Source organism: Triplophysa rosa, linkage group LG1, assembly GCF_024868665.1.
Source record: "Triplophysa rosa linkage group LG1, Trosa_1v2, whole genome shotgun sequence".
In the NCBI taxonomy this organism is placed as follows: Eukaryota; Metazoa; Chordata; class Actinopteri; order Cypriniformes; family Nemacheilidae; genus Triplophysa; species Triplophysa rosa.
In genome coordinates this window covers 28,276,350-28,524,653 of record NC_079890.1, presented here as the reverse complement: position 1 = coordinate 28,524,653, position 248,304 = coordinate 28,276,350, and the positions used below count along the sequence as shown (strand labels likewise).

Sequence of the window (248,304 nt, the reverse complement as noted above, 5' to 3'; positions counted from 1 at the left end):
ACCGGCCAACTGTTTCAACCCTAATCAGCTTTTATTGCACATGGGAGAAAGAAACAGCCCACCACCACTGGAACCTGTGCTGTTCTCGGTTTGAGTTTGGATTGGGGGGACAAGAGATGTGTAGAGGCTAGATGTGATGTAAAATCTAATTCACTCATTGCTGCTAGGCATTGATGTGTCAGCAGGTGGAGATGTTAAAGCTAATGGGCCTGTCATAGTTGCTAACCTCAATCACTCACCTTCAGAGTAACCTCATAACAGCCAGGCTCCTTAAACCCCACACTCTCTGACTTACCTCACATTCCAATGTAGATTTATTTTTAAAATCTTGGTTGAAGTTGCGTTCGTCATATTTTCTCGATTGCTTGCAGTGGCACTGTAGGCTACTGATTGATTACCTTCTCGCGTCCTTTTCTGAATTTAACGGATTACAACCACTTCCAGTGTTTTTTATCTCAGGGGTGGTAAACAGTCATGTTTGATTTACTGTGGCGTGTATTTGAAGTACTATCTCAGATCGGGCCTGTAAACACTCGACAAAAATCTCATAAAGAAACACACAGAGCCCACAAATATCTTTATGGGGCTTAATGTGTCACCTTGGCTTCGTCGATTTTTACAGGCTCCTGTGTGTGAGGCAGAGGAGCCTGGTGCAGGTGTTTATTGGCTGTCAGGTCACCGCCATTGCTCTCAGCTGGAGTGATGGTTGTGTCCTGCGGTGACAAGGCAAACCTGAAACATTGATGGTCTGTCTTCTGAAAGCCCATCATATGAGAATGTTGTAGGTTTTCTTCCTTCTGACAGCCTGTTGACCTCAGTTTAAGTAAGCTCTCTGGGCAAAACCCAGAGCAATGTTTTTTCAGTCAAGGGTTTGACTGAACTGACCAATGTGGATCCCCAGAAGGTCCTCATATCAGTGCGGTAGATCTAGGATATCTTTAAACACAGAGTATTGTTACACAGAGAGGGCCTCAAATCTACCATCCAAACACATAAGGCTTTTGGAATGACAGCGGAGTGAAATTTGTTCAAGCTGGTGGCTGCATTTGAGCATGTAATGCACTTGATGTACAAAAAAAAACATATTTAAACATTTAATTTATATGTTCCGTTTGGAAAGAAAGATCTTGAGAAATTCTTTCTTTATATATTATCAGATTAGATTACAATTAACATCAACTCACACTCTTCAGGACAAACATCATTGGAATACACAAATAGTTGCTGTTAAAGGTAATAAGAGAGTTATGTAACCCTGGAGTTGTGTTCTGCATTTAGTCAAGGGTCAACTAATGCTAATGTAATTGCATTGATCGGAAGGGTCTACTACAATAACAACGCAGCATTCTGTGTTAGCCACTGTGCAATTATTTAGGCAGTGCAGACTTAATTATCTCTGCTTGCACCAGAGTCGCCCTCTAATTACTAACAATGTGTGCCTTATGTAGTAATTATTTACCCCATAAACATCTCTCTCTAATTATAATTAAGGATGAGCAGTATATATATTTATTCTCTCCTAAGCCTACTTTATGCAGTGGTAGCTGCTCAAAAGATTCTCTCTCATGTTCTCTGAATCGGAACAAAGTCTTAGCGCAGAATCACGCGCTGCCTGCCTGGCAACCATCTGATACCTGTAAGTATGGCAACTTTTAATGAATGCAAGTGTATCACGTTTCCACCCACAAACTAAAGGGAGCAGCTAAATGCAAGATCATGAATATTTAGATGATGTGTAAGTAGGTCTGTAAGCCTGAATGCTGATGATGTTAGTTTCGATAAACAAAAGATATGGTGGCACTAATAACTTTATGTACAAAGCACAAATAATAACATACACTAAAACTGTTTACTAAAAAATGTGTTTACTTGATCAGGGATGTTGAGGTGTCCAACAACTATTGCCATGTTTTGTAGTGTTTTTTGTTTTTTTTTAGCAAATTGTGCTTTGGCAAAACCATTTTCGTAATGGTACTGTTACAGTAAAATTATAGTAAAACCATTGTTACCATATAGTTCTTACTTTTTTTTTAGAACAAATCAAAACCAAAAATTATGATTACTATAAACCATGATACATTTTGAGGCGGTTTCCCAGAAAGGGATTATTTTAACATTTAAATAGTTTTTACAAACATGCCGCAAACATTACTTGAATTTTGAGACAAAACAATAGCACTAATGTATTTTAAGATATGTCAATGTCAAGTTGTTTTCAGTTTGGACAGCTCTAACATTTATTTTAGTCTAGGACTAGCATTAATCCCTGTCTGGGAAACCGCCCTTTTAAATCATTAACAACAATGCATATTTACATATGAAAAAAGATGTTTGAAAATGTTCTTTTTTTATACAACATGCGTTTCTGTAGCACTTTCTGGCTAAATAAGCAAGAATCTAAAATCAGTCTATTGGTTGGTCTTGGTCTTTCCTCTGACTTCCTTAACACAAAAAAGAACAAATGTGCGATTGCACTTCCGAGTGCGCTGTTTCAAAGATGTCCTGAAGAGGGCGTTGCAGCAGTGTCACACAGAACCACGGACTGACTTTACTTCGTCATTCACACTGTAAGTGGCGTGTCGTAGTTGTGTTGTTTGCTTTCAGTAATGGCAAGATATCGACTATGATGATTGTGATGATAATGATTCCATCTGAAACATTCGGATAAGAAACCCGTGAATATGAAAAACATATGCAACAGCATTTTAAGTTTATTTCGTGGAAATAGAATATAGACATTATAATGGATTTAATTTTGTTAATAAGAATAGTATTTGTTTTAATCGAAGCTTAAATAATCTCGGAGGGTCTGTTAGGTCTGGCGGATGGAATACCTACATTTTACTGGACCTAGGCCCAAGCGATCTAATAACCCTTACGAAAATTAACCATGGTTTTTTTGTGGTACAAGTGTAGTAACCATGTTTTTTTGGTGCATTGATTACTTAGGGCAAAATCATGGTTTTACTACAGTAACCATGTTTTTTTGGTTTTAACTAGTAAAACCATGGTTTTCAATTTTAACTGTAGTAAAACCATAAATTTTCGTAAGGGAAAAATCGCATTGTTTTTTAATCAGGGCTAGCTCTATTACACTGTACGTTTGTACACTGGATTACTGTTCTGTTTTGCTTTGCTTTTATTGTTAAGTTAATGACTTTATTATTAAGTTAATGGCTTCTCCATGTGTGTAAATGTCAAACTCTATTTTTTTACAAACAAACCAACCAACCAGCCAAGTGTGAAGCGTTGGGGTTTAGGACGGATGCTGCAATACGGTCACAGGACCGAGGTGAGATGGCTCATATAGACCTCTTTATGCTGATCGGTTGGATAACATGGCCATGCTCTCCCAAACTCCCACAGTTTAACAAAATTAATTTACAATTCCAGTATTGCATCATTTTACAAAAGTACCTTTGTCACAAAAACCCTGTAACCCAGGGTTCAGTACAGTGGCGCCCCCAAGGGGTAACTGGCACCCCATTTCCCCCCAACCAGAATGAGATTTTTTAAATATATATATATATATATATATATTAGAATAATAGTATTAATATTTATTAATTAAAATGTACATTATCGAAGCACTATGTAAAAAAATAACTTGTATAATGTGTTATGTAGAATACGATCTCAACCCCTCCTTATATCGTTTAACCTGCGAAACCGCGACTTATATGTGACCCTGGACGACAAAACCAGTCTTAAGGGTCAATTTTTCGAAATTGAGATTTTTACATCATCTGAAAGCTGAAGAAATAAGCTTTGTATTGATATATGGTTTGTTAGGATAGGACAATATCTGGCGGAACAACAACTATTTACAAAGCTGGAATCTGAGGGTGCAAAACAATCTAAACATTAAGAAAATCGCCTTTGAAGTTGTTAATCTGAGGCACTGTGGCAGGCCATCCACTCACAAAAATAAAGTTTTTATACATATACAGTAGGAAATTTACAAAATATCTTCATGGAACATGATCTTTACTTAATATCCTAATGATTTTTGGCAAAAAGAAAAATCGTTAATTTTTACCCATACCATGTATTTTTGCCGATTACTAAGAATGTTCTCTTGCTACTTAAGACTTAAGTTTTGTTGTCCAGGGTCACATATGCGCAAGGCAGCCGCAGTACCACGCACGTGACGTCATGTTTGCTCCTGTTCAGTCAGCATGCATGAAAGGGGTAGAGGGTTGGAGACGAAACTCACAACCAAGTAAGTAAAACGTGGTTTATTGTATAATAAAATTTATTGTATTAAACTCTAATACGGATTGGCTAACTGAGATTAAGTTAGTCGCTAAGGCATTGGATTTGAATTTTTCTGCAATGTTTGGTTAATACATTACTCCATCAGCTGATCTTTAAATTGTTGGATTTGCAGTTTTTGGCATCTATTACTATCATATTTTTTTATAGTAAAATATATGTAGAACAGTTAGCGAATTAGCATGTATCGATCAAACACTGAAAATATTAGTAAATTAAATTAGAAATGAAATCGTAAGACTAGCAATAACTTTATATGATCCCAGTAGTATTAATGGCAATGCCAAAACTCTTAACCATTAGATTCAGGCATAATATATATTTTTAAATGTGCCACCCTAAGATTTGTACTGGCCCCTTTGTGCCACCCCATAAAAAAAATTCTGGGGGCGCCACTGGTTCAGTATAGTAACACAAGGCATACAAATCCATTTGCATTTCTCAATGTTCTTAAGTCTGATTTTGTATACATTTATGACATTTTCCTATATCAAAATGTGTCTTGGTGGGAATTTAAACCCTGCAGATTTTTTATTTTGAAAGTCACCTTAACTGAGCTAAAGGTTAATCATCAACCATGGTTTTACCCATGATTTTAAAGCTCGCCAACGAGAGGTTGAATAAATAAATAGAGAGGGATTGAAAGAGAGAAAGAATAGCGTTACATGGTTTATATTGTTAAAATTCATCAATAATATAATCATATTATATGATCTACAAAATATTCATAGCAAGGAACATGCATAACAGCAAATTATATTCATATTTTTAGGGGTAGAGCTACTTTATCAATAATGGTCCTTAGCTTGCTCAGAATAAAACTTCATTATACACAAACATATACGAAGGCTACTTTAAACTACACTTAAATCGCAACAATTCATAGCAAGAACATTAGGCTGATATCCTTGATAATATTCCTTATTTGGTTGAATGCGTTAATATAAAATAGTGCAGAGGTCAGTAACTCCATACAAATATAATGACAGAAGGAAGACAGTCATGCACCACTAAGTGGACTTTTATTAACATGAGGTCGGATCCTGATGATGGTGATTTCTAAAAAGCACGAATTAGGCTGTTTCTAAGCCAGGTTCTACGGTCATTGCAATGCACCAATTTGCTTAAATTCAGTGTAGAAGGTAACATGTTTTGCAGTTAAAATCCCCTTATTTATAAGTTAGGCTTACTGTAATATTGCAGTAATCCATAAGCACCACTTGTTAATGGAGAAGGAAATGTAGTGTACACATTTTCTCCTCTTCTTTTTGTGGGTTTTAAGGGGTTATACATTTTTTTCAGAAGCCACCATCAACAAATGGACCTGAATATGATTTGAGTCAACTTGAGTAGTTTATGTAATGTTTTACCCAGAACAGATTTTCTTTTTTCATTCAACAATGAGCTACTCAATAGGAAATGGTGATTGATTTAACTGTCATGTTAAGGCTTCAACAGCTAGACAATGGCTTAAATGAAATGGGGTTTGGGATGTAATTAATTAATGGACATTTCTGCCTGTAAACCCCTGTTGTTGTGGGCTCTATAGGTCAACCTGCACAGACAAAATGACATGTCATTCTCGCTTGTCGTTGTAGTAAGTGTCTGCCTATCTTTAAGAGAGGTATTCAAAGATCAGTCTCATCTGCCTTTTCACTATAGCTTCAGCTTCTGTGATAAAAAAACATAAAGACAGATGGTCACGACTGCATTTGACCTCTGGTTTAATCATATCAGAGTGTTTTCGTACTGGCAACGACTCCGATGAGCCTCTGAATGCTGAGATTTATTGCAGTAACTGGGCAATCACTAAAGCAATAATAGAATCAGCTTCAAGTGAAATGTTTTGTAATAGCTAAAATGAATCCAGAGTTCTACTGATCTCTTTTCATCTTTGTATATTTTGCATATGTTTACACAGCTTGCAGACCCAGTCTCAGATAGAAAGTTGAAAGGGGGATAGGTTGAGAGGATGAGATGATAAGATACAATCTGGCCAGATGTTCAGATTGACTTCAAAGTGTTTATGAAGCTCTGAAGTAAATTACCTGGGAATTTATTGAAACATGGCCAAAGTTGTAGTGACTCTAGATTCCCAAAGAGCAGGTGCCACCATGTGAGGAGTTCAAAGAAAAACGTCTCTAAGGTTGTTGAGAAAAACAATATGAGCCATTTTATTTAGTTTTCAATATTTTGTTTGTGATTTCCAAACGATCTATGGCAATATGGCAGTTTATATAGATATTTAAAAGACATTATTTCGAATTGTATTGCTCGCAAAACAAATGTAACGATCGTATAATTACAAATCTAATGACAAATTTCACGATTCTGGATTAGGAAGCTGTTTATCCAAAAACAACCTTAAAACATTCAGCGTTCGTTTGCATCTATAATGAGAAAATGTGTGTTATGCGCGCAGGCGCAGGCAAGGCATCGCACACATGCGCACGCAGGCGCACGCACACATACACACTGCTGTGAGATTTTCCAGGCTCTCGGCAGCAGAGAGAGAAAGAGGGAGACGCGGAGGAGAGAGCAGCAGCCCCACCGATCCTCAATCGAGAGAGAGGCAGCGTCTGGAGCAAGAGCTGGGCGGGGAGATAACTGCGGTACTGAAGAAATACTTCATTGCCGAACTGCAGCAATTTATCGGCAGCACAACTTCGTCCCCATAACGCAAAATGTCATCGTCGGGAAAAGACAACAGCTCCCAACATGCGAATTACGTGGGACCGTATCGCCTGGAAAAGACGCTTGGCAAAGGACAGACAGGTTTGTCCTTTTGTGTGCTTGAAATCGGGGATGGTGACATGTGCTTTCACCGCTGCTCAATATTTTCGCATGATATGTGCGTTTGCTTTTGCTAACATGTCATTGTGTGGAGAGGTGGGACGATTGTGCGTGTTTTTCGCAGCAAGCCTACTTTTCAACCTTTTGAAAGTCAAGAATATCTTGATGAGTTTAAAGAAGCACTTAAAGGAGGCAAACGTTTGTATTTTATTCTAGAAAACGAACTTGGTCTTCGCAAATGACAGTTTAGCTTTGCGGCTATGCTTTTGCTTCGTACTAATTCCGTTAATCCCGATTTGTCAGACAACGGGATGTGGTTGCAGGTCCCATTGCTGAATGTGTTTGCCTCTTACAAGAGCAAGAATTGAATCTTTGACATCGGTTCACGGCTCTTAGATGTTGGTGATGATGATGGGACAGTTCTGCTGCATCCGTTCATGTGTTCTGTAACTGGATTCCCTCTGCAGTCGTGGTGCTGAAATATAGTGCTGAAGTTTCTACGTTTCTTACATAAATGACCTGTTTACACTGTATCTCACATCTCATCTGTTATTATTAGTTTAAAAGCATGTGGATTGTAACGTGCTTTCAGGATTTTTGTGTCTTTTTGGCCCTGAGGAAACAAATGCAGTACACTCAATGAAAACGGTCACGTATGGAGAGGAGCAAATATTGGCAAGAAGACTTCATGTTGTGCCCAAGACTAACTGTTTTAACGGAGTATAGCCTTTTATTAAGACAGTAGTGAAATTGTCATGATTTTCCCATTAATACTCATCTAGATTTATAATGAATTAGAGTTTTGTTAACTTTCTGTTAATGTTGGCATATTGCTTAGAATGATTTGGAGTGTGGAGAAATTCTTTAGGGCTCTACGTTCCATGGCCAGTGGCTTTTTCTAGTATGGCATTGAAAGAGTAGTGTCTCTGGCCAGATATAATATCCAAGTCAAGTGCCTGCAGCTGTTATGCAACACATGAACTCCAACAGTTAGAATATAGATTGACCTGCTGTTTTTTGAGAAACATGAAGACCCGAGCCTAGTCAGCTTGCGGCTGTCGGGAATTGGGCTGCACTCTATAGTCATAACATTGATGAATGTTGAACTGAAATGTGGAATTGTATCATCAGAATCAGAATCAGAAGAGCTTTATTGCCAAGTGTGCTTGCACACACAAGGAATTTTCTTTGGTGTTGGAAGCTTCTAGTACAGACATTCAACACAATGACAATACAATATAATACAATACGATCATGGAAGACCTCATGACCTCTAGCTACGATAACATTCGTATTCAGTCTTAAAAGTCGCAGGTATAACATTTTAAATTTGCCAGTCTCTCCCCTGATGACTCATATTGCACTCATATTTTTGCCTAATAAAAAGCTGCCAAGGTCCCTCCCTCTACTTCCACCTGCCTCTGACTAGCAGTAGCAAAAGGCATGTCAGGGTTCATGGCTGTGATGTAAACCAAAGGCTAGTTAAAAAAAAAAGAACCATTCAGTGTGTCTTTTGATAAACTACATTTTCAATACGTTAAATCAGCAAGCGACACGCATCAAGCCATTTCATGCGGTCTTCTATTGAAGAAATCTATAGAATTGTGTGCAGATCTCTCCGTTAACCAAATAATAAGATTATCGAACACTTTATCTGATTGCCATTCATATTCAGTCCTCATAGATGTTTATAATCTCTAATATAGCTTTATCATATAATCCAATTATGTAATTTAACACAAATGCACCCATTGCTTGTTGTTTAACAGAAGCCTCACACTGTTTGTGAATAGTCTGTCAGCAATTAAACTACTGGCACCACCTTTTAAAAAAATCCTGTTGTAGCCCGTTGTTAGAAGAGAGGTTCGTTTTTGACCGGTTAGCGGAGGGTATTCCTGCTCATTCTGCCGCCGTTGGCATGGGTGCTGAGAAAACGCTGCACAATAAACCCTGCTTCCCAGTGCTGCCGCTGCAGAGGAGAGCCCATATGTCATGAGAGAGGCTCACGCAGAGAAAGAGGAGCTTGGGGGAGGGGTGGGGATGGTTGGGAAGGGGGGTGGGTTTGGGGATGAGAGAGAAAGTTCTCAGTGCTAAAGCGGGACCCCCATGGGAAACAGTAAAAAGGACGCTCTAGTTTAATTTACCCCCCTCCTTCACCTACCCAAATCAAAACGAAAGTATGTGCCTGTATCTTTGCCTTCTTTGTGATGGTTCAGCTATCACACGTTGTGTCCTTGATGCTAAAGTCAGCCGAAAGTAGGTAGAGGAAGATTAGAGGAGATCACAGGGTAAGACAGATTGGACTGTCTACAATAAGTGGTCTTTTCAGGCAAGGGCCACTCTGAAACACAATAACAATACCTGCTTTATGAGGATCGTGCAGTTGCTTCTGCACTCTGTTATATTGTTTCTGTTTATTTTTTCCTCGTAGGTTCCATATACTCACGTCTGCTCATATTCCCTCTACTCCACTTGTTCAGCCCTCTTTCCCTTCTCTCATGAAGTCAGAGCATCCCATAGGAGGCCCCTTAATGAAGCCGCGAAGTACCTGAATCACGCGCGCTGTCACAGCCAGAAACAGAGCCTGCACCGGGTCAGGGCTAGACGGCGTGTTGGGCAGGCTCCATGCAGAGCGGTGTTAGAGCCCCAGGCCTTCTCTGCACTTCCAGCATGGTTATGGAGATAATCAAGCTATATATACACGCTACCTCAGGGCCAGTGAGTGTCCGCTACTGCAGAGGCACTGGTGCAAGGCGGATGTGAAAAGCTACCGGCAGAACCGCACAAAGTACCTTCATTTTGCTGCAGTGCACGTACGGCTCATCTCGATCCGAGTTAGCAAATAAGGGTTGCTTCCACGTGTGGGCCGGCTCTGCTGCACTCATCTCTCTAGATGTAGTTCAGAAAATATGAGCGCTCAAAATTCGAGACCTTATAATGCATGTGATTTCTGAGCGTCTTGGATATTTTCAAACACTTCCCTTCCTATAGTATGGCATCGGTCACACAAATGCATAGTCCTGGAAAACAATGGTAGAATCGTATAAGATGGAAAAAATTAAGGTCGGTTTCACATTTAGTTCGATTGCCTGGTCTGAACCCTAGTTCAATTGCTCCCCTGCCCCCGCGTTCATATTATTAGTTTTTGGGTCCGAACCGCGGGTCGTTTGCGTCATCAGCTTGCAGCTGTTTACCCTGTCGCTTGTAACGACGACGCAGGAGAAGGCGGCAAAATGCATAACTTGCTCGCGTCACTTTTATATGTTTTTGAACCGTTAGTTTTGCTTCCAAAGGCACTTTCGTCTGTAAATGAACTGCAAATTCTCTTTAGAACGCTGAAGGCGAACAGAAATGAGATCTCAGCTTGGTGCGCGCCAGTAACGCTCGTCAAAAAAGTGAGTGAAACACACAAGCACACATTTTTACCAAAGAATACGTCATTAATAGCGGTTCATTTCCGCGATTTGGTACGATTGCGTTCATATCAACAGCGAAGCGTACTGGAGTTCACATGAACCGCACCCCAGACCTCCCTTTTTAAGTGGACTCGGGTACAGTTCTAATGTGCTAATGTGAAACCGCCCTATAAGAGACCACTTCAAAATTATTTTCAGTATTTTTGAATTTACTATTTTTAGGTATGTGTTTAAAGGAACAGTTCACCCAAAAATCTGTATAAATGTATTTGTTCTGATGGACACAGAGAAAGATATTTGGATTTTGGAAGAATGCTTGGCCACCATTGACTATCATAGAAGAAAAAATTGCATAATACATTTCTTTGTTCTGTTGAACACAAAAGAAAGTACATTAAAGAATGTAGGAAAACAGTTCTGGGGCACTTTTGACTACCGTTGTCATTTTTCCTACTATGGTGGTCAATGGTGGCCAAGAACTGTTTGGTTACAAACATTCGTCCAAATATCCTCTATTATCTTTCAAATATCAAATATATTTTTTGTTTATATGCTATATCATTTGTTCTATGTAGTTGTTGTGAAATATAAAATACGGCCAATTCCAAAAAATTACATAATTATATTGACCATAAATGTCTAAATGGCCCTTATCTGTATTATGCAATTGATTTTCTTTGACCAACAAGAGCACTCATTATTTAACTTAAACATATTTCATACCGTAACATTTAAATGACGCTTTAGGATACATCATCTTCATCGCCACAAAGAATGTTTTTGTGTTTTTGCAAAAAGCCTGTTAGAAATGTCAGCTGTTGACTGTCTTGCTGAGCTGACTTTGTGAACAATTTGTCAGTGTGTTTCTGTCTGAGGGGGTTGCAGTCTCCCAGACATATTCCAGCCTTCAGTTGGCTCTCATTTAGTGAGTGCCGGATAGCAGTGGTTGGTTGTCATGGCTGCGCCCCCTTCCCACAAGCCTTTTCTTACAATGGCCATGCTTTCCATCTTAGAGATCAGAAGCAGACAGCAACAGTCCTCGAACCCCCTCTTTCCCACCCATGATTTATGTAAATGACATTCAGTTCCCCTTATTAACACTGTAAAATGCATACAGATTAATCTGTGGAGGAATATGCGGTCTTTACGTCATATGCAAAATAATAATCCTGCAGAAGGAATGTTAAAGGAATGTGTGTTTGAATGGTTAGTAACAGAATCTATTCCACTGATGGGCTATTATGTGAGATTAGAGAGATTTTTCATTTAAGGCTGTAATTAACTGGCAATGTTTCGGTCCTTGTTGACTAGCAATTATGTAAATATATATTTGTTAGTCTTTTATCATTCTTTATTATTATCCTTTTATTGAGTTCATTATGGTTGCTGAATCTGCTGTCGTCAGCCAGAATTACATGTAAACGTATAGTTCACCCCAAAATGAAACTTCTGTCATTTACTCACCCTCAGGTTGTTCCAAACCTGTATAAATGTTTTTGTTCTGTTGAACACAAAGCAAGATATTTAGAAGACTGTCAGTAACCAAACACAACAATCTCATCCCCCATTTACTGCCATAGTAGGGAAAATAACTACTATGGGAGTCAATTGGGGATGAGATCTGTTTGGTTACTGACATTCTTCCAAATATCTTGTTTTGTGTTCAGCAAAATAAAGACGTTTATACAGGTTTGGAACAACCTGAGGGTGAGTAAATGATGACAGAATTTTCATTTTTGGGTGAACTTTACCTTTAAGTGAGAGGTTTTGGACGCATCAAGTTGCATTGAGTTTTCACAGTCAAATACAAAGTAAATATCCTAATGTCTGCAATATTGTTTGTTTGTGGTTGTTTAAACATGTTCATCATAGATTTGTAGATTAAAACATTTGGTTTAATTGGATTAAGGATTTGCATTAAGAAACAAAAACCTTATATTAAGTTTTAATTGAAACCTACATAGCATTATCCCAGTATCCTAAGGCTCTTGGCTTCAAGGCAGAACTAACTCCAGTGTGCTAAATAATCTTATACATCACACAATCTGAATTTGATAGGGATTAACAGCTGGTTTTGTAGTTTTAAGAGTGATAATCTTTGACTAAAAGGTTTGACCCGATAAAGTAGCACCCATCCTCATTTCTGTTGTGGTAGTCATGTGTAGATGAGATTAAGCCGTTTCATTTGTGATGCTCGTATTGTCTGTGCTACGGTGCTGTACGTGCCATTGTCTATGTAGTTTCGGTGATCTCCACCCCCCTCCGCTGCAGAATTGCTCTCCAGTGCCTGATGGAGCTGAGAAACCTTTTATCAGAGAAACGCAGCAGAGACCCTGAGCTCCTGCTGTAGTCTCCCACAATGTTCCTCTCTCTATCTCCATCACACCATCCCTGTCTGCGCTGTCTTGCACCTCTTTGCTGTCTTGCTATGGATGCTATGTGTGGGATCGGCTCTTCAACTCGGCCTGTGGAGAGTTTAGCTGGAGGGTGTTGGCAATCTTAAGGTTTGCGTTACAGAACCCACTAGGATAGTTCTGCTGTGTCTTAATTTTAGACCTGCCACGTGAAGGGCAGAAGAGAGATGGGGCAGCCAGAATTTATAATTACGCACATAGCAAGAGATGGACGCTAATTATGAAGCTTACTGTAGATTGTTGTGTGTTTGTGTTTAACATCCTCAAATGTTGCTAGTACATCTGCGGTGACACTGGAGTCCAACAGTGGGCCGCTGCTCAACAGATGGACTAATTCTGGGTTTAATTAGAATAGACATTTAGCCCGCAGCCCGTGAAAAGTGCTCTCGTGTCTGTGTGCAAGTTCAAGCCAAAACGGATACTGTGAGTGCAAAGTAAAAGAAAAGCATTCGGTATTCAGAAAGCAGGAGGGAAGGGTGAAACAAGTGAAAGGTGGAGAAATAGATGTGGATCGAGAGAACAGGCAGTAAGAATTAGAGGGAAATTGATTTTTTTAAATGAAAATGGTGGATGAGGAGAAAGCAGGGGAAAACATACAACGGATGAGAAAGAGGATGAGTTGGTCTATTTTGTTAATGCAGCAAAAAGAAAGTGTGTGCTCAACAAGTACACTGACTGCATGTGTCAGATTCACCCAGTTACACACTTGAAAGGCTAAACAAACAATTTAAGGAATCAAAAGAAAAACGATACTTTGGATTAGACTACAAGTGTATTCATTCATTATATTCTTTGGGTGTTTCTGCCATTGTGCATGTGCTGTATGAATGAAATGAGGCGTCATGTCATTTTGTATGCATGATTGATTGGTAAAGAACCCAGAGGGGCTGAATATCCTGTCCAGATGGTGGGGTTTGGTCAGGCCATGTCATTAGTCAGGTGCTTGCTGATGCCTGGTGTCCCCTTTATTCAGAACCAAAAGGCTTCAGCTTTCTTGTACTTAGAAGGGAGAATTTACAGGTGAAAATGTACACAACATTATTTGCAAATCATACTTCCGGAAAGCATTAATATTGAGGCACCAGCGCTGTGGTAGCTCCACGCATTTTCAACCAATCAGTGCTTGTGCGGCATAACTAAGCAATACAATAATAGCTACACACATCTTTTTTCCTCTGTCTAAGGCAAGTTGAGGGTTTCTATGGAAACCAGGGGAGGCTCAATGCAATTTTATACATATGTTTTCTGTGTGGCTGTGCCGCATGGTTCCTCAGCCTTGCCTGGAGGGTCCAGCTATTGATTGTAGCTTCTCTGCCTGAGTTATTAGAATGTGAATGAGGATCTCCCCCATCTCTTAATGCGTGCTGAATAATGCCTTTCAAGGCCAAATTTGAGCTAAGTCCTTGTCTGATATTTTCTGTGAGCTCTTGATTTTACGCCTAATGACTGGATCTGCTGTACCAGTGGGACTTTGTGAATGGCCAAAGGTTTCTGTAGAACGGAACACTTTGAGTTTAATGGGTCTATTCATACTTTCATGTCTGCAGTGGCTGGGAGACTTGAAGGTCTTGTTTTGAAAGCGTGAAGACGCTTTCATATCTGTGTGGTATTGTAAGAATTTTGGATGCCTGTCAATATGTCAGATGTCATAATCTTTACATAATTGATTCGTCAGGCACTGGGATTTTGAAGCAAATGTTTAACACACGACACATCAACACGTTATTGATGAGTGATTGGAAATCGGTGGTAAATCGGAACACAGTTGCTTATTTTGACAGGGTTAGGGATTGTAAAGTTATTTTTTTGTACATCCGGTGTACAAATGCAGGACCTTTATTTTTTTTCTAGTTTCAGCTCATAAATTCTGCTTTTCAATGTGCTTTATCGACATAATTGTAACTTATCAACTTATCCTTCATGATGATGTATAATACTGTGTTTACACCAAACCTGAAATAAGTGAAGACATGAACAAGCGATGCGAATGGCGCGAATCGGGCGGCGTGAGAAATTCATTCTGACCAGACTAATGGTAAAATCAGTTTAAGACAACTGTTGTTGAGTCATTTTAAACTGTTATTTATTTTTACCATTTAAATGATGTTTGCATACGTCACATAAAGACTGTAATGTTTCTTTATTTTACTGTAAATATTCTTTAATTTAAGCACTACTGTTTTTTTTGTTCAGTTGTTAAGAAAATATCCAGAAGAAGCCTTGCTCCAGTAGTGACTTTTTCTCATGCTTGAATAAGATTTGTGTTGTTAATGACAGCAGGTGACCAGCCCCTCATCTCCATATGACCTGGACACAGCCAATGAGAGGTCTCTCTAACTAGATAACTGTGTCAACATGAATCATTGTTATTGATATTGCCTGGCACATCGGAGCAGGGAGGACATACGGTTCAGACACTCTTTTTTTGTCTCATTTACCCCCATTAGAAACTGAAATAATCCTGCCCTGGTTTAATATGCAATCCACCCACGTATTGCTTTAGCCGGTGCACTAAGGAACTTGGTCATTCTGCGGCTGTTAAAAATATGTTTAAAAACAAAACTACAAGAGATAGCTGCTTGTGCATCGCCTCAGGCTACATTTGGGGTTATGGTCTCTACGCCGTGTCAAGACCCTAACGCCTTACAGAATACACACAGATGGCCTTACGACTGCTAGTGCGTGTGTATGCGCCTGTGTCCGCCTAGCTTCTAGTCCCAGTGCAGGCTTCTGATCGAGTGACATAATCAGATTTGTGAGGTGTGGAGAGGGCGAACCGACATTATTTTCACTTTGACTGCAATGATGACAGGCAGTGCCACGGGCACATTGAAAGAGAGGGAAAATTAGCATGTGTGCACAGACACGTGTGCGCAAGGGTCTTTCTCATTTAGTTGCGCTCCGGACCGAGGCGACTCAAGGAGTGAGGCTGCGTTTCTGCATTACAGCACAGCAACTGCTGCCAGCCGTGTCTCCGTGGAGATGGTGCGGCACACATGCTGAGCACATCTGGCTTGGGCGAGTGCTGCCTGGTTTAGCATGGCAACAGCATCACACAGCCCTGCAGACTGTCACGAGGAGGGGTCAGGGCCTCGTCTGCGCTCAACCTGAATGCAGATCTGGTATACTTTCCATATTAACACTAGAGTTCAGTAGAACTGAAAGTCAAGCAATGTTTAACAACGGTCTCCTTCAGGCCATTCCTTTGGTTGTTGTATTATTTAAACCTTAGACAGAATTGTTTATTTATTTAACCTTCAATTGTTTATTGTTAACCTGTAAAACTCCAATAGCAGTTGTGGTTGTTAACTGGTTTGCAGTATTTTCCTGTACCTTGACTGTAAGTGTTGCTGATATATAGGAGTGCATATTTCTGGCATGTGCTTGCTGCTGGAATGCAAATGCATATTTGCTCTTTTTTTGCTATATAACCCATCTGCAGTGTCCAGTACTATCTGGTTTTTACATAGCTACAGAGTGCTTTATGGAAGCTATTATGTCCTGCTGTTAGATTTATGCTGCAGAAAAACCCTTTATTTCAGCACATTACATGTGGGCATCTCCCTTTGCCTTCAGCTGCATCACTATGGTTACGGGAGTGTTTGACTATGTGTGTTCGTTTAGATTTTTATAATTTTAATGGATTAGGATTGTCAGTGAATAGCAGGAGATAAAACAGCATGTTTACCAGAGCAAATAAAATAGTCAGTAACAATGACTGGCCGACTGGTGTAGCCTGTCACACTTATATCCAAGACGCTTCATGGATTTTTGTGCTTCTCTCGTTGACCATGTTTATATAAAAACACTAACATTTCAATTAAAATCTGAATCTGGTCATATTTTTATTTTATGTGCCATGCAAACGTGTTTCTGCTGCCATGTGTCTGCATTAATGTGAACGTTATACAGAATATCCGTTATTCGCTATTTAAATCGTTTTATTGGTTAGATATTTGCAAACCCCAGTGACAAACATAAAGGGGTGACCAATAATAATGATTTATGGCAAACAATAAAATCACCAAATATGGAGATACGAGGTTTCAGAAGGACAGCAGTGATATCTATTTTTTTAAAAGGGATTGCAGGAATAGATATCAATGTCTTTAATTGTGTTTAGTACTTCAGCTGACACAGTTTTCCAATGTGACTAAGATATACATTTTATGATTTAATATTACAAGAAGCAGGTTGAAAATATGGCAAGAGAACATTTCTGCAAGTGTTCCATTGAAGTACTAGCGATGAAGATGCTAAAATAAAACAGTTTTTTATTTGTAACATGATTTCCATAATTATGTTTGTGTTATTTGATTTTATTAATACTCTAAATTGTGAAAGAAAATAAAAAATTAAATTAAAGATTTGACTTACAGTACGCAGATCAGATTTATACTGGGTGAGGTATTAGACCTGTTTGGTTGGCTTGCCAGCTGAAAGCAGGTCATGTTGCCCCTCTGTTTCACTGGTTGACCAGATGAGGGGGATTGGGGTTTATTCAGGCCCCCCACAGCTGCAGCCAGAGCCCTGAGTTGAACAGATGGCCGCCTACATGTTAGGTAGTAACCCCCTCACCACTGTCACAACACACGTACACCAATACACAAAGTTATGAAAGAAGCATCATGACATTGTGTGTACAACCCATTAGTTCAATTATTCATGATTATGCAATGATTTGATTGTACATATAGGACGTGTTCACACTGTTGTGAACTGTATTGACTGACCTGCGGCTGGTGCTTAGACTCTCAGCAGACGCTTTGAGCTGGGCAGTGTCACTTTGCCTGTGGCTCAACGCCAAACAGATTCAAGGGCGTTGCATTCAATGCTAGATACAGATGGAGTAGTGGAAAAGGTGAGGGTGCAGATTCACCCAGACACCCTTTTTTCGTTTTGTGATGAAGCAGCCTGACCTCGGAGTACAAAAAGGCTTTTATGTGAGATTTCATTGCAGGCAGAGTAGTTGCATTTTTTTATTAATAGATCATTAAACCCGACAAGGTTTTGTTTATAGAATTAGGATGAATAACACTATTCCATAATTTAGCAGATCAGACGTATTTGATGTTCTGTAATAATGAGATATTATTCATTATTTCTCTTTTCCAGCATGCTTGAATATTCAAAGCGTATTACAAAAATGGCCTGTGGTGCTGAAATTGAACTTAGTGGCATGACTGTTACTATCTGACCCCTCTCGGTGAGCAAGTATGACATCACTAGCACTTGATCGATGATTGGCCATATTTCCGCAGTAATCAAAGACTAATGAGGTAACAATAACAGATGATGTCATTTTTTTGGACGACATCCAAGAGTTCGCAAGACCCCTATAAAAGCCCCCCACCCCAGGCCTCTATCTCCCCTCTTTGTCTCTTTCTGCGTCTCTCGTTCTCCCTCCATCTTCTCCCAGCGCTTCTTTTGTGTTGGCTGGAGAACATGCGTGCTGGAGGGGGCCTATGACTCATAGAAGCGCGAGACTATATTTTTAGCACTGATTCACCCCTTGCCGTGGTACTTCCTGTGAGAAATATGAAAACCCATGAAGCACATTTCTTGTAGCTCCATTATCAAGCATCATTTAACAGGTGCTAGACGCACATCAGCAGAACACAAGGGGCTTATGGGAAATATCAATCAAGATACTTGAACCTGGATGTTTTACATCATAGATGCAACTTTGTAGCCCGTCCCATCTGTTTTTGCTACTGCAGTGATGAGTAGCTGAAAAATGAAATAGATGTTGTGACATGAACGATTTTTGCTAGGTGGCACCATCAGCAATGCAAATATGAATCACTTTCTCTTTCAACCTGTCTCTCGACTTCCTTTCTTCATTGTTCTGTTAAACTCAGTCTCGGATTAAACCCGATTAGCATAGGCTGCGATTGTGGCATGCTGCGCTGCCCTCCCCCATCTTCCCTTTGTACTGCCGTCTTGCACCTCCCAAAATAGTGTGTAAAATGCAGCGTAAGTAGATTTAGCTAAAAATGGGGCAAATTTTATGCATGGATATGCAACAATCAACACAATCTGGACAATGATGAAGCTGCTGTTTTTAGCCATTAACAGTTTTTACCACCTGCTGTAGCCCCAGTCAGGCCGCTTTCTGACTATCAGCCCCTGCAGCGAGAGCGGCCTCCATTTGAGCCAATAGAAAGCCAAAAGTGCCATTGATGTTTAATTCCCCATTATGGCTGGTCAGTCATTTGCATGTGGTGTAATTGCCACAAAGCCGTTTTACTGTATGAATTTTGAACATGCTCCACATACAAAGTGGAGTGTGCTTGAAAACAAAAAAACTTGAATGGATTTTTGTGCTTTTACGCTCAAAATACAAAACAAACGTTGAAGTAATCAGACAGAATGGTAAATGTGGGAACAATGTAAAGTAATGGCACTTTTAGTGCTAGGAGTGTGTTGACAAAGAAAGAAAACAGGCGATGTTTGTAGGGAGTCTTCAGGTGCTGTTTATTTGTTTCGCTGTTCGGCTCAACCTTGGGTTTTCATTACATTTCAGTAGACTGGGATTTTGTTTAGACATTTTTTTTGTTGGTGTATTTTCTCTGCAGATCGGCAGGTTTAGTGTGTAGGAGCGAGACCGTATTTAGTTAGTTGTGCTCTGGCTGAGATGCAGAAGGGTCTCTAGGGCAATATCATCTATTTGTTAAGCGATGGCATCTATTAGGCTTTAACCTGGTTTCTGATTCAGGTATGTAGCACCGCTAGCGTGTATCAAGGGAAGGCTCAATTTAGCACAGCATTTGACAAAAATAAAGAATATTTACTGCTCGACTAGCTACGCAACCTTCGCCTTGTTTTGACGATCACCTCATGATGGTTTTGCGTCTACCTGCCTCGCAGATCAAAACCTATCCAGGCAAATGGAAAAGAAACGTCAAACGTTCTTTGAAGCGAGGCCTCGGAGAAAGAAAATAGGACAGGAGTGAAGAATAAGAGTTCTTTACAAATATCATCTATGGTCGTATGTTAACGCCTTTGTCAGTGTCTGTGAAGAATAAAGCCATTTCACGGTGAACGCATGGCTATGGCAGGAATAAGAAGGGAGATTGTCAGGATTCATTGATTTTCAAGAGAGTGAAAAACATCAACAACCGGCTTATCACAAAGCCATTTAGCCCTGACTTTGAGAGACTTAGCTGGAGAGAGCTGATCCATCACCGGGCATATTTTCTCAGATATGGGGGATGTTATTATAGCATTTGCTTAAAGGAACTTCAAGCGATTGTGCAGGTCTTAGTATGAAATGAAATTAATTTGCTTCCTTTAAAAAGGCCATTTTGTCCATTGCACTGGGGCTACACAATTAAGACACACCGAATTGATGATATGCCCCACAGGTTAATAGAGTTTTTGGCTTGGCAGGCATATGAAAATGAAAATGCCAAATAAAATCTAAATGCTTGAAGTCTTGCCTTCGGGGAGTAGTACATTTTGGAAGGTTTTAAGACGCGTTTTGATCAGAAGACTTGTGAATATGGATTTTTTGGGGAGCTTATGGACTTAACCCACTGCTGTCTGCTACACTAGGGAATCGGGAACGCTCGCCGTCTGTGGCTTTGTCTGCGGCTATAAGAGCATTAGCGCCTGACTTCTGCAGCTTGTGCAGTCGTTTTTTTATATCTGCCTCCAGGAATCGTGGTTTCCTTGGTGAATCCTCAAGGTTCCCTATATACATGTGTGGGGGGTTTGAAATCCAGACATCCAGTGTGAGTGAATGCACTAACATGGCATGCAATTATTGCCACACCACAATAGCTGTATTGCATTCATCTCAAATGTATGATGTCATCGAGCTTCTTAAAGCTGCATTCCTGTTGGTTTGACATATCATGCATGTGTAACGATGACAGCGATGAAGAAACAATAGAAGACTGTGAAATGCGTTCCTACTATACAACATGTACGTATGGTCATTCTCAGTATAATGGTACAACTGTTCTAGAGCTGTGATCTTCAACACTGGATGTTGTGTTGACTGTTGAGGTGTTGGTAAGGCTGTTTTTCAATGTATTTTCTGCTTGACCTTTTATATTTTCAGCCTTTCTGTTGTTCTAGATGTATTTCTGCATGCTGACAAGCCAACCGCAGGTTCAGCTGGACTTACAAGATGAACACTTATTTTTTTTTAATTGAATGTGTCTTGAATGCCAGATGTCAACAGCTGTGTGCGGCCTTATCTTTCTCGATCTTATGTAGAAAGACAGATGTCAAAGTTAAAGCTTAAGCCCATTGCACATAGAATCCGAAATTTGCATCTGAAATTTTCGCGCGTTAAAAAATTAAATGCAACCTCACGTTGTGTCAACCACATTTACACACTGCCTCAGATATTTTCTTGGTGTAATTATATGTTCCGTACAAAGATTTAACTGTTTTGACATAATTTACTTTACCTTAGAATTAAATTAAACCAGCTGATCACCTTTATTTTTCAGGAAAGTTCAGTAACTACTGGATATGCATTGTTAACAGATAATATTAGACCATGAATGACATGTAGCAGTTCATTCAGTCTCATTTTTACTCAATTGACTTGTTCGTTCAGTGAAGGGCGTTTTCATTCAGTACATTCAACCAATGAAACGCTTTGACAAAGCTCACACTCAAACGCTATTGGCTCACGTCTCTTTGATGTCTTTTTGTCTCACACTGGGACATACTAACAGGAAGCGGAAGTGGCCGTTGTTGCTTAGACAACATTGTGGCCAATAACTGTCACACACATCAAAATACAGCTCTTCTTTCTATTAAGGTATTTATTCATTCATTATTTTGTATGTAATGTTTACTGTATACTTACTTTTGTTAATTTAGTGACGCACCAGTTATATAATTTATTAATGCAGTGGAGCGCTACTAAACTCCGCCTACTCGCGGTGAGTTGTGGGTAATATCAGCCGTTAGAGTGTGCATCGTTCTGTACTTCAAATTTCTACCGGAAGTAGTAGACCATCCGGGAATCTTTGGAATACTATTTTCAACATACTACGTTTCGAACATACTGTAATAATTCTACTTTTGAATACTATTTAGGATGGATAGTATGCAGATTGGGACGCAGGGTATGTATTGTGCTTCCCCTTCTCCCAGAGACTACTCGCTACCTTATATGTGAGATAAGCACACGTGACGCGCTGGCGCAGAGTAGGTAGCGTCTTGACCGCTCAACGAATAGAATTAAACATCATATCGTAAAATATCCCCATCTCTCTACGATGCGCATCGTGACATGTTTGCATAGCGAAATATCGTACTACGAAGTATCGTTACACCCCTATCAAATATACTCTGAAATGAACAAGTAACATCTTGCTAGATAAGAACATGAACAAGAACATCATAATTACTATAACTTATTGTAGCTGCCAAACTAAAATGATTGACTGCAAAATCCATGATAACAGAAGGCTCTAGCTTAATAAAGACACTTTTCCTGTTTTGTAAATTCAAGCATCAGTCAAATGACTGGTTACCTGGTGAAGAGGGTGATTAACATTTGAGACCACACTAGATCTTACGAACGCTGTCTTTGATCCTAGCTTCCACACAGTCACCCATTCCCAAACACAAGGTCAACCGAGAGCCCATGGGCCCATGCACACAGGAAATCGCTGACTGCACAAGAGGAAGTATTTAACACTCTGCCACCCCCCATAAGGCCCGGGATGCAATCAGGGACGGTGAAATTACTTTTTTGCTGATGCCTATCCACTCTTTCTTGTTGATAAGTACTCTGAGATTTTCTTAATTATTTCCCCTTTTTCATTTTCCGTGCCAAAAGCAGGAACCCATGACATAATTGCTGGCTGCGTTTTCCTTTTTTTTTTATCAGATCCTCATCTGTGCGCTGTAAGCACTGAAAAAATCCAATATTAAAATTTCATAAAGCTATGCCAAAGGCTGTCTTTCAATATTTTAGGCGAGATTTTGGTTATTTGGTATCAGAATTTGAACCGGGCACTTCAGACAAAAATAATACATTTTATTAGATTAATATTGAGCCTATAAATATCAAATATACTGTATACAGCACAGTGGATACTTTTGTTTATATGATCCTCCTTGTGTGAGACAATAATGCTGCATCTCTTCTAGACAACAGTATTGATGTATTTTTTTAAACAGTGGAATAAGGCAAACTGATTTGAATATTTTCAGTCTTCCAGTAAATAATACTTGAGGTTACTGATATTTTAAATATTGTGGTTTTATATCTATATGCACAATTGTATTCCTATAGCTTATATTCAGAGGAGGTATTGCATGTTTATGCATAAGCAGTCTTTGGGACAGGAACCCTCAGGCCTCGGATCAGTGGTGGCCGTTCTTGGCATTAAGCCATGCAGAGTTGTGAGTAGGCGCTTGTGTTCGGGTTTGAGGGGCTGATTCCCCTGCCACACTTGTCCAATGCTTCACTTTCAACAGACAAAAGAAGGCTGGACCTTTTTGCTCTCTATAGAACACATTGATCTTCTAGAGGAGTGAATGTTAGCCATTTTCAAAACAAACCCTCCCCTTTAGCACTTTCACCTCTCTGTAGTTCACTGGGAGGATGTTATGGGTGGTTTGCTGCGAGGTTTAAGCTTTGCGAGTGCATGCTTGTCTATAAACACAGTACAAGTGCCAGTGTATTCTACTGTGACTTTTGCCATAACCCCTCCCCTACACTTTATCTCTGAAGCATGGCTGATTCATCTTCTTTCCATTTCCTGGACAACCTAAAGCCTTGCAGAAAGAGTTTTATTGACCTAACTCTAGGTGCAATGAAGAAAAGTTGCCCTTTTTAGTATTGGTTTTATTGATGTTTTTTAGCGTGAAGGTATGTTGTTGATTCACATTGTTTTACATTGTTTAATTTTTCAATCACATTGTTTTACATTGTTGTCATTTACATTGTTGATTTACATTTTTCTATTGCTGTACAGCACTTTGGTCCATTATTGTGGTGTTGAAAGTGCTCTATAAATAAACTTTGACTTGACTTGACTTTTCTATTAAGAATTCAGTTAGGCAGCTACTTTTTTGGCTCGTGTGCTGCTTTATTTCAATATAGTACAGCATATAATATAGTTCAGTATAGCTAGTATATAATAAATTAAAACTGGAATATTTTTCTGCTTGTCAGCAGTTTTGACTAGGAAAGACATGTCCTTTTAGAATTTCATTTCTCCCTCTCTATTCATATTCATTCACTCTCAACTGTGCCTTCTCTCTCCGGACCTTATCTGTATCCATCCCATTTATCCCATTAAATTAGGTTATAGAGTATAGTCGGTCCCATTGATAGGTTTATCCAGATTGAAAGCCTGCGAAAATATTTTGTTTATTTTGTCATAAATCATTTCCCTTTTTCTGTCATCATTTGAGTAATAGCTCAGTCCTGCAGCTCCTGGGGGAAAAGACAGCTCATGCTGACTTTACATTATAGCACAAGGGAAGATTCTGTGAATTTTAGGCGTTTGCTCTCTGCCAACTTGTGTAACATCCAATGCCACTGAACCGTGTCCCAACGTCCACCTCTGTGAAGCATGTCTGATGTGACTGTGCCATGAGACAAAAAGGTCACATGAACCGAGCGTCCTGTCATTCGGTCCTTTCTTCCCTCTGTTTTTTCCGCCCCTCTTTTCTCCATTCCAGCTCTGGGGTATTTGTCATATAGGGCTCTGCAGATATAATTTGGTGTGATTGTGGAGGATTACAGGAGGATTTACAAAAGAGGATTTTGCCGCTCTGCGGTTTTATTGCTGTAATGAGCCGAGGACCTGAACTGTCTGTCTGAGTGTATCTGGAAACACACGTGGCCTCAGAACTTTGAGTTTGGAGAATGAGAGAATGACCATGAGCCACTTAATCAGAGCAAAGCCCCGCTCTAGCACTAATAAAATGAAGTCTGTACTTTGACGTAATTTAGGTCCCTAGATAACTTTCCCAAAGAATTGTTGGCAGAAATGAGATCCATTTTTCTTTTTCTAAGAATTTGATGCGCTTTGTCTTATCTATACAAAGAAAGCCATCATATAATCCGTTGTTTGTTTAAAATTACACCGCGTGTAAAACAAGCAGAACATTGTTGTGATATAATAATGATGATCTTTTTTTTTCAAAGCTACTAAAATGACTGTTTTGTTGATGAAGTCTTGATTACTGTAAATCTTGGGTTCCATAACAAACGTAACCTTTATACCCCTTTCCCACCTGAACGCCTTTTCTCCCGGCTTTTTGCCAGAAGGTAGATATGTTATCAGCTGTGAGTCTTGAAATAGATATTTGAAATGTTTATTAAAAAGGTGACATTTAGAATAATCTCACAACTGTTGGCATAGTTTGCTTTATGGAGATTAGGATGCTGCGGAGCCCATCCCTTGCCTTCATTTGAGATCTCTCTCGTGGAGGTGGCTGCCATTTTTGTGGGCAATGCTATTTGTGGGGTTTGCTTGGCGTAAAGGAGGGGATCAAAATGGATTAAGACCCCCTTCTCTTCCTCTGCCACACTTCTGCTTTCCATATTTGAGCTCCAATATCTAGAGCAATGAAGACTTAAACCTACTCTCTCATCTCCTCCTGTTTACCCTTGATGTAATCCAAAGTGATTTTTTTGCTTGGTTTTCCAGGGAACCCTGAGCTCTGTCCTTCCACCTCAGAGTCCACATACGCTCACCTCTGCTCCCAATATGGCATCAGTCCACTATAATCTGTGTGTGTTTTTGTGTGTGTTTGTGGGGTGCATTTGAATTATTTGTATGGTATGAGTTTAGTCATGCAGTATGCATGAGGCTCTGTCTTCAGAGCCGGGGCGATTGCATATGTATGCAGTGTTTGTTGTCATTAGACTGTATCACCAAACAGGTTTGCATTGGCATTCCCCTGCAATACAATCAAAGTGGGTTTTGCTTGCACTAGGGAAATAGTGCTTAGGCCTCAATAGCCATTACGCACAGGTCTACCCTCTGTCATGTGAACAGCATAATACCTCTTTGACTTTCTAATAAAACCGCAGCTCAGCACAGCTACAGAAGCATATTATGTTTCTTTGAAATGGGTGGTGGCTATTTGTTTATTTGTTTTTGTTGTATACATTGCGTTTGAGAATGAGTTAAAGGGATAGTTCATCCAAAAAATGTAACTTAAAATTCTTTAATCATTTATTAACCCTCATGTTATTCCAAACCTGTACGGCTTACTTTCTTCTGCGGAACACAAAAGAAGATATTTTGAAGAATGTTGGTAACCAAACAACATTTCCCCCAATGACTTTCATTGTATGGACACAAAACCACAGTGAAATTTCTCCAAATATCCAAAAAGCAAGTCATACCGGTTTTGGGTAAACAATCTGTTTAATAGATAATAAAATTACTGCAGATTCTGAAAAAATATCTCCGTAAGGGCTGCAAATTATCTTTAGAAAAGTTTCTTGGTAATGTATCAGCGCAAAACCCCGCTGTGTTGCAAAAAAGTAGGAGGTTGCCTGAGTGGGCCGCACAGACAGGAAGACGCAACCCCATACCTCTTCCTGATGCAGTCTGCAGGCTCTCTGCCTCCAAGGCTGCACATTGCTAACCATCCCTCATAAATCGATTCTGTGCTCTGAGTGGGAGGATCTCGAGCATATTCTAAATCTTAGGCACTGTGATGTCACCGAAGCATTTATGCACATTTTCAAACATGCACTTTCTGTAGGACTGCAGTCTATGATTTCATCATTGCTCACTGTTAGTTCATGCGACGATCCTGACTGAGGACTGACGTGCCATGTGTCATAAATACACCACTGACTCAGAAATGGGCAATTATCCTGTTTGCCACCCTGCTGGTGCAGTGCGAGTGTTTTTTGCAGGGTGAACAAATGGCAAGTTGACACACACTGTGCCAATTTCTCACCCGAGCAACCGTTGTGCTGTAGAAATTGCAAGCGCATCACGTACAAGCTCCAAGTCGGGAGGCAGATGGGGAAAACAACTGAAGTAATCAATGATGGAGAAACGGGGAGACGAGAGGGGTTAGTGATGGAATGCCAGACACGGGATGAATAATTTGTATGCACGTGGGTGTGAGCTGGGAGGGGGTTGCCTGTGCTGATTATACCTCTGTGATACTGATAGGCCATCAGACTAGAGGGTTCCGCCTGCCTTCATTATCTCCCGCAGCAGGGAGTGCTGTGATTGGAGCAGAGGGCCATGCTGAGATAGAGAATAGTGCCTCTGCGCAGGAGACGCTGTCTGAAATCTCCAGCTCACACCCTTACGCTGACCTCAACAACCTTCGTGACTAAAAACTGTAGCTCTGTTCCAGAACCTAGTGAGTTGCCTGCCTAGTAAGCAGTTTAAAGGAACAGTTCACCTAAAAGGAATATTTATTTACCCTCATGTTGTTACAAACATGAATGACTTTCTTCTTCGTTACACAAAATGAGTTAATAAAGGATAATTTAATGGCAGTAGCCTACACACTACAACTCACTGCGACTTCAACAAAATTCTAAATACTTTGATCATTTACTTACCCTAATGTCATTCTGAACCTTTATGACTTTCTTCTGCAAAACACATTTTGTATTTTGATACTGATTGTTTGAAGATTGTTGGTAACCAATTGACATTTCTTAAAGGTCCAGTGTAAAAAATTCACCCCTCCCTTTAAAGCACAACAGTGGCTGACAGAGGACTAGTGATGTCTTCACATTTTGCCAAAGGAGTTAACATATTTACAATACGCTCTCTATAGAGCAGTTTGCACATTTGCAATTTTCAGTTAGATGCTCACTTAGTGAGAGCCACCTTGCCATCAACTTCCAAATAGGCAACATACGTTTTGGAAGAGCTTGTATTTAAATGTTTAATGTAATTATATACTTCTGTCAGTCGATCGCTGGTGTAATGTCATCAGCATATTATGATTTTCATAACCCTCATAGGGAAAATTTGATGATCTTTGGGAAAATTTGATGATGTTTGTTTTAGGCTCAGCTTGAGTTGTGACAAATGTAGATCTGGTTTCATGTAATCCCATAAATGATCATTAAGTGGCGCTCATTAGCATTTCAAATCACAAACACAGCTGGATTGTTCATTTGAACAGTATTAAACACTCACTGAATGCTCTTGATGTCATTTTAAATAAAGACTAAATCTAATCTCGTGCGCAGTCTACTTGATGTCATTCATCAGAAGTTTCGCAATGTTTTGATAATTAGTTTTCTATAAAGAGTGGCTTGATCTGTTGTGTTGATTGGCACACATTTGTGACCGTGCAGAATCAAAGGCCAGAAGGAGGGAGATAGAAGGAAGTGATGGTGGCTCATGTAGGAGCGAGCCATGTCGCCTTGAATGCAATATGTTCCACCTGAATGCTTCTTTCCACGGCTACATCATTTATCTGACTGCGAGGTCTCTGCGTTTGGAGAACAAGCTGCGGTGAGGGATGGAAATGATACCGTGAACGGACAGAAACACTTCCCCTTGCATGTATTCATAATTTCCGCCTATTAAGTCACTTTTGCCGCCCGCGATGCTGTTGTGCCTCTTGCTATTTGGGGTTGATTTCTGAGGGAAGCTTTTTTTTTGCTCATTTTGTTGTTGATTAAAAGATTGTTGTGTGTACTGCTGTGTAATCAGATGTTAAATATAGACAGACAGAATAAATTTAGGTTCACGTTCCCTGGACGAAACACCAGTGCTTGCAAGACGGCAAAAGAAAAGTTCGAGTTGTGCTTTTACTGCAGCAGAGCTCTGCTGAAAAAAACAATAGAAACTCAATAGAAACATGACAGAAATGGTTTCCATTAAAAAAACATTACGAACCATTCACTTTTTACATTTAAATAATTACAAAATTCCTTTTTGTAGTGTGTTTTGGCCTTTATTCTAATCGGATAACACTCTGCCAATAGAATCATCACATTACACCATTATAGTTTCCATTAAGAGCAATTAAATTCCCATTATAACCATACAATTTTCTATTGCATTTTGGGCAGGGTTCTGTTGTTCTTTTCAGCAGGGAGCTGCTTTACTGAACTGTCAAGGTTGCTATAGATCGTTGTTTCAGCGGCAAGTTGGCAACAAGATAAACGTTATGGTGCCCAAAATTGAGCAAAATAATTAAGCAACAAGCAGTGCATTCTATATACGTCATTCATCTAAATACACATTTCATTTTAAGCCTTAGTTCTTCAAGAGTATTAAAGCGCATTGCGCATGCGCGTAGAGTTAGTCTAGGACCTCGGGAAATCCCTAGGCGGAGTGACGTAGGAGGAAACTTGAAAATGAATGAAGCATCTCGAAATAAAACAACTGAGAATAAAAATACGAAATATAATATAGACCTAATCAAAATACAGTTTGCAAATGAATGTAAAAAAAAGCTGTACCTTAAAGTTTGCATCTACAGTATGTGAAGGAATGATCTAATGGTATCTCAATTGGTATGCATTGCATAATAAGCACAAAGGTCATGGGTTTGAATCCCAGGAAACACACGTACTGATAAAATGTGTATTTTACCTGTACTGTAAATTGCATTGGATAATCTGGAAAATGCTTAAATGTCATTCCACAAGTCATAAAGTGCATACTGAAAGACTCCCAATGATAATGTTAAGAATTTTGGTTACACTGGTGCTTTGTGAGCGCTGTAAAAATATAAATATACAGGTTAAAGTCATTGACTCTGGCAGTGTATGTGATTGCAGAGCTGCAGAGGTGTGTGTGCTGCTGTCCATGGTGCTGAATCTGTGTATCTGACTATGTAGAGACTCCTGCATACAGTGTGTGATCTCACCATGCGCATGCATTTTGTATCTCAATAAATCTGCAGTTACCTTAAACAATGCGTATTCTGTGTGCAAGCTGAAATTGTTTTTTTCTAATTGAAATCAACTGTTGGTTGAAGAAATTGATTTCGTTTATTCCCTTTCCTGCCTTGTATCCTTAGCATGGGAATACGGACTTTAGCGTAGTTTAACACATGCTCTCTCACCGGTGCTTCTCTCTAATCATGTGACTAATGTATGTGTTCTGCTCTGGTCAGATGTTGTGCATCATACTAATAGGAGATAAGGTGGAAAGGCCCCACAGGAGACATGCCAGGGAGGACTTCACTTAAAAGCTAATCAAACTGTCATTATCGCACCTCCTGCGAAGGAAGCGAGTGAGTGTGTGGGATCTCTGCAGCTGCCTTTCGATTGCGAGTTTGATATTTGCAGCCAGTTCTTATTGTGTTAAACGCCACTGCATTATGTAGTGGTGGGGTGCTCTGTAGAGTTGTAAATTGCTGTCAAAGGACAATATCTCTGTGCACACACACGCATGCACACAGAGGACTGTGCAATCACATTTACCCCGAAGCTGTAATTTGTCTTGTGCCGTCACTCTCCCAGGAGATGGTGGAGTTTATGTAGATTATTGCCTAAAAGTGGGTTAAGATGAATGCTACCATTGTGGACCGATACAAACGGCATTACCTTCCTCTGATGTTGACTGCAGAGAGGATTTGGTGCTGATAAATCAGGGCAAGGATATTTGTATTTTTGAAGGTCAGATAGACTTCTGCATGCGAGTTAAACCAATGGAAATTCATAAGCAATGAGACGTATTTATCATGAGATGTCTTTCGAGAAATGTGCTTTTTGCTGCATATGCCAACAAAATACTCTGTTGTTATCAGATCCAATTTTTCCCTCAGATATTGACAGCGTGAGCTAATATAAAGGAAGGTTCACAGAAATGGCAGGTGCTCAGAGGAGCGTTCTGCTTGTGAAGATTAAACGTTACAGGGAAAGTTTAGAGATGAGAGAAACGTAGTGTATCTCTGACCTTTTACTTACTTGTCAGCTCCTGTCCAAACTCACTGTCTTTCATCACAACACATCACAGATATAAAAGCACACAACAGGCTAAAATGACAGTTACATAGGTACTCCAACCACATTATTTTCTCTCTTGTTGGTAATGTGATGATTTATTTACAAATACAATGAATTGATTGCAAAGAATTGTATTAATGTATATAAGAAACTTATGACTAAAGTCAGCTCTGGGTGTTTCTGTGTTCTGGCCTAGTAATATGCATGGGCATTTGTAACATGTATAGAAATTGAATTGCAAAAGAGAATATAAAAGTCAGTTTTTATATATATATTTTTTATATTGTTGGAAATTGACCCATTTTCACTCTCTGATGCTAAGTGTATTAATACTAGCAAGATAAACCATCTTGCATACATCATATCCAATATAGACGCTGTGTATAAAATAAATGTGTGGCATTTTTTGAGTGTAATGTTGTTGTAAAACATCGATTGATGTCGACACTCAGTTACACACAATGCTTTAAAAAACTTTAAATTGACTAATTCATTCCATGCTAGTATCCCATAGACTCCAGGAGGTGGGCGGAGTCTTGCTCATGAATGATGCATGCATTGATTGTGAGGGATTATTTAGCTTTACTCCAAATGTTTTGAACTTCATTTTGTGGATGTCTTTTCAAAATCTCTTTTTCTCCTCCTCTCTGTGTCCCAGATCATCTCTAAGCTCCGCACTTCAAAGCCTTCAAACACAGCAGAGCTTTAATTTACAGCCAATAAGGTTTCCTCTCAGAGTGACAAAATGGGGCACAGTGTCGCCATTTCCCTTGAGAGGGAATAAGGGTATGGGAGAGAGAGAATTAGACGTTCTTTGAGGGGAACCCTGGAATCTCTCACTCTGCTTTTCCCAACAGCCCTCACTTTAGAGAATTGAAGTCATCTATCTCCATTAGGGGGTCATGGAAATATGAGACCTGCAGAGGTGGACATTGTCTAGAGCAAAGTGTGGACATCATGAAACGTCCTCGTCAATTTGTTGCAGCGAAAGCCTCTCCTCTCTCGGTCCACTCTCTTTAGTAAGGTGGAGGATTGATTAAACCCAGACATTTCCCACAGTACTTCATTCCCACATTTTGCATGCATTTCGCTTTTAGTGTACTTCTACTATGCTAGGGTAGCCTGACATATCAATTAACATTAACAAGCATTGCTTAGTTTTATAAAATGGAAAATTCTGGATGCTGATTGGACAACACAACATTCCAGCCATGCTATAATTAATCAAAGCGTATGAGAGACTGTATTGTGAAACCTCTGCTAGAAGACGTAGTTCCTGATGTAACAGAATGTTGCTATGCAACAAATGTACTGGTTAGCCTATGAGTGCTGTGAAGGGAGGTGGGGAACAGGTATTTTACGTCATAGCTGTTTCTATGTCATATATTATAGCTCAGCTGGAACACAGCATCCAGAATCAGAGATCTATTTTATTAAACCGAGGACAGTACTGGTATGAGATGAAACAGTTGTTAAATGGGTCATATGTTGCGAATACGTGTTTTTCTTTGTCTTTGGTGTGTTATAATTTGCCCATGCATGTATTAAACATGTAAAATCGCAAAAATGAAAGTGTCTGAACAAAAGATGCATTATATCTAAAAGCGAATGCTCACCCAGACCTGTCTTAGACGCCTCGTGTAACCACACCCCCACAAATCTTTTTTTTTATTTGACCAAGACCTCCCAAATGTATGCGCAAGTAAGGTGGGCGTACCTGTCAGCACAATTGCTTTGGAACCTGATGTTCACTGTGCATCTGTTATTGTTTGTTTGTCCAAGACTGCAACTTCTCGTTTATTAAGAAAACTCCTTTAGGCTGTGATAGTAAAAGATTTTAAGATTATACAGTACATCACAAGCATTTAGCTTGTGTGTACTTGTTGCTAAGTATTTTTACCACTGCTACTGTAAGTATTTTGATTATTTATTAGTGTTCATAGCATCATCTCAGTCTGTCTTTCATTAGACATCTGAAGAAAGGCAAAATTTTGAATAATGTAACCAATAACCAGTAGATGTGAGAATCACACACTTTGTTCTGGATTCGAAAGATACAGTCTCATGTCAGGTGATTTTTAGCCAAGCTGTGTTTGGCTGAGCAGGTTTCCATACCAAAGTGTTTACAGTACGAGGAAGAGTGTTTCTGTAATGGTTCATGTGTCATTCATTCCATTAGCCTCCACTATCTTCTCACAGGCTATAGCACAATAACATTATTATTGATTATTCGGCTGATGGGTGAGAAGATGGAGCCCCTTCACACACCCACATACACACAGACTTCCCAATCCCTTACATCACCGTCTACAGCCTGCAAGCATGTTGTCACATAGTTTTATCGTTTTTTTTCCATCTTGCCTCTCTCTTGACATCGCTTCCTCTCTCTCTTCCTCTCTCTCGCTTTGTCCCAGGGCTGTAGTAAGAAGACAAAGAGCCGCTTATATCACCAGACGGATGTTCGGACTTCATCTGTGCTCCGAGCACTCACAGTCATTAGTAAGGTGGCAGTCTTATGTAAGGGGTCAAGTCAAGGAAGAGAAGGACTGACACACACAAAACAAACCTTTTGTGACAAACCTTTTTGCATTCATGTTTTCCATTTGAATACAAGGACAGCTCAGAATTTCTCTAGAATTTCTCACAATATAGCAAATGTCCTACATTGTATGGACATTTTTGTCCAAATAATACAGAACAAACCAATACACACTGGTTTGTAAAGACATTTCATAGACATCTATCGTTTTTAAGCTGATATTTTCTATCCTCCAACACTAAATCCAACCCTCTTGTAAACTGGTTTTTATTACAAGATTTAAAGCAAAACATTGTTTAGCTGATTTATGAGCTTTTCAAATAGTCAAGACTACTTCAGGACTCGACCTGCGCGTGCACACACACGCACGCACGCACGCACGCACACACATGCATTCTGGATGGTTTTTGGCCAGGGATGGTGGACTGCTGGAGGTGCATTGTGACAGGAAATATCAAAGTGAAGTCACCCGTGCATACTCTGCCTGCAATCTGTCAGAACATTCTGGAGCCGGGCCAAAGACCTCTGCTTAAGACACATCCTAATGGAGAAGGGAGAGTTGAAGAAAGATTCGAAAGTAAGGGGTGAAATGGACAGAGGGAGAAAAACACAGAGGAAGTGGACAGCGCTTTTTTGCATTCTGGATATAGTCTATCCTGTCTCTCCCTTTCTTTTTTATTGTTTTCTTCTTTTTTCTTTTTTTTGTTGACAGAGCGTGTCTGGCCATGAGCTCCTCACACAAATTCTCTCCACTTGGCTGCGTGCCCATCTGCTGTGCCGCATGTGGGTGTCTACTGTATGTGTAGATGCAGGGCACTGTCAGGTGGCACCAGGTGTTGCTTGGACTTGCTTCACTGCACGCAGGGCCGCACCACCTCCCACGTGACTATAGCACATGCTTGTATACGCACACCCACGCTGTAAAAGTCCATTCGTGAATGCACATTTATAGTTAATTAACTGCTTTTAATTGCTTTTAAAATGAGTTTAAGGAACATAAAATGATCGGACTGAATGAAAATGTTGGTAAAGCTAGTGCACATGTTCTGTCAAATAATCTGAGTGTTGTCTCACACAGCTAGACTTTAGAGATAAGTCATAACGGTTAGTAAATATTGCAAAGAATTATGTTTAAGAATGGCTTAAAACTAGAGATCATCTGACTGACATGTAAAGTGACCAACCACCATTTTTCTTTAGTATTTATCTAAAATAGTACCTGTCTACAACAATAGATTTTGAATGATGGCATGGCAGTCTTTACAAACAGAAAAAAGTTGACCCAAAAATGAGAATTGTCATCATTTATTCACCCTCATGTTGTTCAAAACCTGTATATGACTCTTTCTTCTGTGGAAAACAAATAAGATATTTTGAGAATTTTGATGTCTCGGTGGTTTTGCGTCATTTCGAAGTCGATGCAGCCCATTGTTGGGGCACCGACATTCTTCAAAATAACTTCTTTTTTGTTCTGCAGAAGAAAGAGTCAAACAGGGTTTCTTAAGAATAATTCATCATCAGGGGTCTTCAACTACTTTTCTTTGAGGGCCAGATTCCAAAAGTATAAATGGGATGCGAGTCAGGTTTTACCATATCCTAATTTATTTTTTTATTTCTGTTATTTATTGCATTTTGTTCCTTTTCTACTGTTTTTGTTGCTGTTACTTTTAGATCATATATTAAAACATGCACACAGATATTGCAGCCGGTATTTGTGCCTTTTTATGATATTTAATTAAAAGGGATATTGTCTTTTTAATTTAATTTTATATTCCTTGACGCATTAGTTTACCCCAAAATAAAATTGCTTTTAATTTGCTCACCCCCAGTCTATCCAAGATGTGGGTGGCATTGTTTTTTCAAGAAGATATTTATGAATATATTTGGTTGAAGTAATAAAAGTCAAATCAATGAAAGTCAAAAACGCTAAAGCATTCAGCACAAAAGTAATCCCTTCCCCTTGTGATGTTAAACTGGCGTCTTATAAAGCGAATCAGTTGATCTGTGCAAAAAACTGAACGTTATTGTCGCATCTTAGGGTGAATTACAATCGCATTCATGTGCTCCACGCACAGAAGGGCAGATCCTTTGTAGTGCGAGTTCTGGAGGGAGATGAACAGTTGTTTTTCGTAAATGTATCCGTTTAAATCATACACAGGTAATGAATGCTGGAATAAAAACAACACAGTTTTCCCTTATCTGAGACAACCGTTCACTTGGTGTACCCTTCTTGCATTTACTTTCAAGGGCACATGACGCGTTTTGGAACGCGACCTATCGCGTGCGCAAAACGACTGCTGTGTATTGCCGATTGTAACGTTGCAAATAACATTACGTTTTTTGGACAGACCGATCAAATCGCTTTATAAGACGTCAGTATCGTTATGAGCCGCGGGAATTACTTTTGTATTGAATGTAGCAGCACTTTGGAGTTCAAAGATGTGGCGTCTCAGGACGTGCATTTCTTAAAGCACACCGCTCTTAAAGTCTCTCCACTTATTTGAAATGTCAAGGCGGGTCAGATAAAGATGATTGGCGGGCCGACAGTTGACTAGCCCTGATCTACATAGTACCTCCTAAACACTGAAGGTCTTTAGGTGATGATTGATGATAAAAACATTCACATTTACTCTCAGAAGTTGCGCATTAACAGCCAATTAGATTAAAACCGTCTAATTTTAGACAGTCCTTTCCATCTTCGTGTGAAATATGTACTTTATTAGACAGTCAGTGAATGGACTGTGGGCGGTCTGTGGGCATAATGTCTGAGACTGAAACAAGACAGAGAGAATGAGAAAGGAATTTGAGTTGCAACGGTGGTCAGTGTTTGGTCTCTCAAAATCAAACAAAACCCATCGCTATGAACTAAACCACCGGCTTCCTTCAACCCTACAACATTCATTTTTTAAAGAAGTTCACTGCAGACAGTTTGGTGGTCAGGCTGCAGTTAGTGTCACTGCAGCGTGAGCCCTGAATGCATTTCTGCGTTAAAAGTGAGTTTATTAGCTCTTATTCAGAGAATGATGGATGTTATTGGAGATAGAGTTACATCAGGCGTCTGCGCGTGTGTGTTCGTATGTCTCCTCTATATATCTGCCCCGAGGCTGCTCTCTCCTTCTCGTTGTGAGTGGAGTCTATTTTAAGAATCACTTCTCTTATTGGATGCAAGCTTTTATGCTTGTCCTCCGTGAGATGGAAGAGCAGAGTGCCTTCTGATATGAGCCTTTTGTTAGGAGAGGCTCATGCCTGTGTCTGCGCATGTTTGTACACATGTGTCTGCGTAGGTGCGTGAGATTGTTTAGAATGGAGAAATGACAGCGTTGCAACAACTAGATGGAGTTGGTGTGGGTTTGCCTGTGTGTTTTTGATGAGAGAAAGATGAACGTCTATAAATAGCACCTGCTTTTTTGCCGTGTGCTGTGCTGCAGATGAGGGACGCAAACGCCTTAAGTGAAACATTTACATTATGTTAATGCACTTGGTGGACGGTTTTTTCCAAAGTGACTTGCATTCATGGTATTCCTGTAGATTTTTCATCGATATGTTTTTTCCATGGAAATTGAACACAGAACATTTGCACTGCTAATGCAATTGAGCTACAGAAACACTTAAGACCTCTTCAGAAAACGTAAACAATGCTGGTCCAGAAGAACTTCCTGTTGCATTTTTTTTTAACACTGCACAAACGTTTGAACAGAATACAACCAACAGAACAATTATAACCAAATCAAAATGTTAAACGAATATACATGTAAGTTTAAAAAAATGGAACATTGCGAAGAGGTTATTAGGCTATACTGTATGTTTATACAAAATGTATTTCTATTTCCATTTATGCATTTGGCAGACACTTTTATCCAAAGCGACTTACATTGCATAGATTTGTTTATGTGCAATCCCTGGGGTCGAACCCATGACCTTGGCGTTGCTAACGCCATCGCTGTAAAAAATGAAAAGTTGACTTAACTTAAAATTTCAAGGCACTTTCAAGGCACTTTTTTGAGTTTACTCAACTTTTGGCCAAGTATTTCACCTAACTCAATTAACTGAGTAATGTCACATGACTGTCAATTGAAATAAATAGTTGAACCGATCAAGTTTCTGAGTTCACTCAACTATGGACTTAGTTGACCCAACTCAAAAGATTGTTTTATATAAAATTAATATATAATTGTTTTATTATTATTTACACACTCTTAGTACTCAATTCTACTTAATAGATATGTTATATACACACTCTACTTATGTAACTGCTTAAGCTGTTTGCGTTTTAAACATTTTAGTATTGGACTCCCTGTGTCATTTACTTCAGAGCTCACATTGAGCACATGTGTCTCAATCATGGTAACAATCATCAAACATCATTAAACATCATATAGTTAAAAAGGAACTCTAAATACCAAAGGTAATTTACAATGACAACAAAAACAAAAAAATATAGCCAGCAAACACTAAAATAGCAATCATTTTAATAATTTTAACCAGCGAATTGAAAATTCTGCAATGCATGCTGGGAACTTTCAAACACTAGAATTGTTTTTTGAGATTACACAGTTTGGCAAATTGGTCAAACTTCTTGACGCGCTTTGGACAATCACTTAGGTATCTAAGTACAGTCAACAAAAGAATCTTTGTTGGTACCACATTTAGACTAATTTTGTTCAGCATACTCAAAATAATACATTCTGCCTCTCTACTAAAAAACTTTGTTCAAATTACTTTGTTACCTTTGTTGGGTGAACAATTTGAAGTTGTATTTTTTACAGTGATGTTATAACCACTGAGCCACAGGAATTTGTGCACAGAAACTTTTCACAAAAGTCCTGTTATTCACAGAATTTTTGTTATTCTTCATCTCTTGCATCCTCATGTATTCAATATTTTGACTAACTTTATCATTTTTTGAGATAAAAATTAGTAATACTCTCAGGTGTGTAATACATCTAGCCATATTTAAAGACGCCATTTTAAAACTTTCCTGTGAGAGCAAACTGTGAATCTATGTGGGTATAGTTTAATTTTCTACACTTCTCTCTCTTTCTCTCTTTTTTTCTAAAGTAGGGAATCAGGACAGGGAGGCGCATTGGATCAAAGGGCAGGTCATGTGGCAGCGTTTACGTTTTTCCATGTCTTAGAAATGATGAGAACGGAGACAGAGAGAAGAGACATTTAGAGACACTGCATTTATAATACATGACACACTGCCATGGGCTACTGCAACCCTGCCCTTATATAGTGTGCATGTGCGTGTGTCTCAGGAGTGGGGGTATGTCTGGTAGTTCAAATCCGTAGTCTAGACTGGTAATAAAGATAGTCCGTGCACCATGAATGTTTATGTTGCTGCAGCATGGAAAATTGGATCGATCATTTGCAGTAATATGATGTCGTGATTACCTGCCTATACGACGTGTTAGTAAAGATCCATGTACTGAAGCGTGCATGCATGCGTCCTGTTAAATTGCCCTAGTCATTTTCTCAGTGTGTGTGTAAAGTGTGGAGCGAATCAGGTTTGTAAGAGAATCCTTCTAATCAAAGCTCTTCTCTTTGGTCTGTCTATGTTGTATCGATCTGTGAGCTCTTGTATACGGCTCATGCTCAGGATGGCTAAACTCGGCTGACACGTGGCACTGCATGTTATATCAATGAAAGCTTGAAATCCACACCACTACAAACACAAGCAAGCACACACACACACACACACACGTCATACGTATCATTCTTTGTCACCTCAACTGCATTGTAAAGCATGCCCTTGGGGCCCGGGGGATACGCCTGCATTACACATCTCATCTCTGCGTGTGTGTGATTTGCGACGGATTCATACACAAAGGCAATGGTACATGGGTAAACCTCACGTAATCATGGTCAGGTCACATTTCATACCAAAATTAAAAAGAGAAAGAAATGAAGTCAAGCTTTTGTTAAAAAAAAGAAAGCTATTTAAGCACCATTAAGATTTTCATTGACATTATTTTCATTTCTTAAATTGTCATTCTCAGTGGTGAGTATCATTACATTTTTAAGTAAAATTGAATTAAAAGGTACAACAAATACATGATTTAACAAATAATTTCTTGATTGATTTATTTTTTTATTAGAAATCATGCATATTTGAAGTAATGTGTTTACCTGTCATTAACATAACGACAATGCACGAAATCTAAAAATAGATGTGATTTCCTTAAGGGGATTTTTATACATTTCTTTTTTATTTTGGGATGAAGTCTTGTTTTTTCTGTTTTAGGATGAAGACCACCCACAAATGGCCTTTTAACCCATCTACACCTTTTTACTTCTCTCAACTGTTCACTCTGATTTCATTCCTGTTCCATCTCTCCACCTCTCCATCCCTTCCTTTCTTTCTTTCCTGTCTTCAGACTGACCACAATGTCTAATTGAATGGATTAAAGCATGTAGCTGTTGGAGGGAAATGAGGTGACTCCTTCCTACACTCATTCACAGAACTGTCAGTCACTCACCCCTCACTTCTCCTCCAGCAATCTCTCCATTTCTCCCTCCTTCCATCCCCCCTTCTGGCCCAGCGTGAGGGTCTGTCAGGGTGAGGGTTTCGTACTCTGTGCCCTGCTGGAGGGGAGCTGTTAGCTGATAGCATCACAGCTAGCCTGCAGGAATGAGCTGCTACTGCGGTGTAGTACTTTCACACACAAGCACATAAAAAATTGTTTATTCTGCTTCGAGATGGTGGGGGGATAGATATTTGCGTAGGTAGACAGTCTGAAGTTAGAATCACTTGCAGAGTCATAGAGGTGCACACGGACGTGTTACAAAATTACATCATATTTCTCTTGATGTTCTTTTAAATGTGGGATCTTTAATGGGATATTTTACAGCATGTAGGATTTAGTGAGGCCCAAATGTAGAGAAACATGTTAATCTTACATATAAACATAAATGTTCATATTCATATTATTGTTAATATTAATATTATTATATTTGCAATGTATTATTAATATTATCTTAATATTTCTTAATATTGCTTGCTTGGTGACTTGAAATAAGACAATTTGTGATGTTAACCATGGCTATTTCTTTGTATAAAAGGTCAGATCCTTTTTTACTGAGGCACACAAGATGCTTCTTACAGCACTCTCAAATAATCAAGTTTTGCACAAAATGTTCATGTTGTCATTAATGCAAAAGGAAAACATACCAAATGCTAAGAAATTCTTTATTTAACAGATTTATACATATTAATCTAATTTATTATAAATCGTAAAGAATGACACAATTCTGTTGAAAGAAAGTGAGGATTTGTTAATGATTTAAAGCCTTTCTATACATTGATATTGTATATGTTTGTGTCTGCACTAACAGATAGAAATGTATGGTTGCATAAAACTGAATGTATACATTTTTGCATGAATTTTATGCAAGTGTAGATTTTTTAAGACAGTACAGTAAAATATATGAATGTGATGACATTCGCTCATATTCGCTCATCGTATGTTTATATTTTGCATTGTGTATGCTTACTTGTACAAGACCTTTTGCAAGGCAAGGTTTTGAGTTTCATCAGCCAGTGCTGATAGAGAGTCAGTGCGTAAATTAATAAATTATTAAAACTGATGATGTGAAGAAGTTCCTTTGACTAATCTCAACCAATCAGAGAAGAGCTGCTGTCTATTTGGGTCATGCCATTGTACTATCATCTGAGAGAAAGAGAGAGAGAGGAGTTATGTGCAGAATGGCAAGATTCTTTCATTTTATGAAACGGTCTTATGTATTTACTTCTCTCATGTTTATTTGGGACATATCATCTTTTAATTTTACACAAGATTGTCAGCCAGCTAATTATTTTAAACTACAACATACAGTAGAGATTAGATACAGCTTCTTGAAAAATGCTTTCTCCTATCTCAGTCCAATTTGCAATATGACTAAGTAAAGTTGGCACAAAACTGGCACCGTGGCGCCATCAAAATAATGCTGTTTATTTAAACATCAACTCGACATTGCAACATTATCTCAACCAATGACAAGTTGCAATCTTAAATAGAATTAATTGACAATTATCAGATCAGTAAACCATAAAAAATCTCTTATGACAGATTGAGTATGAAAGCAGAATGATTTTTAATAGGAAGTTGACTCCCAACAAAGATCATTATCTGTCGTCTTGAGCAGTTGTTTCTACTGTGTAATTCTCATTGAAGTGGCTAACATCTGGGCTAATATCATATCAGACATTATAAAATTGCTCGTCGGTTGATGCGTGGGCAGGCTATTTCTTTCACCTTGCTGTGGGCGTGCTTTTCCGGGAGAATTGCCCAAGAATGGACTAAGAAAAGTTGTTACGTAACGGGTTTTCATGTTCTAAAAAAACTTTCCGGAACCTATACGATCCTTGGGGGAGATTATCGAGCACAGAAATACTACTTAATACGTCCAACTCGTTTTTTGACAAGTTGACCATATCAAGCATGAGTAGACAGCACATTTAACATTGTAAAGAAGTCCGAATGCATGACACACCATTGCACATCCCCTTTAAGTTCCTTATGATTCCCATCTCTAATGAGGCTTCCCATTTCTAAGTGCAGTAACATTCTTAACCGCATCCAAATGAGTTTTGATGCTCGAGCGTGAAAGGGTGAATGTAGTAAAAATAAAATAAAGCCCATACCTGCTCAGTTATGGCTGGATACACGCCAAACTAAACGATACATCTATCCTTACGGAAACTCTAGATCTATCTTGCTTAGTTTTATTTAGCATTTCTGAGAACAGACAGCGCTCAAGCCCTTCATTTATTCTTTCTGTCTTTGAGTTCTCCGCCACAGAAAGTGCCCATGCCGGCGGCCAGCAGGGAATAAAACACCTCAGTCAGTTTTCGTTTTTCGAGTGCTTTCACGTATCCCTTCTGTAGCCTGCCAGTACAGCAGTGAAGAAACAACAGAGAGAGATAGAAACAGAATTAAGGGGAAAAGAAGGTATTTATTTTCTGTAGTGTAGTTGTATGGATTGCTGTGCTGTACTGGCACAGAGGTACAGAAATGAGATTCACCAGGGATCCTGTGAAACATATATTACATTGGGATTCCTTTGTTTCGGCATTGCAATACAATGTGTTCTGTAATGCAGTAGGATTTTTTCTTGACATTGGTTCTGTGGCACAATCCTCATTCAGCTCGTTCTTCTGATGAATGTTGTAATGCCAACGTGAATTTATTTGAAAGTGGACAGGGCATTTTCAGTCTGTGCGACTGTGATGCAGAGAATTATTCTGAATTTTTTGCCTCTGCTTTTAAATAAGAAAACTGCATCATGGTACGTAATGGACTTTGTAACTGTATTGGTTCTGAATACAGATGACTTTGAATAAAAATGAAACCGTAGCTTCTTATCTGCAGTAAATCGATTTAATATGGCTATGAAATTATGCAATACAATACCGTATCGATTTTGTCCCCATCTGAACTGATTTAAGCATGATTTAATCTAGTCGCTACCATTTGAAGATGCAGATTAGTTTAGTCTCAGCAAAAGTAACCAAAACTACATTGCTTGCAGAAATTGACTGTTTTTTACCTGATGTACACTTTACATAATGTAAGATCACATTTGTGCTGGTGTTTTTCCCTGGCACCCTGTTATTTGGAACTGACGGACATTTCCATGTACTGTGAAGCTGAGTGATTGAACATATATTGATGCAGTATGGTTGGAGTGCCTTGCTCAAGGGCACAAAGGTAGCTCGGGCCCATCGGCAGTTCATTTCCCAAACCACTTAGCCTTGCAGTTACTCCCTTGACTTTACATGCCTTTGCTGTAGGGGGAAATAATATTTGTAACTGTTCCTGTATCATCTTGAGATGAGAGAGGAAAAGGAATTTAATGCCAATGTGGTCTCAGAATAGGACAGTGGTTTGTGTAAAGTAAAGTAAGTAAATATATCAAGTAAGCTTAAAAAGCAGGCATCATCTTACACGCCGAGTTCCGGATCTTCCCCCAGGTCTCTGGGGAAAGACGCCTGATCTCCTGAGATGTCCCCTGTGAGCCACTGAGCTTGTCTCAATTCTGGGGCTGCATGATGGATGCTTTGGCCCACTTCAGGGATCCTTGAGGAAGGGTCCTTGCTCGGAGCAAAGAGAGTAATGAGGTGTTCGAGACTTTGACCGCTTGCGTAAGAACGGCAGCTCAGAATTCCCCTCACACCAGGAGTACAGTAGGGACGTCCTTTACTGTAATTGAGTTAATTCTTGTATAAGAAAGTATTGATGTCCCCAGATTCAACGTTCCATATTAGTATGTGTTACGAATTACGATGGGTATGTTTACATAAGTATTCATTCCCACCTGTGTGTATTAGTGTTTTTTGTGTGTTTTGGTGTGTTATTCTAAAGGCTGAGCTGTCTGACATGTTCTCAGCGGGGGTAGTGAGAGACCTGACTACCTCAGGGTGACCTATTACTGCTAACAGTGCAGTCCTGCTGGAGGAGAACCATGTTACATCTCAAGCAAAACCTGACCGCACATTTTATTCTGTGCTGGCTTCTTTCTTCTTGCGGCTAACCTATCACCTACCTGTCACAGCAGAGACCATCCAATCAGTGTAGCCAGGAGGGTCACAGGCCAACATGATTTGGTCTGTGCCAAGCGTCATTTTGTATTATCATTTATTTATGGCTCTTTTGATCCTGTTGAACGCCTTAACTCACATCAGAGGTACTGTATGAACAGCATGCTAGACTGTGCAGCAGGGGACTTGCCTTTGCTTTTTATTGATTGATTGATTGATTGATTGATTGATTGATTGATGTGAAAGTCAGTAATGCACCTTAAAGACATTCATTTCAATGTGAAAGTGAAGAGAAAATTCTATAGACTTATCTAAAAGTTGGAAGCAAATAAAATCTAAATGATTTTTTTTAGCCAAAGAAAAAATAATCAAAGAAAGTAAATGAAGACTGTCAGTACACGTGAGAAGGTGAGGGGATGATGCATGATACCTTATTCTGCATATTTAATTACAGGTAGAATATTATCTTCAGTTTAGCTGGATTGTTTTCTGCAATGCCACATGCAAATGCTGTTACAGTCGCACTTTTTTATTAACAAAGAGCAAGATGTGTAGTGAAAAGCTCTGCGTATACATTTTAGTATATTTGCTAAAACTATGACAGGGATCATTATTATTCTTTGCCGTTGTCCTTGGCTCGATCCGTTCAAAACAGTTCGTGTAATACCTTGTTTAACTTGAGAATTACAGAATGTTCATTGTCTAGACCTTGTTTAACCTTGCTGATTAAAAGCTCACCATGTAGCTTAGTTTGAGGACGCGTCTGCGTTTTCATGATACTCTCGGTGGGCAGATTAAAGAGTGAATGTAGTGTAGTTTATCCCTGTACTCAGCGGGTTCATGTAATGTTCTGAAAGAAAGGCAATGTTATTAGTCTAGACACGTGCAATGATGATTCTTTCCAGGTGTGGCTTATAATGTAGCGTGTATGAACCTGGGGGTATGTGAGTTGAATTTTCTGTTTTTTTCCTCTATGTGTGCCCATCATGAGCTCAGTATGGGTACCAGGCTTGCTTCAGCTAATCAAATCAATCATGGCAACCCACTCACTCAACATGTGTAATGGATGCAATTGGCAGGAGCTAAACGTCTCCACGCCGATACGTCATGATCTGCCTGGAGTTAAATTGGGGATTTTCTGGCCTGATAAAGCATGAAGTATTGAGCGTATGTGCAGCCATTGGCCGCTTGGTTGCATATGAATTTGTTGTGCCGGTGTAATTGATATTAATACGAATGACTGCCCCATGAACTCGCAATAGCTGCACCACACTTTCTCTCTATCTGCCTCGCTCCTGATTCCTCCTAAAGTTTAAAGGATCAATGTGGAGATTTTAGCGAAGAAGATAACGTATTTACGAAACACGTATTGTCCGTTTAGGGTTAATGTAGAAACCACATGCCAGATTCCATGCAAGGGGACCCGTGGTGTATGTAGTAAGTAGCTCGTTCTAAGGTAATAAAAACATAACACTTCATTATGTAAGGTCTGAACACATAGTTATGTGTATTATATTGCATTTCGGTCAATAGATCCTCCACAAAATCACACACTTGACCTTTAAATGAATGCTTCCTATGTTTTGACATTGGAACACAAATTTGACAGGACTGATGCACCTATGGTGTGACCGGACAATATAGGACATAGTTTTAAATGAAGTGACCATGAAGAAGGAAGGGCTAGTGAGGAACAAAGTTCCATGTCAAAGGAGCATCTATTGAAGACAATGGAGAAATGCCTTCTCCAATTAAACCCGGTTTTCAAAATCCTTGACTAGGGATGTAACGATTCACTCAGCTCACGATGCGATGCGAGTCACGATTCTGATCTCACGATGCGATTTATTCACGATTTACTCACGATTTATTTTTACAAAATGAGTTGAAACAAATAGAAATGAACAACTTCCCTTGCATTATTTCTTAAATGCTTCACGTTTCTTTGTATAATAAAATAATGTTTTATTTCAAATAACAAAACTAAACTGCAATTTTATAACAAATTAATAATAGAAAAAGTCTCTTTAATATAAACAAACTAATACTGTCTGAGCTTTTCTTGGATTTTTTTGCATTTAAGAAATATCAGCATGTCCACGTTTAGATTTGCAGTGAAAATAGCGGCCCCTGCTGTTCAAAAAATGTATTGCGATTCAGTTCACACCTCAACCGATTTGAATCGTCACTCATTATAACCGATTTTCAACCGGCTCACGGTGAATCGTTACATCCCTATCCTTGACATAGCTAATTTTCTTCGCCAATAAGGCTACTGACGTGAAAGTATTTTTAATTCGAAAAGATCTATATGTCTATGGTATTATGCTGAATGACAATAGGAACGTCATCTGCTTGATGGCTCCCCGGTCAGCACTCATTTCAGTCTTCCCAGAGGTATAGAGCTAGGGTAATGTATTGTAAAATAGCACCTCTTTGGTTTAATAGCCTCAAACACAAGCTTACTTGACAATATGAATAGTTCTTCACAAACTTATAATATCTGCTTTCTGGAAAAATTTCACTCATACAGATGTCTGGACTGCGAAAAAACCTGGTTAAATTAGGGATTTATGTGTTTATTTGTATGTGCATACATTTTTGTGGGTTTTCTGCATTCTAAAATATGTGAGGACAGCTGTTTGGAGTTCATTAGGAAAGTAAATGAGGAATGTTGTGCTTTTTGCTAATTCGAGACAACATTCTGAATGTGAAGATCAAAGAAAGCGCAGACATGATGGCGCGCCTGTGGAGGATAGTTAGCGTCGGCAACCTGTCAGGCTAGCACCCTTTCTGCACACGCTCTCTCCCTCCCCTTAGAAAACTACAACACTATCTGTCTAGAAAATACATTGCCGCTATCGTTTCCGCTAATGTAGTCCTTAAATATTTAAAACGGCTATAAACGAATCATTATATCAGTCTACCCTGATGCCCTCTGTTTCAGTTAACTTGACTGGCATTCCTTTGACTGGTTTCTTAACCCATGCGGCTCCTGCAGGCATCCAGTAGTTAGGTGTGAGGCTGAGTCAGCTTCACTTGCAGATTCATTAATATTGTGATACGAATAAGGAAAGCAGAACTGGAAAAGTGCAGAAAAAAGAAGGCGGTAAAAAGATATTTGCATTAAATTGAATTATAAATGGATATTTCCAGTCCTGGATGCTGATTGGTTGATAGCTGTTCTTTATTTACGACCTCTTTATCAATCGGCTATTTTTACTGTATAGCATCCATAGCTATTTTTGTTGTTTTTCACATTCCTAAGTAATATTTTAATAAAAGCAGTATAGCACTCAATGCTGTGCATTATTGTGAATATGAGCACGTCTGAAAATGGTAAAAGACACTCCAGTTTGCGTCATGCCTGTGACTGTATTCACAATATAGCTCAGCCTCCTTTCCTCATTGCTTAAATCAAGCATGTGTCCTAATTCCATTCTGAATGTGCTTTGTTGTTATGCACACAGGAGTTCTGCAGTTACACAGGAGTTACAGCATTTCGATGCCCTGAGGGTCATTATAGGACGTAATGTAGGACGCTACAGCAGAGTCAATACCAGTAGGCACAAAAACTAGTAAAAAAAGAAATGTTACATTTTTCAAGTGTAATCTTTCTGTGGCAGGGCACATTCTCTGGCTCCCTACTCAGATGCCAGGACTCTTTCACTTCCTGTCTCTCTAATCACAGGGCTGAGGAGGAGAAAACTGGAGCATGCTCCCTCCTGTGGCTTAATTAGTTTTTAAGTTGAGGAAGCAGGTTGAGTGTGTGTGTGTGTGTGTGTGCTTGCGTGCCTGTGTGTGTTATATAAAAGGTTCGTAATTAAAGAGATGTGCAGTTTTTCAGGACTTCTGGGAAAAGTCTGCATGATGGCAGAAATGCAGACAAACATTGCATTACTGTGAATTAAACTTCTGTATACGCTGAGTCTTGTTGAGAAAACGGTTTGGAGAAGTGCTGGTGTTTCACTTTTATTTGCTGCGTTTTGCCTTTTACAATAGCGTTTATTTTCTTCCAAGTTACTTTAAACATTACAATGGTATTCAGTGTTTCCCACAGGATTTTGACAGACTTATGGCGCTGGTGACATCACAAACTAATTAGCAGATTTGTGACGTTATCACGTTAATGTTAGCACTTGCTATCTGTTTTTCTTCTACTCTCTGATCTGTCACATTATACTGTATTTTACAACTAAACGCCACCAGCAGTCACTTTAACTGCTGCTAAAATCCTGATTTATAAACGCAACATCAATCTGACAAAATCACAATACAGTACATCTACATTAAAGAGCGGCTATATGCTGTTTGCCTTTCTTGACAATGTGTTGCTGTGTTATGAACGCTTTGATTTTAAATGCAATTGACAATTAAATACACATACACTACACGGAGCTAACTACACGCGCGGACGAGAGGCCGAGGGCTCGCACACACATTGAGCTCGTCGGAAGAGAGCGCATGCGAACACGGAAGAGGAGTGCATGTGCAAGTAGATGTTCCCATGTTCCAAAACACAGAGTAATATTATAATACTTTATATAATAAAAAATAAAAAAAGAATAATAAAGAATTGACTAAATGGATCATTTTATGTGTCATCTATCAAACATTAGGTGGCATCCTTGTTCTCCCTGCTGTTTCATAGCTTGCTTTGTAACCGAAATCCTTGCGATAAACTTAGTCACCATGAGACGGAAGTTGCGATTTACTTCTTTTCCGTATCATGACGTGTATCCAAGTGAAACGGCTTTATTTTGCCCTTCCCATTTGTGATTGGTTTGTTGTAAGTTGGGCCTGGAGGGTAGGGCTAAAAATGCCTGGCCATTGGACAGTCAGTATAGTCCTACCTCTTTTTGTTGCTTATGACATGTGGTGAAGAGAACTTAACTTCCTGTACACATTCACAAACAAAAGAGTGCTTGTAGATTATTTTTATAACAATCAAAAGATACCGAGAAAAACCGTTACTTGGCTAAACTTGTACCTCCAATATTATGAATTTAGACTGCGATTACCAACCTCAACCTGTTTGTTTACTCACAGTCGCTTTCACATCTGAGACGTGTCCTAACTCTAATTTCCCCAGTCTCTCTCTCACTTTCTTCATCCTTCTCAGGGGGCATGTCCTGCTTTCCTGAGTTCTTCCCTCTCCATTCATCATCTGCTCTGTGAAAGGGGGAGTGAACCTCTTTTAATTAGCTGATTAATAATGAATGGAGCCGCTCAGTGTCTCCTGCCCCAGTGGGGTGCTCCTCTGTGAGGGAGGATGAAGCGGACATGGGTCTTCCTCAAACGGCCTTGTGCTTTTAATTCTTGAACAAACTTTAATGAAGTGATTCTTTTGGTATTGACTTGATTACAGGGTTCAAAATGAACTTTTTGTCCCACCTGTCAATGATGATCGCAACACAACAGGTCATTGTGTCACTCGCAGAATGGTTTCTGTCTCTTGGTAACGGCACCTGTCACAAAAACATAAAAACCCAAAACAAATGTTGAATTTGTTGGTATATATTATATTTGATAGTAATATTATATACATCCATGGAAATAAATATTCCAATTTTTCATTTAATCAGCATTTCTAGATGTATTGTGGCCATTCCAGTCCAGTGTCTGTTGAATTTCAACAAAATCAAACCTCAGGAAGGACATAAAGTCATCCAACAGCATTGTAAACTGTAATAAAAATCGAGGTAATAAATGCATATACAAACAATATTTTTATTTGTAATTTGGGAAAAAGCTAGTACGTAGTTCACAGAATGAAACAAAAATTATAATTTCACCTAAACACATACAGATAAATAGTAAATGGAAAAGAAAAACAGAAAATAAGTTTGAAATGGTCTTTTTCTTTGGCTGTATTATAGATGGCTTAATATTATCATATGATTGGAAAATGTTCTTGCGTTCGGAACACTAGGCTGTTTTTACTCGCATGTGATTCATGTTTTAGTGTGACAGTTGTTTTATCACTAAGAAAGTTCTGTGCCTCAGACACACTAAAATCAAGCTCCTCGTCATATTCCAAAATGACAAATGCTTTCAGCTCCTCGAAATCTACTGTGGTTTCTTTTAATTGTTAATATGGTTTGAAGAAGTTTAATCCAGCTAGTCACAAAACTTTAAACCCAAGTTCTCCAATAAGTCCAGAGGCTCTGTTCATTGATTATTCTCCAGACAGGCCATCCTAAATAGAAACAGCCAACTCTGCTTTTTTGACTTTCTCTAGAGATGGAGACTCTTTCCCATTCTGTCTGCTCCTCCCACCCTCCTGTCTCCTCTCTCCCTCTCTCTCTCTCTCTCTCTCTCTCTCTTTTTGTCTTTCCACTCTTTGTTTTAAAGTGACTCTTTATTTCACCTCCCCTGGGGAGATGAAAGAATCACAGAGAAACCCCAGAACACAGAGGTATTAACTCTGTAACCTTCCTAACCTTTTGCCCTTACACTCCTGCTGAACTAATCTACTACCACCCACCCACTCGCTCACACATACACACACGGAAGTAAATGGGCTTTTTATTTAAGAATAAAATAAATATAAAACATTGTACAGAAAATATGTTTTTGAGAAAGCACGGGCCCGGGACATTATATACATTATATACCTTATAGGTATATAAGGTATACATTATATACCTTATCATGCTGGCTCATGAAAAATTAAAGTGTACTGAAACCATAATGGAGCCTAGATTTGTAGAGGACTGTTCTATACAGTGTATGTGGACAAAACAGGCCTCTCTTTCTCTTTGTTTTCTTATCTCTGGATGTGAGCTATGCTTTGTGATGCTGTGTGAATACCCATGACTGTGAAAAGCAAGTCCGCTGTAATCTTTCCCTGTTGCTTTTCCCTCTCTCTCCCTCTTCCGGTACGGGAGTGTGCCTGTGCAATGCTGATTGATAAACGAGTACAGGGAAAGCAGAGGTTGTGCCACTGGTCTGATAGGCTCTGTGATGCTGGCTTGATGCCCGGGCGCAGATCTTAGGCTGCGGTCTGATTGCTCGGAGTAATACATGCTGCTGCAGCCGCTCCACAGCGCTAAAAGGCAAGAGATGACCAAGCACCAAGTCTAGGGTTTTGATCTTTTTGATAGATTAGTACCAAAGCCAGAGAGGCAGAAAGTACCCCTACAAAAAAGTTTCGGGCCGGTACCATGGTGCAGTAATTGAAACGACAAATTAAAACACGTTTTTAGGTTTTAAAAACATGTAAAAACTAACACAAATCATTCGTCTGAATGAAACATCATGAAGACATATTAACACCGTAAATGCTTTGAGGGCCGGTTAAAACCTATTTGTGTGATAAATGCATTTACTAAATTATATGTAAAAAGAAATCTTTATTGCTTTTCCCCTGCTGTGTTCTCAGAAGCGATTCCAATCCCGCTGTCCTAAATCTCATCTGAGAAGTAACAAAGGCAGTTAATCAATACCCCATAGGCTGTAACGGCTTGAGGGGGGTTGATGTGATTGGCTGAGGTCAAGGGAGGGGGAGTGACAACAAGCTGTCATAACAGTAAATAAGGAAGGAGAGCAGAGCAGGTCAATAGCTCTTCAGCTGAAATAAGTGAAAGACGTTAATCGCGGTCTTTAATCACATTAAGCCGTCATGTGATGCAAATGTGAGATGCAAAATTACTTTAGTGGTACATAGCAGGCATGTTATAAAAGATTGCATTTGTTGAAAATGTTGTGTTATAAATTTACGTGCGTAAAATTATTCGAAAATGATAAGAGTAGTTTCTTCGGGGCTGTGGACATAAAGTATTGTGCCTCTCTATTGTCTTTATCCAAACCAACAGGCCCATTGTGGAGGTTCTTTTATATGCAATGAACGAAGAGGAGAGGGCGATCAAAAGGAAGAAAACAAGGGGCATAACAAAGAGAATGGGAGTGTGAGAGAGAGAGCAGATGATGTGTTGAAGTCCCCCACGCATGACTATTAATATACAGTAAGCAGTGGGGTAATGAGCTTCCGTCACCGACACCATGTTTGAATCAGCCAGTTCTTGAAAGAGATGTCAACATCCCCCTACAATGGTGACCAGTATAATGGTTCTACCTCCTTGTATCCCCCTTCCACCGAAACCCTCCCTTCTCCCTCCCAAGACACTTTTCTATTGCATTTCATGTCAGTGCATGCATGTATTGGGCATGCTTTAGGCTGCCCAGTGCCAAATTAACAATTGATTCTGAAAATATCAAGATAATCCTGTCCAAATGCTCTTAAGATATCCTGGTCACTTTCATAGCCCACCAGGAGGCAGCAATAACAGCTTAGCCTTTGAGGATTTATTTGGCTCCTCTTGGCTTTCATTAAGCGCAATAAACGCATGTTTAATGCCGTTGGCATGCAGCCCTCTTATTTGAATCCGGCCCAAGATGCTCATGGAGCATGTGCTGCAGGATGGGGCAGCTGGAGACATGTCTTCTGTCCAGTCCTTCCCCCATCCTTCCAGGGATCCTGTTTGGTAGCTCTGGGACTGGATTTTGGACATCGGCCCAAAATAGGCTCTGAGATTTGGTCATGGCCATGAGACATCAAGTTCATCGATTTATTTTTGCTTGTAGTGAAGAAAAAGAGTAGGCTTGACAGAATATTGAGTGACTGTCTGCTAAGCATTTTTATGTAGCTGTGCTGTTCTGTGAAAACCTCAAGACCCAATTTTACATCTGTATTACAGTATTAAAAAGTTTGGCTAACTGACGTGTAACGCAGGGTCTGTTGACTTTTTCAGTCCTAGATTTTCCCCCAACACAGACTCTCAGCCCCGAATATAAAAACGCCATACTTTTCATTTATTTTCATTCATAATTTTGAAACAAATGATTACATTTAGTTTGTGTTGACCATTTTCTCATTTAAATGTATTAATTATCTAGATATTCAAATATAAATATAACTAATTGTATATCTTTATTTACTGTTATTTGTTATAAATAATAGTTCATGGTTCACTTGCACACAATTTTACTTGAAGGTTGAACAAACACTGATCCACAATAATATGAAAGGGATAGTTCACCTAAAAATGACAAATCTGTCACCAATTACTCACCTTCTTGTCAATTCAAACCTGTATGACTTTCTTTATACCGCTGAACACAAAAGAAGATATTTTGAAGAATGTTGGCAACCGTACAACACCGATACCAATTCACTTCTATTGTAAGGACACAAAACCAGTGCAAGTCAATGGATACCGCCATTGTTCGGTTACCAACATTCTTTAAAGTATCTTCTTTTGTGTTCTGCAGAAGAAAGTCAGTCATACAGGTTTGAAATGACAAGAGGGTGAGTAAATGATGGCAGAATTTTCATTTTTGGGTGAACTGTCACTTTAAGGGGAAAAAAGTATAAATTTTACTGTGTGCATGCTCTTTTTCACCACTTTGAAAGTAATCTCTGTACTAGCTTGTACTTTTTCTGCCAATTTTGGCATTTTATATATTGAAGCAGTCACTTTGGTTGACATCTGCTAAATGAGTAAAGTAATCCTTCTGGCATGTTTGTTTTGTATGATGGTGATGGTTGTTGGAGCTAGCTTCTCTTCGGTACGTTGTGCTGTATACTGTATATATACAGTATATAGTGGCACACTGGCACAGGTGTACGGGACACCCCTGCAGGCACGTGCTGTTGTCCCCCTGGTGGGATATGTTGGCCCCCTGCTGGGATATACGAGCCAATTATATTATGATTAAATTCATTTCTAGAATCGTGGAATCACTTCCACTTCCATTGTCACGGTTACGTGTTTACTGGGTGGTTAAAATGTAAATCTCAAGTGCTAACATGCAGCAGATTTAATGTAGCATACCAGATTTACCGTTCCAATTGGAAAAATATAACAATCAGAATAGGGGGCAGGGCTCCATTTAAAGCTTGGTGGGCTGTGTGTGTGCGGGACTGGGATGGGCTTTGTTACACCACCTAAGGTCAATGCACAAAGAATTGATTCTTCCATCTAATTCATTTCTCACTACACTTGCCTCTTTACCACCTTCATGGTGTGTCGACATTCGGGCCATAATCTTCCTGTTCTGGGCATAGCATGACGGACACGATTGCACAGCAGAGGTGTTTCAGTGTCTCTCCCTGAGGGGACTCCCATTATACCTCTGTGTTTGCAATTAGCAGATGGCATTTCAGATTGTTTCAGCGATGCTTGATAAACAGTCCAGATTACACGTCCGCAGAGGAGAGTCAAATCCCCTGGTTAAGAAGGTCTTAGGGGACAGATTCCCTCGTGTCTCTTCACATACCCTGGACTGCTACGCTATATAAAAAAACGCAATTAAAACATGGTCACAGCCAACTCAATTCCCATACTTTTTTAAATGTATGATTCGCATTCAGATTTGATCATCAATCATAATTTTGACAAGCACAGGTGGCACATTGAAACATTTCCAAATGGCTTCTCTCATAACGGCAGTCACCTGAAACACAGATATTAAAAGACACATGTCACAACCATCTCAATGATACGGAGAGCCTCGTAAGTTTTACTAACAGCTCTATGTGAAGTGTGGTACTTTGCTGCAAGTATCTAAGCAAATAAAACACCTATTTTATTTTTCATGCAACATTCTTTACTGGCAGATCCCAACGCTTGATTATTCCGGTCTAAAAAGGCTTGGTGTGAATTTTACCTACAGCATTGAAGATTCAAGAACCCGATCAAATCTGCATATATTGAGTTAGAATTGGCCTTAATAAGTGTGATGAGTATAAAATTGGTTTTTGGCTTTCAATCATCTTCACAAAGTAATTTTCTCTAGTTGAAAATGTAATAAATGCACTTAAAGGGATAGTTCACCCAAAAATGAAAATTCTGTTGTCATTTACTCAGCCTCAAGTTGTTTCAAACCTGTATACATTTTATTGTTCCACTGAACATAAAAGAAGGTATTTGGAAGAATGTTTGTAACCGAACAGTTCTGGGGCACCATTGACTTCCATAATAGGAAACTACTATGGTAGTCAATGGTGCCCCAGAACGGTTTGGTTTCCTATATTATTTTAAATATCATATTTTATGTTCAACAGAGCAAAGAAATGTATACAGATTTGAAACAACACGGGGGTGGGGGGGTGGGAGGGTGGAGTAATTGATGACAGAATTTTCATTTTTGGGTGAACTATCACTAAGCGATGAGACCTGCATGATCTAAACAATCGGATTTAATAGGAACTCTTATGCTCGAAATGCAAAGCAGAGTATGTAGTATTTCTGCAGTTTCTACATCTCTACACAAATGCTAACAGCAAATGGCTTTGACAGCAAATGCTAAAAATAGCCCTTAGTTTCTGGACAGAGGGGAAGCATTTGTTGAAGTGTGGGTGGGTGGTGATCGCTAGACTGCTGTTTCCCCCAAGCAGAGACCATTAAAGAACTAATTGAAGAATTTTCGTAATATAAACAAAGACATAAACAAAGAAACAGACAAATAGACAAAAAAGCTAAATTTAATGCCTGACTTAGGTAGGTAGGTTTATAAGACCCAGGCTGATATTAGAGCAGTTTGTTTTGTTGTTTTCAGTGGTGAGCACACATCAATACAGAACAAACTCCTGCTGACCCGCTCGAAACATCATGTCAGATACACAAGTGATCATCAGATGTGTTTTACACCTGCCCTGACTCAATGTCAAACACTTGAGTGGCTGTGTTTAGAGTCAACTGTTTTCACCGAGAGAATATTAAAACGAAAACATATTTAGTTGCAAAAGGTAAGATTGAATGAATGCTCACAAGTTTGAATTCAATAAAAAGCAAATAATGTTCTCAAACTAATCGTGCATTTTGTTCTGGACTATGTTAAGATATTATTAGGGACACACTTTGGGTCTCTGTGCTAATATGAATATGAAATATAAACCTTGTCTCAGAATTTTCCTAAATCCTAAAAAATAAAAATAGACACAAACTGATTACATTAACTAATACTGCACCGCTTAAATTGTACCCGATGGAGATTTCTGAGCTTTTTTCTGACTTTAGTGACTGCAAATCTGTCATTTCAGAGATCTACTGAAACTCCAGGAAAACAAACAATTGCTATGATTTTAGGTAATCTAATCTGAGAAGCAGAAAATTTAACCAAAAGTTTTACTTTCTTATCTGTCTAATCTCACAGCTGTCTAGAAGAAACAGTTGACATATAAAAGAGATTCTCCTCTGTGATTTGTTTTTATCATGGAATGTCAATAATCAGTCTTTATGTATATGTTGACAAACACTGGAAAATATTAAGCAAAGCCACTTGACTTACTTTGAACATACATGTATCAGCGATGCATTATAAATAAGTACAAGTAACCATTTCGCCTCAAACTCCATTTGTTTCACTCACTGTGTAATTATGGAGATTTTATGCTGGAGTCCTGATGGTACATTAATCAAAAATAGATCTGAGTGGGACTGTAGAGTCCTGGCAAGAGTCGTGCTTATCTATTGTGTGCTCAGATTCTAGTGTAGCTGCCAAATCACATGCTAGTGCTTTCCGATAAGAAAAGAAATAAGGCCGACAATACAAATGGTTCTCGTATTCTCAAGGCATAAGATTTATTTTTGTTTAGGAGACAGGGTGGGTTGTTAATGAAAAAACTCAAGTGTGTCTTTGGGTGAACATGTGTACAGAGAAAAATAGGACATGTGAAGAATTGGAATGATATGGAGGCTGTTGTGTTTGTGGGAACAATGTAAAGCAGAGGAGACCTGACCCAGAGTGCTGGTTGATGGGAGATGCCCCAGTGATTACTGATGCATGTTATTGCTGAAGGTCACCACCAGGCAATTCTCTCTAACTGATGAACTCCCATTTATTGATCTGTTGAGCCCCTGCAGTGGAAGGATGAGGAAAGCCTGCGAGGAGGAGACATGCTGAGCCTCTGGGGAAGCACTTTCACTATGCCGCCTACTATGAGAACATGAACTGACAACATGAGGTTATGCTGGTGCTTGGTGTCATCGCTTATCAATGCTTTATACCATCTTCCATGTTTTTACTTTGTGAGGAGTCAATTTATGAAGAGGGTAGAGTCTAGAGGTGAGGAGGGATATGGATGTATATAAAAAAAGAGCTTTTATTGATTTACCTTTATGGTTTTATTTTCCTTAATCCTCTCACTGCTTTCGCTTCACAAGGTTTAATTTAATTAGTGAAGTTTATTTAACTTGTTTAATTGCTCAGGTTTACGATTAGAGATTAAAAAAACATTTTAATTCTTAAAGATCCATTGTGTAATTTTTTTTGGAGAATCTATTGACAGAAATGCAGTATAATATACATAACTATGTCTTCAGAGGTGTATAAAGACCTTACATAATGACGCGTTATGTTTTTATTACATTAGAATGAGCTATTTCAATCTACATACACTGCGGGTCCCCTTGCGTGAATTCGCCATGTTGTTTCTACAGTAGCCCTAAACGGACAAACTGCTCTACAGTGCGCGTTTCATAAATACGTTATCTCCTTTGGCAAAGATGTGAAAATGTGATGACATCTTAGTGCTGTGTCAGCCACCGTAGTGCTTCGAAACGGAGGGGTGCAGTGAGCCGTTGGTTGCAGTTTGCAACTTCACCACTATATGCCGCTAAATTTCATACACTGGACCTTTAAGTATTAACCTTAATACAATTTGTCCAGTACCATTGTTGCTATAAACATAAATGAGATCGCAAATTATGAGGATTGATATAGAAACGTGTGTTTTTTTTAATGTATGAATCATAAAAATGTGGGAAAAAATTCCTAGAAACTTCACCGTAATGCTCCAATCATGCACAACTTCATTCACATGAAGTACCATGTGTTATTTAGTTCATGTTTTGATGTAATGTCACATGCAAATTTAACATATTTAACTGCAAAATATACAGAATTTTAAAGTACAATATGTTCCTTTTCCCAGTAATTTGGTTTTGATACAGTGATTGCAGACATTTTCACACACGCTTCCTTCACAACTCAACCACAGATTTTTAAAACTGTGTGTGAAGTGTTAATGGAAAAATCTCTTATGGCCAAGTGTTGTTTTTCTCTGCAAAAATGATGAGAACACTGCTTGTTTACTTGCTTGGAAAACTCAACGTGGTTGACTCATCCGTGTTATCTGGGGTTTGTTTTGCACAGAGTACTGAAGAGTACACTAACTTTAGCTTCTTTGATTAGTGCAGTGACTCCAGCATGAGTTTCCATGGTTTCCATTTCAGCGCTTTATTAGAGAGGTTTGCTGCTTTAATGATGTTTAGTATGATTGATTATTTTTAAGGGAATTGGGGAAGATTTGTGTCTTTTGACATGAGAGTTTGACATGAGACGTTGGTTTTCTTCAAGACTAGCTCATCTTGTCTTCACTATGATTGCAAACAAGAAAGTTGAGGAAAGTGCACTTCGACTGTAACCGTATAGTTTCTTATGTCCCTCTGGTAGTAATTATTGGTAGGTGTCAGATTCAGGAGTATACACTTAAGAATAAAGGCTCTTAAAAGTTTCTGGACAGCGATGCAATAGAAGAACCATTTTTGGTTCCACAAAGAACTATTCAGTCAAAGGTTTTTTAAAGAACCATCTCTTTCTTACCTTTTTATGATCTGAAGAACCTTTTCTCGCCACAAAGAACCTTTTGTGAAACAGAAAGATTCTTCTGATGTTAAAGTTTTCTTTATTGAACCATTTAGACAAAAAAGGTTCTTCTATGGCATTGTGAAGCACCTTTATTTTTAAGAGTATATGGCTACTGTATAACTACTGTGTGCTTACATTTTGTACAAAGTGTGTGTTAGTCTATATGTAAACTTGAATATTTACAATAGTAAACTGTAGTTAAATGTATTTAGTATTCTGTAGTATATTATAGTAATTACTACAGTGGTTTGTAGTCTTACCTATAATAAATGTAGTGTAAACATCAGTACAGAATACCTTGATATTTAAAAAACACTAGTATATAAAGGAACAGTAAACACTAAATAGTAAACACTAAAATATACTACAGCATTTCTTCTTGTCTGAATATTTTATCCTGATGCTTATGACACTTTTTCATATCAATATTCAATAAATAAAATAATAAATAAATATTATATTTGATATTTGTACATCTATATATTGTTGTTTCTTAATCTAATTCCACAAGTCGTTTGCACTGCGCTCTTGTTTTTTTTCTGTTGTTGTGGTGCATTAATCTAAAAAATTCTCTTCATACTGATTCGCACTCACAGACAAACGTTTTTTGGTATTTTATTAAAACATTGGGGTCTGTGTCTTTGTCCCCTAATGTTTGAATAAAATACCAAAATAAGTTTGTTTCTTAACCTAACGTTTTTGTGGCTAATTTGCAGCAATACGTGTCTGTTTACCATAACACTGTATGTTGCCAGTTTCTAGACCAGCATAGCCTTGCTCCAAAACTTTACAAGAGATGTTGTGAACCAGCATGGTATTTCTGATGCAGTTGGTTTATCTAGTTGGACACATCATCATCCAAAACACAATATGCTATGCTGCTCTTTTCAACAGGGTCGGCATTAGCCGTAACATCGGACGTTGCTGGGACGTGGTGATTACCTCCTGAAGACATACCTGGAAAGTACCATATTCGTCGCAGTGACGTACCAAATAACGTTTCTGGGACATGGCGAGCACGTCCTAACAACCAAACAGTCATGTTATTAAAATAGTTTTTTATTTAATTTGAACAATTATCATCCCTCAGATGGAGGATTAAATTAATTTGTGATTTAATCTGTGCGTTAAAGATTACATTTTATGCATAATTGGAGTAATTCTCTATTCATATTATACTGTAGTACATGACATAAATAATCAAAGACTTCAACACAATATAGAGGTTTTAAAGCAGATATTTATTGACAGGGATGAATAAACATTATCTTTAAGCTTAACATTATATTCTTGTTTTACCGCATGAATTTAGCAGGTTGTCCGTTTTTACAATCAAAAGCTTCTTTAGTCACACTCGCAAACATCCGTGTCCGTTCATTTAAATGCTCCAAATCGATCAAAAATCACTAAAATATGTTTACTCTCACATATGTAAGGTATAAAGTAAAGAAAGAATATTAATAAACCGCTAAAGTGATATATCAGGCAGTGATAGCAGTTAAAAAGAAATGACGTTAAACTTTTAAATGATGCGAGTGTGCGGCTCTTTGCAGAACAGAGAAGGCACGTGCGTGCTGGAGACACGCACTCACATATCAGATGCACGCACTAAATAAATAGAAACGCAGTTTTAATTGTGGTATCGAATTAAACTCCTGTTCAATAGCTGTCAGAAGTCGGATTTATAGCATTCGTCTTGACATTATAACAGATTTACTCTGATCATACATTTTCCATACAATACCATAATAAATAGAAATGACCAGATTCATTAATCAAATGACCAGTGTCCATATTATTTGAAGACGAGTACATCACATCGCTACAACGTTCTCCATGGGATTAATTCACAACGTTATTTGAGGACGTGGCTCAGACGTTTCTGGAACGTAAGCAAACATTCTAAGAAATGGAACGATGCCAAGACGTCCTCAGAACATGGTCACAAAGTAACGTCACGGTGACCAAATGAAGACGAACTGGCGACGTCATCAGAACGTACTGTGTTTGCTGGGATGTCTTTTCAACAGCTGCTCTTAGCCATCTGCACCTGACCTTTCTGCCCCTTTGCTTTTTCGGGTGCCCAGCTAGAGGCTTTTGTCTTTCTACAAAGTTCTGCCAGCGACTTGCAATAGCAGATACATTAGTCAGTGCGTGGCATTTTACACGTGTCCGTGTGTTCATCTCAGCGGGAAGCAATTACGCATAAATGAAATATTCATTGGGTCCCCGGACGCTCTCTTGTGCACCCTCAAGCCCAGCATGAGGGTGGAAGATTGCGTCCTCTCCTGTGATACAACATCGGTGACACGTCGTGAAAGTGGGGCGAGATGCCATTGGGGTTTTTACGACATACATATAAAAGAGATGCAAGGAACTGTCAGGTGTTTATAACCCCTCTGCCCCCGGGGTAAACCTTTTGGGAAATCAACAGTTTGATATGCAGAGGCATGCTGAAAAATGGATGGGGTAATAAATGAATGCACAGACGTGGCATTTAGCCAAATATGGTTGCTGATATATACATGCCCGTGTCAGCCTTTGAGCGCAGTGATGGTTTTTTATCGTTGAAATGACAAAAGCTTTGAGGGTGATCCTGCGTTGATCTGCCGTTGTTTGTGTTTACGTATATGTTCTCTGACATTTACTTTGCATCATGAAAAGTGCCCCTGGGTGTCACATTATGGATACCAGGGGCTTTAGAAGGAGAATTCTCATTTTGTTGAAATGAAACCCACGCTGGGACCTGCCTTTTATCATGTAAGTGCTTTGTGGTTGATGTACTTTTCATGCTTGTTGACAGAATTTCTTTTTTTCTTCTCTCTTCCCCAGGCCTTGTGAAACTGGGCATCCACTGTGTCACATGTCAGAAAGTTGCTATTAAAATTGTAAACCGGGAGAAACTCAGCGAGTCTGTGTTAATGAAGGTAAGACATTTTTTTCAATGTACTGCATGAATTTGTGAAACAGTCCGTACGCCCTGAACTGTAATGGGATTGATGAGTCAAAGTTATGAATTTGTGCTGTTCTCTTAATGATTCAAAGTTATGAATTTGTGCTGTTATCTTAATGCGGACTGTTCCATGTGATATTAAGTGAGCTAGAGCTGAATCTGTCAATTATACTACATTAACACTAAATATTTCAATTTCCCTAAGATTGCTCACAAAGCTCATTCTTTCACAAAAACAGATGTTTACTGCTAAGTGTCTTTCTGTAAGGCAATATTTGCGATACAATATTTCACCTAAATACTCAAGGTGTTTGTTATAGCAACTAGACGTGAGAGTCTTGTAAGGTTTCCTCTTGGTTTACAGAAGCATCAGGACACACAATCTCAAACTGGACATTGATCAGTGCGAGTTGGGTTAAGGTTATCTTTAATCTTTCATTATTTACTTCGAAGCGCCAAGTGAGTGTTGGATAGACAGCTCTTCATCTGATTCTGCTTGTGCTTTTGATGAAAGTAATATTGGCCTCTTTGTAACTTAAGCTTGTGATACATCAAGCTCCATATCTTTATTTGTTGAAAGTTAAGTGTTTGGAGACGAATGTACTGTATCACGGAAGAATTTGAGAGCATTGTTTATTTGCATGTGCTGCATTGCTTCAGAGATATTTTGTTAAAGGAATGCAGATATGCAGTAAGCACACAAACAGATTTTTCTGTGCAGCAATAGTTATTGATTATATGTGTTAGAACAAGCTTTGGAACTGATGAATAATTTCTCTTGAACAGTCTTGTTTTAATTATACTTACCACTGTAAGTATCATGTCTTTAACAGGGAACAATGATCTTAAATTAAGGTTTACCTTTTTCTTAGTTACTAAATTCAAGATTATTTTTCTTACCCCATTGGCATATTTTTTTGCTTGTTTTAAGCACAAATTCACTGAAATTTCATATTTTTTTGTCTAAAAACAAGACTTATTTTCTTAGGTGATTTTGCTCATCAAGAAAATGCATCTTGATTCAAGAATTTTTAGCCATTTGTATTGGAAAACAAGACAAAAATACTAAGTAAGAAAGTCATTTTTTGCGGTGATATAGAGGGTTTTAACAAGTTTGCAAAATATTTCAGGTATAAATTTAGAAATGACAGTAATTCATTTTGCAGCTAGTTTTGCAGATGTGTTTGGTGCCTCTTTTAAAGGGATAGTTCACCCAAAAATAATTCTGCCATTATTTATTTACCCAATATGACTCTTTCTTCTGTGGAGCACAGAGAAGATATTTTCATAAATGTCTCAGTAGTTTTGTGTTGTGTTCATATCATACAATGAACGTTTGGTTACCAACATTCTTCAAAATATCTTCTTTTGTGTTCAGCAGATGCTGTAACTTTACACTTTTACATCTGTAAAACTATTACAAAAAACCTGCCAATGGAACAAGACAAAATGCACACATTTAATATACATTTTTACTAACAAGTCTTAAATAACATTTAAAATGATTTTTCTGGCTAAGATATTGATGCTGATAGAAATAGTTGCATTGCAGATATTTATATTTAAATGTACATTTTTGACAGGTGGTCACATTGCTGTACTATTTTAACATCATCTAAAAGTCTAAGTCGGAAGATATTCTTTGCTTTCCAGAGCCCTGTTCTTTTTCAAGCTTTAGTGAATAATTGACTCTGTGGTTTGGCACTGATACCGTGCACTTTAACATTTACATTTAAAGAGAGAGCAGAAATGACAAAAAGTGCCTGTGAAGATGCTGATGTTGCTGTTTTTTAATAAAATCAGTGAGCTTCAAGAAAAGGCCACTTCAACTTTTGACCCAATCATCTTTATTTCCTCAGTTTCCACCCAACATCATATGGATTTCATTAAATGGTTAATGGCTCATTAACTCCTTCTAGATTGTGTGGAAGTAGTAATTTAGATGAGCTGATTGGTTTCTCGTTGTAATTGGATGTGAGAGTATACAGTCATCCGGTTCACATCCAGTCCCCAGACCCTTCTTCTCACTCATAGGTGCTTGGACTGCAGAGGAAATTGGCTGTCTGCAGGAAATAGACTTGGCAGTGTGGAAGTGTGGTTGTGGAAGCATGCTTTGGTGTTTGTAATTGGTGTTTCAGTTTACTTTCTTTACCAGTGTGGATATTAGACAGTAGTTCTGCCACAAGAGACATGGGACAAGTGTCTTCTTTTTAGAAGTTAATAAGGTCATAAATGTATTTACTTTGCTATAAATTGAGCTATATGGTTATGGTAGCCTGTTACAACAATTTTGTTTCAAGTATAAAAAATCGGAATATTGAAGAGATTTCATTTGTGATTGTGTTACTATGGGAAATTGATTATTTGCATGTAGCATTTTCTTCATATCCATCACCTGGTCAGATCTGCGTCCCATCAGTGGTACTGCTATCTTAAAAAAAGATGTCATAATGTAGAGTCAAAGTAAGCCTCTTTTATGACTGATAGTTAGTGCTGTTTCTCCGAAGGTCACACTGTAACCTATTCTATTGTATCTCTTGCTTATTTTAGGTTTCGCAGGGGCTGTTGTCATGGCAACCTGACATGATTGGCTTGGGTAAGGAGGTGGGGGAGAAAATGATATGCATAATAAAAATGGCCTCAGATGCTTTACGCCTCCATCAAAGTATCAGAGAAATCAACTACAGAAAGCAAAAGTTAACACAAAAGAGCAATTGAACTCCTCCCATCTTCTCTATGGTGTACTTTTCTTTAATTTCACCTTTATTCATTCTTTGACTTGAATCTTAATTCATCAATTTATTTTTATTGGAAAGTGTAGGCAGGTGCTGTAAGCATGAGAGACGGGCTGTGGGATCAGGATACAGTATAACCCAAGTCCGATTTGAATCTGGGTTCACGTGTGCCAGCAGCTTTTATACTGTATGTACATAGCGTGAGCTTCATGTCCGACCTTTGCCTCAGATTTAACCAGGACTTTATTTCAGGTGAACTCTTGGGAGTCTCCCTGATGCCATGTTCTTCTGGGAGTTCCCCCTCGCCATGTCTTGATGGAATAAATAAACAATAATGACTCTATTAGCATAATTTTAGACAGCCAGCAGGAGGTCACCTGTCATTCTGTTGTTGCATTTTTTTCCTTACTTTTTTATTCTTCAGCCTCCGGCAAACCCCTCGCTGGTTGGCATTTGCATTGCGTGGAGCCGGTATGCAGCTGTCAGTGTGTGGGGGTGCGTGTGTGTCTGTGTGTGTGTGGAAGGCAGGGGGTTCGAGCACTTCCTGTCAGTTTGGGCTCTCTGGGACGTAGTGTGAATGTTCATGTCATCAGAGTCCAGGGTGAGTGTTCAGCATCTGGCTTTACGTCGAGTGTGAATCTGCTGTATGCGTGCCAAAAGCCAGGTGTACGGCATCAGCGTACGGTAGTGAGTGTGTTTGCGGGTGTGCGATCATGTCTGGTCCCTGGGAGAAGCAGTGTTGTGTGTTAGGTCAGAACACACATAGAACAGAGACCTGGCATTTGAGAACATGTTCCTCACAGAGAACTCCACTGCCCCTGCCTGGCCCCTCCTGAGCTAATGAAGTCATCGCTGACATTTTCAGACATGAAGAAAATAACTCTTTGACTTGCTTTGCGGTCACGTTAATGAGGGTTATGTCCGGATGTGACCGCATCCTACTTCACTTCAGAAGATTTGCTGCACATGCCTCACAGCAACTATTTCTTGCTCATATATTTGTACAGTCATTTATTTTTAACAATTTCATAAACCCCTATTTTGCTAAAAAATACTTCGGTAATAAAAAATCTAGAAATGGAAAGTTATGTTTTGAAAATTTGTCTTAAGGACACCATGAAATTGACAATTTGATCTTTTATGGAATATTGTATTGATTTTATAAATGACATATCTGTGCGCTTCATTGTATTTTCATGCCCTCATAATCTTTATTCAAAAACGTTTACGTCCTTTCTGCTTGAAACAACCTCTCTTCACTTTCGGTCACTAAGACAATCGCTACTTCCGTTTTTGCCGACTTTAAAGCTGCGATTTGAAACCGAAACTTTTTAACAATTTATTTATTGTGCAAGTACCAAAAACAGTGTTTAAACCTGTCTTTTTACCTTATTTTAAAGGTCCTGTGTGTAATATTTGGGAGGGACAGAAATGCAGTATAGTGTACATAACTATGTCTTCAGAGGTGTATAAAGACCTTACATAATGAACGCTATGTTTTTATTACCTTAGAATTAGTTATTTCTATCTACATACACCGCTGGTCCCCTTACATGGAATTCGGCATGTTGATTCTACAGTAGCCCTAAAAGGACAAACTGCTCTACAGAGCGTGTTTGGTAAATACACTATCTCCTTCGTCAAAGAAGCGTAAACACAATGACATCTTTGTCCTTTGAGATCCATCGTAGTGCTTCGAAAGGGAGGGGTGAGGGGTGGAGTAAGCCGTTGGTTGCAATTCGCAACCTCACTGCTAGATGTCGCTAAAATCTCCACATTGCTCCTTTAACTCTTTTACTGGAGTTTACTGTAGTTTACTTTTTGAGTATTACAAATTAATTTCCTTTACACTGTTCTAGAAATCATTCCAAACATACTTTTGTGCTTCAAAGCGTTTTTTTAATCCTAAGTAGTGTGCTTATCTTTCAGTTTCCCTTGAGGCTGGCTACTCAAAACTTACGACAAAACATGCATTAATCATCATTCCCTCCTAATGCATCAGCTTGACACTGCAGGGTGGCTCCTAGTAAACATTTCAGAAAGGTATCCTTCTTTGGTTGAATCGAGTCTTGGGTGGGTACTTGTAAATGGCCCAAGGGATTGTGGGAGTGAAAGTTATACTCAGCGTGATGCGTCGCATCCAGACGGGTCCCGGAGGGGAAAGCTAACATTTCTGAAACCAAGCCCAGTGCCGCCCAGGAGACCGACTGGAAAGAGGAAGGAGGGACATGTTGGACTCCTGCAGAGAAGAGATAACTCAAGTTGTGGATGAGCGCCAGTGTACACATAAGCTATATGTTGCAAAGTGGGGAAGAAATGGAGAGGTTGAACTTTTGTAGAGATTTAAAGGAGTATTTGACCTGAAAATGAAAATTCTGCAATCATTTGCTCACTCTCATGTCATTCCAAACCTGTATGACTTTCTTTCTTCTGCAGAACACAAAAGAAGATATTTTGAAAAATGTTGGTAACCAAGGAACATTGGCTCCCATTGACCTTCACTGTATGGACGCAAAACCACCAGACATTTCTCAAAATATCAGAGGTTTTGAATGACACGAGGGTGAAGAAATGATGACAGAACTATCCCTGTTTTAAAGAAGGAAACCACACCCCCTCTTACCTTGTTTGGAGAAACAGTTTCGAAATAAGTGTTGACACTTGTTCACTGTATGTTTACAATCCACAAAAGTAATTTAACAAAGAAAGTAAATGACACCCTCTCCCTTTAAGAGCCTTTTCCCACCTGTATGCGTATGCAGCATGATTAGACCTGCATATACTGTATGAACTCCTAAATTAATTCATCAAATGCTTTCAGAAGTGGAAACCATATTTCGAACCCCTTCTAATCCTAAGAGCTTAATGTTAGCTCTCACTTACCTGGTGTACTTTAGTGTTGGTGTGGTGCTGACGCTTTGCTGAGTGACATATGGAGTCAGCTCCTCGCTACACTGCTCCTTGCACCGAGCTGATGAACTGTGACACCCTACCCAGAGATACTGCTCCACATCATGGTATGACTTATCCACTTCTACTTTTCTGTAGTGCGTGCTCCATCCATGATCCCTCAGTCAAATGAACCACTGACTCCCTAATGGTGCTGTACAGAAGTGAAGTGATTTAAGATGGTGTTTGTTTAATCCACATCCACGGGCGCTTTAGTCTGGGTAAAGAGAGATAGATGAAGGTCTTAATGATGTGATCACTGAGGCAGTAAAGCAGTGATGAGGCTGCTCAGAGGTCTTGAGGCAGAAAGCAAATGTGCGTTTGCTCGAGCTCTTATGCTTTTTTATATTTGGAGTTTGAATTGGTTCTATAAAGTTCAAAAAGATTTTCTCAGCATCATGAAGCGGAAAAGTTTTTGGACTTATTAATTCGCAATTGGTAATAATTTGATTATTGTTATTAGGGCTGTCAGTTGTAAAAATGTCAAAATTGTAATTGAACTAATTATGTGTAATGCAGATTATGTCTTTTAAATTACTTTCATTCGGGGGGTTTTCACAGCCAGTATATGAGATATATGCAGTTACCTTAAATGAATCGCAGTTAATCGCATCCATTGGCTGAAAAAGGCCCCACATTACATTACATCATTGTACCGTACAAAAAGCATTGAATATACAAACCGTTGCTCTAGAAGTCAATACATTGTTTGAATTAACTGGCCTTTCACAGCCATCCGATTTGCAAGAGAATTTGTCAGTCTGTCAGACATAGATATAAGGTCTTTACACAAAAGGGATGTTTTTATTCTCTAGTATTGTTCATGTTCTGTTTTTCAGTGTTTTATGTCATGAAGTGCCTCGCGTTTCAGACACAGTAACATTTATATAAATCTCGAAAGGTTTTTGCATTCTGTTTATTTTGGAGAGAAGTAAATGAGTAAATGGCTCCTGCACTTGGCACATGAATCTGTGTATCATTCGTTCATTCGTTTTATTCAAATTAATACCAAAAATAAAAAAAACAGAAACAACTTGTTTTTCTATTATTTGCTTCCTGAACCAAAATGAAAAAACGAATAACGACTCTTTTTCCAATTTTCTGATTGTGCGTTCAAATCAAAAATAGACACAACGAATAACGGGATTAGACCAATTTTGATTTTGATTTTTGATTTACATTTTATATCGATTAACGTTGCTTTATTGCGTTAAGACAATGTTTTAAAAGACCAAACTCCGTAAACACATAATAAAGCATGCTACTGTATGTGCAGACTATGTTGCGACCTGTGAAAAGCAGCACGCACTCAGAACCGCATGTACACGTAAATTCATTCTCATTACTTTTAATTTGAGTTTGGGAACAGAAATTTCCTCAGTAAGCTAATTTTACTATCGATGCAGTTTATATAACCACACGTGCGTTTGTTGGTGATTGACAGCATGACATGTGGGACATCAAACATTATCTCATCCTGGCATTCAAAAACCAAAGCATGTGATAGGCAGTTGTTGGAAGTGGCATACACCTGAGACAGACACTAAAAACAGCCAGTCCCAGTCCAAAATGTCACTGTTGATCAGGTCACTGGCACTTGTGCAACTAAGTATATTTTGAAAATATCTCATAAAGGTCCATATGAGTCTGTACATTACTGATGACAGCAATGTGGCTCTGTTTCCTGCACCTGACGGCCACTTCAGTCTTATTGACCTCAGAACAAGGAGTGCATGTGTCTTGCCACTTACAAATAAGTCTTTAATTAAATGAATATGTGGCTCCAGTGTGGCCATAGTAAAGCTAACTTACTAACGTTACTGCGAAAAATGCTAAATCACTGTCCTCTGGATTTTTTGGCGGGTGTGAAGAAAATCCAATCCTGCCACTGGGTCGTAAAGCATGGACCACCACCGAACAGGTACAACCCATAAACTTCCGGGTCATGCCAATCTGGGTAAATAAAAAATCAAAATTGGTCGAATCCCGTTATTCGTTGCGTCTATTTTTGATTTGAACGCACAATCAGAAAATCTTGAAACGAGTCGTTATTCGTTTTTTCATTTTGGTTCAGGAAGCAAATAAAAGAAAAACACGTCGTTTCTGTTTTTTTTTTATTTTTAATTTTAATTTGAAAAGACGAATGAACGAATGATACACGGATTCACATGGTACATGCCTGTAATAGCAGGTGGGCTGCTCTGACCTAGATTATTTCAATGATGGTTGAAAAATTCTATAATGTAATGTACATGGTTCATTGGGGACATGAATAACTGCATTCAATTTGTGGGATAAATGGCTTTAAAAAAATGAATTGCACTGAATGTTATTTGAAGCATAAAAACGATAGAGTGACTAAACAAAAGATATGTTTTACAGAAAGCAGCCTAAACCTTGGCCTTGAACGATGGCGATGATAGAAAAAGTAAGAAATAAGCCAGGATGCGAGGCTTGCTGGAGGGAAGGAATAAAATATGAAATTTGCAGTCCAGCATCGAGGCAGAAATAGAGGCAGAGTAAATGGCTGATGAATGATAGCTGACCCTAATCGTGTTATTTTGCCATTGATGACAGTGGTGTCATTTTCTCTCTATATACATTTCTCTCTTCTCCTCTAAATGATTATAGATCATGCATCTTCTCTCTCACTCTGCGGGCAGATTGTTCTATTTGTGTGCGAGATGTTACCGGCAACCTATGCACGGAGAGGGACACAAAACGAAATAAATGACTGTCATATGCTTCCCCCTAGCCTGGTGCATCTCCATCTGATTAGCATATATAATTCAGTGAAGACGGCAGGCTGATTTTATTGGTTTGGGTTTATTGATGTCTCAAACATGCATTGTGTTGTTTGCACCTCTCGCTATACCATGTTACAATGCCTCTCTGCCATAGAGCCAAAGACTTTGCATCTGATTTCTTACATACAGTAAGTCACCCATTTCAGAAATATACTGTATTTTTAAATACACTTTGTTTTTCTAATGAAAAAAGATTCATAAAGAATATGGCGGTTCTATTCTTCTAGGTCCATGAGGAGTCTCCGTAACTTCATAACATCCCTGTCACAGTGTAGAAATACTCCCTTCCACATCGATCTCTCCTCCGTTCCATGGACCCTTCCTTCTCAAGCGATTAATGTGCGTCTTTGACCCCAAGTCTCAGCTCTTCCTCGGAGGTCTTCTTGCATGAGTGACCACATAGTTATTGTGTTCAGCCCATCTCAGCGTGGTAGGTGCAAGCTTGGTTAGTCGGGACCGCGGCTGAATCAGTGATGATGTTGTGGTGCTGTGTGAAAGTCACCAAGCTGTCTGCGTGTGCAATACAGTGGTGTTATTTTGGAACCAGTCATTCGCTACAGCAACAGATGGCTATTGCATTCACACTCCAGTTCATTTACCATTACATGTAGTAGAATTCAAGAAGATTTGTGTTTTGAAATAAATAGTGTGACTTTTTGACATGCAGTTTCTCATCAAACCAAACTGATCAAGAAGACAAGATGGATCATTTGAATGTGCGAGAAGACTGGTTGTAAATGTACAGGTTAGCTTATGGCGTACTCTCAAAAGATTTATTTCACATATTTACATACTGTATGTCATTTTCTTGATTTATGTGCAGTCTGTCTCGAGCTCTGGATATTTGTGCTGATGATTCCAAGCGAAAGTATCAAGAGCAACCTGAGGAAGCTTCAACGTTCTAAAGGTGATTTGAGAATTGGTAGTTACTTAAACATACAACTGTCAAAATCCTGAGTGGTTTGGACATGCAACCTTAATGTTTTTACTGTTACGACCACGTTCTTCACCGACCTGGTCGAATACTCAGACCGTCAGTTTTGCTTAATCATTAGATCATGTAAGGGAACCCAGAGGTACTGTATCAGGAAGGACGTTACCTTTTCATTTGGTCCCTAGAGTGACCTTTAACCTCACTTCCTTCCTTGCCAAAGTCATTACGTCTGAACTGAGACAGAAGCAGTAGAGAAAATGTCCATTATGTGAGATTTATAGCTGTGGTTCTTGTCCACCGCTGCCAACAATGACAGATAAATCAATTGATGTGGACACCTGCGTTCCATGATTATGATTGCACAGATGCCCTGAGAGGACGTGAAGGTGACAGATGCAGCACGTGTCTTCATGACATTAACAATCTGTCTGCAATTTCATCAGGACTTCAGACTTTTGCTTTAAAAGAATAGTTCACCTTCAAAATTAAAATTCTGTCACCATTTACTCATCCTGTTGTCATTTTAAACCTGTGTGATTTTCTTTTTTCTGCGAAACACAAAAGAAGATATTTTGTTGGTCACCAAAAACCGTTGGTCCCCATTGACTTCTATTGTATGGACACTACCCATTGAACGTTTTTCAATATATCTTCTGTGTTCTGTAAGGATGCAACAATACAGCTCACCCACGGTTCAATACGAACCTCGGTTTTTCACCCACGTTTTTTTCGGTTTGGTTCTGATGGCTTGGCACATTAAAGTGTATTTCCATTGTTCTATGCTTACGGTATGTGACAGGAACAGTAAAAAAAACCTATTTTACTGAAATTCGACTTATTTTATTATCTTTAAGCAAAAGTCAATTTGTACAAATTCCTGGGGTATTGAATAAATTTAAAGATTTACACCAGCAGCTCACAGCAGTTTTTGGTTTACTGTTCATGAACATGCCTGTAAAATAAGCTTCTTGAAGAGGTTTTGCACATCAGAGTATTTAAAATAACGTAATGCAAAACTTGCGATTGCTGTAATGGAAGTAAACTTGCTGTGCGCTTTACACTGCTAACACTAGTGCTCAATGGGAAAGGCCAAAGATAATATATTAACAAGGCGCGCCACTGCCATCGCAATATATTGGAAGAAATGCAATGCTAAATAGCTGCCTGGAGGCGCTCTTGCTACGACGTAAATAGCTGTCCGAAAGTCCGCCGAGTGGCATGACTTTCGTTAAACGGACTTTCGTATGCGGTGTAAAAATATATTCTTGATGTGCCAAATTCGGGCAGTATCACTTTAGTACAACGGGCATAAAATAAAGCCAGCCCGCGTCTGTTCATCAGCATTATACTCAACAGCACATTGCTTCTCGTGTTGCAGGCGGTCTCGCTTCACCGCCCGACCACCACTCGCTATTAGATATTACTGGGGATGCGTTTTTCTATCTCAGCGCACAGACATACAGACAAACACGGACAGAGCCAGTTCAGAGTGTAATTAAGCGCACGGAAATAATTTAAACGCAAAACCGGAAAACCGCAATTCACTTACACGTATTGAATCGTGGAGATCATACCGAATGGTTCAATATTACAGTATATTGAGAACTGTGGCATCCCTAGTGTTCTGCAGGATAAAAAGAAGGTCATACAGGTTTGAAATGACAAAAGGGCGTGTAAATAATGACAGAATTTTTAATTTTGAAGGTGAAATATTCCTTTAAGTTCCTTTAAATCTGTAATTGACCAATATATTGTCTTAGTGCTTTGCTGAGTAATGAATTATTGATTGGATGACATGATTGGATCCAGGATGAGTGAGGCAAAAGATAGATCATAATTACTTCACCAATGGGCCTGTGAGTCTGTTAGCATGTGTCCCGCTCACAGTAGGTGAATTTTATAGGTTCTGTCATACAGTAAATCTATATCCATAGGACTGAACTCAGACCTAACATCGCCATATCTGCAAGAATACACACTTTTTCTGGTTTCTCCCATCAGCTCATGATTTAAGATTTTCCACTCTCTCTTGTAGTCTCATATATCAATATCCAGAAGTGAAGACTAAGCATATTTACTGTTCTTTGTCTTGGGAAATGACTGCATTCTTGTTTACTATAAGTAGAAAGCAAGCAAGAAGGCTAAACCAAGATATTTGAGTTTGGAAAAAAAGAAACTCTCTAGATAGAAACTTTCTGATAAACTAAAACGCATTCCTTTCGTATTTAAATCAATGTTTTACACATGTTTTCCTCACTGTGACCAGGCAAATAATTTGTGGAAGGTCAAATGGCATCAAAGCAGTTGTTTATTGAGGCTAGGCGGTCTTAAAGCACCCAATATTCCTATGCAAATGTGCATGCATAGATTTGAATGCATGTCAATACATTTTTCTTGTTTTGACATTGACCTATAAGATATAATTTGCAAAGTCTATTTAAAAGAAGCAACAACAAAAGCAGAATCTCCGTGGAGGTGATGTTGACTCTTTTGCTCAACTGAAGCAAAAGTTTATGGAAGTCGCCTGGAGATTGACTGTATGCAATCAGGAAGTCATCTTTGGTGGACCCAGCCAAAGGTTCTCCTCTGAAGATCCTCCAAACCCATCACCCTGCAGTGTGCCTCGCTGCACTCCATTTCGAAATCCAATTTCTCGATAGCAAACTATGCTAATCACACGCTTTAAAATAGGTTTCCAGAAGCAATTTTAGGGGAAAGATTCAACCTTTCAGTCATAAATATTCAGACTCTGTTATGTTTATGCCGCCTTAAAGCAATTTTCCTTTTATTTTTCGAACACTTGTGCGATTATGTGGGTTTCAGGGAGCAGAACACTGTGAGCCCAATGTGTGTCATGGGTCAAGAAGCAGATTGGCTGTGAACACAACACAGCTCTGAACTGATCGGAGAGCCATGGTTATCTGCTCTGTCCAGACGAGAGGACGGAGCAAGACCAACAGGATCGCATGCAGAAACATTTTTCTTGTTGAAATCTGTTGCTGAGATCTCTTGGATGTGGGCAGTGTTGGTTTAGTAGGTCATTCAGATGCCTCTTCAGATGTGAAAGTGCTGGCAGTGCTGGAATGATGGCATAAGGTGTGTGATGCTGGTTAGGTTGACAGTTACTGTATACGAAGGTTTAGGATTAGTCATTCATAATGATCATCCGAGGATTGTACAGTTTTTGATTTTGATGAAAGATTATGAAAGTGGAAAAAATTGTGGCTTGAGTTACACAGATGAATTGTTCACCACGAAACTAGTTATGTGTGCTGCTGATAAAGTAAATAAGGTATTTTTTGTTTTTATGAGGACCTTCATGAGCACAGGATGCTTTTAAACAGTACTGATGTACATTAAAATTTAAGTTTAAGCTAAAAATAAAATAGCTTAATAGCTTAATAATGAAAGATATTCTTAGTTTATATTTATAAAATATAAAAAATATGTAAATAAGTTTGTAAATATAATAGTTGTTAAATGATATGTAGTGTATGTATCTTTATGTTTTGTAATATTTGTAATAATAATAGTAATAGTAAGGCTACTAGTATTACTATTAATTATTATTATTATTATTACTACTACTACTACTACTACTACTATTAATAATAATAATAATAATAATAGTAATAACAGTTGTTGTTGTTGTTGTAAATATTACTAATAATTGAATTGTTGTTGTTTTATGTTACTGTTATGTACCACCCTAACCCCCCTCTTTAGATCAGTGGTCAGTTGGTTTCTCAGTGATCAGTTATATAAAAGTTTATGTGCCATTTCCGAATATAAATACATTTTATATTGTATATATATATAAGGGTTGCTAACATTCTTCTTAATATCTTTCTTTGTGAAATCAGAAAGATCAGAACAACTTTTTGGAACAACTTGAGGTTGAGTAATTCCTTTTCATTTTTGGGTGAACTATCCCTTTATCGCTGTATATATAATTGATTATATTAGGAAATGGCCCAGAAACTACACACTTCACCTTTAATTTTGTCAGGAAGTGTTTCATACCTTCTGCCCTTCCTGTTGTTATCTTTAAGATCTCTCAACTCTTAACAGCTTCAGCTCTCTCTCATTCACCATCCAGCTGTTTACTCACACCTGATAGATCTGATCTGAGCCGCAGCTGTTGCTTGGTTGCATAGATGGCTTGGCTATCACCAAGAGACTGGAATTGTGTTTAATATCCAGCGGTATCCTGTACGGTGCGTCTCTGGAGGTATTAGCTACGCTATGATATGCCTCCCAGTGCTTCTCGTCTAAGCCTTCAGTGAGACGTTCAGGTCTGCTGCTTTAACCCCCTCCTCCCCCCTCGTGCTCAAGTGTCTGTTTCCACATGTGTTTGAGTTAATTAGTTTCAAAGCCACAGCAGCTCCCAAGAGCAAAGCAACGTTGGAACAGCCTCTATCTTTATTAAAGAAGCGGTACTCCAGCGCTTTTTCCACTCTGTTTTCTTATGCTCCTCCTCTGTTCCTTTGATTGGGAAGTTGCTGCGTTGCGAGGGACTTGAGAAATTAGGATGGATTGGAGAACAGAAACATCAATGATGAATAGATCAGGGAACAGCGGAAGGAGAGTTGATAATGAGTTGCCTGTAAAGGCCACGTTCCCACTGAAAGTGATGCAGTCGCTGGATGTTGCAGTGCTGTTGATTGCTAGTAGACGTTCTTGCTCGACTACAACATCTTGTCATATCAAGAGGTGTAACACCCTCTGCTCTCACTGGTAGTCACCACTTTGTGACACTGACCATTTGCATAGTTTACATGTGACTTTTAGCTACAGTACATTTTCTGACAACATGCATTTCCTTGGAATCAACTCTGACCTTAGGCTTGAAAAAAAGAAAAAAAAGAGGTTGTTTCAACCCATGGTTGAGTGTATAGTAACTAGTGCCATGCTTTTATCAGTCAAGCTACAAAACTGATTATGATTCTGCTATTTTTGCTTCAGTGTCTCTGTGGATAAATGTGTATTTATGTATGGGTACGAATGGTTACTCTTGCATTAGTTTGTGTGTGTGTGACCGTTAAAGTGTGCCAAGGAGGCTCAGCCAGCAGCCAACGGAGAGCTTGGACAGCTCACACATGACAGAGCTCTGGAGGAGTCAAGGAACAAACACCTTCTCATCTGTGACCTCGGAACACACATACCCAATCACAGCACACAGACGCCTACATGGTTAAATGTGGTGGTATTGGGTAAAATCTGACACCTCTCCAATATATCTTTTCTCTGCTGGAGTTCAGTCCCAGCCCCAGCTGTGAGGACATGAATACTGTCTGCTTTCATTCATTTGCCGCGTGTTATGCGACCGTCCCCACTAGTGCGGTTTTATTAGCATGCATCAACACACCATCTGCAACCTGAAATCACGCAATAATAGAACATAATGAATTATGTTAAATCCATTAACAAAGGAAGAGGTTGGTAGTTGTTTGTTTAGAGCATGTTGAATTATACACTATTTTATATGCTGGTGTAGATTGCAGCGTTCTTAATTAAATCTGAATTGCAAAGGGAAAGTAATGTCGTTTGTAAGCTTTCGTTCGACACACACAGTTTTCACAGTTCGCTCTCATTTGCTCTCCCAATATCCGGGATTAGTCATTCATTTCTCCCTCTCCGGTCAAAGCCAAAAACGAAATGAAATCTCTTTCCTGACTAAAGCCGTGCGTCTCATCGGTTCAAATCAAATACTTTAAAGAACGTCAATGTCATCATGTCAGTGACTTCCAGCCGTTTAACCCTCATTTTATGGCATACCCAAGCTGAAATTTTTCGCTCAAGGGAAATTAATCACTTTTATTGGCAAGAAAGATGCCATTACAGTGGTGATAATGGTTTAACATGGAAACTCAATGAAAAAGGGCGCTGATGTGAACCGGTCCTCTCTTTGGTAATGAGGAAGGATGCAGGTCGCTGCTCTGTTCATATTTGTCTGCATAATCAGATGTGTGTGTTTGTGTGTGTTTTTATTAGATCATTAAAATGATAACAGGTACCTGGTGTGATGCCCCTGTCACAGTTTATTTGACTGCCTGTAGATGCTAGCTCTGTATTAGAGTTGGATTTAACTCATCTACATCTAGATTCAGACAGGATTATGTGGTTTGTTGAGATGAAGTCTCCATTATCCTGTGATTACTAGCGTTGTTTGGCAGGGACCTGACGTGCAGGTAAATGTTTTGTATTTGAATTTCCATCCTCTTGGCAGGCTATGGCAGTACAGCTTTAGACCTGACACTTATGAATGTGTGTGTGCTCAGAAATTGCCTTTATTGTGAGTGCTGAATGTCCCCATAAAGGTAGTAAAACTTGGTATATTCTTCATTGTTAGGCACAGACAACGATCCCTATGAGATAAACAGGCTAATTAACCTACTAAATCATTTAGTCCTTATAAAAATCTAAGTATGAAGAATTCTGCGAGGTTTATGAAAAAAATAGAAGTCAATATGAAGTCTGTGCAACTTACCCAACCAGTTCACTGCTGTCCTAAGCTCTTCAACACACACACACATTTGAGTTTTACAGAGGACTGTCATTGTTCCTTATTTGTACGGCTTACCATTTACTCATTTAGAAAAGGTCATGTTATTCTAAGGGCTAATTTTAGAGGAGTGTATACCGCCATTAACATGTTACAAAGCAGCTCTGACAAGGGCAAAGAATTGCCTGTGGGATAAATCAATCTGATTGTACCGAGAGTCCGTTCAGTTTATTTTTCTCTGTTATTGTTAAGCATTTTTTTCACCTTTACGCAGACATTCATTTTTAGTCTCAGCGTAGAAAATGCTTCATAAGCAGTTTGTCCATTCCAAATTGGCAAGGACAAATAATACAGGTGAGACAACTTGGTCCAATATTACATAAAATAAAGATGTTGCCTGTGGCAGAATGAAGCTCTCTGCCAGCGAGTAAAAAGCCGATGATAGAGAACATGTGTGCTTATAGATCAGGGTGCAGACATAAAAAAGCCAGACCTGTTTCTCTTTAAAGCGACGTTCAAAGCCATCTATCAAATGAAAAAAAACATGGAGGGAATGATTGAACCAGAAATTTTGGAACGGTGATTCATGCATCAGGCAGCCAACGAGTCGTAGATTAAAGATGGAAATATTTTATTCTTTTATTTTGTTTTCTTTTGCTGAGGTCCAGGTGATAGACCTTTGAAGAACCGGGGCTTTGATGGTGATAAATTGACATCTCTCTCTTTTGCCTGCATGGCTTGCCTGTGTTCTGGATTTTGAGTGACATGAGAAATGTGGAGAAGAAAGGCTGCACCCGCATGGTTAGAGAGATAGTGTGTGTATATAACAGTGATGGAAACCTAAAAAAGATGTGTGTACATACACACACTAATCTCTGTTCCTGTTCTCTGATCTGAATCTGCGATCACATCAGTTGAAGTTGATAATGCTACCTATCACAAAAGTTTGAATAAATGTATTTGCATTAAAGGGGACATTTCATGAAAATCTGACTTTTTTCTGTGTTTAAGTGCTATAATTGGGTACCCGGTGCATCTACCTACCCAGAAAATGTGAAAAAGGACAACCCAGTAAGTTTGTTTTGGTGAACCTCTCGCTGCAAGCATGTGAGAAAATGAGCCAATCAGATTTTGCTCCCCTTCTGACGTAGGATGGATTATGGATTATAATATTACCGCCCCTTAATCTTAATTTTTCCACCAACGGCTCTGCGGCCATTGTCGTTTTCACAATCGACGTAAGTGTATAATTTCTAACGCCATTGCAAAAGTTCAAGCAAAGCATGCTGTCCTTTGCTGCCCAGACCAGCACACTATTTAGAGTCCCAACCTCAGAGGAGACAAGAGAGAAACAGTAAGCAAAAACCTGCTTGTGTGCGCTAATATCAATTCAAGCCGGAGTGAAAACAATGTGTTTCAACTGCTTGTTTTATTATCCAACTTGGGTCCAATATAATAAGGCAAAACTAACGTCGCTGTTATTACTGTTTATGTAAGCGGTCTGACGCCAATCGGTCCAGAGTTTTTTTTTACTCGAAACATGAACATATATGTGACCCTGGACAACAAAACCAGTCTTATGGGTCAATTTTTTGAAATTGAGATTTTTACATAATCTGAAAGATGAATAAATACACTTTCTATTGATGTATGAGTTGTTAGAATAGGACAATATCTGGGCGAGATACAACCGTTCAAAACTCAGGAATCTGAGAGTGCAAAAAAATCAAAATATTGAGAAAATTGCCTTTGAATTTGTTAATCAGGGGCACTGTGGCAGACCATCCACTCACAAAAATAAAGTTTTGATATATTTAAGGTAGGAAATTTACAAAATATCTTCATGGAACATGATCTTTACTTAATATCCTAATGATTTTTGGCATAAAAGAAAAATCGATCATTTTGACCCACACAATGTATTTTTGTCTTTTACTAAAAATGTTCCCGTGCTACTTAAGACTGGTTTTGTGATCCAGGGTCACATATTGTTAATCGAAAATAGGCAAGCAATCACACCTTTAAATGTTTAAAATGAGTTTTGTAAATGCATGTGATTGTGTCTAAAAATGAATTGCACATATATTTTATTATATTATGTTTATTGATTTATTAACTAATAAATGGATGTCCAGAGTGCACCGAGACATGACGTGAAACAACATTGAAACTTTTTTTGTCACTACCTAATTTTTTTCACAGTTTGATGACTTTTTCTACTAGTTGAACCTGTTAATCTGAAAGAAGGCAAGACAGACTGTAATGATCTGAACTGTGACCGTATGACTTTTGTATTACAAAAATATTCTTTCCTGTATTAAATGTAATTATCCAGACATTTATACAAACCAAATGATTTTGTTTCTGTTAATAACACCTCTGCTTCAGTAGTTGCTTCGGCTCATTACAGTAGCTGATAGCGCAAATGAAAGGTGATTGTGTCATAATAGGATGGTGACTCACTTTGGACACTGTAGCAGGTGCGTGATGGGAGACTTCATGCGGCTTCGGCTTCTGCTATGTAACTTTCATTAATGTGGGATTATCCTTATTAGCTGTGCCCATATTCCCACCAATAAATGAAGTCTAATTATTTCTGGTATTCCCCCAAAGCAACAAGAGATGGATTTTCCCCACAGCAGGTGTGTAAGCGACATACTGGATATGTCAACATACTGGTGTGGGACCAGTTTGCTGATCAACACTGAATGATATGAAGTCCCATATGGGATGCTTTTATGACAACTGTCACACCTTATAACCTCATAATGCTGCTCTTCTCCATTATTAGGACTAATGCAGTAATATAATTGTCTCTGGCTCTTGTTATAAGGACAGGCACTTGCACTGGTGTGTTTCTGTAGTCTGTTGTCTTCTTGTTTATATTCCACTTGCCAAAAAGTGACTAATGGTGTAAGCACTTAATGAAAGTGGTGTGATGCTAATTAGACATGGCTAGGCAAGATAATACCATACAACATCATTCTGCTGGTGCGGACTAAACATAAGCTGTTATTGTGTGTGTTTTCTTTGTGTCTCACTTTGCGTCCTTATGCTATATAAAAGTGAATTATATTTCTAATTATTTTTTCCTCTCTCTTCCTTTCTCTTTCTCTACAGGTGGAGAGAGAAATAGCTATTCTGAAACTCATAGAACACCCTCATGTTTTGAAGTTACACGATGTCTATGAAAATAAAAAATATTTGTGAGTATAAACCACTTTTGCTTTATCAAAGCCCCATGCAATGCATGATCTCCATGTGTAGCAGCGTGTGGCCGACTCTCAATCTATAAGGAAGAGTGGATACGTTGATATCCCCGGATATACGTGTATGCTCTCTCTCTCGCGCACTGATGTGCTTCAGTGGATAGACTTAATGTACTTTTCAATAATTGATAAAGGAGCCACCATGGAAGCAGCCAAGGAATTTGTTTTCTTAATATTCAGATGACACAGATGTATGGCTCACGCAGTCGTAAACTATTCGCCTATGAACATTTTTTACACACACAAATCAAGTTTGAATCCATCCTTAATTTAAATAGCGTTGACAGGTAATCGCATGAGAAAATCCTTTAATCGACTAATAAATCAGATGCCTGGTGTGTCAGTGAGAGGTTTGTGTGTGTTCGGATGTGACTGTGTGCATGTATCTCATGAATACATCAGTGTGTGTGAGTGTGATATATTTTTGTTTGCCCATCAGACAGGAAGATATTTCTCATGCATTTACACATTCAGTTGAATGTTTTAGGGCTGCACCTAGCGATTATTTTATTTGTCTATTAATCTGTCTATTCTTTATTTGATTAATCTAATAAAGAAAGGCAAATGTTATTTCCTGTATTTTTTTGAAAATATGAAAAGGGGGAGTCTATCGCACAAAATGATTAAGGACCACGGCCCCCCCATACTCAAGAATTAAATGCACATTAAATGAATTATGTGAATGGAAGAACAATTTTAACCATTACATGCAGTCAAATTTTCTAGTTTCTCAGCTCTAATCTGTCAAGCCTCCTCATTTCCACTGTCTGTTTTCTACAGATATTTAGTTCTAGAGCATGTGTCAGGTGGAGAGCTCTTTGACTACCTGGTAAAGAAGGGCAGATTAACACCCAAAGAGGCGAGGAAGTTTTTCAGACAGATCATCTCCGCACTGGACTTCTGCCACAGTCACTCTATATGGTAAGAGTTCTTGACTCCGTGTTAGTGCTGTGTTAATATCTCAGTCTGGTCCGCAGGGAATTCAAATCCTTCATGTTAAGCATTCACAGCTTGGCAGGTTCTCATCAGCTCGATTAGGAAGTCAGATGTGTTGGTTTAGTACCCGTTTGCCTGTTTCCATACGTCACGTATAGCCACCAGCTGTTGTAGTCCAGCGTTTTGTAGTGCTGTTGTTTCATTTATTATGTATGGTGAACGCCACCTCAAGTGCACCATTTTTCAGTTATTACAAAGCATTGTTGTGAAGACTGAATATCATCATATTGACGATATTACTATTTCGCGAATGTCTAACCATGCTAACTCATACGGTTTCTGGCTCGAAGATTGATAGCTTCCCTACAGTGTTACTGAACTAAAGTAGAGTTTTATCACTGAGTGTGTCCTCCAGCACCTTTCCTCTCCACACTTTTGAGAAATGTGCTAGGATTTTGTCTATATGCTTTCCTTCCAACTGAGCTATGATATCCAGTACTTTTATTTCCCTAAAGGAATTTTGGGAGAGACTTCTGAGATAAAGAATGTCCCTGTGTTTAGTATTTTTGAACTAGTACGCGACATAATTTAAAGGGATAATAATAATTCACCCAAAATTCACCAAAGGTTGTTCCAAACTTGAATATAGTTTGTTGTTCTGCTGAACACAAAGAAAGATATTTGGAAGAATGTTTGTAACCAGTTCTGGGCCACTATTGACTATTATAGTAGGGAAAAAACTACTATAGTAGTCAAGTTTGGTTACAAGCATTCTTCCAAATATCTTCTTATATGTTCAACAGAGCAACGAAATTAATACAGATTTGAAACAACTTGAGTGATGATGAAAGAATTTTCATTTTTGGGTGAACTATTCCTTTAATATTGTCAATTAGTACATTCACTATATATTAGAAACTGGGACATATTTGACAGTTAGATGACAGCATGTTTTGCTTTAGTCCTTAATGTACTGTCGTTTCATTAAAGTTCACTTGAACTTTTTAAAACTTTAAGAGCTATTTCTGAAGCTCTTAATTTGTCTGTTTGAATTACCTTCCTGCATGCTTCAGTCATTTTCATGACCATATCCTCTTCATATGCTATATGCTAATGCAATGAAGGGACAGCCATTAGCACAATATTTGCATCTGTTTACCATGCGCTTCAGCGGGCACGCAGCCTAATGAAGACTGCTGCATGCTTCCAGCACAGCTCAAATAGCTGATGGATGGCCTTTCTCGGTAAGTGATGGAAAGCTCTGAATAAACAGCATAGCAGGGAGGCAACGTTTGATTCTCCTACTGTATGCTCATTCACAGTTCACAATTTTCTTTTGTCCTGTTTTTTTCAACCACTGCATTTGTGACCCTGGATCACAAAACCAGTCTTAAGTAGCACGGGAACATTTTTAGTAAAAGACAAAAATACATTGTGTGGGTCAAAATGATCGATTTTTCTTTTATGCCAAAAATCATTAGGATATTAAGTAAAGATCATGTTCCATGAAGATATTTTGTAAATTTCCTACCTTAAATATATCAAAACTTTATTTTTGTGAGTGGATGGTCTGCCACAGTGCCCCTGATTAACAACTTCAAAGGCAATTTTCTCAATATTTTGATTTTTTTGCGCTCTCAGATTCCAGAGTTTTAAACGGTTGTATCTCATCCAGATATTGTCCTATTCTAACAACTCATATATCTATAGAAAGTTTATTTATTCAACTTTCAGATTATGTAAAAATCTCAATTTCGAAATATTGACCCATAAAACTGGTTTTGTTGTCCAGGGTCACATTTAGAGAGCTAAAGGTATGGTTTTCTGGCCACAGTTTGAGGACATGCAGAAAAGTTCAATCTTGCAGAGTTTGGACTGTCAGAATAATGAGAATCAAGCCTGTCAAATACATCAGTCAGTTTATGTCACAACACGTGCTGTAAGGTATACAAGAAACGGAGAAAAAAGAGACACAGTTTAACTGAGCTGACTTCTGTTTGAGTTACAGAACCTGGAGCTGACTAAAATTATTCATGAGTCAGGGTTGTATTATGGAAAACATAGTTGACTAGCGTTTGGTTAGGAAGATTAATAGTTGTTTATGTCTTTTATGAGGACTGTTATTGGCAACATGCATTATTAGTTATTTTGCCGTGTTGGAATGTATCCCTAGTTGTTGCCATCATACAGTATGTTTACAAGCCAACTTGGAATCCAGCTTGGTGTTGAAAATAATTTTTTAGACGCACAAAAACAAACCTAAACTTTAACTCAGCTGTTGATATTGAAGTCTAACATAAAGCAAATGCTTTTCTGTCATGAATCATCTTAAAATTGTTTATAGGAGTAGTTCACTTTAAATAAAGCCCCCATTGACTTTTCATAGTAAAGTGAACTACTCATTTAATGTTTAGGAAACAGTGTCATATTTTTACATGTGTTTTCATAAGCTGTTTAGTTAGTTCAGGTTACTTTGTCAGATGCCAACCAATGAAATACTAGTACAGCTTGTTTAAAAAAAACTTCCATCAGTTTTCTGTAATATTTGCAACTTTCCTTTTAAAATTCTTTTAATGTGGATTTTTACAGTAGTCTACAACATGTATATCGCTCCATATAAGAAAGTATAAAAGTACTGAAGATTTGTAAAGGTCACTTGCCCAATTTGTACGTGCAGTACCATTCTACTTTTTATTTCAGCATTTATTTTATATAGTTTTATATCAGAGAATCATGTTGTGAAGAACTGTTTATAATGGAGACATGGGGCATGATAGCAAGCTCGCAGCAGGAGAGCTCGTCCTATCCTCAAGGAGTGATTGTGTTTATCGGTTCCTTGAACTTCTACTGGTCAGGGAGGATAATGACCATCTATTTCACACAGCTTCCTACCTAAAGTGTAATGATGGAAGACCAGAGAGAAGAAGGGCTAATGTGAGCAGAATGGAAAGTCAGTAGCACACCTCCGTTTCCACAAACCACTGAACTGTTAAATGCCATGTTCACCATACTCGGAGAAAAACGGAACAAATTAATTTACTGTATGACCTGAAAGCAATGTCCATCGTTCTTACCCCATCAGAAAAACCACCTTTCCCTACATTGTCCAAACTGATTTATGGTGTGGTTTTGTAGGTTGATGTTTTTTTAACCGACACAGCTTACGTGGGGGAAGCTGGATGACCAGGATGTCCTTTCTTGTTGGATATTTTGGCCTTTAAGAGGCCACATGGGGACCTGCGCCTAAAACAGTATACGGAGATGACAGCTATGCTTGTCTCTTCAGCAGCGACTTCTCTGAAATGGTTATGTAGAGAGAGATTTAGTGGGGGGACTACTGATGTTGTAATGGGTTTTACAGCCTATCGGTGTATAAAACAAAGGGGCTCACATTTCATTTTGATGCCTTTTCATCACGAGCATTCATAATTAGACACATAATGAGACTTCCTCACACTTTAAGCATTATAATGGCGAACGGAGAAGCAAAATTGTTTCACAGTTTGCTTTAACAAGCAGATGGATTTTATAAAGATGTGTATGATTGGGTCTGAGCAATACTTTCAGTGACTGATACCCAGGGATCAATCAGTCAGTCCTGCTTCATTCACCTGCTTAATCAGTCTCTAGCTGGCAGCTAATCAGAAGAGGCTCTCAATAAACACACACTGCTATTGACTCGAACCCCCTCTTTCCATTACTTGAGTGCTCCTCCCTCTCCCCGGTTGCCTTGACTTGGGAAAGATGAATCAATCAAAGTAAAAGACATTAAAGAACTACATTTCTGGTCAGTGTTTAGTCGTTTTTGCTGGGTGAAGAGTTTTTGAGAGACAACATTCTTTGTAGGATTTCTGCAAATTAAATGTGAAAACCAGAAGCAATAATGCCCAACAAATGGGAAAGGGATGGCACTTTATAGAATATAAAATAGTTACTATATTTACATTTTTATTTGCCCATTTATGAGGAATATGGACCATTATGGATGTGACTTACCTGACTATAGACGCCTTTACTGTTAGTAAACATTGTGACGCGCTTTTGTGGGCGGAGCTTAGCTGGAGGCAGAAAGATCCCACTGACCGCATTTCTAAGGCTAGGTAGCACGTTTTGTTTGCTTGCTTTTTGACAATGATTAGAAAAAAGCTGATTAAGTTTTAACATTTAAAGTCACTCACTGTCTAGGACCGCGATTGTTTTTGAAAATGTTAACTTTAACGCCATGAACCTGGCTGACCTGTACGCGCTCACTCAATTGATCCAGGGACGAACTGAAAGGATTACCTCCAGTTAAGTGGGCTGACATCTACACCTATTACACCTACCAGACAGAGAAACCAAGCGTGTGTAGTAAGGCCCAATCCCAATTCTATTTTCTACCCCTTCGCCTAGCCCTCGCCCCTTGCCGCTTGATACAAAGTGGCAAGGGGAAGGGTTACAAATTTTCCGCTAAGAAATGGGACACCACTACTACACTGGTATACGTCATCATACGTCTTTGCTAGCTCCTAACGTTACGTCAGAGGACATGCGCCGATGCACCGGGTATATGACATAAAAATATATTTTCTAATATCGTGCAATCAGTGCTGTCTGCTAGTAAACTTTAGCGATTTTTTTTGCAAACGTTAAAAGAACAGCACCGTAAATACAAACACAAGATTGAATGTAACATACATAAAATGAAAAATTGTCATAAAAATCCTTATTAATGTCAAAAATTACTTACATTTGGGTCTGCTTGCTCGAGTGAGCAGCCATGTTGGAAATTTCTCTTAGCCCTTCGTTTGAAGTGAGGTCCCGAAAAATCTTCATTTGAAGGGCTATCTTCCCCTTACCCCTACCCCTCCAACCAAAAGAGAATTGAGACAAAAAAAAGTGTAGGGGTAGGGGGTAGAATTGGGATTGGGCCTTAAGATAACCTGAGAGCATATAAATCTAAAGATGCCTGCGTGTACTAACAGTGGCAAACGTAAGCAAATGCATTTACTTGAACACAAACCTGATACATATCATGAGCTTTCTCACTGTTCCCTCTCTCTTTATATTAATGCACTTGTGACAACTAAAGAAAAAGAGATGACAAACAGTTTCCTTTATGTTTAGTCTCTGGCCGATAGTTGCTAGTTGTATAACTAAAAAGTTAGCGAGCATAACCCATGAGTTCAAAAGATAACGCTAACTTGCGTGAAAAATAACATTGTTCCCCAGTTTCTGATAAGCTTTTTAATCTTAATTGTTATGAAGTGAAACGCGAGCATTTTTGATGATCGTTTCGGTTCAGTCCGCTAGTTTTATTGTGTTTAACTACAGCTGTTGTCCGTGTTTTTGTTTGGCAGTGGCAGCAGGTATTTGTTAAAATATCAAATTGGAGACTGTATTCTGTCGATTGTGGCACTAAACAACACAACAAGATGATATTTTAAACTCCTTATGTAGCCGAATCTGTGCTTGTTTGTATTGGCCACCTCCAGTTTACCCTTTGTTTTGCCTCCGGCTAGAGCCTTGACGTAAGCGTGATGTCGGCGAGAAAGGGGTCTATAGAAAATTATGCTTTCAAAACACAAAAATTTCAAAACTTGACATTGGTATTTAAACCACCAAAGGTGAAAACTGGTAAAAACTTGTTTTTTATCTTAAAGTTGACGTTTGCATGGAATTGCTCATTTCTGTCTTTTCACTTGTGTTAACCATTGTTGCTTGCAATAGGTTGATGAGTTCTAAGAAGGCTTATGGTCACATCTCTGGAGTTATTGTGACAAAAAAAGGGCAAAACTGTATTTCTGATTCAAGTCATGTTTGTATTCCCCCACAATTATTGTCCAGTTGTTGTTGCCACATGATTCCAAATGATGAACTTCCTTAAATGTTCATTGGTTTACAAGTCACGATCATCTGTCTTTTGAAAGATAGTTGAAATGTACATGCTGCTTTTTGATCTCTTGGGCCTAAAATGGTCTTGTGTTTCTCAATCACTTACCCGCTGAGGATGAAAGAGTCTTCGCTTCTTGACACTGGCACAGAAAGCTCCCAATTTTTATCTTCACATCAGAGGATTTCACAATGGTACAAGGAATCAAGATGTTTCCTGTGGCGTCTGATCAAGAGATTTGGAGATGAGTCTGATGCTGGCAGATTCTCTTTTTTCTTAAACAAATTATAAGAAATGCAAATAAGCTGCATAAGGTAAAAGATCATTGTGGAAAATAGGTGGACAGTAATATCAGTATAAACCCATACACTATGTATGCTCTCTGGAGGTAGCCAGTAAAGTACCTAAGTAAGCCACTAAACACGTGTTATATTTATCTTAAGCATGTTATTTGTCATCTTTTGCAGCCACAGAGACCTGAAGCCAGAAAACTTGCTGCTGGATGAGAAAAATAACATCAGGATAGCAGACTTTGGCATGGCTTCTCTACAGGTTGGAGACAGTCTCTTAGAAACCAGCTGTGGGTGAGTCATGCAGCAATTTCTGATATACCATCTTTTATTGTAGCAAGGGTACACCACTTGCAAAACCTAAATACTGCCATTAAAAGGAGCTGAAGAAATGGCTCTGATTTAAAACCGTATTTATCTGATACTAACTTACGCTTTTCGGTGCCTGACATTCCACTGCACTGAGCCTCTGCTAGTGAACAGTTACTATCAGGGAAAAATGAACTGTATGTCTTGACCTCACTCTGGCTTTCAGTCACTTTGAATGTGTAACGCGTGCCATTAAAGGCACCATTATCATTGACAAAGAAAGGTAGGTGCCATAGAGCAAAGCATATTATCAAAGAACATTACCACAGCCTTGACTCCAGTCTATTAGCAATCGCTAAAATTAGTGCCAATGTTTTGATGGTCCTCTTGGTTAAAGACATGCTGAAATCATTGATTGTGACTTCTCCCATCTCTAAGCACAAATATGACAGTTTTTAATTAAACACATTCATCTTTAGCCTCCTGGCATGCTGTCAGCTTGACACAAATGTTTACCACGGTTAATGGACTCCAGTTACATATGAAAGGGGCATGTGTGAACACAGAACGGCATGAAGACCAACACAGAGCCTTTTGGTCACATTTCTGTTCCATGCATTCTGAAATTATTTTGTTTTTGAGGCTCATTCCTTGCCTGGTGGATGGCTTGACCTAATTTTGAAATAGCTGTAGTTCTGAAATGTCTCCGCCACGTTCCCAATAATTTGAGGTGAAGGAGTAGTTACACAAATTAGGCCGAGACTGCTTGTAAATTTAGTAAATGTAATCTGAAATGTAATCCCAAGAACCTTGATGGGATAGTTCTGATAGATCTGAAAATTCTTTCACCATTTACTCAGCCTCACGTCATTTCAAACCTATATGACGAAGAAAGAAAGTCATAAAGGTTTGAAATGATAAGAGGGTGAGTAAATGATCACAGAATTTTCATTTTTGAGGTGAACTATCACTATAAAGAATAGTCAGTTTTCAGTCACATGAGATGATAGATTCCACACAATACAGTGCAAAGATGTCATGCTAGCACTGGTCATATTTGAACATTACCCTTTGTCCCTCAGGCTTTGTGGTTTATTAAAAAATAACAAAGAACTTTCTTCACAAGAAAGGTTCTTGTTCTCAGAGGTATGAAAGCAGTAGAGAAATCAACACATTTCCAAGATAACTAGCAGATTTCCAGCAGATTAGCTCAGAATAAAAAACATCAGTTTCAATGTGTTTGACTCTTTTCCCAGCTTCCCTCAAGTCACACCAACAGCGCTTGAGGAATAACAAAAAACATCTTTCAAACCCCTGAACCACATCTGGTCAAAATGAGTAATTTCTTTCCATCAGGGTCTTTTCACAACGGCTTAATCACCCCTGTGGCTTCGCTGAGTTGCCATATTAATCCTTCCTTATGTTTCTTTCATAGGGTGTATCCATGCCCCACAAACAGTATCAAAATTTAGGCTTCTTTAGAAATATTCTTATTTCACTGCTTGAGGTTCGCCCTGAACTATTGCCAAATTGGTGGAAACCTGTTTATAGTGCAGTACATTATTTTCTCGATGTGGTGTATAATGCGCATTCTGACTGGGGAGTAGCATAAGGTCATAGTGATTAACTAAATGCCCTGTCACAAGAGATCTCTTTCTAAAGGGTAACCCAAAAACACTGTTGTCAAAGTTTTATTCTGTGTAACAATACAATCAAACATTTGCCAAAACACATGCATGAGATATTCAGGCATTATTCAAGCAAAGACCGTACCGTTTTTGATCACATTACTTGGATAGAAATGGCTTCTATCTTCATCCAACCAGAATGAATGTGGCAGCAACTACGTGTAAAAAATTGTGTACAAAATCGCTCAAATTACTGTGTTGGCAGCGTGTTGCATTAGCCTATTAATTTGGTATAAAACCCTGCAATTTGTTTTTGGAAACAGCAATTCTGTCTTTCTCTTATAATGACAATAGTGAATTTAGAAGTAGAGAAACTATTAAACCATTGCTGTTGATAAATGTAACATAAATATATACCTAAATGAAGTTATGTGCAACGAGTGCAGAGTTTACAGTTTACAGAGAATCTTGTTTGTGCTGCAAAACAGAAAGATGATGTCCCATGACGTTAAAATAAATTAAACAATTCAAATGATTACAGGTCAATTTTACAAACTTCTACCAAAAGTCATTCAAATATGTTACATGTATTGGAGCATTTGACAGTGGCAGATATATAACATGGCTATAGATGTTGACGATATATTGTTGATCCTTTGTCAATAAAAAAGTGAATATTTATAAAGCAAATCAGGTGTTATTAGTCAGTCATTCTACTGCATGTGTCTTGACTTAGATTGTATTTATCACGTCAAGATGAATTAGCAAACTGCATGTTTTACCATCATCTGAGAGTTGGGTGAACGAGGAAGATGTAATATTGTTCTTTTCTTTCAGATCGCCTCACTATGCTTGTCCAGAGGTTATAAGGGTAAGTGTGTACTCCTGTGCCTTTTCTTATAATGCTACTCTTCTCCAAATGTTCCCTTTCTTTTCTTCACTCGCCACCTCTGTCTTCTGTTTCCGACAGGGGGAGAAATATGATGGCAGGAAAGCTGATGTATGGAGCTGTGGAGTCATTCTCTTTGCACTTTTAGTGGTGAGTAAAAGCTTCTTGTGGCAAAAACTTGATTTTGTGTCACATACAGTAATTTACTGTGTAGCCCTCTGCACTTTCCATAGGTCAAATCTGAACAAGCCATTATTCTTGTATTACAATAAAATGCTAAAGATCTGTATTTCGTTCTGGTGTAAAGGTATTTTGTTCTTAATAAGTTGATTTTTTGAATGAATAGGATTAATAAAATGTTTTTTTTTGCAGCATGTTTCTGAACAGCAAGCAATTGAAAAAATGAAATCCACTTTGTCTAAATGAAAGTTCTTTGGGATATTAATTAATCCAGACAAAGATATTTCAATGATGGATAACCGGCTAAGCAAGTGTAAGGTTTTTATGGAACCAATGTTTTATGTCTCTGTAGTCAGAGCTCAAAAGATTGACACGACCAAAGCCTCCCTGTTTTTTTGACTCTAGCTATGAATCATCTTTATATCAGACATGAATGAGATCAGCTCTTTTTATTCATCCTGCTGAGCGCTTGATGAAGCTACTTTTAGCTTCTTAACATTCATAGAAAGAGTTCAAGTTCATGGAGGAAAGAATTAAGCTATAATTCGAGAGCCTTGCCCTTGTCAAACCTTTTTAAGGTGTTTCTTTGCAAAAGGAGAACTTGATTCAAGTGGTTGACTCTGTAAGACCAAGATGTTAATCAACTTTAGGATATTCTTATTTATGCTTGCCTAATTTTCCCTGCATCAGATAACAAACAAATAGGGCAACGTTTGAATTATTTCCTAAACCAGGGGACTTGAAGATGAGTTTTTTATTCTTCTACACCACAAAGTTGACAGTCAAAGCAGTCCCAGTGTAATTAAGACCATGAACCCAAAAGATTCACAATCCAGAAGATCCGCCGGCCTCGGTGAAATTAAAAAGCTCTTTTATTTCCCATTTTCATTTGTGTTTGATTGATTATAACTGCATCCTCTTCTCAAAACAATCAAATTATTCCTGCCCATCGACAGGAACCTTTTCTTTGATCTTTTTTCCGCTGAAAGACCTTTCCTTAGAGATCCAATCTGCATTCTTTTTTATTCTTTTATTTATTTTTTCCTTCTCGTAGGCCTTGCTGGTTTTAGCTTGATTATATTATCCGTTACGTGGCCCTGTCGTCAGTCACGCTTGTGAATTTTCTGTGTCATTTATCAAGCGTTGACATCTCAGTGGTGTCAGAGGCCCTGATGGGTCTCTCTGATGTGAAAATGATGAAGTGTATCTGGAACAAAACAAAGCTAATTATCAAAGCACAATCATCCCTCTTCAGCAGCCTCTTTTTAATTTATTTTGCTGTCTGACATCCTTTGCAGAAATCCTTCATAAAACACTCTCTAAAATGGATTTTCCACCATTTGTGTGGAGGAGCTACAGATATCGTCTTTAATTTGAGATTTCAAGGGTAAATAGTTCTGTTTCTCTCATTGTTAGGGTGCTTTGCCGTTTGACGATGATAACCTGAGGAACCTGCTAGAGAAGGTGAAGCTGGGGGTCTTCCACATGCCCCATTTCATTCCTCCAGACTGTCAGAACCTCCTGAGGGGGATGATCGAGGTGGACGCCACCAAGCGACTCACGGTCAGTATGCTACAGACTTCTCTTAAATGACCATAATTTATTGTTGAGTAAATGATTATAAAGCCTCCCTTTGTCAAGTAACAGAATACTTTAAAATGTATATTTTGGACACAGCTGAGTAACCGACAAAATAATGTGAAGTCAAATAGTTGTTAGTACAATATATTTTTATCTATTACCTGTTTTCTTAAACCTTTCATAGTGTTTACGTTCATAGCCTTCTAGAATTGAAATAGATTCTAAATAAATGGTTATATATTTATTATTGTTAAGGACTCTCATGACACGGGGGATCATAGGGGTTACAACATTACATGTGCACTACACCATCATCAGACACTATTTGACTGCTCAGTTCTGCAGGCATCTACAGTATATTAAGCTGATTTCTATTAAAAAGCGTTATGGGTCTGAGAGCTCTTCTGCTTTTGAGCTGTCACTTCAGGTCAACACACAGCAGAACTAATCCAACCAGCCTGTCTATCCGGATCTCACACACTAGCTTCAAAAAGCTTGAGCGGTGTGTCTCTGTCTAGCTCTTTCTTTCTCTCTTTCGATGTCTTCTCGTCTCTCCGGTTTTCCCTCGGCTACTTTTTTTACCATTCTGTTTCAAAGCAGACCTCCTTTCCCAATAGCTTGCTGGAGTGACATGGGGTTTATAAGCTTGATAACAATACTTTGAAATACTCCTGTTTCCTTTTGCCTTTCAGAGAAAACAGATAGCTGTCTTCTCTGGACTCATCTCTGAGCTATCCAGATGTAGTCCATGTCCTCTGTGCTTTGTCAGTTATATCAAAGACATTTTTGAATGATTCCAGAGTGGGAAGGAATTAGATGCTGTGTTCCCAATTTACCATAATGTCCGAGGTCTATACTATACTATACAACAGAGTATTTCTGAGAACTTAATGGACCACCGTTTTTGGAATGTATTATGATTGTTTCTTGAAAACTTGTCACGTTTAAACACATTTAAGAGGGGATTCACAAAGTATGAATAGCACCCATTGATAGCCTGTCGATTATTGCCTTTCTTGTTATAGCGGCTGTAATAGCGCAAATACACCCAAATAGTTTTACAATCCTTCCTTTTTGATTATCATGTCTGCGATGTGGCATACTAAGACTGTATTGAATTTATCCAATGTCTGCTTAACTACATCACATTTTTAGATATATGCCCTGAATTTCTAAATCACGTTTTATCATCATTTGATTAAATACTGCTGCTATGATCAATAAGTAAACAGAGTAAATATCTCTCATATAAAATCTCATTAAAAAATTATGTTAGCGCAGCAGTCAAATTTGGTGAATCTTTTCAGATTCGAACAAAAGTGAATGCTATTTTTGGTCTTAATCTCAAACCCTCAGTTTCTGGGAGATTTAGTTTTTGTCCACTAAAGTTCTTTCTGTTGGTATTACAGGCACAGAAATCATTAGCTCTCATGGGCTGTCGTTGTTAAGGCTGTTGTTCATGTTATTCGGGCCTGAGCTTTAATTGGCAGGCTGCATAAATGTGAACATCTTTGTAGATGCCACAGTTAAACCCGCTGAGATCAGAGGATGCCACACACAAGAGAGAGATTAGAGAGGGCCAGCAGGAAACTGCCTGACGCTCAGAGATGGATGCATTGCTTTTATTGTCAAGCCCTGCTGTCTTTGTTCGGCTCTGTTGTCGGTCCTCTCTGAAAGAATGCTTAGATAATGATGAAAGTTGCTTAGCTCGTGTTTTTTTTTTTTCTCTTTACAGTTAGAACAGATACAGAAGCACACATGGTACATGTGAGTATAAACATCTTTTTGTTCATTTGCTTTGAAAAGCGTGTTTAATTTGTATAGTGTAAAATTAAAAGTGCTTTTAAAAGGATAGTTCACCTAAAAATTAAAATTCTGTCAATATTTACTCTACCTCTTGTCATTTCAAACCTGTATGACTTTCTTCCACAGGACCCTAAAGATGATATTTTTAAGACAGCTGGTAACCGAATAGCGTCGGCACTCCTTCACTTCTATTGTATAGACACAAACCAATGCAAGTGAATGGGGGCCAGTTAACAACTTTCTTCAAAATATCATCTTTTCTGTTCTGTGGAAGAAAGAAAGTCATACAGGTTTGAAATGACAAGAGGGTGAGTAAACGATTACAGTCAGTTTTACTGGCTGTCATTTCAGGGAATAGTTCAACACAAAAAGCGTTGAGTATAAATCTAAGTGACGAATCAAACAAGACAAACAATTGCCTCCACACTAGCTGTTTATTTCTATGATAAAGAGAAATAAAATATTTTTTAAAAAATGAAAGTGTCTAACCATTCATACATCAAACTATGCCTATTTGGTATGTGTGTAATGGGTGAGAACATACCAAAGATCATGTGTATGTGCTTCCCTGAATAATGGCATAACAGCAGAAAAAGTGTAAGTGTTTCTGTGTTTATATAAGAGCCTTAAAGGGACAGTGCACCCAAAAATAAAAATTCTGCCATCATTTACTCACTCTCGAATTGTTACAAATCTGTATAAATGTGATGAACACAGAGAAAGATATTTAGAAGAATGCTTGTAACCAAACAGTTCTTGGCCACCATTGACTACCATAGTAGGAAAAATGACAATATTGTCAAAAATGCCCCAGGCTGTTTGCTTTCCTACATTCTTCAAAATATCTTTTTTTGTGTTCAACTGAACAAAGGAATTCATAAATCAATTTTTCCTACCATGGTAGTCATTGGTGGCCAAGAACTGTTAAACTTTTAGTCATGATGTGAATTATGCAAGGATCCCAACAAATGCCATAGGGTATTCCCATATGTGCTCATTTGATAAAACATAAACAAGAACACTAGATGATTTCCAGGCCCACACTACCGTTTTGATCTTCTGTATGGATCTTCTCCCAGAGGAGGGAAGAATGAACCAGAACCGGAACAGCCTGTGCCGCGGAAAGTGGCGATTCGCATGCTACCCTCCTCCGAGGAAATCGACCCAGATGTGCTGGAAAGCATGCACTCACTGGGCTGTTTCAGAGACAAGAACAAACTGATGAAAGACCTGCTGTCAGACGAGTGAGTAACTAAGAAACACTAAGAGAAAAGGGAAAGTAAACCAACACGTACTCTGACATAGTAAGTGATGTATGTAGACCATTCCCTCAGCAAATTCCAATCACAATTGGTCACAGGAGGCACATTTCAGATGCTTGTTACTACCAAGTGTAAACAAGAATGTTTCTCAGCGGACCTCTTATGATCGGATAACCTGAGACAGATGTTAATACCAGGTCACCTCAGTCAAGGACAAGTTTTTCTCATTTTGCCAAATGTTGTTCTGCCCATGGTTAGACAAGACTGAGAGTGTTTGCTTTCGGGAAAAACATATTGTTTTTCAGGGTTTATAAACTCAGTACCGTATATGATCTTGGGTGCAGGTTGTTAGAGAGAAGCCCATTGGCTCATCTATCATCTCCCGTACTCACACAATTACCGCCTGCATGCGTCACTGTGTGCGATCACTTCGTTAGCCCGTCTGATAGATGACCTGTGTTGTGTCCCGAAACATCTCAGCCTCTGTCTCCTCTCTTGCCCGGCGTTTAAACAATTTAGACGACGCCTGCAGTGAAGATGAGTCATATTTACTTCTCACTGTGTGGTCTGGGGCAAGACATTTAACACAAGGCTTCTCGTTGCCAGAATTTGAAGACTTTCAAACTCTCGCACACTCTTGTCGGATATGTTGTGTTATTGTGCACCCTTAAATAAAATGAGCGATGTCCTGTGATCTCTATAGGGGTGTCGTTTAGCTTTATGGAAATAAGATGCTTAATGCTCTTATACTAATAAATTACTCATTGTATCTTAAACTAAGGATTATCGTAGAGCTCTGAACATTGTAGTATCCTGGAAATCTCTGTTGACCACCCGCACGTATTGCTCCTTAATATAATGATCTTAATATTTTAGTGACAACCAGGAAAAGATGATCTACTTCCTCCTATTGGACCGTAAGGAGAGATATCCAAGCCATGAGGATCAGAATCTACCACCCAGAAATGAGATAGGTAAAGTTCGATTGGATTTTTTTGGTTTAAACATATGAGCTTATGTAATTTAATTCTTAGAGATGATTGAAAATGGCATTCTAGCTATTTAGGTAACAATGTTTAATGTTTAGATCACATTAGCTGGTCGATTTATACATGGTCCATTAATAAAACCAGGAAATAAACAAGCTACCAGCTGGTCATACCTGGTCAACATAAAAAACATCTGCTTATTTTTGAAATTTTAGCTACCGTGTATTTAAAACGTGGCTACAGTACCACCTGCCAAGCTGCATTTTTCCCACAGGGGCCCGGAGAAGAGTAGTTTTTACAGGATGGGTTTAATGGGCCATGTGTTAAGGATGAAAGATTCATTTATTCTGATTTCTCGGTTCCCCCAGATCCTCCCAGGAAGCGAGTGGACTCTCCGCTCTTGACAAGGCACAACAAGAGGAGGCCAGAGCGCAAGTCGATGGAGGTGCTGAGTGTGACCGAAGGCGGTTCTCCTGTTCCTGTGAGACGAGCAATTGACATGGCACAACATGGACAGAGGTACAGAATTGGGTAACTACAATCAGAGGAGTGGATGTCTAGAATCGATGTTATGTTTTGTGGAACATTTAAACGACAATGACTTTTCTCTAAAAAAACTGCATAATAGCTGTTCTCAATAGTAGAAGCATTCTCTTCAAAATGCCCCAAAACATGGCACAAAAACATAAAATCATTCAGCTTAATTAATTCTTGGAAAACAATGATATCTCAGTTGGCAAATTATTTTACCATTCTTTTTAAATCCTTTTCTCGGTTAGTCAAATTGTATGCTACTGTATATGTGCCATATGGTGAAGTTTGAATTCTCAGATTTGGCACAGTATGGAAGTTGCTAATGTGCCTTTCATTTTTTGTCTTGTATCTTGGCACGTTTTGCCAAGATGGTGTTTACTTTTTTCCATGTCCATCGTGATCCATTTCATCAACCCTGTGTCCTTTCCCTGTGTGGATACTTCGGCTCAACTCCATGATATTTGTAAATTTACCTTTACTAATTTAACTTTACTCTTTCTTACCGTAGTAAATCTGTTTTCAGTAAAAGCTTGGATATCTCAGATGCCAACCCCATACTGCAAAGCAAGGACGAGAGGTATAATCCACCGCCATGCTCAGTTTTCTCATCTGAAGATGCAGTGGGGTTTTTAATACTTTAAACATATACTTGCACAGCAAGAGCACTGGCCTTTTGTTTCAACCAATGACATTTAATTTGATCTTGAGAGCTTGAGAGGGACCTTAAAAAAAGTGGAGGTCGTATTTGTAAGCAAGAGTTTTTTTCCTCCTTGTTTGGCCCTTCAGTTTTGGTAGAGCAACGGCCCTCTGGCTCCCTCCACACACATCAAAAGCATCTTATTGCCCTTATTTTGCCTTTCATGTTTCGTTTGATGTCTGGCATTTTTGTCCCTTGGTACATCCCAAATTGTTCGTTTCTTTTCCTCGCTCCCGTTTTGCCTTCACGCTTCTTTCCCCATCAACCTACATTGCTTGTTTTTCCTACATTGAGGTGAGAGATGGAGGTTATGAGAATGTTTGTGTTCATCTGTTCAGGCATGTTTTCTTCAATCTTGATTTAACAGTTTGGAGAATTCACCGTCCAGTTCTACTTCTGCATTAATTTGCTCAATGACACGCATGCAGAGCCGGTTCAGTCTGCCACCCAATAATTGAAATGCGCCCTGAATATTATTTCTTTGTCATTTTTATTTAATCAATATTTTGTGTCTTGGTTCACTGAATTAGGCTCTAGTAAATGGATATTTTAGGAAAAGACTTAATACCTTGTAAAAACTGTGAACATAAAGAATAGAATTTCAAAATTGAATGGGTAAACGAATGCACTCAAAAGCTCCCCTGCATCTTTTATACAATTTGTATACTGCATTTTTACAACCAGTAGTTATTTTAATATAGTCTCAGTCTCTCTTCGTACCTAAGGTTTTAATGATGCGCTACAAATAGTCTTCACAAACGCTGTACCTTGCTTTACCAGTAGAATTATTTCCCCTTATATAGTTACTGCCTGGCCTGTAGTGACTGTCCTTTCTATTAACCACTTTATTCTCTTGTCATTTATTACTCTTATAAAGAACTCTCTCCCTGACACTCTCTTCTGTTACTACAAGCTAATTATCTGAACGCAAGAGGCAAATAATGAATATCAGCATTTCGCTGAATCCGTGCTAATGTTTTTGGTGTTTGTTTTTACGCTTGAATGATCAAAGACAATTTAAGGCCTTCGCATAATTCTCATGCAAGTAGCATTTGCGAATGCAGATCAGTTTATGGATCAAATCCTTCCTGGAGTCTGAACGTTGACACCTTTAAGGGTGATTTACTGTTTCAATTTGCTTCGATGACAAAACCCATTGCGTCCATGGTCAATTAACTCCCGATCATTTATTGCCCTTAACCACTGAAGTGCACCATCTATTACGTGGTGAAATGAGAGAGTATTGGTTTCATACAAAACCATATAAAATTGGGTAGAGGTGACATTACACGTGCTTACTAGAAATTTGCTATATTGATTAAAATGATAATATGAATATTTTAATTGGAACGCAATTGAAGCTCAATGTGGACAATAACAAGATGAACTAAAAGACCTACAGTATGAGAAAACCAAATAAATGAAGATAATGCAAAGGTAAACTCAAGTGACTAAGAAACACAACATGCTGATCTTTTACTGGCAAAAAACTGGTTAAATGGATGCAAGTGAATGTATGTTGTGTAACTCCAGGTCTCGGTCCATCAGCGGAGCCTCATCTGGTCTGTCCACTAGTCCCCTCAGCAGTCCTCGGGTAAGCCTCTCCCCATCCACACACATTCATTTTATTCACATTTTTGTTCTGTTACAATCTATATCCAGCTGTTGTTAGTAGCAAATATATGTACAGAATGTTTCTAGTGAGAAACTCCTATCACTATGTCTGTTTATGTATTTGATCTACAAACATTTACAATATATGCATAGAACACGTAATCCCTTGTAAAAGATCTTTTGTCAGATTTGTTTGGTATATTGGATCCTGCAATGCCTTCTTAATGATGTAATGCATGGTAGAGCATTAATGGTAGTTATACTATTAGCTTTATAGCAAGTATATCATCTGTAAGCCCTTATACTTAAGCAAAACCGCCTCCTGTCCTTACTGATCCATTGCTACTACCAGTTCAATCAGTCTGTGATGCTTAGCATAATTACTGCTAATCAATGTCCAATTCACAAGCTTTAAAATAGTTGAAGCCTGAATCACTAATGGCTTGTTGAAATCCCTTCAAAAGCTCTGGATGTAGCCAGCTTTTACAGTTGACTTGTTTAAAGAGGCTAACCGATTACAAATCCACTGCTAAGACTTCCCAATATGCCGTCCTTAAGTCACATCAAGGACATGCCTTCAGGATTTAGCCCAGAGCCCATTCTGAATCCAGCCTGATCAAATATTCTACAGTTTCAAATCGTCTACGTTTTCAGAATCGTAGACGGTCGCCATTTGATTGATGAAAACGGCTCATGTAGAGAACGGGTTAGGTAGAGGTAATTTGAATTAGCCTGTGAATAACTGCTTGATATAGCTCATCTGAGAATAGTTTTACTGTTCAGACACAGACTTAAGGGTTTATCATGGAAATATCTCCCCTGCGGTACAAAAGAGCTTTAAAAATCCCTTTTGCTTTCATGGCATTCTTTATGCCCATTGTATGATTGCTGCTGGTTACCACCTGAATGTTTTTCTTTTCAATGTTTTACAATATGCTTGATGAGGGTTCACTTTAATGATTGTAATCACATTCGGCACAATTAGTCGCCCTTATTTTATCTCTCCTCAGTATTTGACCCAATTTCTTAGCTTCATCTGTCAAAAAGGATTCACAGCATCCTCATGTCATACCTTTAATCAGCAACATTGTAGTCTATGGTCAATTGCACTTCTTTTCACTAGCCATTTTTATAACATGGCGCTATTGTCTTGAAAAACTCTTAATATACATGTTTATTATGTGGGGGAATTCCAGTCGGTTATGAGGATCCCTATGCCCTACTCACTTCACAGGGCAGACAGTAGTATATGAAGTTGGAATGCTGGTGGGAGTAGGGCAATTGTGTCTCATAATGCTGCCGTTTGGAATTCATTCAGTACTTATCACTCTTTATGTAATATCTTTTTTAATAGCAAAAACTGAGTGCTCTATTTTTATTTAAATGAGTCATTCTGACAATAGCGCCTTTTTACAATGAAGCTCACGTGCCTTGCACAGATTTCCCGCTTGCTTGGTCACTGCTGACAGCATCTTTTTTTTGTCCCAACAACAACAACCCAGTGCTTTTTCTTTGCTAATTTCTGTTGCTGATTTTGCTTAAAGAACACTGGTAATGCGGAACATTTTATTTCCACTGTCTTGATGCCTCTTGGCTGGTTGTGCTAATGGCATGTTTTTTTCCTTCTTTCTACATTTCCTCCCACACCTCTCATCACCGGTGCCTTGTTCATTATCCTTTCATGTCTGGTGTTGGTATGTGTCTGCGCTGTAATGCCTGATAACCACGGGGCCGTGTGTTGTGTGTATGGGCTGCGTTGGCTCTTTTTATTCTGTTGGCTCGGTGAATGCACTCTTGCAGCCCATGCGGCGATTCGCTGTTCCCCCGCAATCCGCAGATCTCACGTATTCGCCAAACAACAGCCCCACTCATGCTCCTGTGTCGCGGTTTAACGGCACAGGTCCCCATTCCCCCAAAACCTTTCAACCAAAGACAGTTGCCCTTCAGTACAACAACAAAACCCAGACCCTACCAGCCAAGCCCAAAGTCGCAGACAAGCCCCTGCAGGCCACCAGGTCCAACCCACTACCCGACACAAGGGCCACGCCATCAGCGGCAAAATCTGAACCGTCTACACCGTCCACGCCCTCCCATCCCCTGCCGCCGCCAATACCCAGCAGCCCTAAGGTGCGGCGACCGCCTCTCACGTTGCCTCCCAAACTCTCCGTTCCCCTTTCTCCCCTTTCGCCCATCCGGCTTCACCATCTTCACCCGCTAGCCGGGACTGACCACAACGGCAAATCTATCCCCACCATACAGGTTACGCCCCACCACTCCCCCAGGGGTAGCCCGCTGCCGACGCCAAAAGGGACGCCGGTGCACACACCTAAGGAGAGCCCAGCGGGGACCCCCAGCCCAACGCCACCCCCAAGCCCATCCATCGGAGGCTTGCCCTGGAGGACACGCCTCAACTCCATCAGGAACAGCTTCCTTGGCTCACCACGCTTCCATCGCAGGAAACTACAAGGTACTGAACTACTAAAAAATGTATGCCACTACACAAAAGATATCCAAGATCAGGTGGAAAGTAGTATGCATTCATATAGCAAAGCTTTAAGGTGGAAGAATGATGGTTGCTAATCCCTTTTTATTGCAATTTTCCTTTGACGATCCCCTCTTAGCAAGCAATATTCTCCAAGGACTGATTTTACAGATCTGAGGGTAATAAGCTGACCGATATTCCATTATCAGCTCTGTCTGATGATATATCTAGTAATGATAATGAAAACTGCAGTAGCATCTTCCCTCACCTCCAGCTGTTTCCCTTTCCCTCTTCGACCGGGGAGAGGATCAGATGAGCTGATAGAAGGCTAAGTTGAATTACTCTTAATCTCTTTAGGTTTGGAGTAATTACCCATGGTTAATCAGCATTACCCTCCCCAGGTTGTGAATACCCAATCTCTTTGGTTGTAGAGTATGATGCAATGTTTATATTCCACTGAGATCTGTTGGCTTTGTCTCTCTTCAGTTCCCACGCAAGAGGAGATGTCCAGCCTAACACCAGAGTCTTCCCCCGAGTAAGTATTTTCCATTTTCACCATCAGGTAAAATTTGTGGCTCTATTAAATTTGAGTGAGTGGAAGGACCATTAAAATAATATTCAATTATGACTAAATTACAATACGTGTGCGTGGGGGCTAAACGCATCACTGTTTGTATTAACCTGCACTGTTTAGAGCTCACAAACACTCAATTAAAGCTTGTGTAATTAAGATGCTTTATTCTCGCTCTTTGAACTTGCTTTTTCTCTAAATTAAGTTTTTTTTATTACAAATTGAAAAGCACTATGAAAATTCAACAGTTAAAGTTAATGCGGTGGTGCAAACATTGTTCCAGGCCCCATTAGCCTAGTTTGATGCTGAAGACATTATCAGGGAATAGTTCCTGATGCATAATTCAGTGTTTTAGTTCCACTTAGCTTCACAGCCACATAGAACAGCACCAGGGTACAAAATATTATGTGCCGTGTTTTTCCTCTTGTTTCTCTGGTGTTTTTTTTTATTATTCATTGTGGGATAGCGTAAACTCAAAGATGTCCTAGATAGGCAGTCACTATTATTAAATCACAAAGATTTCAAGCGGGGATGAGCAATGAGTCATACTGTATGCCGACATTCAATCCTCCATGTACAGATTTAGGTGTAAAGTGAAAGTGACCTATTAGTCAGATATGGTGACCCATACCCGAAATGTGACCTCAGCATTTAACCCATCCAGAGAGTAGTGAACACGCGCACAGCAAGTGGTGAACACACGTACACCCGGAGCAGTGGGCAGCTATCACTGCAGCGCCCGGGGAGCAAGTAGGGGTAAGGTGCCTTGCTCAAGGGCACCTCAGTTGTTAATCGAACCGGCAACCTTCTGGTCACGAGTCCGACTCTCTAACCATTAGGCCACGACTTCCCCCTTTTTTTTTTTTAAAGTACTGCTGGTCATGATCTCTTCATCAAGTTTACCAATACTAAATCTGCTCTACATCTGAATTGAATTAATGCATTAATTATAAAGCATTGATAAGCTGCTGATTGTTGGTGTCATTTAACAACAATACAAGTTCTCAATTCGGAATTGTTTGGCAGCGGACATATTGTCACTTTTTTAAAGTGATGTTTTCATCTCTCAGCATGTCCAATCCACTGACTCTGACAGCTTACTAACGCTCATCTTGTCAGCGTTCATTGTTCTGTAGTTCACTGTGAGAAATGAATTCAGCTGAGCGCTCTGGAAATGTCAGAGAGTGTATTCCTATGAAATCCTTTATTTACTTTAGCCAAGCACAGTTATGTGAACTGTCATTTTTGAAAGCAGCTTGTCTCTGAATGGTCTGAAGTTCTGTGAACTCTTCCACTTCGGGTGAAACCCTTGATAAATAAACAGTATATATGAGGAGAAGATGGTCTATTTTTTTTCGAATTTAGGACTTGCACCACACAATTGATTTGCACATTGTTTGTGTGTGTTGTGTTCTCTCGTTCACACCTTTTGTCATTCTTCAAAGACTTGCCAAAAAATCTTGGTTTGGAAACTTTATCAACCTTGAAAAGGAGGAGCAGATCTTTGTGGTGATTCGAGACAAGCCTCTGAGCTCCATCAAAGCAGATATCGTCCATGCCTTTCTTTCTGTAAGTGTGAGCATACTGTATCTCTGTGAATGTGAGTGTAAAAACAGTTAAATAAAGAAGGTCGCTGCATGATTGGCATGTTTGTTTTTCTCTCAGATTCCCAGCCTCAGCCACAGTGTGGTGTCTCAGACGAGTTTCCGGGCAGAATACAAGTCCACGGCCGGCCCAACCGTGTTCCAAAAACCAGTGAAGTTCCAGGTGGACATCACCTACACCGAAAGCACGGCTGCCACTAAGGAGAACGGCATCTACTCTGTCACTTTCACACTGCTCTCAGGTAACCATGCCGACGGTGAGAACTACTGTGATGTCAGACCTCTGTGGCAGCCAATAGAAACACAGGGAACCAGAGGGATGTGTGGGTGATAGAGAGGCAAGCTGATGATGTTGAACTTTGACTCTCGGTGGTGAGAGTTTTTTCCTCTCGTTCTGCCAGCGGTCCCCTCCTCCATATTTCCCCTCTCTCCCCTCTCTTATGAAGAAGCTTAAAATAGACCAAGTGCTTGGGGGTGTAATGGAAAAAATTTAACTAAAAGAGGCCTTTTTGCCTCCTGGTAATCACTATGCATTTTCAACCTGCTGTGTTCCGAAGGACAACCCGAAAAAATCCCATGCTGCTGGTGCCATTATTACTCCCCTCTCTCCCTCTGTTTCATTCTCTCTCCCTCTTTCGCCTTGTTCTCTTTTTGCTCTCTCAGCTACAGAATGGGGATTGAATTGTGTTCTTAAAGTTACACATTTTATAGTGTGTGTCAGCCCAAATGCCCCCCAAAAATCACCATCATCCCATTGGAATTTATGAGGCAGTCGCTAAGGGGAATAAAACTAGGATAGATCAGCATACAAAGTACATTCATTTCAAAAGACAAAAATCTTCTGTTTGGTACAAGATCATTGCACTACATTTAAAGACGCATGTGTGTGTACTTGTGTCCCGGACAGGTCCCAGCCGACGCTTCAAACGGGTGGTGGATACGATTCAGACTCAGTTGTTAAGTACACATGACCAGCCCAGTGTTCAGCAGCTGCCTGGTGAGTCCGATCTCTCCACTGCTCTCTCTCTTTCTTTCTTTCTTTCTTTCTTTCTTTCTTTCTTTCTTTCTTTCTTTCTTTCTTTCTTTCTTTCTTTCTTTCTTTCTTTCTTTCTTTCTTTCTTTCTTTCTTTCTTTCTTTCTTTCTTTCTTTCTTTCTTTCTTTCTTTCTTTCTTTCTTTCTTTCTTTCTTTCTTTCTTTCTTTCTTTCTTTCTTTCTTTCTTTCTTTCTTTCTTTCTTTCTTTCTTTCTTTCTTTCTACCTGTCTCTCTCGCTTCCCCTCTCTCTCTGTCTGCGCTCCTACACAGCATCCTGAACATGCATGAAGCCTAGCTCACCCTTGCAGAGCACTGAACGCTATACACACCCATCAAGGTCAAATAAGTCTTTCTAGTTTGCAAGTTAGTGGTGGCTTTCAAGTCTTTCTGATCAGATGGAATTTTTTAAGGCTTCTGGATGCAACACATCCAAATTACTGTTCCATTACTGCTTGATGTGTTATCTGACGGTGCTAGAAATACATATTTGACCTTATCACAGAACATTGCACACAATTGCATTGAAAGGCACTACCACACACACTCTCATTAGCAGTCACACACACTCACATACCTCTGAAATAGCATACATAGAGCACACTTATTAAAGCTTCCAGGTTTTACCCATATCCAAGACATTATTTCCAGATATTAAACACAACCTGTGTCCCAAATAAATGCGGCTTCCGCTAGCAGAAATCTGATGGGCTAGACTGCGGTTCCTGTGGGAGATGGTAAAATGAGAGAACAGAGAAATCTTCTGCCCATCTTGTCACATGGCTGTTTCGGCACATTGTGAAAAGCCTATTACAGCTCCCCCTGCTGGACAGAGTTCATAAAGTCTGAAATAAAACAGAAAGGGTCGTTTGGAATAGTTTACTGCCATGCTAATCATACTATTTTGCAGTACATTGTATGTATGCTTTGAACAATAATATGCAAGTCTGTATGCATAAAATACTTGGATGACCGTCAGACATTTGCGTTATGCAGGAGGTAACTATGCACTTGGCACAGTATCCCACAATGCAATGCGCTGAACTTTGTTTAAAAGAAATCGAAAGCAATCTTGAGGAATTATTTAGTTTGACTGGCAGAGACATTTTGCTTGCTCTCTGTTTCACATACTATGCGATATAAAAATGTTACATACTGTAATATTCTATATTCAGAATACAAAAAGAACACTAATATTGAAATCCTGCAACACAGCTTTTGCATTTTTTTTTATTGTAAAATATCCAAACTCTTCAGTCTGGTCATATTGTTATTGTTGATATTGCTTCTGGTTCATTTACTTTTAAAATAGAGTCAAGTTGGACGCATTGCTTTGTTATTCAACTGCAAATCTAGCAGGTCAGCCATGTATTCCATGTATATTCAATGAAGACTGTGACCGGTAAAGCCCACATTCTGCAGAAATAGTATTATTATGGCAGTATGCGATTCCAAACAGGGCCCTTGTTTCAAAATATATTGTCTTAAAGGAGAGCTGTTACCAGTGTAGCTGTAAAGATGTTCCATTCTATCACCCTGTTAATCATACCCATTCCTTCCTTCTGGCTGTGCCCTTCACCCCCCTTGCACTCACGGCTCACTCCAAGCTCTCGGTCATGGCGAGTGTGAGATTTGCAGCTGTTGAGTGAATGGGCATGCAAGTTTGAGTGTCATTACTGACCTGCACAGCACCGAGCACCAGCATGCTTCACTCTCAACAGATGTGACCCTGTAATAAACATCTGTGTATGTAGGTTTAATCACAGTGTTAATTTCATTACTGTTAAGTCACTGGGGTGCATTAATAACGTAATTTTGAGGTGGATATTGATTTGATCGGACATGTTAGAGTAACGTGCCATGTTTCTTTGACAGGAAAGCGTTCAAAGGGTGGTAAGAGGTCTATTTTGTCTCTTCTGCCACAGCGTGCATAGTGTCACTTTGTCATAGACACTCTGTCTGATGTGTGGCACCCATCCACTGTGTACACTTAACTCCTTACAATAATGAGATATAGTATGTTGGTGTTCGAGTGTGTGCATGCTCACAGTTGGTAGGACAGTTACGTCACATTATATTCATGTTGTTTTTTTCCATATACAAATGCATCATTGTGCTTTGTTTTGTGGGGCAATTGTTGCATCTGAATGAGTTTGATGAAACACCTCATTGAGTTAAAGCATCTTTGTAATCAGCTTCTTAACTCTCGCCAGGAAACATACAGTAGTTTTCTATTTGAAGATAATATTGCAGCTGTTATCTTAGCATTTGTGTCAGCATTTCTTTCATCTAAACTTAGTTTCATGTTGATCATTTGGGACTTTTACAGTAGAAATCGCTATAATGATGAAAGAGAGTGACCTACTTATGTAGGCTCCTATAAATACACAGTAAAAAAAAAGCAGATTTACTGTATGACAGATGGCAATTCTGAGAGAATCAAGAAAAACTGGACCCTCAGATTTACAGTAAAACTCTGATGTTCTACCTTCTATTCAGGCTCATGTTATGCATTGCATCATGTACAATTAGAGATGTAACGGTGTGAACATTTCAGATCACGATTATAGTGAACAACATTATCACGATTATCAATCTTATCACTATTTTATTAACATGTTCTGGAAATGTCAAAAAAGTACTTGTAAACCAAATTTTATATTGAGTTTACCTGTAAATGTACTTTTTTTCACGTTGGGGGCATGAGGTAAAAGTTTCCTAGTTCAGATTAAACACAAACTTAAGTGAGTAAATCAGATTTTCATATAAACACAACACAATTCAGCAAATCATCTGTCTGCATTGGTTGTGAGTAATTGTGGTGTACTTTAGGACCCAGGAGAAACCGGCATGACGTCTTGCTATCATAACAGCGCTCATAGCAGAAGAAACAAGCTGAACGGAGTTTCAAACTCATCATATCACACCATTTAATGAAAAATGAATAGAAATGATGGGTCTGTATAAAGAAATATTAAGTAAACGTGTGTCAGTATCTCTAAATTCCCACAAATGTGGACATTTTTGGATTAAAGTCCTAATTAGTGAAGCACTGTCATCACAAACTCACAGGAGCAGACGTGAATAAATAGGTATACGTCTCGCGTTATTTTCTTCCGAATGTCAATACTCCTGATTTAATCTCCTGACATAAATGAACAAAACCCACGTATCACGTTACATCTACGTTGTACTCTTGATAACTTTCTTTGATGCTGGACAGGGTTTTTCAAGCCGTGACACTGGTACGGTTTAACGGTAATTAAAATATGACACTGTAATACAAACCGTTGGATGTTATTATCACGGCAAACCATTAAACCGGTAATCGTAACATCCCTATATACAATATTGTTTAAAATGTCTCATTTTTATAGTTCATTTTATTCACGCAAAGACAGGTTGTGATGGTACTGTTGAAGAAAACCAGTGGCATCATCTTTCCTCCATATTTGCATTACTATGCCATAGAATTAATGAGGTGACTTCATATTTTGTAGACATCAATCTACACCAACCTGGTTTGATTAAGATCTTAACTATATCTTATGATGTCCTTTGTAAACCAAGACATAAAATGCTACTGTATTCATCTCTTGACTAGGTATTTTACTAGGTCCCTTATGACAATACGGTCCATTCCAAAATAAGTATTTTTCCATAAATGTAATAATAAATGTACACAGAGATGAACATTTGTAATGTCTCACAGCAGAAATGCTGAAGCAGTGTCCTTTGTGTCACAAAGCTGCCACAGTTGTCATGGCTCTTTGACAGTCTCTTAGGCGGCAGTAAGAGACTGTCTCTTACTGCCCCGGCAGACAATACTCTGTCTTGTAGGAATCGGCAGTTTGGAGCTTTCTGTTGTGATGTTGAGCATAGCCGAGATTGTGTTGAGAGCTTTGGAACTCAGGCAATCTTCTCTAGTGTTCCTTAAGATTATCACAGTCTTGTTGCCATGTAACAGTCTTGGGGCCCTCTGTTGCTCAGTCACTTATGAAATTGGAAGAGGGGGATGGTTTTCAAGCCTATGCTGGTGTCAGTTAGGGGGTGTATTAATCCTGTTTGAGGTAACTGTCAGGTGTATTCAGAATCTGCAACAATCTGTACCGCTACATTTCAAACCATTTTTTATTTTATTTTTGGCCTTTTATTTGAAAGAGAAATTGTGAATTTAGCACATATACGGTATACTGTAAATGCACCCGGGTGTAAATAATTGCTCCGATAATGATATAGTTTTATTAAAATTGTTACAGTAAGTGATACAATGCAATTCATACAATGTTTTCCTGCCTTATTTTTTCAAGTACAGTTAGATTGTGTTCACAAGTCATTTCAACATATTTTGAATAGTTCATAAAAATTTTGAAAAGTTGAAATTGCTTAATCTGTTAATGTAAAAAAAAGTTGATTGTACTTAAAAATTTAAGGCAGTAAAGAATTTGTGAACCAGTCTGTGAAATCCAGTCTCAAAATGCAACATAATCTCACATCGTTTACAATGTGGCTCATTTTGGCTAATTCGTATGAATTCGGACGATCTCATTCGTTCGTTTTAGTATGGTTAGCTTTCCCGGTAGTGGCGTTAGGGTTAGGGGCGATGTTTTAGAATCGCTTTTTTTCTAGTAATCGTACATTTTTATACGATTCACAACGTACGGATTCACATGATAATGATAAGCCTCGTAAAATAGTTATGAATTCCATCAGGCTGTAAAATCTAATTCTGAGATAACAAGCATCAACCATGATTTCACCATGATTTCAATCTTTGACATGGCCTTAGTCAACATTAATGTATATATTTTCAGAGAGTTCTTTACATTATAGTACTGTATGTAGGGTATTGTGTAGAAAACAGTAAATCATAAAAAAATGCTAACTGGGTTTTCACAGGCAGGGTCACATTTTATTTATTTATTATTACCCAAATGGGTAACTGGAAGGAATGAAGTATACAAAATACCAGGTTTTTATTTTTGCTAATATTATAGCAATTACGAATATATCATAATTATGAATATGTTATAAATATTAGTTTATTGATTGAGTTTTGCGTTGTCAGATGCATTATACCCCTAATGTATGACATATATCTTATATTCGCTAAATTCATGCTATATATTTCCTAAATTTGAAGTTTGATTTCCAATCATGCAACAACATACCATCTGCCTGAACCTCGTAAATTTAGATCAATTTCGTTGTAATGTATCAACACTGCCACATCTATTTTCATTCCATCCAATTGAGATCACAGATTAAATGGAGACTGCTTAGCCACAGATAACCCACTACCACAATAGACAATATACTAATGATGCGTCAAACACGTAAACATGCCTACAGATGTATGCTGTAGCTTACCCCAGAATAACCCTGAGTGTGTCAGTGTGTTCTGATACATGGCTTATTGTCTCCAATTTATGCAGTCTTGCCTCTCATCATCTCACCTTGCCCGTTCCGTGATCCTCATTGTTCATGTGTTTGTTCTCTGTCTCTCTCTCCTCTTCTCCCGTCTGTGCACCCAGGCAGCCCATTGAGTAACTTCTTTGACGTAATTAAACAGCTCTTTTCAGACGAGAAGAATGGGCAGGTGTCCCATCCGCCCGGCACGCCCAAGCATGTTGCCAACAGCAAGAGACATGACCCAGAACCTAATGCCTCCAAATGGTCATCTGGCCAAGACAAAGCCTAGATGGCATCATCAGTTGGGACACAGGAACAACCTTAAAACCAGGAGAATTACTAGGTTACTAGTTAAAAAATCCAGTCGTGGTGAATACTGAAAGGATGCTGTTGACCTGCAACAAACATGCCTACAAAGTTTTATATCATGAGATTAATGTTGAAGTACTGTATGTACCTACCAGACACTTTACAAAAGGCACACTGCACACATTTCTCTCCAGTGTTGTTTGCTCCTTACAGTAAATCTTTGTTTTATGATGCCTTTATTTATTTCTGCTACCAGGAATTATCCAGAAAACGTGTTAAAGTCCAAGTCCTGCTCTTGCACAAGATTCATGTATGGCACATTGATGGAGGGCACATTACAGTACAAGCTGATGGAAACTCCTCATTCCGATGCATCTAAACTTCTCAAATGCCAATCCAACTTATTCCTCAAACTGCTTTCTTCTGCATCTACATACAGCCACACATGTCCAAGGATTTGGAGTGAAGCCTTAAAACAAAGATGTTTATTGTACAATAAATGAATTCCCATTACGCTAACCCCCTGCTTTCCACCTTTCTTTCGTTTTTTAATCTATCTGCTTGTCCTCTCTCTTTTTCTCTCTTTCTGTCCTATGCTGAAACACATTCACAAACACAGATATTTACAAATGAAGCAGGAAATTGTTGCAAAAGGACAAAAGACAGTTGGAACTTTGGACGTCGTAATGCGTTTGAGGAGTTGCCCTCAAGGACCCTTGTTGGATTGTATTCATTTCAATGTAGTCTTTCTTTGTGAAATGAAGAATTTAAACATTTTATGGACTCGGTGTCATTGCTGTACAAGATTTGGAGATCCTATTTGAAAAATTATGGGGAGAACAACTTTGGTGTGGGTTGTGAAGTGGGATAACAGGGTGGGGGGATCACAGTGAAATTATTTATTCTGTTGTACAGACTGAAAATATTCCTTATGTATGAAATGTCTATCAGTGACATTCCTTAGATGAACTGTGTTGCCACATCCTGTTTTTTTCCTCGTGTAGCGTTAATGCAACGTTAGTTTTAAATGAAAATGATGCGTTATGTATTCAAAGGGTACTCATGCTGTCCATTTTTATTTATTTTTTGGTTTTCTTTTGAGAAACATCTGCAGGATTCAGAGAACTTTTACCCTCATTTTTGTAACTTATTTATCTGTTATTTTCTTTTTTTATTTATTCAGCTGGGGAATATTTATATATACAAAACCGGGTGGTGGAGATTTTATCGTCTGCCTCAGGGCGACTCGTCAAGATTGTTTGAAGGATTTTGTGTTTTGTGTACAATAACACACATCCGATTTTGTGAATGAAGCACTCTCTTTCCCGGCTTTGTCCAGATAAAAGAGCTTGTGTATATGTTAAATTATTTACCGGTAATTTAAGAATGTAGACTAGCCGCTTTAGGGTGGGTGGGGGGGGGGCGATGGATAATGAAGTATTGATATTTGTCACTCATCTCATTGTGCGTGTATAACAGGTGGACATGCTCAAATCACATGTTGTAAATAGACAACTTTGAGCAAACAACTTTTCTAAAAAACATCAAGGGGATGCCGCTGCTCCTGGCTCGATCTCTCGTAATGCATGTCCGACATTCGGCATTAATTTGCATGATGTTAAATTTCTCCACATCATCTTTTTCACAATCAGATTTAAAAGACTTATTTCCTGCCTTTTACCCCTCATGTCATGCGTCATGAGATTTTAGTTTGTCATTTATCTCCCTTACGTTCTCTCTTCTGTATCATACTCTCGGATTTGGGGGTGGGTGGGTGGTCTGGGATGTCACACACATGATCACTTACGGGAACATACAGCGTGGAGAATAAGCGGAGATGTAATCTAAGCAATACACATTATTGTCCTTCCTATTTTGTACTTTGGGAGAAAAGCTGGATGATGTAATGTATCACGGATTTGAGCGGGAAGAATAGACTCGCCGCTAATGTATCCCCTTGTAACTACTGTGAACAACTTCAGTGCAAAGGAAATAAATCCATTGACTTTGGGATGTTGCATTTGTGTGTGTGTGTTTGTCTTTTGTTTGCTCATCTTTGTAAAGTACAAATTACAGTGCAGATGCGGAGCTGTGCACTCTCGCCAACCAGATTAAACAGTTTTGTACAGATTCACCTATGGTAGGCTATTTATTGTATTCTTTAGATACACATTTTGTGTCTCTTTTGAAGCTCTCCTGAGTAACCAGTGTTAAATTGACACACAAAGACTCTGGCACTCCTGTTCCAGCGTAAATATCAGAGTAAACAAGTCAGAGAATGAAAATGTCTCACTTTTATTTATCATTTCAAGGTCTTCAGTTATTCCAATAACTACATAAAAATTGTAATATCAAATAATTTACATGATTTTAATGTTCCCAAGGTACTGTACTATTGACTGCATATTAAAAATGTATTTACACTTAAAAAGTGACAGGAGAATACAAAAGTATCTTCAATACTACTATGTACATACTGTATATTAAACCTATGTAGGACTGCTTTGACCACTGGAGGGCGCTGACGCTACACAGTTTACGAGTCCTGTTCTCAGAAGCACATGGTTGTCTCATTATCCAAGAAGCAAGGTTTAACTTAATTTCATCCTTTTAGCTTTAAATGTATAAATATCCCATTAAATATACCATTTAGTTAGAACTAACATTTATTTTTACAAAGCATTGGACGTCCTCTAGCGACATTAACACGGTTAGTATGGGAAACGGTACTCTCCCCTGCACATTTTAACTTGTTTTCTGTACATATCTGTTCTCCCTGATGATTTTCTCCTCCCTTTCAAGCTCTACGTGGGCCACAAAGTGAGTGCATCCTTGATGCCAGAGTAGCCTGCATCCCATCCAGAGCATCAGGATCCAATGCAGCGCTGCAGTCAGAGCCCAACGCCAACTCTTCAAACTGATCACAGTCCAGTAGATCGACCATGTTCTGCATGAAGAAGCCTTCACAGAAGACTGCCAGTTCCACAGCCTCACAAACCTGCTCCATAACACAACAAAACACAAAGACACGATCAGAGGACCAGATTTGGAACAGTGAATCTGCATTTAAAATCAATATAAGATTACCTTGGCAGTTTGGTAGATTCTCAAAGCATTGTTGAGATTTATTCTCTCTGAGCAGAGGATTTCACAGTGTCTTTTCAAAACGGGAAGCTGGAATGAGTGTGCCACAGGCAGGAGCTGTAAAGAATTAGTTTGTTGTTCAGGTCCGTTTTTTGTTGTTGTTGCACATACAGAATGTATATACAACAGTATGTACAACAGTAGTACACTTGTTTACATGTAAACTTTCATACCTCCAACATATCACCAATAGACACTTCTAAACATTTAGCTCCTCCACAGTACAGATGTGCCATCATCATCTGAAAAAAAGAGCATACATTCAGAATGAGCCACTTTAATAGCCTAACGTAATAAATAAGTCATCATGTACATGTTTTGGTCACGACTTGGTCACTATAGCTTACATGGAACGTGCTGTACTTCATGTCAGTGATTTCAATGGCCATGTGGTGTGGTGTGGCATTACTCCTGTAAAGGCTCAGCAGCTCTTTAAACCTTATTTGGGAAGAGCAGACATACAGTACAACAAATCAAACAACTGTTACATGTAATTGACTTGCAACTGAGATTTAAGGCTTCTTTGACTTTAGAATAGCGACAGCGGTTTACCTCAGTGAAGCAGACATGAGGAGAACCTTGTGGGCGTAAAACGGCTTTCCCTCAACCTCAAACATAACGTCAGACATTTCTGGATTATTCAAAAAATGGGAATCTGTGGAGTTAACACGGTACAATTTAAACACAATGTTACGATTTATGTGATGTAGGATTGGCTGTGCAAGTCAGGTTCGGTGTGGTGAGTTATATACCCAGCTGAGCTGTAGGTGTGTCCTTTACTGCCAGAATAGATGGGGCAGCTGTAGAGGAAACACAGTGGCTAAAGATGGCTGCCAGCTGCTTACGGATCTCCCTACTCTGAATACAAAAAACCGTAGTACATGTTTCAAGTTTGTTGAAAGAATTCTTAAAAAAGAAACTCACGATAAGCATGCATGGCGATTTTGTTGTTGCGGCTGTTTACTTTGCTGGTTTTAAGAATGGAGAAGAGAAGTGGAAGTCCATCGGAGAGCAACTCCTCACAGTATTTCTCTTGTCCAATTGTTGTAAAGTCTTTGAGGAGAGTGAGACTCAGCTCTGTCCTGCACTGAAGCTCGGCGCTTCGCACTGACTCCAGCCATACATGCAGCTTCCATGGCACTCCTGAGAGAATGAAAGAGCTTGTTAAAGCACTTCAAAGACCTTGTGAAATCAGCAGTTTTTTTTCATATCACCTCAAATGAGCTGGTTTCTACGGAGCCCCTTTAGGGACATGGGGTGGAAAAAATATGAGAGGGAAGAGAAAATATATTTTTTAAAGATTTGCGTTATCTCGCAAAACTTTTGCGTTCTCTCGCAAACACATTTGCGTTATCTCGCAAAACTTTTGCGTTCTCTCGCAAACACATTTGTGTTATCTCACAAAACTTTTGCGTTCTCTCGCAAAAATTTTGCGTTCTCTCGCAAAACTTTTGCGTTCTCTCGCAAAACTTTTGCGTTCTCTCGCAAACATATTTGCGTTATCTTGCAAAACATTCAAACGTCCTGTTGTCCCGCTCCGTACATTAACAATGTAGCGGTTCAGAGTAGATTCCCGGACCAATAACTCGTGAGCTAAACGTTGTTATAACACAAATAACACATAATTCCTTAGACAATGATCTACAACCTAGTCTTCCTCAAAACGAGAATATAAATTGATCTCTATATGAGCAGGCGACATGGACAAGTCCAAAGAAACCGTCTGCAAAGTGACTGTAAATCCGAAATGCGTTACTACAAAAATAGTCATTAATAACTTTAATGTTACACACTGTGGTCTCACCAAATTCAGTTTACACATTAATACTCTCCTGCTGAATTTAAACTGGTTTTAGTTATACTACAGTATGTAGCACTGAAGTTAATGAATATTTTTCGTAACCTAATGATCTTCGGGTTTTGCACTTTACAGATGATCCCTTCGGTCTTGTCTCAGCCGACTCCCGCCTGAGATCAATACAAGGCTCGATTTGTGGGAAATTAAGTTAAAATTCATTGTTTACGTTACATAGAATGAGGTGTCATTTGTGTTATAAGAACATTTAGCTCACGAGTTGTTGGTCCGGGAATCTGCGACTATAGACCAATGTTTATGTACGGAGCTAGTCTTAAATTCTGCCAGCAGGACATTAAACATGAAGTGTTTGTCAGAACTCGCAAAATGTTTTGCGAGATAACGCAAATGTGTTTGCAAGGGAACGCAATGTTTATTTAATATTTAAAAAAATATTTTCTCTTCCCTCTCATATTTTTTCCACCCCATGTCCCTAAAGGGGCTCCGTAGGGTTCTTTTTAAATGGCCAATAGACTTTGTCTATTTTTCTATTTTGTATGTCACGGTCATGATTTATGATTGGCTACTTTCTGTTGCTAGTCAAAGGAATTCTCATTTTAGAGACGAATGGTGCAATTTAAGTTACTATTAAGACTCCAAAACACAAAAGAAGATATTTTAAAGAATGTTGGTAACCAAACAACATTGACCCTCATTGACTTCTATTGTATGGACCCACAAGACCACTATATTCTTTATTCCACTGAAGAAAGAGTACAAGAATAGAAGAACAAAAGGGTAAATTAATGATTTTTTGGGGGTGAAAGGTCTATAATGGCAAATCAAAAATAAAGTAAAATCTCATTGCTGTCAGCATTTGTTCACAGTCTGTCCCTGTAATCAGAGAACTTGAAACCACTTTGGTGTCCACTACTGTTCGTATGTTTCTAATTCAATTTGTAGTACATTTTCTCTCATTTATTTTAAATCGGTCAGATGAGTACCCAGTGCCCTGAGCTCCATGGTGACATCCAGGTATCTGTGCTCTGCGCTGTGCAAGCTGGCTTCCTGCAGGGCTCTAATGCGGGCCTTACACAGCCGCGGAGTGCCTCCATCCCCATGAGTATTTTCTCTTTCCTTCAGTGCCTGCTCTTTATGTTCCTCCTGCTCCTCGACTCCCTCAGCCAGGATCTCTTCCAGAGAGAGCACGTCCTCCTGTGGCTGCTGGGGTTGACTCAACAGTTTCCTCAACACATTCCTGGGGCAAAATGTGTACAATACAATTCAGTCCATATTGTATAAAACCGAGCATCACATTTTATATTTTATTCACGTATATTATATGTAAATTTCATTGAACGTAGTAATACTTTATGTGGGATGAATCATGGAAATTAGCAGGAACTTTGCTTTCTTGCTTTGGTCAGAGGCAGCTTTATATCCTGATAAAATGTGAATTCATTGAAAACGATTTGCCTAAAAGCATCTTGCAAACGCATAACTATAAATGTAATATTGTTTTTTGGTAACGCGTTATTTTTCATGCGGATTTCCATCAGGCTAACATCTTTTAGTATGTGTTTGAATTATCTGTGTTTATCGGGGGGTCAGGTCACCTGTGTCCGTGCGCAGCAGCATGACTGAAGCAGTTCATGCCCTCATACAGTGATGATGTCAGATGCACCCGCAACATGGGATCAGCTCCACGAGACAACAGCAGACTCGCCATCTCATAGTTCCCTAAACACACAAGGTAAATGTATGTTTCAGTAAAGCACGGTGAGGAAAGTTTTCCGTGTTGATTTAGACATGCGAAAAACACAAGTGTGGCCATTTCTCCCACCTGCGGCTGATGCCAGCTGTAGGGGTGTTTCTGCAGAGCTGTGGTGGCCGTTCCTTAGGGCTGAACCCTCCACATCTGCCCCCACATCTAACAGGAGCTGGAGGGCAAAGAAAGATCATTTAACATGACAGACCTCAAATCGCAGTTTGTACTGTCAATACCGATTTTACCTCAGAATATTTTGTCTTGCACTAATATTTAAGGGCAAAATAATATGTATAACTTATTTAGTTGTTACTGTATATTAGTACAGATTGCTATGCTGCATCTTTACCTGCACTACAGATATATGTCCATGCAGCACTGCAAAGGTTAGGGCCACCCAACTGCGGCTCTCAGGGTGGACAGAGGGATGTTTTGGTGAACAATTTGGAACCTGAAATTATAAAAAAATGCAAGTTTGAGCTTGGTTTAGTGAATATGTAATACATTATATAATGCTACATGAACACAGTGTCACATTACCGCCACTTCCAGGTTCGCCCCAGCATCGATGAGCATGTGAACCAAAGCCTCGTCCCCTGCTGAGCAGGCATACATTAGAGGAGTCATGCCCTAAAACCCACAGAGAAAGAGAGAGAGAGCGAGAGATTGATCATGCTTGTGTTGTACATCAGAGAAGACCAAAAGTCCCCATGAATTGGGTATTAGAAGGATGGACATTTAAATTCGACAGTCATTCATATTTCTGGTCAGGTTTCACAGAAGACAAAAAATGGATTTTAAGTGCACTAGTACTATTTTTTAAATTCGCTAAAAGGTTGCAAGTACTTCATGAACATTAACAGTACAATTTTAACAATTTCTAAGGCCTGAGAGATAATTCAAAAGTTTTGACCTCATGAATTTACCTGGTCATCCATAGTGTTCACCCCATCTGGGCCCAACAGCTGTATAGCCTGGCCAATCAGATCCGTGCGGCCGCAGTTAAGCATGCGAAAGCCGAGGTCTAGATTAAACTTGTCCGCAGCAGCCTTCGAATCCAAACGTTTAAAGGAGGTAAAACAGCACTCTGGCCTGAGGAAAAACAGAAAATTGGAAGAGAGTGTGTGAGGAAAAACGATCAAAAATACATTAAGTAAAATACTTGGCAAAATCTGCTGACAGATGGAGATCAGAAGTGCAAAGTTAATTGGGTAAAGCTGCAGAAAGTGAAAATGTTTTGGACAGTTGCTGCAGTATGACTGTATGTTCTTACTTGAGCTGTCTAGGTTCACAGTCCAGTCCAGGGAGAAGCTGTCGTGCAGTCTGTCTCACATCATCACTGTCTACAAACAGACTCCGTCGATGCTCCGCATGCACCATGGAAACACGCATCCACTCCATTAGTGGAGGAAGAAGAGGAAAAGGCCTGAGAGAGACGGTTATTTCTCGGTTATTTACCAGCTCAGCACTCAGCTACAAAGATCATAGACAGAGCTCAACCTAGCAGGTCATGGGAGATCATGACACTGGTACAAAACTAGATCAGAGAGAAATGAGGTCAGTAATTACAAAGCCTGGTGAATTTGGCTCGACACAGCTTCTTTCAATCCTGCCATCCATTACCACAAACAAGCCTGGCATTTCAATCTTAATGGGAATTTGTTAAACAGCATCTGCCGTCCTCTACAGAGTCTCACTGGATTTCCAATCAGTATGATATTACAGAAGAAATTCTCTATGGTTTTCTTCTTCTCCAGTGTATGAGCCAGTGATTGTGAACTGTACTGTCCACCTGCTAAAAACATTCGTATTCATTATCTGGCAGGAATACAGAGCAAGGTTTCCACATACTAATGTCACTTTTTTCCACTCATCTTACAAGAATGAAATCACAGATACATAAAAAAGAATGTCTTTGTATTAATATAGTCAGCTGGGGATATGAAGGATTTGACCCATTCATCTCACCTCTCTTTACTTAGGGCTATTCTGGGTGGCTCAAGGTTGGGGTTCTCCAGGGACTCCATCTGTGGACTACGCAGGTAGTAGTAGAGTGTATGAAGGGCATCTGGAGACCAGGAGACGGGCTGCCGGCAGAAAAGACGGCCAGGAGAAAGACTTGGACCTGTTGAAACCAACCGCTGCATGTGGTGCATTGCACGGGACACCAAGTCACCTATGGTGCACACACACGTAACATTTGAATTTAAAGCACACGTGTTGTAAAAAAATTAATGGCTTTAGAAATGACCTGCAATAAATGCTTTAATACGTTCTGAAAGCAGACATTTAAAACTTCCAGCACCGCAATCCACTTGTGTATTATAGAAAATCCTTCTGCCAATTCAAACATACAGAGACAGGAGATATGCAACTGTGCCATTTTTTAAAGTGCTGACAACACAAAGCATAGTTTAATATAGCAAAATATATCTTTAAGCCTATGTGTTTTATGTGATGTAAAATGCCAAATGAAATAGGATTTGGATCAACTCAAACGTCTAGGAGCTTTATACTCAGTTGCTCTAAGCGGTCTTAAATCTGCTCTCAGTGTAGAAATCCAGACTCAGGTTATTCCCCAAAGGAGGAGAAGATAGGCTAAAGACAGGCCAAAGACAGACTCTTTAAAGTCTGCGTTGAACATTAGAAAAGACAGTGGACAATATAGTATGTGTGGAAATCATCATAAAGGACTGACAGACTGACAGAATAAGGAGGCATTATACTATAGGTGGCCAGTCTGTAAATAACAGTTAATATGCTGGACACAATCTAACCCAAAATGCCTGTAGACCTAAAGGACACGTGTGCACACTAGTGGTTAAACAAAGAATTGCTTTACAATTTAGTTTGAGTTCTGGATCTCTCTGTGTGTCTGTTATCACAAAGCATAGAGGGTGCTTTTTACTACTTTGACCCAAACAGAAGGTGCTCTTGTACCAGCACAACAACTGCAGGAGTGTTACTGGTCCTCTAAGGGACAGAGTGTTTCCCTCACTGGCTAAACGCAAGCAGCAGCCATCCCCTATCCTGAGCTGCGGTCTGCTACGTAAACAAACTGCCCACAGCTCAGGCAGTCACACCCCCCTAAACAGGCCTGCAATGTCAACCATTTAAAGTAACACAACTTGCTCTTAGAGTCTCACAGAGATGTGCAAGAAATCATAGAAAACACACCATTGCAGTGGACAGTAATACACAGAGACGAAATATGAATAACAACAGTGTTTCCACATGCATTTTTAACAACAAGAAGGTTAGGAAAAGCTTTCTTTAATCATTTACTAAAGAAAAAAGACAGATCCAGGTCGTCTTAAAGGAGTAGGAGTGTGACTTTCTTCCTTCAGCAGAGCACAAAAGAAGATATTTTGAAGAATGTTGTTAACAGCTCCTCATTCACTTGCATTGGTTTTGTCTCCATACAATAGAAGTGAATGGGGGGCCGTGCTGTTCTGTTACCAACATTTTTCTAAATATCTTCTTTTGTGTTCTGCAGAAGAAAGAAAGTCATACAGGTCTGAAATGACAAGAGCGTGAGTAAATGATGACAGAATTTTCATTTTGAAGGCGAACTACTCCTTTAAAGAATTGATTATGGCAAGTTTTTAAAAATTAATTTATTAATTCATAAATGTATTGTGCATTCCAAGTAATATCAATCAAACTGCAGATGGGTTGTTTTGAGTAATAATAACTAAATATACGTATTACACGGCTCATTTGAATGCTTGATTCTGATTGGCCAGTCGCGACATTCCAAGGGTTGTTATTTTCAAATCAAATCATTTTGAGAGGGGCAGTTTAATATTACACAAAAATTAATTATAAATATGTCTTTTAATAAAATATATGACATTATATTTACAAATGATTAAACCAATTTGCCTGTTCGTGACGTTTGAACGTCGTTTCTTACTTTAAAAACAAAACTAAACAGCTTTTCCTCGCGGAAGGTCTGCATTCGGTTAAAATGAGCTAATAAAATATTTCAAATTCACATTTTATGTCCAGTTTTTTTCTCATGTGGCAAGTAGCCGTGTAATAAGCGGGATAATGTACAAGCAGCCGGCTGTTATCGCGAAATAAGCCCCTTCAGTGTGATACAAGACCCTCCGCTTCGCAACGCGAATCCTGATCACACTGTCGGGGCTTATTTCTGTGATAACAACCGGCTGCCTGTACATTATCCCTTACATAACATAATAAAAAGCATGATTTTTAAACGTTTTTAAAAAGTGATCTGCTTTTGCTAATAAACTCTTCGACTATAAAAGTATGAAATCTACTTTCCAAAAAAAAAACTTGTTAAAGCTTAGTTAACCTGCAACAATGCAATTGTACAGTTTGTATTTTAATATAATTCTGTACACTGCAGAAGACGTTGGAGCGAAATCCATCAAAAGAATATAAATATGAATGTAACTAACTGAGTTCTGAGAGGCTGCCCACACAGGTGGCCAGCAGGGCCTGTTCCAGCGTCCTGAGCTCCAGCTGCACATATGCATTCTCTCTGCTCTCTGCAGCCGTGCCTGGACCCTCGGCATACGGGCTGAAATGAGCAGGCAGGGACAGCTCACCTACGCACAGAAACATAGCATTTCAGCATTTTGAAATGTCCTGTAGAGGAACAGGTAGAACATGAAAACTGCAAAAAATGTGTATCATACATTAGAAAAAGTCTAAAGTAGTTTTTTAACTTAATTTATTGGTTTACAAACACAAGCTTGATTTGGTCATCCTCTGTACAGTGTTGTACAAGTCATGCTACTGGTGGTGGTGGTGGGGTTAGCTATTTGGGGGTAAGAATGCCAGTGGAAAGCTAATTCCTTCCATATACAGTCTGTGCCGCTGATAGAGATAAGTAGAGGAAGTGGTCTATTCATTACTTCCTCTGCCATCAGAGCATGGCAACTCCAAGCTCTGTCTCCTTTCTTTAGCCTGTCCTTCTCGCCCATTCATTCACACGGTGTATTAATGCATATTCATCTCCTTATGCTGGTTGGTTATAATGTCTGATTGTATAATAATATTATATTGTATAATAATAATATAATTGGTGTCATGGCAAGCAATTCTTGACTCGGCTGTCCTCACTTTTGCTGTCATACTCTATACACTGCTTGTGACAAAATGGTAATCCATTTCAACTCAGCATGGCATGAGTAGAATTTATAAACGGTGTACAGTATCAAAACTCCGACTGAGTTATCAATGTTATGTTATCTGTTCCAGAACTTCCAGGTTGACTTCACTCTTGAATGCAGAGTTGACTTGGCCCTTCCATGCTTTTGGAAGTTGATATTCAATAAAAATAACGAGAGGATCATATGTTTGGCTGCTGATTTATGAAAGATGCTTGGGTCCAAAGTGGAGGATGTGCTATGTGCTCACTGCTTCCTTTCTTATTTGATTTGAAATCCATGCCTCATCCCTAGATCTCTCTTTTACTGGGCATTGAAAAGGGATGAAAAACCAGATTAATGTGTGGGTCTTTTTTCTTAGTCAAGGTAAGCGATAAACCATTCACTAAGATATGCACATTCGTATGCATCATTTCAAATATCTCTCCAGATGTTAGCCACTTTTACAGCGTTGTTACTGAAATGCATATTCTCTTCAATGAGGATATATTTGAGTGAGTCTAAGTTTAAGAGAATCATGGACTTGTTTGACCACAGGCACAATTTGCTACAGCAGCAGATGCTGAGATTAGTGTTGAATGACAGGCTCCCGAGTACAAAAGAGCGACTGCATTCACCAGCAAAGCAAGATTTCAGGGTCAGCAGCGGACAGCAGTTTGTTTAAACAATATTCACACAACGATACACAGAATATGCAAATGCATTTTATAATTTTTCATTTAATTATTTTGATGAAACTGAAAAATTGCATGGAAATGGTGGAAATGTTCCACTTCTTTTTGTGGCACCCAAATTGCATGATTCTTTTCAATAAACCTACCACATATGCCCTTGAAGACCCTGAGACACACTGGTCTAGCTGAAGTGATTTCACATATGTTAAATATCATAGTTGTTATTACCTAATCCAGAGCATCTTAAAATACAAAAATATTCTTCATAGAAACCCCAAATGTAAAGCAGGTTTGCATGTGTTGGAGCTGCGTAGCTTTTTGGTCTGGGCTCTACGCATGGTTGCCTGGTCATAGGCAGATGGGCTTGGGTATGGGTGAGCCACAGGGTGTGGGATGCTGCAGCTGGTCAGGCTGTGGACCCACAGACCCAAACCCTTCTATCTACCATAAGAGATAGACACACCCATTCCCACAGCTAGCTGTGTCTATACTGGCAGCCGTGAGGCTATTAAATGCGTCATAGGCAGCCGCACTGTCCCACATACGCACATACTGCACATGTCCACATGCTCTCTCATCTGCTCCCATCATACTGCCGTAAGACTAAAACTGACAATAGGAACATTATATGCCAGGGTAAATTATAGTGATTTATCTTAAGCAATGTGTTCATGTGAATCCATTAGAAATCCGGTGTTTTGAAGTGAAACAAGTTGTTTGAGTTGGCTGTTGATTATGTGTCAGAAACAAATGCTTTGGTTATGAAAGGTGCCAGACTGTTAAGAGCTTCCTCTGGAAACAGGTGTGTCTGACAAGAACTGAGGACTGGATAAACAGGAGGTTTTGATTTTGGTAGGACATATTATACTTTTTTGTGTTCCACAGTTGCATATTCCTCTTAAAACCATGCGTGTTTCTTGTCCGTAATGTGCTAAACACATTTTGTTTCTTCACAATGGGTATGAAAAGGCAACCAATTTAGCTCTACAGCATGTATAAATGGCAACAAATCTGACTTTGTCTTAATGTATTATCCATTGTTTTAAACTGACCTTTAAAGAAAAGTTGTTTAGTTCTTTAACAGAGAACAAATCCCCCAAGAAACGTTTGAAAGAAACCTTTCAATTTCAAACCCAAATACAGCCTCACTAATTTGCCTAAATATATGTGATTGACCTATTTTCCTTGCCTGATTTTTCTCAGGTAATATGGCGTGAACACAGTGGTCCAGTCACTCCATCGCACGCTCCTACAAAACCTCTATTCTACATGAGGCACAATGGCAGAAGTGTGTTCAGCAGTGGTAGTCAATTGGCCCTTGTGTTACTAGGTGCTGTGTTGGAAGTGTTTGTTGATGGAGAACATGTAGAGTCGGCTGCTATCTCTAAGCGGTGAAAGGGGAGGTGTCCAAAATGTTTGTGACCGTGCGCACGGATAATTTCTGCCAAGGTCTCCCTCTCCAGAGAGTAGACCACCGAGTGATGATAATAACTTCCTGCCATCAGCTCAGCTCTTTTGAATAAAGAACCCCTTAACCCCCCAGTGTAAGAACTTAGCCTACAAATGCAGTCAATATAGAAAATTCAAGGCCCCTTGAAAATATTTGATTCATTTTGTTAAGTAACAATATTTCCCCTCCTTTTTATAATCACATAACTTAATGTTCACCACATTATAAATCATATATCATACATAACATACACTACATTTCATAAATACATGTACTGAAGTGCACAAACAATCTAGTAGTAAAAAATCTTATTTTACTCAAGTAAAATGTTTGGGGAAAAATACAGTAAGTATTAAAGGTAAAAAAACTGATATGTAGTAAAAAGTATGATATGCTTTATAATGTGTGATAGTAAAAACATAAAAAATATATACTTAAGTAGAGTAAAAATAAAACACATATCAATATTCATTGTAATGTAAAATGAAATATTTATAACAACAATAAAAACTAGAATAAGTGTGTATTAAACTATATGTGAAACAGTGGAAACTGATCAAGTATATAACTCTGACTGTGGCAATAGATTTTGAGCTCAATGAACCTTCAGCATGTGCTGGAAAATCTGCTTTGAGGTTCTTGTTTTTACACATTCATAATGATCTAGTTAAACATCATGCAGACCCTGGCACGTCGCCAAAACTCCAGGTGTTTGCAGACTCCTATTCAGAGTCTCGCAGGTCCAATACCACAACACATCACTTATCTGACTCAGCTGCTTACAGAACATTTATGAATGATCTCTATGATGGACAGTGGGGTCAAAGAGCATGACCTCCCAGTTTAGCCCCATGACCCCACTTGCCACCTTAAGCCATAACTAAGAGAGAGAGAAAGAGAGCGCGGTCAGGCCTATAAAGGCAAGTTTCAGCCCTGCGATCTGCCAGCTAGAGCCAAGAATCTACACTGAAGCTTCATTCATAAGAAGGATGGTAAACAGATCTAGCCCAGTGCTGAACAGAACTTCCATCTGCTCGCTTCTGCTCATAAACCCTTGAGCCAGTTTCCATCAAGGCAGCAATTTCGATTGCAAAGTATTTTTGTAGCACTTTTTCAAAACATGTCATGGCTACAGAGTGGATTTCCTGAGCTGGGGGTTGAACAAAGGACACAATCTCTGTCTGATGTTACCATACTTATGTGCTTTCACAGACTGGGTTATCACTTAGTAGGGTTTTAATATAATTTAGCTTGTCGGATTTCAATATTAATCAAAGTTTGAGGGTTTAGTATAAGTAGAATACTGTATGTGTTGAGGAGAGATGGCATTACCATTAATCATCCAGAGTTAATCCATAAAACATGATGGGTGTCGAGGCTGAAGGCATACAGATATCGCTGAATAAATCACTCTATGTAATTGCTGTGATGACACACGCTTGATTAAGTTACATTTTGTTGTGAGGAAACATCATATATTAGTCAAGAAACAAAATGTGGAGCCTTGATTTTCTTTCATAACCCATTGGAAAAAAGAGTTGTGCTAATTTAGTTACTCTAAGTTAGTTAAACATAAATTGTAGCTAAAACAGGTTTCCCCTTTTTTTTAAAGCAAACAGTTAAGAGAATAGAAAAATTATATTTAAACTGACAGATTAATAGTGATTTTTATGGGCTTTAAGGAACTATAGACGGCTATACAGGGTATTCTCAATTGTGTTCAGTCATGTGAGTGTGGTTGAAAGCATTTCTGGGCTCAAAGGCACCTTCTTTGAATATTAATATTGAATATTAATAATAAATAAAATAATTTTCACACTTTTACAATGAATGAGATGCTTCAGTTAACTGTTATTTCATTTGCAAGGTAATTCAAGCTCTTTATGTGAAATAACATGCAAATTCTGTCTAAACAGTGAAGCTGCCCCATAAAATATTTTTTGTGTCATAAAAATGTAACATTCCTAAACACATTAAACACTCATTTGATGTAGAAGTGTTTATCCACAAGTGTTTCCTCTCCTAATTCAAGACAAGAATGCCTAATGCCTAATGTGCATTTGACAAACCAAATCAATTCCAAGAATGCAAAGAACGGACTTGTGTTCTTGTGGAGACCGGTCTTGCGAGGCAGCCTCGGACACGCCGCAGTGACTTTTGGGACTTCAAGAGCATTCCGTAGGCGCACAAGGCTGCATACAATGCATCCTTGATATCGAGAACACATCCGGGTACTTTCATGTGTTCTCTGTTCTTGTGTTCTTGAGTATTGGAAGCGGACTTTGATGGTTATTGATGACGTAGAGCGAGAACACGAGAACACGAGACCGCTGAACACCACATATTGAGAAATGGGCATGGTTTCTTGTTTAAGTGACATTAGCAAATGGCACAATTCTGATCAGACTGTTACTTAAACAAGTTACTTGTTGCACAGAAAACATCAATACGAGGTGACAAATTCTCTCCTAAAGTGCACCGTTGAACAGTGGCCACCCTGTATTTAGCCTTCAATGTAACACCTCTTTAGAACAGATGCTAACGTATCGAGACAGCCATGCTAGAGCTGAGGAAGGTCAACACGCTGTCAGAGCAGCTGTCATTACATGCACTAGGAAGGCACCTTCTCCTCTTATAGAAAGCATTTGTCCACTCTAGGTGCTTGCGGGCTTTAGTGAGACCCTCAGGATGAGGTTTATTATAGCACTTCTACAGTACTGTACATGTATACACATAGAGCACTGACCTGTGAAGAACAGCTTTCCTGTGTGTTTTAAAAAACATATATATTTGTACTGTATGTCTAAATAGTTTCTATTATTCGAGCTAAAAATAAAGCAATGGTAAAAAATGTAGAAGAAATAATCTTAAAGATAAGAGTTCTAAACAACTAAACGCACGTAGGAGTTAAATGACCATGGCTGGGAAATGCTCTAATTTCTGTGGTTGTCAAGCTCAAAGAAAGCATGCTGTGTGGGCGGAAGGTTTTATGAGCATAATTAAACAATCGTGATTACAAGGCGACCGGCCCCAGACCAAACCTCAAGACCCCATTCAGTCTCATGCTGAAATCTGATGTGAACTGTGTCTCACCTGCACCCCCTCATTCGACCAGCTCTTTCATGCCATGACTGTCATTAAAGATAAATGGAACCTCAATTAACTTTTTATCCGCGAGACCCTATCACTTCGCTTTTAGAAGAATAAAATGTGTCCAGTTGATAACATCATAATGGCCATTATTTGCTTGTTTATGGTAAAGCATGTGACTGCAGTTAACCTCTACCTAAACTTAAAGTAGATGCACATTGATAAAATGACTCAAAGGATATAGTTTTTTTTACTAGTTAACTAGTGTTCATGTCACTGCTGTGGTTTTTCAAAGGAAATTAAATACACCTGGTTGACTAAATTATCATGTTAACTAGCTCATATACTGTACCATTAGCATATGGACTGTATGTCAGACCTTGCTTTTTTCAGATTTTACCAACATTTATGCAAATAGCTTTTCAACACTATTCTTCAAGGTTTTCATTACTATGCTCAGTTTTCACTTTGAAGAGATGCTTGTCTTTAAAAATCACATTTTGACACCCTGCCAAGCACTGGTGGCTTGTATATGTTTTCAGCTTGGATTTTCCCGTTGGCCTGTCACAACACTGATGCTGTTTCATAAAACCATATGGCAACACTGACCTAATGATATATTAAAAACAAACAAATTTGCCAAGCATGGTTCGAAAGCAGTAATTAGGTTTTGTACATTAAGTGTATACAATACCTGGCAATATTACCAAATCACAATACGCTTATGATGCCATCTGCTCAAGGACGTTGTGTGGACAAATGCCTAGACAAATGGACAAAACCACAATATAGCATTCGCAATAGCAAATAGGCTGTTTTCAGGGATTAGCTCTGGAGGTCAACTGGGCAGCTAAAGAGTTCCAGATGTGGATATGTTCAGGATGTGAGACAGGAACAATTGAAACAGTGGCTGTTTAACACAACTCACAAACTTATAGAACGGCATGTGATTGCTTTGAGTTTCTCAGCATCAGTGTCAAACAGGTCAAACGTATCACAGTACAAGTGTACAAAATGACTTTACCAGCCACGGCCGATTGAGCACGAGCTCCCGCTGCCATATCAGTCACACTAAGAGTGTACTTGTGAATTGGATTACTATACTTCTCAGCCTGTCTATAGAAGTGTCTGAAAAAACACAAGTAAAAACCACACAAAGAAAAACACAATCAGCTACATCATATCTTCAAAGTTTAGCGAATGTTGTAGATACACAATAATGAGTATTATGTGGCGTGTGTGCAAATATAGGCTGTATAGTAGTGGGGTACTATAGCTCCAAATCTATTCCCATAAGATACTATCAACAAATCTTTCCTTCTTGAATAAAAGCCATGCATATAATAACTTAATTTGCTTGCCCGCTTCATAAACCCATTTTTTTTGCACTTTACAAGTCCGATCAGCTCTGTACAGGCTGTCTTGTCAGAGCAATGATCAACAATCTGATATAAACCAGGAGTCTGTCAGTGATGGCTTTCCATTCTTCTCATCATGGGCCTTTCTCACGGGATTCTGCTTATTTTCCTAAGCCGTGCACACCTTGTAAAAGGCTAACAGCAGAACAATTGGCTTTTTGTGAATTACTGAAAATGTATATTTAAGACTTTGAAAAGGCACAGCTAAGCCTTACAAATCACCATCAAACCGTTCTGATAACTGTCAAATATAGAACACACTTACAAAAACACACAACAAATGCACCATGGTACTACTCATGCACTGTACATTGGTATTACCATATTTTTCTTGGATGTACCTTGGAGTACCATGCAAATAGCGTGTGAAGTATACAGAAGTGATACACAGAATTATAGTATCAACGTGCTAGGGTACTTTTCACTACATCATGGTATAGTGCAATACTTTTTGGCACTGTTAGAAAAATAGCGTGATAGAGTGGTACAGTTGAATATAACATAAATGCTAAAATGATTGTACATAGCACATCAACTTGGAAACTTGACATGTTTACCCATAATTTATCAGCATTACTTGGCAGTCTGAGAGATGATGTATTCTCAGGTTTAATAAGCCTACCGCCCATGCCAAAAACCTGACAAACATAATTTTCTTGTGTTTAGCCTGCCAGGTGATTGTAAAATACACCAAAAGCAACGCATGGCTGCGCCCCGAGTTGTAGTGATCAGATTTCTGACATTTGTGTAATTACAATGAGCTGAACATGCTTCTCTTTGAAATGAGATAAAAGTGAAGAAGATTGTATTTTACTGAGACCATGATCAAGGTACCTCTCATAACCTGAAAATCGAATCAAGGAAAAAATTCTGACTCTGCAAACTAAACATGTGGGTGTTAGTGTTCATGTTACACTGTAGTTAGTAAATACACACTCATATTGCATATACACAGAGTAAATACTGTACAAATGTTGTGTAGTTGTTGCTTAGAATGTAGTATTAGTTATTCGTTTATTTTGATTGTGTTCCAAATACTATTCAAACTACCATTATGAACCACCTGAGCCATTAGAAAATTATGCCATTTTGGCTTTATTTCATTAGGACAGTGGTTCTCAAACTTTTTCGTTGTAAGGTCCCTTTTGTGTAGAGTGCATCGCTTTGTGGCCCCCAGATAAATACTTAAAATCTTGAACTTAGAATTTTAATTAAACAAAAAACATATTCAGTTATACAATGCTGAAACATCAGTTGTTTTGGTTGGTGGTCTTATTTTTCTGATGTTTGATTGCATAAAATTTAGAATACATTTCTATATTTCATAAAATGTCACAAAACCTGTGGCCCCCTTGGATCCATCCTGGGGCCCCCAGTTTGAGAACCACATTAGGATGTTTTTCAATCCGCATTAGGATTGATGTTTTCTGCCAGAAAACATCAATAGAACCCAACACATTCCTAGAAAGACCAGTTTCCAATTATAACTATTAACTCCATTAGAATTCCTGCTTCTGTTTTCCATCCTTTGTGGTTATAATGCCCATTTTGATTATATGTGTAGCATGGAAACCGTAAAGTAGTTTTAACTTTATTTAATTGATTACTTACCATTGGCATTTTTTCCGCAGATGAGGTGTTCATACTTCTGAACAAGACCGAAAATCTCAGCGTCGTTGTTAATGACAGCCTCCACCGCGTCAGCTCCCACTGGAGAGAAGGGGGCCTCGTTATGCGCTTCCAGCACACGCACCCCGATCTCCTCCACTAGATTCTCAATGCAAGCCGTCAAACAGATCGCAGCGTATTCATGGATGCGCACCGAGATCCGAGTGTCCACCATCCAGCGGAAAAAGCGTCCGACAGACAGGCTTAGTCTGCAGCGGGAGGACTTGCTTTTGCGCAGGACCTCTCCAGCGCTCATGCTGTACAGCGATATGGCTTTGACCGCGGCCGACACGCAACTTTCTGCGAGCGCCCAACTCATGGCCAGTCTAATAGCACTCTGCACCTCAAAGCGCGTGCACCTGCAATGCAGGACACTCAGCCGCTGTGCCTCTCTGGAGATCCTCAGTAAAGCTCTGCGCATCAGCGTGGATAACCTCCTGACGCTCTCTGGAGCGAAAGGTGCCTCCTCTCCAGACACTTTGCGTAGGACAGCATCGATCTCCTCGTCCGCCCAAGGGAACTCCTCTAGCTCTGGTAACCTCGGACACTTGGAGAAGATGTCTTCTGGGTCTTCGGGTAGCGCCGTGTTTACCGTGTCCCAGCTGTTGTTTCTGCTGTTCATAGAGCCCGCGTAGCTCCACCAGTTACCCCGTTGGGGAGAACTGATGCGCGCCTGCGAGTTAGATTTGGAGGAGGACAGGCTGAGAGATCTGTAGGAGTCTCCTGCTCCATATCCAGAATCCAGAGTCAAGTCTTCCAAAGTCTTCAGAGTTAAGTTGCTCAACGCTGCCATTTCGATGTTTTAATTAGGAATCTAAAGGTTTGTTTACAGACGGTCGATTCTCTTCCTTCTTTCCGTTTACACTACAAAGGGAAATATTCATCTTAAATAACGCACTTCCATAGCTAAGGAGAACTGCTGGTCTAAGTTTCGCACTGTTGACAGCCCAATGCAATGTGAAGTTCGCCGAGGCGCTCAGCGAAACTTTAAAGCGTGAAAACTTTCTTCCAATCAGCTGACAGCTTTCTCTCAGCCAATCAGACACATGCAGCGCTCACAGAGTGAAGTGTGAAGGGATAATGGGTATAATCATGTTGACAGTAGGGTTACTGAAGAGTAGATTAGCGATGATGGTCAATTTATTGCCCATTAATCAAATTAAATCAAGTGACATTGTAGTAAATAGGTTAAATATGTCTTTATGTGATGCATTTATGCCCTCATGTGGTCGATAAAAGAATAACGATGCTTAATGTCAAATCTTTTACATTTTTATTTATTCTTCAAAATAAGAAGTTTGAACAAGGAAAAGTACATACCTAAATCCTCTACAAACAATTTCACAGAAATTATCCCTTCATCATAATTTATCTGGGTTGTAAATCTTTACATTTTGGCACCTGCTATAACACAATATGTATTTGGATAAACATTCACTACTTAAAACTACCCAGTAGCCTATATTTGAAATTAAAGAGAGACAAATTGCAGTATATTGATTATGCCTCTCTTCTCATGTCCCTTTCAAATGCGAAGTGTGGCAAACCAGTGTTTAAAATGTCTCTTGTGCAAGTTTCCTGAACTGCACTGTTACAGTACCATTCTTCTGGTATCCTCATACTGTACGATCATATCTTACCCAACAATAAAAAGTCCACAAAGCCCTTAGTAAGTCCTTGTTCGTGTCTCACATCAAACACATGGAGAGCCCATGTATCCCCTTGTTAGAAGTTTTCCTGAATTTTGGAGCAGAAACAGCCACCTCTCATGTAGCGTCAGTCAGGAGTAACAGAAAGGTTCAAAGCAGTGTTGTTCCGCTACCCTTGAGATGCGCTTTTGACAGAAGAGTTCCACATGCCCCGCTTAGAGTGAAAATAGTGGTAAAAGTTCCTCAGTCTGAGTCTCTCTACCTCTAGACCATTCTGGAGAACCCTGATAGTGAACCACAGATGAGGGAGGAAAGATGTCAATATCATCTATTTAGTTAGGGCTTCAGCAACAATGCAGTTTACAAAATAAAAAAAACTACAATTTTGTAAAATAAAGTTACCTGTCCAGCAGCTCCCAGTCCTCTCCTCCCCAACGGTCTTTAAACTCCTCTGTGTTCATCCCTCCAATCTTATCAAAATCTGACTTATAAATTCCAAACAAGCCAAAGCCATTGACTTCCCAATAACCTGTGTGTGGAAAACAAAGACATCTGTTTCATGTACAGCACTTTAAAAGTGGCCATCAAAGAAGAAAAGTAAGACTGAGCATCCTAAAAAAATATGTCTATTGAACCAACTTAAAAACTAAAGGAACAAAATTAGAATTTTTTTTACTAACGCGCATATCATAATGCATACTGTATGAAGAAACTGAGGCGGAAGCCTAGGTGAGTGAAATCTGTATCTGTGAAAATGTTATATATACTGAAAAATTAGACCATTTCAAAATCAGTTTTTATGATTTTAAAATGTACTATTTATAGGTATGTGTTTAGGTAAAATGCTCATTTTTGTTTCATTCTGTGAACTACTACCAACATTTCTCCCAAATCTTAAATAAAAATATTGTTTCTATTTACATTTATTTGCAGAAAATTTAAAAATACAGATGCCCTGTATTTTTTCAGACCTCAAATACTGCAAAGAAAACAAGTTCATATTCACTTTTAAGCAATACATCAGTAATATTTGTACATGTATTTAGGAAAAGTTAAAAAAAGTTTATTCGATGACCTCGATCAGAGTTTTCATGTGTCTTGTCATGCTGTCAGTCTGTCACATTGCTGTTGGATGACTTTATGTCAATCCTGAGGTTTGACTTTGTTAAAATTCAACAGACACTGGAGTGGACTAGCCACAATACATCTAGAAATGCTGATTAAATGAAAATTTGGAATGATCTCTTAATTTATTCTGCAGCTGTATGTGTATATATGTGACACAAAGCATGGTTCATTATCAAGATTTTTTAGGAGAATATATACTGTATAAAATGTATTTTTGTTACACTGTATGATAAGCAGGTGTCACCAATTTTTTACTCCTCACGTACCACTGTAATCGGATATAGAGCACATTAAGGGAGACATGTATTTTTATTATTGTTGCATATAACCTGGAGCCTGGAGAAGTAAACTGGTAGACATTATGTCTAAAAGCTAGCAATCAGATTCCCGTTTATATACAAACAGGATTAGCAAGAAATAGCATCAGTCACATTATGCACAGATGGTGTTGGAACAAATGTGTTTTGTATGTGTCTGTGTTTGTGTATGTCTAGTGGCTGTCTCTGAATGTGTCTATGTTTACCATCAGGCTCTGATGGTGAACTCCCACAGTCCAGTCTCATGACAATGGGTGCGAATGCCAGTCTGCCTTCTACACAGTGCTTCCTTATGGTCTCCAGGATATTGTGAGGAAAGTGGATGTGCAGGTCACATAGGAACACTATGCTGTGATTGTCCTGAAAGTCACAATCACCAGTGTTGGGGTAAACGTGTTACAGATAACACAAACATAATGAATTATTTCCATGAAATGTAGCGATGTGAAGTCAATAGTTACACGTTTAAGACTAATGGAGTAATGTGTTTTTAATATGTTTAAAAGTAATGTTCCCTAAAACTGATCTACACCATTATGCTTTCTTTCCCCATTCATTTATTCTCTCACCTCTATTGTGTCCACACCCATCTGCAAACCAGAGGACCTCTCGAAGTTCCCCTCTCTTCTCAGATACTCATACCTACACACAGACCCAAGAACAGGAAACGCAAAAAAAGTTTGATCTTTCTTGGGTAGTATTGGGAGGAATGTAGGACTAACAACAAGGATGCAGACACTCTCTTGTGAAGATGCACGCATCTTTCCTGCAGGTGCTTAGCTTAAAGAGTAAATATTACAATGTCCTTAAAATTACATTTCATGCAGTGTCTAATGTTGCTGTATGTGGATGTAAGCAGTCTGCCAAGTTGTAAAGCCGAAAGTGAATGAATAACAAAGTTATTGGCTCGGGAAAAAAGGAGTCGACTCTGAATCACGCGAACGAGTCGTCTGTCGTTCTAATTTAAGTTCCGGGTCAGATTTGCGTCACTCCGTGTAATGCCCGCCTACGTTCCATTTGCGACACTGCACGCGGTAGACCAATCACAGCAGACTTGACCATCTGACCAATCAGATCAGAGTACGCTGACAGAAAGGAGGGGATTAGACAGATAATTGCCGAACGAATCATTTGAGAGTCAGTCAAGAAGTAAGGTAAGAATAACTGCCTATTATTAGAAAATGAATGTACGTAAACTTGGACACTCCATAAACCAAAGTAGGACCTTAAAAAAAAAAAAAATGATGTACTCTTTATAGATACAAATGGATAAAACTGAACCAGAACTTGACAAAACACCTGGAGTTACATGTATTCACCTGGGAACAGTGCTCTCCTTCAGTGCCTGCTCCACATCCATATCATCGCTCTGGAAGTCCACGATGATCACGTTGAAATTCTCATCCTTGGTCTCACGGTGCAGGAGATCCATATCTGAGATGAACTGCTGCACCCATCGAGCCTGATTCTTCACTGCCACAGAAAGACAACGCAGATGAGTGGCTATATGGTTTTATCTAGCTTTATCTTACTATGGGAATACTGAGAGAGAGAGAGAGAGAGAGAGAGAGAGAGAGAGCAAAACAGCTTAATATCTTTATTAATATGAAAAATGAATGCAGTATGTCTTTGTTTTATATACCTGGCACAACAAAGTGTACCATCACATCATGCCTCCATTCTAACATCGTTGGCTGGCAGAGCAAGGGATTGGCCCAGCTGGTGCTCCAGGGTGTGATGTTATGAGTTTGGGTGCTGGGCGGTGGGTTTTTGAATGTCACATGGTGGTTCGAGGGCATGGTTTCTTCTCTGCTCTCTAGTCCGTCCTCATATCGACTGCGATGCAACAGGAGATAGATGTACTCAGACAGGCGCACAACCCGCTTCCCTTTCTCCATCAACAGCAGCTCCACCAAATATCGGTTGCCCCGGGCTGAATCTCTCCGCTTCTCTATATTTACAATATGGAGGAGAGTGTAGATCCTTATAGAGAGGTAAAAAGGGCAACAGCGAGAGAGCAGAGAGAGAGAGGTGGGTTGAAAAGTAAATGAAGTTAATGTAAATGAGACGTAAAATTAAACACAACATCTCGTTGGGTCAGGAGTGATACAGTTTTGCATTTATTATGCTAAAGCGACATATAAAGTAATGATTAGATAAAACACGGAGTGTTTAACAGCAGGAGAGTTCAGATTGTCTTACTAAAAGGGTTAGAATTAAAAGCTTGATCGGCACACCTGATCTGCAAACTCAACAGGATAGACACACACACACACCCTTACACACATTTAAAAGGGTCAAACATATCATATTTTTTCCCATGTCCAATGTTTTTTGCAGTTTTAAGAATTACAATTAACTTTGCACAAAATAGAGACCAAAAACATTTTCAGTCATTTCAGTAAACACATTCTTGCAACCGTGCACACTCACCCCCCGCTCCTCTCGTTCAGCTTCTCCATGTACTGCGAGATCACATCAACAGCCTCGTTCTCAGCCAGCTGCAGATTCCCCGAGACGTTACACCTCAGGTCATTCCAGTCTGACCTCAGCAGCTCAAAGTCCACAGGGTTCACGCTGAAGGTACGCTGCCAGTTGATGGCCTCCTCCGTCAAGTGTGGCCTCAAATCTGCCTCCTCGTAACTGTACTCTGATATCTCTTCATCCTCAAAACCTCTGCTCTGCTGAGCCATGTCTGAACCCTCCAGCATCTCTGAGATCTTTGTCGCCTCCAGCTCCGGAGGCTGGCTGATCTCAGACGAGTTTTGCCCAGGGTGGTCTCTGTTTTCAGAGCTTAATGGTGGCAAGCTATTCAGATCTGATACGAACGTCGTAGGGTTGCTCTGATAATGAGGCTCAGGCTCTGTGGGAAAGGAAGTATGACTGTTTTTTAATAAAGATGGTTGGGTGGAGGTCGTTTGGTCTATTAAGCGAAAGTTCGACCAGGGGAGAGAAGCCGTGGTTCGTGTTTTTGAGGATTTCCATTTTGAACTTAAGTCCACAAGGCGCTTTCTAGAGTGATAAAGGAAAACACCGGGAAACACCTCAACTGGAGATTTTGGTATCCCCTTTGCTCTATGGCTTGGCGGCCGAGGTCTAGTAATGTAAAGTTTGTTGGTGTTATTTTCTTTCTCCACGTTGGTCCAAACAACCGACTTGCCTGCATTATTTAAAATCCTATTAGCTAAAACATAAAGAGGGGATTTATGAGGAAGTTTAAGAGGAGACCTTCCCCTCACGGGTGTGTTGGCAGTTCCTGTTAGTTTGTTTTTGCGTGTCAGTCCCGGGTCAAGGAGGAGCCAAGCTAATGAACGGCCTCTGTGAACAAACCCATGAGTTCGGATGTCCATGTCCTCTTCGCTTGCCTGTTTGTTTGGAGCTCCGCTTTGAGACCCCAAAGCACCTGCACTTCCCTTCGCTTGCCCCAAATATTTCGTTTCTGCCATGTCATCATTTACCATCTGCAGCAAAGAGTTTTTATAAAAACCTTCCTCTCTTGTTCCTTTACTCTCATCTTCTTCTTTAAAGTGAATGTACTGCCTCCCTCGCTGTAAGATAGGGCTTTTTGAAACCCTGTCTAAACTGTCAGGCTTCGAGGAGGTAGTGGAAGCTGTTGTCCTTGACATCTGATTAGGTGGACTGGTATGTATTGTCTTCCTGACTGGCCGATTGCTAGAATTAATGTTCTCCTCTGGGTCGACCCCCTCTTCCTCCTCCAGAAAATCTGTCAGAAGAGACAGGCCAAGTGAAAGTAAGCTCTTGAATTAATTCATGTAATCCAAAAGAATTGCTTAATGGCATGCAGCGATGAAAAGTCAATGACCCTTCTGCGGTGTTGACACAAATCTACAGCTAATAATTATTATCTTTAGGCTTTCTAAGCCCTGCTGCTACACATATAACTGCAAAGGGGTGTGTTTAAGGACAGCTGCAACAAACTGTCCAACACACACACACGCACGCACGCATGCACACACACACACACACATGCACACACACACACACAAAGTTTGTTTGTATATGCCTTTTATACTTTACAAACTATATACTGTTTGTACAAATATGCATCATTTAGTATGTTTAATAATCAACTTGAATTCAGTGTAGGTGGTTAAGACTTTTACTATCATTGTGGGAACATTTGGTCCACACAACGTATAGAAACCTATACACACACAAGGCACAAACAGGGTCCAAAATAAACTTTACAACTAAATGGTACACAAAGGAACTCTACCTTCTATTTCATTAAAAATGTAATGGTTCTATTCCTAATTAAGTTGTCAGCCAACTGTCAAGCGCTGTACATTATTACACTTGGCATTTGCAGTGTGTTGATTCTGAACCCTGGGCACACATACACTATGCTGCTAGACTAATTTCAGACGCCACATTGAGATTTTACAGAGACAAAAAAACTGCTGAATTCTAGTCTGTTATTAAGTTGCCAGCTGAGCACAGACCATCAGGTTTGGGGAAGAAAGCAGGCAGGTCACCTTCCTCCTCATCCATCTTCATGTACTTATAGAAGCCAAATCTATAAGAGAATTAAAGAGAGAGAGAGAAAGCCATGTTTCACAGGGCATCTCACATATTTATTTATTTACTTATTGATTGATTTGTCTACATGATCATGATTCTTACTTTTCTAAGTAGACAGGAGACTCTCTGTAAAAGCATTTGTTCTTTTTCTCCATATGACTCAGTCTGGTGAAGTCATTGGGATACACATAGGATAGGTAAACCTGGGTGGTCAGTTAAGAAAAAAAACAAGACATTTATTTAAAAAATCATATAAAACAGATTAGGAATTAAAAACAGTCACTGTGTATAATTAAATAGCATGTACTAACTCCGAAATGTACTGATTGATATTGGCCAAAAGAGGGCACTGTTTGCTTTAAGCTCAGCAATGTCTTTCCTAAAAGTTAGCTGGACAGGTATCACTACACGTTTATCAAATTTTGCAACAATCTTATGTTGTTAGCGCTTAGTGTTAATAAAAAAGACAACAATTTTTTTTTTTAAATGTCTTATTTCTTAGCATCAAAAAATTCTGTCAATTAGATAACAAATTACTTACAAACTGGAGGCCCTGATAGCGTGCAATGGGGAAATCCTTCACAACATATGTAGGAGAATACACACAAGACGGAAGAACATTCTCCAGCCTAGACTGATGTATCATGGGAACTAAGAAAACAAATCCATCATCAGAACAATCCAATCACTTTTCATAGTTCTTATAAGACAAGCAAGACACTGACAAATAACTAACAAATGTTTAAAACAAAAAATGTTTTAGCTAAAAAATGTATTAATAAACCACAACTACTACTGACAAGGGATCAAAATGATCACAAAAGCTGCTTTTTACCCTCATTATTTTGTGACTTAGTATTTAACTTATCGCACATTCAATGGTGTTGCTTGTAACAAGCCGACATTATGTCCACACCACCATCTGGGCCTAATGCACTGCAAAGCTTCCACACAAGCTATTAAAAATGAGCACGCCTGCTAAGCATAGCAGATTCAGTCTACCCAGACAAATAGATGACTGTTAGTTTTATGCGCTGACCACAGACATACACACAATATAGCAAGGATATTTCAACACATAACTACTGTAGGCTACTGAAAGGATAGGATACACAGGTTATTTCAATTACTGTAAATGGTGATTTTAATAATAGTTAAAGTGATAGTTCACCCCAAAATGAAAATTCTGTCTCACCCTCTTGTCATTTCAAACCTTTATCACTTTATTTCTTCAGCAGAACACAAAAGAAGATATTTTCAAGAAAGTTGGTAAACGAACAGCACCGGCACCCATTTACTTCTATTGTATGGACATAAAACCAATGCAAGTGGGGTCCAGTTAACAATATTCTTCAAAATATCTTCTTTCGTGTTCTGTGGAAGAAAGTCATAAAGGTTTCAAATGACAAGAGGGTGAGTAAATGATGACAGAATTTTCAATTTTGGGTGAACTATCACTTTAAGTCTTAATAAGACATTGGAGAATGTTTAATGTACAACAATAGTGAGTTTGTGAATATTGTTCTATCACAGGCATGCATACAGTACAACACTGGGGAATACACACCCTTGTAGAAGGTGTCTCGTGGGTCTGCTGTAAGCATGTCTGCAGTATGTGTCTCTGTCCTGTGGTTAACCTGCAGAGTGGGTGAGTGGCTGGCAAGCGTCTGTGGGATGTGCTTTACACTGTTCATCTTCAGACTGGATTCATCTGTCACAGAGGGACAGAAGTGGAGATAAAGTATTTTATACTGCAAAGACGCCATATCTGGGACAGCATATACAGCACATTTCAGAATATTTGTAGTTGGTATGCCCTCTTTTCAGCATTCACTCAAACTAACATGAACTCCACACATCCATGTTGTGCTCTTCAAATGAAAGAAAAAGCGAACAGTTAATGCAATATATTTAATTTCACATATTTCCTTAATTAAACCTAGAAATAGTGCAGAATAAGATCTTAATGTCTTAAATTTTTCAAAATGTTACACCATTCTGTATATTTCCAGGTTTAAATTAGATTCTGAAAGCCAGAATGTGGGCTCATATATCACACGCTAAGGATTTTTGGCTTTTTACCACTATCCCTATAGCTGGGCTCAAAGCCCCGGCTCATTCTAGGAAACCTCAGATCTGGATGGATCCGCTCTTTTTCAGATGGTTACTTCCCCAAAGCTTAAAGAGACGCAACCGGGCTCTCACACACACTGTCCACGTCTTAAAACAATCCCCTGGAGTTCAGTCTATGGGCACTGAAGCATGCAGGTGTGTGTGCGCGTGCAGGGAAGTCTATTCATTACGGCTTATCTCCTGACGTTATGAGAGCTCACAACAGCACCGGCTCTGCTAGCCACTGATGAAAACACACTTTAATTATTCCTATCGATCGACCCCAAATGTGTTACGGGCCAATATGAGTTATGCAGCATGGAAGTCTATACCTGATGGTAGCAATGTTGTGTAATTATGCAAGAAAGCTCATAACACTGGCAGAGGAATATTTTCAGCACAATCAGATAGATCAGAAATCTGCCAATAGGAGACCGAAATACAGGCTTTGATCGAAGTGTCTGGCAATGCTGTTGAAGCATTAGCCATTTACCTTATGTCTTTATTGATTATTGAACAGACAGAGATATTTGTCAGACACAGTTAGAGTAACTAAGAAAGGTCAATGCATCGAGTTGCACTGGTAAACACATTTATTTCAACCTTGGGCTAGACTGGATTTGATCTTTTAAAGCATTCGCAACACAGTGGTAAATGCTACAGAACGCTACTTTGTATAGATTTCTGATGGAGAATGATCTCTTCAATGGACTACAGGGAATAAAAGGAACATATCATTCAACACAAGATGTTCATGCACTTTTGAAATAAAAAAAATGTATCTACCGTACGTGTGTGACCTCAGACTGTACAGCAGAAGAATCTATAAAGTTTAGATTATGACCCTTTTTAACCTAATACTTTTGTATTGATTAAGGATGTTTTGATAATAATAATTGACAAAGATACGAAAGAAACTTAAACTAAAATAAAAATACAAAGTTGAAATACTATGACATGATACAATTGTTACAAAATAGCACAAATAAAACATAAAAATAATGTGTTTACTAAATTTACAGATCAGAACCACCTATAGAAGGTCTCACAATCTGAATCTCCCTGATGATATGACAAGTGTGTGTGTATGCACACTATACTATATACTGTGTGGTCCTCCTTGAGGGCGTGGCCTGTGTGATTAATGATCAGGACAACCGTCTGGAGTTGGCTCTACGCCCCCAGCGTGGGTTGGTGGTGGAAGCTAAAGCACATTCCCCTCTCCCTCAGCTTGTTAAATACAGTGAGGATTAAATAAAAAAAGTGTCTCAAATAATTATGTAAACGAAGCAAAGGAGTGTTGTGGGGATTCTCCTCCTCTCTCTCTCTGTTTCACTTTGTGTCTCAACTTCCTGTTATAAGCATGTGTAAATCAAAGTCAGTTCCCTTGATGAATGGCAGTAATTTGAAGGAGAATGTGGGAACATGTGTAATGGCTGATAAGACGATACATGCAGGGACGCTGACTGTCACATCATACACAGGAGACTCGGGGACAAGTGCTTTCTGGTGATTACCTACTTGCCATTGCCTACTATCAAACGCAAGTAAAATGTTTATTACACAGATGGGATGTTGTGAGGTTGTGAATGATAACGGCAATGTTCATAGGTGATTATTTACTGCAACAGTTTGCAAATCTTACACCTGAGATTTCTGTTCCAATTTACAGTCCAAAACAGTTATGCATCTGTTTAACAACCAAGTTTGCGCTGTTGGTGTGAAGGTGTATCTCTGAATGGGGAATAGCTGGAGTTTGGTACGGATGACGTGGACAACAGTATGGGCCATGCCTGACACGACAACAAACTTGTCTATGGTAGTAAACTGGTATTGATGGCTATAATATATTTGAATGCTCCTGGGCACCATTTTTTCTTGTGAGATGCAATGCAATGCAAGTACTGTTCTTTGCATGCCTTCGGTAGTAAATCCAAACAGACAAATACTTCAGAAAACAGTGAAACAGGCTCTTTCTTACCTATCCACAGTCTTAGCAACCGCTGTCACTAGTACGAACAATGGTACTAATGTTGATGAAGTAAACATCTCACAGTTCGGTAACAAATAATACATACATACATAATTCATAATTAATATAACATACATAAATAATACCTAAAATAATAATGCAGCATTTACCTGTGTACATTGAGATATAAGTTGAGTCAATGACATCATACTTCAGCCCAGGCAGGAAAGGTCTCCACTGCAAGAGAATAAAAGATTTTGATGTGTGAAGAATAGAAAGGTCCAGTCGTTCAGTGCTTTGGGACGGCACTACATCTTAAAATATATGGTATACAAACACATAGCAGTTCCTCTACAGAAGCTCTACAATTACAGAATCACTTCTCCTTGGCCACTCTTAGACAAGAGGTCATTTACCAGTCGCAGACTAAAAAACTCTAATCACACTGCCAAGCGCTTACAAATCTTTAGAGGATTTCTTCTCTTTCATTTACCCAACAATCGAAAAAGCAAAGAGGAGCAAAGACAAAAAAAGAAAATATGAGTGAAATGAATTTGGAACAGTTTGATTTCGACATATTTATGCTTATATTTTGACAATTCCAAGGCCCAGAAAATGGTACATACAGTAACAGAACAGCAGTGTCTGTCAAACTTACTGTCTTTGCATACTAATTAGTCACGGACTCGCACACAAAAGACGATCATGAGGAGACTATTTGACTCCAAGTAATGAATTTGCTGCTTCACAATAGAAACTTTGACAAAGACTTCTAACCAAACATCTAATACATAAGACTTTTATTACTTTTAGTTTTGGACACATAACACACACAAACATGCAGCACACCTGAATCAGTTCGATTCAAGTGTTTATTATTCTGCCTGCTCTATACTGCCAGCGTTTCTCAAGGTCCTATCTGCCTTTCGGGAATCGATGGAGTGCAGTTACAGCACAATGTCAGATCTGAGCAGCCACAGATGCATATTTGCCCCCGGTAACACACACACACACACACACACACACACACACACACGCACGCACCCACCCACACACACACACACACACACACACACACACACACACACACACACACACACACACACACACACACACACGCACACACACACACACACACACAAATATAGACATGAAAACAATCACACACAGTCACGCACTGATAAATATACATTTTGAGCTGTATTACTATTCTGTAAATGGGTAAAAAAATGTTTAAAAAAATGACAAAGACACGTACAAATGCAGAAAAGCACACCACTGACAAAACAAAAACATGCAAACAAACACACAATAGAACTGGAGTCAAGGGCCACAACGCCGCTCTAAGATCTAGACCTACAGTAGATGAACACCTTGCCCTTTAAAACCAATATGACTTTCAAACGGTGACCCAAAATGTGTTTTTTTTTGCTCATTTCCTTTTTTCATGGCTCAGGAGATCTCAGTAATATTAATTTAAACAACTATGTCAGATGTTTCTATTAAAAATACATGTGAGAGATAAAAGCAATTGTTGCAATAAAAAAGTGACAGCGCCATGTTTATTTAATGTAGACGATATTTGATCAGAACACAATTTAGAGAAGCAGAAAAGGTCGGCAAAGACTCCATTTGCTTTCCATTTACTCTCATTGCTGGCTAGAAAACAGAGACACCTGGGGTGGACTATCCACTGTTCATCACACCCATCTTTGACCTGAAAGTCCACTGGTAAACACACTTGTCCGGTCTCAGCAGAGAGCCAGTGCTGAATTATTTACAGCAGTGACAAGCCATAATAAACATCAGGTGTACTTCCTAGCCACTTGAACCTGGGTCAGTGACAGAAGGGCTGGTGAAACAATCATTTTAGAGGATGCTGGATCTGTCACATTCCACAACTCTGAGCTCTTACATAAAAGAATAACAAAAATAGAAAAGAAGTGCATGAGTTTCCAATGCCTCAAATGACCTCTCCTCAGTAAACAGGGATAAAAACTCAGTCGAAAAAACACTAAAAATGATGAAGTATTTACACAGTTGTGTGTTATTGTTAGTCCCAAATTTGATCAAATTTCCCTCCATCACCTACTCATGAACATTTTTATACAGTAGCCTATACTGTACATCAGCAGCACTGCTATGTGGTAGCTATTATAAACCAAGCCTTTTATGACATTAAATTGCATTAGAAAATTACATATACATTTTGGCTGACGGCTAAGTATAAAGCAGATGCTTTTATCCAAAGTGACTTATTGTCCCATAATACTAGCACAAATCTCTAAAACAATTGTCTCGCCTAGTGCTGAACTTTAACCACTAACAACTCAACACAATTTTTAGCTAATACATATTGCCCATTATCATCATTAACCTAAAAATGACCAGAAATTAAATCCAGTTTAGGTAAAACGTTTAGTGAAAAGTTTAACTTTATCCAAGACACAACCACTATTTTAAGTAGTTGTGCTTTCTTAGAAGCTCTGTCTATTTCTGTGCTGCAAAAAAGCTGTATGCAGCTAAAGACAAACACAGACAAAGGCAAAAACAGTCTTGAGAAATGTCTGAAATGTCTAAGAGCAATCCATAGACAAGCTTACATGATGTTGCACATATTGCATCAGCTAGCGTGTTATTTCTGTTTTGTCCTGACAATGAATAAAACAAAGCCCATTCACAGTTGACTGGCAGTACTGTCTATACTAGCTCCTATTGGACATTTCATAATGGACAGGTTCTGGTCAGACTACATTAGACAGGCTTTATTAAACCTCTTTGTTCCTACAAAGACTGGGGATTGAGTTAAAATGCTAATCAGGCTCAGAATAACTGGCATAAGGTTCTAAAGCTAAAAGATAGCATGAGATGCACATGAGCGAAACACTGAGCCTAGCCCACATTTTCTGGTTTAACAGATGAAACTCAGTAAAAAAGTCAATACTAGACTGAAAACAGGAGCCTTCGAAGTGGATGTGGTTTGGTTAATAAATGAATTTCTGTGTTTGCCACAGATAATTAGCTGTTTTTCGCTTTTTGGTGTCTGGTCCCCGTTGACTCACACGCTGAGAATACCTCCAAACCCCATGAATTTATTCATTGGGCTCCTCTCAAGTCTTTGAAGCTCCTCTTCCCGAACACTCCTAGCTCAAGTGAACTTGGGAACATTGAATAAGGAGTAAAGTACAGCTCACACTTGGTCCTTCTCAGCCTCCAGGCAGTGAAAGTTATGCACTATGGATTTAGAATTGTGCATTTATAATAGACACAAAGGAAACTGCAGTGAAACTTTTTTGGTGCTCACGTTTGTGCTGTTTGTAGATTTTACTTTAGATTTAATTGACTGTAGTTTGTTGAAGATAACAATGCCTAACCTCTCGTTTAAAGGGATAGTTGACCCAAAAATGAAAATTCTGTCATCATTTACTCACCTTTGAGATGTTCCAAATCTGTATCAATTTCCTTGTACTGATGAACACACAGAAAGATATTTGGAAGAATGCTTATAACCAAACAGTTCTTGGACCCCATTGACTACCATAGTAGGAAAAATTATACATTTTACTTTAAAAAATTACTTTATTTTTTTTTGTTCTGTTGAACACAAAAGAAGATATCTAGAAGAATGTAAAACAAACAGTTCTGGGGCACTTTTGACTACCATTGTAATTGTACCTATGGTAGTCAGTGGGGTCCAAGAACTGTTTGGTTACAAGCATTCATCCAAATATCTTTTTCTGTGTTCAACCAAACAAAGAAATTTGTACAGGTTTGGAACAAGTAGAGATTGCATGACAGCATTTCCAATTTTGGATGAACTGTCCCTTTAACACCAACAGAGGCCAAGTGATTATTTGAAGCACAGCAAAATAGAAAATGTATACAAATTATGCCAAATCCTTTCTGTGTAATGGAAAGCTTCACTATTAGTTTTATATAGTGACTGTCCAGTTAAATGCCTGATTAAAACACAAGGGTCAAACTTTGTTAATCAACACAAAACTTGTGAGGAAGAGGTACAATTTTACCTGATATATTATTTATACAAATTGTGGTTAAATTATAATTCCAGGGGAACACATTCTTTATTAGCTGATATTCTGCTCTCCTGAATCTTGTCCATCACACCCAAGAATTACAGAAAGTGATTCCAAGATTTGTATTTTCTACTCTCTCCCTCTCCCTGCTAGCCTTCTGTTTTATGTCTTTTCCTGGATAATAAAATTAGAGGGGTTTGCTGGTTAAATTCTGCATCCTTTGGGTGCACTTTAGACATAATCGGGCTATCAAAAACCACTGTATGTTTTCAAGGCTGTTATAATACTCAAATATGTCATCATGGTCAAAGATGTAGTATCAATAAAGGTTTTTATGGGTCATGAGTTACCAAAGTAGCTGGCAGTTATATGTTTGTTTCCTGCGGATATAGCCACTATAAATTTACAATAGTTTACATTGTTTTCACTGGACCACGGTAATACCTTTGACAGTGTCATTACAGAGAGAAACACCATGTTACGTTTTGGGGATTTAAGTGAAGAGCCCTTTGGAAAAGGTTTTCTTCAGAGTAATTTGATGTGTTTCTTATCGTTTTATAATGCATTAGCTGAAGGGGGTGTTCTTTAAACATAGCTTTCATTCATGACTCATTCAATACTGTTTATTTCCAAATAAGTGTTCGGTAATAAAACAATCTCGTCTAGTGTGGATTTTAATGAAAAGGGGGTGAAACCAGGAGAAAGAGCAAAAGGTCATGAATAAAACTCAATTAGACCTTTCCTAAACACTTCAACTTTATAATTTAATTGACACTTTCACTCTGTTTCATTAAGGACGCTTTGAAAAAGTAATTTGTTTCATACACACCAGCTGTCACACCTTGAACATTGCTGAAATGTTCTCTATACTCACCCCCACCTCCACATGGTCGGAACCTCTGTCATCCTGCTTGTGCAAAATCTCAAAGTAGTATCGCCGAGAGGACATGAGACTGCAGAGAGAGAGAAAGCGAGAGAGAGAGGAGGATTCGGGGGGATAAAAGTTAAAGGAAGAAAGGGCAGGGAACTAGTCTAATGAGAAAGGGAAAAGTTATAAAGAGATTGAAGACATGAGCACAGAAAGGACACGGGCAGATGCAAAGATGAAAAATGCAAGATGCACTATAGTTCGTTTAAGGACATGGTGTGTTGTGTGCAGGTTGTGTGCGTAAACACTGACAGAAGTATTAAGGTTCCTTCCTTTCTCCTCAACAGAGCCCTATGATCTACAAGAACCTGATCAGCAGTGAAACCTCTCTTAACAAGATCAGACAGTTCAATTAATACACACATGCTTTAACTGCCCAAGAGATAAGAACTCTATGAGAGTTTGCATCTTTATTATTTTTTCTTTGGACAAGAAACAAAAAATACAGAAAAAACTGCTGTTTAATCTCTGCAGATTTAGAGTCTGTGTTGTGTTTCTTTTCGATGTCTGCAGACTGATGTCTATAGTTAAATGAAATAAAGGGTTCAGAAAATAAATGACTCAATCAGTGAGGGAGGAAGTAATGGCCAGTAGATCAGGGTCAGATGGGAGAGGATTGGGGTTTTACTGTAATTGGTTGATTAATTGCCTGGCTCCATCTGAAACAGTTTTATTCAATAATAAATAGGATGAATAGGATAGAGTGATGAACAGACTGAGATAAGGAAGGGAGGGTCCAAATGAATATACAATCAGCCTGCTGTAGTATAATGAAGTGGTTATCTAGGTGATCATTTATGATTATAGGGTTTGACAATGATCGTGTTTATAATGCCAAAATGATCTATACTGTGGTCAAACAATACACTATGAATGTCACAATATAATCTAACCCAAAAATAAATATTACATCTACAGTATTACATTCAGACCACTCATTTGTGCACCAAAATGCATCTTTACACCTCAGCAGACCTGGTTAAATCCTAAAAAGACTATTGTGACATTTGTGGATGTACATTTGTACATGATTGAACTCAATATAACAAGAACACAAGCGTTGGCATAGATGTACGAATGAAAACAGCATTAGAATGGAGATTAATAAGAGTTCTAAAATGCGACATTCATCTTTCGTAAAGTTTGTTCTTCTTGTTCATTTACGGAAACAAGCAATTCATGTATGCACAGATTAGCAGAGAACAAACAGAGAGAACAACCAATAACTTCATTCACGCTTGCAAAACAACAGTTGCCTGAACTGAATACGAGAAGACTGAATGTGACAAAATATTATGTGCTTAATTACACATGTTTGGAGATTACAAAGCCATGATGAAAATGATTTAAAAAATATGGTTATAATTTCTGTTCTGCTGGCACCAAGCGCAAACGCGATTGCAAAAATGTTTCAAAACAGTTTTTCTATTCACACACATGTGGTCCTGCCCCTTAGTCATGCCACTACTAACTAAACATAGCGATGTTTTATTATTTTCGCAGTATTTACACTTTCAAAATAATCAGCCTATGATTTGACTTACAGTACAGTCAATACGGTTTCTGCACATAGAGGGGCGGCGTTTGAGTATGGCAGAGTATGTCAGTTGCCATACCCTAGCATTCAGACAAAAGAAAGTGCGAAACAAAGTGTGCATAATGATGCTCATTAAAGATAATCAAAATATGTATATTTCTTGCATGGGCATCGGAAGCATGTGTATTTTAGAGTGTAAAAAACAACACTCACTCACCAACAGCTTCAATGGTGTAGTGAGGAAGACACGTGACTGTCACTACACTATTGCGTTGCAGGTTCGAATCCACCTTTCACCTGTCTACTGTACGTTTTCACATCACATATTAAATCATGCAGGCATTTATTTAAAAAAAAAGCCTTACAGGTGTTTAATAATAAAGTGTACGCTAAGGTAAGGGGTAGTAGTGAGGTCTTTAATGTCGACATATGCCAATAAATTGTCAATTATTATTTTTTATTTTAACAGTCACATAACAATCTCATCTGCGCAAGCCAGATGTATTAATATTGCAAGATGAATAATATTTGTTACGTTAACTGGGAAAAATAAAAAAGTACTCCATGTCTCAGTTCATTGCACTAAATATCCGCACGTCTTTTGGGATTACCTGTGTTTTCATTTGGACGTCACAGATTTTGCACTGCTTCAACCTCGCCGCTACTTATGCAATAAACTGCACTGAGACAAGGTAAGACATGTTTCATATTTAATCGTGTTTGCTGTTAATTTCATTTAATGTTTGGCGTATATTTTAGACTCGTACCCGATTAACGTAGTCGTTGGTGGTTGTTATGACAACATCTGGCTGTGGGTTTGAAGCGATTGTCACACACAGTATAAATGGCAGATGGTTTAATAGATATTTTGTTGGAGTCGCCCTTTTGCTGCAGAATTAGAGCTTTAAAAAGCACATTTTAAACGATATGAGGGTAGGCTTTGTTATCTGTAGTCTCTGTGCATGTTCGTGCATTCTTGTACACGTTTTGTTTAGATAAGATGTGGTATAATTCATGGTTCCGTTACTTTGGAATGTCGTTGTAGTATGGCCAGAGAAATTTTTGCCATACCCTAGGTTTTGGAGAAACGCCACCACTGGGAGGTTATAAAAAATACATCAGTTTTAAGTAAAACTTTAATAATGTTACAGTAGTATGAAAAAAGCTAGAGTAGCTACTAGTACTTTAACCAGTCTTATAGATGGCCTTTCACAAAATGACTAAACTGAACTAAACCGAAACTGCTTTTAACATTCCCAAGCACACTTGTGACAGATACTTCTACTGTAGAAAGTCAAGAGAAGTTGACCCCTGCTGGCCTTGCAAAAGTGTAATATTCCCATAAATGTGAGAGGCTATATCTCAGAGTCCTGGAGTGACTCTGTCCTTCCTATCATAAAGCTATGGAGGGTACACCAGACTGATGCTTTACTATGGTCCTTTATGTACTGTAAGGGAAACATGAAAAGACAATGCATGTACGGTACGCATTTAAGGCTTTTGTGATGGCCGCATTATCACATAGGGGTGTGCAATCATTTAAAATAGAATATGGACATAAATAAAACACAGAAATAGAAAAGAAACTAAAAGTTGTATCTATAAAAATGTTGAATGCGTCTCAGGGTGTTGCTTTTGTTTGTCTTGTTTTTGTGTGTTTTATTTTATGTGTGATTATATAGAACATAATTGGCCTGGGTGCATGAAATCTTTCAGCTATATTTTGTGTATATACTGTATGTTGCACATATAACTCTGAAAATCCAAAAATATGGCAAGCAATCAAAAACACTACCAAATGAAAAATAACCTTGAAGAAAGAGGTTTGTGGTTTTTGTGAAGGTTTCTAAACTTACTCTGAGTATCCTAATATCTCAACAAATATAAGCAATAAAACCATTTAGGCCTAAGTGGATCACATTTTACCATAATTTCTCAATTCCACATTTAGCGATTTTCATGCATCTCTACACAATGTAACATACTTTGCAAATAACATCTTCCTAGTTTGTCATTTAAGACTCAGACAGACACGTTTTTCTTCTTGATCGCTCTGTACACATTTCACCATAGTTCATTAGTGCTCTTTTTCGCCTAGACACTGTGGGAATTAGACAATTCTGTCAGAAGCCTCTTCTGTTTGCTTTCAAAAATCCAGCCCATTAGTCAATGCGACTCAACGGGCCAATCCGCTCTGTCACCAAACAAGTCCAGATCGAAGGGCAAAATGAAAGCAAAGAGAGAAGTGATGGGGTAGACAAAGTCTAAATCTACTTGGATGGGATTCAGAATTTGTTCAAGTTTGTTTAACTCCACATCCTGACAAGCCCACTACAAAAGCGGTGGAATCAAAGACGCTCTAGTGGCAGTTTGAACCATCGCCAGGCCATTGTCAAAGCTCAATCAGTGAAAAAAGTAGGCACTTCTCTGCATTTCCCACTGGAGTGCCAATAACCACGCTCGTCTTTTATTGACGCTAAAATATTCTGGAACATGTACGCGCTCCCTTTTAGACTGACACTGCTGATGAATAATTCAACAGCACACGCCGCTCTCACTGAGACATCACTTCCACACCAATCAGCAATGGCTGGAGAAGACCGACAAGGACGATTAAAACGGACGACATGACACTTTACTCTGACAAACTACTATTTAATGTGTCTCTTGTGATTTACAATCACACTGTCAGTGCAGGAACCTGCTGGGAAGCGCACTTGTTCAAGAAACTACACCTGATGCCCGTATTCATTTAACTGTTAAGTTGACCGTGCACCGTCTTTGCTGTTTAAGACCATTTAACAAGGACGACGGGACTAAATTACGGGTTTTACAGCCAGGTTTAATGAATGGTCATTGATTTGTAGGTTTGGCCCTGGATATCAGAATGCTGTGAGGAGGGAATTCACTAAGAGTTGATTGAGCTGCGATGGCATCGTTTATTTGCATGAGCCATCTGCGTTGTGTTAGTGCCCGATTTACTCAATACACTTTGCAAATAAGGTAATGGCGCAAACATTTCCAGAAAATCTGTGGATCTGTGGAAATGGGATTTGCACAATGGAATTCCCAATTTTGCTGGGCAATTCATACAATGATAAATAAGGCTTCTGTAAATCCAGATCTGTCAAATGACAAAAGCACACTTACTGCACGTCTAGATATATGCCCGGTTATAATGCTCTTCTACATAATTGAATGATAATCAACAGAAAATGTATACAAACATCTCTAATAAACAACATGACTGTTACTGCCGATCACCAGCTGCTTTAGACGGCAACACAGTACCACAAAAGAATAATAACAGTAGGCTGAAATCTCACTGAATGTTTTCATTCATATGAGCAGTTTGCAGAGTTGTCATGTGTAATCTAAATCCATTATACAAAATATAATGGAACAATGTGCAATGGATTCGTAGAATGAAAAAAATTATCCTGATATGTGTTCATTTGGAAATGACAAGTGAATGCGCCACTGAGTCCAACCACAGTGGTGTGATCTACACTAGAGGCTGACATTTTTGAACTCCACAACCTGACATACGGGAATACACAAATATACATTTGAAATAAATAAACATATAATCTTCTGTTTGCTTTGGTGTGGCTGGTTAAGTGAATGACGTGCTCCACACACCCGTAACAGTTGGTGGCGGTAATGCACCAAGTTGGTATGCCAACCACCAATAATATGAGAGAAGAAGGCGGCTTCCCCATGCACTCACTAGACTGTGGCCGTGAAAATCAAAATGGAGTCGGACTCGAAACTCACGCTGCAACGATTACTCTGGGAAAATGATGCCTCTGTCGTGCTCACCGACATTTCTGGGCGGTCTTACTGTATTTTTTACTGTAACTGACAGATTTCAGACCCAAAAACAAAACGGGAGTGGGATGGAATGGGAGTCATTCTTCTGGGATCGGTATGGGATTTTACCCCAGTTTTTTCGCAGGATTGGGACGGGATTTTTTTTGGGGGGGGAGTGGGACGGGAGAGGTTTGAAAATCCACTCCCGTGTCACCCTCTAATCTACACACCCTACACTCTTAAAAATAAAGGTGCTTCACAATGCCATAGAAGAACCTTTTTTTGTCTAAAAGGTTCCATAAAGAACCGTTAACATCCGAAAAACCTTTCTGTTTCACAAAAGGTTCTTTGTGGTGAAAAAAGATTCTTCAAGTTTAAAAAAGAAAGAGATGGTTCTGTAAAGAAACTTTGACTGAATGATTCTTTGTGGAACCAAAAATGGTTCTTCTATGGTATCGCTGTGAAGAACCTTTTAAGCACCTTTATTTTTAAGAGGGTATGTGACACATTACTGCTCATCCTGAACACAACATACAGATATCAACTTTATAAAGTAATGAGCTGGCAGATAAAGTTTCACTCTTTAAATACTCGTCAAGTCCTATTAACTAATATGTGTTAAAGTACTGAACATTTGATTTTGCTGAAATTTGCTGAATTTTCTTATCAGCCACTCATATTTTAGCATAGTGGCTTGTATCCTATTCTTAACCTACAGTATTATTCCATACTACTTTAAAGGTATATTATGGTGAAGGTAAATGGGTAAGAATTTGGAATTTTAGAATTGTTGTTCCAGGATCAGGAATGTTCTTTACTAATCAAAATCAGAGCATGCAGGCAAAATCTAGATTTTAATAGAACATTCGAAATTCATTGGGAAATAAAGACAGATGGTACAGTAGCCTATATAACACTTACCGCACAGGTTTAGAAGTTTGGGATCTAAACTTGCTGAACTCTCCTGGAGCTGTCCACTCGGAGCCTTGCTATATGACAACACAGAACAGAGACCAAAATAAATCTTTTATCAAGTCAGTGAAGAAAGGCTTTTGTAAATCTGTATTAGCATCCAAAAGAAAACAGGCCTTTCAGTTCCAATACTTTAACTATATATATAACTGATCTCGATTGTCAGCTTTTTACAGCATATTAAGGTTACATTAACACTTCAGCTCAATGTGGCTCAAATCTCAAGTCTGACAAATCTCTTGAAATCGTTTAAACTTTTCGGGGAAATCAAACAGTAAATAGTTAACTAATAGTTCTCTTTCCATATTAAAATTAAAGGGGTCATATGGCTCGAATACGTGTTTTTCTGTGTCTTTGGTGTGTTATAAGTTGCCCATGCATGTATTAAACAAGTAAAATTGCAAATATTAAAGTGTCGGAACAAAAGATGCATTCTATCTAAAAGCGAATGCTCACCCAGACCTGCCTGAAACGCTTCGTGTAACCACACCCCCACAATCTATGTCAGTTCATGGTATGATTTGACTAAGACCGCCCAAATGTATACGCAAGTAAGGTGGGCGTACCTGTCAGTACAATTGCTTTGGAACCCGATGTTCCAAATATGGTAAGAGACGTTACATTTCTGTACGCTTGCAGTATTCGACCAATCACTACGCACTGGTTAACTGGCCAATCATAGCACACCTCGCTTTGTAAAAAATCCACACGTTTCAGAGAGGTGGGGCAAGGAGGAGATACAAACATGCACGGTATGTGGAAAATACAGCGTTTTTGAACCTTATATATAAACATTGCATTATATCTACAACAAACGCTAATATTCGTTTTAGCCGTGTCATATGACCCCTTTAAGGCTTTCCACAAGCAAAACATTACACACTACAGCTACAATTTCATGTTTCATACACACCTGTCCAACGTATACCAGCAGTCGGGCATTAAGCGGACTCTCATCTGAGCTTAGCCACAGTTCAGAGTTGTCATCTGATGCGATGGCAAACTGGAAATCACCTAAAATAAATCATTCATAAATAAATATAACCTCATTACGTGCTTCACCTGCTCAGCTCGAAGCTTACTTAAAATGTTGTTTTGTCCGTCACATTGCTCATTTCTATACTATTTTTACCTCATGACTGTACCATTTGTTCTTCAAAACTGCTTTGCAAGCTCTATAGAAATGAATTTGAATTGATTATCTCACACTATCATCCAGCTCCGACAGCTTCATTATGGCTGTCTGTGCTTCAATCCTCAAATTCACAATCGTTGTTAATTCTCTTATTGTCTTGCGAGTTTGTGTGCCACTGTCAAAAGTCTGACTCAGCGACTCTAGTTAATTACTAATGAAAACATTTCATAACTTTTCCCCACAAGCACAATTCCTGACAGCAGCCTTTTCTTATCGGGTTGAGGAGAGTGTGCACAATGTGCTGACTGCAGGAAACGCAGTGAAATAACTTTCGGTGGGCTTCAGATGTCCTGTCAGTTATGGCAGTTTTCAGGTCTCTTGCAACCCACCCTGAAGAACACTTTGCACATGTCTGTGAACACACATTACAGCACAGCAAAGGTATACAAATGTAAGAACCTTTTTGAATTTGATTAATAGTTACAAAAGTCTAATTCTTCTTTATAAAACATGAAAAATCGTATTGAATGCATGTGTTTGTGACTCTAGATCTCCCTTATATACTGTAAATGTACCATTTCTGAACAACGGTCAGAAAGAGATTTATAGATTTGCCCAACATATTTGGGGGAAAACACTGTACAGTATATCAATTCAAGCAAGCAATCAACAGTGAAACAGGCTTGAGGCAATGAAAATGATCTGGAGCTGCTATCCTTAAGGGACCCATGAATTCCAAGTTGTATCATAAAATGCCTCAGCTAAATATCAGGCCATCTGTTTGTATCCCCAAACTGAAGTTCAATCAGTAATGATGCAAAAGACCGGAGTAAACAATCAGCAAGGTGCTTCGATAGAAGAAATTCCATATTTTAGAAGGATGAGTCTCTGAATTATATAGAAGAGTCAATATGATGTATTTACTGCATTTGTTCACTTTGAGACAAGTGGTTTACAGTAGTTAGTAAAAGGGTGAATTGCTTCAATTTAGAACACTGTTTAATGGTCCCGCAGGACATCTAAACTCCGAGACTCTGAGCACAGAAAATTGCAAAAATGTGACAATTCATCCTACTTTAAAGGGATAGTTCAGCCGCGAAAATGTAAGTTCTTTCATCATTTACTTATCCTCATGTCATTCCAAACCTGTACAACTTTTTTTCTGTAGAAGGCAAAAGAAGATATTTAAAATGTTAGCAACCTGTCATTGAACCCTATTGAGTTCCATTGTATGGACACAAAATCACTGAGACATTTCTAGAAAAAAATCTTCTCACATACAGGCTTTAAACAACATGAGGGTGAATAAATGACAACAGAATTGTTCATATTGGATTAATCATCCCTTTAAGTGTAAGGCACTCTATAACAATAGGTTAAATCGTTAAGCATCTCTGTGTTCATAATACTGACACTTCTAACTTAAAAAATACACTGACCATCTTTATAAGGATGAATAAATCCAAATATTCTAAGGCCATAGTTCTTCCATTTTGGAGCCACTGCAATTTTCTTCACTGTGGTCCTGGTCTGTGGGGAAGAATAAAAAAGCATCTGTAGTATCTATTCTTAAACACAAAGCACTAACACTACAGTGATTCACAGAATTACACTTTCATAGAATAAATAAACTGATTCAGTACATGTTATAATGCAGAGGTGAAAACAGATGTTTCACTTAGATCTTCCTACTGAATATTCGGCCTGCTAATTGCATCCTTAGAGAGAAACCATTTGGGGAAGTTTTGTTCATAAAATATTGAAAGAAAGAAATATTAAAATATGCCGATGTCAAAAGCAAGAATACATTTATAGAGCATAAGTCATAATTTCCTTTAATGCCTAAGACAGTTCCCTGAATCTTACATGCGGGTAGAGAGGAAAATGATGATTCTTCCTGAGCTGGAAGATAGATGAGCCACACCAGTCTTCAAACACATGCAGATTGGCCTGACCTTTATACTGACAGAAAAAAAGGAACAGAAGAGTGAGAATCACTTTTTAAACTAACAGTAATAGACATAGTAATAAACAATTCCATGATTAATAAATGTTTTAAAAACTAAATCCTATTCTAATAAGTAAGTCTTAAAACATAAAAAAATTAACGAATAATATTAAACAATCTTAAAAATAAATAAAATCTAAAATTAATCTAACAAATACAATTTTGTTGTCTATCCCAGTAAAAATTAATAAAAAAGCAGCATCACAAAGACAAAATGTAAGAGCACTTAACTTCTCCATATCATTCATACAGTTCAGACATTTTAGTTCTGTCATTGCAGATGATGTCATTATCCACTCAGTGAGCCAGAACTGCCACTGGTGCCCCTCCAATAAAAACAGCTAAACAGTATGAACTAGCAAGGCCATGCACCTAATAGGGGTGTAACAATACATCGATATGGATAAATGCATCAATTGAGTTTCTAACCATACGATGCATCGATGCCACACCTAAAATATCGATATGAGGTACCTTTATTTTGACACTCTCCACATCCCCATTCCTCACGTAACGTCTGTTTAAGTCTATATGTTTTTTGTTGTAAAAGTCCCATTCGGAAAGACAGTGAGTGTGCAGTTTTCGAAGAGTTTAACTAAACATTAATCTTATATATTTTGGTTGCATTTGTGAGTTATTAAAAATATAACTGCTTGTGTAGACTAGGCAACACTGTAAAACTTTGCTGTAATTTCGCAGCAGGTTTGCCAGTAACTTACTGTAGATCTAATGTTCAATTTTGTTTTAAGCATAAACTTACATTTTACGTTTACGTTTATATATTTTTCTTTCATAAAACAAGACTAAATATCTTGGGTCACTTTTCTTGTTTTGTAAATGTATCGTAATTTAAGACGTTTTTAAATATTTTTACAGAAAACAAGAGAAAAATGCTTAGGAAAAATGTCATTTTTTTGCAGTGTTGCTGTGCTAATGCCAGTCTCTTCTTGCTCATTTTGAATCTCAAAAGTCAAAGTGTTTTAATTTTGATTAAAGTAATTGAAAACAGTACTAATTGGGAAGTATATTAAGCAGTAATTAAATCTACAGTAAGTTACTGGCAAACTTGCTGCAAAAACTACAGCAAAGTTTTACAGTGAAGTAATATCAAAATATTGATTATATTAAACAAATCGAATGAAATCGTAATCGTATCGTGATGAACTGTCAGATTTACACCCCTAGTCCTAAGCATTCTACTTGTGAATAGTAATGATTCTGGAATACTGCAAATATTCCACATCTGTTGCACAGTAATGCGAAAGGGTATTTTGGAAAATCTGTCGCACAATTCGTAACTTAACATTTGAAAAAATGCATGGCACCATAAATGGGAGGTCTATTTATAAAGTACAGGTGGCTAAACTGACACTTCACACTGTGGTGAGAATATGGCTCCAGGCCTTTACACAGGCCTAGATATGCCCAGGTCAGTCAGATAATTAATAGCTGATACTAGATTTGTGAATATGCCAAAGGCGAGAGCGAAAAATCGGTTTAGAGCAAATGGCTAAATGAGCTATAAATGTAGAACTCATATGACAGTACAAGAGGATTAACTAGTGAATGTGGACCAATGCAGATGAAATAAAATGTGAACTTATTGTGACCCAGAAATCCATTTAATATTATAACACCAGTACCTTGCTGATTCCAAAACATAATTTGATCATTTTTAACTTAAACTATATAGTGACTTTAACGGTAATTATATTTTCCCCCTAAGAACGAGGGAAAATAATTGTGTTTAGGCCTGATAAGATGGCTGCCACATTACAATGCAGTTTGCAGAGTGATTAAATGCCTACTGGACACCCCCAATGCTTTCAGAAATATTTTCAACTTTATGCTTACAATTTCACAATGAATTTATATGAAGTGGAATTTACCAGAAAATGTGCATGCAGCGCAGCGAAGCAAACCTTCATGCAACCAATTGTCTCTCACACTTTATCTTCCTCTAATGTTTCTGGTGGTGACAGATACGGGCATTACTCATCACGAGGTGAGCTCACATTAGATTGCTCTTGCCCTTCTGTCAGTCTTTTAGGCCTCTCCACGACCACACAGGCGCATTTAAATTTAGCCTCTCTAATTGCAGCTGGTGTGGATGGTGGGATTGGCTTCACACCCACTATGTGAGTAGGCGGACAGGACGCAACCGAATGCTGAGCCATCTCGGGGACGGTTACAGCTGTCAGGGGCATATGGGGCTGTGCCACTCCATTGCCATTGTGCATTCGCACATGGCAAACGTACAGCGGTGGGGACAGAGAGAGAACGCGATGTGTTCACAGGTGCACTGTGGATTTAGATCTGGGCTTTAAAAAAGTGCACTGTGTACATTTTCACACCTGGGTAAACAAGGACAATTTGACAACATCTACAGTATATGAATACCTGCAGTAATACAAATGCACTATACAGTAAATCATGTCTCACTACCATAATCCCCTGAGCAATGATAAAAAAATCTAAACGCTTTCATTGTTTATCAATAATAGACTTGTCACTATAATATAAATAAATACCTTTGAATGTTGTCAGACAAAATTAATAACATTCATCTTCCCCTTATCGCTTTATTATGAGCAGCTGCAATGCTTGATAAGAACACCTCCCTATGGTGCAGCACATGGAGTGTGAAGAAATGGACATCTGCTTTGTCAGGGTCATCTCGCTGTGCTTCTAGCCCAAAGCCTGATGATATATTTCCCAGCCCGGTTATTCCTACTGGCCACGTAATGACATTCAATAACACAGTAAGGGGAGCACATAAATCAACTGATAAAAAACCCAGAGGTTATCTCAGCACTGGGGTATTTTTCTCTGCTGCGTATCATCTCGGATGCACATCGGACAAAGAATCGATACATTTCCAATGAGAGGGTGAAGGAATGTGGCAGTGCCATGTGTGATGTCTGGCCTCGATTTGCTATTTGTGGAATCTGGTACTCTGAATCACTTCCTCTGTTATTATAGATACCTGTAGGGTTTGCCACACCTGGCAATTTAGAATCGAACAAGGAGCTCATTAGTCACAGAGTGCAGAGGAGGGGTCTTTGGGGCAACGCGCGGTCAGGGACCTTCTTTGATCCCTGTCTCTTCATTATCACACAATGTCTTGTCTCCTAGCGTGCAACAATGATGAGGTGGAGAGAGGAGGTGTGGACTGCTGACTTATTGATCGACACTAGTACAGAGGGGTCAGGTTCTGTGTTCTCACAGTATTCAGAAAAGAGCTACACAGCAGTAGTCCCTGTAATATAGAATTTCCTTAATGCACAGCATTGTGTCTAAAAAATGTAAAGGATCAGAGTATAGAACCTGTGAATGTTTTTTTTAATAGAGAGGTGCTTTATGGGCGTCACATGATGAAAAACTTTATTTTCCTTTTTCTTGATTTATTATCTTTTTAAAAAGGGTATGGTGTACTATAAAAACAAACAATTTTAATATATGTAATAAGTCTCTCTCTGGTCAGAAATTTGGAAAATGGTCATGTAATTTATATTTATGGCACAAAAAACATTTATATGAAACATTATTTACACATCAACCTCGAAGTTGTAAAATATTAATATTACTAAAACTATATCAAATATAATGGATTGTAAAATGTAGTAAAATGATCAAATGTATTAAATGAGCTAAACATTCTTTTTTATTCTTTTATTACCCCAGATAACCAAAGCTTCTTGATAGAAGCATGGAGAAATGAAGTTAAAGAGATAGTTCACACAAACATAAAAATTCTGTCATCATTTACCCACCCTTAAGTTGTTCCAAACCTGTATTAATGTCTTTGTTCTGCTGAACACAAAATAGATATGGGAAAATGTTTGTAGCCAAACAGTTCTAAGAGCACCATTGACGTCCATAGTAGGAAAAATTACTTTATAAATTTCTTTGTTCTGATGAACATAAGATGTTTTGAAGACTTCAGGAAAGCAAACAGTTGTGGGGCACTTTTGACTACCATTACAAATTGTCCTACTATTATAGTCAATGGTGGCCAAGAGCTGGTTGGTTACAAGCATTCTTCTAAAGATCATTCTCTGTGTTCATCAGAAGAAATTTATGCAGATTTGAAACAACTCGAGGTAAATTATGACAGAATTTTTATTTTTTAGTAAACTGTCCCTTTAAATTATAAAATTATTATCTAAATTATAAAAAATACAGTATATAGTATTATAAAAAACCAAAAGCACCAAATTCTTGGAATGAAATTCAGAGTTTCGGTTGCATGTAATATTTTGTACATAGCCAAAAAGTATAAAGGCTGTAATAGTGATTGGTATAAATTAAGATACGGCCTTCTATGTTGAGAGTGCTAATGACTGATATTCAAATGGGTTTGTAATTCATTTATATTATGGGACTACAAAACTGGCTGGTTCATCATCTACAGCAGTGCCTGTTGTTTTCTCATCCTTTCGGCCACCTGTTCATATAATTTTAGCACGATTCCTGCAGGGATGCTGAGCTATGGGAGGATGTGACTCCCTAAGGAAATCACACACAACGAGAGTAAGTGAGAGTGAAAAAAAGAGATTCACAGCAAAATGGCACAGTGTCAATAAAATTCTAGTGCCAGATTCAAGCTGTTTTAATAACAGAGAGAGGCAATGCAGAACACTGTAGATTATCCTACACAATTCTGCCTTATAGGAAAATAAAGTGTACATTTCTACACACAATAAAAGCACGTTTTACCTCTGGTTTCCATGGTAACCTGAGGAACTTCTGGGTGAGGAGTCTGCGCATCTCAGCGTTGGCACGGCTCTCCTGAGCAGACTTACGGAGCTCCTCCCCCTGTAACAACAGGAAGAATGAGTGTTCAGTGACCCTGTATAAATAGAAGACTTCTAGACATATTCAACAGGCCCGTGGCAGGTGCTCTATAACGTTATAAACATGCAATTAAACACTTTATTACAGCTTTTTATAAAGATATTGATCATTTATTGAACAATGCAAAACTGAACAAATTCTACTCTCATGCTTTACAACTTCATGCATCAGCCATGAATTTGTGAGCTGTGTTTTGTTTATGAACTAACTGCTACACCATCACTGCTAATGCTTGAAATGTGTTTATGTAAGCAAATACTCATGGATGGCTAAACTATTTTGTTTATTACACCTTTAAACAACATTTCTGTAGCTTAACTGGTAGAGCAGTCCTGAGGTCATCGGTTTGATTTTCAGGAGCACAGAAAACTGAAAAACTGACAATGTAACTTGCTTTAATAAAAGCGTCTGCCAAAAACTTCAAATGTAAGTTCCCTAAAAACACAATACTGTATTTAGTACAGATATGCCTGAACAATGCTGATTATTCAGCCGCCTTTGAAAGGCTGAACTCATTTTTTTGTTAAATATATTTCTGTTGTCACATAAGCTGATGAGCACCAAATTGGGTGTCTTTGAAAATTATACAATGGAAACAAGAAGCAGATCTGTTTGAAGGACAATTGATTTAATATTAAAAGAAGACTAGTTAAATTTTAAATAAAATATGGATTCCCTTCTGATGAAACCAAGACATAGCCTACCTGCATTAAATAAAGTACCACATTATAATTCAAGACTCTTATCACACTGAAGAAAAGTCCAGAAAAATGTTCTAGAAATGTTCTTCTCAATATAACTGTGTGTCTCTAACTTTGTTATTGATCTTTGAGTTATTTCTGGAGTTCAACAGTAATCGTGATGGTTTTTCGCTCTCTTATCAGCAGTAATCCCCTTCAGCCCTCCTAATCCACCACACATAACTGTGAAACAGTCACTATCAAAACCAATGACTGAGTGCAGCACACAATGAATGAACTAATTTATAGACATTACATGAAATGTTTCCATTCAGCTAAGAGCCACTGCAAATCACATTTAAAGTCACTGGAAGAGTTCCAGACCCAATAACAATAACACGCTTTCTTCAGAACTGTTGCTTATGAATTAAGGTGTGATATAAAGGGACAAAAGTAGGAAAACGTTTAAAGGGATAATTTACCCCAAACTGAAAATTCTGTATTCATTTACTCACCTCCTGTTGTTCCAACCACTTAATGGACCACAAAATGCACACTGTTCGCCATTCAATTTCATTGCATCTTTTTTCATAAGTGAGTAAGCATGTCAGTTTATCTGCATATCGGAAGAATGTCATTTTGTAGGCCTTTTTGGAACTTTTGAAGGTAAGTAAATCGTGCTATTTTTCGGTGAAGTATCCCCTTAAAACGTTTGCCTCTCTATCGCTGTTTAAAAAATAAAATTGCAGGTTACAGGTTAGGTAAGAAGAAATTCTGAACACAATTTTTTCTGTAACTTTGTTTATTTTTAACTTAAAAAATACAGACAAAATAGATATTATACTAAAGCCACTTCAGCTAAACAAATAATGAAGACAAGCCAAAAACCTCATTTATCACAATTAAATGCTTCATATATTTTGGCTGAAGGTGTCCAAGTGACTGGCCTCCCTGCTGTTCGATGTGTCCGGTGCTATCCACTGCTGTCTAAGTGTTTGGTAGGTCTGACCCCGATGTGAGACTGAGGGCATGCCTCATAAATAAATGAGAATTGCATCTTCTCACCATGTTCTGACAAGACAGCAATGATAACCAGATGGCTTCCAGCAGAAAGCAGATCTTAGGACTATCAGCAAGGTTAATTAATTCTCCTTATTTACATTAGCAAGGCAGGAAGGGGTGAGAAAAACGAGGCTTAGTGAGGTTGAGCTTTGACAGGCGATATGGCAGGGGACAGGGTAATCATCATCATAATTTTGTTTGCTGCAAAATATAAACAGAGATGTTCGCCCAGAAGAGATGATGGCTTTCAATTAACGTTTTCCCTGTCATTAATCACGAGACATCGATGCAGAAGAATTTGAGTGTATTAGCAGGCGAGTCACCAGTCAGGAGGAAACAGTATTTTTACCAGCCGCATGAAATGAGGATCAAGACACAAAGGATAGAATCTGAAAGATCTAATGCTTTGAAAGATGGGCAGAGTCGGAAAACTCTTTGAATGTCCTTTTCTAAAGTCCCGTGGGTAAACTTTGTCCTACTTTTCACAAACAAAATGATTTTAGAGAGGTATGGAAAAAAGTGGAGCAGACAGTGGTAAAAACTAAATAGAAAAATAGAGTAAATACAAAAGGTCTGTAAATGGCCAGGCTGGACATTTCTCTATATACTGTCATGAAATTATAAAATGTGTAAAATGTTATGAGAAGCATTTTAATATTTTCATCTTCTAAAAGAGGCGTTTGTGAGTTACTACATATGTGACCCTGGACAACAAAACCAGTCTTATGGGTCAATTTTTTGAAATTGAGATTTTTACATAATCTGAAAGCTGAATAAATATATATATAGATATATGAGTTGTTAGAATAGGACAATATCTGGCTGAGATACAACCGTTTAAAACTCTGGAATCTGAGAGCGCAAAAAAATCTAAATATTGAGAAAATGGCCTTTGAAGTTATTAATCAGGGGCACTGTGGCAGACCATCCACTCACAAAAATAAAGTTTACAAAATATCTTCATGGAACATGATATTTACTTAATATCCTAATGATTTTTGGCATAAAAGAAAAATCGATAATTTTGACCCACACAATGTATTTTTGTCTTTTACTAAAAATGTTCCCGTGCTACTTAAGACTGGTTTTGTGATCCAGGGTCACATATATGTAATATACTAACTAGTAGTAAAACTACAAAAAAAAGTTATAATTGAATAATGTTTTAAAAAACCAAAAATGTCCAATTTTGAAGTCTGGTCCTCAGAAGGTCAACAGCAGTGAAACTAAAATGGCATACTGAGCAAGTTTGTATACCTTCATCTTTTTTCACAAATAAAGGAAGATTTTAGGCACTTCTTGAACAAAATAAAAATCTAGTACAGGTAGGTGTGTAATTGTTGATGTTTTAAACGTCAACAGAGAAAGTTGGGAAATGTAGTGTCAGATCATAAACTGACTAAATGATTAATGTTTTCTTGAGCTTTGTTCTACATTAGTAAACAGTAAACAAACGGCATACAAACTAAGCTTAACTGAGTTATTCATCTTTTTGGTGACAGCTGAAAGACAACTGAACTCACACCAGTAGCATTGACAAATATTTCATTGTCATGGCTCTGCTTCCTTAGTCAGGTTTTTCTTGGTCCTGTAGCAGAGCCATGACAAAGTCTTTGGTTATGTGTGGAGAGAAACATATTATTGTCCGTTTGACAATAATATACGTTCTCTCCAGTGTCTTGTCATTGGCCCCATCCCTCTTGTTTCCTCCTTATGTTTCCCTGAGTGTTTAATGTCCCACACCTGTCCCATGTCGTTATCCCTCGTTTGTGTTCCTATATATACCCTCATGTTTCTTTGTCCTGTGCTCGTGGATTGTACTGTGTTCTTATGTATCGCTGTGATTTGCTTGTAGTGTTCCTGATGTTCCTGTCCTTGTCCTGTTCCGTGAGTCTTGTGGTCTACCCTGTTGTGTTTTTGATTTAAGACGTTTGGTCGTGTCCTTTAGTTTAGTTTTTGTTTTGCATTTTGCCCCCTCGTGGGAAGTCTTTTATTTCAAGTTTGTTTCTTAGTTTAGTTCCTGTTTTATTACCCCCTCGTGGGTTTTGTTTTGTGTGTTTTGTGAATAAATATTTTCTGTTAACCCCTTCACTGCCTGCCTGCGCTTGGGTTCTTCTCTCATTCCGTTCTGACAGAATCCACGAGCCAGAACTGAACCCAGCAGGCAGCATGTACCCACGATCCCGCAGCTCACCTCCTCTGCAGCCACCGTCAGGGAGATGACAATATATGAACTATGTGACCGCTTCCTAAAGGCTGCAGAGGAGGCAGTTTATACAGAGCAGGTGGTTTTTGGGGAGGCGGAACTCGCGGTCCTGTTCAACGGTGGCCTCAGGGACCCTCTGTCTCGGGCGGAGATGAGGATGCTGAGACCACTGGACTTCGAGTGCACGGTGAGATATGCCATGAACCGCCCGGAGTCCAGGGTCTCAGCCCAACCCAATCCATCTCCCCTACCCGCGATCCCAGAGGGTCGCGTCATGGAGATCGGGGTCATCGGCATGGCCGCACCGTCCGCCTCTCCCCAGCAGCTCCTCTTCCACCATAGCATCCGAGGCCGGCGTAGACGAAGGGAGTCTGGGACTCCCCGTCCGACTCCTCCGGTGCGGAGCTTATCGGCTCCCATCGCTTCGCTCCAGCCGGCCACACGTCCTGTGGGCCGGCGAAGAAGAAGAAGAAGAGGAGGGAGATGCTGAACCCTGCCCAGCCGGGGATCCAGCCGGCATCCAGTCCGGTGCAGCCGGATCCAGTCCGAGGTCCCGGTGCCAGGCCGGCACCCTCCAGTCCGGTGCAGCCGGATCCAGTCCGGTGCGCCGGGTCCAGTCCGGTGCAGCCGGCCAGTCCGGTGCAGCCGCGTCCAGTCCGGTGGTCGAGCCGTGCATCCAGTCCGGTGCAGCCGGCGTCCAGTCCGGTGCCAGCCGGCGTCCAGTCCGGTGGTCCAGCCGGCAGTCCAGTCCGGTGTCCAGCCGGCGTCCAGTCCGGTGATCCAGCCGGCGTCCAGTCCGGTGATCCAGCCGCGTCCAGTCCGGGGATCCAGCCGGCGTCCAGTCCGGGATCCAGCCGGCGTCCAGTCCGGGATCCAGCCGGCGTCCCAGTCCGGCGATCCAGCCGGCGTCCCAGCCGGCCTGACTTCCAGCCGGCGTCAAGCCCTGTCCAGCCGGCCTTCCAGCCGGCGTCAAGCCCTGTCCAGCCGGCCTTCCAGCCGGCGTCAAGCCCTGTCCAGCCGGCCTTCCAGCCGGCGTCAAGCCCTGTCCAGCCGGCCTTCCAGCCGGCGTCAAGCCCTGTCCAGCCGGCCTTCCAGCCGGCGTCAAGCCCTGTCCAGCCGGCCTTCCAGCCGGCGTCAAGCCCTGTCCAGCCGGCCTTCCAGCCGGCGTCAAGCCCTGTCCAGCCGGCCTTCCAGCCGGCGTCAAGCCCTGTCCAGCCGGTCCCTGGGAGACTCCCAGGGCCAAAGACTGTTCCCCCCGGGACTCCTCCTAAGTCCCCCAGGACTCAGCGCCCTCGAGCGCAGCCGGGGACTGGGACTGTTCCCCCCAACCCTTTTGGACTGCCCCCTATGAACTCTTGTTTTGCACCACCCCCCCTCCCATGTTTGTTATTTTTGTTATGCCACCCCAGTCCTGTAGTCTTGTTGTCCTGTCTACCCCTTGTCATGTTCACCATGTTTGTCTGGTTTTTGTCTTTGTCTCGGTCTGCCTTGTCTTGTCCGTCTACCCCTTGGTGAGCACCTGGAGGTGCTCATTAAAGGGGGGGCTTCTGTCATGGCTCTGCTTCCTTAGTCATGTTTTTCTTGGTCCTGTAGCAGAGCCATGACAAAGTCTTTGGTTATGTGTGGAGAGAAACATATTATTGTCCGTTTGACAATAATATACGTTCTCTCCAGTGTCTTGTCATTGGCCCCATCCCTCTTGTTTCCTCCTTATGTTTCCCTGAGTGTTTAATGTCCCACACCTGTCCCATGTCGTTATCCCTCGTTTGTGTTCCTATATATACCCTCATGTTTCTTTGTCCTGTGCTCGTGGATTGTTCTTATGTACCGTGTTCATGCCTGTCGTCTTGATTCCGTGCCTTGTCCAGTGTTCCTGTTTCCAGCCTTGTCCTTGTTCCGTGAGTCTTGTGGTCTACCCTGTTGTGTTTTTGATTTAAGACGTTTGGTCGTGTCCTTTAGTTTAGTTTAGTGTTCTTGTTTTCATTTTGCCCCCTCGTGGGAAGTCTTTTATTTCAAGTTTGTTTCTTAGTTTAGTTCCTGTTTTATACCCCCTCGTGGGTTTTGTTTTGTGTGTTTTTGTAAATAAATATTTTCTGTTAACCCCTTCACTGCCTGCCTGCGCTTGGGTTCTTCTCTGCACCACAATCGTGACATTTCATACTCTTTTCATTAGTTTTAACCTAACTACAGATCAAATGTTTTCACACTTCCAAAAATCGGCATGCTGCTTGTTTGTTTTGCCCCATGAAAGTGGCCTAAAACTGTGACAGATCCTCAGTGTAAAGCAACATAAGGGTTTTGAAATGCATGTCTATGAATAAACAGGCAGGGCTGCTTCGCCCGCAGTCATGGTGGTGTACAGGGAGTCTGTTCTGATCTCACCTTTTAATGTTATTCCATCTTCCATTTGAACTCTCCTGCAGCCTAGAGGCTCTCACCCCACTCTGCATGCCAATGCATTGATCTGTCCCCAGAGCGCAGATCACGAAATAAGTGTGTGTGAAAGAATGAGGAATAACTGTGAGGAGGTTTTAAAAGAAGATTTGCATATTACAAGAACTGATATTGAAGCGCTGTTCAATACAGTTTGTAACAAGCTGATGACTTTTACAAGTTCATTTAGTGCTACAAAATTGTCAGATGTAAACAACAGATGTGATCTTTCTTCTAGGCAGTTTCTCTGCTTGAATTTAAGATGCACGATTTTCACTCATCCCAAAATAATCTGTTTGTCGGTTATATTCTCAGAACTATTTTAACATGAACAACTTTGCACAACATCTTCCTAATCAAAAGAAAGAATCGTTTTCTAATAGAGCGCGAGGGAGAGAGGAGAGAAAGAAAGAAAGAAAGAAAGAAAGAAAGAAAGAGAGAGAGAAAGAAAGAAAGAAAGAAAGAAAGGAGGAGAGAAAGAAAGAGAGAAAGAAAGAAGGAAAGAAAGAGAGAGAGAGAGAGAGAGAGAGAGAGATTTTGATTTTTAACCTGACTTTTATTACAAAAGCAAACTCTTACTTGTCATACACTCCCACAATGAGGGGAAGAAATTAACAAAACAATGAAAAAATTAAATCACCCTCATTAACAGAGCACAAAGCCTCGTTATAACACCAAATATGTTCAAACGTAAGTCTTTAAAGGACTTATAATAATGGAAATCAACCAACACTCTTGATTTTACCAGATTAGAAAACAGAGCTACAACATTCTGATTCACGTTTTGCTCCAATTTCTTTTTTCTGCTTTTGTAAATGGCAAATTTTGCTTGACCAAGAACAAAGTTCAGAAGTTGGCACAGAAATCTTTTCCTTACATATTTAAATCCCAAAATAAATGTCTCCATAGAAAAGGTCTCATTACAACTACCAAAAATGTTGCTAACAGTTAAAAATAAAGGTTGCAACCTACAACAAATCATAAAAGCATGAAATATTGTTTCTCTGTTAAAACAAATGGACATGTGGAGACAACCTCAGAGTTTAAAATTGAAACAAAAGCATTGACCGCCACAGCCCCATGGAGAATTCTCCACTGTAAATCACCTGTTCTCTTAGTCAACGGTGGTTTATACAAAGATCTCCACTCAGGTTTTGTATTCTCATCCAATTTAAGAACTTTACGCCAAGGAGTATCAATTTTTTCACTTAAAACCTTTTTGTTAAAAACTAAAACACAACATTTATACAATGATTTGCCAGTACTTAAAAAAAAATCTTTGCACAAAAAAGTAACATTGTCAAAAAAAGGGGAGATGATCCCTTCCACATTCACAGATAATTCCAGACTGGGAAAAAAGTCTTTAGGGTTGGGAACACAAGATCCTGCACAGTAATTCAACAATAAGTCTAATTCAGATGATTTCAGAACAGCATTCCATTTCACGAGCAGCTGGGAAACCAGACGAATAGACCTGATTCCCAATCGCTCAGCCAATGCTGCTACATTCTTAAAGTCTGGCCCCACAGTGTCCAGTAGCTGACTCATAGTAATTAAATTGCGTGCAATCAGCAACTTACTAAGTCCAGGGGAAAAAAAGTCTGTTAAATCCATCCGAGTGCCACAGATTAAAGGTTCCTCTAGTAACCAGTAAAGAGAAAGAGAAATTTCTGGTCGTTGGACTCCAAAAAGACTCCAGACTTTAAAAATGTTCTTATAAAATCTTGGCAGTGTTGAGGTATCCAACTTTAGAGGGTCCATCAAAAAAAGTGTCTTATCTAGCCCCAGACCAGCAAGACTCTGTAAAATCAAACATGCAACAGCACGCCAACTAAAGTTTGTAGGTCCAGCCAACAGTCTTTGCAGAAACTGCAATCGAAAGGCTGCAATTCTGCTTTGAAGATGAATGTGTCCTTGACCACCTTCCTCCTTGGGCAAAAACAATCAACTTTGTGGAACCCAATGCAGTTTATCCCAAAAAAGGTCCACAAGGATAGCTTGAATTTTTGCCAGCAGCTGCAATGGAGGATCTACACAGGCAAACTTGTGCCACAAGGAAGACGCCACCAAATTATTAATAATTAAAACACGCCCTCTATATGACAGTTTTGGAATCAAATGCTTCCATTTTTCCAAACGCCCTTTGACCATTTCAATGACTCCTTCCCAATTTTTCTGTACTACTGTCTCATCACCTAAGAACACCCCCAAATATTTAAAACCCTCTTTTCCCCAACATAAATCAGTAGGCAGTTTTGGTTTCCCACTATCCCAACTTCCTATTAACAATGCATTACTTTTATTCCAATTAATTTTAGCGGAAGATACATTTTTAAACTCCCCAAGTAATTCTAATAAAGCTAGTATATCACTTTGCTTACTGATCATGATTATTAAATCGTCAGCATACTCTGATAATGAAAAAATACCATTAACCTTTGGCAAAGATATGCCATGGAGTTTCATTCTTAATTGTTGTAGTAATGGTTCTTTAGCTAAAGAATAAAGCATACCAGAGAGTGAACACCCCTGTCTAATGCCTCTACAAGCTCCAAAAGGAGCACATAAACCACCGTTCACCTTGAGAATGCTCTGAACGTCACTATAAAGAACTTTTACCTGATCTATAAAACCTTTACAAAAACCAAAGGCTTCCAGTACTCTCCATAAATAGACATGCTCAACACGGTCAAAAGCTTTTTCTTGATCTAGTGATATAAAACCACAATCTAAATTTAAAACCTTAGAGACATGAAGAAGATCTCTGACCAAGGAAACATTTTCAAAAATTGACCTCCCGGGTACACAATATGTCTGGTCAGGATGGATGACCTGATCCACAACTTTTGCTAAACGATTTGCTAAAATTTTAGAAAGAAGCTTGTAATCACTGCACAGAAGGGAGACTGGCCGCCAGCACTTGATGTCTGTCAGATCACCTTTTTTTGGTAAGAGCGTGAGGACTGCTCTACGGCAGCTCAACGGCAGAAGCCTACCGGCTAGACTGTCATTCAGCACTTCCAGCAAATCCTCCCCAATTTCTGACCACAAAGACTTATAAAAGTCAACTGGCAAACCATCAATCCCTGGTACTTTTCCACACTCCATACCTTGAAGGGCTTCATCCAATTCCCCTTTAGTCAAATCACCTGAAATCTTCCGATTGCCTTCTTTTGACACTTGAGGAAGATTTTCAAAAAAATCACTCTCGTTCCTATATTCAGAACCCAGTTCATCTTTATATAGAGATTCATAAAAAGTAACTGCTCTCTTGCGAATATCCATGGGGTCAGTCAATAATGTATTAGAATCGGACCGTAGAGCATGAATGGTTTTATTTTGTCCGCTTTTTCTTTCCAAACTAAAAAAAAACTTTGATGGCACATCCATTTCATTTAAATTTAAAAACCGTGACCTAACCAGAGCACCCTGTGTTTTTACCCCTAATAGGTCAGCAAGTTGAGTTTTCTTGTCTTTTAAACAAGATTCCACACCACTTTGATCTCCAGGCAAGTGAACCAATTCTTGCAGCTTTAAAATTTCAGTCTCTAAGGCATTTAAAGTCAGGGTTGTCTCTCTAGTGACATTCTGAGAATATTGTTGACAAAATTGCTTTATTTGGGCTTTTCCAAAATCCCACCATTGTTGCAAGTTTCTAAAAGACTTCTTTGTAGTTTTAAACACATCCCAGAAACGCTTGAAACTTTCTTTAAAACATTTGTCACCTAATAAGCTGGTATTTAAATGCCAGTAAGCACTCCTTGGCTTAACAGAATAAAAAAAAACAGAGCACTGTACCATACTATGATCTGATAGGCATGATGGAGTAATAAAACATCTCTTAACAATACTGCTATGATGCTTTAAAACATAAAACCTTTCCAATCTTGCCATTGAGATCATATTTTCACGGACATGAGTCCATGTATATTGTTTATGCTCTCCATTAAGCCGTCTCCAAATATCATTTAAATCATGTGTTTTTAATAGTTGTACAAGACGTTGACGTGATGGTGATTGATGTTCAATATGATTTCGGTCTAAATTGGACTCTGTGCAGTTAAATTCACCACCCAAAAATAAATACTCATCAACACTGACATTCTGCAAAACAGAGCACAAAGTATTTAAAAATAACATTCTTTCCACAGCTGAAGTTGGTATATAAACACAAATAAAAACAAAAGTGATATTTTCAAAAGAGGCTCTTATTTTCAAAAGTCTCCCTTTAACAACCTCTTCAACTTGATAAGAATGTGGGGTAAAACTCCTAGCGAATAAAATAGCAACCCCCTCGCTAAGCGAGGTACAAAGAACAGCAACCCCATTCCATTCTACTGCCCAATCAGCAGCATTACTAAAATCACTATGAGTCTCTTGTAACAGAGTAACCAATTTTCTTCTGGCGAATGACTTCAAATAATTGAGCTCGTTTGTGCATTTTTCTAGCCCCATTCAGATTCAGCGTAGCAACATTAACTTCAACCATGCTTAAGAAAAAAAATATAAAGAAAAAATAAAAAGCATTGCCCAAAAAACCCATCTTAGATAAATAGGCTTTCTCACTGTCCTCATTACTAAACTCAGAGTTGAGCTTCCTTACTATCTTTTTCAGTCGATTAATCTCTTTGTTTGTAAAACAACCCTCCATCATGTAACACTTGGTTTTCTCAACAAACTGCCTTGTGTCAGGAAACAGATCATCCACAACGATCCCTGTCTCTATCACTTCATTAGCCTTTTCAACAGTGCAGAGGAAGATACAACAACACCCACAGCCAAGCAACATTTCTCCACACTGACTGCCGACGCCACTTTTACTCCGTGACACCGGGTCAGTGAGCCCAGAACCTGTGCCCGCGGGACCGTCATACTCCCGATAAAAACGGGTAGCACTCGGCAAAAAACACACTAAACAACCAGCAATAAGAAGAAAAGTCAGAGGAAAGAAAGGAAAAAAGAAAAAAACTACTCACAACAAAAACCATCCACACTCACACCACTCTGTTCCACACGCTCGCTCTCAACAGTCACACCGGAAGTGAGAGAGAGAAAGAAAGAAAGAAAGAAAGAAAGAAAGAAAGAAAGAAAGAAAGAAAGAAAGAAAGAAAGAAAGAAAGAAAGAAAGAAAGAAAGAAACTAGTCCATATGTTTTTGCTGTGGATATGTTAAGCAGAATGATACTTTGATGTCATGGTATCATTATCTTTGTGACTAACATGCATTGAACTGAATGACCAGAATATAAAAGGTTCTCTGTGAACATAATGGAACGTAGCAGCGGTTCTTTCCCCTGGGTCACCGCTTTCATCCAAACGCCTTCTATATCTGCAACAATCACACAATGACCATAGCTTAACCAATACACTGGGCTGAACATCACAGCACGTAAATGGTATGATTGTGTGGGAATAATAGTAGTTATGCTTCCTACAAGGCTTCAGGCAATCAAGTATACAATATTGTGCATTTCCTTTCAAGTCTTTTGGGACAACATTTTTTTTGTCCCGAAATGATGCCCGAATGTCATGTTTTTGTGATGTGAAAACCAAAACAAGTTCTATTAGGTATATATCTGTTGAGACATCTGTCACGTCCTCCAAGTCCACTCCAGGGCTTTCGCAAACTCTACGACATAACTGTGAGAGAAATCTCTTTTTGTATTATTCCAGTTGGCTCAGCGAGGTCTGCTTTTGGGGCTTTTCGAAAAGGATTTCTGTAAGCTTGTCAACAAAGGTTCCACTAAGCCTGGCTAGATCTCCAATTCTTTATACTACGAGCACCTGGAGAAAGAAGACCCATCAGGAACTGAGTTGGCAAAAAACAGGTCTTCTGTGGTGTACTTATAGGTTGACCTTAACAAATGTCCAAAAATCTTCTTTTGGAAATAACATTTTTCAAAAAGGTGCAAATGGGACAATATACATGATAAGCAAATATACCAAAGCTGAATTCTAACGAACAAATATGATTTTGAAAGACTACAGGGTTAAAAGGCAAGCTTTATTTGTGGCCAGAGCAGTGAGGGGTTGGATTAATCTTGGTTAGAAAATCAATCATGGGAGCAGAAGACTAGTAAAAATCAATAAGATGAATGTCTCTGAGGGTATTCTTTAGAGGAGGACAGAACATTATAAACTATAGAAAGACAAAGGATCATAAAGGACTAGAGTCCAGACAAAACAATACGTGAAGCTATTCCCAAAAATTGGCTCTGTTTTGATGCTGCATGTTCTTCTGGGGCTGAATGGTTGCATCCAGATTTGTGACATTCGGAATTGAAGCAAATTTGTCCACTGCTACTGTGTGCTTGCACAAAGCACTAAACACAGTTATAGTAAAATCATTTAAGCCTAAATTGTATTAAAGGAATAGTACACCTTTAAAATTAAAATTCTGTCATTATTTACTCACCCTGTTGTCATTTTAAACCTGTGTTATTTTTCTTCTTCTGTGAAACACAAAAGAAGATATTTTGAAGAATGTTGGTTACCAAAAATCGGTGGACCCCATTGACTTCTATTGTATGAACACAAAACCAATGTAAGTCAATGGGGACCAACAGTTTTCTGTTACCAACATTTTTCTAAATATCTTCTTTTGTGTTTCACAGAAGGAAAAATCACACAGGTTTAAAATGACAACAGGGGGAGTAAATAATGACAGAATTTTCATTTTAAAGGTGAACTATTCCTTTAATGAAATGTAGGCTTAAATGATTTTATTGTATTAATTCTGTAACAATGACAGAATTTTCATTTTGAAGGTACTTTCCCTTTAAATTACATTTCAGAATATGGAGCTACATGTGTGTAAATAATACTTTGTTGCGAACTTCTGCCTAACTTGACACAGATACTGTATATTCTTTTTAATATGGCAAGTTCATGTAGCATGCATGTCAAAGCTGTAGGATTATAAAATCATTTGACAGCTAAAAGACATCTTGCAGGAAGGCAATCCAAGTGACGTATGATTTGTATGTACAAGGATGCTGTACTACAGAAAAAAGGACTCATTATTTCTTATGCCAAAGTAGAGGTTAAGAAAGGGCTGAGTAGCACTTTTTCTCTAGGGTTCATAAAAGTCTCACTATGATTAAAACGGATCTAAAACAGATACAGTACATACAGCTCCTAAATCAGGTTGGACCCCTTCAGCCAACCTTAACCACCCTGTAAAGTCAGCTATTTCTGTATTTCTTCAGTTGAATTTTCCGAACACTCATTATGCAGTGTCCATGTAAGTTACCTTTCAATGTGAACTAGTTTTGTGAGATCAAATATGCCACCCTTCACATAAGGTCATTAGGATATGCACATTGATCTTGCAACCCTCACAGTATATGAAAGGATGCATTTGCACATTCGTATGTAAGAGCACTGACACACATTTCTTGAAAATGTTACAGACCTGCATGTCCACAGAGCCAGACACAGAGAGAAATAACATTATCCAAGGTGTCAACTCAAAACATTCTAGTATCATGAAATTAGCCAAAATCCTAAATCAGAGTTTATTTAAAGAAATACTGTAGACAAAATAGATATGCAGAGCAACTACACAACTTAGTGCATTAGTGTAAAATAAAAATCATGTTTGCATATACCTCACATAGCACATAACTAACATTTTGCTATGTTGACATAAGTTTAAACAACTGCTATAAATGAAGTAAATTGTCAAGTATTGATTATAATTTCAAACATGGCTCACTTACCCCCCAGCCCTCCTCTTGACTGTCAGCACCATCCTCCAGCTCAGAGAGGACGAGAGATGAAGGACTGTGTTTCTTATGACTGGAGCCCATCCCATCGGCCTGTCTCTCCATATCTGTGGAAAAAACGCAGTGAAATATAATACACAATAAGCTAGATACACAAAAAATAATACACAGTAAGGCTTTAAGAGAAGGGAAAAATGTAGTGAAAGTTTTTCCTTTTCTTAAAAACATGTAATTAGGTGCATTATAGTAAACGTACTTCACGTGCTGCTACTATAATGAAAAGGCTTGAAAGGAACATTTAAAGGTATTGTTTAAGTGAATCTATCCATTTGTTGACACGCTGCTAGCTGGGTGCACACAGTACTATTTTCCATAATGCTTATTCCTTGCCAGACAGTACGATCATCATCCTACAGTAGCTATAAGCCACACTGTGGGATCTCAGCTGTCATTAATGTCAAACTGTATGACATTCAAGACTAGGTAAAAACGGACACATGCAAGAGACAGGAGAAGCCACAATGCCGGACTGTGCCACAAAACTTTAGACATTGGCGGAATTTAATCATCATAAAATAACAGTTTATAACAAAACAACATCAGTAATACAAATAAAAACTAAAATTCTATTATATTGAAAAGCTCCCATGCTTTGGATAAGGACACGTAAATAAATTGTTCAAGTGCAATTTTTTTCCTTTAAAGTCTACATTAGGGTTTATAGTATAGATAGACGGTTTCAGCGGCAACAACATAAATAAATGTTAATTGGCCCAAACTTAACTTCCGGTAGACCTCCGCAAAGAACCAATGATTGTTGAGTAGTTTTAATGTAATTTAATACAAGTAATATATAGAAAATATGAATAAAAATTAAATATGTTATATTATAACCAAACACAGACTGGAAGTTAACTTCGGGCCAGGTGCGTGTATCCGATGAAACCCTCTATAAATTAATAATTATGAAATGTATTAAATATGAAAAAAGCTTTATTTACAATAATCCAAATTTGAAATAAGACAACACATAAAGAATAAAAAACCTTTGTATATCTTAGACTTTTCACTGAAAGCAAAGAGGAATAAAGCAGGTAAAAATTGGAGGATTGGATACCATTTTATCATCCAATGAGCAAAGTTTCTGTCCCATTTCATCTGGTACTAACAAGATTACAGGCTGGCATATGGAAGACAGATAAATATCTCTCTTTCCTAATTTCTTCTATTGAAAAAAAAATTCAGTGGCAAATGAAGGTTTTCACAAGTTAAGGTCTGGGTGGCGGCACAATTATCAATGACAGTGTTGATGGGGCTGCTGCAAAGCTATTGGGAAGGTGGTAGAACATCAATTTAGATGTTTCTCGCCAACGATGTCAAGAAATTTGGTTGCTTTTCATCACCAGAAATGTGACATATTTCTCACACCTTATGACAGAACTCAAAACGCTAGTTCTATGGGAGCTATGAATAGCAGCAATACCACATGATAATAGAGATATTTAAAGGGTACAATGAATCTGTTATCCTTGCGCGAGATATGCCACAAATGGACAATGCTGTGCAAAGTACATGTACAAAAGCCAGCGTTGAAGAATATTCGCAGCAGACAGCATAGCTGACAACACAAATAGGTCCATTTGCTATTGCAATAAAACAGTCCGCTGATATATAAATAGTGTTAGACTCAATCTAGGTGTCTAAATTGAAACTGTTCAATACAACCACCTATACAGACAAACAGCATGTCTGTCCGATAGTATTCCACACTGAGCTCTATATGCAAAGCCATAAAATAAAATATAAGCATTTGTATGTATCTAGGTCTTACTATTAAAAATTCAACATCACTTAGAAATGATCAAGGCTGTTAAAATCTTTAGTCAGGGCCAGTAAAAGTACAGCATGTATTGAGCCTCAACCTAATAAAGACTCTTGCATCAATTGATCAAGCCCTGCATTTTTTAAAAGTGGGCCTGAATGACACAAATATAATTGCTTTCTCAAATACGTTATAACAGGTAACGTTCTTAAAATGAGGTCATGTCTGAGTGAACACAACGCTTTTAGATGCCGTCATCTGTCCGATGCCTTTTAAACCCTCAAGAACAGCCTTAGCATACAGAAAGACGTCTTCTTTTCCTTGAGAGCAGCATTTAATCAAGCCAAACTACACCTGGGGAGAATCAGAACTGATGCTTGAGACTCTGTAAGAGCGAACCTGTCCCCGTCCTCCAAACACACTTCAGAGTGAGATGAAATAGACAGACATAAAAGAAGGAATGGAGGGGGGACAGACACAGGTTTAAAAATTATTTTAGATCTACTTCAGATTAAAGTAGATAAATGACAAACCACTTGAGACTAAATGAGTCAGAGACTATCTGAAGACTGACAGCTGCTTATAATAGACACAATACCCATTAAAACCTGTTCTTTGAATACTTTAAGTCACTTTAGTGAAAGCCAGATGTCAGCTTGCAAAAAAGGTCGTGGCCAGTGTGATGTCTCCACATGCTGCCATATCGCCAGAGACAGGAACCAGAAATGTGATGAGCAGGTTAATGATAAACTGTGCGAGGACTTTCTCGCAGGTGTGTTTAAAACTGGAATATTAAAGGGATACTCCACCCAAAAATGAAAATTCTGTCATCCTTTACTCACCCTCAAGTTGTTCCAAACCTGTATACATTTCTTTGTTCTGCTGAACACAAAGAAAAATGTTCGCAACTGACATTTCAGGGACATCATTGACTACCATAGTACAAAAAATTTAAATGATAGTCAAAGGTGTCCTAGAACTGTTTGCTTTTCTAAATTCTTCAAAATATCTTGTTTTGTGTTCAACAGAAAAAAAAAACGATACAATAATTCTTTCTACTATGGTAGTCAATGATGTCCCAGAAATGTCAGTTGCTAACATTTTTTAAATATCTTTCATTGTGATCAACAGAACAAAGAAATGTATACAGGTTTGGAACAACTTGGGGGTGGGGGTGGTTGGGTAGTAATTCATGACAGAGGTATCACTTTAAAACTTGTCAAAAATTGATTTTATACACAGTATATAAAAAGATATAACAATAAATATTAGTCCACTGTAATTGCTTGTAGACAAAAACATGTGCCACAGTACAAATGAAGATACTGGAAGATTCTTTCAGACAAAATGCCATCTAAGATTCTTCTAAACCATCCAATGGAATATCTAATTTCAGCACAGCTAGGGAAAATAAACCATACAGTATATTAAAACATATTTCACCTTGATCTATTTCGTGTAAAAACCTGATATGGCCGTAACCATGGACCGCATGGCCGTTTCCACCTTGAATCTATTTTGCACTGATTCACAGAGGAATTTACTGTACCAATTCCCCAACAATGTACCTTTTATCAGGGCAGATGGCTGATGGGAAGGCTTGATTTGTCAAGAGGGATGTGTGCGTGCGGTGGGGGTCACAAGCTTCTACACAGAAAGGTCTGTCGATCTTTCTGTCTGTTCAAAGATGGATTCGCTCCTGTCTGTGAATACGAGTCTGCTGTCACGGATTAAAAAGATTTGAAACGGAGAATTGTCATCAGCCGAACAGTTTGGTCCGAGGCGAGGATTAAGATGCATCTGGTAAAGTTACATTTGTTTAGATGGAATGCTGCTGTTGTCCAAAGGGTAAAAGAGTGTCAGCAGGACAGGAAACAAGACAATTGAGTTTTGGCAGGCATTTTATCTTCTGCATCATGAAACCCCCGACACACGCACAAGCATGAAACCCACACACAAACACAAGCGGTTTCATTCCCTGCACAGTGGGTTTTCACAGCTGAGGCAGAAGAGCAATCAGCAGTGTTGTGCACATTCATGCCTTTATGCCCGAATCTGCATACAAACAAAGACCCATTAGAGTATAACCACAACAATAGAACTTTACTATAGCTATACAGACAAATAAATAAATTAATACATTTCTTCAGGGGCAAGAAACAGAAATTCAATATAGTATACATAACTAGGTCTTCAGAGGTGAATAAAGGCCTTACATAATGAAGCGTTGTTTTTATTACCTTAGAATGAGCTATTTCTATCTACATACACCATGAGTCACCATATACATGGAATTCACCATGTTGTTTCTACAGTAGTCCTAAACAGACAAACTGCTCTACAGAGTGCATTTCATGAGAAAAAGAAGTGAAAATAGTTCTACGGTCAGCCACCGTAGTGCTTCAAAAGGGAGGGGTGGAGTGAGCAAGTGGTTGCAATTTGCAAACTCACCACTAGATGCCACTAAATTTCTTTTAGTGCTGGGACCACACCATCTATCAGTTTCAAACGATCTCCAAATCCAGCCTTATATCCACCGTTTATATAACATCCATCACTAAAATGCCAAGAACAAACAAACACACCTCAACTTCTCTCACTATCGCAAGAGTAACGAGCTGCAGGCCCACAACACAGCCAATGTTCGCTCGTCGGTTGATGCGTGGGCGGGCTATTTGTTTTTTTTTATTGGAAAGCTCAATAAAAATCGGCATCGGAGCACACGGCCTGGGATGCCATTGGGACCCACAGCCTTGCGGATATTCACGCGTCGAAAGGATCGAGTTACATCCGCAACAGAAATGGAGAGTGCACTCACCTCTTCTGCAGCAGCCACGGGAGCACTCTCTGTGTGGGCGGTGTTGTGAGCCTCGAAACGAGCGTAAAAATGATTAAGCTCGCTCGGTAGAGAGGCGGCAATATTCACAGTAGCTGGTTTATTCCCTTTAAAATCTGTGATGTTATTGATGCCCTGCCACATGCTTCTTGCGTTGTTGGTGTTGAATTGTTCTTCAACTTTGTTTTTATATTGTCGTTTGGCTGCTTTGATGGATTTCCTGAGATCGTAACTGGCTTGTTCTCGATCGTCAATGTTTCTGGATTTAAAGGCAGATGTCCGCGCTGACAAGGCTGTTCGAACATCGCTGTTAATCCACGGTTTTTGGTTGGGGTAGATGCAGATTGTTTTTGTCGGTACTACATCCTCTACACACTTCCTGATGAAACACGTTACAGTATCTGAGTACGCCTCTATGTCGTCATCAGACGCTGCCCGGAACATGTCCCAGTCCACGTAATCAAAACAGTCCTGTAGTATAGCGTCCGATTGGTCAGACCAGCATTGAATTGTCCTGAGGGCGGGTGATTCTCGTTTCAGTTTCTGCCTATAAGCAGGCAGGAGCAGAACGGAAGAGTGATCCGATTTTCCGAAAGGTGGGCGGGGGAGCGATGTGTAGGCATCCCGGAATGGAGAATAACAGAGGTCCAAAACACGATCACCATGCGTGTTGATGGTGATGTGTTGGAAGTATTTCGGAGCTATTGTTCTGAAGTTGCCTTTGTTAAAAAGTCCCCCGTAACAATAAACGCTGCATCTGGGTACGTGGTTCCCTGCTCACTTACAGTATATTCCCATACAGTTCCTTGAGTGCCTGGCCTGTGTTGGCTTGAGGGGGAATGTAAACAGCTGTGATTATGATCGCTGTAAATTCCCTCGGTAGCCAGAATGGTCGACACAGAAGCATATGAAATTCCAGATCAGGGGAGCAGAAGGATTTAAAAGGGTTCTCTATTAACCTACACTCTGCTGTTGAGCTTGGCAAGTTGCCCCTATTATTAGTGGAGTTCCTCAGGGCTCTATTTTAGGCCCACTTCTTTTTAATCTTTATATGCGTCCACTGGGCGATAATCATGAGGAAACATAATGTTGCGTTTCATTTATATGCTGATGATAAACAATTATATCTGTCTCTGAAAGCTGGTGACTCCATACAACCGCTTTTGGACTGTCTCTGGGACATTAAGACATGGTTATCAAATAATTTTCTCCAATTTAACGGAGACAAAACTGACAAAACTTACTTACTTTCTGGGAGAATTGCCCAATAAGTGACTGAGAAAAGTTGTTACGAAACGGATTTTCATGTTCGAAAAAAACTTTCCGAAACCTATAAGAACGCTGGGGGAGTATATTGAGCACAGAAATACTACGTCATATGTCCAACTCGTTTTTTGACAAGTTGACCATGTCAAGCATGAGAATACAGCATGTTTAACATCGAGTTACGAAGTCAAAATGCATGAAATATTGTTGCACATCCCCTTTAAGTTCTGGAGTACATTTGGAAAGCACTCCAATTTTTCACTTAAATGCCTGCTTCAAAAATCCCTTGATCTGTCAAAGCACTTCTACAGACAATTTCAGAGTTAAGGAATCAGCAAAATCTCATATGTGGAGCCTTAAATAGCTCCAACGGTTATAGCGGAGGGGCTAGTCCAGCTTTCAGGCTCGACTTCACACAGGTAATTGAAAACTAATCTATCATTGCAGCATATGCAGCAAAGCGCTCCACTGAAGAGTTACAGATTTGGAAAAGCAAGAATTATTCGGCAATTTTACAAAAGAGTATCTGCTGTGGAGAGGTCAACCTGCAAGCCTCAAAGGCGCATTTCAATTAGTCTTACCTTATGCTTGTAAATGATTTAGATGTTTCAGCATAAACTGGCTTGCGTGTTAATGTGAATAGTTTGCATAATTACATATTAATGAAATGGATTTCAACTGTTATTAGTACATACACATAAATTGAATATGTATGCAATCTCACTCATTAATCTCCACGCAAATGACAGTGTAATCTGGACAAATTTCAAAGTTTCTTCTATATAGTTTAGGTTCAAACAAGCTTAATTTTTGTCTAAAAGGAACTGGAATGTAAGTAATTGCGACTTTAACAACTGCACAAGCTACTGATTGTTTTTTCTTATATTTTTTCCAAATGAAAGTCAATATAGCTTCACTGATAGCAGAGCATGAGCCACTGAAGCAGAACAAGCTCTTCACTAATGGCATGTTTTGCTAAAACCATTTTTAATGCACTGTGCAGTTTTATCCCACATTTAATATTTTACATCGCCCTCTCTTTACATATACAGTATTTAGAGACAGACTCATAAAATTGCTTCTAAAGACCAGATCAGATAGCAGATCAGAGATTCTATGTGGAAGATGTATTAGAGGAATATGTCAGAGGAATATATGGGTAAAATATGACAGGGAATAAGGACGATCTAGCTGGAGATGCGGAACAGATTCTCCCAGACAGGTTTTGACACCTGCTGTCTGCGCTTGGATCAGTTGGTCTGATCTGTGTCTACCTGATGAAGTGACAGCACACAGCACCTACATCACGCCACCTGCTCTCAAACAAGACAGGTCTTTAACCATACAGACTATAAAAAGATCAATCCATCCATCTTAGTGCAGCAGGGTGGTAGGTTTGATTTGAAAATTTCCGGTGTGTTTTGTGCTGTCTGGAGGTGTGAGAAAACTGATATGAAGAGAAAAAAGTATGATACACTTTATTCAAATGATGTGTCAAATGTGCTTAAAATTATAGGTGGTAATTTTACTGACATATTTGTTCTTACTTAAAATTGTGCTAAGGGATTGTCAATGTCAGCATGTATTATCAGCCAGGGGGATACCGCAAAAACTTATTTTACCATATTATACTCTGTGTAAATACAACTTATGTTCTGAAAAGTCTAATTCTCCAGTTGTTACAAATAATGCTATTCTTTATGTAACAGAAAATATCCCTATACATGACAAAAGCGTCCTGAAATCGTTATTGTGTCTTTAACAGCAAAACAAAAATGTTAAAGTGGGCCACAGTCGTAATCTTTGTTCAGCCATTTAGAATGTTTTGAGGCACTTTCTTGAGGTAAATCAATTTGTTAGTTCACAGGAAGCCCACACTTTTAAAAAAATCCCGTAAAAAAAAAAAAATTCTAGCAGCTGCAGAGACCCAGAAATAAACCGTAAAAATTTTTTTCCTGTAAATTTACACATTTTTCCAGTTTTTCTTGTAAATAAGCAGTTTTATGGTTTTTGACCGTATGTTCAAAAATACATAAAAATCTGTAAAAAAGAAAGATTTTGTAAAATTACAGTTTTTTCGACATTATACATGGGAACACAGTAAAACAGAAAAAATATGTTTTTTTTAATTGCAGTATTTTGGTTTTGCTGTTTGCACAGAAGGGCGTATGCAATTCACTGGCCAAGTCTGGCAGAACTTCTACAGCTATATCATCTCTGCATCTGTACTTCTTTATTTAGCTTTTTTAAAATGCATCTGCAGCTACACATTTTCACAGATAAGGCAGGTGCATCTGTAGCCTCTCCCTGCCCTTTACCCACAATCCCTGTCAGACGCTCCAACAGCTGTGCACCAGCTGCCATTACAACATCTAAGGCAAGTAACTTCACCACGCAGTCCCATTGAGACTTATAACTAGGAGAGATCAATCCCTCACACAGCAAAACACACAAATGAAAAAGGATGTCCGGATATTATTTAAATATTGTAAACAGCTGTAATGCGGGTGCAAATATAGATCAAACACACAGTTCGCCAACCTCTGACCATTATGTTACAGCCATATTTGTCTTGAGGTGACAAGATATCCATCCAGTTCACCACAAATTATCTTTTTGTGGAGTTTTTTTGTTTGTCTTTCTTGAGCAAAGTCCTTTAGCTGACCCTTCAAGCAGTAGAAGAGTGGAGAGTGCACACGAATCATTCATATTTATAAATGAATACATGCATATGTTAGATTCTTCCATTTGGGTAAATGAGAGAGATACATTTCACATTGAAAAAGAAATAATGAAAGAAAGCGAAAGAAAGAGAGAGAGAGAGATTAAATAAAAAGGATGAAGAGACGGGTCCCCTACAGAGAAAGGATAGGGTAATCTTAGAAACAGACAGGCAAGTCCTTATCAGTCTGGCAAGTCACAAGAATCCATTCAGTGCTTTTAGTGGCACAGGCTCTGACACCAAACAAGCGACCTGATATACTGTATCATTAAAAATGTGACATATTCACCCAAAAGAGGTCTTTCATTAGGTCAAAAGTAATGAAAACTGAGAAAAATGAGGAGAATAAAAGGAAGGCAGAACAAACAGTTCTCATTCAAACCCATCCACCGACAGTCCAAATGGGTACACCAGCAGGTCTTGAGGTATAAAAGTGAGAACATTAAAGAAAGTAAAATTCTCTGAACGTCACCTCGACTGATGCTGAATGGATTCTGTGGGACCAATTAAATCTACAAGATGCAAAATACTTGAGTACATCAGAGTTAAAAGAGATTGATGATGCAACAACTCATTTTAAGAGGTTATCGAGGACAGAGGTGTTAACAGCTAAAGCAAATTAGATTGAGAATGAGGGCCCTCAAACATTTGCTTTGCTAAGCAGCAGCAGAGCTTGAACTTTTACAATGAACTTTTTCAGATCTTAAACTGATCAAATTCCAACTTTTACACAGTTCTGCTTTGCATTGTATTTTAGGAATAATGTGATGACATTTTAAACAAATATGGTGATTGCTTGATGATCTGAGACCTTAACTCATTAGACTGTTTAAAACTAATTAAATCAATTCTGTACCATCCTTCAGGGTTTTAAACTATTTGTTTGCAAGGTTAATAATCTCAGTGGCGTATGGTGGATTTCTGAAATGAGGCAAGGCAAAAGTCTCCTCTCTGTGAACTGAACATTTCATTAGTTTTTTTTTCATACAGGACACCATTTATGACTATATTTATAATAAAATACTTCATATTAAAATAAAGTCAGTTTACCATGTTTTTATAAAGTGCATTTGTAAACAATTCACAGAACTTAAAATTTAATAACACATAAACTGGTGTGTACTCTGTGAGTAGAAAAATGTAAGATAAAAATGTCCACAAAATGTCCTATTTTAAATAACTTTTTTTATTAATGGAAATGCTGGTATAATGCATCCATTTACAGAAAATTTGAAACACAATGTTTATAAATATGCGGAGTACCCAAATACCAAGTTCAACCACCTTCATTCTGTTCTTACAAAGTTTGTGAAAACACCACGTTTTGAAATACTGATATAAATTATACTGGCATCAATTATCACAACACACTCACAACAAAAGAATCTCTTACTCTCATCAAAGCAGCATGCTGAGCTAACAGAGAATCATCCATTACACTGGATTCCTTCACCCACACTGGATTCTACAGTAAGCTAGCAGAAAACTTTCAGCTCTTTGAAGACAAAATACCCATTTCCAAACTAGCACAACAATCTGTATGTAAGAAGATAAATAAACAGCACACACACATACATATGTTGCATCATAATAGTTAACAGCTCAAATAAACAGTTTAATTACAGTCGGTTAAGAATTACTATAATAAATTAAAATGTCACCTCTTCAAAATATTTCTTATTTAAGCAGACACCAGGAGCAGGGAATGAAAGAGTGGTTGGAATGCCGCACCATTTTCCAATAAGAAACTTACAGGGGCCATGCAAAGGTGTTTCATGCATTCTGACTTATTTACAATGTTAAACGTGCCGTCTTCTCATGCTTGACATGGTCAACTTGTCAAAAAACAAGTTGGACGCATTACATAGTATTTCCGTGCTCGATACACTCCCCCAGCATCCGTATTGGTTTCGGAAAAAAAAAATTCGAACATGAAAATCTGTTTCGTAACAACTTTTCTTAGTCCCTTATTTGGCAATTCTCCTGGAAAAGCACGCCCACAGTGTCACGATCTCAGTTGGTGTTCCCCTGTTATTTTGGACTTTTAGGTTATATCCTGTTTACATACCATGTTTATAGTCTTTTGTAGTTTTTTGTGTTAATTAGTTTCCCCAGGTGTTTCTTGTTTCCTTGTTATCCCAGTGTATTTAAGCCCTAGTGTTTCCTTTGGTTGATGTCGGTCTTTGTTTCATGCTTTGTTTTATGCTTCGTTCAGTCTGTGGATTACCTTGGTTTGTTTTTGTCATTTATTATTTAATTAAATGGTTACTGCACGTGGATCCGCTTCTTGCCTGGATTATTATTGTAACAGAAAGACCGACCACTTATGGATCCAGCAGCCCGTTGGCCCGTCTTTGCCAAGGTAAAAATTCCCTCGAGGACCATGTGCAAACTTTCCTGGACATCGCTTGCTTTTCTCAATATCCGGACTGTGTACTAATGGAACTATTCTATGATAGTCTCAACGACCAACACAAATGCACAATTAACCGTAATGGTCCTCGAGGGTCCTTGGCACAGGTATTAGACAATGTACTTTTATCTTGTGGCTCCCCCTTCACCGTGGGCGAGGTGGAGGAGGAGGCTGCCCTCAAACATGTTTTGGGAGGGGGCAGTTGGCCTCAGACTCCATTGGCCAAGGAGCCAGACCCAACACGGCAGCCTGCATCCTCCACATTAATGGTGGCCAGCCCGGGCATCAGGGCAGAGCCTGCTCGCAAGATGGCCACCAGTCCAGAGCCTGCTCGCAAGATGGCCGCCAGTCCAGAGCCCGCTCGCAAGATGGTGGGTTCAAGGTGCAGGTGCCTGATTTCAAGCCTGGCAGACACCCATCTTATGTCTACTCAGAGGGCCGGTGTCCCCAGAGTCCGGTGGTATCTGAGGTGGATGGTCCTGAGGCTCCTCCTTTTGAATCTGCTCTGCTGGTGGTGGTTGCTGCATTGGGGTGTGTCTGGGCTGTGCACTGCTCTCCTGTTCCTGAGGCTATTGACGAGCTGGGCGCTCCAAAGTTCCCCAAGCCGGTCTCATCCGGCATTCTAGAGGTCTTCAAGCCGGTCCCGTCTGGCCTTCCAGAGATCTTTGAGCCAGTTCCATCCAGCCTTCCAAAGATCTTCGAGCCAGTCCTGTCCGGCCTTCCAGAGGTCTTCGAGCCGGTCCCATCTGGTCTTCCTGTGTTCTTCAAGCCGGTCCCGTCCGGCCTTCCAGAGATCTTTGAGCCAGTTCCGTCCGGCCTTCCAGAGATCTTTGAGGCAGTCCTGTCCGGCCTTCCAGAGGTCTTCGAGCTGGTCCCATCTGGTCTTCCTGTGTTCTTCAAGCCGGTCCCGTCCAGGTGTATCTGAGTTCTCTACCTCGTCCAAAATGGACTCCTGTGATCTTCCTGAGATCCCTGCCTGCCTGCCTGCCACGCCCTGGCTTCCAGCTCTGCCAGCGCCTCCATGGCCCAGTTCCTGTTCCCCTACATGAACCTGGCCCTCCGTCGCACCCCCTGTTCCTCCTCCGCTACACCACCCTCCTGAACTATGGTGAGCGTCTGGAAGCCGCTCTCAAGGGGGGGGCCCTGTCATGATCTCAGTTGGTGTTCCCCTGTTATTTTGGATTTAGGTTATTTCCTGTTTGCGTACCATGTTTGTAGTCTTTTGTAGTTTTTGTGTTAATTAGTTTCCCCAGGTGTTTCTTGTTTCCTTGTTATCCCAGTGTATTTAAGCCCTAGTGTTTCCTTTGTTTGGTGTCGGTCTTTGTTTCATGCTTTTTTATGCTTTGTTCAGTCTGTGGATTACCTTGGTTTGTTTTTGTCATTTATTTAATTAAATGGTTACTGCACGTGGATCCGCTTCTTGCCTGGATTATTATTGTAACACACAGCAAGGCTAAAGAAATAGCCCGCCCACGCGTCAACCAATGAGCGATAGGAAGAAATTAAAGCTCTATTCGCACAGGATTAGTATTATCTGGGGACCTCGTGTGATTTAGAAATGACCTCCCCACATCTATTACATGTGGCGCATTCGCCAGGGAAGCCTGTGATTTTAATCAAATTTACTGACTTATTTCCCAGATATGATGGCAATGCTTTGCATATAGTTTGTAAAGCTTATTATATGGTGTTTAATGATATATGACCGTACCTGTCAGCATTTGAGACCCGTGATCGCCANTATTGGCAACATAATTCTCATAGTTCTATTTGTGTCATTCCACAGTTTTAATGAACTTCCTATTTTTCAAAAATGTAGAAAAAAAATAAGCTAACCTAAAGTTTTCTAAAACTGTATAGGCCAAATTTAGACGTTTCTGTCAGAATACAGAAATCTATTACTATGTCAAGTTTTTTTTAAATATGAGAAGTACATAAAAAAGTCGACTCAAAGTATTATTCCGAACATGTTTTATCAGATAAAAACATCAGATGCAAAAATGGAAGCATTTTGAGATTAGGAAAACCGGAGACGTGATATAAAATGTTAATAAGATAATTCGACATCCTCTGGCTTAACCTAAGAATGTGTGTTCAGTGCATTCCTCCCTCTGTTCGTTTGCAGTGTTTGCTTTGGCCGGCTGTCACTGAAGGGAAAGGATCTTTTCTCCCCACATGGCTGGAGGAGGTCTGTATACTTGTGTGCTCCTCTGCTTAACCCAGTGAGATGTTGGCCAACACTGGCTCTCTTGTTCTCTGCCTATGTGTTACCAGAGGTCATGGGATGAGTCACATATCCGTAAAGGCAACACAGCAGACTTTAACAGCCTCTGCAGGTGGACAAATACGACAGGGAAGGGATGGTGCGGAGATGTGTGTGTTGTTTGTAGTGGTTTGCTTCATGTAGAGGGTTTAACCGTCACAGTGATGTACAGAAGCATGTGTTGTTTCAGTTAATTTTTCATGAAATAGAAAAATTCAAAAGCTGTAAATGACTCTTTCTAATGTGGAAACACAAAAGAAGATATTTTGAGAAATGTCCCTGTGGTTTTGTGTCTATACAATGGAAGTCAGTGGAGGCCTACACTGTAAATCTTTGCTGTAGTTTTGCAGCAGGTTTGCCAGTAACTTACTTTAGATTGAATCACTACTTAATACTCTCCTATTAGTACTGTTTTCAATTTGAGATAGACTTTACTTTAATCAAAATTAAAACACTTTGACTTTTGAGCTTCAAAACGAGTTAGAAGAGACTGGTCTCATTACTGGCGTTAGCACAGCAACACTGCAAAAAATGACATTCTTCCTAAGCATTTTTGTTTGTGTTCTAGTAAAAATATTTAAAGCTTCTTAAATTATGATACATTTACATAACAAGAAAAGTGACCTAAAATATTTAGTCTTGTTTTATGAATGAAAATATAAGAACTAGATAAGTTTATGTTTAAAGGGGTCATATGGCACGAATACATGTTTATCTGTGTCTTTGGTGTGTTAGAAGTCGCCCATGCATGTATTAGACACGTAAAATTGCAAAAATTAAAGTGTCGGAACAAAAGATGCATTCTATCTACAAGCGAACGCTCACCCAGACCTGCCTGAAACGCCTCGTGTAACCACACCCCCACAAATCTACGTCAGTTCATGGCATGATTTGACTAAGACCGCCCAAATGTATACGCAAGTAAGGTGGGCGTACCTGTCAGTACAATTGCTATGGAGCCTGATGTTCCAAATATGGTAAGAGGCGTTACTTTTCCGTCACACGCTTGCAGTATTCGACCAATCACTACGCACTGGTTAACTGGCCAATCATAGCACACCTCGCTTTTCAGAGCGATGAGATTTGTAAAAAATCTGCGTGTTTCATAGAGGCGGGGTAAAGAGGAGATACAAACATGCACAGTATGTGGAAAATACAGTGTTTTTGAACCTTAAATCGTGTATACACATTGCATTACATCTAAAACAAACGATGATATTCGTTTTAGCCCTGTCATATGACTCCTTTAAACCTTCATATTCATAAGCGGACAATGTTACTTTTCAGATTATTTCTATGCCCTGACAGATTGTTGGGCTTCTCCATGTCCCCATTAAACCTTTGTTCACACAGCGATCAACAGGGTGAAGTGTCCTAAGAGCTAAGCCCTGTTACTTCCCACCTATAGCACGTCTCAGCTGAGATAACAGTGGCAGCAGTCCAAGTAAATCCAGTTGCATTAGCATTACCTTGTGTGTTGAAAGGAGCTTATAATGTGGTCCAACACAAATTTCATTAACCTATGGGTTAAGAGAGTGTGTACCTCTCATTTCTCTCCCTGTCAAAATTCACAACAACCAGCCTCCATTTTTAAACCTCAATCAGTGAAAACCAAAAGGGAAAAAGCCTTAAGCCTTTACGCTATAATTAGAAATACACAAATTTATTCCTCTCCCAAATACAGAGGTGATTTATCAGCTAATCCGCAACAATTACTTCACCTCTTATAACAAAGGACACATCGCTTCAAGGGAAGAGTTAATGAGAGACTGTGATTTAAAAAAATCCCATTTATCTTGTGTAGAATGGAAAATTGTCTTAAAATTTCCACAGAGCAAATATGAGACAGTTTGCATGAGTGTGGACCTCTTCACATCAACAGCACCAAATGAGGTTTTCAAATTACTTGTCGTAACTAAAAGACACAAAACAGTAACACCATGTATAAACAAAGAAATATAAAAAACTCAAATGGTTACAGGGTTAAAATCGAGAAACCTCTTGAACATTGGGGCTTAATGAGATGAGAGGAGGAATGCTGGGTAATGAGACACTTGTCTAAATGTCAGAAATCACTGTACAATTGGAGTCACATTAAGATTTTGATTAAGTATATTAATTAAGGAATACAGTATATGTTAACAATAAATACATCATATGTCATCTAGTTCCGCCTGTTTAACAATATTTAACCCTTTGTTTCACAACAGAATTTATATTTGTATGTAATAATTATTCCTATTGTACATAAATAATAAATAAACATTTTTATTCAATTGATAAAAAATATATTTTTATAATAGCCTGTATAGTATCCAATGGTGAACAGAAAGCTATGGGCTGGAAAAAAAGATTTATTACTGACAGTAATTAAAGGAAGGGGAACTCTTATTGCTGAATTGGTACTTTTCATTACGTTCATCACAAGAGATGAAACTAAAATTCTGCCTGTGGCTTAGACTTAATTTCCCTTTAAAAAGTGTAAAGGAAAATCATTTTTGCACAGAGCCACTCTGAGTCTTATCAGTACAACTAATGGTACCACAGCCCAGAGTACAAATTAGTTTAGGTATAATCAGCAGTTAGTCGGACAGAAATGAGCAATAATTAAACTTTAACCTGAAGAAAAATCTTCATTTAAAGCATAAAGTGGTTTCAGCACTGGACAGCTCTTTTGTCTACCACTGCCTTCTTCATAACCTATGACTAAATCCCAATAGAAACATCTAATAATAATTATGAATAACCTACTTTTCAGACAAGGCTTCGCACAATAGCACTATGACATTTAAAGCCTGGAGATAAATAGGATTGTAATATGCATTGTCTTAAATATAAAAAAATACATGTATTAAAGGCTACAGTGTAGTACAGTACAAGGTATCCAGTACAAAGAATCGTAGAACTAAAATATTATTATTACCTTTCCCATAGTTGAAATGGAGTTTGATGGCTTTGCCTTGATTGATGTGAAGATATGTGAACCCAATGGCAAACATAAGCAAAACGAGTAGCAGAAGGAGTTTGAACTGCGTGCGGATCTTCTTCAGAGGAAAGCGCATTCTCATCACAAAAACATCACCCACTCAGTGGAAAACTCAGGTGACTGTCTTGTGTTGATCTGGTACAGCAAGAATATCAAAAAGCAACAAAGGAGTATAAGTAAAAATAATCATTTTTCACATTCACTGATGGAGATGTGTCTTACAGATTTAGAGTAAGGTATAACCATTTAAAATGTGCAGTGTTTTTTTATGAACACAGCTGAAATAACAATGACATTAGGGTGACATTAAAACTTTCTGCTTGATGTAGGCTACTGCAGGGTGTTTATTATAAATGTCCATCACATTGCACACTTGCACATCGCACACTGCACATAGCGTCTGGAAACTGTACATTGTAAGAAACAATAGGTTAAACCTGTAAATAACACATCTGTACACTTTTAAAAATGTGTATGTTGTTTTTTGTCTATATATTTTCACTTTTTGTATATAGTGCATTGTTGTTTTTATTTAATTCTCTTTTTTCTATCTTAATGTATACATGTTTGCACCATGTGTACACTTTCTTCTGCACTAAGCTCCTGTCGCCAAGTCAAATTCCTTGTGTGTATTTATTACTTGGTAATAAAGCTCCTTCTGGTTCTGATTTAAACGACTACAGTTCGTCACAAATGTCATTTGCAGTTAATGTTGCATTTAAACTCACCGTTGAAGCGTATTTCTCACTAAAATCAGCATGTCTCACACGCGGTCGAGCTGTGAATGGCATCAGCACAAGAGAGGTGTTGGCAGGTCCTGGTGTCCTATGGCTCTTACTGTTCAAAAGAATGATCCTGTGAAGATGGACAGCTTACCATGCAGTATGTGTTATTGGAAGCAAAATACACAATATCATGATGGGGTCGCTGCTGCTCACTATAGTGACTTTTATGCAACTAACAAAGTTATTTTTTCCATTTCATTCTGTCTTCATATACAGAAGTCCTGTTAAATGGTGCACAAAAGAGTTTAGAGTTTTGCACAAATCCTCAATCCAATCGTCGCGTGCGATGGACAGACAGTGGAAGTGTTGAGGTGTGAAATTCGTTTTTTCTCGTTTCAGTCTCGTGTTTGTTGTCAGAATGCAAATAAATCGCTGCACTAAATATCCCTGAAGTATCGCTGTTTTCTGGTTTTGTATCAATGTCGCTTCTTGCGTTTGTCGCACAGGTATTCAAAAGCGCTCGAGACGGTGCACGCTTTTGTTTCTCCGATTTGTTCCACAGCCGTGAAAGAAAACATCGCGTAATGCAAATAAATCCTCGGATCGTCGTCGTTAGAGCTTTTCATGTATCCAGATATTTTCATGAGGTGTTCTTCGCTATGAAAGAAAACTGAAATATTTTCCCAAGCAGCATGACAAACCGCACTTGGCCGATTGCATCCTCAATTTCATCCGCGCGCCCTTTGCTGGTGGTAGAGGGAGCTGTTACCTTTATATACAAAGAAACCGCTTCCAATGTGCAGCCAGTGCGCTTTGTCACCTGAAAGAATCATAGCTCAAGCATGATTATTTTTAATGGTTTGTTTATTGACGGTAGATTCATGTGGCATTAATAAGATCAAACTTAAATGACATTAAGAGATTTAGCCGAAGTTGCCATTTATTTATTTTCATTCTATTTTAAATGCAACATTTTTTCAGCAAGTGACTAATGGGGCAATTCAGTGCGTTGTGAGAAGGACAAAGTTAAGCGTTGCACTGCTGCCATTTCCTAATTCTTTTAACTATTCTGGATTAAAGCATTTGCAAAATACCTAAATGTAATGAAAAACACATAACCAAGAAAATCACAAAGGACTTACTTTGATAAATAAAATGGGCTCACCCTAATCATGAGTGATTTTTTTTGGCATATTTATGATATAATTTGCCTTAAAGGGATACTTCTCCCAAAAATGAAATAAAATTCTGTCATCATTTACTCACCCTCAGATTGTTCCAAACCTGTATACAGCTATTTGTTCTGATCAACACAAAGAAATATATTTGGGAAAATATCAGATCTCATTCCCCATTGACTCCCAAAGTAATTATTTCCCCTCTATGGTAGTAAATGGGGAATGAGATCTGACATTCTTCCAAATATCTTCCAGTGTGTTCAACAGAACAAAGTATATGATGACAGAATTTACATTTTTGGGCTAAGTTTCCCTTATAAATTAACAATTTATCTTACAATGCAGTTTAATAGGTTCTTATAAAAACTTTTATATGTTCTTTATACGCCAGGAACATGACAATAACTAGCTCTAAAACCCAACCAGAAGAGTGTATTATTAAAGAATCTGGTCTGAATGGTACATGTTGGAGAAACCCTGAGCATGTTATGAAGGTGCTTTCTTTGAAGATTATTCTCATTATACCTTTGAAGGCTGGGTACGGTCTTCCATGTAAACATTAATGGCAAAGTCTGGACAAAAAAAATCTTTGAACAGACACCTGGGATGTTAACATGGATAGGATTGGAAAGGTTGACGTAATCTCAATCGTTTCACGTGTGTGGTGTGAAAGCTCAGCTTGTATGGGTTATAAACCCTGGGAGTTGATTCTCACTCAGTTGAAAGGAGCCTATAAAAATCAGATCAAAGCTTAAAATGAATCAAAAAGAGATTATTTTGTCAGTCTTCGCTGTCTTTGTCTGCAATCGTTCAGTTTGATCTAAAATATATGAGAGAATTTCTTTTTTGTTCCTAGATCAAACATGGTTAAAGGCCAGGAAAGTTACTGAGCACATCACAGCGCGGTCTGATAGCCTTTGTAGTATAAAGTGTTGCATGGCAGAATTCAGCACAGATGAGAACATCAATACCTGCTCACTTATGATGATGAGTGATGATGTGTCATCTTTCTGCATCTGCTCCATTTCTGTCACGCCTTCTCTCTCTCACCGAGGCTCAATTATGATGTATGGCACTCAAAATATGCCAAGGCGTGGCATCAATCAAAGCAACCGATGTCACCGCATGCTGTCAATGTCCTTAAAGAGCAGGAAACAGACATGCAGATCTCATAAAGGTCTAATGATGCCTGTATTAAAAACCCCATTAATCTGAATCTGAATCTTCATCGTGTCCTTGCAGAGATAGAAATCTAAACTGCTTGTTGCTGTACTGTCTTGTTTAATCTATACATTTTACGTGCATCACTATTACAATATAAAAAACATCAAGAGACATATTATAATGGTCTTTTGCTGTAGCTGTGAATATGAAGACAAACTCAAATTTGGCATGAAATCAGAATCTGTGAAGATGTATTGTACAGTATTGTAAAATATGTTTACAGAACCCTCTTGTGTTCAAACAGAGTATCGACATATGCGGTCCTCCTGTAAATTTGCGTTTGAAGAAATGTACACAGCCAAATTAAGATTACAAAACGACAATTTCTGAAAATTTAAGTCAAACATATAATTACACAGTAAACGTATTTACAGCTTGTAAATTACATCTCAAATAAAACCAAAGGCGTTTGGTTGGAGCTCTCAAAACTCCTTAATAAGGAATGCACAGAAAACATTTTCAATTTCAAAAACAGATAATAAAAGCATTTAACAGAGTCAATATCATCTGACACAGGCCATTGTGTATAATGGTACTAGTAACAATACAGTGCATATTTGAGAAGATTTCCTACAAATTTTCACTACTTTAAAAATACACATGCCATTAAAATACCTCAAAAATGTTTTACAGTAACATTTTTTTAAATGACTGAAGGTTAAAATACTATTGTTTTTCAATACTTTAATTGTATCAAACAATTTTCATTGTAAACCATGGATTGCTATTTTCAATGTAAATATTTCAACTATAGTTTTGCACTGTTCTACCTATACATGTCGATGGCTAAACCAATGACATTTGTCATGTCAAAGCATGAATCTGTTAAAACGGTTAAACCAAACGGTAAAACTGAAGAGCTTACTACACCATGGTACAGCCTCCTGCAACCAGTTAATCATGAAGAAAAGTAGGCCTACAATAGATGCAACCACCAGAGGGAATATCAGATATTACAGCCATTTATGTTACAAATACATAAAATCCTATAAGCATTAAAATACAATATTCTAAAAAGCTAAATGTACAAAATGTTCACAAAAAAAGGAAAGACAAGTACAAAACCAAATGTAGCTGTGGTTCGCAATAACCAGAAAACATACCGTTCAGTCTTCCTCAAGGCCATGTTTTCTATTGCCATCAGATTTAAGTTCAATTACAAGACACTGGAGCTGTCTTTCAGAAATTGTGACAGATCAATTCGAGGCTTTACTTTGGTGCATGTAATGCACATTCCATTATACTATTTAGCATTAGTGGTGTTTTCAATCAGAATAAATTGACTGAGCCTGTTTGTTTAAGCCATTAAAATGACCAGAATACAAATATATAACTCCCCTTTCACTGAAAAGGGTAAGCTGCTGTACTAATTAACATGGATTGTTTTTTATTTTAACAAATAAATACACGTTATATCTCCAAGCCATAACATTAGCTAATGGATGATTTAGCATGTTTGCTGCAGTGAAAATGTGTCATTGCCGACTGTGATTCAAACCATCCTTTTATGTATGTTCTGTACACAAGTAAATAAGGTGTTTATTATGTTAATAACATAACCTACTGTATACGCTTCTGTATAATTCTTCAGTGAGCCAGCTCACTTTTCTTATTAAGTCTTATACTGGCAGTATGAGCTGCATGCGGAACAACTTTTACTCCACAAATAAAACTCATCCAGCTGTGATGTTTGTTTTGCAGTACAAACTAAATGCAACTTACTAGAGCAAACCTACGCTGCTTGAATGTTACATTTGAAACTTTTTTAAATTTTCTTGCAAGACTTTAAGCTTTCTAACAAAACACTAGCGAAGCACTAGAGCAGAAGATGGCTGGCAGCCTAAAAGGTCTCCGACTTAGGCAGATGTTGGCAGGTATGGGAAGCATTTTGCAACAACGGGTCAGAGTGAACTGTGGGGATGCCTCTGGCAGGTAACTGAGACTGATCAAAGGCTGTTGGGGAGGTCTTGTGTGAAATGGAGAATCTCTCAGACAATGTGTCCAAATTCTGATGTTCATTATCTCTCTCCTGTCCCTCGTGTAGATTTTCATTATTGGAAATACTGGAAGGCCGACGGGATTCGTGAGCCATGGAAATTTGTAAATTGTTTGAGGGTAAATGACCCGCAACACTGCCCTCTGCTGTCTTCACACCGTCCTGCTCAAATGTCAGAGATGTTTGTAAAGGCTCTGCTCCAGGTGACATTCTGGATAGCAATGTATCATCTAAATTTGGAGGTGATGTTGTGTCACACAGCTCAGGTTGCACATCACTGAGCTCTGGGATAGTGTTTTTAGGAGGTTCATATGGAGGCGGCCATTCCCCACCGTCCTCGGGAGCTCCTATCATTCCGTCAGGCGTGAGTGGAATCGGCCTATGTACTAGGACAGGGTCAGGTGAGGGGAGGGGTGACATACTGCCTGTTCCTTCATCTTTAAAGGTCTTTTTGTCCTGTGGAGGGCTGTCGTCTAGTATTATGGACTCCTGCTCAAGAGAGATGTGCAGAGAGGTTGGGGGCCGTTTGGCGAGTTGGGATTTGTTGGGTGTATCCTCAGAGGGGCTTGGTTTTGATCGTTTTAATGGAGTCAGAACCACAGGCATCTCTAGACCTAGAGGCTTCCGTGGAAACTCATCAGGCTTAGCTGTAAAAACAGAAAACGTTCACAACAGGAATGTTTTAAAAAAACTCGGTGACATGTAACCGTTTACAAAAAGGTTGTATTTGTTAACATTGGTTAATGCATTCTTCTACAGCATTTATTGATCTTAGTTAAAGTTCATTTTAGTATTTTCTCATACATTTTTGAAATTCAAAGTTAAAACTGTTAAAGGAACAGTTCACCTAAAAATAAAAATTCTTACTTTATTTACTCACCCTCAAGTTCTAAATAAACTGAGTACCATAGTAGGAAAAAATACTTTATAAATGGCTTTGTTCTGTTGGACACAAAAGAAGATATTTTGAAAAATGTAGAAAAGCAAACAGTTCTTGGGCACTTTTGACTACCATTGAAATTTTTTCTACTATGGTAGTCAATGACGGCCAAGAACTGTTTGGTTAAGCATTCTTCCAAAGATTTTTCTCTGTGTTCATCGGAACAAAGACATTTATACAGATTTGGAACAACTCGAAGGTGAGTGAATGATGACAGAATTGTTATTTTTGTGTCTTTTTAACAATAGTTAATGCACCATGAACTAACATGAAAAATAATTTGTATTAACAAACAAGCATTACAAAATGCTGAAAAATTATTGTTCATTGTTAGTTCATGTTAGATAATACATTTACTCATGTTAACAAATACAATCTTATTGTAAAGTGTTATTAAAAATGTGTATATAATGTGAACCCAACACACTGATTCTAATAACCTTACATTGGATGGAAAATCTTTAAACAAAACTGAAATTTCTTAAAATTATTATTGAATAACATAATAACACAAATAACACAATAATATTAATATAACACAATAAAAGTTTTATAATAAACATATGTTTTGAAAAATAAAAACTAAAAATATGGATGATTCTACAGTTGACATAGTAGAAGTAGTAGCAATGCGCTGTCACAGCTGATTATGTAAACAGTGACAAAATCATACAGATGATAGAAGTATCAATCTTCAAGCAGTCAGATATAGATGTATAGGAAAAATTGGTGAACCTGGTGGTGGGAAGTCTAACTTCATTTTGCGAAGTTCAGACATGGAGACCTTAAGATGCTCTATGACAAGGTCATCATTGAGGTAAATGGACTCTCCTATCTCCTCCTGCAGGAACTCTCTCAGGTCCTCCAGAGACATCTTAAGCAAACGTTCTGGACACGAGTAGCTACAGTTAGTGATTTTGACACTGAAGAACACTTAAGTTAATCAATTCCAATGTTGTGAAGGTTTCCTTTATGTGAAGACAGAGCAAAGCGGATTATGACAGTAAGTCTTATTACGGCTTTTAATAGAAGCAGGGGGTCATGAACTCATGCCAAAAGAGATTTAATCACAACATTGTAAATGGGAATGTGAGGTTAACAGCCGCACGGAGAGATGCATGCACGGAGAGAGAGCGTTTGACTTTAAAACTGCGCACCTCGCACTACACGGACGTCTGACTTTAAAACTGCGCAGCTCGTGCTGCATGGAGGGACGTCTGAAACGGTCATTTTAAAAGGGAAGAAGACGCGCTTGATTTATAACTGCACAGCTCGCCAGTAACATCACAGACCAACTAATCGATAATGAAATTCGTTGACAACTATTTTCATTATCGATTTTATCGATTAGTTGTTGCAGCCCTAGTTTAGTTAATATTAAAGAAACAAATGACTGATAAAAAAATGGAACTCACTTTTGTGGAGTTGAAGGATGGTGTAAGCCATGGCTGTCAGAACTTTTTCACCCTCTAGAATGAAGATGTCCCATAGACGTAAGGTCAGAGTGAATGGAGTCTGTAAAAGAAAAATGACTTTAAAGTTTTTTATTTGTCCAGCCAAATTAATTATAGGCAGGACACTGGAAATCTAGCAATTAGATGTTTTATTAATTCAATTTATGTACTTAAAAAAACATGATCTTAAAATTGACTTTTGACCCCTATTTTGAAGTTACTGTCCTCTGCCTTTGTAGTGTCTGCAAAAAGTGAGAAGTCTGAAGTTTTTCCAAGGCAAAAAGCAGTAATTTCCACATTATCAATATTCAGCTGCTCATCACCATTTACAAAACTTTTATTGTAACACCTGTATAATGTTTTACTTTTTAAAAATAAATAATGTTTTAAATAAAAAGGTTCAAAAGAGAAATATGCAATGATGATAAAATAAGTGATCCTTACATTAAACTAAAACCGCCAGCAGGGGGTGGTAAGTAAGTAATTAAGTGAGTGACACATGGAGTCATTGACTGTGTTTATGAATAGGTCATTGAATCACTGAATCTCACTTCAAAGATTCCTTCAAAGCCAAAGATTCATTCACAATAACTGCCTCGCCTAAAGGACGATTTGATTTATGTGAACGCCAGCCCAGCAGGTTGGAATAATGCTCAGAATTCTTGTTGACTGTTGTGGATTAAACATCTTTGATGACATTCATTGCCATGGATTTTATTGGGTTACAAGAAAAGGTAGGATATGGATTTAATTGCGAACTGTACTGATTTTATGTGTGATCATGCTACGCTGTCACAGCATTGGAGTCAAATCTTGCAACTAGTGTGCAGACCCAGACTGTCACAGCACAGTAACTTCATATTGACGCACAGCTAAATAAAGGCAGAGTACCGTAACTCAATAAGAGCGTTCCAAAACAAAGTCACGTGGTTTCCTTTGGGCTTTTGGAAGTTACTGTTAAGACAACGCATTATTTTCTCGAAAAAACTATGAAATTGACTCGAGATACTTATGCACGTGATAAAGGACGTCTTGAATATCCCAAAAATATCAATAACTAATTTTCGACCAAAATCGAAGTTATGGTCTTTTGCCTTTGCACGGCAGAATACATAATGAACAAAATGTTCCTGTAGCTGAACAGCCTCATATAAACTGATCAAATACAGTATATCCATTTAATGCACCGTTCTGACGCTTTATAAAACACCTGGCAAATGCATAAATGTAAATAAATCTGTGAGATATCATTATACATAAGAAGAGAAATCCAGTTTTAAACTGGCACCCCAGAAAGTCTGGTGTTAATCTCACTCAGTCAGCATCCTGATAGTGCTCAAGCTCAACTTTTCCTAGACTGGACACAATTCTGGAATGCTAACATTGGATGCTCTTGTTCTTTCAGAGCCAAACCCACAGGATTGTGTGTATGTGCAGGGTAAACACTGAAACACCCTCGTAAATGACACACTGCTCCTGTCCCCATGCCTCTATCAGAAGACCTTGACCAAGAATTACAGAAAAAGTTTCTTAAACTTTCATTTTTGTTAGCCATGCACCAACCTCAGTCTACATTCCCTCGATTTAGAGAATTGTGCTGTGGCTGCTTATTGGGCATTTTTAATGAGGCTGTGTCAAATATATCACAGGCATGTACTGCATTTAATGAAGTGTTTTGGATAAAAAATACAGTTACTCAAAAAGCTGGACCTTTTCAATGCTAGAAACTATGAATTTCTTTCCCCCTTTTCATGGCCAAAGCTTTGGAACATGATGCATTCAGCCAAACATTAACCAATAACAACCAGTTTCACCCCCATTAATCAGGTTTTAGACACAGTCTTTCTATCAAAACCGTTTCCTTGTGTAACCACCAACATGTCCTTCCTGAAATCTTCAGTACCTAAATTCTTCTGGAATAGTCTGCTTCATTCAATCAGTTCAACTACTACTTATTGAACAGAAAATTTAAACTGATGCCATTAATTGATTTCTTAGGCACCTTCACCATTGGGGGGTCTCACATTTTTCCACTCGTTTCCACATTTATACAGTAACAATTTATTGAACTGCACTAACAATTCTCTGAGAAACGTATATAATCCAATCACATCTCACCTCTGTCTGTGTAAACCAGAATGTCTACTTATCAACTCTAAATATGAACATTGACAAGTCTGAGCAGATCTATGCACTGCCTGCCAGCAATTTTTAGCATCATTAAGCTCCACTTGTTCAGATAAAGAAGGGTTTTCATCTGTGCACTTTAATGGTAAAACAATCACAACTATTATCAGAACAACTCACCAGTTACTATCAAATGAAACTCTCCAAACCCTCCATTCAGCTCTTGAATTTTGAGATCTAGGCTTAGCATGCGATCTCACATGCATTCCAAGTTACCTTGTAATCGCTGCTTGCATAATGTATATTTGACTTTGTGGTAAGAATGTTTACAGCATAAATCAAAACATAAATGGTGAAATTCTGCTATGTGTGAACACTTACCCTGTCAATGAAACACTGGAGAAACCATTTAGTGCTATAAATCCCACTAAACATCTGCTCCTTATCCTAAAGGAGTTCAACAGGAACACATAAAATGCAGGGAGGGATTAGAAAAGAGATGAGAAATGTGATAGAGACTAATATACATAAGTCATGATTAATTTATTCCTTGCGGTTTTGCATCCGCCAGAACAATCTTACCAAATGCTTCTTTAGTTTGGGTAAAAGTTTGGAGAGTATCTGGTCGTGGTGGTTCTGAAACCGCTGAAGTTTGGGAAATCCAGGGATGTAGAATCCTGAAATTTTTTCAAAATGTGAAAGTATAAAACTGACTATATTTTCCAGTACAATTCTTAAACAGTTAAACATATATTGTGCATACATTACAATACATGGAATAACTTATAGCAACGTTTACCAAGAGAAACAAAATGAGGCTCACCATGCATAGCATGTTTCTGATTGGTTAACAGTTGTGACAGAGCCCAGAATGCATCCTCCTCGTTCATGAACATTAAAAGAATGGCAGCAATCTGACTCATGCCCTGACAGTAACTCACTTCCTGTGGACAAGAACAGACTCACTCAGCTATTATGTAACCAACTCTTTGTGGATTTGAGCCTGGATCTGAGTGGATTCTTACCGTGTTGTACACTGAGTATGCAGAGAGCACATGGAACAAAGACTGTTGCCTGTAGAGAGAACAACACAAGAACATGTCTGGCTCAGACCACTGGGGTAAACTACCCGAAAACGCCACTCTTGCAGTCTTTACTATATGCATTATGCCACACCACAAAAATGAAACAAAACATCATATTTTTCCATAAAGATCTACAACTTGGTCTTTAAATTACAGTTGAGCCCCTCCCTTCAGTATTAATGCCACCCTTCAGATGAGCAAGACTTTCCACTTGGCTCTCTAAGGCCTGCAATCTATTAAATCCTCAGTGACATCACTCCCATTTTTGGCCTGCTGTGGGATTTTTTTTTACAAAAAAAAACAGCTCTAGACAACATCTGCAGCAGCAAGAGAAAAAGAGATGCTCCACTCTGGCTCTATATGTACAATTTATGTTTCACTCTATATGTACAGTATTTATCAACATTAACATGAGGTCAAAAAAGTATTAATGTTTGTAATAATTATATTTAAGTGTTTAGTTTCTGTATGTGTTACCTACTTCAGACCGAATCTATCCATAAACATGATGTGGTTTCGAAAGGTTCTGTTGATGTCAAGGTCAATCTGTTTGATTTCTGGAGAGTACAGCTGGGCTTGCTGCTTCATTTTCTGTCAATCAAATAAACCGATATATCAAAACAAATCATTAAAATGACTACAGAGACATGTAATTATATTACAGTGTATTGCAAGGCGAAATTAGCTGTCGAACATCTTTAAGCATGTTTTCCGCAAGTACTGCACTCTAAAATACCATGAGAGCTGTACTCTATAATATATGTGTGTACATAAGTACAGTATGTATATGTGTATGTATTTGATTTCTTCATTTTCTCTATTTTACTATTATATCTTCATTTATATCTTCTTGTACAGGTGCTAACAATGCAAACTGTAAAAAGCACTATGAAAAAAATCACTCGTTTTTGTGTTACTTTTAACTCAACTTGTGTTGTCCCTTTTATTTATTTAACACAAACTCAACACAAAATGACACATAAGGGCATTTCACACTTGAAATCGTTAACCCCAGGTTATTCTTAACCCCAGGTAAACAGAATCCTGGGTTATCTGTTTCACGTCTCACATTGCTTTGGTTTACCAGAGGTTAAGAGATAATTACCATAAATACCATACAAATGTCTTGAGATAAAACATCGTAACAACGTCTTGTGGTATCGGAACAACGTCTTGTGGTGTTGTGACCGTGGTATAAGCGGAATAATTGACTCCGGTCCTTTCAATTATCTAAAGTTAATGCACACTCCGCTTCACGTCGTGGCCGCATTACCACCTCGGGGTGTGCATTAACTTTCGATAATTGAATGGCCCATTGTCAATTATTCCTTACTTAGTTTACAGTCTGAATGACAACAGCAAAAAGTGGCTCTGATGCTGTTTTATGTTACCTCAGCATCCATTTAACCTGCCTCATTTAAACATCTTTACTCCCTCAAAATGTAAAACACTCGCAGACAATATTATCTAATAATAGTCTAAACAATATTTTAAAATATTTGACACTTTAAATGGCTTTCAATTTCTTTACAAATTTAAAGACATTTTAATGTTTTAAGGACACGCAGACACCCTGGTTCAAAGCAATAGCAGCAAGGGTCACACTAAAAATACTTCCTGCTTGCTGTACATCCTCAATGGATCTAAAGGTTTGTTTTGCTTGTCAGGTTTTGTTCTCCAATCTCTTGGTATGATTTGTATCAGCCATCTGCCTGTTTTCAGATCACACTCAAATCCCTCTGAAATAGCTTTACCAAAACAGCAGTAATCCCACTCTCACTAAACAACCAGCTTCCGGCCAGCAGAGAGTCACGACTGTAGTCATGACAACACGGTGTCCATAGGTTGCGGCTAAATCGGATGAGCCCTTATGCGTGAATGTTTTCATTGCCATACCTCATACTTTCCTTCATTGTCGTTCTTGACTTTCTCGACATCTAAGAGCAGGGTCCAGGCCTGTCCTCTGAGCTGTAGTGGAATGCCTTTACACACCCTTTTAATCATCTGCACAAAGAAACAGAGAGTGATACAGAAACTTATTTCAGGGCCACATTACACAACTCATACATAACAGTTTTGCTCAGTGTGTCTGAAGCCTCACCCGGTCACTGTTTCTGTACTTGCTCCAGTTCTTCAACATCTTCAGCCATTTCTGCACCCTCTCAATCTCCACCTGTTTTTGCTGCAAATGCAGTAAATAAAAAGAAAATGTAAACAGAAGAATGGCTTCAGTGGCATACATATCAAACATGCCAACGCGCCAAACTTCTGTGTTTTTTTCTGAGGAAGTAATGCTTCATTTGAGAAAGTTGTACTCTGGGATTTGATGGAGGACAAGCATCCCTCTATTTACATCTGTTAGAAAGTTTTTTACTCTTTCCACCTCTAGTCCTTCACCTTTATGTGCCGTAACACGATTGTGCAAAATGTCAGCTGGCAAATGCATCAGCCACCTCCATGCTGTGAATGTGCCACACATGCTGTGATGTGCCAACACATCACCAGACAGCCCAGCTGTTTTTGCCATACACTCTTGTATACAAGCAGCATAATGTATCTGAAGGTCAAAATAATCTCTCTTACAAAAATGTCAGTTAACCAACTGCTCCTTTTCTTATTCAGTAAGTGATGTGTGCAATTCTCACCACAATTTTTTTTCAGTATTCATGTAAAAACGATGTGTACACACCAACTGTACAGTATAGTTTTTTGTGTAGAGCGTGGTACTTCACATTACCTTCTCTTCAAGTACACTTGGTGTGGGCAGTTCCTCTTCACTGTGAGAAAAACAAAATTTGCACAGTCACGCTCCTCAATTCAGATTGCATAACACAGCTGTTGGTTTTGCTTCAGGTGACCCAACATACTATATATTATGTTGATCGTTCATTGCAACATAATATGTTTATTAAGACAATACTTACTGAAGAAATCCAAAGCGATCTGTGACTCGATATATGCTGTAGTCTGCATCTTCCCAAGGATCGATCTGAACACCTGCCTCTCGACCCTGACACACGCAGGCAAACATTTACATACCAGTCAAGAGTAATTTTATGCATTTCAAGAAAACTTAAAGGTGCAACAATTAATCAAATTCTTCATGTAATTTAAATGAAAGCAGTTTTGAATGAAACTGGACTTGAATCAGGACCAAACTAGACAGTTTCATCAGACGCACGCGCCTGGATGAAGTTAACTTCTGGTCTGTGTTTGGTTATCGGTCTGGCTAGTAATATTACAACTTACTTTTAATTTAATTTAATTTATATTAATATTATATTTTATTGTATATTAATTGTATTCAATTAAATTAAAACTACAGTTATTGATTCTCTGTGGAGGTCCGGAAGTTAAGAACGGGCCACATAACGTTTGTTTATGTTGTTGCCGCTGAACTGTCTATACATACTAAACTTTTTACAGAACAGCAACATAATCATTCTGTTTGTCGTAGCACACAATGTAAGTAAGGGACACTTTGTTAAGATTAGTAGCCTGATGGGATGTTGCAGTATAGTATTTTCTCAACCTGATGTCCTGTACTCTTCACTATTAGCCAGTCAGGCATAAAAACCCACAAATATATAACTTTTTACATTTATGTACAGACACTTTGATCATTCAAGACACATTTTACTAGTTTGCTTGTTCTCTGGGAATCAAACTTCTTCAAACCTTGATCTTCAAACTTTGTGTTGCTAATATAAACATTAAAAAAGTAACTTAATTTTGGTTCATTTTAGCAAAGATTTATTGAAAAATAATTTTGTTGACAGCAGAAGTTGACCGCTACATTAGGGCTGTCACGATTATGAAATTTGACTGAAGATTAATTGTCTAATAAATCATTGCGATTATGGCGATTAATTGTCTGTCTTAGGGCTTTGGTGATTATGACGATTAATTGTCTGTTTTTGAGCTTTGACATTTAATTCTCATACATTTTTGATTCTGCGATTGAAATGACCATACTGTTCTGAATACAAGACTGTTTTTTTCTTGGAAATACATCGGAAAAAATTAGGTCATCATATATTTAAGGTTTAGGCTTTTACCTGTCAATAATACAACCGCCAAATACTTGTAAATTAAGTAAATTCATCAGGTGTGAATTGAAGCCACCATTAAAATACTATCAGTCATAGAAAAGCTTCTAGTCTGTTTTTTTTCTCACTTGCAAGACTACAATAAAATTTTACTTGTGTGTTAATGAAATTTTGGTAGACTGGTTTTCACACTGAGATTTGCTTAAATAATATTAAATTGTATGTGTTTTTTTTTTTAAGTGATTGTGTTGTGGTGGTACATTTTACAAGTATTACCGTGCTTTAGTAACAATATATACACTAAAATATGCACTATGCAGATGCACTACAGCTCCCCCTAGTGTCTTCTATAGAGATGTGCAATAATTGCGATGATCTGAAACCATCGCGATGAGGTCAAACAATCGCGATGAGACGATTATTTAATAATCGTGACAGCCCTAGCTACATGGCCTGTCTGTTTGTTATGCAAGCAAACCCTGATTGTAAAAGGGTTAGCTGCACTTCTTTCACAGTGTTAAGCACAGAGCTAGACAGACTAAAATTAGCCATATGAAATTGACGCTACTAGTAGCACTCATCTTGCTCAAAGTATTTGTGTAGTACACTAAATACAGATCAACACAGTTCAAATCATTTAATTATGTCTCCATTCACATCACCCAAATGCATAGGGCCAACATGCCAATAGGATTTTCCAAAAGGATTTATTTCATATTAAGTCATTGTAGAAGATGTGTACTATAGTTCAGAGGGCTCTATGTTATAAGATGGCAACATTTGATGCTCCAAACTTATTTAAAGGTCCAGTTTATGAAATTTAGCGGCATCTAGCGGTGAGGTTGCGAATTGCAACTACCGGCTCACTCCATTGCATGCCCTTCTCTTTTCGAAGCACTACGGTGGCTGACATGTTATCATATTTTTGCTTCTTTTCCAAAGGAGATGACGTATTTATGAAATGTGCTCTGTAGAGCAGTTTGTCTGTTTAGGGCTACAGTAGAATCAACATGGAGAATTCAACATAAGGGGACCCTCGGTGTATGTAGATAGAAATAGTTCATTCAAAGGTAATAAAAACATAACGCTGCATTATATATCTCTGAAGACATAGTTATGTATATTATTTTGCATGTCTGTCAATAGATTCTCCTTAATCTTCCACATTGCACTTTTAACTAAATGTTCACACTGTCTGCTAAGTTCACAACAGCTGATGTTTAAAGTCACCATGAAATGGAAGTTGCGATTGACTTCTTTTGCCTTTCCATTTTTGATTGGTTTGTTGTAAATTGGGCCTGGAGGGGAGGGAAAGTGCCTGGCCATTAGACAGTCAGTACAGTCCTACCTCTTTTTTGTTGCTGACGTCATGTGAGTTTATGTTGAGAGGAGGAGAGGAGCTTAATGTTTTTGATTAAAGATTACAAGTGCAAATTCATTTTGAAAAAATAATGGTGCACAGATTAGGGGTTGCACGAACTAGTCGCGTAGTGAACATTAATGCTCTGGCGCGACATTTAAAGCAGCCCTAACACACGCGGTTTCTGCCAATCTCATATTAATCTTGATTACCTATAGAGTAGTATTGCATACTTTGTATCTTCGAAGAGTATTTAGTTTGATCACATTTATAAAAGATAGATACAGCTGTACGATTTTTTCCGAAAGCATACGGCGCGTGCGGGGGGGAGGGGTAGGCTGAACTAAAGCATGTGCGCACCCATTGCCAACAAAACACAGACATCAGTTTCACTCACCGCATGCGGTTCATGTCCGGCATCTTTTAGCGCTGGGATGGCTCCATATATCAGTTTCAAACGATCTCCAAATCCAGCGTTATATCCATCGTTTATATAACATTCATCACCCAAATGCAGTGAACAAACAAACACCTGAACTTCGCGAACGTATGCTCTCTCTCTCTCTCTCTCTCTCTCTCTCTCTCTCTCCTGCACACAAGTGAAAGTGACGTCTGCGCATTCTCCTTCTCCTGCTCTCCTTGCTGCCGCGTGGGCGTGCTGCGTGCTTTTCCGGGAGAATTGACCAATAAGGGACTAAGAAAAATGGTTACGAAACAGTTTTATATGTTCGAAAAAAACTTTACGACCTGTACTGCTGGGGGAGTGTATAGAGCACAGAAATACTACGTAATACGCCCAACTCATTTTTTGACAAGTTGACCATGTTAAGCATAAGAAAACAGCACGTTTAACATGGTAAATAAGTCAGAATGCATGACACACCATTGCAGCACCCCTTTAAAGCTTGATGTCGACTAGTCGCAGGTCATGTGATTTTTTTTACAGTACCTTTAAGAAGACGGCTCACTGTTCCAAGGACCTGCGCACGGGACGGATGTCATTCCCACCCGGTTCAGCGGGATTCTCTCACACTCCCGGCAATAATGTGTTATCTTATCCTGCTTCCGCACGCACAATGTGGCCTGTTTTCGTCCGCAACATTCACGATTTGTTCTGACACCGCAAAAGCTCGCAGGTAAAGCCTTACGCCCGTTTCACACCTCAGTGCGTAAGCAGCGCATATTTTTTTCAGTGCGCATGTTACCAGATGAAAGCATTCATACCGCACTTGTAAGCAGCGCTTGCTTGCGGAGCAGAAGCGGCACGTTAAGACGTGGGTATACTTGACTTTCCGTGTCCGTCTCGCACACAAATGCGTCCACACAGCTTTCTGCGCATACTCAATCTGCGTTACGGACAAGTTCGACACACGCAGGGTACAAATTGAGGTACAAACATGTCTAATGTGTTTTTAACAGTCGCCATGACTTTCAAAAACACTTTTGCAGGAGTATACTGGGGAGGGGGCGTGGCCAGCTCGAAATGCATTGTCAGTCTACATTGAATTTTGCAACACCCAATGCGCTGTGTGTAAATGAAAATGCAATCCCAAATGTTTGACCTGTTAATGTTAATGCATTTAGGGAAAATACCATTTGAATTTTCATTTTGCTACAGTTTTGCTTGACTATCTTAAACATATAATCAATCCGGGGAATGCATTTTCATTTTAATTTAGCAACTTAAAGAGAGCGTTAAAAATATCCAATAAATAAATATTAACTTAAATTAAATTAAAAACATATTAAAACTAGTGTAGGAACTGACAAATGTAATCGATATAATTGAATTTTTATTTTCATTTTGCACTTAATTTTGCACATATGTTATTTAAAATGTATATTTAAATACACAATTGCATTGTCATTTTACTTACTGCATTGCTATTTTGCGTATTGCATTTCAAATTGAAAATAGCTACCAATATGCTTCCATACCACTGACCATGCGCTTTAAAATTGTTTTATTTGAGTTAAGTTGCTGTTTCTCTTGTGCAATAGATGAACAACAGTTTGTATGTATTTAGATTCTACATATTTAGAGGCTATTTTGCGGGAGTCCCGCCATTCTCCCGCAGCCCGTATGCACAAATGAGTGTCTTGCTTCCCACACCCATCAAATCTTGTTGCAAAACATTTCCTAACTCTTATTATATTTATGAACGACGTCATTGACTAGTCGAGGTCGACGCGACTTTTATCACATAATAGTCTATAAATAAAATCAGTCATAATAAAATCTAAGGTCGTTCAACCCCAAGCACAGATAAAGCATTTATAATAATCACTGCAACACTGTGTAAAACACTTAGAATTTTCCTGTTTGATTTCATGGTGACTTTAAAAGCTTTTCCAGTTGGTGTGGATTGATTCACAGGAGGGAGGGGGTGGCTGCTGCTCTTCTCTTAACACCATGGTAGAGAAAAGTGAAATGCAAGCAGTGATCCGTAACAGACAGTCGAGGATTGTGATCCCAGTATTTCCCCAATTTCCAATTAGTCTGTCAGAGGTAAGGAAAGTCATGATGTGCTATGTCCAGATTGATCACCACAGCTCTGTATGCTCCACAAACACTGGTCCGGTGATCCAAATACTATATATTCTGACTACTGCACTAGCACATAAAACCACATAAAACAAAGTGTTAGGGTTAAATAATTTACCTTGTTATACTTTGAGATGATCTCAGCACGTTCCTCTGCTATCAGCACCTCTATGTCCTTCTTCATGTCAATATCTGCAAATATATAGCACATAGAGAATAATTCATATGGAGCAAGTTTTATTGTTTATTCACAGTGCCATGTTTTTCATAAATCAGCAAATGTTATTTGACAAATTAAAGCACTTTTTTGATGATTATTCACATTATGGAAGTGAATGTAGAACGCTTGTCACTTAATCCTTTGAAAAAGGCTCAGAAAACAAAACAAGTAAAACCAAGGGAGATCTGCCAAAGGCGCATTGAGTGCAAGATATTCATCGTATTAGAGCCGGGGAGCTTGCCCTAAATCAGGTCTCTTGACACAGAGTAATCTGAGCTCTCTTATTGATTTGAAGATCCCGTCGGTCACATAAAGGCCCTGAGTGTCTCTGAAACATTATCCCCCTGGGAACAAGAGTCGAAGGAGGGTTCGTGCCAGGCTTTAGCTTATGGAGGACTAAACCTGCAAAAACTATAAATAAATGAATGTATAAATAAATAAATATATAAACGAATAAATGTAATAATATGAAAATAAATACAGGACTGAATGGTTTGATAAAACAAAATAATTCGTTTTAGCTATTATTTATCTTAGCTTTAACTTTTCTTTTCATTTTTTAAATTGATTTATTATTTTTTGTGTCCATTTTTTAATTATTTTTTTATTATTATTATTTTTTATTTTTAGATTATTTTATTTATCATTTCCTTTTATTTTTACATTTATTTATTTATACGTTTATTTATTTTTATATTTATTTATTATCGCATGTATTTATTTCCACTTTTATTTATTTATTCTTGTATTTATTCTTACTTTTCTGTGTCTTGTATGATAATTAGATGGGTTGGTCTTGCCTACTATTGGTTCAGCGTAGATTGAAGCGTTTGATCGATTACTCTTGACTTGTTTTGGACTAACGTCACGTCACTCACTGATCGTTTGCTTCGTGTATAACGTTAAGTAACTATGGCGGGCGCACAATTAGCTAGAGAGTTACAGCATTTAGCCAATGAAGTCGATAACCATGCATCAAATGACTGTGTGTCATTCAGATTAGATGCACTTATTGATGATTTATTACAGATTGACGGCGAGATAAATGACAAAGTTCTCCCTCGGTTGTTAGCCTCTTTGCAGCACATTCAAAGTCTGTGCGAGTCAGAGGGTGCTATGGTGGCGTTACAGTTCAACTGGTGAAAATCATAAAGCACAAAATGTAATAAGGTTTAACTACACAGATGAGCTTGTAAACCGAAGTCGCAAGCTAACGCTTTGTCAAAGTGATAGTTATAAGCAGCCTTTCGGTTAGAAAAAGCGTAAAGATTTAATGTAACATGATGTAACATAATGTAAATGAATTGAGACATAGTGAACTTAAGTCACAAGTTAACACGGTAGTAATGAGCATCGTTCTTTCACTACAGGGGCCATCAAATGGAAACCATTCCTTCTAAAAAGACGTGGTTACTAAACGGTACTCGTAAACTACATTCCATAAGAGATAAATAACACAGAGGTCACAAGTTAAGACGGGCATATTCCCTTGATTCATCCAGCTGCATATTGTTGTGTGACATCTTGATATTATTGCAAAGATCCGCAGCAGCTAGCATTGCGAAATAGTTTTGTGTGATTGTTACCGTAGTGACACGCTGCCTCGCTTTATTGCATGGGTACGAATCCCGTGTCAAATCGCTTTATTTATTTTTTCACCTCGCTTCAGCCGTTACGGGCGATCATACCAATAATTTGCAATCTTAACAAGAATGTCAAAATCATGTAACAAGAAAGTCTGTGTTTATTAGACATCTTAATATCAAGTCGTCTTGTGCTTTCAGAATCGACGAATCTGCTGAGGTCGTTCATGCACCTCTTTGGCAGAGGACCTGTAACCGGAACTTGGTCACCACCTTAGCACCCCCTGACTCGCACAGATTTTGAAGAACTTTGTCATTTATCTCTCCGTCAATCTGTAATAAATCCTCAATAAGTGCATCTAATCTGAATGACACACAGTCATTTGATGCATGGTTATCGACTTCATTGGCTAAATGCTGTAACTCTCTAGCTAATTGTGCGCCCGCCATAGTTACTTAACGTTATACACGAAGCAAACGATCAGTGAGTGACGTGACGTTAGTCCAAAACAAGTCAAGAGTAATCGATCAAACGCTTCAATCTACGCTGAACCAATAGTAGGCAAGACCAACCCATCTAATTATCATACAAGACACAGAAAAGTAAGAATAAATACAAGAATAAATAAATAAAAGTGGAAATAAATACATGCGATAATAAATAAATATAAAAATAAATAAACGTATAAATAAATAAATGTAAAAATAAAAGGAAATGATAAATAAAATAATCTAAAAATAAAAAATAATAATAATTAAAAATAATTAAAAATGGACACAAAAAATAATAAATCAATTTAAAAAATGAAAAGAAAAGTTAAAGCTAAGATCAATAATAGCTAAAACGAATTATTTTGTTTTATCAAACCATTCATTCCTGTATTTATTTTCATATTATTACATTTATTCGTTTATATATTTATTTATTTATACATTCATTTATTTATAATTTTTGCAGGTTTAGTCCTCCATATTAGCTGTCTGAAAGAAAGCTGTGTGTCTGCAGAATCTGTTGCACACATAAAAATAGAAATCGACAATGGAGAGTCATCTACTGTGAGACAGCAGCGCTGCATGACACACCTTACATCATGTGGAATATTTCCAGCCTCACACCAAACATACAATCAATAGTCATGTGACTTTTAAGTTCCAATTAAAAGCAGTGAAACTAAAAACACTCCAATGAGGACATGAAGAGTACAATGCTCTATTTCTCTGACTGAAGTCTTTGAAGTAACAAAACAAGTTCATCTCTAATGTACTTTGCACAGTACTATTGTTGACATTTCCTGAGGTATTTACCCTGAGGCCAACTAGTAGTGACAGGTGTTAATATAACAATACTCTCCTTCTTTTCACTGAGTCTGTGAAAAGTCCAGCTTTTCAAACAATTCTTTCACTTCCCTTAATTCTCTATCACTCTTGTGATAGTCTGAAAAAGACACATGGTTCAAATGACATTATAATTTGAAATGGTTGTTTATCACTAGTACATATAACAGATCCACGATCTCACTAATGTAGCATTTCAACAAAAAACGTTGTCGCATAATACGATTTGGGTAAGTGGGTGAAATTTAAACCGGGTGTCATGGATTCTTTTTTAAACACATACACAAGAGCCCCCTTCAGACTGATATGAAATCTGGATGTATTGGTTTGATCCTAAAATTACACAGATAAACCAAGATCACAAAATTATCCCTAATCTGTTTGACAGACACCTTAATCCATGCCTTCCTTTGGGGATAAGGGAGGGGATAAGAAATGCTTTCTCCTAGAGAGAACAGTATTGTCATCTCCCTTCTTTGCAACCAAAGGGATTAGACTATACAATCTTTGATAAAATCACAGAAATATTACCATGATTGTCATTCTGAAAGTGCAGTAGCGCAGAACAATGTCTATTTGCCAACACTATTTGTCATTCTCTGATCTCATCAAAAATACCCCAGACTAGTGATGTGCGGGTCGTCTCATAACCCGCGGGTCAGGTTGGGGACAAAGAAATTGTCACTTTATTTGCGGGGTGGGTTGGGGCAGCTCATTAAAAACTAAATAAAATAAACATGTACGTTGCGTGCTATTCCCTATAGCCTATATTAAATATTTGGGAATATATTTTCATATTTTATTAGGTTCTTTGAAAAGGTTACAATACGTATGCCTACTAGCTAGCAACGTAACTTTCGTGATGTCCCCAAACCAAACACGTCACAAAAGCACCAAGCAGCTCCCGCCGCCAGCCACAACAACAAAACAAACGGAGAAATAAAAGTGAAGATGGAAGACAAGGTGCAGGAGAAATTAAGGTCGGGAATTTACATCATTAAAAGAAAAGAAGGTCAAGCTGCTAAATCTAATGTTTGGGACCGGTGTCCTGAAATTTCATCCTACCCATCAGATTATCCTACCAGGCATGCGCAAATCAATGTTACGTCATTTTTTGCACCATAAAATCATCCTACCTGTTTATTTTATACTGCTACGGGAATCTGTTAATGGATTTCCGTTGTTAAATCATTCTGCATATTTATTTAATACTGGTAGTACAATTTGATAGGGTATTGCTACGTGAAGTGCAAGTTTCTATGGTTCATAAGCGTATGTTGTTGCCAGTTTACAGGGCGATGTAATCTAAGCACTTTTAGGATGAAATAAAGCCTGTTTTCATTTACATTACAATGCCTAGTATGTCTATTTAATGGTTGCGGGGCGGGTTGTAAAAATAGATACAGTGATGCGGGGCGGGTCAAATAATTTCATAAAGTGGGACCCATGGGTTGGAAAAAACCCGACCCGCGCATCACTACCCCAGACATATAACATACTGTGGCTTAAAGGTACCGTGTATTAAATTTAGCAGCATCTAGCGGTGAGGTTGCGAATTGCAACCAATGGCTCACTCCACCCCTCCCCCTCCTTTTCAAAGCACTAAGAAGGCTGACACAGGACCAAGATGTCATCACGTTTTCGCTTCTTTACCGAAAGAAATAACGTATTTACGAAACACGCTCCGTAGAGCAGTTTGTCTATTTAGGGCTACTGTTGAAACAACATGGCGAATTCCATGCAAAGGCACCCGTGGTGTTTGTAGATAGAAATAGCTCATTCAATGATGATAAAAACATAACACACAAGGTCTTTGCACACCTCTGAAGACTAAAATTACACCCAGCACCTTTTAAGACTCCTAATATGTAAATATATTGCACAATTTTACACATGCAATGCAATTGTGATTTGTTCACCACACAAACCGGTAAGATTATACTTAAGTAAAAATACTGAATATTCTTGTTTCATCTCACTAACACATCAAATCTGCATTTTTTGTGAGATACTGTACATGTAACACCCAAATGATCATTTACACTTTCTGCAGAGAATTGGAGGTGCAATCAAGCCACAGCAGATGTTTTCTTGAGGATCTGTTTGGTAGATGACAGCCCCCAATAGGAGGGACAAATATCCTCTTTGCTCAAGACTGGAGCACAATAAGGAAAAAGCTTTACCTTACACAAAATACATTGTGGTCACATGTGGAACCAATCAGATTCTCTAGCATGGGCTCCTGTTAGGCAGGGGAAACTACAGGAAAAAGAAAAACTGTGGTTTTGTGTTGCTCTGTGTATGGGTACCATCCCCCTTTCAAGAGGATGAAGGAACGGCTGATTGAGGACAATGATGAGCAAGCATTTTATACAAACCAATCAGCTGAGAGTGTGCAACATCACAACTACTCCCCAGAGAAGATTTACAATCTGGCTTTTTTACTTTTTACTCGTTATGGTTTTTCTGACATTAAGAGGGATGGATAAATTGCATGTATGATTTCCAACTTGGCAAAAGGTTGCAACAATGTTACAGACACTGTCTGCGCAGTTTAGCAGTCCAAACACATTAGGTCTGCACAATTTCTAAATTGCTTTGTTATGTAAGATTAAAAATCTAAACCATATTAATTTTATACTTTCCTTGTGATCACGCTTTAAAAATGTCCTTAAAATGTCCTAAGTTCCTAAATCCTCTTGAATAAACAGTAGGGCTGTGACGGTGGCAGTTTTTTACCACCTCGGTGGTAATAGACAAATCGACCGCGGTGGTGCGCAGTGTTGGGTGTAATTAGTTACTAAGTAATTAGTTACTGTAATTTAATTACTTTTCCCTTGAAAAAGTAAAGTAAGGGATTACTCTTATTTTTTCTGTAATTTAATTACAGTTACTTCTGATGCAATTAAACTAAATACTTTGTGTAATATGTGTGTGTGCAGAAGAGGAATTTACATCAAAATTCAAAGTCTAACTTTAAAATCCGTGCTTTAATGTATAATTCTCACATTTGTAATTAATAATAATACTTTATGTAGTTTTATATGATTTATTTGAATGAATTAAAAGAGCCGTTTCATGTCTTTCCTTGAATCACTTAACTCATCAAGGTTGATGTAGGATATAGAAAGTAATTAGTAATAAGTAATTAAATACTTTTTGAAGAGAGTAACTTGTACAGTAATCTAATTACATTATCGAATGTGTAATTAGTAACTAGTAATTAATTACTTTTTCAGCGTAATTTACCCAACACTGGTGGTGCGGTGGTTGAGAAACATATATTATTTATATAAATAATATTTATATTATTATATTTGCGTGTAGCAACTACATGACGAGTGGAAGAGAAATATAGACCTTATTTAAATACTTGAAATTGTTAAATACTTGAATTTGAAATATGATATCTGAAATAAATGAGGATGAAACATCCGTCAATGTTTAACGCGCAAATCCATCAGTGAAACGGCACACTACAGCATATAAAACATTTAAATAAACATCAGTAAATAATGAAAACTTAAATGATATAAGAAAGCTAAATACTAAATAAAAAAGCTCTTGTTGCAGTAACTTCAGTCAGTGGCGTATTAACCCTTCAGTCCTTAACAATACCATTTGAAACAAACTGTTTAAACCTACATTGGCTTTCCTAATCAGATTGCCATAAAAACTTTACTTTCTCCGACTCGTTGATGTGAAACTTACTTGTTGACATTGTCCAGATTAAAATGTGTACAGCTGCACTAAATGCGCGTTCAGAAGATGTGCACAGGAGCGCAAATGAATAGATGTCTCTCCGCAACCGCGGCAAAACCTGCACGCGCGCGTTATCGCAACTCTCATAATTATTACACCTACAGTATATTTGTCAGAGTGACGTGCACTACCGCCGGTGGCAGTTCACCACCGTCATGGCACTTTACCATCGCTGTGGTGCGGTTGTTACGGCCACCGTCACAGCCCTAATAAACAGTTTAGTTTCAGATATTCTTGAAGAACAAGTATGACAGACATTTAGACAAGGCGTTGTTTTCTTAATAGGTGATAATTGGGTGTGGTCTACAGTTTGACTGCTTGTGTCTGAGCTCTTCATCTAAAACAGACTCTGTTAAATTATCTGGCCTTTCCATTTTAGGCCTGACTGCTGTTCTTCTACTGTTTATGAGTCAAGAACAGAAGGAAAATGTTGACCTGTGGGCATACATCTTACACAAGGTGCCACAAATAGCCCTATTCTCTAGAGAGCTACAGTCTTATGCTGGGCTCTCTGTTCTCAACTCTCACTAGTCTATGGAATGACAGGCCTGTCTGCTAAATGTCTTCCCAGCTGTATGTGGAACTTCAAGCCTGATGTAGAGAATCTCTATCAACTGGCCTGCATAAATGAACACAAAAATCATAAAAGCTAGAGTGTCTTTTAGGGTTTTTTCAAAACAACAAATGAAATGCCTGTTAACATTATAATTCATGTATACATGTTATGTTTTGGAAAAAGAACAGATATTCACAACACCATATGTGACAGTAAACATAAATGAGTACACGGGGGCTGAAGCTCTGAATTATTCATGGTTTGAATGAGGGGTGTGTTTGTTTGCAAGCATGCAAAATAAGAAGCAGGCATTTATTAAGAGCAATACAGTATGCAATGGGGCATTCAAGGTCTTGTGGCAATCTCCAAGCAGTGAGTCATACTGTAGATTCACCTTTGCCAGTCTATTGTGAAACTTCAAACATAAGTGCAGTTTGAAGCATAACTGCAAAAGAGCCTTCATTTATATCCATTTGTGAACAGTGTTGGGTAAGTTACTCTGAAAAAGTAATTAATTACTACTTACTAATTACATATTCAATTGTGTAATTAGATTACTGTACAATCACTCTCTCCAAAAAGTATTTAGTTACTTATTACTAATTACTTTCTATATCCTACATCAACCTTGATTAGTTAAGTGATTGAAGGATAGACATGAAACGGCTTTTTTAATTCATTCAAATAAATAATATAAAACTACATAAAGTAGTATTATTAACTGACCAAAGCATTACAAATGTGAGAATTATACATTAAAGCAAGGATTTTAAAGTTAGACTTTAAAATTTAGAATTTTTGTCAAATCCACTATTGCACACACATATTACACAAAGTATTTAGTTTAATTACATCAAAAGTAACTAGGGCTGGGTGGAATGACGGAATATTCCGATACCGCAAAATGAATTGTCAACCGTAAGAGATTTTTCTATTCCGTGTATTCCGCGGAATGTAAATAAGTAGGCGTGGTTAACTCGGCGCTCTGCAAATCGGGCGTCATGATGAAAAAAACATGTGAATTACTTCACCGATAACAAATTAACAAATCAAACATTCTTTTGACCTTCTTTCAGTCTGTAGTTTCGTGATCCACTCCAGTCCGGCGCTTCTCTCACCCGCAGTGCTCTTGTAGTGGTGCAGTGATCTGCGCGTGCATAGAATAAAGCTCATTCTCAGGTATTTCAAAACACAGGTCGCTTTTGTAAGGCTGTTAATAGTTTTAATAAAGTTTAACTTTAGGCGAGCCAAGGCGAAACTTGCGTTGTTACGCGCGATGATGCTCGCCACGTGAGCGTTGCCACTGGGAGACGCGTGTGGAGCTATGGTGTGGCGTCACCAGACAGACACTCGCAGTGCGAAGACAAGCGCGAGAATAAACAAACCTAAAGACAGAGAATCGCAACACACTAAAAGTGCGCATCTGATAAAGAGTGAAGTGCGATAAAGACCTACAGTACAAACCCCATGAACACCAGTTTATAACACCAGTCGTATACATTGCTCTCATTGTTTGTGCATATATTCAAACTTCATTGTCATACTTGTTGGCTATCTTCCTACTGTATACATATGATATAACTAGAAGATAAATATAAATTAATAAATCTCATTATCAGAACTTAATTTGATATCTTTATTACATTTTCATAACTTTCCTACATTTTAACTATATGGTGAGCATTTAAATGAACTGTAATATATAAATAAAGGAAATCAATCTAATACCAAATTTTTCTAAGATATAGAATTAAAATAGTAGATTGTTACCATGAAATATCGTTACCGTGAAATAAAACTATTAATTCCGTGAAATAGATTTTTGGTCATTCCGCCCACCCCTAGAAGTAACTGTAATTAAATTACAGAAATAATAAGAGTAATCACTTACTTTACTTTTTCAAGGGAAAAGTAATTAAATTACAGTAACCAATTACTTAGTAACTAGTTACACCCAACACTGTTCATGAACCACTTAAACCTTCTCCATAAATTCTCACTACCTCCATAAAAAGTTTCTTAAACAATAAAAGAATGTCAAAATTTTATTTCAATATACACATTCTTATTATTACATTTCTCCTGTCCAACAGTTGTTGTTAATAGTTTTTATAGACGGTTTGAATGGCAACAACATAAAAAAACTTTATGTGGCCCAAACCACTGTAGACCTCTGCAAAAATCAATAACTGTTGAGTAGTTTTAATTTAATACAGTAAATACACAATAAAATATCAATATTAATTAATATTAATTAAATATAAACTAAATTGCTATATAATAACCAAACAGTTCGGAAGTTAACTCCGCGGCCAAGTGTGTGCATCTGATGAAACCCTCTATAAAGTTTAAATGCTTTAACACAATACCTTCAACTAAAAAATGCAGGTGACCTTCTTAAAACTCTATTTTAACTTTGGAGAATAATTTTTAAAACAGTGACATCAGACTTTTTTGGCCAGTGTCTGGATATGTGTGGTTATGAAGAAAAAAAACACCTCTATGTTAGGGTATGTTAGGATAGCCAAAACAAAGAGATGAGGCTGGACATGATGACGTTTTTTGTTTAAGGAGAGTACACATTTGAATTGGGTTAAATAATCATATAGGTCTGCTTTGTTAACAAATGACGTAAAAGGAAAATCTAAACATTTAGAGGGGGGACAGAACATGTGGGGCAGAACACTTGTCGATGGTCAAGCCAGGGCAACTGGCATCACTTGCATCACCATCTGGGTGGGCCGTCACTGCCTCGTACTAGCTCACAGATGTAAATTACTTCAACACACTGAGGGAGCCTTGTCCTGCCTGAGAGTCTAACACACACACACACACGCTGCAGACAAGGGGGTGGTTGACATTGGGAGGCCAGTCATGAATGTGTCAAACTGTTTGGTCAATTATATAAATAGTACGCTGCTGTTTTATTTGAGCACAAGCATATGGCTAGTGGTTCTCAAACATGTAAGTTAGTAGTCAGTGGAAAGATTTCTTTATTTAACAGGTCTGAAAAAAGAAAAGCTGGCCATCAACATATAAGTGCAAAAAAACACTGAATCTCTGAAACCTGGAGCATGCAAATTGCATCTGGTAACACTTTGAGATGCAATGCACCAAACAGTTGCACCCTTTGTAAAATCTGTGTCTTGTTCACTAAACACATGTATTCCGGTTTAACCAGCCATATTAAAATAATGTAATTTTCATTCTTTTTATTGCAAACGTGCCTTGTGAATAGGCTCATACAAATAGCACTTTATTTAAAAATCAATAAGAAAATTTTCCCAACGTGGCTCCACCTCTTTCTCTCCTTACACTGTTACTGTACCTTCTGTACTGTAACTGTTACAGTAGCAGCTACAAAGCGGTGTGTATTCAGTGTAAAACAGATACAGTGTTAACACAGTTGTGTGAGATCGATACTCACACAGTAATTACTCTAGTGAACTAAAAGACCTGAGAGAGCTCTGAATCATAGCCTAGCAGTTAGCATACATGCAGTGACATATTGAGTTATGCTCCTTGTGCCATTTCCCTTTTGTTTCTGTACGTCTAAATAAAACTCGGAAAACACAAATTCAAATGTAAAAAATAAAGACAATAAAATTGAAAACAGAGTAATGTGCAACGCATTAGATAAATGTCTGTATTAGTAGTTTTTAGTGAGCAGCAAGTACCTACTGATAAAGCAGTGACCATGTGGAGAACAATAATAGGTGATAACAGATGGATAAAAGGCTTAATATGCAATCAAAACTTGTGTAAAACAGCTGGTACACTTCTATACAACTAAGGCTAAGGTTGTCTGCTGCAAAGTGAAATATTCAGTTTTATGTACTAGTGGAGGACGTTTGCAGTAAACAGGTTGTGTTTCAGGAGAAAACCATAAGTTAAAAACAGATTTATTTGTTGTACTAAAGCAGACTTAAACATAGCTAAAGCAGTTCTGGTGGTGTGCATATCCACAGAAATCATGAGATGAACACAGTTCAGATCAGACTTTTAAAATCATCCGTCTGATCCTCTCATGTAGGCTATTCTGTAATACAATACAAGGTTATTTTAGTTTACTAAAATTAAAACTTTGAAAACGTTCCTGTTCATTGAAATAAAATGAAAACCTAAAAAATATTGGAAAAGCTTAACTAAAGGTAAAATTTAAAAGCACTAAAATTATATTAATAAACAAAAACTAAAATAAAACTAAAATAATAATTAATTAATCTTATATAGCAACATAAAAAATAAATTATAAAATGACAAAAGTATATAACTAAAATCAAAACTATAATAATAACTCTGATACATGTAATTTCACCAATGTAAATGAACGGATTTATAGCATTCTGTAAGGAAATAATCAAATGAAATAAAATATAATGTAAGTTTAATGTGAATCGAGGCTAATAGTAGTATTAATAGAATTGCTTAGTAGAAATACTGTTCTCACCTGACGGTGAAGGATTAAACAGTTTAAACAGCTGTGAAACACAACAAAAACAAGCCCACCCAAAAGCTACACATGACATACACACAGATCTCTCATTGGCCTACTTCCATCAACTGAACATCTGTGTTGGAAATGGCAAAAGAATCACAATTTCTCCGTGTGTGTGTTAGACAAGAAATGCAGAGAAAGAGGTTAGAAATGTAGAGACAAAAGAATGGATCACATCCTGTAACAGATTCACCCGAACTGCACCAGAGTTAATGCATTTCAGAGGTGTGTTTGTAAACAATTGAGCAATTTCAATCCCCAACCTTTAGGAACAAAACTAAACGGGCTTTTTCATGTTTTTTCACCATACTCTTCAGATTTGTCTAGTCTTCTGTCGATTAGGAGTTGTCGTAGGATGGAAGACTATGGACGCGACGCGTATTGCAAATGTGTTTACAGCCTACGCAAGTCTCAAAATAAAAGAGAAAAGCTCGAATACACAAAAAACTAATTGACAATACGAGGCTATGTAATGTAATGTAATGTAATGGGTTTCAGATCTCTGAATCCAGCTGCAAAATCCCAACGTGCATCATTTCAAATGACAATTGTGCCGTTGTAAATCATAAAATCTTATATCTATTAAGGTAACGTTACTGTATGTATGTAACAGTGGAGGATAACCGTGAACGGGAGGAAGGAAGGAAAGATGGCATGACAGAAAATAAACACAAAGGGTTCAGGTGAAAATATATATTACCGTTTATTGAGAAGACTCTTCATTCCTTCGACGCTGAAAACAGGAGAAAATGCGAATTGCTCAGTTCCTGGGACGAATATAATAGATGCATATGACAGAAAAGCGCAAAGACACGCACGTCAGAGCGCGCTGTGGCAGACCATCAGGTTCAAGCCTGGCAGCCTCCGGTCACGTGACCTGCCAGTAAAGACCGCTTGAACCGCGTTACTGGCGGATCACGTGACCAGCTGCTTCTCTATGTCTGAGAATGTTTATATGAAACTTAATGTATTTTGATGTAATATATTTTATAGTTTTTATAAATATAATATATTTTTATGTAGTTATTTAGAAATCGTAAAAAGATTTATTTAAAATGTAAAGATAAAAGATGCCATTAAGTCTGCATCAAGACTTAAGCAATATATGATATTAAAGAGCCGCTCGAATAATATTTTGCTTTTTTAACCCCTTTTAGTGTGTAACGTTGCTGTTTGGGCATAAAAAAAGATCTGCATAGTTATAAAGCTCAAAGTCAACTCTAAAGGGAGATATTAGCTGCGTCTCGTTTCGGAAGGCTGCGTCCTCCGGAGGTCTCATTGGAAGCCTGCTACGTAATCGAGGCTGTCTCATTTCATAAAAAGCAACTAGAATTCGGAGGACACATGAGGTGTATCATTCATTGAGGAGATAACCTATTCAGCTTATTCAGTTTATCTTTATTCACAGAAGCACTAGCTGTGTGATGTGTGAATCCTCATTGTGCTGTGCTGCTATTTGCCCAAAACTAAACCAATGGGATAAAACATTTATCTTTAATAAATGCCTTTAAGTGGTCATAGACTATGAATATCTCAAAGAACAGTACCGTGCTTTTAAGACCTCAAAATGGATTTAAAAAACGGAATTTGGACTGATCACCTGTTATAAACCCATGTGGATCCATAGGGCAATTAAATTACCACAACAGCTTGGTGTTTGTGAGTAACAGTAACATTAGGTAATTTGGCCGAGTGGTGGGGAAAAAAACCCGACATGTGGATTTAACAGCAAATTATTTTTGATAGTATATTTTTATTTGTTAAATATTTTCACATTTGCACATACGTGTATGAAGCCTCAGGAGCTGAAACCCGTTTATGGTCACGGACATACTGTATGATTTCAGCCAGATGCTCAATAATTGACCAATCAGAGTAGACTGGGCATTTAGGACAGGAGCTTTAACCGGCTGTTCTATCAGAGAGTAGGCGCTGCAAAGATTTACATTATAAGAAGTGTATTGATTTTTTTACTTTAAATCACACAAATGCATTCGAGCACACCCCAGTAATATTATGAACGTTTTTCTAAGCACACGAGTGGCTCTTTCAAGCAGCAATAAATAATAAACATTTTTTTGTAAATAGCTGCTTAAAACTTTCCTAAATAAATTGTATGATCATTTGGTATTCGTTTAATAAAAAAGGAAAAACATTTACAAATACATTTTCACAACCCTCAGGTAGTACGCCAAAAATAAGGAAATAGCCTAGTGCAATACTGCCCTCTGTTGGTGATAGTCCAATATGAAATCTGACAAGTACCCCCAGTGAACAGGCCAACTAGGTCATATTAACTTGCCAAACCTTGACATCATTGTCGTAACATGTTTATTTTGGGGTATATTATTTTGACTTTTTCCAATGGTATCGTAAATATTGCAACATTGCGTATGCATTTCTAAGATTGGTGGCTTATTTTCATTGGGCGAGTTATCTAGTAGTTTACACTATCAATATTGGGTCCTTGATAGGAATAAAAATAGATCTAAGTACACTTCTTACCTATTTAAATCTGTGATTCTTTGCTTTAGAAGTGTACTTTTTGTAGGCCCATTCTGTTTAAAGGACCAGCATATGTTATATAGAAATATAGAATATAGAAAACACAATGCAATATATTAAATAATACATTTCCATATATTGAAACAAATTGCTTACATTTTTCAGTATATGAAAGCGGTTATTCCTGATGTATTATTCAATATATTGTAATATATCAACAGTATAATTCTATATATTTTCAAATGTATGTTAAATTATTTAATATGTTGACAGTTAATAAATAAGAAAATATATTTTATTTGCATAAAGGAGGCTTCTTAACAAGCGTATCCAGCTTGGTCAACCAGCTTTATGAAGAAGACCATCTAGTTGCCCAGCAGGAAGACCATTCAGATGACCAGCATTTGATGCTGATGATCAACATGACTGTTCTTGTCTACTATCTTGACCAGCACCAAGCAGCATAATCCAGTTTGGACAAACATGGTCTAGTTTAAGCTTGTTTTTTCAGCAGGGCACCCTAAAGCCACTCCTATGACCTGCTTCAATCTGACCTTTCTCAATGCCTTGTTATGAACAGATTCAATGAACAGATTGGGGGTGCAACAATTGGCCATTAATTAATTAACTCCATTAAGGTCCAGTTTAATTAATTCAGGGTATTTTACATCATAAAATTCATTGATTTTAATGACAGATATTTAATGTCACCAAATGAAATAAAAGTAGTACGCATGTTTGACCACTAGGTGGCAAGACATTCCAAACTAAAAGGCTCTAGCTCGACATGTGGAGACATTGAAAGGGTCAAAGGGTTGCATGAGTGTTTCCCCTCTGTTCTGTTTATGCTGGCTGGGCTTTCATCATAGCTAGATGAGACGTTCCCTGAGTGAATGAGGCATGCAAGGTTACAATCTGGAGTTTTTTTACGGTCATTAAAATAAGCTCAAAACCGATGACAGAATGTATGGCAGAAGCCAATCGTAAATAATTACAGATGAAAGTAAGGAGGAATCACGACCGTGTTGCTTTACGTATTATGACAGTTGGTTCAGGCCGACTTTTCAAGTCCACCCATTCAAACACTGTTGCTTTCAAGTTTTCTCTTCTGTGCTCACTGCAGGTGCGCACTGTGGTTACATAAGTCTGTTTTTCTGAGGGGATTTGCTGTCTCTGGTGAAAAGCAAGGCACTAAAGGGGGGTGGGGGGATGAAGGTCTACACCTTTTCTTTTGTTCTTTTACCTGTTTCTAGGAATCTTATGCCATCTAATATCCAATATATTATCTTGTCTGTCTGACTGACCGTACACTCAGATGTACATTGCTTTACATTCAACTGCTTCACATTTAGCTTGCTTGTATTAGGGTTAAGGTTGTGCAATGATTCTTAATGAAATGACACTCATCCAAATTCGTACCAACTACAAAGAGTTGTGGAAATCTGATAGTGACCCTAAATTCAATGGAATTGTGCCTTTGAATAGATTTTAATGACTGATGGCCGATCATCCTGAAATGAGAGATTCAAACTAATCTGTTAGCTATTGCTTTGTACAGTCTAGCACAGTTTCAGCCCCAACATTTGACTTCGTTTAACTCAGTGAACATCTTTTGTACATTTACGCACTTCAAACGTCACAATTACCTGCTCTGATGTGAAAATCCATTCATGACAATACACTGTTTTTAGTTTGTGCTTATGTGTGGGAGAGAACTCCGCTGCATATTGTTCCTTTTCATTTATTGTGGAAATTAGAGTGTCTGTAGGAGTTTGTGTGTTTTTGGGTGTGGACAACGGGGCATGGTTATAATAGATAGCAGAATTTGAGAGTTGGCTTTTGTAGGTACAGTGTTTGGTAACGAAGATAAATTGAAAATTGAAGAATTGATCTATATTTAGCAGGAACAGTTCAAGCCGGAGGCGCTGCAACCTGATTCAGGGCTTTGAGGAAAACCTTTTCCTTCCCTCCACGAAAGATCCGTTCAGCAGCCCTCGCTGAACTATTGTGAGATGAGCTCTGTTGTGATCCAAGACCTCCTGTGCAATATGAGACTGAATGGCAGCGCAGGTGGAGACCTTGAACAATTCACTTTTTTATGTGAATATGGATGTGTGGGAGGCAGTGTTTGATTTGGCACAGTGTTGGCTCTGTTCTACAGATAAAAGTATATGTGTAAAGTAGCACGGGAGGTCAATGACCTTCAGGGTTGGCTTTTTTCTTGCTGTACACTTCATATGTGGCTCAGTGGTTAGAGCATAGGTCATAGGTTCGATCCCAGGGATTGCAAACAAATGTATAGTATAATGCAATGTAAGTCGCCAAAGCGTCTGCCAGATGTAAATATGTGACAATACTTCTGCCATGCATTGCCTTCGATTGTCATATTAGCACGATTAGGACTGTAATATACTTATGATGAAATTCTAAATTGTACATTTTTTGGATGTTCTATTGACAGAAATTCAATAAGGTATACATAACTATGTCTTCAGATGTGTATAAAGACCTTACATCATATTGTGATCTGGACAAAGCAGGTGCGCACAGAGGTCATTAAATTATGAGGTCATAAAAGAGAGTGTGTCATCAGTTAGCATTGGGGGAAGGAATGAGACATTTGTTTGTGTCTCTGATTCAAATTAGTCTCTCCACATCACTAGCCTGGAAGTCATTTTGCGCTGAACGCTGGCAGCTCTGATCATGTGCTTTCTAGGAAAGTCTCTGTCGCCATACAGTGGTAATGAAATGGAACTTATTTATACAGTTTCCATGGAAACTGCCCATTGGATTTATTGGATTCATGCTTTTTCCCTTAAATCAGAGAATTCGGTTTATTTATCCTATTCAGTGTTTTTTTTTTTAGGGGTTTCCTTCTCTCTCCCTCTCTCTCTCTCTCTCTCCCTCACTAAGAAAAACCCAGTCTGTGTTTAACTGTTCGAAATGTTCGAAATATGCTTCGTAAAATATTGTTCTGAACTTCACTTTACATCTGTTTCCAAAGTCTATTTAATTGCAAATGGCCTGCAAATAATAAATAAAGGGACTGGATGTTTTCATCAATTTGCTTTAATTCATCCCAAACTTGGTTTAACTTGGAGAGGCAGCACAGGTTGCTAGAAATATACCATGCGTTGGAAGAACTAAATTGGTCATGAACTTTTTCCTTGAGCATGCACCTGCATTGAGACTTTAATTAAACAAGTTCTAAAAAGAGTCTGAAAAACAGATGGAAAGGATGGGGAATGGGAGGGGGACACCGTTTTGCGTTAGGGAAAGTCTTAGTACCTGCGTCATGGGTTTTCACTCACAGAGAAAGGCTGTCTGAAAGTAACCATTAGAGCCCCACCATCTCCCGGGCGTCCAATGTAGAGTAATGTTTGGGTTGAATAACACAATGTTGTGGAAGAAACGATTCAACTTGTTCTCAAACCTTGGCAACTGAACCATTCTAGTGCCCTAAAGATCTCGCTGGTCCATGACCGGATCATTCATAGGTGTGAGAAAATAACGATCACTGTCCTTTTGTTGCACAGTAGAACAACTGGCTTTCGCTTACGTCAAGAACGTTTCTACCTGCGTCACGGGTTGATGTTTCCATTACCTTAAACTCAGGACACCAGAGGAGCCACACTACTTTATGAGTCAGACCCCTGACTGATACGTCCCTGTCTGTAATACGTAAAGCTTTGTTCTGGAGTTTTGACCTCAAAATTTTACCTGACTGACAGAGTTAGATCACTCTTCAGATTTAAGTCAAACTTCTTTGTTACTTTAGATTATAATGATTTGACGTGGTTTTATCCCACATGAGATGTGCAAGGTTAAAGGGATTCTTAAAGGGATAGTTCACCCAAAAATGAAAATCCATGAAAACATTTACTCATCCTGAAATTGTTCCAAACCTGTATATTTTTCTTTGTTCTGCTAAACACACAGGAAGATATTTGGGAGAATGTCAGTAACCAAGCAGATCTCACCCCCTATTTACTCCCATAGTACGGAATATGAATACATGGGAGTCAATGGAGGATGAGATCTGTTTGGTTACTGACATTCTTCCAAATATTTTCCTTTGTGTTCAGCAGAACAAATACATTTTTACAGGTTTGGAACAATATGAGAGTGATCAATGATGACAGACTTTTCATTTTGGGGTGAACCATCCCTTTAAATCCAATCTATTCTCGATCCTCTTCAAAGAGTATAAGATAATCTTCCATATGATCACAAACACAGAATAAAAAATCGCAAATTGTTTAGCTACAGTTTTGCTTCTCTTCATTTGCCACATAAAATTCACTTCAAATCCGTTGTCATTTTGTATTTCTTGTAATAAGGGCAGTTCAATAACAACACCAGTTTGTAATTATAACTATGCTTTCCATGAGCCGGGCTCACCCACTGTGGAGAACATGAGGTTGTTTCCAGATCAGATTTCTGAAACTGAATCACGCTAATAACGCACCGAACATACAATGTGTTGTGGTACGTTAAGTATCAACACAACAGAAGTGTTTCCCAAACACTTTAGGCCCTGTTGAGGCCTCCGTGAAGAAAAAGTGGGGGTCCATTTAACAACTGTGTAAAGGATTTCCCCCAGTGTTTACAGGTGGTATTAGTTGCAAATGACTCAGTGGGCGGTTATGTTTCTCACTTTTTTTATTGAGTATGAAAAGGCCATGGAAAAGGTCAGCAATTGTGGAAAATGAGGAATGGGTAGGGTTTTGGAAGAAACTATATTTATTTATTTTGGGGATCCTCTGACAGATCTTAAAGAGTTTCTGTGTTTAGGAGTACAAGGCTAGGCTAAGAGACAGTATGGGTCTCCCTTGCCTTTTGTTGTTGCATGAAAATAGCGCAAACAAGACAACGTCCTCCAGCATTTTGATTTCTACAAAGCATGATACACTTTAACTTTGCTTTAACAAAGTTTAGTGTATGTTTCACGTGAGGCATTGCTAACTATCCCATCACTTTTAATGGCTCTTATCTATGAATGAAACTTTATCCTAGTTTTTTAACCTTTTTCTGATGTTCTCTGTAAAACCAAATGTTTATCATTTAGTCCATGCCATGATTTCCTTATAATATTATATAACACACTGTTATATTCTACTATGTGTAACTGTAATTTATTAGTCGGTATATTAGGAACCATAAACTCATTTAGAAAAGTTTCTCCAGAGCATGCTGGTAATTCATTTATGATTTAAACTGATAGTTTTCTATATGGTTCTATATGGCAAACTGTGACAAACTGATTTACTGAAGTGATTGTGTCCGGATTGGTTGTGTTATGTGCACATCACATTAAAGGCACAGAGCTTGTCCAAATTCTTGAATCATGACTTCCATCTTTTTCCGGACAAACAGATTTTTCTGCATTTTTTCTTATGTTTACATATGATGTTAAATACACATACTCAAGCATACCGTAAATCGGAAAACCAACTCATTTTATATGCATTATGCATATACGCTTTAAAAGAGAGACCTTTGATCATTTCAGTGGATATAATCCTTTTGTTGTTTGCCGTATAGCCTCTGATATTCTGTTTGTTTATACGTGAGTAAACAGTGGTGTGATTGAAATACCATAACGCTGATACGAAATTGAATTGCTGCCTGTTTGTCTTGCCAAAAACTAACGGCCCAGAGAGTCTCGCTCTATCCGGTGGTGGGTAAAAACATTTTTTTTGTAATTGACACCACATGTTCTTGTGTATGGGGGGGGGGGTTGTCTGTTACTCACCCCTGCGCAAACCTTCCGTCAGCTAATATCATAGTACAGATGTAAGGCCCTCTGCCCTCCTCACAAACTCCAGGCCAGGGGAGGGTGAGATGTGCTTTCCCTGGCCCCGCGTACCTGATGCATGTTGGGAGGTAGCTTGGGGCATAGTGGCTGTTGGCCAGAACTGGGAGGTCTGGAGATGGGAAGAGTAAATGAAAAGACTTTGTCAGGCCTTTGACAAGTTAAACCTGAAGGCAACAGCAAAGCTGGAAAGCAATGTTGGTGAGTCTCTGAGATCATCCTTGTCTCTTGCACATTCTATTTCAGTGAGGCGCTTCGTCTGAATATTGCCCTGTTCTCTGAAGCAGAGGCAATGACCCTAAAGACCCCCTCTGTCTTTGATGCTTTAATGCCTCCTAGATGCATTTGGCTTATGTGACATCTAAAATATTATGTAGGAAAAACTCCAGGTAAAGTTATGTGACTGTAGCTTTTCTTCTTAAAAGGAACATTTTATTATTATTATGTTTAAAAACCGTTTGAAACAGTTTCTGGCTGAGCGCTGAGCAGGCTGTCTGCAAGATCAATTCAAGGTGTTGTGCCTCCAGTCATGGTCATGCTTAGCTCAGTTAGTTGCAAACAAAAGTCAGTTAAACATGATTGTTGGAAAAGCTTAATGCCATTTTCCCCTTTAATCATTTCCTGTTATTTCTAAAGTGATTCCTCGAGGCATGTGATACTGTGGCATTTTCATGGAACGATATAAAAAAGCGATTTCATTAAAATCATCCAAACACGTCTGGATCTCTCGAGTTATTTCTCTTTAGCTGTTGTTGTTGCCTGCACTTATTGAAGGCCTGTGTCATTTCAGAATTCAGCTGAATTCTCGCCCTTGCGGGGGTCAACAGCGAGTCGGGGACAAAAAGACAGCGCTGTGTGCCTCAGGAGACGTAATGTCAGCAAAGCGAGCCTAAATGGAAATCCTGCTATCACTGTGGAATTTTATTATTTAGTCATTGTTTGATTCATAGTCACCTGGTGTCTTTCCTCCCATATTCTATCACAGGACACATGAGGGAGAAAAAAATAGGTTTGTCCAACAATAATATGTTAAAATATGTGGTATACATCATTTGCTTTGCACAAAAACAACCTTTATTTTTCAAACAGCACTTGTCGAAAGAGGTAATGTCCTGCTAGTATGAGATATGGTTATATATTTGTCTGTGGATCTTCCTATTATTCCTTGGAGAATAGTAGAAAAATGAGCTCAGCTTTTCTAATTTCAGTCGGCAAGATGATCAGTGCTGGTCCTGTTTTCAGTGAGAGTCACTAGTTCATTCATTTGAACTGTTTTGCCTGTCATAATTGAGGCATGTACAGATTGGAAGTCATTGTGTCAGTGTACAGGTCTGGCAATTGTTTTAATCTCAATCCAAAACTGTCAACAAGTTTGTATGTAAACTCTATTTTTGGCACAAGAAATTTAACTTATGACCTGTTGGGTTGGGTGATTTAGTGTATTTTCACTGGGAGATAATCTCATTGAGAAATGTATAAACTTCATATTTTTAACTCCCTTCACCATGCCTCGCTTCATTTTATACCACAGTTTATTATTTCAAGTTTGCAATTTGTTAAATCATGTAAAATATCACAACATTCAAAAAATGTAGAAACCTTAAAATGTGATCAAAAAAAGTTGGAAACCAAGTTGACATATATTTTGATCGTCCTGATACTTTAATAAATTCTTAGAACACTGGGTCTTATCATTCACCAGTGCTAAAAATTTGTCTAAAGGTTAATTATTATGATCAAGAGTCCAAAAGTAGAAACAAGTAAGTGTTGACAAATGAAGCAATTAATCAGAGTTCCTTTTAATGTTACATGCTGTTAAGGGGCGGGGCTATCAGAGATACATTATGTCAATGTGTCAAGTGTCAAAGCTAAAATAGTCACAGGTGCGGCTTGAATTACTTATGAGATCTCCCAGATTTAATTCTTTGCATATTTGCAAAACTCCACTGACAGCCAAACGTGTGTGAGCACAATGTCTTTGTAGATTTGGCTGCAGGGGACTACTATTACACAATGTGGGATTGAAAAACACTTTTAGGACATACTTGACCGTCGCTGCCAGATTACCAGTGGCATTTCCCCCAGCTGCTTGTCAGAGTGGAATGGATTGATTCACATTTGATAGTTTCAATTTTCTGCTGCTGCTGGTCCTATCTTCCTCTGCCAGCCGCACAGCATGTCATGTTCTCTAACCTTTGAACCAAACACACACACATTTAGAAGAAACGCACTTTGATGAATGCACCTTTATTTCCACATTACTCTCTAGAGCCAAATGAATTGTTTATTAGTAAAACAAATATACAGAGATACGTTGAAGAAGATTAGATCTTTGCCTTTGGCAGCCAAAAAAGGAAAGTTTGTATGAAGACAACAAAAGTAGATGTCACATTTTAACCAACACAAAAGTTGGAGATCATTGCTTCAGATGAGTCTAGAAACCGTTTAGAACAGGTCAGTGGGGAGATCACGGGGCATATTAGTTCTTGCATTGAAAGGTGCTTGGTTTAATGAGCCAGTTGAGGGGAGAGGAGAATTGGGATGTGCCCAACTACAACATTTGTCTCCAACATTTGCCCTTTTTCCACTCTCTGTGCTTACATTGAGAAAAAAAACATAATTGTATGTAATACAGAACATGGGTAATAGTCTTGCTGGGAAAAATGCTAAGGAAAAGATTGATCATTTAGCCAGAAAGTTCCCCTAATGCAAAGCAGTAGCTGCTAACACTAATTCTCTGGATGCTGTGCACACTCCTTGAGCTCCAGAGTCCTACACCATTCCAACAAAGGGCTTTTTACTGTAAAGGTCACATATCAAGAGAACTGTGAGTCAGATTAGCTGTAGAACAGATCATTCTTTGAGACCATGATACAATGTACACTGTCCAAATAAGCTTTAGCACCTCATGTAAATATACTATTATGCTGTAAAATGTTCCTCAATAACTACTGATGTTTTCACATGCTGCTGGAAGTCCGCTGCTCAAATCAACAGAAAGTAAAGCAAAATCTTTTGGTGGTCTGAACCTAAAAGGTATTCACATTTCACTAAAAGGTGTTCTGAAGTTGTTTTAGACCACATTCGATTTCAGCACTTACAAATGCAGAAATGTTAATATTCTTCTTCTGTTGTAACCTAGTGTCACAGAAGATTTATGATCTATTGATTTGTGTTCATGGACACAAATTGTCCCTTTTTTCGTGTCATTCAACTCGACTTTAATATACATATCGCATACCCACCCCTAACCCTAAAGTCACAAGGGCAAAGGTGATTGTGTTGATATATACATACAAATATGTGTGTGTGTGTATACAGTATACAGCAGGGGTTGGTAACAGGCAGCCCGCGGGCCAAAACTGGCCTACTTTCAGCCTATACTTAAACTGAGACATTTATTCAAGAAGTTTATAATAAACTGAAAACAATTAGGCTTACTAGACACATTTTATGTCAGAGCGGGATCTGAGCTGAGCGGAGCGTTTGCTTGGTCCGTGAGCGACTGAGCGAAGCGCACAATGAGCGAAATATTGAGCGGAGCGACACACCGCTCCGCTTCGCTCACATGCACTGCTCAGCACCAACACGTGAACAATAACAAAGCAAATTCAGCTTCCTTTTTTTTGAAGGTGCCATGCTTCGTCTCGTAGTGCCGTCTAATATTTTATTCTTTGCAAACAGCAACAACTTCGTTGCAGATAAGACACACCGGCTTTGCATTCACAAAACTAGGTAGGATGAATGCATTGTTGTCTTTCCATTCCTCTTTTTTTATGCCTTATTTTTGCTGTCAACTTTCCTCTTTAGACTCTTTGATAGTGCCATTTTCTCTCACCATCTAGCTAGCTTAAATGTTAACATCACTCTGCACAGGACGTAATAGCGTACCCCTAGCAGGCAAAAAAAAGCCGTTTAGTACATGAGGAGTATAAAAAATAGGCAATGTTAAATAATTATATAACTATTATGTAATTATATAAATTATATAATAACTATATTTTTAAAAGTAGGCTATTGTAGTTGCATTTTTCATCAATTAATTTCTTAAAATATCCTTTGACTATGTTCTGGCCCGCCATCTAGCGACGAATTTGTTTTTTTGGCCCGATTCCAAGCTTACTTGCCGACCCCTGGTATACAGTATCTCACAGAAGTGAGTACACTTCTTACATTTTTGTATATATTTGATTATATCTTTTCATGTGACAACATTGAAGAAATTACACTTCGCTACAATGTAAAGTAGTGAGTGTACAGCTTGTATAACTGTGTAAATTTGCTGTCCCCTCAAAATAACTCAACACACAGCCATTAATGTCTAAACCGCTGGCAACAAAAGTGAGTACACCCCTAAGTGAAAATGTCCAAATTGGGCCCAATTAGCCATTTTCCCTCCCCGGTGTCATGTGATTATTTAGTGTTACTGTCACGGTTACCACGCCCTCTGCATCAGACGTCACCACACGATTATCACGTTCCCAGTCACTGGAGTATTAATGGACTTCAGTTCCCACAATCCTACTCACCAGTCAGCCATGCTGATTGCACCCACACCTGTTCCCCATAACCCGGACTCTGTTTATACTCACATTGTGTACCATGTAATTGTCAGGTCTTACGTTAATGTTCCGTGGTTCCCGTAAAGACTTTTTGACTCCTGTTTCCTGACTCTTGGTTTTTTGTGGATTACCCTTTGTTCGTTGCACTTTTGGATTTTTGTGCGAGCACTCATCTTTGTGTTTGTCGTGTCGTAACAGTTACAGGGTTTCAGGTGTGAATGGGGAGCAGGTGTATTAAATTTGGTGTTATCACTCTCACTTTCTCATACTGGTCAATGGAAGTTCAACATGGCACCTCATGGCAAAGAACTCTCTGAGGATCTGAAAAAAAAGAATTGTTGCTCTACATAAAAATGGCCTAGGCCAGGGGTCTTCAACGTTTTTTGGGGCAAGGACCCCTTAGATGAGAGATGCATGGAGCAGGGACCTCCTTTTACTAAATGTGTAAACGGAGCTATTTAAATAGAAACAACCCTATTGTCACAGCAATATTATGTTAAGGCATTACATTAGCACTATTATGCATGTTATTGCCAGTGGTGTAAAGTATTGGAGTAAATGTACTTGGTTACTTTACTTAAGTATCTTTTTGGCTACTTTGTAGTTGTACTGAGTATTAAAGATATTAGCAACTTTTACTCTCTACTTAACTACATTTTTGAACAAGTATATTTACTCTTTACTCCACTACATTTGTAATGACTAATGCAATTACACATTACATTTTGCATGCCAACTATCTTATAATTAATATTGCCATTTACAGGGCAATGAAGGTACTACAATCTTGTGGATTTTGCCATAACTTACAAAAACTTGTCAACATGGCTTCTTTATATGAATATGAGTGCAGTATCAGGTAGATGTCAATCGCTGGCGGTTTATACATGGTTAGCCCTTACCCGCTATTTCTACAGTAATATATTGGCAACACTATTGCCAGCTAGTTACTGTAGGTCACACATCTACAAAAGCTCTTATTTTTAAAACTAACTCTTCCTAAATGTGCTCTAAACATTTTTGCTCAAGATTTGACCATATGGTGGGACTATTGCCATGAAGTGATGTAAACCAGTAAAAAGAATGTATAGTATTTCAATTTTCAAAAGTGCTCTCACACTATATAGACAAAATATTAACCTATAGAATGAGTCGGACACAGAGAAATGAACAATTCACATATGAATCTCAACAATGGTGACAATCAACTGAACAGCTTCATGCTGCAATGCATGCTGGGTACATAGTACAAAACTCATTCATGATTGTTTGTCACCATTGATGAGGTTTGTATGTCAAGTGTCTAACTGTGTCTCAATTGCAAAGAAAGATTTTCTGACAGAGATCTTTCCATTATAAAATGTGATCACTTTACCAAACATATCTTAATAAATCTTAAATGCTATATTATTATTATTTAATGATTGAATTCTTTCAGATGTATCTTCAGTTACTAAGCAAACATAAAGTTGCGGTTCCTGTAAAGTCCCTTTCAGTGTTATTGTATAAGTGTACATTTTAAAGCTACAAGAAAGTCAAAGAGTCCAACCAAAGCAAACACTGATCGCCATAATGGTGACTTATGAACTCGAGTTCAATCTCAATAAGATCTTACACAGATGACAGAAATAAAGTGAAAGTGGTGTCTGTAATATGTGAAGATGTTATTGATGTTTGTGTTTAATTCTCCTCTCCTCTCCTCCTCTTGACAGATTTATTGTGTTCATCTGTTATTTACACTTGTTCATCTAAGACTGTGTGACTTAAGTGCATTAATAGATTCTTTAATAATGTATCTTCAAACAGCCATTGCAGTAGTTTACTGTAAAACACCTACAGTAACTAGGTGGCAACAGTGTTGCCAATATATTACTGTAGAAATGGCAGGTAAGGGCTAACAGTGTATGTGAAATGAGGACATGACTGCAGCTGGCGATGAGGCCCAAACCAGCATGTCCAGTGCAAAAAGGCTTTGACTTTTTAATTCTACTTAATATTATCTATTTATCCGTTATATTGAAGAGACCTTTTTGAAGGAGTTTGGTTTACTTATGAGCACTTGAGCTTAAATGAGACTTAGGGTGTTTGTAATGACGTAGGTTATGGTGTCGGCCATGATTTGTTGCAATTTTGAGGTGTTCAGTCTTATTATGATTTAAGAAAATAAATGCGATTGCTCTCCTCACAAATCAACTGTTTCTAGTTTTTCACTGACGTGTCTCTTAAGTGTTGAGGACTAGTGCTTCTTTGAGCCTACATTCAGTATGAGTAAAATACTCAAGTACTGTTAAAATCAGATACTCTAAGACTTTTACTGAAGTCGTTTTGGAATTGGTGACTTGTAACTTGTAATGGAGTAATTTTCACTGCAAGGTATCTGTACTTTTACTTAAGTATGGTTTTCAGGTACTCTTTACACCTCTGGTTATTGCTGCACATACATACTTTTCTGTGTATTATTTTCATTGTTAATATAGATTGTTTGATTATTTTGAGGGATTTGCAGCATGGACAATTTACTTGTCCTGAACCTTAGTTTTTATTAAGGGGTTAATGAGATGGCTGACCCTTGGTAATGGCACAAAGACTATTCTAGTGGAGATAGAGTCTCTGGATGCGAAAGAATTCAGTGCCCATTTTATGCATTCTGTTGTAAAAGCAGGCCGTTTTATTAAGTGTAATTCTTTTTTTTTTCTCGCTTCTCTGTTTGTCGCAGAACACACCGCTATTTTTTTAATTCTGAGCTCCATTGTCTTTCTCGTGGATCAGCATTGTCATGGCTGTTAAACGAAAATTCATGAGTTTTTTTCTGTAGAGCATCATATCAGACTAAGGTGAGCAACATGCAACAAGTCTGCATTATTTTTGGGGCAACTTGTTTGACGAGCACTATGTTTGACGTGCGCGTTTCATTGATTTTAAACACGTACGATAGTTTTGTCAGAGTTTAATGCAGAAGGGATGTGGTGTCATTAGCCTTTCAAATTAGTGCTTTACAGCTTTAACAAATTTGAACCGAAGTTCAGAAATACATGAGAATGCATTTTATTTGCGCCCAACTCCTTTCATGCGTACTCTGAACTTATCGGAAGGGAGATGATGAAGCAGATGAAACGTTTCTTCTATCGCTTCTGCTTCCTGAATGGGTGTTTTAGTCTGCACGCAGGTTAAAATTGCAATGTGCGGGAGCTTCAATGAGTCTGCGCAGCTTAAAGAGAATATTGGTTGTAATATTTCTGTACCCATGCTTTACATTTTTAACTAAAAGTTGCCTGGGGGCCGCGGACCCCCGGTTGAAGACCCATGGCCTATAGGCTATAAGAAGATTGCCAAGATCCTGAAACTGAGCTGCAGCACAGTGGCCAAGACCATACAGCTGTTTAACACGGACAGGTTCCACTCAGAACAGACCTCGCAATGGTCGACCAAAGAAGTTGAGTGCATGTGCTCAGCGACATTTCCAGAGGTTGTCTTTGGGAAATAGACATATGAGTGCTGCCAGCATTGCTGCAGAAGGGGTGGGGGGACCAGCCTGTCAGTGCTCAGACCATACGCCGCACACTGCATCAATTGGTCTGCATGGCTGTCATCCCAGAAGGAAGCCTCTTCTAAAGATGATGCACAAGAAAGCCCACAAACAGTTTGCTGAAGACAAGCAGACTAAGGACATGGATTACTGGAACCATGTCCTGTGGTCTGATGAGACCAAGATAAACTTATTTGGTTCAGATGGTGTCAAGCTTGTGTGGTGGCAACCAGGTGAGGAGTATAAAGACAAGTGTGTCTTGCCTACAGTCAAGCATGGTGGTGGGAGTGTCATGGTCTGGGGCTGCATGAGTGCTGCCGGCACTGGGGAGCTACAGTTCATTGAGGGAACCATGAATCCCAACATGTACTGTGACATAATGAAGCAGAGCATGATCCCCTCCCTTTGGAGACTGGGCCGCAGGGCAGTATTCCAACATGATAACGACCCCTGAGCTGAGGGTAGGGAGGGTGCAAGAGGACTCCAGTGGCTACATGTGAAGCTATGGTGAACTCCATGCCCAAGAGGTTTAAGGCAGTGCTGGAAAATAATGGGGTGTACTCACTTCTGTGAGATACTGTATATATACAGTATATACACCATATTTGTATGTATATACATGTATATCAACCTCAAATACGGCAAAGAAAACAAGTTCACGTTCCCCCATTGACTAGCCCCAGAACTGTTTGCTGTCCTGCATTCTTCAAAATATCTTCTTCTGTGTTCAACAGAACAATAAAATGTATAAAGTAATGTTTCCTACTATGGTAGTCAATGGGGTCCAAGAACTGTTTGGTTATTAGCATTCTTCCAAATATCTTTCTCTGTGTTCATCAGACCAAAGAAATTCATACAGATTTGGAACATCTCAAAGGTGCGTAAATGATGACAGAATTTTTATTTTTGGGTGAACTGTCCCTTTAATTTTTTCTACGGCTGTATATTCAACTTCCTATTGAAATACAGTAGATCTAAAGTCGTGCTGAGTGACACAAAAAAGGGGAAATTCCTGTGAACACAAATCAACAGATCATACATTTCTTATGTTCTTGTGAGATTATGTTGTCAGTTCATATAAATGACAGCACAGAACAGACGTCAATTACTTTGAATTGTGAGAACTTACCAAAATTGTCCTGATATTATTCCAATAATTGCTTCTGTTTTATGTATAGAGCGTGGGCTTCTGCATTCTTAGTAGTCAGTGCCCCTCGCCCTTGCTGGGTGCATGAGGTCTGTTGTTTTTTTTTTAAGAAAATCCTCTGCGGAGAAGGACAGGTTCTCTTCAAGGGCCCTGCTGGTCTGTTTCTTAGAAGTGTGTGTCTGGGGAGGCAAGGCCCCTCATTAGCCCTGGGTTACAGTGCTACCTCCCTGTTTGGCTTCCACTAGCATCCGGGGGTGAGGGAGGGGTTCCTGGAGTGAGGAGAGGCAGTAATCTCAGAGAGAGGGAATAATAACAACATGTGCATTTATATCCTTGTGTAGAAAGTGGGATTCATCTAATTCAGACCACCTCAGATCTTTTTTCAGCTTTGATCACTTTAACATTTTCACCTGTTGCAAATGCCTCGCTATAATGAGTCAAAAATCTGTTTTCTCTGGTGCACACACATATCACACCCTTGAAAAAATCCCTTCATGCAGCCACAGTGTCATATATCACTCACATATCTTGACAGTGCTTGTGGAAAGTGCAAAATATTGCAAATTATCATTTCTTACCACATCATAAAACTGTAAAACGGAGAGGTCAGTCAAGTGTGGATTTAGGAATGCCAAAGTGCTTTCTCAAGCATTCCTTATTCAAAAATTGAGCTCTGTCATGCAAACGATTGTGAACTCGACTCCGCCAAAGCTTTCTGGACATTACATGTGGACTACTCCGAAATGTTTGAGCATCCAGACATCTGGCCGTTGTCCAGCTTGTACAGCTGTGCTTACCCTTGTTGTGAGGTAAAGCCACTCGGATCAGGCAGCAGGGCGTGGACTGGTTGACCCAACAACCCCAGAGCAGCCAGCCAGCAGGGCTTCCATCTTGCATGTCCCTAATCACCAAGTTCCTTTCCAAGAGCAACCTCCGCTATGGAATTGCTAGGCAGCAAAAATAATAATAGATGTTTTCCCCACTCTGAAAGAGGAGAGTTGCATGAGATTAGGCAATGGGAGTGTAAAGTGATCACAGAGACTCTGGTGCTCTGTTTTTCTTACCCTTGTAATGTACATACACCCCTTGGCCTGCGCTTCCCCTCCCTGACCTAATTCTCAGACGCCAGAAAGGAGGGGGAAGGAAGTGATGGAGAGTCGCGGTAGGTCACAGAGTACAGGCAAAGAGCGGCTCAGTTGAGAAATGGCGTAATAGACGCGTCTTGTGTGTGGAGACGAGTCCATGTGAAGTAAGAGGTCAAAACAGAAGGGATAGTTCACTCCAATATAAAAACGCTGATGTCATAACCTCAGCTTGTTCCAGATGACTTTTCTTTTGTGAAACAGAAAGAGAATGAACATTCTTCATGTTGCTTCATGTTGGGCAATCTATTATTAATATTATAATACTACGGCTATATTTCAATAATAAAAAGCCATTTTGTTCCAAAACATGTGGTTGAGTAGATGAGCAGAATTAGATTTTTTGGATGAACCATCACTTTAAGAAAAAAACGAAGTTCTGAATGTCAGTAAGAAGGTGGGGTTCCCGCTGCGCTCTGCTTATGTTTAGTGAAAAGCCAAATTTAAAAAAGGGCAGAAAAGGACAATTTCACCTCATACGGCCCGGAGAACATTGTTGAGTTGATTAGCCGCTTATCGCCTCATGCATCGTCTCAGTCGTCCATGGACTCTGTCCAGGCTGTTTTATCTGCTCAGATGTTTTTTGCCTTGCAAAAACTGCCCGCTTAGGTCAGACTGGCCTGACAGACACATTCATTTGCTTCCTTCCACAAGAAAACCAGGAAAGTAAGGATGACATATTTAATCCATTAAGGGGGAAAAATGTTTACAGAGAACGGGGATGGGAGAATTTGCTGTTATAGAGTGCATGTCAGTGCTCACGCTCATATACACTACTGAGCCAGACAGCTTGATGATAGTCAAGTCTTGAGAGAAAGAATTCGATGTGAGAACACACGCCTTATTTGGATTCATCGCGTCCTCTGGTTCTGTGAAAAAATAGAGAAAGTAAGAATAAAAGGAAGAAAATGTTTATTTGCGGTGCTTAGATCCCCAGGCAGTGATATGAGGTGGGGAAACATTCCAGCAGAATAAGAGATCGTAAGGTCAACAAAAGAACATGATGGACATTGTCCAACAGTTTTACAACAGTGATGCATACTGTTTAAGCTTAATAGGTGGCAGACGTTATATAAGGTCTGCTAAAGAATACTGATGCATCTTTAAACGATGTAATGCAAAAAATCCAAATTTAGAAGAAAAGCAAGAACATTCACTGCATAACCATTTATAATAATGTGATATGTAAGACACTTTTTTCCCCATTTTCTCCAGCAATGATTTTGTTGTGAGTGTGGAGACAGTAGATCTACTGGAAGAGTAAGAGAATATGAAGGTTTATTGGAAAGGTACATTAGAAAATAGGTTAAATATGGCCCACTGGGAGCTGCAACACTTTAAAATGGTCCCAAGATTACATTTGGAGACTCTTAAATGTCTGAGAATGTTGTGGTTTTGCTGTTTAATGAACTTAACATCTTGCTCTACTTCGGGCAGATTTGAGGAAGTGCAGAAAAGAAATATGTCACAGACACTTTCTCGCTGTGCTAAAGAAATGTGGAAACACAATGAGTTTACCCCTGGCCACTGGCAGCTCACGTAGACCACGAGGGAAAGTAGAGGTAACAAATAGCTGAAATTTCATGGGAAATGAGATCCAGTTCATAAGTTAACTGCTTCAGCTTACTTCCCCATATAATGTGACAGTGGCGCCTGGAATTTGGAGTAATTAAAGGAATGTTGGGGCCAAGTAAGCAATGGGGATCCCTCTCGTTCTGAACGGTCAATGGTAATTGAACATTATCCTCCTCATCCCTTTGATGCAAAATTAAAAGTGTTAATTAAACTACTAACATGGCCTCCTCTGATTTAGGTAGGCACGTTTGATTTTACTTGCTGAGGCGTCCATGTTGTTCTCAAAGGGGAAATGATCGAGGCAGGTTAGACTGCCCTGAACAGTCAGCTTTAGCTGCTTCAGAAAGAACACGTGGGAAAGACTGTGAGAAACTCTTAGCGCGTTCACCCCTGACCTCAAAGACCCTCCATTGAAGTTTGCATGTAATGTACCGTTGCCCTGTTCGGTCTTTGCTTTGATTCTGGTAATTGTATTTGGTTTGCAGTTCCCTGTTGGAGCCTACATCTGACAATGGCACATAACACATTGCTACAGGCATCTCACAGGTTTTGATATCGATTTTAGTGTGAGGCTGAAAAACAAAGAAAAGAAAAGTGTATTTTGTTACACTGATAATTAGCAAATTTAAGACATTTGGGAAGACATTTATCTCTTTAAGCCATAACATGGGAATATTTACATAACAAACAAACAGATTTTCAGACATTTGGCTTGTTGATTCAAGTTGCTGCAACTGTGTTCTTTACACAAGATCTCCAAAACAATGGCATTATGTCCACACAGCATGTGTATGATCCCGTTAAGTGTGATGTCAAGTGTTGATATCATGACATTGATGTAGAAATAGCAGCGTACTAAAAATCTAAATCTAGGTTTTAAAAATATAACATGGATAAATCTTAAAATACCACGATCTGCTGATTAAAAATGACATTTTGAAATGGTCTTTAACACATAAAACATTAACATACGACCGCTTACCTTTACATGTCAACAACTGTGCGCATATTTGGTCCACTCACATAGAGTAGCCTATAATTTACCTTCCCTAATGTTTTTTTTTTGTGACCCTTTCACAATTTAACACATAGGTAACGCTGCAAAAGGCTACTATGAAAGCATAGGAAAGAATAATAAAACCGTGTATTTGATTCCACAGGCAACTCACGTTTCAGAAGCGGGACTTTCTTAAAGGCATAGCAGCCCGTTTCATTTTGAGGGTGGAAAATGGTCATGAAAACTATATTATGACTAAACATTACAAACCGAGCTCAAGCCACTGATAGCCAAGAACCACTGCTAGCACACTTTTAGCTTCACCCATTAAAAGTCCCACTTGCATGACTGCAAAAATCAGAACTTGAGATATAAATTCCAGTGTGGTGATGTTGGTCTTTAATGACTGTGAATAGACATTCTCATCTTTCAACAACTGTGCAAGCATGGCCTCGGGAACTTCTTCAGTAGTCTTTTACATAGACCTCAGTGCACTAAGTTTGACTCTGAACGTGTGGTTATTTTGTCACTGTCACATTACATGTTTTTGATGTAGCTTTACGGTCATGGCCGCAGGGTTTGAAAATTAGTGAGGTGCGGGGTAAAGCGTCAATAATTATACCTAATATTACCAATAAAAGCAATAAATCATTCAACTTGAATAAATATAATGAAGTTAACAAAAAAACATACGTATATCTATGAACAGGGCTTGATACTGTGTTCCAAAACGATTAGAGAAACTGATCCTTCTCACCCCGCTACGGGCAGGCGTCGAACCAGCGTTGTTTCAGACTCCGGAGTGAGAAAGACCTCAGTCTCTAGTGCCTTTTGCTAGAGCACTTGTTGAGATCGGGAGAGAGGTTTCCTCCATTACACTACTCACCCAGCATTTTCACTGTCAACAATTTGGTTTTTGGGAAATTATTTTATATGACTAAATTTGACAATGGTATGCTGTGAGATCACACATCGAAAAACATGCCCAAAATTAAAACAAAAATGTTCCCATATGCAACTCACCACTAAGTTATATTAACTTCCTAAAGTGTGTCATTAGGTGAAAATGCTGCCTGAGGAGACTGCATACCCACGCACGCACTCACTCACAAATAAATCGGATGACGCCGCCAGCCTCCCGCATCAAGTGAAATGAATCCATCTTTTACACCACCGTCAATAAACAACTTTGGAAACTGTATAGACTGAATTACATACCTGTAACGCAGACAGACAAGCTTTAAACTGTTGATTATTCATTCAGAGCTTCACATTTTATTTTTAAATATGAAAAAAAAAATTCACAGAGGTCCGGACCTCATAGCTGGCTACGGCCATGTTTACGGTCCTCCAGCCACAAGCCGCAGACCAGAAATAACACTCGCCCTGAATGACAGTCTTACGCTATTGCCAACTCTGATATGACAGCACTTGCCATATAAATAAATAAAAGGTTATTTGACTCTGGAATTATTAACTTTGACAAGTATTCCAACTTTTCCAAATTATTTGAGGGTGGAAATTTACTTGTTAGCAGGCAGCAGTTGTATATTGGACATGGAAAACTCTTAACCAAATAAAAGAAAAAGGTTGGACCTTGTTGTTTGTAAATTGCATGATCAGATATCTACCACATCCATGTTCCAAAACAGCATTTATATCCTTCTTTATGAGGTGGTACAATCTTTAGATAGACTTCATTATTATTCTTTTTAGATGATAGCTGCTCGATCTAAAAAGTTTGCAGTCTCCTGTACGGCAATTAGTGTTTAAAATGTAAAGTTAAGAATTTATCACCAATATTTAAACATTTACTTGTAGAAAACAATATACGGAAAGAAACTATTTACAGGGTCTAAAAGAAGCATACAAATACATCATATTTCAGATGCATTTTGGTTGTTGATTTGTGTCAGAGGCCTAAAACGAAACATTCACAGCCAGTTCTGCCAAGCCCCTTTATCCATCCAAAACTTTCATGATTCACATGGGCAGAACCCAGATGCAGACAGCTCTTACCCAAAGAGTATTTATTAAAACAACTTGAAAACTGAAAATCCCTCGAGGTGGAAAACGGAACCAAAAACATAACAAGGTAAAATACAAAACTCAACTTTAACTAAATGAACTCACGGGGCAGACAAGACATGACGGTATCAAAACTGGTGCAGCACAAGACAGCAAACAGGAGGGCTTTAAATAGGGAAGCAACCAAGGAGAGGTAACGAGGGAGACAGGTGTAGGGTGTAAACTATTGACGGGATAATGAATAAGGAAACAAGGGGGCGGGGCTTAGCCGAAAGACAGGAGAGCACATGGCACAAAGACACAAACAATGGCCATGTGCTTCCAACACAGACACAAAACATGGGACTGTCATGATGCCGTCAGCCAGAACAAGAGAAACAGCTACTAGGAGGACAGGATCATGACACAAAACACAATTTATCTTCTCTCTGGTGAGTACATAAATAGTTCAATATTCAGGTCATAGATCTAACCCAAGAGTTCAACTCAGGCATATTTTTAACACGCACACTTTTGCAACACTCCAACAGAGGTAAAATGTGGCTCCCCCATTCTGCATTTTGCTGACAAATGATACCAGTATCCAGTCCAGTTGATTCATTTAAACAAACAAATTTGAACACAGCATGCTCCTAAATTGTTTAAATTGTCTTAAACTGTGTCTTTAAATTGTGGTTGGCAGATTTTCTGCTTGTGGATGTTTTTCTGCCAAAACAGAAAATGTATGTATCTCACAGTAGTGCACTTCTGACTCCATGTCCAAGACTCACATCTTACCTTTATATAGCTTTTCTTTCATGCTGTTTATGTTTATAATTTCCTTTCGTAAACAATGAAAGTACGATATCAAGAACGTGTGTCAAAGAAGCCTGAATGAAAATAATACAGGCCATTTTCATTATTGGAAGATTCTTAAAGAAATATAAACAAAATGATATTGCACATTAAAAGTGAGAGCTGCATACAGATTTCATAAAATATATTATGGCAGCGTGTCGTGTACATATGGCAGGTGGTATTAAACTGGTCTTTATTGTCTAGGCTTTTTCATTGTATACAATAAAATGTAGTAAATTGACCACACCCTTGGATGGCATAATCTGAATAGATTTAGAAATCAGAGATTTGGATGTTGTCTAGTAAAGTGAGCAAACAACACAGCATAATGTTGCATAAAGAGTCTCCGTTTACATGAAGGGTTGAAACAATATCTCTTAGCAAAGCTAGCATTTCCCCATCTAAAATATATACAGTAGGTCCCCTTTTAGGTTAGACTCCAGTCTCCCTCTCTGACAAGCAGTGAGCCTTGTACTGCAAAGATTTTTTTCTATTCCCTTCAACTTGTGGTCAGATTTGTCACTTATTGTGTATTGTATGGAGCGTGGAGGTCCAGCTTGTTTCAATTAGCTGTTGCAGCCGGCTGTTTCTGATTAAATCCTGGCAAAGCCAGGGTGATTCCTTTCTTAATGAAAAGCAGTAAGGAGGCCAAACGTAAAAGCCTGGTTATCAAAGAATAATAGCTCGCCTTGAAAAAGTCTCTTGCTCTCATCACACTTCCCAAAGAGTTTCCCTCCATGTGGCCCATATAACACATGTGCCAAGTCTGTGCATGTCAAATGGATGAAGGGGTTGCTCGGGGTTCAGATGAGGCTGCGTTCTCTGTTTGCCTCGATGAGATTACATAGTTACCAAATACTGGAACTTTTTCCAAAGTGAAAGTAACTAGCTCTTAACCCTGAATATTCCTTCCCATACAATAAACTCTACTTAATCCGCTTAACGCTACAGGTGTACTTTTTATGACAGCTATGAGGTTTCATCCTTAATATTGGTGATTTGAGATGAAAGCTTCACTCTGCTATGTCAGCTTCATAAACATTACATGTAGGCCTTGAAAACATGGTGTCTGAGCATTGCAGTGACCACAGTTTGTTTTTCTTCATGCCGTGCAACGAAGGCAGGATGTGCAGGTGGTTCGCGTGCAGTCGATGAGACCTCACCCTACAGATGAGCCGGGAAACAATGGACTGCACAGAAACAGGATGGTGCCCTCTGCCAGTGCCAGACCCACACGGGACCCTCGCCTGCTCAACCGGTCTGACAGGACCACAGTCAGAGAGGTCAGGA

At 38.6% G+C, this 248,304-nt stretch overlaps 4 protein-coding genes and 1 long non-coding RNA gene across 10 annotated transcripts; 2 read left to right on the top strand and 3 right to left on the bottom strand.

Annotated features, from left to right (window-relative positions):
* Nucleotides 1-6,746: 6,746 nt before the first annotated feature.
* brsk2b (BR serine/threonine kinase 2b) lies at nt 6,747-112,684 on the top strand. 5 transcript variants are annotated; one of them, XM_057334495.1, is made up of 20 exons: nt 6,747-7,050; nt 61,358-61,452; nt 80,529-80,614; nt 81,458-81,598; nt 87,953-88,069; nt 90,550-90,583; nt 90,683-90,751; nt 92,198-92,344; nt 94,098-94,129; nt 95,248-95,412; nt 96,307-96,404; nt 96,788-96,938; nt 97,462-97,530; nt 99,184-99,244; nt 101,065-101,731; nt 102,233-102,281; nt 103,763-103,886; nt 103,983-104,163; nt 104,829-104,918; nt 110,487-110,923. In XM_057334495.1, exons 1-20 carry the CDS (start codon nt 6,960-6,962, stop codon nt 110,651-110,653), a joined length of 2,634 nt encoding a protein of 877 aa, XP_057190478.1. In that variant the 5' UTR covers nt 6,747-6,959; the 3' UTR covers nt 110,654-110,923. The 5 variants fall into 5 exon arrangements, with proteins under 5 accessions (XP_057190478.1, XP_057190469.1, XP_057190485.1 ...); XM_057334486.1 differs by having other exon boundaries at nt 96,788-96,950; XM_057334510.1 differs by lacking the exon at nt 110,487-110,923 and adding an exon at nt 110,930-112,684 and having other exon boundaries at nt 6,748-7,050; nt 96,788-96,950.
* Nucleotides 112,685-112,957: 273 nt separating this feature from the next.
* Nucleotides 112,958-131,760, bottom strand: abtb2a (ankyrin repeat and BTB (POZ) domain containing 2a). The gene is made up of 17 exons (XM_057348132.1): nt 130,765-131,760; nt 121,808-121,957; nt 119,349-119,556; nt 118,654-118,806; nt 118,307-118,472; nt 117,921-118,010; nt 117,730-117,831; nt 117,456-117,552; nt 117,229-117,352; nt 116,617-116,870; nt 114,782-114,960; nt 114,570-114,675; nt 114,370-114,472; nt 114,165-114,255; nt 113,991-114,059; nt 113,761-113,874; nt 112,958-113,671 (listed from the first exon to the last, which is right to left on the bottom strand). The coding sequence occupies exons 1-17, from the start codon at nt 131,612-131,614 to the stop codon at nt 113,471-113,473; spliced, it is 3,057 nt and encodes a 1,018-aa protein (XP_057204115.1). The 5' UTR covers nt 131,615-131,760; the 3' UTR covers nt 112,958-113,470.
* A 324-nt stretch (nt 131,761-132,084) lies between these two features.
* b4galnt4b (beta-1,4-N-acetyl-galactosaminyl transferase 4b) lies at nt 132,085-193,707 on the bottom strand. 2 transcript variants are annotated; one of them, XM_057330158.1, is made up of 21 exons: nt 192,972-193,707; nt 192,181-192,378; nt 175,930-176,042; nt 161,691-161,789; nt 156,830-156,925; nt 156,403-156,493; nt 154,742-154,842; nt 153,778-153,845; nt 147,453-147,531; nt 142,712-142,778; nt 140,025-140,168; nt 138,999-139,108; nt 138,560-138,660; nt 138,379-138,452; nt 136,349-137,639; nt 135,558-135,898; nt 135,235-135,388; nt 134,485-134,557; nt 134,122-134,275; nt 132,873-132,999; nt 132,085-132,754 (listed from the first exon to the last, which is right to left on the bottom strand). In XM_057330158.1, exons 2-21 carry the CDS (start codon nt 192,323-192,325, stop codon nt 132,640-132,642), a joined length of 3,543 nt encoding a protein of 1,180 aa, XP_057186141.1. In that variant the 5' UTR covers nt 192,326-192,378; nt 192,972-193,707; the 3' UTR covers nt 132,085-132,639. The 2 variants fall into 2 exon arrangements, with proteins under 2 accessions (XP_057186141.1, XP_057186149.1); XM_057330166.1 differs by lacking the exons at nt 132,085-132,754; nt 132,873-132,999; nt 134,122-134,275; nt 134,485-134,557 and having other exon boundaries at nt 135,350-135,457.
* A 1,689-nt stretch (nt 193,708-195,396) lies between these two features.
* On the bottom strand, nt 195,397-217,901 carry si:ch211-288d18.1 (USP6 N-terminal-like protein). The gene is made up of 15 exons (XM_057336211.1): nt 217,776-217,901; nt 211,045-211,118; nt 205,897-205,982; nt 205,710-205,749; nt 205,074-205,154; nt 204,869-204,976; nt 203,454-203,563; nt 202,913-202,961; nt 202,711-202,831; nt 202,470-202,564; nt 202,269-202,334; nt 199,722-199,821; nt 199,464-199,523; nt 199,042-199,194; nt 195,397-198,013 (listed from the first exon to the last, which is right to left on the bottom strand). The coding sequence occupies exons 1-15, from the start codon at nt 217,783-217,785 to the stop codon at nt 197,211-197,213; spliced, it is 1,956 nt and encodes a 651-aa protein (XP_057192194.1). The 5' UTR covers nt 217,786-217,901; the 3' UTR covers nt 195,397-197,210.
* On the top strand, nt 199,884-201,230 carry LOC130555762 (uncharacterized). Its single transcript, XR_008963139.1, has 2 exons — nt 199,884-200,494; nt 201,166-201,230. It is a non-coding gene; the product is annotated as an uncharacterized LOC130555762 (long non-coding RNA).
* Nucleotides 217,902-248,304: the final 30,403 nt, after the last annotated feature.

Bases quoted from the DNA above. Each gene is read 5' to 3' on its own strand.
- abtb2a (XM_057348132.1), bottom strand. From the start codon at position 131,614: ATGGCAGCGTTGAGCAACTTAACTCTGAAGACTTTGGAAGACTTGACT. The intron at 118,807-119,348 runs GTGAGATGAATG...CGTCTCTCTCAG, and splicing joins ATAGCCCTAAGTAAAGAGAG to GCCTTTTCCTCTTCTTCCTC. The intron at 116,871-117,228 runs GTGACCTGACCC...ATTTTGCCCCAG, and splicing joins GCTGCTGCGCACGGACACAG to GAATGTGTTGAGGAAACTGT.
- brsk2b (XM_057334486.1), top strand. From the start codon at position 6,960: ATGTCATCGTCGGGAAAAGACAACAGCTCCCAACATGCGAATTACGTG. The intron at 94,130-95,247 runs GTGAGTATAAAC...ATCTTCTCCCAG, and splicing joins CAGAAGCACACATGGTACAT to AGGAGGGAAGAATGAACCAG. The intron at 96,951-97,461 runs GTAACTACAATC...TTCTTACCGTAG, and splicing joins GGACAGAGGTACAGAATTGG to TAAATCTGTTTTCAGTAAAA.
- b4galnt4b (XM_057330158.1), bottom strand. From the start codon at position 192,325: ATGAGAATGCGCTTTCCTCTGAAGAAGATCCGCACGCAGTTCAAACTC. The intron at 134,276-134,484 runs GTGAGAGAATAA...TGTGACTTTCAG, and splicing joins TGGGTGTGGACACAATAGAG to GACAATCACAGCATAGTGTT. The intron at 133,000-134,121 runs GTAAACATAGAC...TTCCACACACAG, and splicing joins TTCACCATCAGAGCCTGATG to GTTATTGGGAAGTCAATGGC.
- si:ch211-288d18.1 (XM_057336211.1), bottom strand. The intron at 205,155-205,709 runs GTAATGTGAAGT...CTGCATTTGCAG, and splicing joins CAAGTGTACTTGAAGAGAAG to CAAAAACAGGTGGAGATTGA. The intron at 202,565-202,710 runs GTGAGCCTCATT...AAAAAATTTCAG, and splicing joins TCAGAAACATGCTATGCATG to GATTCTACATCCCTGGATTT.